Source organism: Lampris incognitus, chromosome 9 (assembly GCF_029633865.1).
Source record: "Lampris incognitus isolate fLamInc1 chromosome 9, fLamInc1.hap2, whole genome shotgun sequence".
In the NCBI taxonomy this organism is placed as follows: domain Eukaryota; kingdom Metazoa; phylum Chordata; class Actinopteri; order Lampriformes; family Lampridae; genus Lampris; species Lampris incognitus.
Window position 1 is genome coordinate 11211037 of NC_079219.1, and position 233068 is coordinate 11444104.

Consider the following 233068-nt stretch of genomic DNA (forward strand, 5'->3'; position numbering starts at 1 on the left):
ATCTGCTGTGATGTATGAAAACATTCGCCTTTATCAATGAGCTAGATACGACACGTTGCGCCATTTGAGTGCCTGCGCACGGCTACCGCGGTGGTGTGCGTGCACTGTTGTAGTAGACAGTTGGCATGTTCCTCTCCGCCACGACCAGAGATGGCGGGAAACAGCTCAGAGGAAGAGACGTGTCGACTAATTGGGTGAAATACCATTTAGCAGTCTTCAAATCACAGGTGGGATGTGTGCGTAAAAACAAGCATATATTGTACAATGGTTGGTTGCGCTTCTGACTGATTATAAATGTGATAATTGACTTAATCGGAGTTCATGCTTCTTGACCACCCTATAGGGTTTTGGGCTCACCAACCTTAGTAAAAAAAAATTGTGTGGGAAACTTACATTGCAGTGATATGATCCACAATTACATTGTTTGTTTTTTTTAAACATTTATTTATTGAATTATTTTGTTTTATAAAAAAGAAAAACACAACAAGATTTATGTGTACAAAAATACAGCGTAGATGATGATGAATAAACAATAATGAATAAATTCAAATAATTATTGTTAGGGGAAAACATGTCAGCCCTAAATGGCAATCGGTTCAACATTCCATCCATCTATTTCAACTTCTCCAGGAAGTTACAGCTGTTCCAAATGCCCCAAAACTTGTCAGGCTTATTCTTTGTGATGTATGTGTAAATCTAAATCATGCAAATTATCAAATGTTACACGTGGGTAGGCTACTTGTCATTTTAAGGGTAGTTATGCCAACAGTGGCTAGCGTTAGCGCCTGACATGTCATGGTGTGATGTTTTGTGCTTCTCGTAACATCAATAAATGGACAGACAACAACTGGAGCGAATGATGATTTTAGTGAAGTCTCACAGGATATATTTACACATGGCAGGTGGCTTCCTGACAGCGTAAGTGCCTGACTACCTAGCTGGCTACCATATCCTGTTATCAGCAGGGGGCGTACGTGGACTAGAGCACAGTCACAAAGACTATAGCTTGTAATGATTTGCTTGTGGATATTACATCATTTTTCTTTTTTTTTTAAGAATAACTCGGTTTCAATTTCCGAAGTGCTACTGAAGTACTTTCATTGTAAGCATTCTCAAATACCCAATAATAAAAATAAAAACCCATAATGGCCTTAACTTGGACTGTTATTCCTTACTTGCAATAAATGCATTTGCTGTAGCTGTCCATGAAACAACTGGAAAGTCAATTTGACAACAGTCTCGTCGCTATAGTCATCTGGCTCTGGTGGAATGTTCTGGAGCACAGTAGGGATTTTCTTGAAAAAGGATAGATTCCTTGTGATGGAGTGTCCATCCTTCATTGCTGTGACCATTGAGCCTTTGATCTTGGACACAGTGTATGATTCACTGTTGTAAGGTGTGGTGAGCTTGTTGTGGTTAGGGTTAGGGCTCTGGTGGAATGTTCTGGAGCACAGTAGGGATTTTCTTGAAAAAGGATAGGTTCCTTGTGATGGAGTGTCCATCCTTCATTGCTGTGACCATTGAGCCTTTGATCTTGGACACAGTGTATGATTCACTGTTGTAAGGTGTGGTGAGCTTGTTGTGGTTAGGGTTAGGGCTCTGGTGGAATGTTCTGGAGCACAGTAGGGATTTTCTTGAAAAAGGATAGGTTCCTTGTGATGGAGTGTCCATCCTTCATTGCTGTGACCATTGAGCCTTTGATCTTGGACACAGTGTATGATTCACTGTTGTAAGGTGTGGTGAGCTTGTTGTGCTTAGGCTGGTGGTGGAGCACGATGTCTCCTGAGGTGAGAGTACTTGGTGTTTGTTGTGTGACGACGTGTGTCGGCATAAGCTTTCATCTTGGCTTTAGCTTCTCGATCTTTTGCTCGGATTCCATGATCTGACCTGTTGGGAGTGGCATGGATGACTGTGGGAATCTTTGTGTAGGTCTTCTGTTGGAACTGAAACTCTGCTGGTGAAGCATTAGTAGTGCTATGTGGTGTGGCACGATACACTCGAAGCAAGATGTTGAGATGCTGCTTCCATGGTATGCCTTGTGTTCCTGCAACACAGATGGTCTTGCTTAGTGTGCGCATAAAATATTCTGCAGTGGCGTTAGCCTGGGGACACTGGGGTGTGATTTTTGCAGTGGTGAAACCGAGGTAGGTTGCGAACTGGGCAAACTGGTCACCGTTAAATGGCGGGCCGTTGTCTGTTTTGAGCACTCTGGGGATTCCAAACATCTAGAATACTTTGTCGGTAACTGGTATGACTGTTAGCTGAAGTTGATTTAACAGCCTCAACTACTGGGTACCGTGTGTATTCATCCACAATGACAAGTAGCTACTCTCGAGTGGGGAGAGGTCCATAGAAGTCTGCACTTGTGCTATGCCAGGGGGCTTCTGGTAACTCAGACATCTGCAGTGGCTCTATTTGACTGGTGCGTTCGCCTGGCATTTTTTTTACTGTAGCTTCTGCTTGCTGGTCCAAGTTTGGAAACCAAACTTTTGTCCTGAGTAGTGTTTTTGTCTTAACAATGCCCTGGTTTCCCTCGTGGGCGAGCTGTAGGACTCTGTTCTGTGGGGATGATGATTCTTGTGTTTCTTAATATGATATCGTCCGTGGGTGACACTGTTAGTTCACTGCTAATTTGTTTGAACTGCTTCAGAAGGGCAGTATGTTGTGTCAGTGTGACCTTGTACCACGTATTGTTTCTGATATGTGCACTGACGTTTTGTAGGATCGGGTCTTTCAGAGTCTCCTCTTTAATCTCTGTGAGAGTCATTGCTTTGGGTGTGTCATGAAGTTGACATAGCCCTCTGCTACCTTTGCTGTCCGTGTGCTGTCACCTGTCTGTGTGGGTACGGGATGACGGGACATGTAGTCGGCCGGGTTGTCAGCTTCCTTTCTCTACTCCACTTTGTAGTTGTTTGGCTGAAGCTTCAGTCTCCATCTCTCTATTCTGGCAGGTGGTTTTGATCTGGCATTGTTCCAGACGATCTCAAGGGCCTTGTGATCAGTCACTTGTGTGAATGGATGTCTGTAGATGTATAAGTGCAAATGTTCGCAGCTCCAGACGACAGCCAGTGCTGCTTCTCACTGTCTGTGAGTAGCACTTTTCCACATCGCTGAGAGCACAGCTTGCATATGCTATGTTGCGTCTCTCACCTTTCTCCTTTTGATAAAGGATGGCGCTGAGCCCTACAGGGCTGGCATCGACGATCAGCTCCGTTTCTTTGTCTGAATCAAAGTAGGACATGGTGGTATCACTGGTGAGACTGTCTTTGATGGCGTTTAGTGCTGCTTCTTGTTCTGGACCCCACTTCCATGGCGCATCTTTTCTTGTGAGCTTGCACAGTGGTGCAGAGATAGAGGCAAAGCCTTTGATGAATCGATAACAGTAATTAGCCATCCCGAGTAGACTCCTGATTTCACCTGGATCCTTTGGGTTGCTGTACAGCTGCTACCTTTTTGGGGTCCGGTCCGCTGAGATGCCATCAGCAGAAAAGATGAATCCAAAGAATTTGAGCCTGGACTTGTTGAATTCACATTTCTTTCAGTTGAGTGTAAGGCCGCTCTCTTTGAGCCGTTGCTGTCATGCTCAGACTGGGAGGTACCATAGACAATGATGTCGTCACTCAGATTTTTCACTCCTTTGAGGCCTTGGGGAGTCTGGCAGATTGTGTTCTGAAACACCTCTGCAGCTGATGAGATGCCGAAGTTCAGGCATTTATATCGCCTCAAACTAAGGTGGGTGGTGAACGTTATATACCTGCTGTCAGGGTGGAGCGCTAGCTGGTGGTACTCTGCTGTCAAATCCAGCTTAGAAAACAGTGGCTCCATTCAGTTCATGAACAACATCATCCATGGTGGGTGTGATGTGACGTTCATGTTCGATGGCAGTGTTTGCTTGACGTATATCCACACAGATTCTCACTTTGTCTGGGTCTTTTGGTTTCGGGGGTGTGACGATGGGAGAGACCCATGGCGTGGGACCTCACACTGTCTTAATTGTCATCTGTTTCTAGCTTTCACAGTTCATCTTCCACTTTCTGCCTTGTGTGGAATGGCACACACCTGTGCGGATGGCATGTGAATTGGAATGTTGAATGGCTAGTTAATGTAAATACAAGCGGAAAAAATGTCCTTAATACTCAGTTTTGCCCGTTTTCCTTTCCTTTCTGATAAGAGCTAGCTCATGCATGCATTACAGGATGTAAACATAACGTATATTTATCATCTGTTGCAAGAGAGAGTGTTACTATATGTCCAGGTTACAGCTGTTCTCCGGTAAATGAGCTGATCTATTACGGCGTATAAAATATATTTAGCTGTTCTTTTTGACAGGTCTATTATATATCAATATGTTCATTGATATGTGAAGAACAACCTAGGACCGTTGAACCTTTGCCACCTTGAATGGTACAGATATTTTGCCTTGCCCATGGACGACATGTGTGCGAACTGTTTCGTGTGTGTGTGTGTGTGTGTGTGTGTGTGTGTGTGTGTGTGTGTGTGCGCGCGTGCTTGCTTTAACCTTCACAGATGCATCAAACAATCTTAAAACGGGGGCAGAAGCCCAAAGTAAAAAGGTGCACAGTGTGCTGCAGAAGTTATCACTGCCCATTCTGCGACAAAGTATATAACCCAAATGAAATTCATCACCTTCAAATCCATTTAAGTAACCACATCAGTCTGGCGGTTCAGCATGAAGGTATGTAGTCTTTGTGCGTTATGGTTCTTTATTAATGTAGGCCTGTTACATTGTCATTTTAACCTGTATCAGCTCAACAAAATATTAAACAGACATAACCATTTCCTATTTAATTGAGCTAATTATGGCCCTGTGTTAAGCCATCTCCCTTACTTATGCTCAGTCTTCTACAAAGCTATGTATTATTTTAGGGCGTGGTCAGCATGTGAGGCAGGCATATGGAACAAAATAGTGTATTCATATGGCCTACCCATAAACTTTAACCCTAACCTGCACCCTAAACCTTAGAAATAAAATATTGGTATCTTTGTAGAACAAATCATAACTCTATGACCAACAGAATACATTTTAAACACCTTGTGACTTATACAGTTGCAATCAAAATTATTCAACCCCCACTACAAATTAGGTTTATTGGCAAAATTTACAAACTGTCAGCTGTTTGCAATAAACAAATCAAACATGAACAATTTAAATAGCTCAACACAACTAATATTACAAGTGGTTTCTCCAAATTCAACACAGAATGCCACTTTTAAGGACTACTGCAGTCTCAAAATTATTCAACCCCTTCATGACAAGTGTCTTTAGTACTTAGTAGAGCACCCTTTTGCTGTTATGAGCTGCTGCAAACGTGATGCATAGCCAGACACCAGCTTCTGGCAGCGTTCCTGAGGAATCTTAGCCCATTCCTCATGGGCAATGGCATCCAGTTCACTAATATTCTTGGGTTTGCGTGCTGCAACCACCTTCTTCAAATACCACCAGAGATTTTCTATGGGGTTCAAGTCAGGCGACTGTGACGGCCACTCTAGAATCTTCCAGGGCTTCTTCTGAAACCAAGCCTTGGTGGACTTTGAGGTATGCATGGGATCATTGTCCTGTTGGAAGGTCCAATGACACCCAAGCTTCAGCTTCCTCATAGACGGCATGACCTTTTCTCCTAGGATTTCCTGAGACTTGATTGAATCCATCTTGCTCTCCACACGCTGCAGGTTTCCAGTGCCAGAGGAAGCAAAGCAGCCCCAGTGCGTCACCGAGCCACTGCCATGCTTCACTGTAGATCCATAGGCCTGAAAAGTTCTAGTTTTTTTTCATCGCTCCACAGAGCAGAGTCCCCAAACCTCTTTGGCTTATTATATGGTTTTGAGCATATTGGAGCCGACTTTTCTTGTGCTTTTGGGTCAGTAGTGGTGTACGTCTTGGAGTTCAGGCATGGCGCCCTTCAGCGTTTAGTATGCGCCTTACTGTGCAAACTGCAACCTCAGTGCCTGCTGCCACCAAGTCTTGCTGCAGGTCTTTTGCAGTCACTCGAGGGTTTTTGACCACCTGCCTCCTCAGGAATCTGGTGGCAGCCGTTGATGGCTTCCTCTTTCTGCCACGTCCAGGTAGTGTAGCCACTGTTTGTTTAACTTTGAACACAACTGGATCTCTAGGAACAGTCGGTGCCTTTGCTATCTTTTTGTATCCTTTTCCTTGTTTGTGCAAGGCAATGATCTCTTCTCTTAACTTTTTGGACAATTCTCTTGACTTCGCCATATTTCTAACATGCAATCAAATGTCACCATCAACAAAACCCTAGCCAGTCCAGGTATTTGTTGTGTTCCATTTCAAGCACACCTGATGCAACTAATGAAACCCTTGATTAGTTGCATCACATGTACTTGAGACAACACCCGATTTGCAAATGTGTGCTCCTATGAGGGATTCTATTCAGAGGGTTGAATAATTTTGAGACTGCAGTAGTCATTAAAATTAACATTTTGTGTTGAATTTGAATAAAACCCTTGTAATATTAGTTTTATTGAACTATTTAAACTGTTATTGTGTAATTTGCTTATTGCAAACAGCTGAAAAATTGTACATTTTGCCAATAAACCTAATATGCAATGGGGGTTGAATAATTTTGATTACAACTGTACATTTTTAATAGGACTTATATTATTTTTTCCTTAATACTGAAAAGTTGACTTCATGGTGATGCAAGGTGCACAATGCCAAAGCTATGCAAGAGTGCCGTATGCTTAGCCACTTTGATTATTGTAAACAAGACAACTGATAAAACTTTCTTTTTTACTTTTTAGATTTAATCATCGTCAAATGCAATTTGAAATGCAGACCCTCGGCACATTTTCATTGCTGCTACTGTCCCACGACTGTACTGAGGAAGGTCCAAATCATTAAACATCTAATATCATGCAACAAACATCCACCCACAACTTCAGCAGCATCCCCGTTTTCTCCTCCAGCATCTCAGTTCACTCCAGCACCCCTGTTTTCTCCAGCACCCCAGTCTACTCCAGCACCCCAGTCTACTCCTCCAGCACCCCCATTTTGTCCTCCAGCACCCCAATTCACCCCAGCACCCTTGTTTACTCCTCCGGCAACCCAGTTCACTCCAGCAACCCCGTTTTCTCCTCCAGCACCCCAGTTAACTCCAGCACCCCCGTTTTCTCCTCCAGCACCCCAGTGTACTCCTCCAACATCACCACAGTTTACAGCAACAACATTGTCTTCATGTGCAACCCCAACTCCACTTCCAACACCAGTACCTCTATTCACCACCCCAGCAACATTCTCTCCATGCACTACCCTAACTCATCCATCAGAAAGCTTGGCAGCAGCACCAGTAAGACTGCGTGTGCGTCGGCAAGAAAGAATAAAGTGCAGTCATTGTGGGCTCACAATAAATAGGAAGAACTTGTTGGTTCATATCAGGAGGAAGCACAAGAAAAGGTAGAAGATATCACAGAAAAACACCACCTCGCATGCCAGTGTGTTGACTCCAAAAATGGGATATTTGCAGTTGAAAAATCTTTTTTTTAAGCCATGCACTGCTATCCGTATTCAAAAAAGAAAAAAAAGGGGGTGCAAGCCATCAAGTCATTTGTGAAATGGAGGAATGCAATACAAATACAGAATTTGCAGCAAGGAGTGGACTTGTCCCATTTGAATGCATGTTTGCGGAGGACAGAAAGAGAACTTGTTTAAACAGACAAGAAGGAGCTACCATTGCAGGCATTCCTCTTTCAGTTGAGGTGCCCATGGGGGGGGGGGGCTCCCTTGAAGAAATATATTTCAGTATATGAGCCAAAAGTCTCATATTATAGCAGACTTGGTAGGATAGTAGCTGCTTATGATTCCCAAAGGAATACAATACTTGGCACTGCCCATGTGCCAAACCAAGAAAATCTTGTCTCCATAAAAGCATTGCCAAGTGGCATCTTTTTCAGACGGACAGGCAGATATTTACAACTTTGAGGACCACGGAGAGTGATGCTGGGGGAGAGACTGACCAAGAAGCAGAAAAAAACAATAATGCACAAAAAGATGGAGAAGGACCAGCATGCCCTTAAAAACGTGTAAATAGTTACTAATTGGTGTGACGTGCAGTGTTTGTGTTTTACTTATTCATTCTAACTTTAAAAACATGTAATTACTGTGGTTTGTAGTGTTTATATCCATGTTCCTTTATCCCCAATTCCTTGTTGAACAGTTTCTAAAATTAAAACCCTTTCTATCTCATTGTGTGTGTGATCATTTGCGCATCTGAGAGTGACCACACATTTGTGTACTACCTTCAAAAATATGTACGTGGGTGGAGTGTTTATTTGTATCTAGCCATTTAGCCATTTACAGTATGTAGTAATGATTTTGTTAAATACTCAGTTGGAAGATCGATTCTTGGCTGGTAAACTTTTCCGAGAGACATTGGGGTACTACAGTATGTTCCAGGCTTGTGTGCGTCCATAATAGTAACATGTTAAGATAGTGTTAATTATGAAAATAGATATACAAGAAAGAAATAGATTTATTTAACAAAATTTTATTGAGGGGTGGGGGGCATCAAATAACCATGTATCATGTATATAAAATAGTTGGGAACATGAGACAAGTATTTTTGGCACCTTGTAAGTTACACAATTACGTGTAATATGTAACATAACTTAAGAATATAAGAACTTAAGTTAACAAGAAAAGTTACTGTTAAAGAACCAACATTAGAAGACAAAACAGTGGATGTGGTTGCATCTTTCTAGAAGACAGCAGCTGAGCTCCCGCGTTATTATGAAACCCACTGCTTTTCTGGGCAAGACACGCCCTGTGTAGCATTCAAGCGCTAGGATTGGCCAGGCGTCCAAGCGCTAGGATTGGCCAGGCGTTCAAGCGCTAGGATTGGCCAGGCGTCCACGCTTGCGCTAGGCACGCCCACGAGCCTACTCACTATTAAAATGAGTTGAGGATTTGAGATTTTTGACCACCTCCGACGCAAACCGTGTTTGTTTTTTGTGATTGAATACACTTTCCCACACGTTTTGTGTGCCCTTGTTAACAAGTAGTGGTTATCGCCATCAGCCAACTACTTAATACAGAAAACATTACTCCCTTTCAGGAACTGTTGCTGCATAATAATATATCAGTATCGTAGTAACTTTAACGCCTCTGCTACCCGACCTCTAATAAATAGGCTAAAGGCATTCTGGTGTCCTCTCTGATTAAAGTGTTATCAATTTGTGACCCCCACATGTTTTGTGTGTGCTTATTAAAAAACTGCGATTATCGCGATCAACCCATTACATAATACCCAACAATCACTTGTCCTTTTGTGGAAAAAATAGCTAAGCTAACAAAAAAAACCACGTCGCTTTGAGTAACGTCAGCCTGTCGTCAAAAAGTTACTACGATACTGATATCATATTGAAAGGAATTCAGGGGACAACGCAGCCATAGGAACTGCCGCGGCCGGGAAGCGAATCCGTATCGCCCGCACCGCAGGAGACATCGCTAACCGCTGGACTAAAGGGCCAGACTCGCCAGCCCGCGGCCAGCGTGTCTTCTTATCCATGCACGTTACAATATTATGCAGCAACAGTTCCTGAAAGGGAGTAATTTTTTCTGTATTAAGTAGTTGGCTGATGGCGATAACCACCACTTGTTAATAAGGGCACACAAAACGTGTGGAAAAGTGTATTCAATCACAAAAAAAACAAACACGGTTTGCGTCGGAGGTGGTCAAAGATCTCAAATCCTCAATTCATTTTAATAAGCTTGGACGCCTGGCCAATCCTAGCGCTTGAATGCTACACGGGGCGTGTCTTGCCCAGAAAAGCGGTGGGTTTCATAATAACGCTGAGCTCCCACCTTTACCTGTAAATTGCAAAGGGCAGGTTAGGATACCTCTCAAACTTCGCCTCAGAAGAACTTCATGACATTAATTAATTGATCAGATATGATTGCTGATTAGTTCACAAATGCTGATCTGCTGTGGCGACCCCTAACGGGAGCAGCCGAAAGTTGTAGTAGTAGATTGCTGATTAGTTCACAAATACATCTTAATTCAATGTATAAGAAATAGTAATAACACAGGTACACTATACAGTAGTAATCTTTCACATAACGTACTGCCAATATGTAGCTAGTCAGTTTGTGCCTCACAGAAACGATGCTGAGCATGGCAGCATGGAAAAGCTTGGATATAAGGAAGGAAGCCAGTGAAACCGGTTATTTTCTTGCCCGGTGCGGGATTCGATAAGGGTGTACTGCACCACAAGGCGACATCACTAACCGCTCGACTAAAGGGTCAGACTCGTTATCTAGGGGCTAACGTGTCTTATTAGTAGTTTACACCAGCATCTAAAACGAGAGCATCTATCTAGCTACATAAGTCTTAAACACTAAACGTTACTTTGACCTAACATTACACACACACAATCGATTCACTATGGCCGTGTTCACAGCGATCGTCTGTGCAAATATCTGCGCAGATTCGCTGATCCGGACAACATCTGATAGTTTGTTACAAGGGGGGGATGTTGTAAAGATCAGCATTTGTGCGCAAATATCCGCACAGATGATCACTGTGAACACGATCTCTCGGTTTTCAGTGACAACCGGAAAACAGCCAGCTCTGGCTTGCGTCACTACAAAGACGTTTGTCGCTTCAGTGATGAGAAGAGAAAATGACCTTAGCGTGAGCAAGCGTGAGTATCTCGACAGCTCCGACATGTTTATAAAAACACAAAGGGGGGGGGGAAGCTTTACACCGACGCATATTTAAACCTGGCTCTTAAAATAAAATGCAATTTCAAAATACAGCTTACCCAGTTACAGCGAGTCCCCTTCTTCATTCTATCCATACGGATCCTTACTATTATCAAAACCACTCCCTGATAACCCTCAGGTTGGAACACACGACTCATCCGAGCACGTTGTAGGAGGGACTGGATCTGATCCAACCCCGCCCCAGATCCAGCCCTGCCCATTTTGGTTCTGCTTGCACCGCATTCACTGTGGCAGCTGTACCCGGATCTATACCCGCAGCCCGCATTTCAGACAGTTCAGAGTTCTCCCGTAGTCCGGAAGTCCGTTCAGTGTTATGTCGGGCTCTCTCAGCGCCTCCCTGCGAAGCCTGGATGATGTGCAGCTCTGTATTAGCTGTGCTTTAATGTCAGAATCTGTTTTTAAACTCAGTTCTTTGCGTCTGGTGTGGCATCTATACAGGTTTTCTCCTGGTTGCTGCACTGCTTTATGAATATGTAGATTTGATACTGGACATTCTCTCTGGGTGAAAAATATCCCGTAAACCTCTGTTTCGTTTTTTTGTTTTTGTATACTCGTGTAACCGGTTATTTTCTTGCCCGGTGCGGGATTCGATACGAGGTGTACTGCACCACAAGGCGACGCCACTAACCGCTCGACTAAAGGGTCAGACCCGTTGGCTGAGGGCTAACGTGTCTTATTAGTAGTTTACACTTGTCTGCCTCGACTGCCATAGTATATCATAGATACCATCCACTCGATTTCCTGCCAAGCACAACAGCAAAGCTTTTAGCCTAGCATCACCAGTAATGTTCATAGCGATGGAATAGTTTCCAAACCCTTGTACCCGTTTTGTCCATCGTGGTCCAACAGAACTGGGATCGCTTCCAGTATCAAAGGGCAGGAGAGCGACGCTGCCTGCGAGCGACAGGGTAACGTTATTTTGGGAGTTAGCTTGTGTCCTCGTTAGCTTAGCTTAGCAACTCACTCGGTGCTTTTCTTTTCTTTCTGTAACGCAATTTTGATTCGTCGCACAGGTTTGATCCTCGTCGCCAATGTGACATTATGTGCTTCTCATAACATTTATGAATGGACAGACAACGACTGGAGTGAAAGTCTGTGACTGAGTCCTGACGGAACGTACGTGCTTGACTACCTACATATCCTCCTACCAGCAGGGGGCGTACGTTGACTAGAGCGCAGTCACACAGACTGTAATGATTTGCTTGTGGACATTACACATGGTAGGTAGGGTTAGGTTTTTTTTCTGTGAATGAACGCTGATTTATTTCCAGAGGCGGACAAAGTACACAACTCCATTACTTGAGTCAAAGTATAGATACTCCCTGGTCAAATATTACTGCAACTGAAAGTTGTTCAGTCAAAATGTTGTTTGAGTTAACGTACTGGAATACTTGCTTTTATAAATACTTAAGTATTCAAAAGTACATTTTCTTGTTAATGTCAGCGTATTGTTGTATTGTTGCCACAATGCATTTACAGAATTTAATGACTGAAAACAACCGACTGAACGCACTGACTTGCTTGTAGAACCTGTAGAATAAAAACCTTGTAGAACATGCTATAAGGCCTATAGAAACACAACTGAATCAACAAAAGGACAACCATTGTTTTCATTGTTTTATTTAACAACAATACAAAATTTACTAAAACAACCAACCTACCTTAAAATCCCAGTTACACACCTCTAGCTTCAACACTGCTCTAAGTGAGACAAAAAAAGGTTGTATTCACAACCAAACAAAACTCAGACAATGAAGTATTGGTTAATTTTGACGATACATCCACCCAACTTTAAAGTCCAAAATAAGTGCACTTCTGTACAAACATACAACTCCATGATGAATATAGCAAAGACGATGTAAATGTAACATATAAATAAATATAAAACAATATGTATTTATAACATTTATTAGTATATACTTTTTTTTTGAAACTTGATGCATCTCCTGTCAATACATTTGTAGCCCACTTCCTGAAAACTACGTTGGCAACACCCACAAGCTGGCTGCAGCCAGCGACACAGCCACATACAGTGATAAAGTCGCTGCCGGTGTGAGCGAAGGATAACGGGAACCTTCACAGAAATGCAGCGGAGTCAAAAGTACAATATTAGTCTTTCAAATGTAGTGGAGTAAAAGTCATACATTTCCAAAAAAAATTAATACTCAAAGTACAGATACTCGATTGTACTTCGTTACTGTTCAACCCTGTTCATTCTGAACATGTAAATAAGCAGGATATAACATACAGATGAGCTATTGCCAATAATTTGAAGTGATCAACAAATCCACACATCAAACTCGGCCAATAAATCTCCATATGCATCAGATTATTTGTTAAAGGAGTAGGAGGAATTATACACTTATTTTTTCCTACCCCTTCTCACCTACTCAAGTTAATTCAGCTACTATACATTTCAAACTCAATTCCCACTGTGCTGTACTGGGAACAATAAGAGAGGGAAAAAATTTCAAAAATACATGAGAGCGAGAGAAAACAATGAGTAGAAAAAGAAAAACATCCTAATGTCATGTATCTCACAGATCTCAATGCTACGTACAACCCAAATATCCACTCGGTGTCATAGAAAGAAAAAAAAAGTAATAAGAAATGTTTAGAGACAAATGAAACTGAGTTAACGCAACATAACCTAAGCTTAACTGTGGGGTTGGCTTTATTAAACGGTTTTGTAAAGAGTTTATGAAGGGCATGGGTCGGCACTCGTCTTAACATGTTGACTATGACGCTCAGGTTGGTTATTTGTCGTCCAAAAGAAGATAAAATAAAGATTTAAAGTTTTTCTATCGTTCAGGCTGTTTGGTGTAAATGAAAATGTATACTGAAGTAAGCTGTTTTCACGCTTAAACGGCATGCAAAGACTTGCTGTATGAATTAATATTATTTGAGATGAAATTCATGTAGTGACCATAACGTTTGTGACAATTTTTCTGTTTTTTTGTAGACGCATCACTCGATCATTCCTCCCAGTGGAGAGAGCATGCAGTCGAACGCTGTACAACATGTTGCAGACTTTACCACTGCCCCCTTTGCCCGAAACACAAACCCAGCCCACCATCCAGGCTTCAGCAGCACCTAGATGTCCAGGTGGAAAATGCCATTACATTTAAAGGTCATTTCTATTTGAAAGTGTGTCTTCTGGTCTTGTAAGTCATTGGCTAATTCAAGACTTTTTTTCTTGACTTGCTCTTGGATAAGATCTGCAGATGCAATTTAAACCACAGGGGTGGGGGACATTTTCATTGCCCCGTTTGTGGCAAAACTGTCATTGGAAGAAAAGACATGGAAGGACACCTGGAGGCTTGCCAAGGTGCCACAAAATAGACCATCCACCTCAAGTTGCTGCTGGTCTGAAGATAACCTAGACCCGAGTCTATCAGTGACTACTCCTGTTCCGTTGTTTGCCCACTGGACAGAGACATCACAAGCCCTCCTGCGAGGGGCCACCACTGGTCAGACTGAAGAACCAGAAGTTAGAGGACATTACTGAGGTCAGATTTTGTTTTTTTTTAAAGCAGTCCATTTTGCTTGAGTTCTATTTTTGTTTTCCTTTGAGTTTACTCTTACACCAATGTTTTAATTTCCCTGTTCCACCACTCTTTAAAATTAGGTTTACACAGGCAGTGATTATTGAACATATCCTTCCTCGGTTGTATCGGTATTTAACAATCTTGAAGGCCAGTTCTCTGTTTAGTTTTAGCTTATTAAAACAGGGCCCTTAAACCTAAAAATATGCTAAAAATTGCATACTTCACTAAAATTAGGGTGGTTCATAGTGATGGCCCCCTTTTTCCAAGTTAACTCCTGTGCTGCAGTCACTGTAAAGAATGTGCCGTCCCAATAGCTTAGGATTGAATCCACACCTTATATGTTGTCTTTAATTTAAAAATAGACAGTGCATAAATAATGCAAGATTAATAAATGAATACTCTGCAGTCAACAGACCTAAATTGGTAAAAATTAAAAAATTTTGAGCTGGCTAACATGTCTTTGTGGATTAGTTTGAGAACTGGCTCTGATGGGAACATTGCTTGTATTTGAATTTTAAAAATAATTAATTTTTCTTTTTTAAGAGAGAGAAGCAATTACAGCCTCAGGAAGCTGATGTCTCAGTTGCAAAAGATGTGGAGACGACAGTGGAAGCAGTAGGCTTGTTTCCCAGTTCTGTGCTGCTGACCCAAGAGGGATGCTCTTCCTATGGCGTATTCTGAGAAAAAGCTACTGGTAAAGTATATGTAATTTTATTACATTCTGTGTTCAGTAGGAGAGGGTGTGTGTGTGTGTGTGTTTGAATAGAGGTTATGATACTGTTGGTGCAGCAATTATGCTATATAGGAAGACAACCTGTTCTTTCGTTCTCTCTTTTCCAAAGGACGGGTGGAGCTTAGGATTGTACATGACTGAAAACAGGCAGCAGCCTAGGTTGAAGCAGACCAGCATGTGTTTTCAGCCAAGGTGGAGTTGCCTGATGTGTTGAAGATGGGGGAAGAGGAACAGGCAGAGGCTGCACGGTTATTTGGAAAGCTCTGAGTTGAGGAAACAAGCGAGGGCCTGGATGAACATAAGGGAATCAATCTTGGAGCCATTCAAGTTTATATTTTACAACACTGAAGACATGTGGAAGGGTTTCTTTTCCCCTACTTGTACCCGGCCAATTACCTCACTCTTCCGAGCTGTCCCGGTTGCGGCTCCACCCCCTCTGCTGATCCGGGGAGGGCTGCAGACTACCACATGCCTCCTCCAATACAAGTTATGTTGCCAGCCGCTTCTTCTCACCTGATAGTGAGGAGTTTCACCAGGGGGATGTAGCGCATGGGAGGATCATGCTGTTCCCCCTCCTCCCTGAACAGGCGGCCCGACCAAGCCGAAGGTAACATGGGGATTCAAACTGGCGATCCCCATGTTGGTAGGCAACGGAATAGACCGCTACGTTACCCAGACGCCCAAGGCACATGTGGGAGTTTTGTGAAGAAATTATAGATAGCCAAAAGTATTTGGGAAACTGAATGCCAAATGGTTAACAACTAATAACTTTGAGTAATATTAGTAACGCACTACTGTTGTTGTGCTATGTTGTGTTTACTGATTAAAGGGCAACAAAACGTTTGATCACTTTGTCAGTCTGTCTCTTTTGCTTCTTTTTTTTTAATGAAGCACTTAATAATTCACTTTGATTATACCTTGAAGAACACAGAGATACGTTAGTGTGTTTTATTATAAGCCTTTATTGGCCCCCCACCCCTCAAAGGGCAAATTTAGGTGTTCCAGCAGCACAAGGACAGACACGGCACAGACAGTTACAACCAAATATGAAATTAATGGTGGCCTGGGGAGCCCTGTGATGGCCTGGCGGCCTGTCCAGGGTGTCTCCCTGCCTGCCGCCCAATGACTGCTGGGATAGTCTCCAGCCCCAAGAGCAACCCCAAGAGCAGGATAAGCGGTTTGGATAATGGATGGATGGATGGTGGCTCAGAATAAGAATGGAAAATAAAGATGCACAATGGAAGATAAAATTAAAAAAAAAAATTCTTAAGTCAAGCAATATAGCCAAGAAATACTCTTAAAACAGTGCAGTACAAATGATGGTGAGTAAAAGTATAGTATATGTAGGAGTTAGGTGGAACTATTTGTTGTAATAGCACACAACAGAAAAGTTTATATAACATGATAAAAGATGTGGCTTATGACATGAGTCTAATTATTTTAAGAAAATAAATATGGTTGTAACTATTCCTGCCCTCCATGTGTGCTGACATTGCTTGTGTAGTTAAAATATTTTTTGGCCTATATCTCTTCTGAAGATTTTCAGGTTTACAGTACAAGCAGACAAATAGGCTACCTGTGTCATATCAAATACCCACGGTTGTCAGTTTTCCATATTAAATTCAGCTGACTGGAGTAAAATGACATGGTATAGTATTCTTCAAAGGAAAATTATGAATGAGTGTTTTTTGAGAAAGACAGAAAGAGAGGTCTAAGCTCCAATTGTTCAAACACCAAGCTTTGTTTTTCTATGAACTGATGTTGCTAGGCTATATGGGCAGAGGTTTTTTGTTTTTAATTTCAATTTCTAGTGATTCCCCTTATCCCACCTGATTAACCCAATGGCATATGGCTGGAATTCTTGTCGAATAACTCCCCTGGCTCACGTTTCCACAGGAAGGAGATAGTCGTAACACCAGATTCCTTCAAACTGGTGAACGACGAGTCCCCGAACACTACACCGATCTACACCCACTATCTATCGGGTAAGGGTGGCCTAATGAATGCCTTACCCCGTGGACGCTCTGATCATGACCGGTTACGGCGAATCTGGGGCCAGAACCTCCCAGCCACATGACGAGCGGGTTGCAAGAACGGCGGTTTATTCCGCTCGGCCATCAGAGCGGCCTTATATGGACGGAGTTTATGTCCTATTTTGACAGAATAAATCAATAGCACGTGTGAATAAGATACTGTTACACGTAAAATGATTGAATTTATATACACTGATCAGCCAAAACATTAAAACCACTGACAGGAGCGTCCGCGGTGGCGTAGCGGTCTAAGCATCGGCTTGGTGTCGATGCAGTTCCCCACTGGGGACTGGGGTTCGCGCCCCGGTCTCGTCAGATCCGACTATGGCCGAACTCGATGAAGCAGCAATCATTGGCAACGCTGTCTTCGGGAGGGGGGCGGAGTCGGCTTGTGTTCGTCATGTGAATGCGTCTCTGTGTGTGTCGGAAAAACAGTGGTTCGGCTTGGATTCGCCTTGTCACGAAAGTGGGGAGGCGTCTCCTTCGAGACTGCCGGCCGGAGAGATGCAGTTGGCGAACGCATGCAATACGAGGGTGGGTGTTTGAATTAAAATAGGGATCAATTGGCCACTAAATGGGGAGAAAAAAGGGAAAAATCAGAAATAAAAAAAAAAAAACACTGACAGGTGAGTGAATAACAATGATTATCTCGTTACAATTGCACCTGTCAAGGGTGGGCTATATTAGGCAGCAAGTGAGCAGTCAGTTCTTGAAGTTGATGCATTAAAAGCAGGAAAAATGGGCAAGTGTAAGGATCTGAGCGACTTTGACAAAGGCCAAACTGTGATGGCCTGAAGACTGGGTCAGAGCATCTCCAAAACGGCAGGTCTTGTGGAGTGGTCCTGGTATGCAGTGGTCAGTACCTACCAAAAGTGGCCCAAGGAAGGACATTTGGTGCTGGCAACAGGGTCATGGGCACTCAAGGCCCACTGCTTTGAGTGGGGAGCGAAGGCTAGCCCGTCTGGTCCAATCTCACAGAAGTAAGAAGAAAAACACAGAAAGTTGAACCACTTCATCTGGACACAACGTTTATTGAGAGAGAAACGTTTCATCACTCATCTAAGTGACCTCTTCAGTCTCAACTGACTGCAGGTATCCCCACCTTCTAGCATTAACTAGAGTTTCAAGGGCAATGTGTACTATTCGCAGAGGATTGGGGAATGGTTGCATCCTCTTGGCCAGCGTCTGTTTGGTTTCCCTGATGTACAGTTCATGGCAATCATACCGGCACTGAAAAGCGTATACTAACTATATTGGATGGCATAACACAGAAGAGCTAACACGTCAGGCAGGGACTCCGCAATCTACAGGCCAATGACCACTCTTTCAAGGATGGAGACGTGCACATCCTTGATAAGGAGGAACGCCGGTTTGAACGGGGAGTCAAAGAGGCCATCTATGTGAAGAGAGAACGACCATCCCTGAACCGAGGGGGGCCTAAAAGTACATCTGTTGCCATCTTACAATGCTGTGATTGCAAACATTCCCAAATTCTCTGTGAATAGTACACATTGCCATTGACAAACTACACTGCTCAAAAAAATAAAGGGAACACATAAGCAATGCAATGTAGCTCCAAGTCAATCACACTTTTGAGATATCAACCTGTCCAGTTAGGAAGCAACACTGATTTGTGAATCAATTTCACCTGTTGGTAAACTGTCTAATTTCCACCAGGTGGAAATTAGACAATTTGCAAGACAACCCCTATAAAAGGAATGGATTTGCAGGTGGTGGCCACAGACCATTTGCCTGTCCTCATCTTTTCTGGCCGATCTTTGGTTAGTTTTTAATTTTGCTAGTGCCCTCACCACTAGAGGTGGCATGAGGTGGTATCTGCAACCTACAGAAGTTGCTCAGGTAGTGCAGCTCATCCAGGATGGCACATCAATGCGTGCTGTGGCAAGAAGATTTGATGTGTCTCCCAGCACAGTGTCCAGAGCATGGAGGAGGTACCAGGAGACAGGCCAGTACACCAGGAGACGTGGAGGGGGCCGCAGGAGGACAACAACCCCGCAGCAGGACCGCTATCTGGTCCTTTGTGCAAGGAGGAACAGGAGGAGCACTGCCGGAGCCCTACAAAACGACCTTCAACAGGCCACTAATGTGCAGGTTTCTGCTCAAACAGTGAGAAACAGAATGCATGAGGATGGTATGAGGGCCCGACGTCCACAATCGGGGCCTGTGCTCACAGCCCAACAGCGTGCAGCCCGATTGACCTTTGCCAGAGAACATCTTGGTGGGCAGATTCGCCATTGGCGCCCTGTGCTCTTCACAGATGAGAGCAGGTTCACACTGAACACATGTGACAGACGTGAGAGAGTCTGGAGACGCTGTGGAGAACGTTCTGCTGCCTGCAACATCCTCCAGCATGACCGGTTTGGCGGTGGGTCAGTGATGGTCTGGGGAGGCATATCCTTGGAGGGCCGCACAGACCTCTACGTGCTAGCCAGAGGTACCATGACTGCCATTAGGTACCGGGATGAGATCCTCAGACCCATTATCAGACCATATGCTGGTGCAGTGGGCCCTGGGTTCCTGCTCATGCATGACAATGCTCGTCCTCATGTGGCCAGAGTGTGTCAGCAGTTCCTGTATGTCGAGGGCATTGATGCTATGGACTGGCCTGCACGTTCCCCAGACCTGAATCCAATCGAGCACCTCTGGGACATCATGTCTCGTACCATCCGCCAACGCGATGTCGCACCACAGACTGTCCAGGAGTTGACCGATGCCCTGATCCAGGTCTGGGAGGAGATCCCTCAGGAGACCATCCGTCGTCTCATCAGGAGCATGCCCAGACGTTGTAGGGAGTGCATACAGGCACGTGGAGGCCACACACACTACTGAGCCTCATTTTGAATCGTCTTGAAGAATTTCCACAGAAGTTGGATCAGCCTATGTTCTCATTTTCCACTTTGATTTTGAGTATGATTCTGAATCCAGACCTTAATGGGCTAATGATTTTGATTTCCATTGACCATTCTTAGGTTATTTTGCTCTAAACACATTCCTCTGTCTAATAAATAAAGATTTTCAGCTGAAATATTTCATTCATCGAGGTCTATATTGTGTTTTTAGGTGTTCCCTTTATTTTTTTGAGCAGTGTAGTTAGTTAATGGAACGACCAAGACGGTCATTATGACCGTTTTGGCTTTTCAAACTTTAACAACTGTGTGTGTGTGGAGGGGGGGGGAGATACAGACCTGCTCTTCAATTCTCTTAAAATTGCATATATTTGCAGTTAAAATGAGTTTTATATCAATTGCACAAAAAAAAAGTTAAGATGAGAGCTACCTAAAATGACCATGGGCGGTCATCATGACACCTCGTAATTTGCGCGTGATCGTGTGCATCATGTCACTATTTATGACGTGTTTTGGTCACATCATTTCCTTCCCAAAGTTTCCTTCCCAAAGTTTCCTTCCTCCCAGTCCACCAAATACTGGAACCCCCGCCCTCGGCGCCGGACGTCCAGCAGCTGGCGGACCTTCCACTGGGGGTGCCCATCCACGATCTCAGGGGGAGGCGGAGCTGGGGCCGGAGGCATCAGAGGACTGTGGGAGACAGGCTTAACCCGAGACACATGAAACACGGGATGGGTCTTCAAGGAAGCCGGAAGCTTAAGACTCACCGCCGCGGGGCTGAGAACCTTCCTGATCTCAAAGGGGCTGACAAACCAGGGGTTCAGCTTCTTCGCGGTGGACTGAAGCGGGAGATCCTTCGAGGACAGCCACACCCTTTGGCCTGGTTGGTACGTAGGTGCTGGGGACCGGCGTCGGTTGGCTCCCCGACTGGCGTGCTCAGCTGCCCGGAGCAGAGTGGCTCTGGTCACCTCCCAGACGCGACGACACCGGTTCAGATGGGCCTGCACGGAGGGAACCGCCACTTCCGACTCCTGCGCAGCAAAGAGAGGCGGCTCGTAGCCCAGGGACACCTCAAAAGGTGAGAGGCCGGTGGCAGAGCTGACCAGGGAGTTGATGGCATACTCGACCCAGGGGAGGAACCGGCTCCAGGAGCTGGGCTTCTTGGCGGCCACGCACCAGAGGGCAGACTCCACGCTCTGGTTCATCCTCTCTGTCTGTCCGTTAGTCTGTGGGTGATAGCCAGAGGAGAGACTAACAGAGGCATCCAACCCCTTACAAAAGGCCCGCCATACCTGGGAGACGAACTGGGGCCCTCGGTCCGAGACGACGTCTAGGGGAAGGTCGTGGAGACGGAACACGTGGCTTGTCAGGAGGTCCGCCATCTCAGAAGCCGATGGGAGTCTGGGGAGGGCCACCAGGTGCACTCCCTTACTGAAGCGGTCCACCACTGTCAGGATCACAGTGTTACCCTGGGAGGGCGGCAGTCCGGAGACAAAATCCAATGCTACATGGGACCAGGGCCGGCTTGGAGTTGGGAGGGGCTGCAGCAGACCCGCAGGTGCCTGGTGAGAGGCCTTGCTGCGAGCACAGACGGAGCAGGCCCCTACGAAGTCCCTGACGTCGTTCCTCATGGCGGGCCACCAGAAACGCCGAGCCAGAAAGGTGAAGGTGCAGTGGACCCCCGGATGGCAAGCAAACTGACTGGCATGGCCCCACTGGAGAACCCGGGGCCGGACTGCGTCCGGGACGAATAGGCGGCGTGGAGGGACGTGGCTCGGGGCGGGATGGGAGCGCAACGCCTGCCTGACCACGGTCTCGATGCCCCAGGTAACCACGCCAACCACCCTGGCCTCAGGAAGGATGGGAGTCGGCTCCTCTGTAGCTGGCTCCCTCCTCGGGTGTTGTCGGGACAGGGAGTCTGCCTTCGTGTTGCGGGACCCGGGGCGATAAGTCAGCATGAAGTCAAACCGACTGAGGAAGCTGGCCCACCGTGCCTGCCGACCATTGAGGCGCTTGGTTGCCTTATGATCCGTCCAGATGGTGAACGGCTGTTCCGCCCCCTCCAGCCAATGGCGCCACTCCTCCAGAGCAGCCACCACTGCCAGCAGCTCCCGGTTCCCGACATCGTAGTTCTCCTCGGCGGGGAGGAACCGGCGAGAGAAGAAGGCGCATGGGTGGACCTTCTGGTCAGATGCTGACCGCTGGGAGAGGACAGCCCCCAACCCGGTGTCCGAAGCGTCCACCTCTACGATGAACTGCCTCTTGGGGTCGGGGTGGAGCAGGACCGGGGCGCTGGTGAACCTCTCCTTGAGGGACTGGAACGCAGAGCGGGCAGCCGGGGACCAGATGAACGGCTGGGAGGGGGAGGTCAGCCTGGTGAGAGGTTCTGCCACGCAGCTGTAGTTCCAGATGAACCTCCGATAGAAGTTCGCAAACCCGAGGAAGCTCTGTAATTCCTTCCGTGATGTGGGATCGGGCCAGTCCACCCCAGCCTGGATCTTGCGGGGGTCGGCCCGGGTCTGTCCCCTCTCAACGACGAAGCCCAGGTAGTCAACGGAAGGGGAATGGAACCGGCACTTCTCTGCCTTGACGAAGAGCCGGTTCCGGACGAGACATTCGAGTACCCGGCGGACATGCTGGACATGTTCCTTGAGGGTCCTGGAGAAGATGAGGACGCCATCGAGGTACACTACCACAAACTCGTCGAGCATGTCGCGGAGAATGTCATTCATGAGAGCCTGGAATACCGCCGGGGCGTTGGTGAGGCCGAACGGCATGACCAGGTACTCATAATGACCCCGGGGCGTCTTAAAGGCTGTCTTCCACTCGTCCCCCTTCCGGATCTGGACCAGATGATAGGCACACCGGAGGTCCAGCTTAGTGAAGACTGTAGCCTGGGTGAGGGGCTCAAGGGTGGAACTCATGAGAGGAAGGGGGTACTTGTTCTTGACGGTTTTCTCATTGAGTTGGTGATAGTCAATGCAGGGTCGAAGGCCCCCGTCCTTCTTCACGAAAAAGAATCCAGCTGCCACCTGGGAGGACGAGGGCCGAATGAGCCCCGCTGCCAAGGACTCGGAGATATACTCGTCCATCGCAGCCTTCTCGGGGATGGTCAGACTGTACAGACGACTGCTGGGAAGAGGTGCCCCAGAGTGGAGGTCGATAGCACAGTCATAAGGTCGATGAGGAGGAAGAGATTGGGCCCGGGTCTTGTTGAAAACCTCACCTAACTCATGGTACTCAGGGGGAACAGAGGAGAGGTCGGGAGGCGGGGTACTAGGGGCACGTCGGGGGGATGGGGCGGGAGCAGCCTGGAGACATTGGGCATGACAGGAGGAGCTCCACTCCATGATGGTACCAGAGGCCCAGGCGATGTGTGGCTCATGCTGCATGAACCAGGGGCGCCCTAGGATCACAGGGACTAACGGGGACTGGATGATGTAGAACCGAAGTCTCTCCACATGGTTACCTGCTATGGTGAGAGAGACAGGGTGGGTGCGTTGGGTGACGCTGGCCAGGCAGCGCTCATCCAGCACGAAGGCCTCCATGGGCTTCTCCAGCGTCTCTAGCGGGATGTTAGCCTGGGCCGAAAAATCCGAGTCCAGGAAACACTCATCAGCCCCCGAGTCGAGGAGTGCACCCACCGTGAGCCGCTGGTCAGCCCAGGCCAGGGTAACGCTAACTAGATGGTTCTGTGGAGCAGGACGGCGGGAACAGGAAAGTCGGCTCACTAGGATCTCCTGGGGCCCCAGTGAGCCTAGTCTTTTGGCCAAGTGGAGCAGCCGCTGATCAATGTCCCTTCTGGCCACAGTAGAGGCATTGACCCGCCTTGAACCGGGCCTCCCGTTCGGCCGGACTAAGGCGCGTGTGCCCCAGCTGCATAGGTTCCTCCCCCGTCATGGTCTGGGGCGCGGGGGGAGAAACGGCCACAGGGAAAGTGGGGCGAACAGGAGTAGGGATCCTGTTAGGAGTGATGGATGACTGGGGAATGGACGGGGATCCACGCAGGGCTCGCTCGCGCCTCCTCTCCCGGAGGCGTCCGTCGATGCGGATGGCGAGCTTGATCAGGTCCTCGAGGGAGGTGGGCTCCTCCAGGGTGGCTAGCTGGTCCTTGACAGCCTCGCTGAGACCTCTCCGGAAGGTGACCCGAAGTGACTGGTCGTTCCAGCCGCTCTCAGCTGCGGCTAGCCTGAACTCCACCGAGTAGTCTGTGACACTGCCACTGCCCTGCTGGATACTGCTCAGCCGAGCACCAGGGTCCTGGCCACCGACTGGATGGTGGAAAACCTTCCGTAGTTCCGCCTCAAAGGCCTCGTAGGTGAAGCAGAAACTGGCCTTCATGGACCAGGAAGCAATGGCCCACTGAGCTGCTCGGCCTGTGAGCAGGTTGGTCACGTAAGCGACCCGGGCAGCATCAGACGTGAACATGCTGGGTTGGTGCAGGAAGACCAGCTCACACTGCATGATGAATGTGGCACAGGTCTCAAAGTCGCCATCAAACGGTCGTGGGCTGGAGAGGCAGGGCTCCCGGGGAACTGGGTTGAGCCCCACAGGGTTAACCGGGGCCGCGGGCCCAGGGGGCGGGTTACCCACGACTCCAGGGGCAGGCTGGCCCGGCGGCTGGATGGTGAGAGCCGCCGTGATGGTTTGCAACTGCCGCAGGATCTCTGCTTGTTGGCTCGCCAACGCCGCCTGCTGCCTCGTTAGGTTACCCACACAGGCCTGGAGGGGCGGGACCCAAGTCTGAAGATCTCTCACCGCGGCGGAGGCCGCCTCTAGCTGCTGGGTATGGGAGTTAGTCAGGCGGATCTGTTCGATGAGGGCCGCTCGAAGCGGGCTGGCCGGTACGCTCTCCGTGTCGGCTGGGGTCGTCATGGTCAGTTCGTACTGTTAGGGTTTGTGGAAGACCCCAAGCGCACGACACCAGACAGAGATGGGGTTAGCCGCAAAACTGGCGTACTTTATTCAAACATAGGGAGGCAATGAGCGACAAGGAAAAAACGGAAAGTCCAAGGGGGGAAAAAAACTCGCGGGTAATCCAAACGGGAACACGGCAGGATACTTCCACGGGGAAACTTTGCAAGGGAAAAACATGAACCAAGGGCTGGGATGAGTTCGTAGAGAAAAGGACCGTGAGAGGAGTCGCCGCTACTGCGGGGAGGTTACAACACGAACTGACAACGGGCACGTGGGAGGCCACCAAACTTAAGCCCAGCCCTGATGACTAAGCCCGGCCCTGACGAGCCGATTGGCTGCCGGCGCGGGGTGGGCGGGCCACGGCGCGGGGTGAGCGAGCCATAACAAAATGTTTGATATTTGTTTTTATTTATGCTGTTTTTGCTCTTACTTGTTAGGTCTTACTCTTGCTTTTGCCTTGCCTGGTTTTATTTTTTCGTCAAGCACTTTGTGGCAATGTTTTAGAAAAGTGTTATATAGATAAAATTATTGTTATTATTATCATTATAATTTTCACATTGGTAGAGTACCCAATAACATCCAAATAATGTTCCAGTTCGTTTTTAAATGCGGTGAAAGAACGTTTAGAATTTCTAAATTTACATTTATGAATATGAAATTTAGCAAGTAAAAATATAAGATTCACAATAAAAAAAAAAGAGCTAAGCTTTCTACTTCTTAAAATCAAAGAAGCAAACAAGTACATTTTCAAAGGTAAAGGAAAGATCGGCAATAATGTGTATTTGAATAAAAAAGAGGACGTCAGACCAAACCTTTTTAATACCAAAATAGATGCAGAGCAGTTTCAGGCATAGTAACACAAAATGAGCAACCAATATCAATATAATTTTAAGATATAATTTAGCAAGGTAGAATTTATGAACCAGTTTAAACGTGATTTCTCTCACTTTATTAGTTAACAGATATTTGAGAGGTTAAGCCAAACTCTTTTCCAAGGAATGTTTTCCACAAATTTGTCCCAAAATAATTTTACACAAGGTATTGATGCTATATCTGTTTGGAGTGAAGCTTTAGTGTTGTGTTCACACCAAACGCGAAACAATTTTTTCGCGCGACGAGATTTACGTACGTATAAAGTCAATGCGAAAAGCCGTGAATTTGCGTCATTTGTGTATTCGCGCGAGCTGAAAAAAAAAGAATGCATTTTTTAGCGAACGATAGAAAATGTTACAGGAAAAAAACAGGTATATAGTATTAGCACATGTCAGGTTCAATATAATTATGCAACTACGTCAAAAGAATATAATAAGGGTATCCTATAGTTACATCGATACATAAATGATAATATAACAAAAACAAAGAACAGACAAACAACAAAACAAAACCCGAGCACATACGTACAAATCTAAAATAATCAGACAGAAGTTTCAGGGAAAAAAGTTTCATAATAATTCAACAGCTTATTGCTTTTTTGTTGTTCACAAGGCTGGGAGATTTAAGTAAAAAGTTAAGTTCTTGGAGAAAAGGACCGATCTTAGGTGGTGATTTAGAGAATTTGTGAATAAAACAAATTGCATATAAAATAATAAAATTAATCAGATATTCAAGTGCACTATCTTTTGGATTATCATAGTAACAGATAATATCTCTTAATGATAAAGGAGTAGACAGAGTTAGCAGCTTCAAAAAATTAAACTGTAGACTAGTCCAAAATTTATGGGCTATTTCACAATTAAAGAATAAGTGCGAGATGGTTTCTGTTTTGTTTACAAAAGGTACAAGACATGTCAATGTCTGTAAACTTGGCATCAAAACAGTTAGCAGGGGATATTTTATGTAAGATTTTGAAATATATTTCCTTGGAAATACAGTACTTGTAAGGTAAAAGCCAAGCCCTTCTCCACTTTATGTCCTCAATTTTAGACCTCCAGGAAAAAAAACGCCTCTAGGTACAGTTTTCTTCTTTCTATGAAAAGTTTTGCGACTATGCTTATTGTTACACTTTCTATCTGTTAGTTCAATTCCATCCAACATCAGCAAAGGTTGGAAAATATTCAATTTGAGCGAGAAATTCGCGTGACGCTGTGTCGCGAAAGTCTTATCGGCGTTGAGATTCTCCTGACGTCACTGACGTCCTGCTGAGTCAGAAAATGGAGGACAATCTGATCGTCGCGGGTTCGCGTCGATTCTGCGGCCAAACTCGCGCGAGTAACGCGAATAAAAACAAACGATCCCGCGATCAAAGTCGCGCACGTAAAGCGAGGCGAAAATTCACTTCGCGTTTGGTGGGAACACAACATAATACATCTATTTCTACTTTTAAGATAATTTGAAAAACAGTTTACAGTTTACAGATTCATACAACAGAAATGTTTAAATCTGAGCCTCTTATCAGCATCAGATCACGAGAAGGAATGGCATCAAAAACAACCGCATACTCCTTCGGAGGTACTGGTATTTATAATTCTGATAAAAATTCAGAGTAATTCAGCAAGTGACCTTCTGAGTTGGTTTAGCTGGTGACATAAACACGCATGCGTACGTCTAAAACTGGTGGCGCATGCTTACACCTAAAACGGTGGGTGTCGCGCATGCGTACATTTCAATTGCCATTAGTCAAGAATTGCGGCCGCTCTCCAGCTCTGCAGGTCGATGACCACAGGGCCCCAATAGGGGGAGGGCCCAGGTAAAACCTGGAATGAAAATGTTGTTTATGTTTGGAATGTCATAACGAAATTAAAATTGGCTAAATAAATCAGTTGAGACGGAAATGTGTATGCAAAACAAACAAACAAGCAAACAAACAAACAAATAAAGGAGGCTCTCTGAGGACCCTCTCACCCCTTACAAAAATCGTAAAATCATTAATTCGGGGCGTCCGGGTAGCTATTCTGTCTATTCCTCTGTCTATTCCGTTGCATACCAACAAGGGGATCGCCAGATCGAATCCCCGTGTTACCTCCGGCTTGGTCGGGCGTCTCTACAGACACAATTGGCCGTGTCTGCGGTTGGGAAGCCGGGTGTGGGTTGTGTCCTGGTCCCTGCACTAGCGCCTCCTCTGGTCGGTCGAGGCGCCTGTTCAGGGGGGGACTGGGAGGAATAGCGTGATCCTCCCATGCGCTACATCCCCCTGGCGAAACTCCTCACTGACCGGTGAAAAGAAGCGGCTGGCGACCTCCACATGTATCAGAAGAGACATGTGGTAGTCTGCAGCCCTCCCCGGATCGGCAGTGGGGGTGGAGCAGCGACCGGGACCGGGAGTACGGTAATTGGCCGCATGCAATTGGGGAGAAAAGGAGGGGGGGGGGTTTGTCAAGTTTTTGTGTGCTTTGGTTTGCAGAAGCAAAGCGTTATTTTGTTGTTTGGACGTCAGCTTGGCTCTTATAGGTTCCTGTTCTCGTTGCTATACCACATTTCCGGTCGTAATTTCAAACAACAAAGGATAATCTGGGAAGATAATCGGTTCCAATCAGCCTCAAATTGAACCCCCTGAACTTTGCTGAATATAAACAAGCTGAATTCTGTCAGTTTATTGAAATAGAAAAAAAAGGCAAAATAAACTTGATGACATTTCTTCTTTAAACATGGACTGGAATTTAAGTTTGTGCTGAAACAAAACGATTTTAGTAAATTTGTAGTTTCGCGTTTCGGCACCTTTTTCGAGCGCGAGCCATGTATTCACTTTGGATATGTTGGGGAAACGGCAGTTGTGAAAGCAGTTTTAGTAGTTCGCATAAAATCACATGTTCAAAAATAAAACGTGGATAAAGATTAACATGTAGGGTTTTCCCACTGGCACTTTTGGCCGCGTTGATTTGCGTTTCCGTTATCCGTTTAAACACGCCGAGTTATTTGTGTTCTTCATTTAATTTTCTTATTTAGAAAAATCAACTTGGCTCTTACGTCAGTTTGCATGTATTAATGATTTTGTATGTGTCTGTTTTTCTGTATCAATTAAAACAAAAAATCGCGCCCAGTCGCGCCCGAGATGGACCATCTCCGGAGTCGGGCCCAAGGCGCGCCAGACCCGCCTCCCGATTGGAGCATGAACGATGACGCGGTCGTGCGGTGACGATTCACCGACATGATTCAAAATCCTCCCGTCAAAGCATCATCCCGTCTCCATTTTTCGAGCAACAAGCGGCATATGCCAAGCAAAATCATAACAGCCTGAAAATCCACGATGAGGAGTAGCTGGCCACCAACAGCCGTTGCACAGTGCAATAGTACTACACAGCCCTGAGGCGGATGCTGCTTGTAGACGTCATCGATTCAAGACAAGTGCGTCATCAGTTAAAGACGCCTTTCAGCTGGTAGCCCGTATGTAATGGATACCAGCCGCACTGGGCTGACGCGCCGAGCCAGCGCGTGTGTATGGAAAAGTGGCTAAAAGAAAAGACCCGGGGATGCTTTGAAAACAAATGCTGCCCTCCATAAAAAAAAGAACATTTCCCCCAGGAGCGGCTCGTCGAAATTACGACAGGAACGACAGGAAACCAGTTTGAATGTAACCCCTGTACAACGTGTTGAGGACTATCCAAGCGGCAAACGCTGAGGCTGGAAGTTGAAGCCCGTGCGGAAGTGCATTACATTTCAGTTCCAACCGAGGGCTCCAAAACGTCGGTCAAAAATCAGTCAGAGAACTACCAATCGCTAATAAATAAAAACAAAAACAAAACCCTACAATAAACTGGGGTCTTAACTTCGAGTCAGGCACAAAGTGCGAGAGTGGTTATTTTTAAATGTATTGTTCCGTTAAGATACTAATAATTTACAAAGTGGTACGTTAAGGGCGTATCTTGCATTATTAATTGACAGGTCTATCAACCTGTCCTCCACCGAGGTCCCACCCCAGCTCCACCCCGTTACCCAAATTTGGGTTTTCTGTCTGCACTTTCAAAGGAATTCTGCCAGCATTGCGGCCAAGTGATGTTGATTGGTTGGCCAGTTCATGAATAATAAGTGACTGACCAAGGAGGCGTCGCTTAAAGTCTGACAAGAGATTAACATTAACTAAGCCTTCTAGTATCTATCTATCTATCTATCTATCTATCTATCTATCTATCTATCTATGTGTTATTTTGTGTTTGGGTGTGTGTGTACATATATACACGTTTGGCACAACTAGGAGCTAATCTAGTTGATGGCAGGCAATCGAATTATATTGTAAAATATAATCAATTATCCTAAATAATACACTGGGATTGTGGAAATGCTTAGCGATTTAAAATGGGAAATATGTGGTTCTCCACTATTTTCATTAATTATTTTTAATAACTAGGTGACTGCAGTTTATATTCAGCCTCTGCATTCTTCACAAAGGATTTGATTTTTTAGACAAAATGGCTGCATGCAATCCATTATTTGTTTTGGGGGGAATTTCACAGCTTGAATAATGATGCTCTTTCACTTAATGATGAAGTGTGGTGGGCTAAAGATTAAGTTGCCGTGTTCTTTATTTAACCACGCGGTTATTTTGTCTTTTGATATAATTCTTGAGCAAAACACGCAGTTTTTATGATCATTATTTCCTGAGAATTTCCTTCGCCTTTCACATGCGTCTTTGCATAATTAAGGACCAATCAAACTTGCGCTGTGAACCGGAAATTACGTTCGACGAGTTTGAACCAATGGGAGCCACGGACAAAGGAGAATGAAAGCCCGCCCCTCCATACACCGCCGTCCTTCCAATGGATCCTCGGCACCACTATTCTGCGCTTTAATTCAATCATCCGCAGCGCTGCTCCGATAAGCAGTAGGAAGGTAAGTCCGGTCTCTGTGCGTCATTGTAGGTTTCGCTGTTGTGTCACTGCGTGTCCGGTAATTCATATCCGCTGCTGAAGCGTCTCAGTGTGTTGACGCGCCGCTCGCGGACACCGCAGAGAGAAACAAAACACGCGCGGCGGAGGAGGACAATGCCTCTGGCAAATCACACTTTCCGCTTCCCTGCTCCTGTATTTCACGTCTTTCCCCTCTTCTGATATTATCGTTATTTATCTTGTTCAGACCCGTTTTTTTCCATTCCCTTTGCAAGGCATTAACGTACTCATAAAGAACTAGTTTGATCCCGCCCACTTTGATTTTGGTTTGATTTCCCCAGAGCCATGACAGGGTTGCGTCAACGGAAGTTCAAAATGCTCGGTCGTCACGTGATCACGGTACTCAGCGTTTCACGCTCAACTTTTTTTGGCGTCATGAACGCGCCATCTGGGTACTCATAGTGCACTGCGTGTTGTCATATAAGTGTCAGTGTGAACGCACTTGTGCACTCAAAAATAGCAAGTGAACGTACGGAAGAACTCGAATTGAGACGCTGCTCACCCTCAGTGGTTGCTGTCTTGGCTACGTAGCGGAAGGGGAGGGACCACAAGCCCATTTTCAAACTTGTGAAAATGTTTCTTTCAATTTGTTTCTTTCAGTTTTTTTTTCAATTTGTTTCTGATCTTTTCCTTATCCCTTTTCCGCTTGATTGAAAAACTGAACATAGATGGCCTCTTTGACTCCCGGTTCAAACCAGCGTTTCTCCCTATCAAGGATGTGCGCATCCTCATCCTTGAAAGAGTGGCCATTGGCCAGTAGATGGTGTAGACTGCGGAGTCCTGGCTTGACGCGTTAATTCCTCTGTGTTGTGCCCTCCTCTTGGCTGGAGTCTGGTTGGTTTCCCCAGTGTACAAGTCACGGCAATCCTCTCGGCAGTTAACAGCGTACACTATATTGCTCTGTTTGTGCCGCAGCGCATTTTGGGTTTGACCCCTCACATCCTACTCATCACCTCTTCCAGCTCCTCCCCGCAGGGAGGCGTTACAGGGCACTGTCCACTAGGACTAAACGCGTCACAGCCCCCCCCCCCTAGCGATCAGGACTCTGAATTCCCCCTATAGTCCCCTCCTCACACACCATTGGCATGCATACCACCATTCACCTAATTGTTATGCGTGATGTTTGTCTCTGCCATTGTGTAACTGTATTGTTCGTGGTAATATGTGGGGTGTCTGTTGTTGTCCGTGTATGTATTGTGCCGGAGAGTTTAACTTGTATCGAAAACCGGCCACCGGCCTTGGCCGTGTGGCTAACAAACCAATCTAATCTAATCCAAAGCAACTGGGACGCGATGACCATCACTTGAACCCAGGGAGGGCCTAAGAGTACATCTGTCACCATCTTACAATGCTGTGACTGCAACCATTCCCAAATACTCTATGAATAGTACACGGCCACTAAAACGCTAGTTTAAATTCTCACAGCAATTTGCATATGAAACCGATCGTTTCTGGTCGTTATGCCATTGTATTGTTTATAAGCGTGGGCTACCTGCAGGCATTTGAGACCGAAGAGGTCGCTTAGATTGATGAAACGTTTCTAATAGACGTTGTGTGCAGATTAACTGATTCCACTTTCTGTGATTTTCTTATACCTGGATTATTGAGCATACGTAAATACATAACAGCGCGTTCGTTTTTAATAAAAAATGAACTGAAGTCAAGTGAGCAAACAAGCCGTCATATAGCTATTTTTGGTGGGTAACAATTGTGGTCAAATGTTGGGGATAATACTCCGCCCCATAGACAACATGCATAAACGCTGCATCTGCCAATGCGGCGTCCATGCTTGCTGCTTACGTCATCGTCGCTCCGCTATTGGACCAGGCAAGGCCGGTCTGTAGTGCGGGAGCGAGTCGTTTTTCTGTTCTACTTTTTTTTCTGGTCAACAGTTTACTAAGAAAGGCTGCTAGGTGCGCAAGAGAGGCGTTTGTATCAAAGTTTGGCTTACCTGAACTGAATTGTTTACCTGGTGGCAAATAATTCATTGTCATTAGGAATTGTAAAAGCTCGCGTTTGCTTATTTTCCTTGGTTAGTGCTTGTGGAGACGTCCCCATATAACTTTAATGTACATGAAATGTGCAGAAAGTTTTTTTTACAATGTGGAAATTGCCTTTTCTGTCTTGAAAAGCACTATCAATCAATCAATCAATCAATCAATCAATCAATCAATCAATCATTCGATCATTCAATCAATCCATCAATCAACCATTCAATCAATCAAGCTGCATTTTATACAGCGCTTTTCTAGCTGCAACAGCCGCTCAAAGCGCTTTACATTTCTGGTCAAATCTGGATTTCAGACCCCTGTTATAACAGCACACAAGCCGCTTTCTGTACAACCGCTACCTATTCCGTATGCGTAAGGCCTCAGAAATGCGATTTACAACGATTAACTTATTCACACGTGTGTTACAAAAAGATTTGACATGGGCCGTTCGAGACTACTGACATTAAGCAGACCAGTGACAGACCTGAGTCGGTATGCATAATGCAGATAACGGGTTATAAATGTAATTATTATTATTATTACCTACCCATCAGTTGAGCTTTTCTTGTGCTCCAGGTCACACACACAGCTCATCACTTTGAAATAATGGGGGGGGGGGGAATCGAAATAGTGCATCTGTAAGTACTAATAATTGACTATCATTAAGAAAAATTAAATCGGCAAATACAAATCAAATAGTGAGACACTGGCCGTCAGTCTGCTTTCTATATTTTTATAGCAATGAAAGGACACAGATATACTCCAAGACAGACAATTTCAAAGACAAGTATAGGATAAAATGAGATGTGTCTGTCAGTCGGTCAGTCAAGCTCCATTTTACATAGCCGTAGTTGAGGCCCAGACGGGAATGATACGGTAAAAAAAAATTGTAAAACTATAGTACACTATAAATAGTATGGAATATAGTAAGTATAAAAACACGAGATGGCCACTACAACAATATACAGTATAGTAAAGCAGTACCATATTGTTATTATCAATAGCCTGTACTACACCTTATTGTATGAGTATATTGTAATATTATAGTAGTAATATAATAATAATAATAATAATGATAATAATATAATCATAAATAGTAGCATAATCGTAGTATAATATTGGGCTAAACAAATAAAATTGACTTGACTTAAATGAAATAAAAATGGTAAATAAAAGTGTGTATGGTACACACAGTAGTATAATAATATACTAGTATAACAATATAACTTTATGAAATATAATAATAATAATAATAATTAATAATAATAATAATAGCATATATATTATATACAGATTCATTCATTCATCATCAGCCGCTCCTCCGGGGTCGGGCCGCGGTGGCAGCAAGCTAAGTAGGGCACTCCGGACGTCCCTCTCCCCAGCAGGATCCCAAGGCGTTCCCAGGCCAGATTGGACATGTAGTCCCTCCAGCGAGTTCTGGGTCTACCCCGGGGTCTCCTCCCTGTTGGCCGTGCCCGGTAAACCTCCAAAGGAAGGTGTCCAGGAGGCATCCTAATCAGATGCCCGAACCACCTCAACTGGCTCCTTTCGACGCGAAGGAGCAGCGGCTCTACTCCAAGCTCCCTCCGGAGGTCTGAGCTCCTCACCCTATCTCTAAGGCTGAGCCCAGACACCCTACGGAGGAAACTCGTTTCAGCCGCTTGTATCCGCGATCTCATCCTTTCGGTCACTACCCAAAGCTCATGACCATAGGTGAGGGTTGGAATGAAGACTGAAATTGAGAGCTTTGCCTTCCAGCTCAGCTCCCTCTTCACCACAACGGTCCGGTACAACGTCCGCATTACTGCTGATGCTGCACCAATCCACCTGTCAATCTCCCGCTCCATCCTACCCTCACTCGTGAACAAGACCCCGAGATACTTGAACTCCTTCACTTGAGGCAACAACTCATCCCCAACCCGGAGGGAGCAAGCCACCACTTTCTGGTAGAGAACCATGGCCTCAGACATGGAGGTGCTGACTCTCATCCATTTCACACTCAGCTGCAAACCGCCCCAGTCCGCACTGGAAGTCGTGATCTGATGAAGCCAACAAAACCACGTCATCTGCGAAGAGCAGAGATGCTATTCTGAGGTTCCCATATAATACGGTATAATAAATACTAAATACTAATATTGTAATGTGTATCCATCCATTATCCAAACCGCTTATCCTGCTGTCAGGGTCGCGGGGATGCTGGAGCCTAACCCAGCAGTCATTGGGCGGCAATAATCCATCCATCCATCCGTCCGTCCATCCATTATCCAAACCGCTTATCCTGCTCTCAGGGTCGCGGGGATGCCGAAGCCTATATCCCAGCAGTCATTGGGCGGACGTCATTGGGTCCGCCCAATAATAATAATAATAATACAATAACAACAACTGCCACCCAATGATTGCTGGGATAGGCTCCAGCATCCCCGCGACCCTGAGAGCAGGATAAGCGGTCAAGATAATGGATGGATGGATTCCTCAACCGATTTCAATGAGTCGTTTTTATATTCAAGTGTTTATGGTCTACGTGGAGTACTTTTTTTTTGTCACCGGTTTACTAAGAAACGCAGCTAGATGCGCAAGAGAGGCGTGTGTATCAACGTTAGGCTTACGTGAACTGAATTGTTTACGTGGTGGAAAATAATTCATTGTCATAAGGAATTGTAAAAGCTCGCGTTTGCTTATTTTCCTTGGTTAATATTTGTGGAGCCGTCCCCATATTATTTTCCATGAAATGTACATTTTGCAACAAAACGCTCACCACAGATCAGCTTGAGGTGGACAGGCTGGAATTGTGAGCCAATTACATGGGGGGATGACTAGGTGGCCAGCTGGAGAGCCAGGTTGGGAAATTTGCCAGGACACCGGGGAACCCCCTAGTCTTTGCAGTAAGTGCCATGGGATCTTTAATGACCACAGTGCGTCAGGACCTCGGTTTAACGTCTCATCTGAAGGACGGCATCTCCTACAGCATAGTGTCTCTCCGTCACTGCACTGGGGCATTAGGATTTTTTGGATAGTTGTTTTTATTAGGAGCAGAGGGAAGACTGCCCTCTACTGGCCCACCAACACCACTTACGGCAGCAACTCCCGAGTTTTCCCGGGAGGTCTCCCATCCAAGTACTAACCAAGCCTAAGGCTGTGCGATATGATGATATATATCATGTGACGACAGAAAACGTCTACCGTTTCATATTAAGCTCTATCGTTTATTTCGTTGTGTCACAAATCGCACTCTTTATGGCAATGTTTTTGGTCATTTCGGCGACCCTTTCCGCTCTTTGCACAGCACAGACGCAGGCAGGAAATGTGCATGAAGGCAATACCAACAAACATGGAGGGCAGTGAACGTAACGCAGAGCGGGGTCATTTCGAACAGGACTCCGACCAGCCAGGACAAAACGAGGAGCTTGAACCTAAAAGAGGGGCTACTTCTATCGTGTGGACGTGATTTGAATATGACAAGTCGGACACGGACCAGAAAACCGTACTTTAAAAAAAAACATGCCGCACGCCGGTCCCCACAACACACTCGAACACAACTAGCCTCTTTTACCACCTACGCAAGAATCGTGTCAAACAGTACGGAGTCTACAGCCGAGAGCCGCAAAAGCCCAGCCGAGTGCTCAAAACAAACCCCAGACTCAGACGTTGCAAGACGCTTTTGCCCACAGCAAACCGTATGTCAAAGAATCACGAAGATGGAGGAGGTAACGACTGCTGTTGCAACTTACATCTGCCAAGATATGGCCCCAATTTACACGGTCGAGAAACAGGGGTTTTGTGAGTTGGTGCGAACACTCGACCCAAACGTTGAGTAGCCTCGTTTATATCAAGAGTTTCTAGAGGAGGAAATCCCCAAGGTATTCTACTAGGCTACAACAACAAGATAGGTGGATGAGCCGAACGACACATCCCTATATGAGCCTGACTATATACACTTCATCCCGAGACTGGACACTCTGCTGTCGGTGTTTTGCCCACCGTCTTCACCTAGCCATTGCTAGTGTAACAAACAATGTAAAAATATATATTTCAGTAATAATAAACCTTATAGTAGGCCACGTAGTATTTTACGGACTTGAGGGTGCTATTGTTTAATAGCATCTTTTCAACTTTGAACACAATTCCCTCCTGTGAACTGCAGATTTCCAATAAAACCATCAAGACCATCAAAACTGACTGTCAGTTTGAAAGGCATATTTCATATATGCACTACCAGATATAATAACAAAAACCAGGCCTATATGTTAAAGTAGCAGTTGAATTTAAAAACTATCACGGCCATTAAAATTAGATATCAGCTTAGAAGGTCATCATTTCTTGTATGCACAAATATAAATGATAATTTACAACAAAAAAACCTGTTCCATGTTCAAGTGCCAGTTGAATTTAAAGTGGGAATTCACGACATTCATTATGTGTTTATTAATAATGGTGAGTCACAGAACCTCATATATGTCCCAATGGCACAGCATAGTAAAATTTTAATATTCTCCACGAGGGGATGAGGGCTGGGAACAAATAAAGCTTATTGCAGAGATGAAGGCTGTGCACTGTAACAGTCCAGCGAGGAATAGAGTAGGGGGAAAATACAGCTCTCCATGCGCTGAGAAGCAGGAGGGAGAACGCACAACTGAATTCCCCGATATGCCTGTGAAACAGCCTCGCACAGCCGCCACAGGAAGTAAACAAATGCAGCTGCGTTGTGTTAATTTTTTTAACGTGTTAAATATTTCAAATTAATCACAAAAATTAATAAGTTCCTTTTGATAACATAACACTAGTTTATACACATATATATTTTATGTATCGTTTGCCTTTTTACTGTGGAGTTATTTACCGCATGGTCTGACAGGATGCAGATGCGGGGCAGGCTAAGCTAACTGCTAGCCCATGCAGACAGGCAGTTCCGATAACACCGAGGGTGGTCTGGCGGCGGCCTCACCTAGGATTGACTGTGTTTTTGGTGTCGTCGTATGGAGTGCGGGGAGGTGTATGGAAGGTTGAGAGAACTGGAGTTGGATTGGCTGGGGGAGCCTGGTCTGCTGTGTCCGGTGGGCCCAGGGACCATGGCCCTGCCTGGAGCTGTGCCCAAGGAGGAAACGCAGAGGGCGGTAAGACAGGACACGGAAGCGGGGCAGGCTAAACTAACTGCTAGCCCAGGCAGACCGGCAGTTCCAACAGTCATCCTTGCGTTCGCTCTCTTGGACAGTGAGTTTTTTATTTTTGGGCTATATAATGTGTTTTTGTAGTTTGGATATACACTCACTGGCCACTTTATTAGGTACACCTTGCTAGTACCGGGTTGGACCCCCTTTTGCCTTCAGAAATGCCTTAATCCTTCGTGGCATAGATTCAACAAGGTACTGGAAACATTCCTCAGAGAGTTTGGTCCATATTGACATGATAGCATCACGTAGTTGCTGCAGATTTGTCGGCTGCACATCCATGATGCGAATCTCCCGGTCCACCACATCCCAAAGGTGCTCTATTGGATTGCTTTGCTTTCATGTTGTTGACGCCAAATTCTGACCCTACCATCCGAATGTCGCAGCAGAAATTGAGACTCATCAGACCAGGCAACGTTTTTCCAATCTTCTATTGTCCAATTTTGGTGAGCCTGTGCGAATTGTAGCCTCAGTTTCCTGTTCTTAGCTGACAGGAGTGGCACCCGGTGTGGTCTTCTGCTGCTGTAGCCCATCTGCCTCAAGGTTCGACGTGTTGTGCGTTCAGAGATGCTCTTCTGCATACCTCGGTTGTAATGAGTGCTTATTTGAGTTACTGTTGCCTTTCTATCAGCTCGAACCAGTCTGGCCATTCTCCTCTGACCTCTGGCATCAATAAGGCATTTTCGCCCACAGAACTGCCGCTCCCTGGATATTTTCTTTTTCGGACCATTCTCTGTAAACCCTAGAGATGGTTGTGCGTGAAAATCCCAGTAGATCAGCCGTTTCTGAAATGCTCAGATCAGCCCGTCTGGCACCAACAACCATGCCACGTTCAAAGTCACTTAAATCACCTTTCTTCCCCATTCTGATGCTCGGTTTGAACTGCAGCAGATCGTCTTGACCATGTCTACATGCCTAAATGCATTGAGTTGCTGCCATGTGATTGGCTGATTAGAAATTTGCGTTAACGAGCAGTTGGACAGGTGTGCCTAATAAAGTGACCGGTGAGTGTATGTGTTCTTGTAGTTTGGACGTGTTTTTGTCTGTGTTGCACTGCTGTGGGCTGGGGGAAACGATATTTCATTTCATTTCATGTGCACAGGTGCATGGAATGAAATGACATATGTTCTTGATTCTTGAATTCATTAAATAAATCTCTAATAAACTCAGAAATATGAATAACATGTCAAGCAGTTTGTGCCCTTTCCTCTGTGTTGTCCTTGCACATAGTCTCCACCATGGTTTGCTGTATTGTATGGGGATGCTCCAATCGCTCGGAGAAAGGAGTACAAATGTATGGTTTCCCCACTGACAGAGGAGAAAAGTGGTTGGTTGAAGTCAGCAGGAGCAATCTTACTATCACTAAAGATTACAACAACAGAACAATATGTGAGGTAATCATATTCAAAAACTGTATTTGCACTTTTTCCACAACAAGACCACACCATCGGGAAGCTTAATGTTTGGTTTGGTTTGGCATCTTTCATAGTTTTGCAGAACTATCATGTTAATTTTATCTCCCGCCTTCTCATCTCTTTCGTTATTCTCAAATTACGCACTGCGTTAAATCTTTGTTTCCACTTTTCCCCTCCTTTCCTCCGAGTCAACCCTGGGATGAGTTTCTCAGCACCGATCCCGATCAAGTCACCCATTTCGAAGGTTTATAACAAACTTGTCATGTGACAGTTCACCAGCCACTAAAGTCAAGGCTACCTGGGAGCTTGAACTGGGCTTGAACCTGGATGATGACTGGTGGAACGTTGCTCTTAACAAAATTCACACAAGCTCAACTTGCGTTCGACTCACACTCATACAGTTCAAGGTAGTATTTAGGGTTCATTTTTCCAAAGCGCGATTGTCACAAGTTTATCCCAATAACACTGACAGTTGGGATAAATGCCATGCGTCATCTGGCAATCTCGCCCATATGTTCTACTCCTGTCCTTTATTATCTTGTTTTTGGCAGAACTACTGATACTATGTCAAAAAATTATTTCCAAAACTATAAAAGTCTCTCCCCATATTACCATATTTGGGCTTCCAGAAGGCTACTACCAATTTACCTCTAAGCAGTTAGATGTTCTAGCTTTCACTTCCTTACTGGTGAGACGCCACCTTCTCCTCCACTGGAAGTCTACCAAAGCTCCCTCCAGCACTCAGTGGCTAATTCTTTTTGGAGGTGGTAGGTATTGTCTCAGAGAGTAAGGAAAAAATCCCAGAAAATTAAAATTATGCATAATTATGCGTAAATTTGCAAAATATGCATTTTTCTAAAAATGGCTAAAAATCACTTTTCTCGGCATTTCAGATGATTCTGAGCATTTGGGGGGAGGGAGTTGGAGTGGGGGGGGTTTAGGGGCAGGGGGAAGGCGGTTAGCTGGCAGGATGAAGAGGGGTTCTTCTAGTCTACTCATATATTTTCGTAATGTGTGTGTGTGTGGTGTTAGTGTGTGTGTGTTAGTTAGTGTAGATAGCGGGACCGAAAACTAAAGCAGTTATGATCCTAATTCTTTTTGGAGGTGGTAGGTATTGTTCCAGAGAGTACGGGAAAAATCTAAAAAAAATTAAAACTATGCATAATTATGCAAAATATGCATTTTTCTAAAAATGGCTAAAAAAAACACTTTTCTCGGCATTTCAGATGATTCTGAGCATCTTTGATTTTTTCAGCTATATAAAAAAAATTTCTGGGACTTAGAAATGTTTTGGCATTATGCAAAATACTAGAAGAACCCCGCTACAATGTAGCGGTTTGGTTATCCACCCGTCTAAATCTCCCTCCTCTTCACCCTGCCAGCTAACCGCCTTCCCCCTGCCCCTAAACCCCCCCCTCACTCCAACTCCCTCCCCCCAAATGCTCAGAATAATCAGAAATGCCGAGAAAAGTGGTTTTTAGCCATTTTTAGAAAATGCGTATTTTGCATAATTATGCATAATTATTTTAATTTTATGCTATTTTTCTGGTCCTCTCTGGAACAATACCTACCACCTCCAAAAAAATTAGGATCATGAGTGCAGTTTTGCAAAAATGCATATATTTTGCATAATGCCAAAACATTTCTAAGTCCCAGAATTTTTTTTATATAGGTGAAAAAAATCAAAGATGCTCAGAATCATCTGAAATGCCGACAAAAGTGGTTTTTAGCCATTTTTAGAAAAATGAACATTTTGCATATTTATGCATAATTATGCATAATTTTAATTTTCTGGGATTTTTCCCTTACTCTCTGAGACAATACCTACCGCCTCCAAAAAGAATTAGGATCATAAGTGCTTTAGTTTTCGGTCCCGCTATCTACACTAACACACACACACACACACACACACACACACACATACACACACACACACACACTAACACCACACACACACACATTACGAAAATATATGAGTAGAATATGCATTTTTGCAAAAATGCACTTATGATCCTAATTTTTTTGGAGGTGGTAGGTATTGTTCCAGAGAGGACCAGAAAAATAGCAGAAATTTAAAATAATTATAATAATTACGCATAATTATGCAAAATATGCATTTTCTACAAATGGCTGAAAACCAGTTGTCGGCATTTCAGATGATTCTGAGCATTTGGAGGGAGGGAGTTGGAGTGGGGGGGTAAACCACTTTTCTCAGCATTTCAGATGATTCTGAGCATTTGGGGGGAGGGAGTTGGAGTGGGGGGGGGGTTTAGGGGCAGGGGGAAGGCGGTTAGCTGTCAGGATGAAGAGGAGGGAGATTTAGACGGGTGGATAACCAAACCGCTCATTGTAGCAGGGTTCTTCTAGTATATACACTACCGTTCAAAAGTTTGGGATCACCCAAACAATTTTGTGTTTTCCATGAAAAGTCACACTTATTCACCACCATATGTTGTGAAATGAATAGAAAATAGAGTCAAGACATTGACAAGGTTAGAAATAATGATTTGTATTTGAAATAAGATTTTTTTTACATCAAACTTTGCTTTCGTCAAAGAATCCTCCATTTGCAGCAATTACAGCATTGCAGACCTTTGGCATTCTAGCTGTTAATTTGTTGAGGTAATCTGGAGAAATTGCACCCCACGCTTCCAGAAGCAGCTCCCACAAGTTGGATTGGTTGGATGGGCACTTCTTTGAGCAGATTGAGTTTCTGGAGCATCACATTTGTGGGGTCAATTAAATGCTCAAAATGGCCAGAAAAAGAGAATTTTCATCTGAAACTCGACAGTCTATTCTTGTTCTTAGAAATGAAGGCTATTCCATGCGAGAAATTGCTAAGAAATTGAAGATTTCCTACACCGGTGTGTACTACTCCCTTCAGAGGACAGCACAAACAGGCTCTAACAGGTACTATTTAATGAAGATGCCAGTTGGGGACCTGTGAGGCATCTGTTTCTCAAACTAGAGACTCTAATGTACTTATCTTCTTGCTCAGTTGTGCAACGCGGCCTCCCACTTCTTTTTCTACTCTGGTTAGAGCCTGTTTGTGCTGTCCTCTGAAGGGAGTAGTACACACCGGTGTAGGAAATCTTCAATTTCTTAGCAATTTCTCGCATGGAATAGCCTTCATTTCTAAGAACAAGAATAGACTGTCGAGTTTCAGATGAAAGTTCTCTTTTTCTGGCCATTTTGAGCGTTTAATTGACCCCACAAATGTGATGCTCCAGAAACTCAATCTGCTCAAAGAAGTGCCCATCCAACCAATCCAACTTGTGGGAGCTGCTTCTGGAAGCGTGGGGTGCAATTTCTCCAGATTACCTCAACAAATTAACAGCTAGAATGCCAAAGGTCTGCAATGCTGTAATTGCTGCAAATGGAGGATTCTTTGACGAAAGCAAAGTTTGATGTAAAAAAAATCTTATTTCAAATACAAATCATTATTTCTAACCTTGTCAATGTCTTGACTCTATTTTCTATTCATTTCACAACATATGGTGGTGAATAAGTGTGACTTTTCATGGAAAACACAAAATTGTTTGGGTGATCCCAAACTTTTGAACGGTAGTGTATATATAAAAGGGCAAGACCAGGCTGACAGAAAATGCTATTCCCACCATCTTTGTGCATCACCCAGAGGTCAAAAAGAGGAGGGCCCCAGCACCCCGATGCACCCCTGGACCTGTAATTATAAAGCTCATAGCTGTTGATCATAGCTATAGTGTTTAAGGTAACACATGTATAAAAAATATGAGCTCTTAATAGTTACAGTGATATTTATTTTGAAGTGATATTATTTTGAATATTTACAAATGAACAGTGCCATGTTTTCTACTTACATCCATTTCAAAGATTAAGGTAAGGAAGGATGATGAGATTGAGAGAAGGGAAAGTGAGAGTGAAGCAAGAGAGGACACGGCAAGTGAAGAGAGACAGGGAGAGCTGACACCACCCAGTCTACCAGCAGCTAAGTTACGCTTTTGTTTTTGTTATGTGCTGTTTAGAAGTCTCAAATATGCACTCTAAATCCATATCAACTGCGATGTATCAGAAAAATAGCTCTCTTCCTTATTATTGTGTAATATTAACTTTATTATGCTAGCTCATACTCCAAAATGGATATCCTCATTTCACCACCGCCACCCACCACTCTATAATCACATACCCCAATGTTATATTTAACAGCTTTGGTAATGGATGGATGGATAGTAATACCTTTTTTTTGTATAGCGCTTTTCAATGTTCATAAAGACGCTTTACATAAGATTAAAAAAAAAACAATGCACCAAAAACATGTAATACGCAATAATAGATTCGGGTAGTGTAGTGGTCTATTGACTGATAGACACACCTGCCCTCAACTCAGCTTCTGTTGTTACTGTGCACATGTCGGCGTCGGCACAGTGTTTTACTGCTGTCATAGATTGACATTTTTTGTGTGGTTTTTAGCCTCAACATTACGTTACTTTTAACTTTTATCAACCTTTTTATGGTTTACCTCTACTACTTTTTGGATTTTATCGGATTATCGATTGTTGTATGGTCTTGATCGCACTGGACTCTCCGTCTCCGTAGTGCTTCCTCTGTGTGTGGCGAAAACTGTATGGACTCAGCCTTGAAAACTGTATGGACTCAGCTGATGTTCCGGAACCCGCTGACGATCAGGACCAGGGACATGAAACGCGCTGCGAAGCGGCTTTCGGAGATAATGAGCCCCACGCCAATGACTGTGCAGACACTATTCCCTGGTCCGGCCAGAACCCGCTCGAGACCGACACTGCATCGGATCTAGATATGTGCTACTGGCTAAACCGGGGAGCAAGACCTAAGACCTGTTCTACCCCCGCAGTGTCAAAGCCTGAGCTCTGGACAGACGTTGTCCAGGGTAAAAGAGGAGTTAAACACAACTCGAATGTCTCAATTTGGTGGATATGCCTGTATCTGTATTTGAGATCGATGATGATCATGTCAGATTTATCACAATTTAGTTTGAGGAAATTGGCTTGCCTCCATTCTTTAATTTCAGTGAGGCAGTTAGTCAGACTGAAGTAAGTTGTAGTAATACAATTAAAAGGCAGGTACTATAAAAAGAAAATACAAAGTACAAAAAAAAAAAAAGAAAGAAAGAAAAATAGAATAAAAACATAGTCACTTCCCCGCCAGGAGTGATGAAAGATCTACTTCAGGAATTAATGTGCAGTTGGAATGAGGTACAAGTTTTGATGCTCAATCATAGGCACCAGAAAAAAGAAATGTTTTTAACCTAGATTTAAAAATTGCTATATTTGGGGTACATCTAAGATCTTCTGGTAGTTTGTTCCAGTTGCATGCAGTGTAACAGCTAAATGCTGCTTCACCATGTTTGGTTTGGACTTTGGGCTGAACTAACTGACCTGAGTCCATGGATCTTAGAACCCTACCCAGTTTATACTCTCCGAGCATGTCAGGGATGTATTCTGGGCCTACACCAATCAGTGATTTGCTGACAAGTAGCAGCACTTTAAAATCTATTCTGTAACTAAATGGAAGCCAGTGTAAAGATTTCAGGACTGGAGTAATGTGCTCTGTTCTCTTGGTCCTGGTTAAAACTCTAGCAGCAGCATTCTGAATAAGCTGCAGCTGTTAAATGGTCTTTTTGGGAAGACCAGTTGAGAGACCGTTACAGTAACCAATTCTACTGGAAATAAAAGCATGGATGAGCTTCTCTTGGTCATTTTGAGATACCAGACCCTTGATTCTGGCTATATTTTTAAGATGATAGAAGGCTGTTTTAATGATTGCTTTGATATGGCTGGTGAACATGAGATCTGAGTCTATTAAAACTCCAAGATTTCGGACTTGGTCTTTGGTTTTTAGAGCTTTGGACTTCGAGTTGTTCATTTATAACAGTTCTCTTTGTTGCCAAACATAATAATCTTGGTTTTTTCCTTATTTAATTGAAGAAAGTTTTGGCTCAACCAATTATTTATCTGCTCCAAACAGTGACACAGTGAGTCTATTGGGCTGAGATCATCAGGTGAGAGAGCCAGATATATCTGATTATCATCTGCATAACTATGGTAATCCATGTTGTTGTTCTGAAGAATTTGGCCTAAAAGCAGCGTGTATAGGTTAAACGGAAGAGATCTGAGAACTAATCCCTGGGGGATTCCACATGTCAAAGCCACTCTATCAGATTCATAACTGCCAATGGTGATGAAGTAACTTCGGTCTTCTAAATAAGACCTGAACCAATTAAGGATTGCTCTGGAAAGTCCTACCCAATGTTCCAGCCTGTCCAACAGTATTCTGTGATATACAGTGTCAAATGCCGCACTGAGATCAAGTAAAACCAGAACGGATATTTTACCTGTCAGTATTCAGCCGTATGTCATTTAACACTTTTATAAGAGCTGTTTCAGGACTGTGGTTAGGTTGGAAACCTGATTGATATTTGTCAAAATGCCCATTTGAGTTTAAAAATTTGCTGAGTTGATTAGAAACAACTTTCTCGATGATCTTAAGCTACAAAAGGAATATTTGAGACTGGTCTATAGTTATTTAACACAGAGGTATCCAGAGTTCTCTTTTTTAGGAGTGGCTTAATGGCAGCTATTTTTATTGACTTGGGGAAAGTGCCTGATAGCAGTGAGCTATTAACTATATGATGTAACTCCGTTTCTACAGAGTTAAAAATAGTTTTTAAAAAATCTGACGGCAGTGTGTCGAGACAACATGTTGATGATTTAAGATGCCAAACTGTTTCCGCTAGAGTTTCTTGATCAATGGTATTAAATTGTGACAGACTGACCAGATCATTTCTAGGTGGTCGTAGAGACTGCATAGTTTTGTTGCTTGACTGTGTGGCATTGATGGTCTGTCTAATAGTTTTAATTTTTTTTACCAAAAAGCAAGCAAATTTATTACATTTCTCTGTGGAGAGGAGTTCAGGGACTATCTGTTTGGGGGGTTTGTAAGCTTGTCAACCATGGCAAATAGAGTGTGGGTATTATTAATGATCCTGTTAATCAAATTAGAAAAATGTAGCTGTCTAGCCTTGCGTAACTCATAGTTAAATAGGCCTTTATTTGTTCACACGAAGAAGACACTTTACAAGACTACATTTGTTCTGATACACATGGACTTTAAGCATCTATCTAAGCAATGTAAAATAAAGTTAAACATGGTATAGGTCATACGCAGTCAACGATTAAAAGTAAGCAAACATCAAACATGAATTGCTCTCACAGGAGATTGGAGATGGGCTGGAAATTGTTCATGTTATCAGGGTTGAGTCCAGGATTTTTTAGGCTGGGGGTGTTAGTAGCCAGTTTAAGTGGATGGAGGACTGAACTAGAGCTGAAGGTACAGTTAATGATTTCTGTGATGAGTGAGGTGATAGCTGGGAGACAGTCCTTAACAAGACTGGATGGAATGGGATCCAGAAAACAAGTGAAGCTTCTCATTCCTGCCATAAGTTTGGACACCTCCATTGAGGACACATGGGATAACTTTGACAGGGGCTGAGTGGTGGTGGTGGTGTATGTGGGGGGGGTGGAGAGGACAGGGAAAGTGGTCAGGTTGCTGTAGATAGTATACATTTTAGTTTGGAAAAATGAAAGGAAAGAGTTGCACTTGTTAACTTTGGAAGTATTGTCTCTGGGTTTGAGAATTTTTTTATTGTGGAAAAGGGACCCTTGGGGTTGGTGGAGCCAGAGTGTATGAGATGTGAGTAGTACGGGGACTGGGCTGTGATGAGCGCATCTTTGTATTGTTGAAGGTAGTACTTATGTGTAGGCTTGGAGATGCACTGTTAAACCAGTTTTCTTGGAGTCTTTTGAGGTGGCACTTGAGAGGATTTAATTTGATGGAATTCGGGAGTATACCAGGGATCTAAGTGTGTGAATGAGATTTTTTTTTTTTATGGGGACCAGCTGATCAAGACAGGTGGAGAGTGTGTCATTATAATAATTGACAAGATCAGAGAGATTATCAGAAAGCGGAGGACGGGAAGCAGACATTTTGGCTAGACAGAGGGAGCGAGCTGGGAAGGATGTGCAGCAGGTTAGGGCGATGAGGAAAGAGAAGGAAATGCACTGACAAGCGAGGAGTGTGTGTTGAGAAGGTGGAAGGAGTACTTTGAGGGGCTGATGAATGAAGGAAATGAAACAGAGAGAAGGGTGGATGCTGTGGGGATAGTGAATCAGGAAGTGCGGTGGATTAGCAAGGAGGATGTTAGGGCAGCTATGAAGGGTGGAATGTCAGTTGGTCCAGATGACATACCTGTTGAGGCATGGAGGTGTTTAGGAGAGATGGCAGTGGAGTTTTTAACTAGCTTGTTAAACACAATCTGAGAAAGTGAGAGGATGCCTGAGGAGTGGAGAAGAAGCATACTGGCAACAATTTTCAAGAATAAAGGTGATGTGCAGAGCTTTAGTAATTACAGAGGTATAAAGTTGATCAGCCACAGCATCAATCAATCAACCTTTATTTTAATACGCAAGTTAATTTACAATAACGGCCTATGTTGGGGGTAAGTGCCCCCTAGAGGGAGGGGATGGGGAGTAAAATAAAAAAGCATGAAGATATGGGGAAGAGTAGCGGAAGCTAGGTTAAGAGGAGAGGTGACAATTAGCGAGCAGCAGTATGGTTTCATGCCAGGAAAGAGCACTACAGATGTGATGTTTTCTTTGAGAATGTTGATGGAGAACTATAGAGAAGGTCAGAAGGACTTACATTGTGTCTTTGTGGATTTAGAGAAAGCATATGACAGGGTGCCAGGAGAGGAGGTGTGGTATTGTACGAGGAAGTTGTGCAGTGAGCAGTTGTGCAGTGTGCGCAGTAGGAATGGCGGATGGGTTCAAGATGGAGGTGGGATTACATCAAGGATCGGCTCTGAGCCCTTTCTTGTTTGCAATGGTGATGGACAGGTTAACAGACGAGATCAGGCAGGAGTCTCCATGGATTATGATGTTCACGGATGACATTGTGATCTGTAGTGAGAGTAGGAAGCAAGTTAAGGAGAGCCTGGAGAGTTGGTGGTATGCACTGGAGAGAAGAGGAATAGAAGTCTGTAGGAGCAGGATGGAATACAAATGCATCAACAAGAAGGAGGACAGCAGAATGGTGGGTATATTGGAAGAAGGTAGCTGAATATGGAGCTGCCAGGCAAGAGGAAAAGAGGAAGGCCAAAGAGGAGGTTTATGGATGTGGTGAGGGAGGACATACAGGTGGTGGCTGGCATGAAAGAGGAAGATGCAGAGGTCAGGAAGAGATGAAAACAGATGATCTGCTGTGGGAACCCGTAACAGGAGCAGCCAAAAGTAGTAGTAGTAGTTGTAGACATAAGAGTCATGATCCCAGCCAGCTGCAAATATCAATTCTTATCCCGATTATCAAAGCCAATTTACCAATTCTGGGCAGGTGCATTTGATGTAGTGCCGCAGAATGCCCCCTTCTCAGAAGTGCACATACATTCATAAAAAATCAATTTCTAAATATTTCATAGATATTTGCATGAGTTTTAGCTCATGAGGAATGAATAAAATAGCAGTCATTGCAGTGTTTGGTTACGTAGGAGTGTGGCTAGCTTAAAAATGTTTAAAATACCAAAGCTCTATTACAAACCCCAATTCCAGTGAAGTTGGGACATTGTGTAAAATGTAAATAAAAACAGAATACAATGATTTGCAAATCCTTTTTGACCTATATTCAATTGAATACACTACAAAGACAAGATATTTAATGTTCAAACTGATAAACTTTTTTGTTTGTTTTTTTTTGCAAATATTCACTCATTTTGAATTTGATGCCCGCAACACGTTCCAAAAAAGCTGGGACAGGGGCATGTTTACCACTGTGTTACATCACCTTTCCTTTTAACAACACTCAATAAGCGTTTGGGAACTGAGGACACTAATCGTTGAAGCTTTGTAGGTGGAATTCTTTCCCATTCTTGCTTGATGTATGACTTCAGTTGCTCAACAGTCCGGGGTCTCCACTGTCGTATTTTGCACTTCATAATGCGCCACACATTTTCAATGGGAGACAGGTCTGGACTGCAGGCAGGCCAGTCTAGTACCTGCACTCTTTTACTACGAAGCCACGCTGTTGTCACACGTGCAGAATGTTGCTTGGCATTGTCTTGCTGAAATGAGCAGGGACGTCCCTAAAAAAGACGTCGCTTGGATGGCAGCATATGTTGCTCCAAAACCTGTATGTACCTTTCAGCATTAATGGTGCCTTCACATATGTGCAAGTTACCCATGCCATGGGCACTAACACAACTCCAGACCATCACAGATGCTGGCTTTTGGACTTTGTGCTGATAACAATCTGGATGGTCCTTTACCTCTTTAGCCCGGAGGACACGACGTCCATGATTTCCAAAAGCAATTTGAAATGTGGACTCGTCAGACCACAGCACACTTTTCCACTTTGCATCAGTCCATCTCAGATGAGCTTGGGAGCAGAGAAGCCGGCGGCGTTTCTGGGTGTTGTCGATATATGGCTTTCGCTTTGCAAGGTAGAGTTTTAACTTGCACTTGTAGATGTAGCGACAGACTGTGTTAACTGACAATGGTTTTCCGAAGTGTTCGTGGTAATATCCTTTACAGCATGATGTCGGTTTTTAATGCAGTGCCGCCTGAGGGATCGAAGGTCACAGAAATTCAATGTTGGTTTTCGGCCTTGCCGCTTATGTGCAGAGATTTCTCCGGATTCTCTGAATCTTTTGATGATATTATGGACTGTAGATGATGAAATCCCTAAATTCCTTGCAATTTTACATTGAGAAACGTTGTTCTTAAACTGTTGGACTATTTGCTCACGCAGTTGTTCACAAAGTGGTGAACCTCGCCCCATCCTTGCTTGTGAACGACTGAGCCTTTTGGGGGTTGCTCCTTTTATACTCAATCATGACACTCACCTGTTTCCAATTAACCTGTTCACCTGTGGAATGTTCCAAACAGGTGTTTTTTGAGCAACTTTCCCAGTCTTTTGTTGCCCCTGTCCCAGCTTCTTTGGAACGTGTTGCAGGCATCAAATTCAAAATGAGTGAATATTTGCAAAAAACAATAAAGTTTATCAGTTTGAACATTAAATATCTTGTCTTTGTAGTGTATTCAATTGAATATAGGTCAAAAAGGATTTGCAAATCATTGTATTCTGTTTTTATTCACGTTTTAAACAATGTCCCAACTTCATTGGAATTGGGGTTTATAGATCAGGGGGCAGCAGTAGGGCTGGATTTTCAGGCTTAATGTATTGCCCCCACCCTATCAACTTTGCTTAGGATTGTCTCAGATCAACTACACTTACTGGCTTAGCATTACACAACTGAGGTCAGTCCGACTTCATATGAACACACGTAATCAAGTTAATACTTTTAGTACCTCAAGTTTTAAAAGTATTACCCATGCAACTGTGTCTGTTTTTTCTTTGTTTGACCACCAAACAGCTATAAAACAATACTGCATTCATAGGATTTATATTTGTGTTTTTGTTATTCTCGTTTGGATTTCTGGGGTATCTATTTGCGCTCCAAAACTAGTAATGATTTTACTGAACAAATGTTTCGGGGTGGGATTAAGGTGGGACTTTTCACTATTTTGGCTCTGCTCCTTCTCTGTTGGTCAGATGGTCGATTCTGTGAGTGGCATGTCTACTGTCTCTACTATCATATGAGATCCGGCTTTACGTTTTGCTGTTATGTTTATCAAGCAAGTACGATCTAACATAAACCACCTGTAGTATCTAACTCTTTGGAGTTGTATGGTACAGTCAGCCAAGCACTGATCTCATCCAAGCACCCAGAGATGGGTTTGTACAGGTCTCATGTTGTACCAACTAACTATTGGACAGTGTTATGTTCAGTCTGACTGACAGAATCTTTTTGTCTCCGCAGCAACATGGACACTGAATTGTTTATGGAGTGTGAGGAGGAGGAGCTGGAGCCATGGCAACAGGTGGATGACTTTGTGGAAGAGGAAGAGGTAGAATTCATTGATGCCCACTATGATCCCGGTGAGCCTAACAACTGCCATGGAAATTCAGTGATTGATAACTGCTGCAAATGTGGTCATGTAACTGAGTTGGTAGAGCAAAACACAAATATTGCCAGGGTCAGAGGTTCTCTACCCTGTGTAATTCTGTCAATCCCTTGACAAGGTTTTTTTATCCACCAAATTTTATACATCAAATTGCAGTGCCATGTTTTTATCATGAGAACTTAAGAATAAGAAATTAATATTGAATATTCATGTGCAATTTGCACAAATATATGTTTAAGTGAATTGCGGGTATCGACCCTGGTTTACGCTTTTTAAAATGTTATTTGACTTTTTTGTACAATGAAAACAAACAACAATAAAGATACAGCACCCAGTACCATTAAACAAAGTAACAGAAAGACAGAGGATTCATATCTGGACCTCCCCAAGAGTAGTCCAAAGCCACCAGTCAACAGCAATATTGGCAAAACAGGAGACTTCCCTCTTCCGCCAGGAGGGTCAAGGGTAAATAAGAAAGGAAAAAGAAACACCAAACAAAGAAAACATACGTGGGTGGGAGCCTGCCAGAACATGCCGAAATGGGATATTTTTTACAAAACAGAATAGCAACACCTCTGGCTTGCAAGTAAAAGGCGCTTGGAACACCTGAGAAATCGAATTTGCTCTCAGCCTGTGCTGTTCATTTGCACTGATATGCATTTCCTGGAGAAAAATTATGTCTGGCTTCAGTGATTTGAGATGTGAGAAAATGAGACCCCTTTTAATTACATGACCGAGACCCTTCACATTCCATGAAACCAATGTTAGGTTATTATTAATGCTGGTATGTTCAATGCTGTCAGATACTGACATTGTCCCTGAGATGAAGACAATCTGGCATCCATCCAAAATAATGCAGGACATAGTAAAACACAATACATAAGAACCATACACTGTGGTGTAGAATAACCCATGAACAAGTTCTCTACCCGCCCACAAAGTGCTTCTCCAAACGAAGCACAGATGTCCCTCCCCCAGCGTTTCTCAAAATGTGTGGCGTGCCCCCCCTTGAGGGGCACAGAGGCATGACAGGGAGGGCACACGGGACCAGGGGTGGAATGTAGTGCAGAACTACTGTTTTGATCTGAATCTTTTTCACGGCAGAACAATCAACAAAAGGTGCTCTCATGAGACAGAGAGTCTGTAGGTTCACAGAATAGAGAGATATTTGACAGGGATGAAAAGAAAGACAAGTGATGCTTCCAAGACAAAAAAGACAAACTGCTTAGCTGATGGTAATCAACCAAATACCATGTTAAGAAAATATGATGATGCCTATCTTGCTCTTGGGTTCACAGTGAATGTGGTGGGAGATGAGGAGAGACCAGTGTGTATTTTATGTCTGAAAACTCTGGCAGCTGGTCGTATGAGACCAAACAAATTAAGAAGACATTTAGAGACATTACACCCCAGTCTCGTCAATAAGCCACTCGAGTTCTTTCAGAGAAAACTTGGTGCATACCGTCAGCAGGAACATTTCTATGTAAAAGCTGCATCAGTGAACAACAAAGCACTAATGGCATCATACAAAGTCGCATACAGAATTGCCCAGTGCAAGAAACCACACGCAATAGCAGAGCTCATACTTCCCGCGCCTTTAGATATGGTGTCAACTATGTTTGATGAGACAAGCGCCGCAAAATTGAAGGCTGTCCTGTCCCTCTGTCCAATGATACAGTTGCAAGATGTATATGTGACACTTCAAATGACCTTAAAAGAACAACTCATTGAAAATTTGAAAGACTAACGTTTCGCCTTACAAGTGGATGAGGCTACTGACAGCAATAAAGACTGCTTGTTTATTGCTTATGTTCACTTTGTCATGTCAGAGTCACTGTGTGAGGATTTGCTGTTTTGCAAGTACGTCCCGAGTAGAGCAACAGCTGATGAGCTTTTTAGGCTTCTTGACTGTTACCTGACAGAACATGGGCTGAGATGGGAGAATTGTGCGGGCATTTGCACGGATGGTGCACAGACCATGGCAGGGAAAATGAAGGGATTGCAGGCACTAATCAAGAGGGTCTGGCCATATGCGCAATGGACACACTGTGTGATACACAGAGAAGTGCTAGCATCAAGACAGATTAGCCCTGACTTAAACGAGGTTTTGACTAATGTTAGCGTGGTCAATTTAATCAAAACAAGACCCCTGAGAGTGCGGCTGTTCTCTGCACTTTATGAGGAGATGGGAGCTGGTCATTCAGCTGTGTTGTTTCACAGCAAGGCTAGGTGGCTCTCGCGAGGAGTTGTCGCAAATCTTTGAGCTCTGAGAAGAAATTCGGGTGTTTCTGGAGGAGCGTATGCATGAAGTTGCAAGCAAGTTTAGTGATGAACAATTTCTTATGAAACTGGCCTATCTCAGCCATATATTTGGAAAGCTGAATGAATTAAATCTTCAGCTTCAAGGCAGAGACGAGCACCTTCAACACCTGGCAGACAAGATCACTACATTCACTCGAAAGCTTGAGATGTGGAACAACTGTAGAAAAAAAACAAAGATGTGTAAATCATTAAGTACGTTTAAACAACTCTTTAAAAATAACATACTGAACAGATATAGGATGGATGAACAAAGAGATGGACTGGAATAACATCGCATGATACATGACGTGTAAGGTGCCCTGTTTGACTTGTGCTGTTTTGTTTATTTTGATTTCTATGCGTTGATCTTTCTTTTTTTTCACTTTTGTTTTGTTTTGAAAGTTTTGTTTTGGCAGAGGCGTAAAAACCAGGCCCAGAAAGTAAAAGTCCAAACCATGTATTTGCTCCACTCATGCACTACACCAGCAGATTCTAGTCAACAGCACTCCTCAACTAGGTAGGGAAAACTAATTAATGAAAGCTGGTTTAGTAACATGGTTGGAGCAAATACACGGTTTGGACATTTATTACTTTCTTGACCTGGTTTTTACACCTCTGTGTTTTGGTTTGATTTGATTGATAATGTATAAAAAAGGGGTAGGACCAGAAAAGTTCTTTACTTCATCTTACACCCTTTTCAAACATGGACTAGTTACTAGTTGTGTTGTTACAGAGAGTTTGCAAAATATATTCACTGTTATTTCAATTTGTACTTGTATACGTGCCTATATATTTTATTTTGTTATTTTAACATGTTTGAAATAGAAATCAATCATCATCATCATCATAATGTGTGTTGATGTGGACAGGACTGTGTGATCTTCTTGGAGTTCCTAAAGTCAACGATAATCTCTTTGGTCCTTTTGGTGTTTAAGACCAGGTTGTTGTTAGCACACATCTGTCATCTTCTGAACCTCCTCTCCTCCCTGTATGCCGCTTCGTCGTTGTCTGATATGAGCCCAATGACTGTCGTCTCATCCGCAAACTTAACAATAGTGCTTTAGTTGTGGATGGGTTGGCAGTCTTGTGTGAATGGTGCCTAAAGGAGGGGACTCAGCACACAACCCTGGGGGGATGCCGGTGCTCAGGATGAGTGTGGAGGATGTGTGCTTGCCCAATATTACAGTCTGGGGGCGGTTAGTGAGGAAGTCCATTATCCAATTGTATATGGAGGGAGTTAGTCCTAGTTTGTTGACCAGCTTGTTTGGTATGATGGTGTTAAACACCAACTTGTAACCAACAAAGAGCATGCTGACGTAGGTGTAGTGTCTTTCCAGGTGAGAGAGGGCTGTATTGAGAGCCACACAGATGGTGTCCTCAGTTGATCTGTTTGCCTGGTAGGCAAACTGGTGTTGGTCTAGATCAGCTGGAACAGTGTCTTTGATGGGGGGGTGAGTCCAGTCGTTCAAAGCATTTTGAAATGACAGGGGTGAGAGCGACTGGCTGATAGTCATTGGGACAGTTACCACAGGTTTTTTTTTTTGGGAACGGGCACAATGGTGCTAGATTTGAGGCATGCGGAGACTGTGCATAAGGATAGAGAGAGGTTGAAAATGTGTGTGAATACCTCTGCTAGCTGGTCAGCACAGGTCTGGAGTACATGCCCTTGTACACCATCAGGCCCTGCTGCTTTCCATGTGTTGATGCTGCGGAGGGTCTGCCACACCTCTGGAATGTGTAGAACAAGGGTATGTGGGTCTCTCAACAGTTTGAAACCGATTGGAGGTTGGTTATTGTCTTTGTCAAACAGAGCAAAGAAGTTGTAAGTTCCACCACTAGGTTGGCAGTGTTGTTGGCTGGTGTATGCTGTGTGTTATTTACCCTTTGGTAACGTGATGGCCTGGATGCCTTGCCACGTCCTCCATGGGTTGGAGTTACTGTTGAGGCCCTCTTCTGTTCATAGTTTGTAGCTGCGTTTTGCAGATCTGATACCTCTCTGAATGTTCGGTCTGGAAACGCTGTAGGCTGTAGTGTCTCAATTTAAATGTCTCTTGGCCTGAGCAGCCATTTGACTTCGCTGTTCATCCATGGTTTCTCATTTGGGTACATCGGATCCTTTTTCTAATAGTGACATTGTCCATGCAGTAGTTAATGTATGACAATACAGATGAAGTGTACCCCTTCCAGGTCTGTCTGATGGGCAAATATATTCCATTGTGTGTGCAAAACGTACTTGGAGCGTCCAGGTAGCGTAGCAGTCTATTCCGTTGCCTACCAACATGGGGATCTCCGGTTCGAATCCCCGCGTTACCTCCAGCTTGGTCGGGCATCACTACAGACACAATTGGCCATGTCTGCGGGTGGGAAGCCAGATGTGGGTATGTGTCCTGGTTGCTACACTAGCACCTACTCTGGTCAGTCAGGGTGCCTGTTCAGGGGGGAGGGGAAACTGGGGGGGATAGGATGATCCTCCCACACGCTACATCCCCCTGGCGAAACTCCTCAGTCTGGTGAAAAGAAGCAGCCTCCACATGTATTGGAAGAGACATGGTAGTCTGCAGCCCTCCGCGGATTGGCAGAGGGGGTAGATCAACAACAAGGACAACTCGAAAGAGTGGGGTAATTGGCTGAGTACAACTTGGGAGAAAAACTGGGAAAAATCCCCCCCCAAAAAAAAATGGTGCTGGAGTTGAGAGATGGCTCCCTCAGGCCAAACTTTAACTGTCCTGCTTGTCGGCTTCGCACTGATAGCAAGGGCTTTGTGTGCTGGGACAAGAAACAAAGAGAGATGATCTGACTGTCCAAGGTGGGGGCGGGGTATGGCCCTGTATGTGTCCTTTATGTTAGTATAGACATGATCTAAGGTGTTTTTCCCCCAGTTGTACATTTGACATGTTGATAGAATCTGGGAAGAACATTTCTGAGGTTCGTTTGGTTGAAGTCCCCTGCAAGGATGAAAACTCTATCACGGTGTGTTCTGTTGTTTACTGATCGCATGCTTATGTGTATGTTTTTCCTTTTTAACTGACATCCTGATAGCTATATGATAGTAACGCACATCCATTTACCAACATACATCAACATCCACTTCAAATATACTTTCACATTCCAATACCCATCAACTTAGTTACCTCAACAATAATATATGCATCAAAGGACCTTTGACAACGGTCACTTTATTGGACTTTTTTAGTCAGTGAGATATGGTGTTGGTATATCACTGCTGGTGAATCCTGGGGAAGAGAAGATGTGATCTAATGCCCTGCTTCCTTCTCTCCTAGTGGAGGATTCTTCCTCTCGTCTCCCAGTACCAGAGACTCCGTCGCCCACAACCCACCCTACACCACGAGGTAAGTGTGTGTGTGTGTGTGTGTGTGTGTGTGTGTGTGTGTGTGTGTGTGTGTGTGTGTGTATTTATCCAGTTGGGTGTGTATATGTAAATTGCGTTTGTGTAGGTGTATGGATATTTGTGTGTGTATATGCAGTTCTCCCCAAGTGGAGTTGTGCTATTTGGATTCTCTGAGAAGAGATTTTATCTTTGATGTGTTTTATTGTTTATTAAGTGGTTATTGATTTCTGCTTACTGCCTTGCTGACAGACATGTCAGACATGTCCAGCACTGAGCTGCTGGTCATCCCTTCCAAATCCTGCATCCACATGGATATCAATCAGGCTACGTACACTGAAAATATGCCTAGAACCTTGGCATGATAATGGATAACCAACTCTATTTTTCTTACTCATTTCTGCCGTTTCGCTCTGTACAACATCCAAAAGATCCCACTGTACCTGTTAAGCGCATGCTATGCAGCTCCTGGTCCACGTGCCTGTTATTTTTTGATTGTACTATTTTAATTCAGATTCAGACAACTTTATTTATCCCAGAAGGATAATTAAGTTTTAATGCACCTTTTGTTAATCTCACATCTCTTGGTATCACACACATCTCTCCTCTCTTTGTGTCTTCACACAGACTACCTGTTTCTGAGTGCATAAAGCTCCAAACCTTGTAATTGGCTTTCTGGACAATCCAATGAACTGTACCAACTTATCTGTAAACCCATATTGACATGTACACTGATATTCACTCTCTTAATTCTACCTCTGGAAGGTTACTGTCTATAAATGGTGGTGTGTATAGTAATATGTAGTAATATTTATAGTGTACTGTCTATGTAGTAATATGTACACTGAGCTGCCATTTTATGAGGTACACCTATCTAGAAGCGTGTTGTGCCTCATTGGCCTTCAGGAGTTAATGAATATGTCTGGGCATATACAGTGCATCCGGAAAGTATTCACACCCCTTCACTTTCTCCACATTTTGTTATGTTACAGCCTTATTCCAAAATGGATTAAATTCCTTTTTTTCCCTCATCAATCTACACACAATACCCCATAATGACAAAGTGAAAAAGGTTTTGTAGAATTTTTTTCAAATTTATTAAAAATAAAAAACTGAAATATTGCATGTACATAAGTATTCACACCCTTTGCTATGACACTCAAAATTGAGCTCAGGTTCATCCTGTTTCCACTGATCATCCTTGAGATGTTTCTACATCTTGATTGGAGTCCACCTCTAGTAAATTCAATTGATTGGACATGATTTGGAAAGGCACACACCTGTCTATATAAGGTCCCACTGTTGACAGCGCATGTCAGAGCAGAAACCAAGCCATGAAGTCAAAGGAATTGTCTGTGGACCTCCGAGACAGGATTGTATCGAGGCACAGATCTGGGGAAGGGTACAAAAAAATTTCTACAGATTTGAAGTTCCCGAAGAGCACAGTGGTCTCCATCATTCGTAAATGGAAGAAGTTTGGATCCACCAGGACTCTTCCTAGCGCTGGCCGCCCAGCCAAACTGAGCAATTGGGGGAGAAGGGCCTTGGTCAGGGAGGTGACCAAGAACCCGATGGTCACTCTGACAGAGCTCCAGCGTTCCTCTGTGGAGATGGGAGGAACCTTCCAGAAAGACAACCATCTCTGCAGCACTCCACCAATCAGGCCTTTATGGTAGAGTGGCCAGACAGAAGCCTCTGCTCAGTAAAAGGCACATGACAGCCCGCTTGGAGTTTGCCAGAAAGCACCTAAAGGACTCTCAGACCATGAGAAACATGATTCTCTGGTCTGATGAAACCAAGATTGAACTCTTTGGCCTGAATGCCAAACGCCACGTCTGGAGGAAACCAGGCACCTCTCATCACCTTGCTAATACCATCCCTACAGTGAAGCATGGTGGTGGCAGCATCATGCTGTGGGGATGTTCTTCAGTGGCAGGAACTGGGAGACTAGTCAGGATCGAGGGAAAGATGAGTGGAGCAAAGTACAGAGAGATCCTTGATGAAAACCTGCTCCAGAGCGCTCAGGACCTCAGACCTTAAGCACACAGCCAAGGAGTGGAGGAGTGGCTTCGGGACAAGTCTGTGAATGTCCTTGAGTGGCCCAGCCAGAGCCCAGACTTGAACCCCATTGAACATCTCTGGAAAGACCTGAAAATAGCTGTGCAGTGACGCTCCCCATCTAACCTTACAGAGCTCGAGAGGATCTGCAGAGAAGAATGGGAGAAATACCCCAAATATAGGTGTGCCAAGCTTGTAGCTTCATACCCAAGAAGACTTGAGGCTGTAATCGCTGCCAAGGGTGCCCCAACCAAGTACTGAGTAAAGGGTGTGAATACTTGTGTACATGCAATATTTCAGTTTTTTATTTTTAATAAATTTGCAAAAATTTCTACAAAACCTTTTTCGCTTTGTCATTATGGGGTATTGTATGTAGATTGGTGAGGAAAAAAAGGAATTTAATCCATTTTGGAATAAGGCTGTAACAACAAAATGTGGGGAAAGTGAAGGGGTGTGAATACTTTCCGGATGCACTGCATTCTACAAGATACTGGATGCATTGTGCAGCAATGTTGTACCATGCGGAAATGACTGTTGCGCAATTGCTGCCAATTGGATGGCTGCACAGTCTTGCTGCATACAGCCGTCTTCACCTCATCCCAAAGATGCTCAATAGGGTTGAGAACCAGGGACTGTGCAGGCAGCTAAAGCAATGAAAATTCACTGCCATGATCCTGGAACCATTCAGTGATGATTCATGCCTTGTAACATGGTGCATTTTCATGTTGTAAGTGTCCATCCTAGTGTGGATAAACTATTACCATGATGGGATGAACTTGGTCACAGTGATGTTCAGATATGCCGTGCTGTTCAGACATTATTCATTGGGTGTCAGGGGCCCTAATGTGTGTCAGGAAAACATTCACCACACCATCACACTGCCACAATTAGTCTGTACTTTTGACACCAATCAGGATGGCTCCAAGCACTTACATGTCGCTTGCATCAAATTCTGATCTTTTCCATCATCATGATGCAAAAGAAACATAGATTTGTTCGACCAGACAACTTTTTTCCACTTCCTAATGGTCCAGTTTTGATGATGTTGTGCCCACTGGAGATGTGCTTTCTTGTTCTGAGGTGACAACATCCACACCCAACATGGGCTTCAGCTGTTGTAGCTCATTTGGGACAAAGTCTAATAAGTTTGAGATGCATTCTAAGATGATATTCTGCACACCAGTGTTAAAGTTGGATATGATTTGCCTGGTTGTGGTCCATCTATTCGCTTGCAGGTTGATCGCCATTATCCTTTGACCCCTCTGGTCCATACACCGTTTTCATTGACTGGATTGCCAATCACTGGTAGTTTTCTGGTTTTTGCTCCATTCTTGCTAGATCCTTGAAACGGTTGTGCATAAAAAGCACAGGCCAACAGACATTTGGGGGACGGTAGAACCGGCACACCTAGCGCCAACTATCATGCCACATTCAAAGTTACTAAGGTCACTCATTTTGCCCATTCCAACTCCCAGTGGAACACAAACTGATTCTAAAAATGCTGGTCTGCCTGATTTCTACCACACACCAGGGGTGGGGGGGGGGGGATAAATTCTTAGATGCATTAACATTCTCTCAGAAAAGATTATGTCTCGAAGCAGAAAACTCAATAATTGGAAATTTAAAGCTCAATTCTTGACTGGGCTGTACGCTCCTTACGGCTGCCGCTGAAACAACTGGATGGTGAAACGTAATGGATGTAAAACACGCGCGTCGTGTTTACGTTCTAAGCTAGGCTACTTCTTCATTTTTAGAGAGGATGGTTGAGCGCGAGCAACCGAAGTTGGATACAATCTGAACGGCACCCTCTGGCTTAAAAGCCACTCTATGGAAGCATTTTGGCTTTTGTTAAGTTGAACAGAAAAGGGACCTGGACAAGAACCACACTGTATGCAAGTTGTGTCTAACTAAAATAAAATATTTTGGGAACACAACAAACATGAGAAACCATATTTCACGTTTCCACCCAGTATTGGAGGGAAAACAGCCAGTTGTAGTTGCTGCCAGCCAGAGAACAATTAAACAAGTGATAGCAAAGCTTCCACCAAACTCGGGAAGGGTGAAGCGAATCATCAAGTCGATAGCAACTTTGATTGCCAACGACTAGCGCCCCTACTCTGTCATTTTGAGAACCAGGGCTTTCGCGCTATGGTGCACACTTTGGAGCCGAGACAACGTCCCATCTCGACATTTTTTTCACCGACACAGCGATACCCGCACTCTACAGTGAAACCAAAACCAAAGTCATGGAATCATTGAGGAAAATGGGTAGGATAGCTACAGAATCTTATGTCACTGTAACTGCGCACTTTATTACCGATGACTGGCAGCTTGTGTCTTATATGCAGGGGATATAGTTACTGCACAGTGGAGCACACTTACACCGCAGCATGTAGACCAACTCCTGTTCTTACACAAAAACTTACATATTCCAGCATTCACCAGCTAAGCACATTTGCTATGTTGCACTTCCATGCATTTCCATGATTTCATTGTGGCCTATTATTTCTATTTTCTCTATTATTTATTGTTTTACCACATATTCCACAGAAAGTGTTAGTTTTGTATGAGAGCTGGTACAGAATTCTATTTGGTTTTTGTATGAAAGCTGTTTTTGATTTTAATATACAGCAAAATTTTTGTTTTTTGTTCTTCTTTTTGTCTGAGGTATTCTGTGCTCATTGGCCATAACAGGAGGCTTTCGGTTGAAGTCTTTATTATTTATTTGTGAATGAGGGCAGCTTTTTATGTTATCAAGTGATTGCTGAAGTCTTGCTGAAGCCCATGTGTGACAACAAGGATGCTGCTACAGGCACTTTTGTTTTTTTCCTTTTTGGTTCTTTGCAATTCTGGGAAATGTGACCTTTCAGTTGACATATCTCTTCCATTTGTTACTGTATTAATAAAAGATAATGGAAGTAAATTCATCTGTTTATTTTAATTATGGCTCACTACAAATATGCTATGTTTTAAAAGAAGCAAGTCATCAAAAGTAGCGGGTGAGACCAAGCAACTTATCAGTGTTAATGGAGTGGAGGATGTTGATCTGTCAAACACAAATTCTTCTTTCTCTCGCTTTGAAAGGTCTGATTTTACTCATAATGTTTCTAAGTTGAAGGAGTCCCTTGTACCTCAGAATAATATTGTGATATTTCAAGAATGTGTCACAGCCTTATTCAAGAAAATGAACATAAGGAAGGCTGCCCAAATGCCATCTGTGGGTGCACTCTGCGCTACTGTCCCGACCAGCTCAGTGAGGTCTTCATTCAACTCTTTCAGATGTGTGCTGACTGTTGCCAGTTACCTCAATCTTGAAAACTTCCACTATAATCCCTATTCCCGAAATCAAAAAGTTCCAGAGAACTAAATGAGTTCAGACCTGTTGTGCTTACATTACTTGCAATGAAAAACTTTGAGAAATTTTTAAAAGATGAGGTTGTCTCCCTAGTTGATGGCAAACTAGACCCCTTGCGGTTTGCTTATCAAGCTGGCAAGGGTGTGGAGGATGCAAAACTCTTTATCCTTGACAAAGTATATAAGCACCTGGAGAAACCCAATTCTCATGTCAGACTTTTATTTGCTGACTTCTCTTAGGCCTTTAACAAGATGCAACCTCGGATTTTGATCGAGCGGCTTGCTTCTTATTTTATCTGATCAGCTTTTAATGTTGCTTTTAAACTTTTTAACAGACAGAACCCAGCAGGTTTTAGTTAATGAGGTTATGTCCAATGTCCTAGTCTCAAACATGGACTCAACTCGGCGTTGCGTTCTTTCCCCCCCTGCTTTTTATTTTGTATACAGACAGCTGCAGGTCTTCTAAAGAGGGTAGCTACCTGCGGAAATTCTCTGACGATACCGCACTTTGTCTCTTCTTCAGGGCTCGGGGTCAGATCACGGTTGTGCCCTCCCTGCCTTTGTTGATTCGTGCGATGATAACTTCCTTGACCTTAATGTGTCAAAAATTAGAACTTACCATTGATTTTAGGAAGAACAGTGATAAACCCAAAGCTAGTACAATAAATGGCAAGAATGTTCTAATTGCTGACACTAATAAGTACTTGGGAACTGTGTTCGACCCCCAACTCAAGTTCGATGTGAACACAGATTCAACTGTCAAGCGTGGACAACAAAGAATTCACTTTCTGTGGAAGCTTAACTCCTTTAATGTCTGTAACACCATCTCATATATTTTCTACCAGTCATTTATTGAAAGTCTTTTAACTTTTTCCTCTATTTGTTGGTTTGATGTGTTGACTGTGAAGGACAGGAATAGCCTCAACAGTATCGTTAAGGTCTGCTCCAAAATAATCGGAGTCCAGCAGAGAGATTTGTGTTCCCTCTAGGAGAAATGTGTGGCCCAGAAAGCAAAAGGATTTATTAGCCAATCTGACCACATCCTGTCCAGTGAAATCCCTGTAATGCCCCCTAGCTGGCACTATACAGCGCCCCCTAGGAAAACAAATTGCTATTCTAAGTCCTTCATTCCTTCTGCTATCAGGCTGTTAAATGCTGAGAGTAGTCATTTTAAATGAGTGCTTTATATTGTTTTAAACCACAATAGTTGGTTTATACCTTGTTGGTTTTTCACATGGTTTGTGGGCCTGTACGTTCACTGAATGTTGTATTGGAATGTAATGTGCAATGCATCTTAGGATGCTTGCTTGCTTGATTTATTGTTTTATTTAACTTATGTGAATTTGTATCCTTTGCCTGGTCCTCGTGCGAGTCTGCATGCAAGGCCAGGCGAGGGTGGCAGTATGCATCGTACTGATCTGTCTATTGTCTCTGACATACTGATGATTGACACTTGTCTGTGAGTTTGTGTATTGTCTGGGTAGGTTGTAAAACTGAATCGCCCTTCTGGGATAAATAAAGTTGTCTGAATCTGAACACAGTGAGAAAAAAAATCATCGATAGAAATCAAAAGTGTTGATACATCAATCATCGTTTTATAATCGCATCATAGCCCTCTGAATCAGAATCGAATCGTGAGGTGCCTAGAGATTCCCACCCCGACCACACGCCGTAGTCACGTGATATATGTTGCAACATACCATTTGTGTGAAGATGGGGGGTATACCTAATAAACTGGCAACTTAGTTTATAGTCTATATTCTGTCCCTTTCTAAAGGGCTGAGCTCTGGATCCAGACTTTTCTCACTTGAACCTAAAACGATGGAATAAAATCCTGTCATCTTTCAGCGATACACATTCATTCACATCATTCAAGAAAAGCCTAAAAACTTCTTTTCCAGGTCTATCCTAATCCATAGATGGTCCCTAAACAAGACCATGACGCTCATTTGTGGCATTGTTCAACTAATTTGTAATTCAATTCCATATTTTTTTGCATTACTGCTACACTTTTTGCACTTAGTATGACATTCAATCATCTCCATTCTGTGATTACTATGTAGTGATCTAAGATACACTATATGTACAGAGGTACTGGGCCACACCTCTTAATCATTGAATTCAGACCCATTGCCGCAGGTGTATAAAATCAAGCAGGTAGCCATGCAGTCTGCATTTACAAACATTTGTGAAAGAACGGGTCGTTCTGAAGAGCTCAGTGAATTCAAGCATGGTACTGTCATAGGATGCCACTTTTGCAATAAGTCAGTTTGTGAAATTTCTTCCCTGCTAGATATTCCATGGTCAACTGTAACTGTAAGTGGTATTATTGAAAAGTGGAAGAATTTAGGAACAGCAACTCAGCCACAACAGGGTTCGACATTAACCATGGCACGATGGCCCGTAGCCATAAAAAGTTATTCTGTTGCCACCGTATATCCCCAGTAGGTGGCCCCCTGTGGCCACCAAGCCAAGGTTAAAGAAAAAAGAACCCACTGCCCTTCGCAAATGCAACATCACAGTTCCAAAACATCCCGATTCGTTCGCGCCTTTTAATTCAACATTCTATGAAAACAGCTAACAATAACTTAATTTTACTTGTCGCCGCCTAGCTGCCAATATGTCGGGGCTGCTGAAGTATGGGTTTACTAAGCCTATTGTTACTCAAGCTGCGAACATGGTCCCTACAGAAGAACCAGAAACACGAAAGGTGGACTATGAAAAAACGGAACGGCAACGAAAATTTAGGAGTGAATGGAAGCAAGAGTTTTAAGTGGCTAGAATATGACACATCTAAGGACGTAATGTACTGCGGAGTGCCGCGAGTTTCCTCAACAAGCCGAGAAGTCTAGCTCATTTTTCACCGGAAACAGTGCCTTCAGGAAACACCACATCACAATTCATGGAAAAAGTGGACAACACAAGGTGCACAGTTGCACACCTTGCAGTTATATCGTCTGAAAATACAATACATCCACGGGGAGACTAATACGTCAAATGGAGAGTGGATAACGGGAGAAAATTATTAAAAATTTCAACATCGCATACTATTCTGTACGCAAGGTTCAGCGTTTTCGGTTTTTTCCGATTTTCACCGAAAAGTACCCAGATTTTTTTAAAAGGAGCAGACCGGTTTAAACTGATTTTCACGTGTATTTTATGTTTCCATGGATCCAAAAGTTGTTCCTTTTCATGTGAGGTTATGTAACAGTGTCCTCTTGTGGCGATATTCGGCATGCTGGATGGCTTTGAAAAATAAAACCAAAAATGTTGAGCCTTGTCTGTACGTAACGAAATCGCATTCAGTGCTTTCCCTGGGCTTATTGAACTCCATATCAAGAACGGCATGGACATGGTGCATGGATATGCAAACGACAAAACCATAGCAAGGTGGGTTGGTTTAATTCTAATCTAGTTAGCTAGCTAGCTGGTTAGGTTTATATGCTGCAAATTAACTACTAGCTACTAAGTAGAGCAGCTACCTAAATTTATTGGACAAATAATGTAACGTTACCTACTCTTCATCAGCAGTAGGCTATTGTTGGCTAGCTCGCATAGCGTATTTTCTGTTTGTATTGCAGCTAGTTGCTCATAGTTACTGGTGTTAACGTTGTTGTCGGCAACTTTACTTCTGTAGATTCATTCCCCACATCTACAATGACATCTGGGAACCAACACTGGAGAAGCTGTTCCAAGCCCGCTATATTTCGTTTCTTGCGCATTATAATTCTACTGCTTTTTGTAATGTTTTTATTGCAAACATGACTGACGCTGGGACAATGCTGGGAGGGAGGGAACAAGCAAGTGAGAGTGTATGAGGCAGAGGGTTGCGAAAAAGACTGAACTGAGATTGTGAGAGAATATATGTACCATATATTTACAAAAACTTGAGTTTTAAGTTTAATAATTATAAAAAAAAAATATTCATTCTGCCCATGTATTTTGACAATTTTGGCTACAGTTAGAAGTATGTGTTATAGGTTTTCTACTGCTTTTTGTAATGTTTTTATTGCAGACATGACTGACAGGCACAATGCTGGGAGGGAGGGAGGCAGGGATGGAGGGAGCGAGAGCGAGCGTGTGTGAGGCAGAGAGAGGCATGGAGGGGGGGTGCGAAAAAGAGACTGTGAACTAAGAGACAGAGAATATGTATGTATGTTTACAAATGAACTTGAGTTTTCAATTTAAATAAATAGTTATATATTTTCTTTTTGTTGATGTCTTTTCGTTTGTTGATGTGTTAAGTTGTGTTAAATTGCCTTTTCTGTGTTTTTACATTTGGATCACCAAAAATGTACTTTAGCCACCAAATTTTGGGGCTTGGTGGCCCATGGGGCCAGTGCTTAAATATATTAGCGTCTATCCCTGCACGAAGTGGCAGACCACGTAAAGTCACATAACAGGGTCAACGAGTGCTGAGGCACATAGTGTGTAAAAGTTGCCAACACTCTGTTGACTCAATAACTGCAGTTTCAAACTTCCTCTGGCATTAACATCAGCACAAAAACTGTGCGCCAGGAGCTTCATGCAATGTGTTTCCATGGCCGAGCAGCTGCATGCAAGCCTTACATCACCAAGCACAATGCCAAGCGTCGGATGGAGTGGTGTAAAGCATGCTGCCACTGGACTATGGAGCAGTGGAAACGTGTTCTGTGAAGTGACGAATCACGCTTCTTTGTCTGGCAGTCTGATGGATGAGTCTGGGTTTGGCGGATGCCAGGAGAACGTTACCTGCCTGACTGCATTGTGCCAACTGTTAAGTTTGGTAGAGGAGGGATAATGATATGGGGTTGTTTTTCAGGGGTTGAATGCTTCAGCACACCAAGACATTTTGGACAATTCTATGCTTCCAACTTTGTGGGAACAGTTTGGGGAGGGCCCTTTTCTGTTCCAGCATGACTGTGCCCCAGTGCACAAAGCAAGGTCCATTAAGACATGGTTTGGTGAGTTTGGTGTGGAAGAACTTGACTGGCCTGCACAGAGCCCTGACCTCAACCCCATCGAACACCTTTGGGATGAACTAGAACAGAGATTGCGAGCCAGGTCTTCTCATCCAACATCAGTGCCTGACCACACATGTGCTCTTCTGGATGAATGGGCAAAATTCCCACCGACAACACTCCGAAATCTTGTGGAAAGCCTTCACAGAAGAGTGGAAGCTGTTATAGATGAAAAGGGGGGGGGGGAGACTCCATATTAATGCCTTTGGATTTAGAATGGGATGTCATAAAAGCTCCTGTAGGTGTAATGGCCAGGTGTCCCAATACTTTTGTACATATAGTGTATCTGTTCACATGATTTTTTCCAGTCATTGCTGACTCCTGACTCTCTTGTAAGTTGCTTGAATAAAAATGCCTGCTAAGTTAGGAAATGGAAATGTAGATTGTTGTTCCTCAGTGCTTTTTGAGGTTTAATGAACTGCTTTCTCCATCCTCAGTTCCATTTTCACTAGCGCAGACCAGCTCAGCTCCAGCACCCCCTCCTCCCCCTGTTGTTGCCAACATCCCCCGGCCCCTAGCCACCAGTGTGACGCCATCTGGCCCCCAGGCCCAGCCCCTTATTCTGACCCGGACTCCCGCTGGAACCTTCCTGCTATCCACAGGCCCTGGACCTGGAACCAGCCAACCCATCCTGCTCACCACCCAGGTAAAGAATCCAGGATTATTGTAAACTAGACAAGGATGGATGGATTTGTTATCAGATGCTCATAAAAAATAAATTAAAAATGCATGGTGAATGTATGGATGTGAAATAGTGCTCAACATCCACTTACAGTGTGATGCATATAGTTTTAATTAAAGTAAATTAAAGATGGTTCACGGTCCCAAACCGTGAACCATCTTGTGACTACTTGTTGACCAGCTGCGGTTTGTTTGTTTGTTTGTTTGAGGCTTTGCTTATTTTTTTAAATTCTAACCATTTTTAGTGACTCTGTGAGACCTTTGGATTATTTTAATTGATTTTATGGTTTGCCTGTTTTATGGATTTTTACCTGATCGATTACATCAACTGATATGCAAATCTGTGTTAGTCAAGTCAGCAACAGCTAACTGCGCAACAAAGGTGTCGATCTACTGTTGTCCCACTGCAACAAAACTAGCAACATACACAGGGGCATGGCCAAGAGAAACAGTGTGGGTAATGGCAATGACGTGAGTAAAGACAATGACGATCAGCTAAAAGAACAGTTTAAAGCATTAAGCGATAAGTTTTCAGCTATTATGAAAACAATTGACGAACTACATCAAGTCCTATTTAGTCCAGGGTAAGACACTAAACTGCAACCGCAGGCTGTAGAGGGGTAACACCTTACCTCAGCAAGAGCCCTTTGGCTAAGGACGATGTCCCTACTGATACAAACCCCAATTCCAATGAAGTTGAGACGTTGTGTAAAACGTGAAAACGGAATACAATGATTTGCAAATCCTTTTCGACCTATATTCAGTTGAATACACAACAAAGACAAGATATTTAATGTTCAAACTGATAAACTTTATTGGGGTTTTTTGCAAATATTCACTCATTTTGAATTTGATGCCCGCAACACGTTCCAAAAAAGCTGGGACAGGGGCATGTTTACCACTGTGTTACATCACCTTTCCTTTTAACAACACTCAATAAGCGTTTGGGAACTGAGGATACTAATCGTTGAAGCTTTGTAGGTGGAATTCTTTCCCATTCTTGCTTGATGTACGACTTCAGTTGCTCAACAGTCCGGGGTCTCCGTTGTTGTATTTTGCGCTTCATAATGTGCCATACATTTTCAATGGGAGACAGGTCTGGACTGCAGGCAGGCCAGTCTAGTACCTGCACTCTTTTACTACGAAGCCACGCTGTTGTAACACGTGCAGAATGTTGCTTGGCATTGTCTTGCTGAAATAAGCAGGGACGTCCCTGAAAAAGACGTCGCTTGGGTGGCAGCATATGTTGCTCCAAAACCTGTATGTACCTTTCAGCATTAATGGTGCCTTCACATATGTGCAAGTTACCCATGCCATGGGCACTAACACACCTCCATACCATCACAGACGCTGGCTTTTGAACTTTGCGCTGATAACAATCTGGATGGTCCTTTTCCTCTTTAGCCCGGAGGACACGACGTCTATGATTTCCAAGAACAATTTGAAATGTGGACTTGTCAGACCACAGCACTTTTCCACGTTGCGTCAGTCCATCTAAGATGAGCTCGGGGCCAGAGAAGCCGGCAGCGTTTCTGGGTGTTGTTGATATATGGTTTTCTCTTTGCATGGTAAAGTTTTTACTTGCACTTGTAGATTTAGCGACAGACTGTGTTAACTGACAATGGTTTTCCAAAGTGTTCCTGAGCCCACGTGGTAAATTTTCTTTACAGAATGATGTCGGTTTTTAATGCAGTGCCGCCTGAGGGATCGAAGGTCACGGGCATTCAGTGTTGGTTTTCAGCCTTGCCGCTTGCATGCAGAGATATCTTCGGATTCTCTGAATCTTTTGATGATATTATGGACTGTAGATGATGAAGTCCCTAAATTCCTTGCAATTGTACATTGACAAACATTGTTCGTAAACTGTAGGACTATTTGCTCACGTAGTTGTTCACAAAGTAATGAACCTCGCCCCATCCTTGCTTGTGAACGACTGAGCCTTTCGGGGATGCTCCTTTTATACCCAATCATGACACTCACCTGTTTCCAATTAACCTGTTCACCTGCGGAATGTTCCAAACAGGTGTTTTTTGAGCATTCGTCAAATTTCCCAGTCTTTTGTTGCCCCTGTCCCAGCTTCTTTGGAACGTGTTGCAGGCATCAAATTCAAAATGAGTGAATATTTGCAAAAAACAATAAAGTTTATCAGTTTGAACATTAAATGTCTTGTCTTTGTAGTGTATTCAATTGAATATAGGTCAAAAAGGATTTGCAAATCATTGTATTCTCTTTTTACACAACGTCCCAACTTCATTGGAATTTGGGTTTGTAGATCTGGTCCTCCTGCACACCTGTATGGTACTTCCCATGGTGCCCAGTTCAGTCAATACATTAGGATAGGAGAAGGGAACTCTGATTTCAAATCCACCCGCTGCCTTTTGGGTTGATGCCTCTAGGCAAAGGCTAGGAGAAGGAAACACTGACAACAAAACCACCTGCTGCCTTGTAGGTCGATGCCTGTTTAGGCAGAGGCTAGGAGAAGGTAACTCTGAATTCAAATCCCCGGGCACAATCTACCCAGCTGTCAGTACCCGGAAAGGGTAAAGCATTCCCCAGGCGCTGCACGGCAGCTGCCCACTGCTCCTGGCTACACAGCTAGCATGGTTTAAAAGCAGACAGTGAATTTCATTGTATGTATGTACAAATGACAAATAAAGCGTATTCTATTCTATTCTATCAAGAAATCGATCAGCTAAAACAATCGCTCCAAGACCAACAAGGCAAACAAAGCCTTCTTGAGGACATGATGAAGGAAATTAAAGCCCTAAGGGAGCTAAGCAATGAGAGAGATAATAAAATTGTCCTTCTAGACAACCACATGGATGACTTGGAACGAGGATGAACGACATTATTGTCTGCGGTTTGGAGGTTAAACGGCAGTACGCCATGGTACTGAGCCCAGATTGAACCAGTGGAGAACCCATCGAACAGGAAGTGATCTCCATGGAAAACCAGGTGACCACTGTCCTGCAAGACAAGGGAATTGTGATTGACAATAACAACATCGAAGCATGTCACCTTCTCCCTAGGAAAAACAGTAAGAATAAACCATCCAGAATAACCAGATTTGAAAACAAAAAACACAAGGTTGCACCACTCAAAGAAGACTGTTGAAAAGCATAAACGTTTTCTTAAACAAGCATCTGACAAAAAGAAATGCGGACGTTGCCAGAAAAGCTTGCCATCTAAAAAAACAAGGGAAATTTACAAGATACATGGACTGCAAACTGTTAGCTAAAAGGATCCCCGGAGGAGGCTTAAGTGCTGGTCATCAGAGATGAAAAGGCTCTTGAAAAATTTCAGTGAGTACTAAACAACACAACAAGGTTCAACACACCAATCAATAAAACATGCAAAGTAAAACATTATATATGCAACCATGACAAGACCAGACAGTAGTCTTTCATCTCCGGATGGAGATATTGATGATCAGCAAACAGCAAGGATTAGAGAACATGGGGGAAAAAAAAGGAATTAAAGACGTTCAGCTGTTCCGAACACAAATCACAGGATATGGAAAACGATATCGACCCAGAAAATAATTTCTTAAACAACAACTGTCTATACTACACTGGTGATTAGTTTAACATAATGGCCAACTCGGGTCATAAAATTTCAATTATCCACATTAGCAGCAGAAGCCATAATGCCAACTTCCAAAACATCAAAGAATATCTAAGTCACTTCAAGAATCCATTCAACGTAATAGCTATATCTGAAACATGGATTAGCCCTGAGAAAGGTATTGACTTTGAGTTAGCTGAATACGAATTGTCCTCTAAGAACAGCAGGAATAAAAATCGAGGTGGGGTTGCTTTGTATGTGAGCAACAGCCTTATTTACAAGGTGGTAGAAGTTATGTCAACAGCTGTTGATGATGTGCTGGAATGTATCACAACTGAAATCTGTATGGAAAAAAGAAGAATGTTATTGTAAGTTGTATATACATAGTTTGGATATATGTGTTTTAGTTTGGATGTATGTGTTTTACTTTGGATATCTGTGTTAGTTTGAATATATGTGTTCTTGTAGATCTTGTAGTTTTTGGATGTGTTTTTGTCATTGTGTTGTACTGCTGTGGGCTGGGGAAAACAGCATTTAATTTCATTTCATGCACTTGCGTACATGAAATGAAATGACAAATAGTTTTCGTGATTCCTGATATAGATCACCAGGATTAAATATTGAAATACTTAAGGACTGGATAGAAAAAAAATGTATTCAAAATCAACACAAAAGAATATGTTCATATGTAGGGATTTCAATATAAATCTATTACATCCAAATAAGCACAATAAGACAGAAGAGTTCGTTAATACCATATATAGTTTGAGTTCTTCATATCCTAAAATCACGAGACGTAGCAGAATCTCACCACACTGTGCCACCTCAATAGACAATGTATTCACAAACATAGAAGGCAACACTGAGAGCGGGCTTTTAATAAATGACATCAGTGACCATCTACCAGTTTTTACAGTTTACGACTAATTTTAGGAGGAACAAAGCTCTCAACAACATTAAACAGGGCAGGAATTATACGACGGCCAACCGGCCAGTGCCATGGATGCCCTGGAGTGTGGCCGTAATGCCCCCTCTAAAATGAACTACCCACATGGCTAGTTTGGCATGCCCTGTTTTGAACTGGCCGTTGTGCCCTTAAAAGAAAGTTGCAATTTCCTCATTTAAAACTACATGCCCCGCAGCACATAAACAAACTCACATTTCCCAGTGTCTTCGTCATCACGCTGGACATCAACAGTAGCGCGAGATTTCTCCCACTTCTGCAAATATATGTGTGGCAGCTAAGCACAAACACAAGCAGCTAAACACTGTAACGTTACAGTGTAAGTATTAATACACGTGTGTTTTTTAAGTTTACCAGGATATTGCTGCATAGTGTTAGCTAACTACGAACGTACATAGTTTAAAACTTAGTCGATGTTTTTTGGTATAAACATTAGGGTTAGCTAATGTGTTAGCTAGCTAACGTTACTCATCTTGAATCTTGCTAACGTTAGCTAGCAGTTAACGGTAGCTAACGTTACAGTAATCATGGCAAGTAAAAACATTTGTATTCTTACTCCTGAATAAGCGCCTCCATATTCAATTTAACTTACCATATCATTGAGATGTCATTTTCAGCCTGCCAAGGTTGTGAGTAACGTTAGTTAACTGACTAATTATAGAATGGGTAGTTCCGGCCACATAACCGTTATTATATTGCAAAGCAGGTAAATTGTTGGCATTTAATCAACAGCTATGGCGAAGTATAACGTTAACGTTACTGTATTTAATTGCAGCAAACATAAAATTGTGCTAGTGGATAGTGGGGGATACGATAACATTACATATTATCTATGGTCAGTGTAGAATAGTCGAAAACTGGTAAACCTGATCCTAGACTCATTACATGTAGTTGGTTGCCCTCTTGTGGCCGACAGCTCTTTGGCATTTGCTGTGAGATCTGATGGGTTGCTACTTTTTCAGCGCTATGCCACGAAAGGAGCGCACAAAGCGTGAAATGGAAAGGAAATGAGATAAAATTGTGAGTAAATATTGTAAACTGGAAACCTTTTTCACTAGGTAAATTGAGCCCAATCTGTATACAGCATTCAGTAATATTCAATTTCCAGTTTATAGCAATAAAATAAATGGAATATAAATTGCACAATAAATGCATCAAATATTGAATTAATTATTAAAAAATATAATTAAAATTATTAATAAATTAATTAATGAAAGGATTAGACCATTGATTAATTAATTCAACAATATATTTGCAGGGCCTCCAAAAATCAGGGACACACTGATCAAGAAGACTCACGGGTACCCCAAAGTGGTCAGGATCAGTCAGAATCACAAGAGCCACAAAGTGATCAGGGTCAGTGAGAATCAGAGCCCCAATGTGATCAGGGTCAGTCGGAGCCCCAACGTGATCAGGGTCAGTCAGAGCCCCAACATGATCAGAATGTGCAGGTGCCCCAAAGTCAGCGGCCTCAGCTTGAATCAGTCCCAGCTCCTACAAATGCAGCAGCACCTCTGTTGCAAAAAAGAAAAACAAAGCCAGCCACACTGGAGTCATGGGGCTATGACTGGCTTTGTTATGAACATAGTGGGCACATTACAAAAGTTTGGTGTCGCACATGCAGAGAATACTATGCAAAAGGGTCAAGGAGAGAGTTAAATCTGGGGCTTGTTCAAACCTGCATTGCAGAGGCGTATGTTACTGGAACCAGTAACATCAAAAAGGATACTGCAAACACGCACAACAACTCAGAAATTCACACTGATGCAGAAAAGGCTTTGTTAAACCCACCAGCCTCAACAGAAGCAGTACAGGAACTGCAAAGCTTAAATGTCAGGATGCAGGACAAAATGTGCAAACTGTTCGACACTGCGTACACAGTAGCTTATCGTGAACAGCCGTTTACAGTGTACAGCACTTTGGTTTCCATGGAACGCAAACATGGAGTTCAGCTCGGTGAAACGTATGCAAACACCAAGGCTTGCCGTGTCTTCATAGGGCATATTGCTGGTAGCATGAAAGAGGACATGGAGCAGTTGTTCCATCGTGAGCCTTTTTATTGCTCTGTGCTATTTGATGGTAGCACTGATAAGTCAACATCAGAGAAAGAGGTGATCAGTGTCAAGTTAATTGAGAACGGCACTCCAAAAATAAAACTGCTTGGAATAGCAGAACCCACCACATGTGATGCAGAGGGAATACACCGGGTCATCAAAGAAAAATGTCAAGAACATCAGCTTGACCTCAGCACCAGTGTTATTGCAGCAGCAGCCGATGGAGCATCAGTTAACTTTGGTAGTGAATGGATTCCTTACAACATTGCAGTCTGACACACCATGGATGGTGAAGGTGCATTGTGTTGCCTATCGACTTGAGCTGTGCTTAAAAGAAGCATTCAAGGAAACCTTTTTCGCACAAATTGTTGAACTTTTGATGAGCCTTTACGACCTCTACAGAAGGTCAGCAAAGAAATGGAAGGAACTGAAAGAAGTGGCAGCCATCCTCCATGAACATGTCATCAAACCAGCATCGAAGGAAGGTCTTGACCTGCCTTACCACCAACTTCAAAAGTGCGGTAACAGTTTCAAGAATATGCGTCTGGCCAACGTCAGGACATCCAGGCTGCACTCAGCAAAGATGAAGGCTTACGTGAAGCAAATGACATCATGCAAGTTCATTCTCTACATGGCACTGTATCAAGATTTGGTTGACGACCTGGCAGACCTCTGCTTGGATTTCCAGAAAGATGATCTACCAATATCTTCTGTCAGGAGCAAAGTGGTCCTTGCCTAAACTGGATTAAGAAGACAGACACAATCCCCAGGTCTGTACCTGCGACCTGTGCTGGCTGCTGGGAACTAGGCTGTGGGTGAAAAGTCAGCCTTCACCTACCATGGCGTAGAAGTCCGTGCTTAGCCCACATATGCATTCAATGGGCAGATGAAAGCAATTGTGGAGAAGATCATTTCTTGTGTTGGAGACCGGTTTGCCACTTTGAGCAGTGATCCAGTTCTTCTAGTGGCAGAAATCTTTGACCCCATCAGCTTCCCCACTGATGATGCAGCACTGTTAGAATATGGCACACAGGAAATTCAGACCCTGTGTGACCATTTTGAACCATTGCTCATTCTGAGGGGATGCAATACAGCACACGTGGAGAGAGAATGGAGGAAAGTAAAGGACGACATCAATCGGCACCGCAAGCGAGAGAAGTTCCTTCCTCTCTGGCAGAAAATGCACTCTGAGGAAAGAAGAAATGTATGCCAACCTACTGCACTTTTTGCACATTCTACTGGTCTTTCCCATATCAACGTCACAGGTTGAGCATCAGTTCTCTGCTGTGAAGGGGTTTCAGGGTGACTGGTGCTTGAGCTTAAAAGCTTCAACAATCGAGGATCTGCTACACATCGCCACTCAAAGTCCTAAGCCTGAAGTGTTTGATAGCGAAGCTGCGATAAAAAGATGGTGGGCAAGCGGAATAAAGAGGCATCCAAATGTTCAGGCTTATGGCCCACGGAGTCGTTCTGAAACACCTGAAGAGGATTCCTCTGACTCAGAGATGGAGTTCAACAATTAGGCTAATCAGCTATATAGGGAACAGGAATCTTTTTGAGACGTGGCCTCAGCCATTTCCCTATAACCAATTTTGTGACTGCTCCTTTGATCTCAGACTCAAATGCTAATAGTTACAATGAGTGTGTTGAAACTTGTTCAGATTAATTTTGATCACCCTTAGCCCATTTTACCATTCACTTGAGTACTTCACTGCTGTGCCTGTGGTCTGATGTGATTTGGACCCAGACAGCATTTTGTGGAAGTCAAACATTCAGTGTACAGTTTAAATAAACTAAGTACTATTTTTAAACTCACTGACTCCTAATTGTTGATTGTATACTGTTTTGTCTTCATACAATATAATTATCAGTTATTGTTATTGCACCATTGGTTTTGGCCTTGGTGCCCTACATTTTGGCCGCGATGCCCCAATAAATTTGTATTCATTAAAGGCCAAAGTGGCCTTGCCCTAAAAATGACTTAATTCCTGGTTAAATATATGAGTAAGAACAGAGGAATCCATAAATGCTTTCAAAAATGAATTACTAACACATAACTGGAATATAGTGTACAAAGAAAAAGACAATGACAAAGCTTAGGATTCATTCCTAAACATATTTCCATCCTTAAATGACAGAAATTGCCCAATAGAACAATTCAACAGTAAACAGAAACATAGTCCATGGATCAGAAAGGGACTACATAATCTTAAGGGACTAGTAATGCTTGTCATAAAAAAAAAGAGAAAAAAGCTCTATAGTCAGTCAGTCAATCCGTCAAGTCCATCCATTATCCAAACTGCTTATCCTGCAGTCAGGATCGCGGGGATGCTGGAGCCTATCCCAGCAGTCATTGGGCGGCAGGCAGGGAGATACCCTCGACAGACTGCCAGGCCATGACAGGGCGGAGTAACTGTAGTATTAAGCTCTATGAATAATTCATAAAGCACAGAACCATTGAAGCAGAAATAAAATACAAAATATATATTGTGGCGGACACTAGGGGCTATGCCTCTCACCCAGCAGGACTGTGAGCTGGGGGCGTGGTTTACGTTCCCGGGCTCGCCGGTGCAGGGTTGTTCCTGCTGCAGTTGGTTTTTGGAGTTGAGGAATAAACATCAAACTCGCCTTGGTCTCCTGTGTTTTTCCTCATTCCTGCCACATTGGTGACCCCGACGTGATCATGTTTGGAGCAGAAGAGGAGTGTGAATCCACTTCGGCCACGCCGCCCCAACTCTCACAGCCGGCCGTTCTCGCCGTGGCTGTGAAACTCCCAGAGTTCTGGCAGAGCGACCCGGCCTCGTGGTTCCAGCATGTCGAGGCGCTGTTCCACCTGCGTGGAATCTCCGCGGACAACTCCAGATACTATTTGGTCGTCGCTGCGCTGGACCAGCAGTCCACACACCAGGCCATGCAGCTGTTGCGCGCCCCTCCGCAACACGATAAATACGTCGCCCTCAAACATCTTCTGCTCCGGAGGTACAGCCTATCTACCGCAGAGAGGGCAGATAGAATCCTTTCCCTATCCGGTTTGGGCGACGGGACGGCTGTGGATCTCATGGACAATATGCTGTCGCTGCTAGGCTCAGACGAAGGTGGGTTCCTTTTCCCGCACGTTTTCCTGCGCCAGCTCCCGTCTCCTGTGCGCGCGGCTTTGGCTAACTCCCCGTGTCTGGCCGCTGGTGACTGCTGAGGTTTGGCTGAGGAGGCCGATCGGGTCCTGCTGGCTACCAGACGGTTCTCTGTGCAGAGTGTGGCATCGGAGCCTCTGCAGCCGACGTCGGAGGACGTGGACCCGGCAGTGGTGGCTGAAGTGACTGCCCGGAGACGGCGCGGGAGAGGCCTCTGTTTCTTCCACCAGCGGTTCGGCGGCAAGGCGAGGCGCTGCGTCCCTCCGTGCACGTTTGAGGCGGCGGGAAACTCCAGGGCCAGCGCTCAGTAGCAGTTGTGGGCGCTGGCGGACGTAGTGAGCTGCTCTTCATTAAGGACACGATGTCAGGAAGACGGTTTCTGGTGGACTCAGGCTCGCAAAAGAGCCTACTCCCTCCTGCTAAGACAGACAGGTCGGCCGAAGGCGGCGGCCCACAGTTAAGTGCAGCTAACGGTTCGTCCATTGCGACGTTTGGCACAAGGTTGGTGACTGTTTGCTTCCACGGGCGCCATTTTGAGTGGGACTTTGTAGTGGCTGCCATTACTGTTCCTATTATCGGCGCGGATTTTCTGTGTGCTAATGGTCTGCTGGTTGATGTTGCAAACCGCCGTTTAATTGATGCTGTGTCTTTCGCCACTGTTCCGTGCGAGACAGGGGGAGCTGGGCCGTTAACACACGCTAACTTTTTAGCATCAGGGGATGTTTTTCAGCGTTTGCTGCCGGATTTTCCATCGGTGACTACGCCTGCCTTTTCCGCCGCGGTTACTAAACACGGGGTAGAACATTTCATTCCCACTCTGGGACCGCCAGTTTTTGCGCACGCGCGGTGCCTCGACGCGGTAAAATTGGCTATAGCTAAGGAGGAGTTCGCCATCATGGAACGTCTGGGTATAGTGAGGCGTTCCAACAGCCCGTGGGCCTTGCTGCTTCACATGGTGCCCAAGGCGGATGGGTCGTGGTGGCCTTGCGGCGACTTTCGCCGCCTCAACAACGTCACCGCCAATGACCGCTATCCCATCCCACACATACAGGACTTTTCCATATGCCTGGCAGGTACCACTATTTTGTCTAAGGTGGACCTGGTGCGCGGCTATCATCAGGTTCCCGTGCGCGCAGAGGACGTGCCCAATACTGCAGTGATCACCTCGTTTGGGCTTTTTGAGTTCATGCGCATGCCTTTTGGCTTGAAGGCGGCAGCGCAAACCTTTCAGAGGCTGATGGACTCGGTGTTACGTGACCTTGCTTTCGTGTTCGTTTATCTCGACGACATATTAGTGGCCAGTCCGTCAGCTGAAGAGCACCTGGCGCACCTGAAACAGGTTTTCCGTCATCTGGACGAACACGGCCTGATAGTCAACCCGGCCAAGTGTCAGTTTGGACTGCCGGTGATTGACTTCTTGGGTCACCGCATTTCGCCGCAAGGCGCGGTCCCGTTGCCTTCTAAGGTGCAAGCGGTGGCGGAATTTCCCCGCCCAGTCTCTGTTAAGGCATTGCAGGAATTCTTGGGCATGGTGAATTTCTATAACCGTTTCCTCCCTTGCGCTGCCCACCTCCTTCAGCCACTTTACGAAGCCCTGCGGCTTAAGAAGGCTAACGACCCTGTCGACTGGACTCCCGAACAGGTCCAGGCCTTTGACGGAGCTAAGTGCGCCCTGGCTAACGCTGCCCTCCTCGCCCATCCCACACCCACGGCGTCCATAGCTTTAACAACCGATGCATCTGACATAGCCGTGGGGGCTGTGGCTGAACAGCGTGTGGCCAATGCGTGGCAGCCACTCGCATTTTTTAGCCGCAAACTGCAGGATAGCAAGCGCAAGTACAGCGTTTTTGACCGGGAGTTGCTGGCACTGCACCTTGCAATCCGGCATTTCCGCTTCCTGCTGGAGGGTCGCCCATTCACGGCTTATGTGGATCATAAGCCGCTGACTTTTGCCATGTCCAAGGTGACTGAGCCGTGGTCTGCTCGTCAACAGCGCCACCTAGCGGCGATCTCCGAGTTCACAACGGACATTCAGCATGTGGCCGGGAAGTCCAACCCTGTTGCTGATTGTCTGTCGCGTGTGCTTGTGTGTCCTGTGCACCTCGGTGTGGATTTCTCCGCTATGGCTGCCGACCAGCCCAGCGACCCGGACGTCCTTGCCCTTAGGTCAACGCGTACCGGTCTCAAGTTAGAGGACGCTGTGATGCAGGAAGGCAGCCCTGCCCTCTTCTGCGATGTCTCCACTGGCCGTCCCTGCCCCGTGGCCAGTGGCCTGGCGCCGTCGAGTTTTCGATTCGATTCACTCCCTCTCGCACCCTGGAGTTCGGGCGTCGGTGAAGCTGGTCGGTTCCAAGTTCGTCTGGCCTGGCCTCCGCAAGGACGACAAGGGGTGGGCAGCTGCATGTGTAGCGTGCCAGCGCGCTAAGGTCCACCAGCACACTAAATCGCCCCTCGAACCGTTTCCGATCCAGGCCAGACGTTTCGACCACGTGCATGTGGACCTGGTGGGCCCTCTACCTTCTTCACAGGGTTTTACGCACCTGCTCACAATGGTAGATCGGACCACCAGGTGGCCAGAGGCTGTCCCTCTATCCTCCACAACATCCTCGGATGTTGCACGCGCTTTTCTTTCCTCCTGGGTCGCCCGTTTCGGCACTCCGTCAGATATCACCTCAGACAGGGGCCCCCAGTTCGTGTCAGAGCTCTGGTCGGCACTTGCGCGATCCTTGGGTATGCAGGTACACTGCACTACCGCGTATCACCCTCAGGCTAACGGCTTGTGTGAATGTTTCCACCGGTCGCTCAAGGCAGCGCTGTGTGCTGCGCTCTCAGATGGTAACTGGGTGGATCGTTTACCTTGGGTTATGCTCGGGTTGCGTTCGGCTCCTAAGGAGGACCTCGACGCGTCACCCGCTGAGCTGGTGCTCGGTCAGCCGCCCCACGTCCCTGGGGAATTTTTGCCTGGGAGTTCCGCTCCTCGACCCCGTCCGGCCGTTTATCCTTTTTTGTCCGACAGCACTCGGGTTCCAGGCCCCGTTCACCACTGTTTTCCGCGGTCATTCGTGCCTGCAGAGCTCATGTCGGCTCGTTTTGTTTTTGTACGGCATGATGCTCACCGCTCGCCCCTCCAACCCCCATACGATGGCCCATTTCGGGTTCTTGAGACGGGTCCTAAGGGTTTTGTGCTAGATATGGGTGGGCGTAGGGAGCGTGTCACGCTTGATAGGCTTAAACCGGCGCACAGGGTGGCAGGCGAAGTTGTGTTTCCGGCCCAGGTTCCCCGTCGGGGTCGTCCTCCTTCCAGGACCCTGGCAGTGTCTTCACGGGTTCAGCGTTCTGCTTCTCAGCTGGCTTTGGACTGTGTTTCACCTGTTTCGGCTGAGGGACGGCGCAGCCATTATGGCAGGCTGCTTAAGCCTCCAGTGAGACACTAATTTTCTTTCCAGGAGTCCCTTCTGGGTGTTCGGGGGGGTCGCTGTGTGGCGGACACTAGGGGCTATGCCTCTCACCCAGCAGGACTGTGAGCTGGGGGCGTGGTTTACGTTCCCGGGCTCGCCGGTGCAGGGTTGTTCCTGCTGCAGTTGGTTTTTGGAGTTGAGGAATAAACATCAAACTCGCCTTGGTCTCCTGTGTTTTTCCTCATTCCTGCCACAATATACATATAAACAAGCTAACTAACATTATGAGGATATGCAAGAAGGAATACTAAAATAAAGAATTAGAGACAAATAAAAACAAAACCAAAGGTATATGGAATGTGTTGAATAGTATTATTAGAAATGGCTCTAAAAGCCCAAGCTGCCCTCAATACTTTCCAGAAAATAAGCTTATAAATAACTTGGAAGTTGTGGTCAATGGATTCAACAGATCCTTTGAAAAAAAAAAAGATCAATGACACACAAGCAATCACAGATGGGAATGATAGTGATTATGGGAACAGAAATCCTAGTTCCATTTTTCTTAGAGCAGTAGGAGAAGGAAATTGTGGACATTGTAAAGAAATGCGAGAACAAAAACATCTACTGACTGGAATGATTGATATGACAGTAGTTAAGAAATTAATCAAAGGTATTGCAAAACCACTAACGCACATTTATCACATGTCCTTTCAATCTGGCAAAGTTCCAAGCAAACTGAAAATCGCAAGTCATACCCTTATATAAAACTGGAGATTGACACCAATTTACAAACTACAGACAGATTTTATTATTGTCACAATTCTCCAAAATATTGGAAAAGCTATTTGCTGCTAGACAAGAAAATTTCATTAAGAAGAACAATCTGCTGACCGATAGCCAGTACAGGTTTCAACCAAATAGACTTACATCTCTGGTGCTCGTTGAATGAATTGAAGAAATAACTAATTGCATAGACCAAATAAAGTTTGCTGTGGGAATATTTATAGATCTAAAAAGAGCTTTTGACACTACTGACCACAACAGATTAATAGATAAATTGGAAAGGTATGGTATCAGAGGGGTGGTACAGAATTGGCTAAGAAGCTATTGAAGTAACAGGCAGCAGTTTGTAAAGATAGGCAAACATAAATCGTCATGCATGGATATGACTTTTGGTGTACCTCGGGGTTGGTTTTAGGTCCAAAACTGTTCATTCTGTATTTAAATGATTTATACAAGATACCAAAACATTGAAATTTGTTTCATTTGCGGATGACACGAGTATATTTTGTTCTGGTGAGAATTTACAGCAGCTTTTGGAGGTGACCACAGTCGAAATGGAAAAATTACAACGGTGGTTTGACAAAAACAAATTATCCTTAAATCTGGACAAAAAACAAAGTTTATGTTGTTTGGAAATAATGAACACCAACATAAAAGCAGTGATTGACAATGTCCAACTAGAAAGAGTATATGAAAATAAATTTCTAGGTGTGATACTAGACCACAAAATCTGCTGGAAACCTCACATAACGTGAGAGCAAAGCTGGCAAAGAGCATTGCAGTCATGGAAAAAGCAAGATACATTCTGGATCATAAATCATTGTACACTCTGTATTGTTCATTTATTTTACCATGTCTGATCTACTGTGTGGAGGTATGGGGTAACAATAAATATAAAACCAACCTACAACCATTACGTATATTACAAAAAAGAGCCATAAGGATGGTTAATAATGTAGGATATCGTGAACACACCAACAAGCTATTTTTAAAGTCAAGTGCCTTGAAGTTCAGGGATTTAGTAAAATTTAAAACGGCATAAATAATGTTCAAAGCAAGAGACAATCTACTACTGAGTAATACACAAAAAATATTCTCAGATAGAGAAGGGGAATATAATTTGAGAGGGAAATTCCATCCATCCATTATCTTAACCGCTTATCCTGCTCTCAGGGTCGCAGGGATGCTGGAGCCTATTCCAGCAGTCATTGGGCGGCAGGTGGGGAGACACCCTGGATTTAAACGTCAAAAAATTATGTGTGATAATTTAATAATAACGCGGCCCAGAGAGCAGGATAAGCGGTTTGGATAATGGAATGGAATGGAAAATTATGTGTTCGTACAACTTTGAGCATGAGCATTTCAATCTGTGGGGTAAAATTGTGGAACAGTCTGAGCATGGACCTCAAAGTACACACATTGCACAGTTCAAGAAGAGGTACAAAGGACTGATTATCAAGAGCTATAGGGATGATGAAGAGTTGTGTTAACTGTTTTGAGTTTTATTTATCTCTAAACATTTCTTATTACTTTTTTTCTTTCATTTTTCATTCTATGACACCGAGTGGATATTTGGATTACAAGTAGTATTGAGATCTGTTTGTTCTTGGTACATGACATTAGGATGTGTTTTTGATGGGGGGGGTTTTCTCATTGTTCACAGTACTTGAGTTTGTATTGTGCAACACAACTTGCATTGAATTTAACTATACAGTATAGTGGGAATTGAGTTTGAAATGTAGTAGCTGAATTAACTTAAGAGTAGGTGAGAAGGGGTAAGAAAAAAATAAGTGTGTACTTCCTCCTACTCCTTTTCGAACATGTAACAAATAATCAGATGCATAGAGAGATTTGTTGACTGAGTTTGATGTGTGGATTTGTTGATCACTTCAGATTATATCTGTATGTTATATCCTGCTTATTTACATGTACGAAATAAACCGTTCATTCAAATAAAATGAGTAGAATAGTCTGGATAGCTGATGAATTCAATAACAATAATATTAACAATATAAAAAGATGTACATATGCTTTCTATGCTAGCACTGGCTGTGGCGTTTGTTGATTCTCTGCTGTGTCTACAGGGTTTTCCTGTCCAGAACATGAGGCCGGTGTTGAACCCCCTACCTCAGCTGGTTCTGAACTTCCAGCCGGGCCAAACCATGCAGCCTGTTACCCTGATCCAGCGTAAGATCTGATTCTGTAGTGTGTCTGTCTGACCTGAAGTCAGTGTACTGCTTACAATGTGTACTTACAGTGCATCCGGAATGTATTCACACCCCTTCACTTTCCCCACATTTTGTTGTTACAGCCTTATTCCAAAATGGATTAAATTCCTTTTTTTCCTCACCAATCTACATACAATACCCCATAATGACAAAGCGAAAAAGGTTTTGTAGAAATTTTTGCAAATTTATTAAAAATAAAAAACTGAAATATTTAATGTACATAAGTATTCACACCCTTTACTCAGTACTTGGTTGAGGCACCCTTGGCAGTGATTACAGTCTCAAGTCTTTTTGAGTATGAAGCTACAAGCTTGGCATACCTATATTTGGGGTATTTCTCCCATTCTTCTCTGCAGATCCTCTCGAGCTCTGTAAGGTTAGATGGGGAGCGTTGCTGCACAGCTATTTTCAGGTCTTTCCAGAGATGTTCAATGAGGTTCAAGTCTGGGCTCTGGCTGGGCCACTCAAGGACATTCACAGACTTGTCCCGAAGCCACTCCTTCATTGTCTTGGCTGTGTGCTTAGGGTCGTTGCCGTGTTGAAAGTTAAACCTTCGCCCCAGTCTGAGGTCCTGAGCGCTCTGGAGCAGGTTTTCATCAAGGATCTCTCTGTACTTTGCTCCACTCATCTTTCCCTCGATCCTGACTAGTCTCCCAGTTCCTGCCGCTGAAGAACATCCCCACAGCATGATGCTGCCACCACCATGCTTCACTGTAGGGATGGTATTAGCAAGGTGATGAGAGGTGCCTGGTTTCCTCCAGACGTGACGTTTGGCATTCAGGCCAAAAAGTTCAATCTTGGTTTCATCAGACCAGAGAATCTTGTTTCTCATGGTCTGAGAGTCCTTTAGGTGCTTTCTGGCAAACTCCAAGAGGGCTGTCATGTGCCTTTTACTGGGCAGAGGCTTCCGTCTGGCCACTCTACCATAAAGGCCTGATTGGTGGAGTGCTGCAGAGATGGTTGTCTTTCTGCAAGTTTCCTCCCATCTCCACAGAGGAACGCTGGAGCTCTGTCAGAGTGACCATCGGGTTCTTGGTCACCTCCCTGACCAAGGCCCTTCTCCCCCGATTGCTCAGTTTGGCTGGGCAGCCAGTGCCAGGAAGAGTCCTGGTGGATCCAAACTTCTTCCATTTACGAATGGAGACCACTGTGCTCTTCCGGACCTTCAAAGCTGTAAACATTTTTTTGTACCCTTCCCCAGATCTGTGCCTCGATACAATCCTGTCTCGGAGGTCCACAGGCAATTCCTTTGACTTCATGGCTTGGTTTCTGCTCTGACATGCACTGTCAACAGTGGGACCTTATATAGACAGGTGTGTGCCCTTCCAAATCATGTCCAATCAATTGAATTTACTAGAGGTGGACTCCAATCAAGATGTAGAAACATTTCAAGGATGATCAGTGAAAACAGGATGAACCTGAGCTCAATTTTGAGTGTCATAGCAAAGGGTGTCTATACTTATGTACATGCAATATTTCAGTTTTTTATTTTTAATAAATTTGCAAAAATTTCTACAAAACCTTTTTCACTTTGTCATTATGGGGTATTGTGTGTAGATTGATGAGGGGGGAAAAAAAAGGAATTTAATCCATTTTGGAATAAGGCTGTAACATAACAAAATGTGGGGAAAGTGAAGGGGTGTGAATACTTTCCGGATGCACTGTATGTCTAGGGCTGTACAATATTGGGAAAACATGCGATATGCGATAATGTTCTTGGATATTGTGATTACAGTATGACCCGTGATAAATAAACAAATATTGAAGTATACATTTTTAATGTATTTCTGCATTAGGTTTGCTGCTAACACAGACCCCAGACAATGAACAGCCTATGCACACTGAATAAAAAAAATGGAATGCATTATTTCCATTCCAACATGTTTTTATTGAAAAAAATTCTCCTGGCTAGAGCCACTATACTGACAATTAACAAATACCACCAACTTTGTTGCATGGCAACACAGGAACATTTAGGCCTATTTAAAGCAGCTATATTATTTATATTATATTATAAATAATCACGTAACAGTCTCAATTTAAAACTGATGTCTTGCCAGTTTTGCAGAATGAGTAACTAATGTTAGAATTTTATTTTTACATTATATTTTGTGAAATTATATTTCACGTGTGTCTGTGTGTCAGCCCTGTGATGGCCTGGCGGCCTGTCCAGGGTGTCTCCTGCCTGCCTCCCAATGAGGATAGGTTCCAGCATCCCCGCGACCTTGACAGCAGGATAAATTGTTTGGATTATTGAGGGATGGATGGATGGATGGATTATATTTTGTTGTTACTGAGGTGGAATCGGCCAAGTGACACTACCGTTTTTTTCCAGAAGGGGGCACCAAAGTCAACACAAACTCCTAGTAGTATCTTTAACTACTACTACTACTTTCGGCTGCTCCCGTTAGGGGTCGCCACAGCGGATCATCCGTTTCCATTTCTTCCTGTCTTCTGCGTCTTCCTCTGTCACACCAGCCACCTGCATGTCTTCCCTCACCACATCCATAAACCTCCTCTTTGGCCTTCCTCTTCTCCTCTTCCCTGGCAGCTCCATATTTAGCATCCTTCTCCCAATATACTCAGCATCTCTCCTCCACACATGTCTAAGCCATCTCAATCTTGCCTCTCTTGCTTTATCTCCAAACCGTCCAACCTGAGCGGTCCCTCTAATATAATCGTTCCTAATCCTGTCCTTCTTCGTTACTCCCAGTGAAAATCTTAGCATCTTCAACTCTGCCACCTCCAGCTCCGCCTCCTGTCTTTTCGTCAGTGCCACTGTCTCCAAACCATATAACATAGCTGGTCTCACAACCATCTTGTAAACTTTCCCTTTAACTCTTGCTGATACCCTTCTGTCGCAAATCACTCCTGACACACTTCTCCACCCACTCCAACCTGCCTGCACTCTCTTTTTCACCTCTCTACTGCACTCCCCGTTACTTTGGACAGTTGACCCCAAGTATTTAAACTCAAATGCTTTTGTCATCTCCACTCCTTGCATCCTGACCATTCCACTGTCCTCTCTCTCATTCACGCATAGGTATTCCGTCTTGCTCCTACTGACTTTCATTCCTCTTCTCTCCAGTGCACACCTCCACCTCTCCAGGCTCTCCTCAACCTGCACCCTACTCTCGCTACAGATCACAATGTCATCCGCAAACATCATTGTCCACGGAGACTCCTGCCTGATCTTGTCCGTCAACCTGTCCATCACCATTGCAAACAAGAAAGGGCTAAGAGCCGATCCTTGATGTAATCCCACCTCCACCTTGAACCCATCTGTCATTCCAACCGCACACCTCACCATCGTCACACTTCCCTCATACGTATCCTGCACCACTCCTACATACTTCTCTGCAACTCCTGACTTCCTCATACAATACCACACCTCCTCTCTCGGCACTCTGTCATAAGCTTTCTCTAAATCTACAAAGACACAATGCAACTCTTTCTGGCCTTCTCTATACTTCTCAATCAACATTCTCAAAGCAAACATCGCATCTGTGGTGCTCTTTCTTGGCATGAAACCATACTGCTGCTCGCTGATCGTCACCTCTCCTCTTAACCTAGCTTCTATTACTCTTTCCCAAATCTTCATGCTGTGGCTGATCAACTTTATACCTCTGTAGTTGTTACAGTTCTGCACATCGCCCTTGTTCTTGAAAATCGGTACCAGTATGCTTCTTCTCCACTCCTCAGGCATCCTCTCACTTTCCAGGATTGTGTTAAACAATCTAGTTAAAAACTCCACTGCCATCTCTCCTAAACATCTCCATGCCTCCACAGGTATGTCATCAGGACCAACTGTCTTTCCACTCTTCATCCTCTTCATAGCTGCCCTCACTTCCTCCTTGCTAATCCGCTGAACTTCCTGATTCACTATCCCTACATCATCCAACCTTCTCTCTCTCTCATTTTCTTCATTCATCAGCCCCTCAAAGTATTCCTTCCACCTTCTTAGCACACTCTCCTCGCTTGTCAGCACATTTCCATCTCTATCCTTGATCGCCCTAACTTGCTGCACATCCTTTGCAGCTTGGTCCCTCTGTCTAGCCAATCGGTACAAGTCCTTTTCTCCTTCCTTAGTGTCTAATCTGACATACAACTCACCATACGCCTTTTCCTTTGCCTTTGCCACCTCTCTCATTGCTTTACGCTGCATCTCCTTGTACTCCTGTCTACTTTCTTCATCTCTCTGACTATCCCACTTCTTCTTTGCCAACCTTTTCCTCTGTATACTTTGCTGTACTTCCTCATTCCACCACCAAGTCTCCTTGTCTTCCTTCCTCTGTCCTGATGACACACCAAGTACCTTCCTAGCTGTCTCCCTCACTACTTCTGCAGTGGTTTTCCAGCCATCTGGCAACTCTTCACTACCACCCAGTGCCTGTCTTAACTCCTGCCTGAACTCCACACAACAGTCTTCCTTCTTCAACTTCCACCATTTGATCTTGGGCTGTGTCTTCACTCGCTTCCTCTTCTTGGTCTCCAAAGTCATCCTACAGACCACCATCCGATGCTGCCTAGCTACGTTCTCCCCTGTCACCACCTTGCAGTCTCCAATCCCTTTTAGATGGCGCCTTCTACATAAGATATAGTCCACCTGTGTGCACTTTCCTCCACTCTTGTACGTCACCCTGTGTTCCTCCCTCTTCTTGAAATATGTATTCACCACAGCCATTTCCATCGTTTTCGCAAAATCGACCACCATCTGTCCTTCCACATTTCTCTTCTTGACTCCATACCTTCCCATCACCTCCTCATCACCTCTGTTCCCTTCACCAACATGTCCATTGAAGTCCGCTCCAATCACCACTCTCTCCTCCTTGGGTACCCTCTCCACCATGTCATCCAACTCACTCCAGAATTCTTCTTTTTCATCCATCTCACACCCAACTTGCGGGGCATATGCGCTGATAACATTCAGCAATAAACCTTCAATTTCCAGCTTCATACTCATCACTCTGTCTGACACTCTCTTCACCTCCAGCACGCTCTTGACATACTCTTCCTTCAGAATTACCCCTACCCCATTACTCCTCCCATTCACACCATGGTAGAAGAGTTTGAACCCACCTCCGATACTCCTGGCCTTACTCCCCTTCCACCTGGTCTCTTGCACACACAGTATGCCTACCTTTCTTCTTTCCATCATGTCAGCCAGCTCTCTCCCTTTACCAGTCATAGTGCCAACATTCAAAGTTCCAACTCTCACCTCCACATGCCTACCCTTCCTCCTCTCTAGCTGCCTCTGGACATGCTTTCCCCCTCTCCTTCTCCTTCGCCCAACAGTAGCATAGTTTCCACCGACACCCTGCTGGTTAACAGTACCGGTGGCGGTCGTTGGTAACCCGGGCCTCGACCGATCCGGTATGTAAGTCTTATTTATGATCCGCATATTTGATTTGGCAAAGATTTTATCCTCCCCATTTGTACGGGCTTGGGACCGGCACTAAGGATGCACTGGCTTGTGCATCCTCAGTGGCTGGGTTCCTAGTAGTATCTTTAACTAAACAGCAATAATTGAATTTTAATATTCACTGCTCCCCTTAAAACATTTTCTTCTACTCTAACTGAACAAAAATATCCCTTACTACCTAGATTGTTGAAATAAATAAATAAAAATCTGAAAACTAATTAAATAAATGTAAACATCATTTAAATCCAACTGCAATGTCTCTCATTACAATAGTCGACCCGTTTTTCTGCCCACCAAGTAGCTGGGGTATGAGGGGGAGGCATTTAAGAAGGGTGTAACTGGCCGCCAAATTGGGAGAAAATTATAAAAATTGAAAAAACAAAAAGAATTATCTACCTTTATGGCAAGTTCTTGGCCAGGAAAACTAAAATGAGGAACAATCTACAACAATGTAGTTAAACTCAACTTAGAAGTGTTGGGGAACAAATACCATGTGTTGACCCACATTGTAGGGGTAATAGGCAATGCAGTGTAGTGTGTGTGTGCGTGCGGCACTTGTGTAAGCATGCTTTATTATGGCAAGTTCTTGGCTAGGAAAACCAGCATGTTTACTTTGTTAGGTTTTAAACATGTATGTTGAAATGTTACAACATCTCCTGATGTACTAAAAAGCCTGTCTGAAGGGGAACTACTTGAAGGTATACAGAGGTACTTCCTGGCTAGTAGGCTCAGCTGTGGGAAGCTGACCTGGTGGAGTTTCCACCAAGCCAGAGGGTCTGCCCTACTGTCAATGGTGGGGGGCAGCAAATAGCTGTTGAGTTCAGCTTCCACAGCTTGCGCCAGTTGCTCAGAAGATGAGGCTGGGACTAGGGCTATCTTAAAGAAACTGCCGAGTGATTTCTTTGCCTTCTTCACAGTGGCACTGGGTGGCTCCATGTTCTGGGCCTCTGGGTCAGTGGGGCTTCTCTCCTAGAACAGACAGAAGAATGTATAGGGAAAAAAATACATTATTATTTTTGCACTACATATTCAGTTATGTCATGTTCCATTCAAGATCACGCAATATCTGATTTGTGTATGTGAAATATTTTATCCCACCAGCCCTCGTGTCAAATAAACGCTATAACCTAATTTACCTTCCGTGCTATTGCTTCCCTTTCTGACATCACCCTGGTCTTGATGTCTGGGACCTTTTCGCTGCTAATGTAGCCGACTTTAAATCTGGGATCCATGAAGCATGCCATGTCCAAAAGTTATTGGGTTGTTGGGTTGTCATACTTAGTGTTCATGTAGTCCACCTTAATGGACTTTGTTACATCACTGTCTTCTTCCTTCTCTGCAAGAACTGATGTCTTCATCAGAAGAAGGACTGGTTTCATGTATGAAACACTCGCATAACTCTCACCTGAAAAAGCATCAGTAAATTCTTCCAGAGGCTGTAATGCCTGGTTACAGACTCTAGTATATCCAGTTCCTGCCAGATGGGAACCAAATGCCTTGATTTTCTGTCTGCTGAGAGGGCATCAGATAAGGCCCGCTGCTGCTCCAGGACCCTCTCCATCATCTTCTGCCTGGAACCCCACCTGGTTGGGCATTCTGTGATGAGTGTGTGCTCCGGGAGGTTGTACTCCTGCTGTGCTTCTTTCAGTGTCACCTTCTGTTTCCAGCTATGGCAGAAATGTCCCACCAACTTTTTGCAAAGCCAGCAGCTCAAGCAATGCGGCCATCATCTTTAACAGCCTTTTTGGGGAGTGGGGAGAAGACAAGACACAAGACAAGCGTTTATTATTTAAAACCTACCGCTAAACACAATAACTGCAAAAAATATATATACCATAGTTTTTAACTAAAACCATTAAAATCTAGTAACAATACCACAGCATTTGAGAGACTACAATCACCTACCATTTAGTAGCCTAACTTGTGCATGCATGAGCTTAAAATCAACATGCTATACAATACAGTCTCTGCTGTTCATTTTTCATGTCTCACTTTGCTCTTTATGCTACTCTCGCAATCACTTTTTTTAAAATTCATCCCTCCATGTGTGTATTCTCCACTGTAGCCTCTCCTCTCCTATTGTCTCCTCTCCCTTCTCCTGTCTTCTCCTCCCTTCTGTCCTGTCTTCCTTATCCTCTGCTCTCACAATTGAATCACAAATTCATGAACTAATAGATGACAAAATGGGCATATTATCTTCTATCATGTCAATTAATAATTAGGCCTATTCAAGCTACAAAACAATAAGACTACAATATAGACTAACGTTAGTGACATGCAGATCAATTTATTACCAAAGTTATTTTAAACACTTACCGATGGCAAGATGCAGCCTGTAGCCGAAACATTTAAAGTCCGACCCAGTTGTTGAGTTCGGTGGCCTTCACAACATTGGTGCTGTTGTCCATAGTGATACTCACTTGTTACTGTTCATGCAACTCCCAGCGGGCCAACACCTCACGTAATCCAACAGCTATATTTTCTCTGGTGTGCGACTCTGGGAAATACAGTCTCTCGACACCGGGTTTTCAATTCGAAGTCTTCAGTGAGGAAATGCACCGTGAGACTCATGTAGGGCTCTGTCATTCGACTAGATTAGAGATTTGTAGTAACTGCGTAGTACTCTGGGAAATACACAGTCTCTCGACACCGGGTTTTCAATTCGAAGTCTTCAGTGAGGAAATGCACCGTGAGGCTCATGTAGGGCTCTGTCGTTCGACTAGATTAGAGATCTGTAGTAATTGCGTAGTATGCAACTTGACTCAGTTCAGACTTCACTGTCTTCCAACATGTGTTGTACATTTGTGGAATAGCGACTTGGGAAAAAGTCGAAGATACCAGATTCCTTGATGGAATCTGGTATCTTCGATCCAATTTGTTGATCAAACTCACAAAGCCCTCTCTGCTCACTGTATTCGTAGGCATCATGTCCTTAGCCAAATAACGTACGATGGCTTCCGTTACTTCTTTGTGGTGCTTGGACGTTTTTTTATAAGGAGTTACACTTGAGGAATTCTGATAAATTAACGTCTGCTGGACTGTTTTGCTGCTACTTGACTTGACGTTAGTTTTTTTGCTTTGGCTGATGCTAGATTTTTTTAACTCTTCGTATAGTTCTCTGTGGTTGTGTAATAGGTGGCTATGGAGATGAGTCATGTTTCCCTCTGGTAGTTGCCACAAGTGTTCGGCATGACTTGCATAGTACCTGTGTTTATAATTCGTCGTCTCTCTTGTATCTGAGGTATTGCCAAATAACAGACGTGCTGTTCTTGTTAGCCATGAGTTCTTCTTCATCGCCCACATTTTCCTCAGTGCTCATCTCTCTCCCTTCAGCAATCATGATGCTCACGCCTTAACTACCGTCATATGCTTAACCTCAGTCGCTCACATCTACATTCGAGCATCTAGGACACTAGGGCTCCATCTGATTCGCCAAATATATTGATATGAAGAGTGTGAATGCATGGCATGTGCATATACCATATACCATTTATTGCAGTTCAAGCAGTCTTTTGCAATACATATATATCGTGCATGTTGATACCCAGACATGTTGGCAATAATCAATACTCATATTTAGACTATCACTCTGTACTGAAGAACGCTAGTTTTTTGGGGGGGGTTTTGCTAGGACAGAGCAATGAACTTCGCGAATGATGCGACCAAAACACGTCATAGTGACATGACGCGCACGTTCACGCGCAATTTGCATGGGAACAGCACATCTTAGCATAACGTATTTTATGTGCGATTGATCTAAAACTAATTTCAATGCAAATATATGTAATTTTAGGAGAATTCATGGAGTGGCGGGTCTGTTTTTTTTTCCCCCACAAAGTTATTAAACTTTGAAAATCCAAAATGGCCATGACCGTCTTGGTCGTTCTTAAGCTAACTTACCGTTTCTTCCGCGTGAGTCTGGGGCCTTAAAGCCCTGCGTCGCAGGTCATTTTCTGGACCGGGGAAGAGATCCCTAATGTCTTCTCGGGAGAGAGTAGGCAGCATGTCTTCTCCAATATTAGCTGCTGTATCATTTAGGGGAAGAAAAAAAACTTTGTTAGATGGAATGAAACCTAGCTAAACAGCAAGGAAGAGCTTCGCCACTGCTAACGTGACTAGCAAGGATAGCTAATTGTGCACGCTAGCTAGCAATAGCAAACAAGTTTTGTCTTCAACTTTGGTATTAAGTAGTAATTACCCGAGGGTGGCAATTGCGACATCGTCCAGTCCATCCAAGCCACGCCAATATCGAACAACTTCGATGTGTAACTACCGAAATTCCTCCGTTTTCCGTTGACTCGAGTCAAATCGGTTTTTGTTTTTCTTGCCTTCCGGCATCCTTTCGTCGGGCGTAGTGCTGGCGTCGTGTGGCTGCCGCTTCTCCCTCTCGTAGCCCCCCTCCCTTCCCATCCACCCCTGTATGTTTCGTGTGTTTACCTGTTGTCTTGTTTCACCCCGTTTACTGTAAAGCGACTTTGAGTGTTAGAAAAGCGCTATTTAAATTGGATTTATTATTGTTGTTAAAGTCCGCCATTTGCCAAAAGTAATGAAGACGTTAGAAGTTGGCGAGGGAAAGTGGCGCCAAGGTCAACCAAATGGATTGTACCAACTCGGCTTTCCGCAAAGGGGTGGACTCGTTGTAATAAGTTTTTAACTCTACGTGAATTCCATCACCCAATTTTAAATTCAGTGCTAAAATGATTACATATAACTATAAAAAAACGAACTTTGGTTGGTCAAAAACATTCCACTAACTATGATAACCCCTTGAATTCGCTTGATGCCCTCAACCATAATTTGGCGCTCTTGTTGCGCGCCCAGGTAGCGCACTTGGCCGCAGTTGGACACTCCCAACCACTGTGACGAAAAGGATATGACGGCGTGTTGTCTGCTGTGTATTTGTGGCTTTAACAGTCCACCTACTTGCCATTCATTGCAAAGCATAGCGAGCTGTCTGACTGTGGAATTGATGCAGTATTGGAAAGGTTGCACAAGGGCTTGGTTCTGTTGTATGATGTTGTGAAAATGCAAATTGGGAATCACGAACAATAACTGTTTGGAGCATTGGTTTCAATATGTGGGCATACTTTAGCTCAGGGGTCCCCAATAGGCGGCCCGCGGGCCACGTCCGGCCCGTGACGGGTTGATTTATGGTCCGCGAGAATTTTTGGAGAAATGCCAGAAGGAAGTTTTTTTTATTTCCCTACCAAAAAAAATTTAATTTCTTAGTAAAAGTAAGACTAGTAATATATCGAAAAATAGATGAAAAATCTCTTGTTTAAATTATAATACCTGCAACGTATCGACACCAAAACAAACTAATGAACAACATGCTGCTGGAGGTTGAGTGGCCCGTGGTTTTAAAAGTGGCCCTAAAAGTGGCCCGCTATGAAAAGTAATTGGGGACCCCTGCTTTAGCTCAACGTGAGTTGTATGGCTTTAAAGAGGGTGTGGACTGTGTTTATAGTAAACGTCGACACTGCGAAAGTTCATTTGAGCGCATGCAAATGTATTTTGATGAGGATTACTTTGAGCAAAGGACAATGGAGAGACGTGTTCGGCAGTGTAGTGACACTGAAAAGGCCAACGCTGAGCATCTCAGAAACCTGTTAAAAACCACATATAGAATCAACAGAAAGAGCAAAATAGATTTCCCTGTCTTTAAATCGGTTAAATAGATCATCCTAAATGGCAGCCAATATATTTCTGACAAATCATTACTTGTGAGCATAGGCGTTTCTAGCCCATTTTTGGGGGTGCTGCAGCACCCCTAAATTGAACCCCAGCACCCCTAAAATTGAAGAGATTTTTTATTTTTTATTTTTTACTGTATGTCCATGTTTAATAAGCTGAAGAAATGTCAAAACCATATCCAGTATATGGTTTAAACGTAATATTTTAACAACAAAAATACAGCACCCCCCGATGCTTCGAAAATGGTTTGGTCCACCCCCCAAAATTTATCTTGCCTGGCCGGCCAGCACTCTGGGTGCTCAGCACCCCTAAAGATCTGATCCCAGAATCGCCCCTGCTTGTGAGTACTGTAAATTCTAACAAATGTGCTTGAATTTGGGCTTGTGAGAAAAATATGTGTACTAAATTCATTGTTGTATTGTTTGGAATTCCAGCAGCACAATACTGTGAGTTATGACAGGGATTACGAAGCATATAAAATTGAGGTCCCAAATTTGGCACAAGCAACTGAACTTATACTTGCAGACAACCTGGTAGATTTCACACCTTACTATATTGTTACACACAATAAATTATTACCTGGGATGTGATTGGGCCATGCAAATCCTCATGTGATGTATTGAAATGATGGACTGTTCTTTTCATGTACGATGACAATGAATAAGAATATCAATACGTTTGTTTTGGCATTATTTCAATAGGTTCTTAAATTAAGAATGCACAGACGGTTTAATTCTTAAAATAGGGAAAGGAAATTTGGTTCATCTGATGCGGTGCATTGTTAGAGCTTGTTTCTAGTTAAATCCAGCTCAAAATTATCTGCAATATCTTACTAAGACAAAGAAAGATAAACTATCTAAAAACAAGGTTGCTTTTCTTACACAAAAATGCTTGACAAGATTATTTTTCTTTTTAGGGCAAAAATTAGATTAATTTCCTAGAAATACGGCATTTTTACTTTCTTTAGATTCTTTTTTTTTGCAGTGTAAATAACCCAATTAAAGAGAAATAAAACTAGAAATTACAAAAGGGAAATTAAAAGCAGTATGTGTTAGCCAACAGACAAATCTGGCTAATCAGTCTCAAACAGTGGTTCTCAATCAGCTTCTCAGGTACCACCAGTATTGCTGGTTTTCTATTCTACCAGGTAGTTTGTTACATTCATCTGTTTTCCATGTCTAAGCCCTCCGTGGTTGGAGGCTCAATTAACTGGAGTAACAGGTGATTGGGCTTTTGTTCCCCTAAGGACCAATAGTGCTAAAAATGAATTTAGCCATAATGCTGTAGAGGCTGTGGACATGCTGACTGAGGTGATGCGAAGTTATAGGTTGTGGCATTATGTTGTGTTATATTATATTAGTTAATGCTGTGTTATGATTTATTAGGTTAATTTAGATAATGTTAGGTCAGTTATGTTGTTTTATATCATTTATGTGAGCTAATGTTCGGGAAGTTAACTTGTTTGGTTACAATAAGATGTTTCTGTTAATTTAATGTGAAAGTTTATATTAGTTTATATTATGTGAGGTCATTGTTGTGTTAGATTATTCTAGTTAATGTTGAGTTTGATTATACTGCTATATATTGAGTTAGATTATTGTAGTTTATGTTGAACTAGATTACTAGTTTATGTGAGTTAGATTTTTCTGGTTTATTTTGAGTTAGATTATATGATTACATATTAAATTAGATTATAGTCGTTTATATTAAATTGAATTATGCTCGTTTATGTTGAGTCAGATTATGCAAATTTATGTTGAGATAGGTCAGGGGTCCCCAATAGGCGGCCCGCGGGCCACGTCCGGCCCGTGACGGGTTGATATATGGTCCGCGAGAATTTTTGGAGAAATGCCAGAAGGAAGATTTTTTTTTTATTTCCCTACCAAAAAAAAAATTTAATTTCTTAGTAAAAGTAAGACTAGTTATATATCGAAAAATAGATGAAAAATCTCTGTTTAAATTATAATACCTGCAACGTATCGACACCAAAACAAACTAACGAACAACATGCTGCTGGAGGTTGAGTGGCTCGTGGTTTTAAAAGTGGCCCTAAAAGTGGCCCGCTATGAAAAGTAATTGGGGACCCCTGAGATAGGTGATCCTAGTTTATGTTGAGTTAGATTACGTTATTGTATGTTGAGTTGGATTATACCAGTTTGTTGAGTTCAGTTGTGCTGGTTTATGTGTTGAGTTAGAATATACTAGTTTGTTAAATTGGATTACACTAGTTTATGATGAGCTAGATTATACTTGTCTATACTGAGTTATTATATGAGTATACTATGCTGAGTTAGGTTGCTAGTTTATGTAATGTGAGTTATTTCATGTTGATTTTTATTGTTCCTTCATCCTCTACAACAGCGCCCCCATTGGGACAATTGGTACGACCTGGTTTAGGGGTTCCTCAAGTCCTCCCTCAAGGCTCAATTGTCCAGACCAGACCTGGTACCACTACCCCAGTGGGCCTCAACCAGCTCGGCTCCAGTTACACAACCCTACAGATCCCCTCAACTCTCACCATCCGCACCAGTGGATCAGGCTCCACCCCAGTTGTCCGAGGGACTTCCCCAAGTGTCCAACTTAGCTCTGCCCACAACCTCACCCTGCAGGGCCTTGCAGGTCAGTTCTGAACCTCTGGAGCTTTGGTTGTACCAGGCAGACCAGTTGTACTAGGCAGCTCCCAGCTTTTAAATTGTATAACTGTTTGAATGTAAAGTAAGGTGGACAGCTGAGACCATTTCCAGGTTAAAAGAAATCCCATTCCTAGTTAAATAAAACCATTTCCAGTTACAATATTAAAATACAGTAAAACAATTAAAAACAGTAAAAATGTACATCTGTGTATCACATCATCTTTGGTGTATTTTTTTTTTTTACTAGACAGTGAAAGGCAGACAGGAATTGGAGCAAGGGGGGGGTATGACATGCAACAAAGGTTGCCGGCTGAATTCGAACTGGCAACGGCTGTGGCCATGTGGTATGTGCTGTAACCATTCGGCTATGGAGACCCCCTAAGTGCTGATGATTCTGTTCTGCCTTTCTGTGGTTTCAGTCAACCTCCAGAAAACCCAGATAGCTGAAGTTAATCCCCAGAAGTTGGCCAGCTGCCCTACCCTCCCTTCTGGCTCGACCAATGGATTCAACAAAGCTACACCCACCCTGTCCAAAAGTGGTAACAATACTCAACTACATTCATATCAGACACAAAAGGGTGCTCTGCTCTCCTTTCAAGCAGAAAGATGAGGGAGATAAAGATGAGAAAATTGTTTTAAAATTCTACTTTTTATTGACTGACTTCATCCCTAAGAGGAGTTGTTTGGAGGAAAAAAAATCTGTATTTCCCCTCTGTTTGGTAGTGAGAGATTACAGGGTATGTCAACTCATGACAATGCACTTATTATCTTCTAATGGAATACAGTAATGTATGATAAATACATGGAGATTACATTTACAGTGACTACCGTTGTAGTTACTGTCCTACAAGATAGATGTTATCATGATTACTGCTGTATCCAGTACTTATTTACTAATTCAGAGCTAATGGATGGGAAACTTGTTAAGAACTATTTCTGCGTCTTGTCTTAACGCGTATGCTGGAATTTGTCCTCTGGCTTGACAGTCCCTGAGAACCCCCTCTCTGCCCCAACATCTGGAGTGAACCCTGCACCTACCAAGGTGGTGATGACTGTGGAGGAATTCTACTATGGGACCTTTGATGGGAGCCTCCGGCTGAGGGGCCCCGAGGCCCTTGGGACCAAATTCCTCACCTTCACATGTCAGATCTGCTCCCACCAGGCTGAGGACAATCTGAGGTTGGTACACTGAGCAAGGCATATACTCTGGTAGGGTTAGAGGTTATATTCCCTATGGAGCCCAGTAGTAGTGGTATGGTTGAGGATGTGTGGACAGTGAGTATAACTGATTTCTTGGGTGCTGTGATGTTTTTCAACAACCTCCTGTCTCACAATTACTGAGAGTTGCCCAGTACATCCACCATCCAATAGAGGTCACACGGCTCTACAGTGCAAGTATTAGCATTTGCCCCTAAAAATAGAAAGGTGCAAACCAGAAAAATAATTGACGAGCATGGTACTGTAATGTTTTCCCCCGCTGATAATCATTCAGAAACTAGTATTTAATAGTCAGATAATGTACAGTGTTTATTAACATTGCATTCATTTCATAGAAAAGAAATGCCACCAAGTATAAATATCAGCTGTAGCCTCAGTTTGTGCCACAGAGCTGCTGGTAGCGTTGGCAAATCTGATAAAAGAAAATGGAGTGAGGAGATCATGCTAATTAACTTAAGATGTACTCCTTTTCTGTGGCAGTAAACACAGCACATGGGACGATAACTAACTGTGCTATTTTCAGAGCTTAACAAGATATTCAGGGCTGATGATGGTAACATTAACATGATAAACACCAGGGCTGCGGCTATGTACTGACACTCCTCCACAGACACATACACACACTGGAGAGCCTCTCTTCTGAACCACTAGCTCAGCTACAACATACCACACAGAAACGTTCACAAAGGGCCATCCATGAATGTGCTTCTAGTGATTGTCAAAGTTTCAGCAGACTTTCTGTGTTCCCGGCGCGGACAGAGTCTTACAGCAGCTGCTCATGGCCCGACTCATTTTTTTTAAAAAAGAGAGGGAGCGAGAGTAGTGAGAACAAAGCAGTGAATGAGAGAAATAAAATGTTATTTTCTGGTTGTTTCACAGTGGTTAAGTTCTAAAGCACAAATAAACATCCCCACACTCCTGCCTAATTTCAATTTTTCATTCAGATATAAGTGCAGGGAACAACTAGCAGAACGTCCATAGCGGGCCAGAGTGAGTCAATGAAGTGATGCGAGTTACTGAAACAAAGTTATTAAACTATATTTGTTATGTAAAATGAAAAAAAACTTCAATTTGGACAATGGTTAAGTCTGGGACAGTTGAAAGAAGAATTCAGGACAGTGGCAGGACATTGAGGAAAAAAAGCGAATTTCAAGCCCTGCAAACGGTATCCTCTGCATCTAGAATGGGCCAGTGTGTGATTTTGGTGGCATGCGCTATTGCACAGATGTGTGTCCCATACACACACACATATACACACACAGTAAGGAAGGGGGAAAAAACCTGTATTGCAGAACCAATGGGTTTGTTCAAATCCAGTGCCCATGTTTTAAAAACTGTTTCAAAAAGTTGAATACCTAGGCCTCACTGGTGTAGCTCTCTGCTGGTTCCAGTCATATCTCACCAACAGGAAATAGTTTGTCACCATCAGAGACTCCAGTTCCACCCTACAGGGTTTAAAGTAATCCGGCACCATGCCGGATTTCCGGCGTGCGGCGTTTGGCTGTGAAAAAAAAAGAAGTCTTATATTTTTAAAAAAAAGTCTTGATATCGTCACCATCACTTTCGAGTTTATGAGTTCGTCTGCCAATGATATGAGAGGAGCCCAACTCTCCCGCGCTCAAACTAACCTTATTAGCCAATCAGAAGTAGAATGGGGCGGGTCTTGGAAAAATGTGCTTCAACCGAGTCCTATGCTGCGGAGATGCCCGAGTAGAGAGACGTCACGTCGATGGAGAGTAAGTTCATGAATCCTGGGGAAGATGCCCTCCGAGTTGATAAAGGATTAAAAAATAAATGGCGCTGGCCGTGGATAGAGGAGATAGGGAAGGACGGTAAGCCTTCTGGTAGCTGGTGTAAGAAGTTAAGAGAAGCAGGTGCTCGCTTCTGCACTTTGTGCTCGAGAAAGCTAGTGTAAACTGCTAATAAGACCCGTTAGCTAGGCCCGTTAGCCCCTAGCTAACGGGTCTGACCCTTTAGCCGAGCGGTTAATGATGTCGCCTTGTGATGCAGTACACGACGTATCGAATCCCGCACCGGGCAAGAAAGTAACCGGTTACACTAGTGTACGCAACTAGCGGGGAAAAAGTGCTACCACGTCATGAGTCAGACCCCGCTCATAGAGCAGCTGTTCGTGCTCCCCAACACACAACGCGGTTACCGGGGGCAACAACCACAACTGATGTACCGGCATCAATAACTGACCGTCTGTGGGACTTGAAAACACGCGTGTGCACGTTCATCGCAGAGCACGATCTGTCTTTCAAGCTCGCCCAACCCCTGGCGAATTTATTCAAAAAAATAGCTGAAGACAAAATTGCTTTGACAAAACTGTCAATGTCTAATCAGCATGCCAGCTATTTGAACACACACGGCATAACACCAGAGTTTAAAAGACATATTTCGGAAAAGCTAAAAAACTGCATGTTTTCCTTAAATGTCGACGAAGCCACCAACCAGAACATGGACAAAGTAGTGAGGTGGAGTATTATTGCCACCTACTTGACCTTTCTTGTTATTGCAGTTTCAAAAGGCCCACCGTAATCTGCAATCATTTATTTCCATATAATGTTGGTTTTTTTTACCCTGCAAATGTGTCCACGCCACAGGACGACACCCCCCCCCACCCCCACACACACACAAAAAGTTCAGGCTCAGGATTTTTTTTTTTGCTTTAACCCCTGACCCTAGCCCCAGTCAACCAAGGCGTGCCACATTGCAAAAGGTGTTAAGTCAACATTGAATTATGGTCAAAATGGTCGTTTTTGGTTGAGGTTGAGAAATCAATATTGATTTAACATTTAATAACAGACACAGTTTAAACGTTCAAAATAATCAAAACAATGTTGAATCAACCTTGCAATAAGGGTTAGCCTTTCAGGATTAAAATGGCAACATTGAATCAATATTGTCTCAATGTGCACAATGCCCGCCTGGCTGTGATTGGCTAGACTGCTTTCTCTGTTGGCGCTCAATTGATTTGAATTTTTTGTCAGTTGATTGACGCACGTCGTGCAGCAGAACGTGAGCGTGCGTCATCTCACGAGGCTAGTACAATGCAAAACCGTTGATCCTTCGCACCGCCCTCGCAGTCCTTCTCTGTCAGTGTGTGGTAAGTCATGATCTTTTGATTAAGGCTAATGTTAACTTGTACATTATTGCCATGACACATGACTGTGCTGGTTGTCTTAAATAATTGTGAAGTTTGACGCTCATCTGGGGTCGGCTGTAGTAGGTTAACTGTGCTAACATTAGCTAGCTAGCTTGCTCTGAAAAAGCCCACCGAACGGAATTCTCCGTTTCTATGGCGCTTGCCAGTTGGTAATAGCTAGATAGTCTAGCTATGTTAGTTTAGCGAGAAAGTTGTATTAATACAAATCTTTGAAGCAGCTGTCAATACAGTCTTCCATTTATGTAACACTTGTGTTTTGAACTGGTTTAGCAAGTTGATTTAAAGTTAATTTGGCGGTAAGTGCAGCTACAATGGCGCCGGCTACATTAACATTATAGAGTTGGCTAGTTGTTCAACGGTGGCCATCCATCTGGTTTTAGGATGGACAGTGCGGTCTTGAAATACTGTGCCCGTCTCGTCTACACGCTCATTTTGCAGCTCATTGCTTGCTTAGCAACTATTTACTGTATTAATGATGGCGGAAAAGAGTCTACAAGCTGCCGGAGAGGTATTTAGATGAAGCGCCAATTAATTTAGCTACTGTGTTGTGGGACTACTTTATTGTTCGCATTAATACAGTGGCCTATAAATGCTACGTTGCCGCTAGAGGGCATTCAGTGTAGTGACGGCGCATCTGATTGTAGTGTACCCATGTACCAGTCGTTCTCTGTTGGACCAGTGAACTTATATCTTGCCTCCTCGTGATACTGCAACCTACTATACATGGTGTCAGAAGTCTACGTACCCATTGCCACAGAAGACAATCGGACAAAATGGCGAAATTCTCACCGCCAGAAAACTTTGATTTCACTCACCCAGAACGATGGCCGTAGTGGCGCCAACGCTTCCAACGTTACAGGACTGCAACGGAGCTCCATAAGAAAGACGGAGAAGTACAAGTCAGTACGTTGCTATATTCGTTGGGCAAAAAGGCTGAACAAGTCTACAAGACGTTCACGTTCGGAGCGGATGAAAAGGAAGATGATTATGAAACGGTGTTACAGAAACTAGAAAATTATTTTGTGCCCAAAGTCAATGTTATTCACCAACGCGCCAAGTTTCACCAGCGGATCCAAAGGCAGGGTGAGTCTGCAGAAGAGTATATTAGGAGTTTGCATGAGCTGGCATCCACATGTTCATTCGCGGCTGTAAAGGAGGAGAATATCCAAGACAGACTGGTCGTAGGGATATTAGACAGAGAGCTGTCAGAGAAATTACAGTTGATGCCGGATTTGACTCTAAACAAAGCAGTCGAGCTAGTGAGGCAGTCAGAGCAAGTGAAGAGTCATGTTAGCGAGCAAGGAGCTGCAGCTAACTGTAGCACACAGCTAGACGAAGTGGCTTGCAGCAGATACACAACCCTTGGTGGTGAGAGAGGGAGAACGGCAGGCTACGACAGGACTGGACAAAGAAGAGCCACAAATGCACAAGGAACAAGAGGTAACACAAATGGATACAAGTGTAACAGATGTGGCAGACCTCATGGAAAAGCAGACTTTTGTCCTGCCAGAAATGTAGAATGTAGAAACTGTAGAAAGATAGGCCATTATTCTGCAGTATGTCTCACCCGTGTGGTCAATGAAGTAACTACACCGCAAGAGGAAGTAGAAGTGAGACATTTTCTAGGAGAGATAAACCAAACAACTGACTCAGACAAAGCATGGACTGTGAAGCTGCCAATAAAAGGGACTAATGTAAACTTTAAAATAGACACGGGAGCTGACGCGACTGTTATATCTGAAAGCACCTTTCAAAGCCTAAAACACAAACCCCCAACTGCAGAATGCTACGACCCACCTAGTGAGCCCAGGAGGCAAACTGATGTGTGTAGGGCAGTTCACAGTCACAACCAGAGTAAAAGGCCACCAGTTTATGTTTACAGTATATGTGATAACAGGGTCAAATGTTAACAATCTGCTAGGCAGGAACGTAGCAGTCGCCATGGGCTTGGTGAAAAGAGTAGGGGAGCTCAGTAGTGCTTGCCCACCCCAGATAGGTCTCTTAAAGATAGAGCCAATCAAGATAAGCCTGAAAGAAGATGCTGAGCCGTATAGTGTATACGTCTCGGCGTGTCTCGGTACACATGCTTCCTAAAGTGAAAAAGGAGCTGGACAGGATGGTTAAAAGTGGCGTGACAGAGGAGATCCAAGAGCCAACACCTTGGTGTGCAGCCATGGTTCCTGTCCCAAAGAAGAATGGAGAGGTGAGAATCTGTGTTGACCTCAAGCAACTTAATAAGGTGGTCAAAAGAAAGAAGTACGTCCTACCTACCATGGACGACATTCTTCCAGAGCTAGCCAATGCACAGGTGTTCTCACTCTTAGATGCAGCCAGTGGCTTCTGGCAACTGCCACTAGATGAAGAAATCGCCAAGCTCACTACTTTCATCACACCGTTTGGAAGGTACTTTTTCCATCGGGTCCCATTCGGTATTACTAGTGCTCCAGAAATATTCCAACGAGAAATGTCAAAGGTCCTGCAGCACCAGGAAGGCGTCGTCGTCTTCATGGATGACATCCTGGTATATGCAAACACGCCAGAGGAACACGAGCAAAGACTTCAGAACACGCTCCAGACGCTCGAAGAGGCAGGATTACAGCTCAACAACGAGAAATGTCTCCTGCGCCAGACACAGCTCCGCTACCTAGGACACATCATAGACAAGGATGGGGTCCGCCCAGACACAGCGAAGGTTGAGGCCATCACACAGCTGGGGCCACCAAGAAACACCACAGAACTCAGACGGGTGCTAGGGATGGTCCACTACCTGGGCAGGTACCTTCCACATCTATCAGAAGTGACAAAACCACTCAATGACCTACTGAGAGGAGACACGGCATGGGTCTGGAGTGCAGTACAAGACGAGGCCTTCAGAAAGGTGAAGCTGCTCATCTCAGAAGCAACAGTGTTAGCCTTCTATGATACCACCAAGCCCACAATAGTCAGTGCTGATGCTAGTAGCCACGGCCTAGGGGGGGTTTTACTACAGGACCACGATGGACAGTTAAAGCCAGTGGCATATTGCTCACGAACCCTCATGGACACAGGTGCACTATGCACAAATAGAAAAAGAATGTTTGGCAGCTGTGTGGGCATGTGAAAAGTTCTCTAGGTTCCTCTGTGGTTTAGATAGCTTTACCCTTCACACAGACCATAAACCACTCGTACCACTGTTCAACAACAAAGACCTTGATTCAGTGCCGTTACGCTGTCAGAGACTACTTATGAGGATGATGCGGTTCAATCCAACGGCAGAGTATGTTCCAGGCAAGCTGCTGGTTGTTGCTGACACTCTCTCCAGACATCCAAGACCGGCAGTCACCCAAGAGATCGCAGAGCTCATCAGCGACATCGGGGCACTTGAGGAGGCAGTCCACACTACGTGGCCCATATCACCCACAAAGCTAGACATGGTCAAAGAGCAGACCGAGCAAGATGAGGAACTACAGATGGTGAAGCAGTACGTGTGTGCTGGGTGGCCCAGACACGCAGCGGACATCCACCAGGTAAAGCCATACTACACCGCACAACAGCACCTCTCTTACTCCCAAGACCTGTTGTTACATGGAGAAAGAATAGTCGTACCGCGAGCTATGCGCAGACAAATACTGCAGCGCATTCATGATGGCCACCAGGGCATCGTTAAATGCAGGGAGCGTGCCCGACAAAGTGTCTGGTGGCCTGGGATAGGGAAAGATATTGAGAACAGGGTCAGTAGTTGCAGACACTGTCAAGAGTCAAGGCCAAGTCAAAAGAGACAACCTCATGACAACTCCATTACCAAATCGCCCCTGGGAGAGGGTAGCTGCGGACATCTGTGAGGTAGACAAGAAACATTACTTGGTAGTTGTACATTACTTTTCCAGATATATAGAAATAGCCTACCTGCAGAACCTGTCAGGAGAGACTACCAGAGCACGCTTAAAGAACATGTTTTCACGCTGGGGATGCCCTGATGTTCTTGTAACAGATAACGGCCCACAGTTCACTGGACAAGCCTTTGACCAGTTTGCTACTGACTTTGATTTCCAGCACATCACCTTGAGTCCCCACTATGCTCAATCCAATGGAGAAGCAGAAAGCAAAAAAGATCCTGAAACAGCCTGACCCCTTCACAGCTCTGATGAGCTACAGAGCAACACCACTTCAAGCCACTGGAGTGAGCCCAGCACAACTCATGCTGGGCAGGCAAATCAAGACAATGGTCCCCACACTCAAGTCAAACCTACAGCCGGCATGGCCAGACTTCGAGCAGGTGAGACAAGCTGATGAAAGGGCAAAACAAAGCTACAGACGTAACTACAATAGGAGAAACAATGTCAGAGACTTACCAATACTCCATCTGGGTGCCAGAGTGGCTGTAAAGCTGGACAATGAGCAGGGATGGATGAGAAATGCAACAGTCATACGACAAGGTGACACACCTAGGTCTTACCTTGTACAGATGGAGAGAGGGGTCCTTCACCGAAACCGACGTCACCTGAAACCAATCACTAGCACTTCCGCGCTTCCACCTGAAGAAGGACAACCTGAAAGCGATGTACCACACCCACCTGCTGCCAACGACAACGTGCCAGACCTGCCTGCTTCCCACGAGGATCTGCCTGCTGCAGCAGAGGTACCACAAGCCCAAGAGAAAATGACATCTCGTGGCCGAGTTGTTAGACCCCCAGAAAGATTTAAAGACTTTGTTCCAGAATAGTACACAGTATGCATTGAGTGGCAGAATAATCCACTGCAACTGTGCTGGTGACTGGCAGTCTACCCAGATCATCTTAGAGTAGGACTAATTCTTGTTTAATGACTTGTTGATGTTCAGTTTGGAAATGCAATCATTTTGAAATGTTTCCTAAGTTAACTTTAACAAAAGGTTTCCTTACAATATGTTCATATAGAAAGCACTGTCTCAAAGACTCAAAGGAAAGGAGATGTGTTGTGGGACTACTTTATTGTTCGCATTAATACAGTGGCCTATAAATGCTACGTTGCCGCTAGAGGGCATTCAGTGTATTGACTGCGCATCTGATTGTAGTGTACCCATGTACCAGTCGTTCTCTGTTGGACCAGTGAACTTATATCTTGCCTCCTCGTGATACTGCAGCCTACTATACAGCTACCACATTTATTAGCTTACTAGCTAGCTACGTTAGCTAGCTAGTAAGCACTAGTAAGCAGAACGTGTTTAGTACTGACGTACTCCCGCAAGGAGCACGTGTTCAGCAAGGAGCAGACTCCGGGCACTGGGAGAGGGGCTGCAGTCACACGCACATAGACCGATCATCCAACCCCATTATGATGGTAAGTAAATTGGCCTCATGTCATTCCTTTAGGCTCCACAGTTACCTAACATAAAATAATGTGTATCTATAGTGAGCCTAGCTACTTTATTTTGAGTTGGCAAGATGGTAAGCTGCTAATGCTACAGTTCGCAGCACCATTTCGCATGTGTGCTGTGGTTTAATTAATGGTACCTTCTGTTCTGAGTCTGCAGCCATTCCAATCCTACTGCTCCTACCCCATGAGGGAGGGAAAGCAAAAAAAACAAGCTTTATGCAGTGTCAATTTTTTAGGTATTAATTTCAAGTCATCTAAACAAAAAATTATCTTTAAACTATGTAATGGTGTTATCCTTCAAGATGGCACACAGCCTTCTGTGGGTCCTTTTTCCAATCAGTATGAAGGGGAGATTGTTGATGGCACTCCACTTGGAGGGGAAAGTGTGTCCAACTTCAGGATTTCACCAATGCTAAGGCTGATAATTAGCCTGACACCACACATCTAGGCCTACATATTACCTCTTGACAAATGTGTGCATCATAACTTTTTTTCCCAGCTTTTTGCAATGGTAGCTCACATAGTGCATTGCCTGCATTCATTTTGATTTTGCTCTGTTCTGTTTATTTTCAGGGTTGTGTTACGAGAGGAGCCAGTGAGGAGCGAGAGAAGTGAAGAAATAGGTTACACAAATAAGCTACAGCCGAGTAAACTATTGCAATTATTTCCACAACACCACCATAACTTGAGTTCATAATAACACCAGCCATTCAGACTAGCTTGGTCTAGTCAGAAAGGCACGAACTGAGGAAGCCTCTTGGATGAGAGGCGAAACGTCTTCATGGATATATACCAAGTCCAGTTGCACTTGATTCAACTCCTTTGGATAACCATGACCTGGATGAATGAGAACATTCACAGACAAGTTCATAATATGGCTTCTTATTGGGCTAAAAGACATAGAGTCAGCAGATTTTTAAGGGACATAGAGCAGGATATCCTTAACAAATATGATGAAACCATTGATAATTCAAGTGCAAATTCACCTACTTTTGCACACACAACTTCTCCTCCACAGCCTCTTCTAAGTGCCTGCTAGATACACCACCATATCCCATATACAAGGGGATAGTGTTCACATCAAAACCTCAAATAGTTTACTGGGTGCTGAGTGTAGCAGTGCAACTGGGGATGCTGAGTGTAGCAGTACAGCTGGGGATGATCAGGTTGAATCAGATTCTTCCTCTGACTCTGACAACTATGAGCCTAATCAGGATTTGCTAACAAGGAGCCTACAATATTGGGCTACCACCTATTCAGTCTCTCTAGTTGCACTGTCTGCTCTGCTATGCATCTTAAAGATATTTCACCCTAAGCTCCCTAAAGATGGACGAACTTTGCTTGGGACACAAGCTCATGTTCCAACTACTAAAATAGAAGGTGGCGAGTACTATCATTTTGGGTTGGTGAAAGGAATACTTTCACGGTTGAAATGTTTGAGTTTACCAGTGAACCTTAGAACTCTTACGTTACAATTCAACATAGATGGTCTCCCCCTCTTTAAAAGTTCGAAACTTCAGTTCTGGCCTATACTTGCAATCCTCAAATGTGATTACACTAAGTCCCCATTTATTGTTGGTATCTTTTGAGGTATAAGCAAACCAAAGAGTGTTTTTGAGTTTTTTTGTAGCAATTTGTTAAAGACCTTAAAAATGTACTGGCGAATGGCATCGTTTATAATGGTAAGCAATTGAATGTACTGGTTTCCTCGGTTGTTTGTGATGCTCCAGCCAGAGCTTTCATTAAGAATACTAAAGCACACAATGGATATTCAGGATGTGACAAGTGTCATGAAGATGGTGTGTGGAGGAAGAAAATGACATATCCTGAAACAAATGCCAGGCTCAGGACAGACTCTAGCTTTGCTGACATGATTGATGAGGGACATCACTTTAATCAGACACTTGGGCCTTTGACAGGGACACTAAAGATGGTGTCTATGTTCCCGATTGATTACATGCACCTCTGGTGTCTGGGGGTAACAAGAAAACTGTTGCATATGTGGTTAAAGGGCAAAAATCTGGCTACTAGGCTTTCTTCACAAACTGTAAACATAATTTCAACAAAACTGCTGGGGCTACGTTCCCACACCCCTTGTGATTTTAATCGTAAGCCAAGGGATCTAACAGAGCTGGATCGTTGGAAAGCTACTGAGCTGCGGTCCTTCATGTTGTACTGGGGTCCTATAGTTCTGAAGGATTGCCTTCCGAATTAGATGTATGACAACTTTATGTTGTTTTCAGCTGGCATGTATTTGTTCTTGCCCCCTGGAATTTCTGATTAAATGGTTGAATTTGCACATAAGTTGATGCTTTCCTTTGTGGAACACTTTGGGGAGTTGTATGGCAGGGATGAGATTGTGTTCAGTGTACACCAGCTTATTCATTTAGCTGATGAATACAGACGATTTGGACCTTTAGATAATATTTCAGGATTCCCTTTTGAGAACTACCTTGGCCAAATTAAGCATCTTTTACGCAAGCCACATCACCCTCTACAACAGTTAGTCAAAAGGTTGTCAGAAAGTCCACATGTTGAGGCTCCTTTCCCAACCGATGAACCAGCGGTACACAAAATCCACACAGGTGGTCCTCTTCCCCAACATTTCAGTCCTGCCCAACAGTACATAAAAGTCTCCACTAATCGCTTTACCTTGTCCACAAAGGAGGGGGACAATTGTATTGGGGTGGGAGATGGAATTGCATTAGTGAAGAATATAGTCCAGACAGAAGATGATATCTATGTGATATACAAAAGGTTCAGACACCAAGAGTCATATTACACTGATCCCTGTGAGTCGTCATACATATAGGTACATACAAGGTCAGTGAGTTGCATGATGGCATAGGGACAAGTAAACTTAGTTACTTGTTTGTTTGCATTAGCCTGGCGTCGCCATCCTGATCACGTGCGTTCACATTCTGCTCTCCACAGATCGGTGTGGACTTTCTCCCATCCACATCGATTTGCAGAAACCAAAATCAACTTGCTCTCTTGGCGTCAAATATTTTGTTATGCTGATTGGCTGAAGGGCCTTTGTCTGTCAAGGAAGTACTCCTGCCCACTAAAATAGGTCTGGGTGGAGAAAGTCCAGACTGATCTGTGGAGAAAAACAGAATATGAGCTTGCGTGATCAGGATGGTGTAATGTCCACAAATACACGGGGCGACTGTGTGAACGAATAACTGGGGCTTTATTTTATCCCTCTCGTTCTGTCGTTCACACATCCATGCTGTGTCCTGCATACATGCTTGTTTCTCCCTCCTACTTCTGTACTCGTCCCATAACCCCTTGCTTCTCTTAAAGAGGTATTCTCTATTAAAGTCTGAACATCACAGATGGTGGTGCCAGGCTAAGTTTGCATCCCAATAAACTAGGGTTAATACTTAAGTCACTTTGGAATGGAACACATTATAATGGACTTATAGAATTTATGAAGAATATGATGCGCAGGATGCCAAGCAGTGTCCAGACGCCATCGGAACAGTCCAGGACCCAAGCCACGCAACAACCATCATCATGTAAAGAAAAATTATATGCATTTATAAGCTATATAAAAAGAAAATTGATGAGGCAATGTGATTAATTTTTACTAAGGCCTATGGTCTTAGTAAAAATTATAATTTTTACTGAGGCTTGTGGTCTGTAGTCTTTTGATCTTTGTTTTAATCCTTTTTTTGTGTGTTGTTATTATCTAGTGTAGTGTCCTTTGGTTCCTTGAAAAGCGCTATACAAACTACGTTGTTGTTTCAGTGCTTCAGTGTTTAAAAAAGAACTTTCAAATGCTCTTGCGATATTTAAAAAGCTGTTTTTCAAAATTTCAGTGTTTTAAAAAGCTATTTCAAATTTTTTTTTTTTTAGTATTTTAAGGCCCATGCCTAGTGTCTACATCCTCCATTGCTTTCATATCTGCACACAAGAAGGAGCACACAGACACACACTCTCACACCTGTACACACACTCATACACACGCAAACAGTAAAAATATGTGTGTAATGAATTGTTTGTTGATAAACTGTGTTACTTGAACATTTTTCATTGGGCTCCTGAATTTCTTTGTGTGTTCCTAATTTTTTTCATTTAGGAGCACACGTAGTCCTTGGGAAAAAAGTTAGTGTAGTGCTCTGGGTCACACTAGAACTACTTGGTTTTAAATGTCCTGCCCACTGGCACTTGTCGTTATTGAAACGTCATAATCAATTTTTCATCTATTTATTTTCAAGTCTGCTTGGGTTGTTAAACCAAATGACCATGAGTCACAGATCATCTTTAAAATGTACAGTTATCTATAAACCACTAATGTGTACTGTGTGTGTGTGTGTGTGTGTGTCCATGTGTGTCCATGTGTGTGTGCGTTTGTCCAGGATGATGCAGCACATGCTCCAGCACTCTGAATTCGGGGAGGTGGGCGGAGAGGTGGAAGGCTGCTGTAAACACTGCTACCGCCTTTTCTCCTCCCCCACTCAGCTCGCCACTCACCAGGCACAGGTCCACGGCCCCACACTCTCCTCCTGTAAGCACCACCTGCCTCCTACCCTCCTGCTGACCTGTCACCTCTGTTTTGTTACTGTTCAGAGACTTTTAGTTCTTGTCGTTCTGATGACCCATCCATTTTTCTATTTAATGGAAAAATGCATAAGGCTCTCACCAGATCATATTTAACTGCATCCAACACCTTTTTTGGGGGGGGGGCCCCCTTTTCTTCTCCCCAGTTGTATCCGGCTAATTACCCCACTCTTCCGAGCCGTCCTGGTCGCTGCTCCACCCCCTCTGCCGATCCGGGGGGGGCTGCAGACTACCACATGCCTCCTCCAATACATGTGTTGTCACCAGCCGCTTCTTTTTACCTGACAGTGGGGAGTTTCACCAGGGGGATGCAGTGCATGGGAGGATCCCGCTATTCCTCCCAGTTCCCCCTCCCCCCCCAAACAGGCGCCCCGACTGACCAGAGTAGGTGCTAATGCAGCGACCAGGACACACGCGGCTTCCCACCCACAGACACGGCAAATTGTGTCTGTAGGGATGCCCGACCAAGCCGGAGGTAACACGGTGATTCGAACCGGCGATTCCCGTGTTGGTAGGCAACGGAATAGACCGCCATGCCACCCGGGCACCTCAACACTTTTATTTGACTACCTTTCTTTCCATTCGTCCACAATTACACTATTTTTGTCTGTTGAGATGGATTTTGGTTTGAAGCACCAATAAAAAAGGGAGAAAATCACTGGCATTACCTAGCGGAGCTTAATTTAATGTCATGTTTCATGTCTGCTCTGACTCTTCATCACCTGTCATGACAGTATCACTTGCTAACGTAGTGTTCCCAACCCAGTCCTCAAGGACCCCCTATCCTGCAGATTTTCTTTGCAACCCTGAATAAGTAACTGTTTGTAGTTATTCAACCAATCAACATGAGCGTCAGATGTTGCACACCTGGCATAATTAAGTGCTATGAGATGATTGGTTGAGTAAGTACAAGCAGGGCTACCTATGCAGGGTTACAATGAAAATCTGCAGGATAGGGGTCCCTGAGGACTGGGTTGAAAACCATCATGTATGTAGAAAAATATATATTTATTACGTGTCAGATTACCACTTGCTCGGATCCATGTTTCACAGGAAATACAGGTTTGTCATCTGCAACACTGCTTTTAGCATCATGTCTTTTAAGTGACTGGCTAATATGATCCAAAAGTCTCATTCATTTCCAATCAGCTCTACCCTACCTCTGTAGTTTTTCCAAAAGAAGATGATTTAAGATAAGCTGCGTTTGAATAAATACTCAACTTTTCTCTCCAGGTTAGGAAAAACAGAAATAGAGACATTTATCTGCAATGCTAAGGAAGTTACAGTGATGTTTTTGTTAAAATCGACCCTGAACAAGAAGTACCGTGTGTGACGTGTGCCCTGTTTCCTCCCAGGTATATGCATGATCTGTGAGTGGGCGTTTGAGAATGATTCTGCCTTCCTAAACCACATGAAGTCCAACCACAAGCCAGGAGAGATGCCTTACGTCTGCCAGGTGAGTGACCTTTGACCTAAGACACTGTCATCACCACCACAACCCATCCTCTCCACCTTGAATCCCTCCATATGACGTACATGGCCTCTAATGTAGACTGCCAGGTTCCTGTATGTATGCAAAAGACATACTTGCCTATAATGACGTTCAAATTTGTGTAATTTGTGAACCGAGTTGTTATGAAAATGCAAGTTTCTTTTTGTTGGATAATTTTTAACAGGAGAGTGTGATATGAAGATCAGAACCAGAATCATCTTTATTGGCCAAGTATGTTTGCACATACAAGGAATTTGACTCCGGTTTAGTGGCTTTCAGTGTACTTACACAGACGTGATGTGTAATGATTTTTTTGAAGGTATTGATGTAGTCGTTCCTGTGGTTGTGTTGTTAGGTGTGTTCCTATCGCTCCTCATTCTACTCGGACCTCTACCAACACTTCCTGGCCTGTCACCATGGCAGCCGCTACCTTCTGTGTGTCTTCTGTCTGAGAGTGACACGAAACCCTGTCTTCTACCAGCAACACATCCTCCGACACAAGGTACTACACACACACACACACACACACACACACACACACACACACATAATCCTGCTAATCTTTGCCAGTTGTAGGAACATCTGAAATCTACTTTTCCATTGGTCTGTGGAACTGTCAGTCTGCAGTAAACAATTCAAGTCAGATTTATTTGTATCATCCTAGATCACAATTTAGTTTGATGACTTTACAACCAGGGCGGCACGGTGGGGCAGTGGTTAGTGTGGTCGCCTCACAACAAGAAGGTCCTGGGTTTGAGCCCCGGGGTAGTCCAAGCTTTGGGGGTCATCCCGGGTCGTCCTCTGTGTGGAGTTTGCATGTTCTCCCCGTGTCTGCTTGGTTTCCTCCAGGGGCTCCGGTTTCCTCCCACAGTCCAAAGACATATAGGTCAGGTGAATCGGCCTCACTAAATTGTCCCTAGGTATGAATGTGTGTGTGTGTGTGTATATCGACCCTGTGTGATGGCCTGGTGGCCTGTCCAGGGTGTCTCCCAGCCTGCTGCCCAATGACTGCTGGGATAGGCCCCAGCATCCCTGAGAGCAGGATAAGCGGTTCGGATAATGGATGGATAGACTTTACAATCACACTTTTTATACAATGTACGAGACTCACTATCCTTAAAAACCCTCGATTGAGATAAGGAAGAGGTTCACAGAGAAATAATCTTGCCAGGACATTTTTTTTTTTAGAGAAACCTCATGAAGAGCATCAGAGGAGGGATTCCTCTTCCAGAATGAATAGAAGTAATAGAACAAATAATCAGCAACAGATTTACAATAATCACAATACAAAATGACAAACTGACTATAACTTGTGTACTCATTTAGTGTTTCAAAGAAAGATGACTGCACTCCTCTTTTTACTTCTAAGGTTTTTCTGAACATTCTGGCTCTTGCTGTGACATTGAGACTTTGATCAGTGTGTGTGTGTGTGTGTGTGTTCTCAGGTACACCAGGCTTTTCACTGTAACAAGTGCCGTCTTCAGTTTCTCTACCTGAAAGATAAGATGGAGCACAAACTTCAGTACCATCGCAGCTTCCGCCGTCCCACCCAGCTTGAGGGCCTTCCTTCAGGGACAAAGGTGAGGGGGCAGGGGTCAATAAGTTCATGTTTATCTTTTATATTGCGGTCATTTCCACTCGGAACTCATGAGAGTACTTGGACTTACTGCTGCACAGAATCAGAGAGAGAACAGTTTGGTCCAGTTAATACATATAGTCCTAAAATCACAGTTCCACTCTTGTGGGTTTTACATTCACGAAGTGAGAAACGGGTAGAAATGGTAAATGATAGTAGACCACAGCTTCTATCCTCACACCCTTGGTTCAGATGAGGATGAACTCCACAAAAAAATGGGAGAAACTTCAGAAATAGCATAAGAGGAGGTGTTCCTCTACCAGGATATATATATATGTGTGTGTGTGTGTGTGTGAAGTGGGAGTATGAGCTAACATATTTAGAAATAAAACACCTCAAGACTGACTTAGTGACACAAAACAATGCAAAAAGAAAAAATGACACTGGGACAGCATTTATATGCACAAAGTCTAATAAAATAGACAGATATTAAGGCGACATCCCCACCTTGTTTATTTGCCCACGCTGCATGGACATACATAAGTATAAGTATAGTCAGATGGGGAAGTTTCATTTAAGGGAAGGAGAACATTTGGTTTCAGCCATGTTTCACTTAACCCAGTCATATCAAAACTGTTTAAGAATCAGATTATTTGTTAATAAGGCTTTGGTAGACAGTGATCTGATATTTATGAAACTAAATTTAAGCGTCTTGTTGAAGTGATCAGTAGTAGGCAGAACTTTAGAACGACCACTAGATGAAATATTAATTGGAATTAGACGCCTTGTATCATTAGTTGACCATTTTGAAGACCTACGCTTTGGACGATGTGTGGTCACACTTTTGATCACATTAGATGTTTGGTTCTGTAGATTAGGTGCTTCGTTGCACATTTCACCACTACCACCAGTGGTGGGAATGATTATTAGATTATTATGATTCACACATTTAGGAGAGGAGAGCTTGGGAGCAAAGGGAGATGGTTTCAATGTTATAGACCAAGCTGTCAGTCTAATAATATAAACTATGAAAAATTCCCATACTAGACAAACTAGTTGACTCCACATCCACACTAGGTTTAAACCTAGTAGGCTCTCTAATCACCTGCGACCTGCTGAACTGATCATCAGTGGTCACTCGGAGTCGAGTATAACTGTCCTCCTTCTAGATCCTTGTGGGTCTTCAGGTCAGCATAAGGGCAGTGTGGGCAAGGTGTGAAGATGTGGTTTGGACCTTTCTGGTAACTCGCTCCTTTCTGAGTCTGTGCTTGTTTTCAGCAGCATGGTGGAGGTCATATTTGTAGTGCCTAGCACCCTCATGGACAGCAAGTCTCCAGGCCTCCCTGTTTTTTGCTGCTTGTTCTCAGGTGTTAAGGTCGATGCCAGAACTTTTAATATGGGCCTTGATGTTATTTGTATATTGCTTCTTTTGTTTTGAGGCAAGGCATGAGCTGAGAGTAAAGGACTTGTTTCGGGAGGTGAGAGTCAGACATGCAGAGGACATGGCCAGTCCATCTCAGCTGATGTTGTGTGATGGTGGCAGTTATAGTAGGCATGTTGGCCTCCTTGAGGACACTGAATTTGGTGCGCTTATCCTCCCAGCTGATCTTAAGGATATACCAGGAGCCAAGCGCCGGATGGCATATCTTTTGGGATCATTAGTACACGCAAGCTTCTCCACCATGGCAAAGTGGCGATCCAGAAGGCTGAATGATAAGTCCCTAATGTCAAACTAAACATAGACAGTTATCTATATTGCTAGACAAAAGAATGACACCATCCCACGTAGGGTAAATTCCGTTCACTTTCAGTAGGTAAGGGCAGCCCCAGAAAGAAGGCCAGTCATCAACAAAACAGAACCCCTGCTCATTACAGTTATGAGCCAGCCAGCGGTCCATTGAGATGAGCCAACTGTACATCTCATCATTACCCCTCACGCGTAAGGGACCAGACAATTAATCGATGCCAAAACATCTTTCTGGCCAACTCAAGCATCCTGACTAGGCTGGCTTTTGTGATCTCTGATTGCTTCATCCTAGCATTATTGGTGCTGACATGAGTAACAATGTTGTTGAAAGTAGTGGGACTGTGTGCCTGGGTTCCCTGATTCTCTCTCCGTGATGCCAGCACCCTAAGATTATTCTCTATGTCAGAGACTCTGGCTCCGGGTTAACAGTGAACCAAGGCTGGCGAAGCTAATCTGATATTGCGGGTAATTGTATTCTGTCACTTTCAACATTTGTGCCATTTTTAGAGATGATAAGATTATCATTTGCAATTTTTTTGGCTCTGGTGAAAAGGATTAATAGCTAATTTATGGTTATTGAGTGCAAATAAATTCTTCCTCTGTATTTTAACGCCTTGTTCATGCCATGTGTCACCTGAAGTGATTCACGCCAGAGGAGAATGTTTGCGACAGTGCAGACAAACCAGGAATGTTCACTAAAGAGCCTGGATGATGTTTGTGTGCCATACTTCATAGCTTTTGCCACTGGCATTTTTGGAGCAACAGCCATTTAATGTACTAGCATTTTGTAATGCTCCTAAATCAGGTTTAATTAGATGTTTAGCATGCAATGATATGTTGCTCAATATAACTGTGTTGGATACCATTGTTGGTCAGGCTTCTTCCTCTAAATTATCCACGCGACAACCAGTGTTACACACAAATCTGCAACCGTTGGAAATTTTAATGGTGTAAAGCCAGACCTCCATCTCGTCAAACTCATGGAGGGTATGAAGTAATTCTCGTCAAAAATATATCAGGATAAATGGGCATCCGGGTAGCATAATGGTCTATTCCTTTGCCTACCAACACGGGGATCGCCCGTTTGAATCCCCGTGTTACCCCTGGCTTGGTCAGGCATCCCCACAGACACAATTGGCCATGTCTGCGGGTGGGAAGCCAGATGTGTCCTGGTCACCGCACTAGCGCCTCCTCTGGTCAGTCGGGCGCTTGTTTGGGGGGGGGGCTGGGGGAATAGTGGGATCCTCCCACGCACTACGTCCCCCTGGCGAAACTCCTCACTGTCAGGTGAAAAGAAGCGGCTGCCGACTCCACATGTATTGGAGGGGACGTGGTAGTGCGCAGTCCTTCCCAGCTCAGCAGAGGGGGTAGAGCAGCGACCAGGATGGCTCGGAAGAGTGGGGTAATTGGCTAAGTACAATTGGGGAGGAAAAAAGGGGGGGAACAATATATATATATCGGGATAATGTGATCTAAGAAATCCTGAGGCAGCCACACCATTTTCATTCTGCAGTAAAGCAGTGAAGTGGTGTTATAGCAAAATCTGTGACCAGATTATGTGATGCTGCTTTTCAAACACAATACTTCAGTCAACATACAACTGACAGACAAAGTTAAGTTAAAACATTAGGTTGGAAACAGTCAGTTCATTTTAGAGGCAGGTTAGGTGTGTGGTTAACATTAGTTGTAGCATCTGGGGGCTCCAGAAATTGTACATTTTAAGGGCAGGGTCTCGTAATCTGACGGGTCATAGCTTTTGATGTAACATTCACATTATTTGCAGGTTTCAAGCATGGGGACACAGAGTGAAAACTAAACATAGAATAAACCAGTTTTCACCATGATTGTCTCATTTTTCTACAGACAAACATATGTGCAATTGCAAGATATTCGAGGATGATACAATCGCATAAAATTTCCATGCATAACCACTTAAGAAGTATACAGATTCCACAATTTCTATGACTACTAACAGCAATGATTGTTCCAATTCCTGTATAAGGAATATTTTTTTTAAAATATCTCCATTTATACCTTGTTGTCTCTCTAGGTCACCATCAGGACGTCAGGGAAGACCAGGGTCCAGATGCTGCCAGCAGAGAGCTACTTTCCAAGCCCTGCCCCCCTACTCATCCATCTAACCAACCCCGAGAAGGAGGCCCAGAAACCACCTCTGCTGCCCAAGCTAATAAAAGACACTCCCAAGAAATCCGTCAGCAGGAAGGTCCACGTCAAGAGGTTAGCCTCACCCTGCTAACTGTTAGCATGCCAAAGGTTACAAGGGAATCTGAATATATATAAAAAAAAATTTAAAAAAAGAATGCAACCTTACCCCTTTCTTTTTAATTTTTTTAAAATGCTTGCAAACTTAGGGAGGTCAAGGAAAAGTTATGTGGAGAATGCAAAAGGACCTTCAGGAGTGTTTTGGGCAAATCAAACATCCTTTCCTACACAGCATCATGAGGATAACGTTGACTGATAGTTGTAGTTTTTTCTGTTTTTCAACAGGAAAAACTGCGAGTTGTGACTGCTAGCTGTTAGCTGGCTGGAATATAGCTTCACTCTGTTCGAAATTAACACATTGATGGTTCACCACGGCCTGCTAGCTGTTAGCATTGTGATTGGTAGCTTCACTCTGTTAGCTGTTATCATGCTGATGGTTACTTCACCCTGCTAGCTGTTAGCAGTCCGACGTTTACTTTCCCCACTGCCAGCTCTAGTCAAGTCAGATTTATTTGCATCACAACTTAGTCGGGAAGGACTTAACAGACAGTCAAATCTAGGACAACCTTTATCCTTGGGCCCTCAATTCAGATGAGGAAAAACACCACAGAAAAAACCCTTGTCAGGAAAAAAAAAAGGGGAGGAACATTAAGGAAGGCCTCAGAGGACGGATCCTTCTACAAAGATGGCTAGACGTGCAGCAGAATAGACGTATTAACAGATTTACAATATACACAAAATAAGGCACACAATGATTATACAAGTTAGAGCGAAATAATGCAGAACACGTATACGGTTAATTACATAATTAGGTCTCTGTACCAGTCTGACGGCTAGCTTGCTTCTGCTACCATTTTGCTTCCTTCTGCTAACTGTTCGCAGGCTGGTCCACAGATACACAATGCAGTCGAAAAGAAAAGTGCAATGTGATATGGGAAATGCTTATTAAATTATTGTTAACTACTGTGCATTGTATATCCATGCGGCAATAAATTCAATATGTGAATCACATCATGAATTGATTATATAAGACAAAACATTTTCTTTTTCATATTTCCTTTTCATGTTTGGCATAAAATGTTTTAGATCTGCTATTTCAGAGTTATATGTTAATGAGGAAGTGTGTCCCTCTGTCCATCAGCGCTATGGGGGGAAATCTTATTTACTTCTAAAAAAATCTATGTCTTGGGGCGTCCGGGTAGTGTAGTGGTCTCTTCCGTTGCCTACCAACATGGGGATCGCCAGTTCGAATCCCTGTGTTACTCCGGCTTGGTTGGGCATCCCTACAGACACAATTGGCCGTGTCTGCGGGTGGGAAGCTGGATGTGGGTGTGTGTCCTGGTTGCTGCACTAACGCCTCCTCTGGTCGGTCGGGGTGCCTATTTGGAAGGGGGTGGGGGGAACTGGGGGAATTATCCTCCCACATGCTACGTCCCCCTAGCAAAACTCCTCACTGTCAGGTGAAAAGAAGCGGATGGCGACTCCACATGTATCGGAGGAGGCATGTGGCAGTGTGCAGCCCTCCCCAGAATGGCAGAGGGGGTGAAGCAACAATCGGGACAGCTCAGAAGAGTGGGGTAATTGGCCGGGTACAATTGGGGGGAAAAAGGGGGGGAAATTAAAAAAAAATCTATTTCTGATTTGAACTTAACAATTTCACAGATTCAATTTATTGCGGCGTTATTATTCCAAGCACTGGAATTACCAATGGAGCATTAATCATTCAACAATTATGTTGAACAATTTGACGTCAGCCATTTCTGTCTTCAGTATTCCAAACCTTTCGGTATTAGCTTAAATGACTTCATATTAAAACTCAATTTTTCATATCAAGGCTGTTTAATTCTCTTACACTGTGAAGCCCAGTACACCATACATATAGTAAATTACCTAAGCTTTGAGCAATGACCAACTATGTATGAACATGTGTGAAATTAACATGGTTATAATCTGTCCTTTTTTCCAGCAGGGAGTGTTATGACATACAACTGTGTATGGAATGCAGTACAGATGCCTCAGACCTGACAAACCACTTCCCTACACATGTCCATTGTCTGCTGTGTCCCTATGGAACCTGCTGTTCTAGAGCATACGCATCCCACATGGTCGAGTAAGAATACAGTACTGACATAGTTCTACAGTGTACACATACACAATAACACAGTACATACTTACACATAGCAGTAGCTCTGACTGACTAGCATAGTACCACACTACATACTGACACACATGGTACACAGACAACAGGACCACTTAACAGAGCAGCACAAACTGACACACATGGTACATAGACAACAGGACCACTTAACAGACTAGCATAGTACCCCAACACAAACTGACACACATAGTACACAGACAACAGGACCACTTAACAGACTAGCGTAGTACCACACTACATACTGACACACATGGTACACAGACAACAGGACCACTTAACAGACTAGCATAGTATCCCAGCACAAACTGATGCACATGGTACACAGACAACAGGACCACTTAACAGACTAGCATAGTACCCCAACACAAACTGACACACATAGTACACAGACAATAGGACCACTTAACAGACTAGCATAGTACCCCAGCACAAACTGACACACAGTACAGAGACAATAGGACCTCTATCAGACTTGAAGAGTACTACATATTTTGGTCATATTGACAAAAACAAATGTAACAATAGCTAAGATAAATTTGACTGACCAAACATTATTTTGTCATTTCAGCAATCACGTACCTCGTTGTAAAGACAAAGGACCGCCACTGCACAGGCAGCCTCCTCCCTGGTAATCTCCTTTCTCACCCCATCTCTTCCTGTATTTAGTTTCCACTTAGATGATTTATATTTTTTCAAATGTTCAGTAATCCCCCTCCCCCTCCACAGCCCCTTCCAGCTGCAGTGTTCATGGTGTGACTTTGTCTCTCGGACTGCAGACCAGATGGCAGAACATCTGCAGCTGAACCCAGAGCATGGCTCCAGTACCTGTCGGCTCAAGAGTAGGTGTCTCTAACATTCCAAAAACACTTATCGAACCATTCTAGGAAGAAAAATCCCCTCCCTGTGTGAAACTGATTTTTCACAATCTCCAGTATTCTGTCCACAAAGGCCTTGTGTAAGAGGAGAACTTGATTTCCCAACTATCCTTTGAAGAACCACTGGTTTCGTGAGCTGTCAATAATTTCCTGTGAAAGGTGCCTGTCCTTTGTCCTTTTTTCATATTGGATTAATTTTAGCTGATATGGTGATTGGTTGCATTTGGGCAAAAACAATCAACCTTATACATGCTAAATATATACAGATATATAAATAATATAGTTTATATAAATATTGTACACACAATTATATGCACACACATCTTTTATGTGTTGTCCTGAATGGTTGGTAAGTCCTGACACTGAGTACTTAACCTAGTAAAAAGCAGGACAGAGTATGTTTGGCGACATTTAGTTAGTCATTTCAGACCTTGAGATTCTTTTCCATATCAATAGCTATATTCCAAAGCAAAGGAATCATTTAACAGAAATAAAAAGAATAAATAGACTGAAATGAATCAAACACACATCCAAATTAACGCTCTTGCCACTGCATTTCCCTCATGTCCTTTCTAAAATTCTGTCATGTCCTGATTTTGTAAATTATTATAGTCGTTAAAGATTTTTTACATTGTTGAAAAGGTTTCTTTCTGAAAATTAAACACTTAATGTGTTGTTCATAACAGGGACTGCCAGCCAGTGCAGTGATGACATAGCTTTTTTGTCTGTTTATTTCAGTGGTGATTGTTTATTGTGCCTGATGCAATCTAAGGTCCCTTGGAAGATTAATGGTTGAATAGTTTCTTCTTTTTCTCTCAGTATCTGAGGAACCAGACCTTCAGTTCTTCCAGGAAGAAGAAGAGAAAGATAGAGACTTGGGTCCACATGATAACCTTCCAGAACCATCTTGGACTTTAGCGGAGCACTGGAAGGAGGCTACAGAGAGCACTTTCACTGCTAAGATGTTCACACAGAGCAGTGGACCTTGCCATTACCTCCCTAGGAACAGCGACGCCATTGACTACTTCAACTTGCTCTTCCCCTCCTCCCTGATGAAATTGATCACCAATGAAACTAACGCCCATGCCAAGACCTGCCTATTCTTGGGCACTGGCTCCCCAGGCTGGACCCCGGTCACTGAGCATGAGATCAGAGGTTTCATGGGCCTGGTCATTCTGATGGGGATCAAGAACCTCCCCGATCCAGCACACTACTGGTCCTGGACTCACCATGACAACAGCTACACATTCTACCGTGCCATGAGTTTCAAACGCTTCAAACAGATTGCCGCCAACATCCGCATGGGCAGTTTCATCACCGATGAGTATCGTGACAACATTAACCCCAGCGATACGCTACACATCTTCAGGCCAATGCTGGACATCTTGAGCAGCGCCATGTGGGATGCTTACCAACCCAACTGCTGTCTGACTGTCGATAGAGCACTGCTGCCGGGCCTGGAGGAGGGGCAACCAATCAAGGGGAATCCAAAGACCCAACCTCAGGTCTGGCTGCTCTGTGACTCCAAGTCTGGCTATTGCCACAGGTTCTCCATCCAGATGGGAGAGAGGAGGCACGAAGAGCTTGGCTTCAGGGTGGTGCCCCCACTGGTGGAGGGTCTGCAGGAGAAGCATCACCAGCTGTACCTGGCAAGCTCACTGGCCTCAGTGCCTCTCATGCAGAAACTTCTGGACCAGGGCATCTATGCCTCCAGCTCCTTTCCCCCCCAGAGTCCCATCCTGCCCAGGGAGCTGTGGCAGGAAGGCACGCTGGACAAAGCAGGGGACTTCCTGCAAAGACAGTTTGGCCCCTTGCTGACCACCCGCTGGAAAGATGCCAAGGAGATGGGTTGCCTGTCAACCAATGCTGCACCCCGGCAAACTGACACAGTGTGGAGAAGATCTCAGTCAAAACCAGGCGAGCTGGACCCCATCCAGCGCCCCATGGCCTTCCGCCTCCTGCAGGAGAACATGCGAGGAGTCGACATCTGCAAGCAGCTGCTGGCCTGCAACCCGCTGGGAGGAGTTCCACTGGACCGACACTGGCGTACTCTCTTCTGGTTCTTGGTCAACCTGAGCATTGTTAACGCCTTCATTGTGCTGCGGGAGAGCCGCAAAGACAACCCTCCCTCCTGGGTGCAGGACAACCTCTTCTCCCAGGTCAACTTTCGCAAGCGGCTGGGGAACCAGCTGGCCAAGTGTGCCCAGAAATACTTTGAGAACGTGGAGATTGCTGTTTCTCGTGGCATGAGGGGTGAGAAAGTTGACGAGCCAGTGAAAGATAGACATAAGATGGGGAAGATCAGCATTATCTCCAAGAGATGCAAGAACTGCAACTTGAGGAACATTCGCCATGAGAGTGTGTATGGTTGCGTTATCTGCAGAGCAAACCTGTGTAAGCAGCCAAACTGCTTCTGGGAATATCACGGCATGTCCCCTGTCAACAAAGGTCAGTCTGTTTTCCTACTAAATATGTCAAACGAGAGTGGCAAAGTATAACTGTATTGTCCCATCATAGTCAAGTTAAGTTGATTTATTGATGATAGACTTTTCAGGCATGCCATAAGAGATACCACACTGCTATGTTTTCCTCAAAATAGAAACATCTATGTTCTGATAGTAAAACAAATTAAAAACTAAAGTGAATTGGTGTTTTCCTGTCTAAAATACTCTTTTATATAAACTTGTTTATTCTCCACAGGATCAATCAAAATTGGATTTATCAGAGACAGAATAAGGTAATAATTTCACAGATATCTCTAAGTTTTCCCTGAAGCATCATTTTCTACATTGCTTTGACATTTTTGAAAGGCATCTTTATCAAAACATGAAACCAGTGATTGCCATTTGTAGCATTTTGAAGCTATGGTTATTTTGATATGACGTTTATTCGTATATTGAAATTTATTTGTGGAAGAAAAACTCCTTGTGATAGATCAGCACAACGTGATTGATTCGTGGGGCCTTGAAATTGATAAAATATTATTGACCTGGCACAATATTTTAATCTAAATGACCTAGGGGCACGGTGGCCCAGTGGTTAGCACTGTTGCCTCACAGCAAGAAGGTCCTGGGTTCAAACCCCAGGCTGTCCCAGATCCTTTCTGTGTGGAGTCTACATTTTCTCCCCGTATCTAAGTGGGTTTGCTGTGGGTGCTCCAGTTTCCTCACACCATCAAAAAGACATGCATGTTAGGGTTGATACTTCTGTCTGTGCCCCTGACCAAGGCAATGGAAACAAGAACTGGAGTTGGTCCCCGGGCGCTGCAACTGCCCACTGCTCCTATACAATAGGATGGGTTAAATGCAGAGAATAATTTCATTGTAAGAATACAATTCGTTGTAAGAATACATTGTCGACTAAAGTGGCTTTCATTCATTCTTTCGTGTAACGGTGCTAGTTGTTGCACCAGAAAACAGGTGAATCATTTGATCAACTTTTCACAAAAATTAATGAGAAAGAAACAGATAAAAAGAGGCATTGATAATATACCAGTGTTTCAGAAAACAATGAGGGACGTTTTTGGCAGATGCTGTTTAGGGGGTCTTGCCAATTCATCTTCACATTTTTTACATGTTTTTTCTATTTATTTGTGATGATAGTTGAAAATCTTATGGAAAGAGTTAAATGAAATCATTTAAAAAAAACAATCTTTTATTTTTCTTATGAGCTGAGAGAGAAACCAAAGCATGATTAAAAAAAACAAAAAACGAGGTACAGACCGAACCTTGAGTTCAGGTAACCATTACACCCTTGAAATGACTGTTGTAAATATAAGCCAATGCTGATGACTTTTCTGTCCCCATTGCTTCAGTGGGGAAATCGAGCTGGATGATAATCCTGACAACATTGGTGACGCAATGGCCCCAGTAGAGGACCTGGACTTCTCTGATGATGAGAAAATGGATGATTTGGATGAGGTTCTGGCGACTGAATCAACTCAGGAGGCAGAAGAAGAAACCATGGAAGAAGTTAAGCATTCCACAATTCAGCTGACATCAACCAGCCATCAGGGGACAGTTTCCCCATTGGTCAGAGACCGTGAAGATGCCCTTACCGCCCGCCAGCTGAGGATCTCCCTGTTCACTCTGTGTGGTGGAATACGCCAGGCCTGTGAGGACTTCAACATCCAACCACAGCTCATCCACACCTGGCTCAAGGAGGAAAAGAGACGGTTGAAGCAAATGAAGTCTGATCAGGACCCCCAGGCAGAGGGGGAGCAGCTGATGGTGGAGTGGGTGTTGGCCATGCGGGAGCAGCAGCTCCCTATAAGTGAGAACAACCTCTTCCAAAGAGCCGCCATGTTCAGAAAGAAAGGAGCTTTTAGCGACTCATTCCGGATCTCCTATGACTGGGCAGTGAGCTTTATGCTGCGACACCGCCTGGGCTTGCAGAGCCCCGGGAGGAGCTCCACACTGAGCCAAGTTCTGCCCCAAGCCATGGAGTACAAAGCCGAACATTTTACTGAGTTTACCCAGAAGCTCATCCAAGTCCACAAACTTCCAGAGGGTGCTATAGCTGCCATGGATGAACTCTGTGTCTTTATGGACTTCAGCATGATGGAGGGCAGCTCTAGTATAGCTCAGCGAGCTGAAGCCCTGAAGATGTTTGGTTCTTTTCCTCCTCTGCTCACCGTCTACCTGACAGTGCTTGCCAATGGCACCATACTACCAGCACTGCTGTTAGTGAAGGGTCAGTTGACTGACTATGTCTGGCCAGACTCTGTCCTGCTAGAGTCCATCTCAGATAGGTTCTCCTTGGAGCAAGCGTTGGAGCTTTGGACAAAAAAGATCTGGCAGCAACATTTGCCTGATCTGAGCCAGTCCAGAAAAAACATTTTGATTGTGGACAAACACCGGGAACACTTGGCAAACCCATTTCTTGCTGCTCTCAGCATGTCAGGCACCCTCCCAGCAGTGATCCCTGCTGGCTGTGCCTTCCGTCTTCAGCCACTGGATGTCTGCTTTCGGCCTGTGCTGCAGCGCTTCCTCCTCACCCGCTGGGCAAAGTTCACTGCTGAAAACAAACAGGAAGCTATGCCACTGGAGAAACTCCAAATGACTGTCACCCACCTCCTTGTTGACTGGCTGGTGGAGGCCATGAACTGCCTGAAAAACCAACCCCAATTCCTGAAGGAGTCTTTCTACCTGGCAGGTGTCTTTCCAGGGAAGAATGGGGAGGAGGATACTCAAAGCCCTTCAGAGAAGCAGTCCCAGCTCCTTAGCAGCCTGGCAGAGGTCCTGCTGGGTCCTGAGGCCCTGGAGCTCGAGTCACCTGACCAACTGGAGGTAGAAGACCAACCAGAAACACAGGCGAGCAAGGACATTGGAGAGGCTGCAGTCCAAACACAGGAGAATAAGAGGGAAGGAGACACGGAGATGGTAGAGGATAGAAAGGAAAGAGACAAGGAGATTGTAGAGGATAGAGAAGAAGGAGATAAGGAGATGGTAGAAGATAGGGTAGAAGGAGACAAGGAGATGGCAGAAGATAGGAAAGAAGGAGACAAGGAGATGGTAGAGGATAGGAAAGAAGGAGAGAAGGAGATGGTAGAAGATAGGAGAGAAGGAGACAAGGAGATGGCAGAGGATAGGAAAGAAGGAGACAAGGAGATGGTAGAGTATAGGAAAGAAGGAGATCAGGAAATGGTAGAGGATAGAAAGGAATGATATGCGGACACGGCAGAAGATAGAAAGAAAAGAGACAAGGAGACAGTAGAGAATAGAAAAGGGGGACAAGTACAATAGATGATAGGAAATAAGGCGAAAAGGAGCTGGTAGAGGATGGAAAGGAAAGAGACATCTGAGCCCAAACCATAGAGAGGAGAAGTAGGGTGAGAGGAGAGGTTATGAAGGTGGATGAGACACAAATGGAGGATGAAGAGATGGGGGGGGGGGATGTTGAAGGGTGAGGTAGATGAGTAAAGAGGAAGACAAACAGACTCTGCTTACTTGTTCATCTCGAAACCAAAATGAACTTCAACCAGTCGATGGAAAGAACATGAACAAACAAAAGGGTTACCTGATGTTCACGACACCAAACACAAACCTTTTACCTTGGTGCTGATGTACAGAATACTTAAGAGTGCCGTGACACATACAAAATACAAATGCTGTCAACAAATTTCTGTAATTTACATAAATAAAATACAAACTCAACTCTTTGAACTTACTATTGTTCAACATGAATTGCTAGCGACGTCACCTCTGCGGTCTGAATCTTATTAGTGCTTGGTAGCAAACTCTATGAGTTTAAGTGGACGGAAGGCTAGATTAGTGGGTGCGTAAGAAAATATTGATACACTTGGGTATCACGATGTCATCTTTCACAATATTGAATCGATTTTCCAAAACTGCATGGCGGCAGCTTCACTGTGTAGTTTACATCTCTCACCACTAAGAAGCAGGTCCAGTATTGTCAGGGCCGCACAGAACCACAACAACTGACATTGTCAGTGCCACACTAGCGATGGCTCTGATTACTCTGATTTGATGTATATTAATGTGTTTTCTTTAAAGCTACCTGATGTAGTATTTTTATAATAAAATGTTACCCTTTAATTGCTATTAACTTTGAAAATATACCCCCAAGCCCTGATTAAAATATATATATAAAAAAAACTTTACTTGGATTTGCCGATGTGTCAATCGCTGAGCACATCCTGTGCTTTTCTGCAAATACTTACTGATGCACAGGAGGTGATTTTACATATTTATAGACTAGCATTTATCTAATGTGTATATTTATACTAAGTTTGATTTTGTTGGTTATACATAAATGAAGAAAATATAAGAAGTCACAGTGTTGGAAGCCATGATCCCTGATTGTTTTCTTACACCATTCAAGCAACATGTGCTGATGCATGCTCAATAATCCAGGTAAGAAAATCAGTTCATCTGGACACAGCGTTTATTGAGAGAAACGTTTTATCACTCATCTAAGTGACCTCCTCAGTCTAAACTGACTGCAGGTATCCCCACCCTTATAAGCAATACGACCGAAGCATAATGACCGAAACCAACGATCAGTTTCATATGCAAATAGGCGTAACCATTAACTAGAGTTTCAATAGCCATGTGTACTATTCACAGAGGATTTGGGAATGTTTGCGATCACAGCATTGTAAGATGGCGACAGATGTACTCTTAGGCCCCGCCGGTTCAGGGATGGTCATTCCCTCTTCACATAGATGGCCTCTTTTGACTCCTGGTTCAAACCAGCGTTCCTCCCTATCAAGGATGTGTGCATCCTCATCCTTGAAAGAGTGGCCACTGGCCTGTAGATGGCTGTAGACTGCAGAGTCCTGGCCTGATGAGTTAGCTCTCCAGTGTTAGGCCCTCCTCTTGGCCAGAATCTGTTTGGTTTCCCCAAAGTACAAGTCACAGCAATCCTTCCGGCACTTAACAGCGTACACCATATTGCTCTATATTAGCCGGGGGCTCGATCCTTAAGGTGGACCAATATCTGGCGCAGCATGTTTTGGGGTTTGAAAACAACTGAGACACAGTGTTTGGAAAATACGCGTCGCAACTTTTCCGACACTCTCACCACATATGGAATCACTACTGGTTTACGCTTAGACAGCTGTTGCCCTTCTCTCTTTGATCGGCTGGTGCACTGTTCGGGCGTCTTCTTGGCTTTGACAAACACCCAGTTAGGATAACCACACTTAACCAGACCTGTTTAATGTGGGATTTCTCCCCTTCCCCGGCCGCTGTGTCGGTGGGGACGTGGTCAGCTTGGTGGTCCAGCATCCTGATGACTCCTAGGTTGTGTTCCAGTGGATGATGAGAGTCAAACCTTAAGTAGTGATCAGTACGTGTTGGTTTACGGTAAACATCAACAATCAAATGTCCCCCATCACCAATTGCAATTTCACAGTCTTAAGAAGGCCAACCTGTCATTTTTCACATCCTCCCTGGTGAACTTGATGTGGTTGTCCACAGAGTTAATGTGGTTGCTGAAATGTGGTACAGCCTGAGATTTAATTTTAAACCAGGTGAAGTACGTACTTCACATACAGAGGGCAGTACTATAGGCAGAGGCATGGGTGTGCTATGGGTTCCCTAGTCTCACCTATAGAGGCCAACTTGTGTATGGAGGAAGTGGAAAAGAGGGCTCCGATGTCCTATCCAGGGGCACCACCTAGCCATTGGTTCAGATTTGTGGACGACACCTGGGTTAAAATCAAAAATTAAAGCACACTTAACCAGGGCTTGTTTAACGTGGGAGAAATCCCACATAAAACAGGCCCTGGTTAAGTGTGGTCATCCTAACTGGGCATTTGTCAAACCCAGGAAGACACCCAAACAGTGCACCAGCCGACCAAAGAGAGGAGGACAATGGGGGCTTAAGCGTAATGAGTGATGAAGTGTTTCTGTCAACTGTCTCTGGAGAGAGTTTTATCAGGTGACACTTTGTCAGTTTAATGTTTTTTTCAACATGGTGGTGCTTGTCAGCCTGGCTGGGGCCTCCTTGCAGCAGAGATTTAGCAGACGGAGTAGAGCTGAACAGAATCATTATGTTCCGTATCCGAGTACACTTGCGTACCTGCATGTGTTATCTACACACGAGATCAGTGTGTGCTGTGTGCATACGCATATTTCGGAGGAGACGGGCGGTGTTGAGAAATGCCTTTGTTGCATAGCAGTCCACTTCTGGGTTTTAATGCAGTTTTCGCACCTGACGAGAACCGTACCCGAGTACACATGAACTGTGTTCGAGACCACCTTTTCAGGTGGTCGGTATGCAGTGTTCCTGTTACTCAAATGAGCTGGACTTTGGAGTAAAGTGTATTTGGATCCGGTCCTGGGTCCCTAGTGTGAAAGCACCCTTCCCAGATAGCAAAATTGCTGTGGCCCGGACCCGTCCCACACCCAACACTTCATCCTGCCCCCATACTGCGTGGAATGATGGCACTTGGGCGGTCCGCTCCTGTTTGCCAGATCTGGGCCAGAACCAAGCCATAGCAATGCCACATGTGCCACATATTTGCCAAAGGTGGGCCATATTTGTTTTGTGATATTTGGGCCATATTCACCATTTACCACACAGGCCACTTCAGGGTCACAACCAGATTACATGTTGCCAAGAGCACCGCATCTTTGCCAAAAAAGGCCCACATTTGATTTGGCATATTTGGGCCATATTTGCTATTATACATGTGGGCCACTTCAGGCTCACATCCATTTTGTCAGGGCCAGAAGGAGGCCATCAGTGCCACATCATTGCCTGAAGTGGCCCACGTCCGGATGTTATCTGGGTTAAATTTTTTATTTTGGGCAGTGAATTTCAAATGGGTTCCCAGAGGGCCTGCAGTGTACCGCTGGTCTCTGCCACTTAGACCCTTCTGTGTCTGATCTAAAAAACTATGTAGCTGCCTTGAAGATGTAATGGCAGGCGAAGGTGATGAGCTACCTCGCAGAATGTTTTTTTGGAACACTGAAGCTCTCCGGGGGTCAAATGACGCTCAGTTGCTTGGGGTTCCCGTGATTTCCACACAGCTGTCAGATTCACGTCACAGCCAGTGGGCGTTAAACGTTGTTTAGATGAGGATTTTAATGTGCTGACGGAATCTGTTGTTTGCAGGGAGGAGAAATGGCGAAATCTTGAGGAGCTTCTCTAGTCTTATCGCCGAAATGAGTGACCCCCTCCCCCCCGACTCATCTGTTGAAATATGTCTAAAATGGCCATTTCTGGAAAGAGTCCACTTTGACATTTTAAACAAGTTCAGAATTTGAAATTTACTGACTTGTTAAAATTGCACATGTAGTGCAATTGAGGAGTGATCCGTGACAGAGGGCAAATTTAGGTTGGCGTATGATACCATTTTGTCCTGGTTGTGTGAAGAGGAGAGATTTGGTAAGCCATTGGTTTGAGTTGTGTTTCTGTGTTTAGATTAAAGCAGCAAGTCTAAAAAGTTAGATGACATGTCATATTAAAATGTAATGTCCATCGGTACAAATGTAATTGTCCACTACATGGCAGCTTTTAAATGTGAGATATGTGATGACTGTGCTGCAGTGTCTTTGCCACCTTCCCCCAACAGAGAGACGGTTAGAAATACTGGCTGTAAATATTTGACAGTTTTTTCCCCTTTTTTTCTTTTTTTTTGGGGGGGGGGGTCATTTTGTCTGTCTGAGTTTGGAGAAAGAAATCAACAGAAAAGTGTGCACTTGGTCCAGATAAGGCACATCCTGTGTCTTATCCGGATGTGTCTTATCTGGACCAAGTAACCATTCTTTTCATAAACATGCAAAAAGGAACGGCTTCAACTGAAATTTATCAGAAGAAATGGCTTCTCTCCATCCAGTCGAGCCCATCCTGGGAGCTTGTGGTTGAGAATGGGGCGTTTGAGGGAAGCTCCACGCAGTCCTCTGACAAACCTGGACGTTATAATGTACAACGAGATGAGATCTTTGTTAACCTGCATTTTTCCTCTTAAGTCTTTCAATGATGTGAAGAGAAGATTAACTTCATTTTTCTGTTTTCAGTATATAGTCATCCTTTATTCTTCTCAGCAGATCCACTGTCTTCACTATTCTCAGGTCGTTTCCCCCAGTAGTGTTTCTCAAAGTGAGTGAAATAATATGAGATCATAAATTTACGGCTAGGTTAGAATGAATATCAATAGTGGGTTGATGTACTCTGGTACCCATTTATGGCTCAGTGTAACTGATCCCATCCAACAAGACACACAACAGTAATTGATTTTAACGTTTCTAGCTATTCTACTTATTCTTATTATTACTTATTATTATTAATTGTGGAAATCACGACTGCTGTATTCATCTCTCAGGAGAACTACAAACTGTTTGATTAACGTTAACCTTCTTTGTATTGTTTCCAAGATTGGTTTTGTTGTTTTCCGTGAAGTTCCTCATATGACAAACGTGGATTAAATGATGGTGAAACAGAATTCTAGTGGTTGTGTAAATACAGCTGGCATTTGTTGATAATTTGTTAGATAATACTACTGAATCAGCTCTTGGAGATAAAATGATTCATATGGGAGCAAGCAGAACTAAAATATGACCAATCCCAGATAGCATTCGGATGTGGGCCACTTCAATGATGTGGCACTGATGGCCTCCTTCTGGCCCTGACCAAATGGATGTGAGCCTGAAGTGACTCACATGTATAATAGCAAATATGGTGCAAATATGCCAAATCAAATGTGGGCCTTTTTTCGCAAAGATGCGGTGCTCTCGGCAACATGTAACATCTGGATCTTGGCAATATCTGGATGTGACCCTGAAGTGGCTCGTGTGGTAAATAGTGAATATGGCCCAAATATCACAAAAAAAAATATAGGCCACCTTTGGCAAATATGTGGCACATGCGGCATTGCTATGACTTGGTTCTGGCCCAGATCTGGCAAACAGGAGCGGACCGCCCAAGTGCCATCATTCCACGCGGTATGTGGGCCAGATGAAGTATTGGGTATGGGACAGGTCCAGGCCACAGCAGTTTTGCTATCTGGGATGTTGTTTTGTGTGTCACATGTTTGTACTGTGGCGGCACGGTGGTGCAGTGGTTAGCGCGGTCGCCTCACAGCAAAAAGGTCCTGGGTTTGAGCCCCGGGGAAGTCTAACCTTGGTGGGTCATCCCAGGTCGTTCTCTGTGTGGAGTTTGCATATTCTCCCTGTGTCTGTGTGGGTTTCCTCCGGGGGCTCCGATTTCTTCCCACAGTCCAAAGACATATAGGTCAGGTGAATCGGCCGTACTAAATTGTCCCTAGGTAGGTAGGTAGGTAGGTATGTGTGTGGGGCCCTATGATGGCCTGGCGGCCTGTCCAGGGTGTCTCCCTGCCTGCCGCCCAATGACTGCTGGGATAGGCTCCAGCATCCCTGAGAGCAGGATAAGCAGTTCAGATAATGGACGGATGGATGGATGATTTTATCGGGGATTCTACATATCTTTAAATTTTAACGGGGCACCAGACAATTTGAAAACCTACAAGATAGCAACTTTATAATTATTCACCAAATTTTAAAGCTACACTTTGGACTGGGAAATGAAACATTCTGTGATGGCGTTCCTTCCCTCTGGATGAGGGCTTAACTCGAACCGTGATGGATGAAGAAGAGCTGGACTGATAGGGTTTTGGAGGAACCGGTCACAGCGTGAGACTCGAACTCACTTCCGGTTTTTATTTTGCCAACTTCCATCTGGATGACATGCCACCCGAAGACGACACGAAATCACTTCACGGACCGGAAACAGGATCTGTTTTTACTGTCTAGTTATCTGACTCGACGTGTTGCCTCACCGTGACTCTTGGCCATAAAACATAATTTAAGAAACAATTTAAAATTACATAGTGTAAACTACTAAGAAGACACGTTAGCCCCTAGCTAACGGGTCTGACCCTTTAGCTGAGCGGTTAGTGATGTCGCCTTGTGGTGCGGTACCCCCCCCCCCCCATATCGAATCCCGCACCGGGCAAGAAAATAACCGGTTACATTGGTGGCAGCGGTGGGATCCGGAAGTGTGCAGATCCTCAGAAGTCTCTTCGGAGCGCGGGAATAAGAAAGCACGAGGGCGCGCTTCCGGGGAGGGTGACGACTGTAAACTACTAATAAGACACGTTAGCCCCTAGCTAACAAATCTGACTCTTTAGCCGAGCGGTTTGTGATGTCGCCTTGTGGCGCAGTAGACTCGTATCGAATCCCGCACCGGGCAAGAAAATAACCGGTTACAATAGCATGAAAAGTTAAAAATGAAAGAGTTCAAAGTAATATAACTATGTGTATGGTTGATGTTTTATGTGTTTTAGAATGCTATGTCTGTGTGCAACATGTGCAAGTACCAGAAAATGTCAGTCTGTTGGAGCAATGAGACAGGTCTGCAGGAGCAAAATGAGAGCCACCCCCCCTCTTTTTTATTTTTTTTGAGGGGGGGGGGGCGTTTGTCGTTCGGAGGCGGAACTCAGCAGAGAAGCGTGCACTTGTCCAGATAAGACAGAGGATGCTTCACCTTACGTAACCGCTCCTCTCGTAAACACGCCAAAAGGAACGGCGTCTACTAAAACTCATCAGAAATAATTTTGTTTTTGTAACGTGAAATGGCGGAAATAACACGTCACACAACAGATCTCACGGCACCCGGCCACGCTTTCCTCGGTTTCCAGCGGAAACAGAAACTTTCGGTGAAAGTTTCATTCGAAGGTCATCTTTTCCGCAAATGTTCCATCGTCTTTATTGGCTGTGATTGAACGTTGACAGTTGCAAGCCCCGCCCACCTATCGCATCACCGCCCCCCCTCCCCGCTCCGCCCTCCTGACCTGCAGAACATCCGGAGTCCTTCAAGAGCTGCGCGACCGAGAACTGCAGAATGGGTCAGGAGCGTTTGTTTTAAAACTTTTCTTCTCTTTTTCTTCTCCTCCGGAACTAAAACCTTGACGGCGGACGAGCGTCAGATTTATTTATTTATTTACTTATTTATAAACTTTGTTGAAAAGTGCCAGATATTCAGGTTGCGTTTGGTTGGGTCATCGGTTCCCTCGACTCAGTGAAATGACCCATATGGAGATCATATTCGCCACTCTGAAATGAAATTTTGGCGTTTGGGGAAAATTTCACGCCAACTCTTGATCAGATGAAACCTGTCAGATGCATTGCCGTACCTCGGGTCATAGGCTGCGTGCAACATAGAAAAGCTGCTGCTGAATTCACTACGGGATCTGCATGAATTATGCTCATGTAGATGGAGTTCATCCAATTACATATATTTTTCTTTTGGTCTTGTTGCTCTGCCTCGGTCTCCCTTGGTGAAAAGATGCGTGTTGAACAAAACTTAACTTGAGCTAATCCTCAGGTAGAGAAGGACTGATAGAGAATTTATATATCTGTCCATCTGTCTGTCCCAACAAAAAGCTCTGACTAAATAATAATAATAATAATAATAATGTGCACTTAGATGAAACTCACGTGCCTCGTGATTCTAAGGGGTTAAAGAAAAAACAGTTTGCAAAGTTATTCCATAAAACATGGAAACCAACATTGTGATGACTGGTTTCCTTCCCTCAGCTGGCTGCTCAGGTTGTGGACCAGGATACAGGAGCCCTCTGGATGCCATGAAGGGTGAGAGTTCAGCCTGAACGACAGACCTGCACTCAGATTCACACTGCAGATAGAGTTAATGTGCATGATACTGATAGGCACGATGTTAAATGTTTAAATCAGTGGTGTTCAACCATTTGCAGTGGAGAGCTGTGTGTATATAGCTTTGTGTGTTTGTGTGCATTTGTGTATGTGTGTGTGACTACTACTATATAGTGCTGTGTGTGGTTGAGTCTCATGCTTCTTTCAAGATGTTGTCAGTAAAATCTTCTTGGTAGCTCTGGCTGGCAGGTAATATTGCTTGTTTCAAGAAAGCGTAATTGTTTCATGATTATAAAACTTGGTATAAAGAATTTTCACCAAACAGGAATAGAAATCTTATAAGGGGAAACTTGATTTAAGATGATCTTTCCTTTTTTTGGAATGAATGTCTTCAGTCAAGTCCCATTATCATGAAAAAGTACACTTTCTCAAAACAAGCAATACTGTCTGCCAGTGGGGTAAGAAAATTTCACCAGTAATATCTTGAAATAAGCATTAAGACTTAAAACGAGATGAAAACTTTTTGGTAAGCTCGTCTTTTTTTGCAGTGCATGGCACATGGTTTAGTTTCACTGTCTGAAATGTTAATGAGGAATTTAAAAAACATGTCTAACATTAATATTTAAGTCTGGATCGATGAAGTCAGCCTTGAGGAGAGTTTTAGATTTAATGCCTAAACTGGGCTGGTAAGTGAAGGGTTAGCATTAGCATAGGTGAGGCATGATGGGAAACAAGATTCAAGGTTCTTTATTTGTTACGCCTCATTATAAAAGTATAAGAGAGTAAAATTCCCGAGTTTCAGCTCCTCAACACTGCAGCAGCAATAGCAATACTATAACAACAAAACAGAACAAACAAAAAAGCGGTAACAATAATAAATAGTGTGTGATGTAAGGTGTTTTGTGTGTGTGTGTGTGTGTGTGTGTGTGTGTGTGTGTGTGTGTGTGTGTGTGTGTAAACTGATGATCCGCTGAAGACCATAGGTCAGTACCATCAGTCCGGCACCAGGCTTAGTGTCTTTTAATGTTCTTTGTTCAAAAGCCTGGTTGCTTGGTGGAAGAAGCTGTTCCGGAGCCTACTGGTCCAGGCTTTGAGGCTGCGGTACCGCTTGCCTGATGGTAGCAGCTGGAACAGTCCATTGGGCTTTGAGCCTGCGGTACCGCTTGCCTGTTGGTAGCAGCTGCAACAGTCCATAGTTGGGGTGGCTGAGGTTTTTGATAATCCTACGGGCTTTGCTGACACTACGTCCATTGTATATGTCCTGGATGGAGGGAAGCTGGCATCCACTGATGTCCTGGGCCGTCCATCTGCACAACCCTCTGCAGTGTTTTGCGGTTGTGGCCTTGTGGGTAGTACAGGAAACGGTGTCTCACTGAAAACAGGAAATCTGTGAGCTGTCAAAGTTTTTCTATGTTTATAATAGAACCTTTTAGAACTACATGGGACATTGAGACAGCAACTGTTCTGTCCAGAGTATTCATCAATTAGAGATGATATCATCATCATCATCATCATCATCAAAGCTCTGCAGCAGGTTGTCAAGGCGGCCCAGCATATCACCGGTACCTAGCTCCCAGCCATAAAAGACATTTATCACAAATGCTGCCTTCGAAGGGGTCTCAGCATCAGCAGAGATCACACCCACCCCAACCATGGACTGTTCTCCCTGCTGCGCTCTGGGGGGGCGCTACAGGAGCCTCAGAGCCCGCACTACCAGGCTCAAAAACAGCTTTTTTCCCCAAGCTGTTGCCCACCTGAACCTGGCTACCCACTGAATGTCTGTGGATATTTTTTTAAATATTTTGGTACTCGTGCCCTTTTTTTTTAAACTTATTTTTAGCTTTTGGTCTTCATCTGTTTATATCTTACTAGGAAAGGTACCCAGCAAAATGTTCCCACCAAAACAACCAACATGATCTGATCTATATATATAGATACTGTGTTTGCTGTGTTTGTCTATGTCTATCTTGCACTGGTTGGCAAAGCCGCAGCCCTTATTTCATTTTTAACATGTGCCTGCACATTGTTTTTAATTACAATGAATGGAATTGAAATGAATTGAATTGAATCATCATCCCATTCACCTTTGATGGAAACAGAAAGTTTTAGAACTAGTCTTCAGATGGATTTCTTACTAACATGTGGAACCTTGTTTTTTAAAACTGTTTTGTTCCCTTAAGGTCCCCGAGAGGAGATTGTTTATCTGCCATGTATCTACCGCAACACCAACGTCCTGAAACCAGACTACCTTGCTACTGTGGATGTTGACCCCAAATCCCCAACATACTGCCAGGTCTGTGACTTCACTGTCATCCATCATCATTCATTGTGTTACCTCCTTCGATGAGAGATAGCATCTCAACGAACATTTATATAGTGTGAATCTTCAAGATGGCCACTTGAAGCCTTCTGCCTCTGAAATCGCCTCTTTGCTGTAGATGTTTTTTAAAAAGAAAACTTAATTTTGATGCGTACACCAATAGGAATTATATAAAACTTCTATGTTGTTGAAACCTTTGCCCTGAATACACTCTTGGGAGAGAGATCCCTCCTCTGTTGCTCTCCCTGAGGTTTCTTCCTATTTTTTTCTCCCCGATAAAGGGTTTCTTTAGGGAGGTGTTCCTTATCCGATGCGAGGGTCTAAGGACAGGATGTTGTGTTGCTGTAAAGCCCTGTGAGGCAACTTTGTAGTTTGTGATATTGGGCTATACAAATAAAATTGACTTGGCTTTTTCACAGCTGAATAAACTTGGTTGAAAAACATTCAGTTGAATTTGATTTCATTGAACTTTAAGTTAGAGCTGACCTTTTAACCTTTGCCATATGGCAGGTCATCCACCGCCTGCCGATGCCCAACCTGCGAGATGAGTTGCATCACTCTGGTTGGAACGCCTGCAGCAGCTGCTTCAGTGACGGCTCCAAGAAACGCAACCGGCTGATTCTTCCCTCCCTCATCTCGTCCCGCGTCTACGTGGTTGACGTGGGCATGGACCCTCGTGCGCCACGCATCCACAAGGTACAACCACCGATATACCAGAAATAGAAGCTAGCTTCACCTTCATCCTCACAACGCTCCTACTACACCTAAAGCACCAGACCCTACTGTCAGCTCCGCCAGTCACATGTTATGTATTAAGATGATTATTTAGATGATGTCGATGATTATTCAGATGATTAGCACCTTCTGGTTCAACTGGAGCAGGTTAAGATGGCAGCTGAATGGAGTAGTCCAGTTCTGAGGTTTTGTTTTGTTTTGTTTTATTTTTGTTTTTTTGCTCTGTTTCTGTGGTGAAAATGAATGTGTTTTTATTTTGGTTCAACTCCTCAAACAGGATCTTTTTTTTTTAACCCTTTTTCTCCCCAATGGTATCTGGCCAATTACCCCACTCTTCCGAGTCATCCCAGTTGCAGCGCCACCCCCTCTGCTGATCCGGGGAGGGCTGCAGACTACCACATCTCCTCCGATACATATAGAGTCGCCAGCTGCTTTTTTTTCACCCGACAATGAGGAGTTTCGCCAGGGGGACATAGTGCATGGGAGGATCACGCTATTATCCCCAGTTCCCCCTCCACTCCCGAACAGGTGCCTCGGCTGACCAGAGGAGGCGCTATTGCAGCGACCAGGACACACACCCACATCTGGCTTCCCACCTGCAAACACAGCCAATTGTGTCTGTAGAGATGCCCAACCACGCTGGCAGTAACACGGGGATTCGAACTGGCGACCCCCGTGTTGGTAGGCAACGGAATAGACCGCCACACCACCCGGATGCCCCCTCAAATAGGATCTTGAGTCAACACAGCCTTTGGAGATTTGGATGTTTTGTTCTGTGAGAGAAAATTAATCATTAGACCATCGTTTTATGAATTTTAAACCATTAAAGGTGTGCTCTGTAAGATCTCCATCTCCCATCTAGGCAATAAGTCAAGCCAAGTTTATTTGTATAGCCAAAAATCACAAGGTAGTCCCGGAGGGCTTTACGATCAGTACAATATACGACACCCTGTCGGTGTAGTGATGTTTTTGTGGAGTGAAGCTCTGCTCAGTGCTCTGCCCTTGTCTGGTTTGATATTATGGTCTGTGTTCAAATCTGATTTGGAATATCATATTGTAGATTAGCTCCTCTTTCTAAGAGTTCAGCTTCACTCCAACAGAGGAGAAGCAGCTGGAGAGAGGCTGTCAGCCTCGGACAAAATGAGGCTTAAACAAGAATTACCATTGACATTGTCTTCGAAAGATTGAGAAGATTGAGAAGATTGAGAAAAAAGACGGAAATGAAAACCGAGACAACAGTTTATCGACTGTCTGGAGGAAGTGTTTACACTGCTGATGTCCACTTTTAACAAACACTTACCTGCTAACTGGCTACTGATCACCTGTTAAACTGCCAAAAGTCATCAGATATCTAATCATACTGTCACAATGTAGAACCAAAATAATGTGTTCTGTCAGTCCAGCTGTTCTGTTTATTTACCTTTACAATGTCTCGAATGTGGGCGGCACGGTGGCACAGTGGTTAGAGCGGTTGCCTCACAGCAAGAAGGTTCTGGGTTCGAGCCCCGGGGTAGTCCAACCTAGGGGGTCATCCCAGGTCGTCCTCTGTGTGGAGTTTGCATGTTCTCCCCGTGTCTGTGTGGGTTTCCTCCGGGTGCGCTGGTTTCCTCCCATAGTCCAAAGACATGTAGGTCAGGTGAATCAGCCATACTAAATTTGCCCCTAGGTGTGTATGTGTGTGTGTGTGTGTGTGTGTGTGTGTGTGTGTGTGTGTGTGTGAGTGGCGGCCTGTCCAGGGTGTCTCCCCACCTGCCGCCCAATGACTGTTGGGATAGGCTCCAGCATCCCTGTGACTCTGAGAGCGGGATAAATGGTTCAGATAATGGATGGATGGAAGTTGCTACCGGCTAATCACGCTTAATGCATTCACGGATGAGCCTGGCAGTTTTTTTTTACTCATATCAACAGTATTTATGCTTCAAAACTTGTAAAAATGGCCATCCTTTCAGAAGATTATCTCAGTGAACACTACTACTGCTACTACTACTACCTTCGGCTGCTCCCGTTAGGGGGCGCCACTGCGGATCATCCGTTTCCATTTCTTCCTGTCTTCTGCATCTTCCTCTGTCACACCAGCCACCTGCATGTCTTCCCTCACCACATCCATAAACCTCCTCTTTGGCCTTCCTTTTTTCCTCTTGCCTGGCAGCTCCATATTCAGCATCCTTCTCCCAATATACCCAGCATCTCTCCTCCACACATGTCCAAGCCATCTCAATCTTGCCTCTTTTGCTTTGTCACCAAACCGTCCAACCCGAGCGGTCCCTGTAATATACTTGTTCCTAATCCTGTCCTTCTTCATCACTCCGAGTGAAAATCTTAGCATCTTCAGCTCTGCCACCTCCAGCTGCGCCTCCTGTCTTTTCATCAGTGCCACTGTCTCCAAACCGTATAACATAGCTGGTCTCACAACCATCTTGTAAACCTTCCCTTTAACTTTTGCTAGTACCTTTCTGTTGCAAATCACTCCTGACACTCTTCTCCACCCACCCCACCCTGCCTGCACTCTCTTCTGCACTCCCCGTTACTTTGGACAGTTGACCCCAAGTATTTAAACTCATACGCCTTCATCACCTCTACTCCTTGCACCCTCACCATTCCACTGTCCTCCCTCTCGTTCATGCGTAGATTATTATCTCAGAGAACAAAACAATCAAGTTTCTTGACATTAAGTTGACCGTTGACTTTATGTCAGGAGTTAAATTTTAACTCCGCTCAGTTTCTCATGAAGACAGAACTTAAAGAACCCATGGCGGTCTATTATGGTCTCATTATTGCTCTTTTACATTAAGATTATTTGATGTAGATGCTGAACTAGAAAGCCCAGGAGTCAATTACAAATATTACAGCTAAACTCTGAACACTGAAACTGTGGTGATGAACTGGCTTGTGTGTAAAATCTCTTTTCTCTCACATGTTAACACAGCTGGCCTTGCAGCTCAGCCAATATTACACAATATCCAGTGAAACATTGAAAACCACTTGTGCAATAACTTGGGACAGAAAGTTGAAACATTGCAGGCAGACTAAATGTTTTGCTGCAAAAAAATGTGTTTGAGACGAAATGAATCTTCGCCCTTTTAGTATGCACTGTTTGAGTACTTAAAGGTAGAACGAGTAGGATTTGTCTGTTGCGGTTTGTAAACACAATATTCAAAGTTGGCTCCTCCTCCCCGGCTCAACAACACCAGAAGCGTGCGCCCCCTGACTGCAGTGTCCAGCACACATCCCAGTATACAGGCCAACTTCGTGTCGCTCTTCATTCCCATCCTCTTCTTCAGTGCTCTCCAGCAGATGAAAGCCAACCTCAGATTCACTCTTGTTTTGGAACGAGCTTTGTTCACGTGGTGTTTTGCCTTGCTATATTTGCGTCTTTTTGGCGCTGTGCAGGCCATTGTCATAGCTTCATCTTGAATGCGTGCTTACGATCTTGATCTGGAACCTGGTCACTATGTTTTTTTAGAGTCACGCTGTCCAAAGGTTAATGCCCAGAAACGTCTCATTCCCAGAAAAATGAGAATAATAAGAAAATACAGGCAGAGGACAGGGTCTCTGCAGATACAGACACTGACACACATGACTAGTGATGATAAGTGATGATAGAGAAGGATTATTTTTGTATTAGTCTATAGATTGATTTTTAGGAAAATCCTACTTGTTCTACCTTTAAACAAGCACTTCAGTCAAACCTGTGTCCAAAAGTGAAAGCACAGATGTCAGAGAGTTGCATAGCCCAACATCACAAATTATAAATTTGCCTCAGGGGGCTTTACAGCAATACAACATTCTGTCCATTCTGTCCTCACATCAGATAAGGAACAACTCCCTAAAAAACCTTTAAACAGGGAGAAAAAATAGGAAGAAACCTCAGGGAGAACAACAGAGGAGGGATCTCTGTCCCAAGATGGACAGATGTGTAATGGATGTTGTGTGTACAGAATAAAGCAATTTACAGAATACAACATTGAAAGAGGATAACATGATTATAATGGAATTATAAATTATATGAAGAATATGATGAGGAGGATGCCAAGCAGTGTCGAGATGTCACCGGAACACCCTAAGACCTGAGCCATGTGACCACCATCACCATGTAGAATGCGACTTGATTGATTGATTGATTGATGTAGACTTGGCAGGAGGATAGACTACACATGCACACGGGGGAGACTCACATCACACCATTCAGCATCAGCCATAGACAGGAAAGACCGAATTTTAGTTATGTTATATAAGTGAAAAAAGGCAATCTTGATGATTTCTTTAATGTGCTTATCAAAGGAAAGGTTTGATCAAACGTAACACCAAGATTTTTGGCTGCCACACTTATTGAAATCACAGAGTTGCTGAGTGTTACTGTTACTTGATCAAATTGGTGTCTGTGTCTAGCAGGGCCAACGACCAGCATTTCAGTTTTATCCAAATTTAAAAGCAGGAAATTTAGTGACATCCATTTTACCACAGCAGCCAAGACGGCCTCTAAATTAGCCATTTGGGTACGATCACTAGACCTTTTAGGCACATACAGCTGAGTACCATCCACATAGCAATGGAAATTTATTCCATAACTGCATATAATTTGGCCAAGAGGTAAAATATAAAGAGAGAAAAGTAGAGGGCCAAGAACCAAGCCCTGAGGTGTGCCATGTTTAGCATCAGAGAATTGTAATGTAATATTATTATAGCAGACACAGTGTTCTTCCAAATAAGTAGGACTTAAGCCAAGAGAGAGCTAAGCCAGAGACACAAAAATTGCAATTTATTATTTCTAATAGTATACAGTGATCAATGGTGTCAAAGGCTGTACTGAGGTTCAGTAGTAGAAGCACACAAGTAGAATCAGAGTCCATAGCTAGTAGAAGATTGTTCACCACTCTTGTCAGAAGAGTTTCAGTGGAGTGATAGGCACTGAAAGCTGATTGAAAAGGTTCATATAGATAGTTTTCTTCTATATGGATTGAAAATTGTTGATACACAACTCTCACTAGTACTTTAACAAAGAATGAAAAATTACAGACTGGTCCATAGTTATTAAGAGACCCTAGTTCAAGGTGCAGTTTCATAAATAGAGGTTTGACCACAGCTGTCTTAAAACTGCTGGGAACAGTGCCAGTAAGTAGTAAGTGATACATTAACAATGTCTACCATTGTAGGTCCCAAGAAAGGCCAGCAGTCTTTAAATATTTTTGCTGATAAAGAGTCAAGTAGGCAAGTAGTTGGTTTAGATGGTCCAGTTGAGCCTATCCTGGGAGTTTGTCATTGATGATGGGGTGTTTTAGGGGAGCTCTGACAAACCTGGATGTTATAATGCACAGCCAGATGAAATCTTTGCTAACATGCACTTCTCCTCTTAAGTCTTTCAAGGATGAAGAGAAGATTAACTTCATTTTTCTGTTTTCAGTATATAGTCATCCTTTATTCTTCTCAGCAGATCCACTGTCTTTACTATTCTGAGGTTGTTTCTTCCAGTAGTGTTTCTCAAAGTGAGTGAAATAGTATGAGATTATAAATTTACGGCTAGGTTAGAATGCTGACATCATGAATATCAACAGTGGATTGAAGTACTCTGGTACCCATTTATGACTCGGAGTAACTGTGATGCCATCTAACAAGACATACAACAGTAATTGATCTTAATGTTTCTAGCTATTTTACTTATTACATAATCATGGGACATCATGACTGCTGTATTAATCTCTCAGGAGAACTACAAACTGTTTGATTAACGTTAACCTTCTTTGTATTAGTTCCAAGATTCGTTTTGTTGTTTTCTGTAAAGTTCTTCATATGACAAACTTGTGTTATATGATGGCAAAACAGAATTGTAGTGGTTGTATAAATTCAGCTGGCATTTGTTAATAATTTGTTAGATAATAATACTGAATCAGCTCTTGCAGATAAAATGATTCATATGGGAGTAAGCAGAACTAAAATATGGCCAATGTGGTTTTGAGTGTCACATGTTTGTATTGGGGATTCTACACATCTTTAAATTTTAACAGGGGCACCGGACAATTTGGAAACCTGCATGATAGCAATTTTATAATTATTCACCTAATTTTAAAGCTACATTTTGGACTGGGAAATGAAACATTAATTCCCTCTGGATGAGAACTGACTGGAACTGTGATGGATGAAGAAGAACTGGACTGATAGGGTTTTGGAGGAACCGGTCACAGCGTGAGACCAAACCACTCGAACTCACTTTGTTTTTATTTTGCCATGTTGTGTCACTGAAATCAACTTCCATCTGGATGACAATGCCAATTGAAGACAACACAAAATCACTTCATGAATCAGAAACAGGATCTATTTTTACAATCTAGTAATGTAACTCAGTGTGTTGCTTCATTGTGACTCTTGGCTGTAAAACATATTTTAAGAAACAATTTAAAATTACATAGAGTGGAAAGTTAAAAATGAAAGAGTTCAAAGTAATATAAATATGTATATGGTTGATGTTTTATGTATTTTAGAATGCTATATCTGTGTGCAAAATGTGCAAGTACCAGAAAATATCAGCCTATTGGAGGCAATGAGACAGGTCTGCAGGAGCAAAACACATTCTGTTCCTAAGTAGGAACAGTTATGAAAAGTGTATAAAAAGAAACACTTGGACTACTTTTAAAAGCTTCCCCCCCCTTCTCTTTCAGATAGTGGAGCCAACAGAGCTGTACTGGAAGTGTGGGCTGGCCAACCCTCACACCAGCCACTGTCTGGCCAGCGGCCAAATCATGATCAGCTGCATGGGTGATCCTTCCGGAAACGGCAAAGGTAAGAGCCAGAAAATACAGCGCGCTAACTTAGGGCCTCAAGTTTTGTTCTAACACAGTGTTGCTGTTGAGTGTGTTTGAATGTATGTGATATGTAGACTCAAACTCAGATTGGGATCTAAGGTAAATGTCCACATGCCTGAAAACATCAGCGTGTTCCACTGGCTCACCACTGATGAGGGCCGAGTAGGGGACAGTGCCTTTCTTGATGAAATCTTTAGTATTTGGGACACTGGACATCAGAAGGTGAAGAGCTGGATTCCTGGTAAGAGGTCGAGGAGTTAAAGTTAGGATTCAAACAGCAGTGTTGTCTGAATGTTTAAAAATGTGTTATGTATGTGCCCGTGACAGTCATTGACAGCAATACAGATAAATAAATAAATGAATAAAGCAATAAAGCACAGCCTTGAGGGATGCCGGTATCGATGGCGAGGATGGGAGCCGGCCTGATGTCTGCTCCTGAGAAAGCTGTGTACCTGGTGAATGAGCTCTGGACGGACTTAGAGGTTGTGGAGCTTTCTGATGACCTGTTGATGTGGAACTGTGTTAAAAGCTAAACTGAAATTAGCGAGGAGTGCCTTGGTATGATCTCCAGCTGTCTCCAGCTGGTCATGGAGAAGACAAGCTACTGCATCTTGAAAGCAAAGTCCAAAAAAATCTGATTTTTGGGTGAGAGAAACAGGTCTGTACTGGTCGAGGTCTGACGAGGGGGGAGTCTCTTCAGGATGGAGAGGATGATGGGTGTTTGAATTAACAAGGCATGGAAGATGGAGGAGAGTTTTAGGGAAGTATTTTAGGTTCACATCCAAAGGTCCTGGCTGGGTCTGATGCCTTGTTGCTGGCAGAGGTGCCACGGTTCTCCAAGTCCACGATTCGATTTGACTTTCGGTTTTAAGGTCACAATTCAATTCAATTTTCGATTTAAATATTATTTTTCAGCACTGATGGCTGTGCCATCGTTAGACTATTGAGTCTTTATTTGCAAAGATCAACAGATCGTTGGTTTTGTGCCCTCACAACTGTCATTTACATTTTCAAATTCCCTTCTTTAAAAAGGTAAGCTACATGGTTTGATATAACAGCAGTTTTTTTTAATGTACCACACTAAGGCCATTGGTCAAATTTAAATATTATTAATTAAATATTAATAAAAAAATTAATGAATGAATTGATTAAATACTATTTAAAATGTAATAATAACATAGGTGGCACGGTGGCGCAGTGGTTAGCGTGGTCGCCTCACAACAAGAAAGTTCTGGGTTCGAGCCCTGGGGTAGTCCAACCTTGGGCGGGGTCGTCCCGGGTCGTCCTCTGTGTGGAGTTTGTATGTTCTCCCCGTGTCTGCGTGGGTTTCCTCCGGGGGCTCCGGTTTCCTCCCACAGTCCAAAGACATGTAGGTCAGGTGAACCAGCCTCACTAAATTGCCCCTATGTATGAATGTGTGTGTGTGTGTGTGTGTGTGTGTGTGTGTGTGTGTGTGTGTGTGTGTGTGTGTGTGTGTGTGTGTGTGTGTGTGTCGGCCGGCCCTGTGTGATGGTCTGGTGGCCTGTCCAGGGTGTCTCCCCGCCTGCCCCCCAATGACTGCTGGGATAGGCTCCAGCATCCCCGCGACCCTGAGAGCAGGATAAGCGGTTCGGATAGTGGACGGAGGGGAAAATTAACTTATTTACCAGTCAATTGGGAACAAACAAACACAAAAACAAACAGAAGAGTCACTAGATGGCTCATGTCAACAACGCGTTTGTTGTTGACATAAATCACAGGGAAGGCAAAATGCTGCCACACCGGTGACTTCAGGCCAGCAGGAGGATTTTCCAGTCCGGTTGCTTCTCCGTCATCTCCGGCTCTGGCAGTAGCCGTGGTGTCTTGAAAAGTGCAGCCGCAGGCTACGCTGTGTCGTCTTTCTTTGAAGTGTTGTTGTTTTTTTTCTTCTTTTCTTCGTACACGCGCAAGTAGGCAGGGTGGAGAGGAAAGAAACTAATGGGAGACTCGCCGATTTAGAATCGAAATCGTGACACACCTAGTCGTAGGGCCTGTATGAGGTCTTCACATGCCCTGGAAAAGTTGGCGGTACCAAACCGGATATAAAGAATTGGTCAGAGGAGAAGGAAAGTGGGTGTTTTGTACACAATACCAGTTTGCTGTAATGTGACTATCTCATGTTCAAGTCCTTGTATTTATGTTTTGCCTGATACAATGTCAGTCCTGATGGAGTAGTTGATCGTTTCTAATGCGGTATATTACCACGGCACATACTGATACACATGGCATTTCAGGTAAAGAGCCACAGGTTTGTGTCCATTGTCTCCCAGGAGGATTTGTCCTTCTAGACGGTGAGACGTTTGAGGTTGTGGGAAACTGGGAGCAGCCCGGCGACGCGGCGCCATTTGGCTACGACTTCTGGTACCAACCGCGACACAACGTGATGATCAGCACTGAGTGGGGTGCTCCGAAAGCCCTCGCTGATGGATTCAACCCTATTCATGTGAAAGACGGTGAGTCTTCTCTGGTTCCTCTGTCTCCCTTGTCCATCATCTATCATCATTTTAGAGTCACGGGAATATTTGTTTTGTTTTACTATGACTACTAACTTTAATAACTATTATAGATAACAATAAAATGCTAACATCAGAACTGTGTAAGTGTTAAATCTATATGGTTGGGACGTCCGGGTAGCATGGCGGTCTATTCCGTTGCTTACCAACACGGGGATCGCCGATCCGAATCCCCGTGTTACCTCCGGCTTGGTCGGGCGCCCCTATAGACACAATTTGCCGTGTCTGCGTGTGGGAAGCCGGATGTGAGTAAGTGTCCTGGCCACTGCACTAGCGCCTCCTCTGGTCGGTCGGGGAGCCTGTTGGGGGGGGGGGGACTGGGGAAATAGCGTGATCCTCCCACACGCTACGTCCCCCTGGTGAAACTCCTCACCGTCAGGAGCAAAGAAGCGGCTGGTGACTCCACATGTATCAGAGGAACCATGTGGTGGTCTGCGGCCTTGCCCCGGATCGGCAGAGGGGGGTGGAGCTGCGACGGGGACGGCTCGGAAGAGTGGGGTAACTGGCCGGATACAATTGGGGAGAAAAAAGGGTGGGGGGGAATCTATATAGTTGTGACACGGGGACATCGACTGACTGTTTATAGAAATAAAGTGTTGATTCATAAAAATGGATGGGACGCCACAGTTTGTAAAGGATAAAGGGGCTTAGATGGATGATTATGACTGAATTATTGATGTGAATTTCAGTACGCGATTGGTCAAACAGCACTGAGCGGTAAGTTCTCTAGGGAGGAGAAGGAATGTGTATTGATGTAAAAACAACAACATTTTTTCCACATTTTTTGGCACACATAGTCAGAGTGGTCGGGTCGACCCAACCCCGGAGACGCGGCTGATGATGAATGAATGAATGATCAGAGTGACATTAGGGCATGGATAGTTGACTGAAAGGAAGAAAAATACTTTCTTTTTCATTTCAGTGTGTCTTTAAAATAGGACAGGTCAGTCACAGCATTTTCTTAACAGAGACTAGCTGGTGTGTCGGGGTATGTGTGGTGTATTGGTGTGTGTCTGTATGTGTGGTGTGTGTTCAGGTCAGTATGGCAGTGCCATCCATGTGTGGGACTGGACAAGCCACCAGAAGCTGCAGACTCTGGACCTGGGCGAGGAGGGCGCCATCCCGCTGGAGGTTCGCTTCCTCCACAACCCCGACGCCACTGAGGGCTACGTGGGGTGTGCCTTGCAGGGGACCGTCTTCCGCTTCTACAAAACCCAGGTCGATACACAAGGACCACATCGCTTACTACACACACACACAAAGACACAGCAGATGGAGACATACGCACACAAACCACAACTGCATCGTAATGTAGACAGAACTTAAAGTAAACTTTTTGTATCAGTGTATTTTTCTATTAACTGGTTTAAACTAATAAATATCTGTCTCTCTTTTTCTACGAAACGCCCAAAACATGACGTGACAACACCATATGTGTGTTAACAGTATACTGCTGACAAAACTCAAAACTATAAATCAAACGCCACATATGGCAAAAATATAGTGCACACCACATGCATTAGTGAAGACTAACCATGGACATGGTGCTATTCCAGTCAGACTTTAGTTGATAGAGAAGGTGTAAAGGAGGACGGGCACCTTCAGGGCAGGGTGAAATATGGATATGTACTGAAATTAAAGACTACTCTTTAGAAGAAAGTCTCCAGGAAGGTGCATTTACTCCGTACTGGCTTTGTCAATTGGCTGTGATTTCTGTCAAAAATCTGATTTTAAGGCACTTTGTTTTTTAAAATCTAAGTTGAGACTGATGGCACTAAAGGCACTTGTGTTGGCACCTGGTAATGTTCACATAAAATGAAGTGAGTTAAACTTCTTGACTCCATTTAACCGGATTCCAAATAATCCAGCGTTACCTGACCCAGTCAAACCGTTCAAAAGCCATAACCAGTAGTCTGGAGTCTCACCTGGTTTGCTCCCAAATCAAACGGCTCCAGTTTGTTTCATAGATGTCAGTACCGTATGAGGGTTAGTTGGATTCATGATGAAGACGTGGTATATTCTTGTCCCCAGAAAGGTGACTGGGCGGCAGAGCGAGTGATCAAAGTTCCCGTGAAGAAGGTGGAAGGATGGGTCCTTCCCGAGATGCCTAGTAAGTCAAGAACCCACCCATAATAATGATTAAACCAGTCCAGAACTAACACAAAACATAAATCGAACTAGTTCAGAACCGACACAGATGGACGCCGGGTTAATTGAGAGGTCAGTCACTACAGAATAATGAGTTTGCGCTCAGTCTCGGCTTTCTGTGAGTCAGGGTTTGTTTTTTTTTTATAGAGAATTCTTTTTAAAAAAACTGGTTTGACGTGGTTTCTGTAGAGCCACATGCAAAAATGAACGTTTCAGTCCAAAGAGAAAGTCCAGCCATAACAAAATCCAGCTGGGCTTCCTTTGTCTGATTAACTTAGTGACTGGTTGACTGAGTGGGATTGTGACTGATTGATTGATTGATTGATTGATTGATTGATTGATTGATTGATTGATTGGCTGAGGTTTTGACTGAACCACTAAGTGGCTTATTGACTGGTTGATTGAGGGTTTTGCTGACTTTCTCTGTAGGTCTGATCACAGACATCCTGGTCTCGCTGGATGACCGGTTCCTCTACTTCAGTAACTGGCTGCATGGTGACATCAGGCAGTATGACATCACAGACCGCAGGAACCCACGACTGGTGGGCCAGGTGTGTTCCCGTCCAAATGATCCAAAAAAATTTGTTCAAGGAAAGGAATAAAATAAAAAAACAGGCTGGTCTTGCTACTCTGTGACGATAGCGTAGCATGATAAACACAGCTGCAGCTAATAAAATCGATAATGGGTCTGTTTGTGTGTCAAGCAAGTGTGTCAGTGAATCAGCTTTGACAGTGCTACTGACAAATGTTAGTGCTGGCTCTGTCTGTCTGTCTGTCTGTCTGTCTGTCTGTCTGTCTGTCTGTCTGTCAATGCTGAGGTGCATTTGATTTAGGCATTAGATTAAGGTGTGTTTTATTTAGGTGTGCCAGACTCATTATTAAGGTTATTAGCTGCAGCTATGTTTATCCTGCTATGCTAACATCACAGAGTACCAAGACCAGCCTGGCAGGTTTTTACCCTTTTAGATCGTTTTTGACCTGTAGATGTCAGCAAACTCACTAAAATGACCTAGGGTCGAGTTGCTCTTGTTTAAGAAATACAGTTGTGTGTCTGCATTGCACTGTTGTACATATGCTGCCTCGCCGTTCTCCTGTAGCGCCAGAGAAAACACCAGAACACTGAATTAAAGCGAGGAGGGTTTTGCGTTTCTGTGCAGTGTTGGTCTGAGCTCTGCAGCTGCAGACTCCATGTGGCTGTGTGTGTATTATGAATAATGTGAATCCACGTGTATCTCGTCTCTGACCTTCACCCGAGCACACCAACACCTGAGCTGTCAGAGTCCGCCTGGAAAGATAATGGGGGGCAGAGCCACCGTCGGTCCCTTCAGAGGGAGCTGTTGAAAGTTGCTCCACCTCTCCAGGCTTTGTCACAGCACTTTAATATTTAATACGGCGTTCTTGGCAAGTTCTCAGAATTAGGTTATTTCTCATTTCGGATACTTCCATTAGTACACTTCCATGTAGTACACTGTGTACACTGTGTACTTACTTGCGTAGTGCGTGAATTTTGACAGGGTAGTGTTGTCTCAAATGGAACATGGCTGTTGTGCACTTACTGGAAACGACAATCGCAACGTTTGACCGCTTCTTCTTCTTTTTAATGGCGAATTGACACCGGGCGGAGCATTATCGCCATCATCTGACTGCAGCTGTCACCTACCAAAATAGCTATTGTATTTTCCATACTATCTGCCGACTTGTTTGTTCACTCGAATTTAATTCAATTTTTAATAAAAATGGAGGTGCTTATCCTTGCTTATGTGTGTCCCCTGTTTCACACAACGTGGACATTACACGGGTGACAATCATGGTCAAATGTTGGCGAGAATGTTCCGCCCGGCTGCGATTGTTACGTTGGGAACAAATCTATTTTCAAACAAGATTGGGCAGATAAAGATATTATAACTCATTTAAGTGATTTGTTTGATGACAACGGTTTGTTGCCTAGTTATGAACGATTCCTCCCTGTCAAGTCGTTTCCTGTTACAAACAGAGAGTTTAACTATGTCATGAAAGCTGTTCCCCAAGGTCTTTCCCCTCTAATGCAAAGTCATCTGCAATATCAAGACGCATCGAGGATAAAACCTACGTTGAAGATTAGTAATATTGACATTATGAATGTTAAATGCACACATAAACACATACGTAATAAATTCTATGAAAAGGAGAAAACTACTCCTAGAGGGAAGGCTGTTTGGGACAGGATTTTTGCAGGTATTTATTGGCAGAAGGTTGTTACCATATAAATTCTGTAGCAACAATAAGGTCAAAGAAGTCCACATCCAAGTTTTGCACAGTGTATACCCAACAAACATTTATTTCTCCAAATTCTCAGATGTAGAAAACAAATTCAATTTTTGCAGTAGTGAACCAGAATCGCTAACACGTTTATTTTACCATTGTATAAATTCAATAACCTTTTGGAACCCGAATTAAGAATTACATACTGTGCAAAACTGAACACAACATTGCAATTTGAATATAAAGACGTCATTACTTATTTTGAACATGATAAAAATAACATTGAATTCATTGTGAATTTGTTCATCCCAAACGGTAAATTTCACATACAGAAATGCAGAATAACGAAAGTGCCCCCCAATTTTTTGGGATTTTTAGGTGAATTTAAAGAGTATGCTAAGACTCTTGGACTTATAAATGATCCCAAAAAAAGCAAGCAGTAACACCGTGAAAATGTATGATGAATTATTTAAAGAGGAATAATTTGATAGTTTATGATACGAATTCTTTCTCATTGTTTTATAATAATGTAGTTCATTACCCCGGTGTTAATTTTTGTCTCTTCTTATTTATCTTTTATTTTATCCTTTTGTGAAGTTCTTACCCGTTTTTATAATCTTGTTGAGCACATGTCTGTAATATCTGTATATTTGAAAGTTTGTCAATAAAAATTTTTAAAAAATGAACACACCATCCACAACACTTTGCCATAATTGTTGGTGTCACTGCACTTATGAACTCAAACTCTGCAAGCGTGAGTACGGAAGAACGGGAGTTGAGACACGGCGTTAGTATTTGTGATTTTGCAGAACTATTTTAGAATCCGGTTCCTCTGACCCTGTTCTCTCTGGCCGGGTTCTTCTCAGGTCTTTCTGGGAGGGAGTATCACGTCTGATGGTCCGGTTCGAGTACTAGAGGACCCAGAGAACCAACCTCAGCCACCCCCACGGGTCATCAAGGTAGAATGAAACAGGACTTTTTAATATCTAACGAATATTAATATGAATGTGATACGAATATTCTCTTCAGTTACCAACCAATCAGATCGAACTCCCCAGTGTTCTTGAATCCATCTTAAATCAAATGTTTTTTCTTTACTTTGAAAGAGATGACTAGCAGGCCTGATAGATCAGGATCTGTGGTGTGGAACCAGTCTGGGGTCTATATCTGGTTACTGCTGTGTCCTGATGGCAAAGTCTTGGACTCAGATAAACTAACTGATCTTACTGATGAAGAAACACGGCGTACACTGTCAAACTAGTCTGTGCAAAGTACATTTCAGCGCTGAGTCATTTAACACCAATTTCCTTGTCGGATGATGTGTGGTAGGACACCAGTGTGCTCCGTACAGGGGCTCTCGATAAGACGGAGCTGGTGATGATAGGCTGGATTAGCCTTTGCTTCGCTAGATAAGGTTATATTTGAAATATCCTACTTCTGGTCTTATCACAGTCGGACACGCAAACATGTTTGACATCGGTCACTTTTTGCTACAAGACATTTTCAACTATATCGTGCTTTACTGACTAGACTACAATTACTGTCTTTTTATATTACTCCTTTAAAAAAGTGCATGCCACAAAAGCGGCACCATGGTCAGAATGCATGAGGGTATGTGTGTGTGTGTGTGTGTGTGTGTGTGTGTGTGTGTGTGTGTGTGTGTGTGTGTGTGTGTGTATATATATATATATATTGTTATACATTAAAATCTTTGCTATGCATTAATATCTGCTATGCATTAATATCTTTTTTCCTGTATCTGTTGATATATATATATATATACATATACATACATACATACATACATACATACATACATACATACACACACACACACATACATATACATATACATACACACACATATCTATACATACACACACACATATATATATAGTAGTATACTATATATAGTAGTCTTATATATATGCATATATATAGTAGTCTTATGTATATAGTAGTCTACTATATATATATATATATATATATATATAGTAGTCTTATATATATATTGTAACATGCATGGATAAGTAGACACGCTGGCCGCTGGCTGGCGGGTCTGACCCTTTGGTCGAGCGGTTAGCGATGCCTCCTGCGGTGCGGGCGATACAGGTTCGCTTCCCGGCCACGGCAGTTCCTGTGGCTGCGTTGTCCCCCGAATTCGCTACAATATTATAGTAGTCTTATACTGCAATGACACTTCTGATTATGCCAGACAACAAATGAGTAAATGGTGGGTCAACACAACCGAGCTGAATTTTAATAACGTTTAATTATTTATATTTACTAATTTGTCTTCTTTATAAACTACATTAACAAAAGAAAAAAATGCATTTGAAATGACCAGGTAAACGAGCATTAGCGTCCACCAGGACTCAAGCATCTGCTGAATGTAACAAGATGTTATGTGAAACGCTTCACTTCCTGCCTGGAGCTACCGTTTCCTGCCAGTGTACATAGCAGTACGCCGGCCATGACAATAGGGGATAGCGAAGAGTCTCAAGTTTAGCTGAATGTGTAATTGCGTCTCCAACAGCCCGATTACAGCAGTAATACGTTTTAATATGTTACTAGAAAAGGTTATCACATGCAGCTTCAGAGATTTATGTCTATATATCAGTCTGTTTGGTCTTTCTCTTTTCTGTCTAACCATTCATTGATGTGTGTGTGTGTGTGTGTGTGTGTGTGTGTGTGTGTGTGTGTGTGTGTGTGTCCATCCAGGGGAAGCGGATCCAGGGTAGTCCCCAGATGTTGCAGTTGAGTCTGGATGGCCGCCGTCTGTACGTTACCACGTCTCTGTACAGCGCCTGGGACAAACAGTTCTACCCAGACATGATCAAGTAAGACACTGATAAAGGGGGGCTATTCCGTTACCCACCGACACGGAGATCGCCGGCTCGAGTCCCCGTGTTACCTCCGGCTTGGTCGGGCGTCCCTACAGACACAATTGGCTGTGTCTGCAGGTGGGGAGCCGGATGTGGGTGTGTCCTGGTCGCTGCACTAGCGCCTCCTCTGGTCGGTCGGAGCACCTGTTCGGGGGGTAAGGGGGAACTGGGGGGGAATAGCATGATCCTCCCACGCGCTACGTCCTCCTGGTGAAACTCCTCACTGTCAGGTGAAAAGAAGCGGCTGGCGACTCCACGTGTATTGGAGGAGACATGTGGTAGTCTGTGGTAGTCGACAGAGGGGGTGGAGCAGTGACCGGGACGGCTCGGAAGAGCGGGGTAATTGGCCAAGTACATGTCAGTGGCATCATGGAAAGGCTGGTGAGACAGGTGCTGGCTGTTTGGCTGAAAGCTGCTGAGTAAAGACACAGTGTGGTTTTTAGGAGTACCATCCTACAGCTGACAACAAACAAAGTACCCAGAATGCAATTGTTTAAGTGAGCGTGATCAAAGAGGGGCTGCTAGGATTTGATGTAAAAATAGTTTGTGATTTTCAGATACATCTTAGATGCCTTTTAGCTTTTAGTACAAAATGAGCGTCAGTGGTTTGAATTAAGTCAAAGCTAGCGACAAAATGTACCTGTTAACGTTTAATTGTATTTATGAAAGTATAATTTGAAAAACATTGATTTTGATGAAACCTAAAAGTTGGCCTTTGCTCAAAAACATGTTTTTTGTTTTTGTTTTTTTATTAAATTTCTCTCCCCCTGTAGGGAAGGCTCAGTTATGATGCAAATCGATGTGGAGACGGTGAAAGGTGGCCTTTCCGTGAATGAGGACTTCCTGGTGGACTTTGGTAAAGAGCCTGAAGGGCCGGTGCTGGCCCATGAGCTGCGCTACCCCGGAGGAGACTGCACCTCCGACATCTGGCTTTAAAACTGAGACCAGAAACTCAAATGCACCGAACCACAGACTCCGGCTGGACTCCTCTGGTGAGGAGTCTAGAAGCACTTCATTAACATTCAGATGGAAGAGCACTTCTTTATTCTACAAAATATAATTTTTTAGCAGTGGCAGCTAGCCAGCACAGGGTGCTGGGGGGCCGCCCCCTTCAAATATCAAGAGATGGAAATCTACTATAATTTAGTTGTATGATGCAAATAATTGTGAAATAAAAGTGTTTTTCAGTCTGCGGGCGCCTGTCAGCAGCCATTAAATATTGGTTCCAAATGGTATTTGGTTGGTTTCTGTCCGAAGACATATACTTCCTGGGTGAAGGGCGCCGGTCAAACGATACCTTATGTGAGCTCTCAAACTTGTGGCGAGCACGTGACCTGAGGCTGCTGTCTAATTGGGTTCGTCAGATTTTCCATGGGGCGCGGTTCCGTGCGCCCCAGACACGCCCACTTTTATTGGCAGCGAATTGGTATTGTTTTAATGTTTTTTCATCTAATGTGATTGGAAAATTCTCGTGGCTGTCAATCATGTTCACACCCACCACGACGCCTCGTCTCGACTGTCAATCATTCAATCATCCACCGTCTACGAACCCTGATAAAATCTATAGGCGACATTGTCCTTCTTAATAAGTCTGTGACTGTGTGGACATTAAAGCAGCTGTCGGGTAAATTGCGCTCCCACCCCCCGAAACTTTTAGCAGCAGCCGCCACTGACTTTTAGCAGACACTAGACAGAGGATCACTTTGTTTAACAGACACAACATTGAGGCTTGAGCGATTCACGCCCACAGAGGCTGAAGACTCCAGTTATCAGCAGACCAACACTAGTGTAACCGGTTATTTTCTTGCCCGGTGCGGGATTCGATACGAGGTGTACTGCTCCACAAGGCAACACCACTAACCGCTCGGCTAAAGGGTCAGACCCGTTAGCTAGGGGCTAACGTGTCTTATTAGTAGTTTACACTAGCTAACAGTTTAAATCTTTTACCTCGATCCATATACTTGGTGGCTAATTACTTTCTGTTTCAGGTACAACAAAACTAAGAATGCAAAACGATGTTCACTGTTGATTTCAAAAACAAAATTAAAAACGAGAATCAAATGTTTTTTTTTCCTTTGGTTGACAGATTTCTACGGAGCCCCTAAGGTGACATGGGCGAATCTTTGTTTTTGTTAACTATCTCGTGCTCACGAGTTAGTATCTCGTGAGCATGAGATAGTAACTCAAGATACTAACTCGTGAGCACGAGATAGTATCTCGTGAACGCAAGATAGTAACTCGTGAGCACGAAATAGTACTTCCTGTGGCGCATTACCACCTAGCCTTGGCTCAGCTGATAGAATGGCAGCAGAAGTGGATTTATTGTCTTTTCTGAAAACCTGAAATATAGCTGATAGCGTCATCAACCAACTAAAAGATGAGAAGGTAGGCTAAATGGCGCCGCCGTTATCTCATTGCATGCTTTGTGGATGGGCTAACGTTTAATGTTTTCATCCTAGTCTAGTTTGGCTAGGTCCTGTGCCTGGGGTTTTTAATTTCCTTTTTAAAAACATGTACTGACATTTTCCCTGCTTCTTACAGATTGACATCAGTGTCATAAACGTTATGACTGATGAGGAATTAGGACAGTAGATCATAGTGTAAACTACTAATAAGACACGTTAGCCCCTAGCTAACAGGTCTGACCCTTTAGCCGAGCGGTTAGTGACGTCGCCTTGTGGTGAAGTACACCTCGTATCGAATCCCGCGCCGGGCTAGAAAATAACCGGTTACAACAGGATATGGGGACCGACTTGCACTCCGAGCTTTTTGTCGGCAAACAACTGTGACAAACGAAACGTCAGGAGCTGCCGGGTCAGTGGAGTCCGCTGTCATGCAGCAAGTTAGAGACAGACTACTGGGGGCTCAACAGAAAACCCCTGTCGACACAGCAGCAGCAGCGGGCCCTGGTGCTGGGAATAAAAACACGACGAGTTGAAATGGGATGGCTCCACTTTGATAACGGCACTTATCATCAGGTCAGAACAAGAAATGGAGGTGGCACACGACACCTGTCTGTCCAGAAATTCCTCCAAAGGGCCGGTGCAAGACTTCCGGTTAGATATTGGTGATTTTAGGCAGAACACAGTATCCCATGACGTCACGGTGAGCGAGCTGTGCGAGCAGCGTAAACTGCGAATGCTGCGCGTGTACACGAGCTCCCGGGTTGAAGACGTCCCGGGGATTCTTTCTGACACGTCATCGGACTTCGAACAAACAGACGAGGGGCCGATGAAGAAGGTAATTTATCTTCTGTCACATTTGTGTTATCAAAACATTGTCGTTGAAATCAGGAGACACATAACCCGCGCAGACACGGGGAGAACATGCAAACTCCACACAGAGGACGAACCGGGATGACCCCCGAGGTTGGACTACCCCCGGGATTCGAACCCAGGACCTTCTTGCTGTGAGGTGACCGTACTAACCACTGCGCCGCCCACAATGATATATCTCTTTTTCCAAAATGGGAAGCTCACATTACAGCCTCGTGTATCTTCAGTGGTTTTATTTTCATGCAGCAAACGTTTTGAAAATGAATAAAAGCCCATTTGATTTGGGGAGTATTTTCTTGTAGTTGACACAGTACAACAACGCCCCCCCCCAAAAAAGATTATAACAAAGATCAGAAGACTACAGACCATAGGCTTTAGTAAAAAGGTAGGTTAATGTGCGTCATTACGCATGGAAAACAACATGCTGGCGGGGATTTCAATATATCAATTAACCTCATTCCACCTGAAAGAAGGAGCTGATTGCCTTGGCTCATTGATCCGTGACCACAACTATTTAAGGTCTCCCGCTGCGTTCACAGAATGTGCAGGAAAGACGCAGGTGTGGCCCACATCGCCAATGCAGAATCTAGGACACCTTTCACCTTTTCAAGGGTTTACTAATAAGTGGTGTCAGTTAATAAATATACAGTCTTATTAGCAGTGTACAATAAACTATTTTTTTATGATCACGCTCTATTGGAAATACAAGGTAATATGTAATAACTGAGAATCATCTGATTGCATTGATTATGTTGTTAACCAGTAAAGATGTTTATTTTTGGGAGAGAAAAAAAGCTGTGACATAAAGGTATATACGGAAATTGATCATTTGATTTAGTGATTTAATGCATCCCGGAGTCGAACAGAATGCAGTGCCAACACTGCATATTTTCACTGCATATTGTACTGTGTACTGTACTTGTCTTGGTCTGTGTATTTTATTATATTTTCTCCTTACTTATTGGCTCTGTGTTGGTATCTGCACCAAGACAAATTCCTCGTACACGTCTGTACTTGGAAAAGAAAGTTTTCTGATGCCGATCAATTAGGCAAGTCAGTCACGCTGGACAGCGCCCTCTGCTGGCGCAAGCCGGCGGGCGCAACATGCACTTCTCTAATAAAATGTTTGCGTATTTTTACTTCACGATGAAGTTTGATTTCTTTGGTTCGTGGTGAATCAACGAGGAAACCAGTCTGCAAACAATTCACGATCTCTTCTAGTTTTACCCCTGGACGTGTAGCGACGGATAGACGATGCGTTGTTTGGAATTCACCCAAAAATCCTATCGGTCCGCCCGGGTCCACCACCAGCCGGTCGAAAAGTGAAGGCTCTGCGGGAGCGCGCACAGCCGGTTCAAGTCGTTCTGTGCATTTGCGTGTCCGGCTCTATTTTTAGTCAGTAAATCCTCGATAAAGAGGCGTGGAAGCGACACAAGTGTGTCACGGTGGATAACAGCGGAAGTACGGCTGTGTGCAATGCTCGAGTTTAAGGAACTTGTGAGTATTCGGTTGCAAAACCAGCAAACGCTCGCGTTAAGCATCCTGCAGACTACGGCGTGGACTGCAAAGCCCACATCCCCCATGTGTATCATATTCATGTTGCCTGTGTTGACTTTTGTCTTACTAAGCCTCTTTGTGATCACGAATACACGTGAAAACATGCATTACACCGCTTAGATAAATGTACTACAGTATATCATGGTGTGACTGTTGTTTTCCACCATGGCCACATATATATATATAGTCAACAAGTGACAGTGAAATGTGAGTATATCGATACAAATACGGTGTAAGTAAATCTACAATTTTCAAGCACTGGCACTGGAGTGTTTTCATTGTGTAGGGGAACATGGTTACTCCGTTTACCTAACTGGTTACTTTGCAGAGTGGCCTTTAAGCAAGCTAATCGCATTAGATACGGTGCTTTATGAAAGTGTAAACGGGTCAATAGTATGCAGAGTAGATATTAAAATACTTTTGACAGGTAATGCATCAATATTGTAGCAGGGAAAAGGACAACTCTCAGCATGAATAACGCTTACTTTTGATGGACACATTTTGCTGATAGTGCTTTTACTGAGTAAAACGCCTGAATGAAGTACTTGTAATACAGTACTTTTTCCAATATAGTAGTGATCTGAGATTGTCACCAACCACTGTATCGCCAAGGTCTGCCTAAAATGTGAACTGTAGGCAGGAGAACAATGTTTACTTGAGCAGCAGGGCACAGCTTCTGCTTTTACTGCACAGATCACCGCCGACACTAATGGGGGATTCTTTGGGCCTTCACTCTGTTAGGGCTGAATCATATCTGCCTGTATAAATAGTTTTTTGTGTGGGGTATGGCTGGAAATAAAGCCTTTGTGTTTGCTGCAATTTGATTACCTCTCACATCTGGACGCGGGAATGGCTCAGCCGCCATAAATCAACTTTTTATTGACTGACAGCTGTCTGTATTGCTTGTAAAAAAATACTTTAATGAGGGAGAGGAGACATTGTTGTAAATACAGTTTTAATGCCTGCCGATGGTCTCAGCCACCTCAAATGAACTTCTACCTAACTTCTGTGCTCTCTAGTTAATAAAGACTTTGACTCCTCCTGCCAATGAAAATACAAAATATGGAAATAACGTTTTCATACCGGAAATTGACCCCCCCCCCCTCCTGTCCTGACGCTTGAATAACTCAGCCACCCCCATTTAACGTTAATTGACTGATAGGGGCCCATAATCTGTTGTTTAGAAAGACTTGGACCGGTGTTGGGGGTGAAACTACTATTGCGAGGAAAAGGAAACTCTTTACAGCTGCATCGCTGCTCTGCTCTTTATTTGGGGGGTTTAATTAAGACAAATAGATATGTAGAGATGAGTTGAATACATTACGCAGGGCTACGCGCGCTCCCGCACAAAGCATTCGCTTTTCAGAGGGCAATTTATTTTCGCCGCAACACCGGCAGATCCAGGCGGCCGCACTGCTCACCTGAGTGTAAATCATCCAAATTCGTGACACATCGAACTTAAATGTATTTCGTATCAAATCAATGCCCACCCATAGCTTCATAAAGGGCACGAAGCTTGCACCCCTGTTGCGCTGTTACGTATCTGCCACACCAAGCGGGGGTTTAGTATTCAAATTTACTCAGGCAACGCGGAAGACAGCCAAGACTCAAGTTGTTCGGTTGAAACGAGAGCTTCCCCGATGGAGGAGAGAAACTGGAACTGAGAAGAACATTTTTAAAAACCTTTTAAGCTTTTTCGAGGTAGGACTGGCGCTCTCTGAACACCCGGGTTTACATCCGACCGGCTCTGAACTGCGACGTTAATGCCGCGTCGTTAGCTTAGCTTGGTATCAAACAAACGCCCCAGCGCCGTTAGCAACAGCTAGCCTCCCGCTAACGCTAAATGCCGTTTAAACGGCAGGAGTTGCGGCTCTTTGAAGAGTTAAATGCCGCAACGCAAAGCCGCCAAGGCATTTCCCGCACCTCGGTGCGTGTGTAGCGAAAGCTGGTTTACAAATAAGCTCGTTGCTAAACAGCTCTGCGTGTTGTTTGGCTTCACCGTGCTAACAGAAACATCACAACTCCCCTCAGCTTATGTAGAAATGCCACAGTTCCCGTCTCAGTCTGACCATTTATTATGCGCAGGTGTCCCCTTTTCTGTCAGGCTGTTATCACATATCACGTTTTCTGACAGGCTCTGATTCATTCTTACATATCACGATTTCTATCAGGGACCTCATAGATATTACATTGTGTGTCAGGTTATACACAAACGTCACATTTTAACTAAGTATGGCGTTAGGCCTCCCCGTCTGTCATGTTTTGGATATATATATATTACATTTTCTGTCAAGGTATTGATATCGCCTCTTCTGTCAGCATGTTTTCCCCAATTCTTGCCAGCCATTTGCTCAGCATAGGATTTGGACAAAAGCCATTCTACCGACCCAGTAAACCCCAGACATGTACAGTTCAAAAGCTTTTTTATAATGAGAACAAACAGGCTCATTCTTATGCGAATTAAAAGTTTCTGTGTGTGTGTGTGTGTGTGTGTGGGGGGGGGGGGTATTACTAAGTCATATCTCAATAGGACGAACAGAGAGCAGACAGGGAAGGAGATTCACTCCACTGCCAGTAGTTACAGCCAGACCGCTCCCATTAACCCTTCCCATAGAGAGCTGATGAACACTTATTCATTTCCATTGACTTTTCATTTCTTTCTGACTTCATTTTGATCTGTTTCGTTGCTGAATGCTACGTTTGTATGCATGAACAAGACTTCATCCTCTTTTCTTTCTACAGTACACTCCTCTGTCCCCCCCTCCTCCCACCTGCTGTTTCCTCCTCTCACTCCTTCTCTCTTTCTCTCTCTCGCTCTCTCTGACTATGCTGATGTGGTTGTAATCTGCTCAGTGGGATTAGGAGATGTTGCTCTGCGTGTGTGTCTATCAACCGCTGCAAGAAATCCAGAGCAATGTTGTGTGTTTGGTTTTAAGCCTGCCCAGATGCGCATGTGTCTCTTGTCTCATTGTGTCTTTACACTTACTACCTGTTGCTAAACATACATTTCAAAACCTTGTTTTGGCTTTCTGGACAGTTCAGTGAACTGTACCGATTTACCTGTAAACCACTGTTTAACATGTACAACCCTGTTCGCCCCCTTCCTTCGACATCTGGAAGGTTACTGTCTAGGTGTAGTGATATGTACAGTCTACTGTCTATGTCCACTTCTAAACGGCTGAGCTGTAGGTCCAGACATTTCTGTCACCTGGACCCAAAATGATGGAATGAACTCCTGTCTTCCGTCAGAGATGCAGGCTCACTTATTTAATTCAAGAAAGACCTAAAAACCTTCCTTTTCCAGGCCTTCCTTAATCCATAGAAGGTCTCTAAACATCACTCTTATACTGAATTGTGGCATTATCAAGCGTAGTTATAATTTGAATGCCCTACTTTAATTACTGCTGGCAATGTACCTATTAATATTTGCATTTAAACTCTTTGTACTTGACATTACATGACTCTTGGTTATGATATGATTACTACTCGGTCCTCTGAGAGACCTCTAGGTTGACATAAAAATAGTAAATCTGTTAACTGCTGACTCTAGTAAAAAGCTTTGGACAAAAGTGCCTGCTAAATGAGAAAAAATAAAAATGCGGGGAGTCCGGGTAGCGTAGCGGTCTATTCCGTTGCCTGCCAACACGGGGATCGGCGGTTTGAATCCCCGTGTTACCTCCGGCTTGGTGGGGCGTCCCTACAGACACAATTGGCCGTGTCTGTGGGTGGGAAGCTGGATGTGGGTATGTGTCCTGGTCGCTGCACTAGCGCCTCCTCTGGTCGGTCGGGGCGTCTGTTCGGGGGGAGAGTGGGAACTGGGGGGAATGGCGTGATCCTCCCACGCGCTACGTCCCCCTGGCGAAACTCCTCACTGTCAGGTGAAAAGAAGCGGCTGGTGACCCCACATATATCAGAGGAGGCATGTGGTAGTCTGCAGCCCTCCCCGGATCGGCAGAGGGGGTGGAGCAGCGACCGGGACGGCTCGGAAGAGTGGAGTAATTGGCCAAGTGCAATTGGGTAGAAAAGGGGGGGGGCTATACTGAAGGGTTGGTTGGGATGGGGAGTTTGTATCTGTACAGAAGCAGGTTTTGAAGAGCCACAAAGACCCACTAAGCAGTTTTACATTAGTTAAATGTCTGAAGATGTGTACATGGTATACACCGTCTAGGGTAAAAGCAGTGTAAATGTGGTTGAAAAGTGAATGTCGAGTAGACGTATAAAACTCCTGGCTGGAGAGCTAAATAGCCACTTCTAAAACAAAAGCAATGACAAGTATTCTAGCACAGTGTATGGACTTGTGTTGTGTAACTTTGACAACTAAAGTTGTTGGGTCAGTGCATAATTATATGATATTGAATGAAACAGTTGGGGCTAAATTCAGCCGGATATATTCTGAGCTAGACGAGAGCTGACGTATGTTGAAATCGAGTCTGGTGGAAAGTAGGGAACTTCCCCACAGACGTTACAGTCATCATCAGAGAGATCCCCCCTCTGTTGCTCTCCCCGAGGTTTCTTCCTAATTTTCCCCCCTGTTAAAGGGTTTTAGGGAGTTGTTCCTTGTCCAGTGCGAGGGTCTAAGGACAGGATGTTGTATTGCTGTAAAAGGCACCTGGGGCAAATTTACAATTTGTGATATTGGGCTATACAAATGAAATCGACTAAACTTGTCAGTAATACTATTCATAAGTGTGTCATTCGTAAATGGTTTCCGTTGGTTACTGTGTTGGTTTTTGGCTCCATCAGTCATCCTGCTCTCCACAATGGGGCAGCGTCCGAGTGATGTCATAGCATCGCTGTTGCTATGGACGCGTCACAGGAAGTCAGACATACAGAGCATGTTAAACAGTACAGCATGGCTGTGTTTTATGTGCACCATGGCACACTAGAAAAAAATAGATGAAAACGGCAAAAAATTACACAAAAAAACCAATGAAAATTACAACAAACTGCTTACTTTTAATGTAGGCTAGTGCATCCGATGTCTGACTTGTGTTTGCTGCGAAGCTTCCGCTTCCCCTCGGGAAGAGCTAAAAATAGCTCATGGATGCTGCCCCATTCACACATTTATCTGCTATTGTCTGTTAAGATATTTTCAAAATAAAAGCTAACCGCGTGTGTGTGTGTGTGTGTGTGTGTGTGTGTGTGTGTGTGTGTGTGTGTGGTAGAAGAGGCAGGTGGGAGTGTCGTCATGATGGGAGACACAGACTTGGATCTGTCCTCCTCTCCTCCCGAGGGGCCTGCCCACAGTCCCCCCTCCCCTCCTCTCTCCCCCTCTCTTTCCATCACCTCCTCTCCCTCCCTCTCCCTCCCTTCCACCCCTTCCTCTGGGCCCCACCACCCCACCCAGCGGCAGAGCCCCAGCCCCACCCCCAGCGAGGCCCCTGCAGCCCCCAGCCCATCTCTGGATGTCATCAGGGAGGGCCTGGCTGAGCTTGACCTGCTGATTGACCCAGAGGTGGCTAAGCGGGCCTGTCAGGAGGTTCTGCAGAAGGTGAAGCAGCAGCAGGTGGAGCCAGTGTGTCCTGGGGAAACGGATACTAGTAGGACTACAGAGGATAGACTGGTGAACGGGGGAGGTGATGATCCGGACTCTGACAGCCCCGTCATCAAACCCCCACAGATCCAGGTGGAGGAGGCTGACCCTGAGGGCTCGGCTCTGGGCTCCATGAAGAGCGCACGCAGACGCCAACGCCACAACCCCTCCAAGCAGTCCTGGCTGCTCCGCCTCTTTGAGTCCAAACTGTTTGATGTTTCCATGGCGATATCCTACCTGCACAACTCCAAGGAGCCTGGCGTCCAGGCGTACATCGGGAACAGACTGTTCAGCTTCCGCCACGAGGAGGTGGACTTCTACCTGCCGCAGCTCCTCAATATGTACATCCACATGGACGAGGACGTGGGAGACGCCATCAAACCATACGTGGTGAGGGAGCGAGGGTGTGGGGCAAGGCAGTAACACTGTCAAGGGTCACAGGTTCCATTCCCGTGCAGTCCACCAGGATCACGTTTGTGATCATCTGTAGGTCGTCACATGAAGCTCTGCAGTTTGTTAACAATGGAACACTTAATGTAAATTCTCAAATTCCGTAATCATATCACATCAGCATTAATGGCAAGGTGGTTATAGTATATGTATATAATTTATATTATGTACATGATAATATGAAAAAATAGGAGGGTTTTCAGTAGCATGGCCATAATAAACATTTATATTCCACACTGTCTTTGACACACACATGAACACTAGGGTTGATGGAAATAGTGGACATTGGGCTGTAATGTTAAAGAAAAATTAGTTACATAATTTCTCCAGATAGAATGTATCACTCTAGCTGTGTTTCAGATGATTTCTGAGGGGAAACAGGGCTGTGGTCCAGGACTCTGGTTGACTCAACATAACACCATTTGGCTTTTGAATCAATAATACAGAACTGCAAGTCTTTTTTAAATCCCCTCGCGTGTTTTCATTTTCTGACAAGCAGTAAAGTAGTTTTAGTGTAACGTTGAGTGATTGGCCCAGTTCGCCATTCACTGCATCATTGGCAGTGTGACAGTTGCACATGCACACATTGTGATGTGTTGTTCAGCCCTAACACACAAAACACCAGTGTTGTAGTTGAGTCACTAAACCTCGAGTCCGAGTTGAGTCTCGAGTCCCCAGTGTCCGAGTCCCCAAAGAAGAGACCGAGTTCGAGTCAAGTCCCCAGGACCTGAGTCTGAGTCTGAGTCATCAAGGTTGAGTTTGGGTCGAGTTCGAGTTAGGCATCTTAGCACTAACTGTTACTGAACATGAGGGCATGCACGTGAATCCGCATGTAGGTGGAACACACGTGTCTGCCCTTGCATGAAATTGAATAATGTTACGGTATTAATATAGCTATCAATATCTTATGCCAAATTATTAGAACCTATTACAAAAAACTAACAAAAACAAAAAAACGGTTTTTATCAGTTAACAAGTCCGAGTCCTCACCTACAACTTCCGAGTCCAAATGCAGTCAATGCTCGAGTCCAAGTCCGAGTCGTCAGTGCTCAAGTCCAAGTCGAGTCACGAGTCTTGAAAATCAGTCCGAGTCAGATGTCTTCGTCACAAGATAAGTTAGTGTGTTACCACAACGAGTCGACCGTTTACCACATGGCTGACCAGAGCAAATGCTCTAAAGTGTGACTGAGCTTTGATGGTTACAGTGCATACCGTGTGGCCACGTGGTTGCAACTGTCACTGGTTCGATTCCAGCCAGCAACGTTTGTTGCATGTCATACCTCTCTCTCTCTCTCTCTCTCTCTCTCTGTCCCCCCCCCCATTTTCTGCCTGCCTCTTCACTGTTGCTGTCTAGTAAAGGTAAAAAAAACAAAACAAATTTAAAAGTGTGACTAAGCTTTGCTAAAAAAAATACTGGTGCAAAAAACTGATCTTTACAGTAAGATAAGTTCAAGTAAGAGAGGAAAAACCTCCAACATGAAGTTATTTACTGCAGCAGCGTTTAAACAGGAGAAGATGCACCATTTTAAATGTCTTTCTCAGTCATCTTAATGCTTCACATTCAGCTGAGCACAAGCACCGTTAATGTCTAACACTCAAGCACAACAACATGCAAACAGCGGACATCCACATTTATATAACATCGAGAGTAATGTTTACACTATAGCTGCTGTGGAGACTGATTATGTGCTCTGTGTTGCAGGTCCATCGCTGCAGACAGAGCATCTCCTTCTCTCTGCAGTGTGCCTGGCTCCTGGGTGCCTACTCCTCAGACATGCACATCTCCACACAGCGCCACTCAAGAGGCACCAAACTCCGTAAGCTCATCCTCTCTGATGAACTCAAACCCGCGGGGGCGCGTGCCAGGCGGGACCCCCCCACCCTAACAGCCTTCTCCCCCGCCGCCACAGCGGTGCCAACACTACACAGCCACGCCGGCCTGGGGGGGGATCATGGCCTGTCGCCCTCCAAGCGTACGCACCAGCGCTCCAAGTCCGATGCCACGGTCAGCATCAGCCTGGCCAGCAACCTGAAGAGAACCGCCAGCAACCCCAAAGTGGAGAGTAGCTATGACGAGGTAGGACACTACGTTTTGCATTAACACTGGTTTAACTTGAACTTTTTCCCTCAAATCAACAGAAAAAACAATTGTGATCAAAACTTGAGCAGCTGATAACTTGGTGGTAAGACAAGTGAGCTGGTAAACAGTTTGAATCCCAGGATTTGCTGGGTCTTCTTGGTTGAGACTGGGATGACCAGTCCAGGCAGGGTTGTTGTATTCGAGTCACAGATATGATCAGTGTGCTCAGCGTCGGCCCAAGCCTTTATGGGGCCCTAAACAGAATTTGATGTGGGGGGGCCCCCCACCGCCTCGGTACCACCATTACTATTGACTGTTGTCAATGTTTGATCATTTGCACACCTGCTGTAAATCTTACACACCCATTATCAATTTTATTAGTGGTAGCTGTGTTGCTTACATCATACCAGTGTCAACCTGGCATGTTTTTACCCCTCTATGGTTTTTAAACTTAGAAGGTAGCAAACTCATAAGAGTGGTCTGATGTTAGTTTGCACTTTAAAGTGGAAGTAGACAACTTTTCAAACATCTATGTTTGTTTCTGCCTTTATCAAAGCTCTGAGATTGGGGCTCCTGGATTCCTTGTAGCTCCTGGTTCGTTTTCTGGCTTAGTGTTAGCTAGCAGTAGCATTAGCAGCATGGCTAACCGCTATCAGGCTGGCTGTGTCCAAAGCGAGAAAGAACCGTAAGAATCCCGATTCGAACTAGAAAACCCCAATCTCAGTGCTATGAATAAGGCAGAGTAAAGCATCTGGTAGCATTAATAAGTAGGCAGGTTGTGTTACTTACTGAAATAATGCCAACTGAAAGTCAGTTTGGAACCCTCTCAAGTCCTGGAGCACTCTCTATCGAGTCAATCCCTGTCCGAGGTTCACTGTTGTTTTATCTTGTCTTCTATCACTTGCCCTCTTTGCCTTCTTTGCTTCCTCCATCGACTGGGTTCTTTTTCTTTTCTCGGGTAGAGTTTCCACAGTTACTTGGGTTGTTTTGCCATTGCCCAGTCCGCTACTGGGTGGTTGGTGCACTTCCTGTGCCATAAATCGATTTGCTGGGAAAAATCATGCCTGGTGGCAGACAGAATTGCATAGTGAAAGCGAGGCTTATAGAGAACCAGTTTAAACGCCGATGGTGTCATTATTCTGTAGGCCATTACCCTGTGCAGTCAACATTTACTTTATCATAAAGTAAAGTGAAAAAGTTGTCTACTTCCACTTTAATATTCATAGTGATACAGAACTAAATGACATTCTGAATGTGGTGTAATGAAAAGTAACAAAATAATATATCGCAAAAAAATGTTTTTCAAGCTATCTTGTGGGACATTTCAAGCACTCTTGGGGGCCCTATAGTGGCCAAGGGGGGTCCTAAGCAGGTGCTTAGTTCGACAGCCCTGAGTGTGCTGATATGATGTAAATTTTCAGGATTGTAACTTTTCTACTTGTCCCAGTGTGGTGAAATCTTCTTTGAGTTATGACTTAATGTTATTGTTTCAACAACCATCCCCCCTGTCCTGACCCCTGACTTTTGACCCATGACCTTCCCCCAGGATTCCACCTCCAGCTCTGACAGTCTGGAGTTTGTGACAGGGACCGTAAGTTGACCCACTTCCTGTTCTGATGCTCTCTGAAGGTGCATTGTGGGTAATGAGCTGTGGGTTGTGGTTCACTCTCATGTCTGATAGAGGAGTTGTGGTCCTCCTGGGTGTGTCTCTCTGCAAAATAAATTTAGATATCCATTCTTACGATACATGCTTATGGACCTCCCTCTAACTTTTCAATCTGTTTTTTGTGTCACGTCCAATCAATTGTTTCAGGTTCTGGGTGCATCTTGATTCAACTTTGATGTGAGGGACTGAGAAGAGTTAATTAAGATGGAATGATGTTTGTTTAATGGTCTTAATGAGTTTCATTTCTCTTTCCTCTCAATGAAATTATTTCTGTTTTTCTGTGTCAAGTTTGTTGCTGAGGAAGATTGATTTCATCCCTAAATTCAGATGAACTCATACATGTTTGAGTTCTTCTCAGCACAAAATTGACAAATCTGAGTAACAAGGAAGTGTTTGAGTAACTTTCTGTCTCTAAGGTTTCCCACAGTCCTTTGACTACTCATTCCAGTTTGGACCCGGCATCTGTTTCATTCCAACCTGTAAATCAGACACTGACTTAAAGAATATTCTGGCTTTTTCTAACTGTTGTTGTTCTTCTCCTCCTCCTACTGTGTATGTGTGGTCCAGCAGCCGGTGCGTCTGACGCCTCAGAGAGAATTCATTCGCTCTCTGATGGGGATCGGAAAACGCTTGGCCACCCTGCCCACCAAAGAGCAGAAGACCCAGCGACTGATCTCAGAGCTGTCTCTCCTCAACCACAAACTCCCTGCACGTGTCTGGCTGCCTACCGCCGCCTTCGACCACCATGTGGTCAGAGTACCACATAGCCAGGCAGTAGTGCTCAACTCCAAAGACAAGGTCAGGAGGAAAAAAAAAAATACACACCAACACTACTACTACTATTAGTACTACCACTCGGACTAATATTGCTATTACTTATGCTAGTACTACTACCACTGCAACTACTTCCACAAATACTACTACTAACACTAGTACTACTGTTACTACTACTTCTGCTAATGCTATTATTGCTCCTTCCTGTTGTACTACTACTCCTACTACTGGCACTACTGCTACTGCTACTAGTACCACCACTGCCCAAGTTACCACTACTGCCACAGGTATAACTTTGTAATGCATTTTTCCTAACAAAGCCACGAAAAAGTTGTAGGAAGGATTAAATCCCAACAAAAGGATCAGTTGAAATCAACCAGTGAAAATCAATTAGTGGAAAATATGGCTCAACAAATGTTTTCAGAAGTTTGTTTTAAAAGGTGATTGAACCACATAAATCCCCTCAAGCCAGTTCTTCTAAAGCCCAGGAAATAATCACAACTGTTTTCTGTCTCATTATGTGTCATATGATCTGCATTTAGATGTCTTTTAGGCTGGGGGACAAACACATGACCTGCTCTCTCCTCAGGCTCCATACCTCATCTACGTGGAGGTTCTGGAGTGTGAGAACTTTGAGACATCCAGCGTTCCAGTACGGATCCCGGAGAACCGGATACGCAGCACACGCTCTGTGGAAAACCTTCCTGACTGCGGTATGACAGCAGAACAGCGTGCCAGCAGCTTCTCTATGGTACCCAACTACGACAATGACGACGAGGCATGGTCCGTGGATGACATCGGAGAACTGCAGGTGGAGGTGGGGCTGTTCTACTACATGCAGGGATACACAAGGCAATTTACTGGGCAATTAGTAAGACTAGCAAGAGGTTTTGATCACTGTGGTCCACATTGTGTTGCTTTGATTCTGACAAGCTGCATCCCGGTGGGCAATTTTACCAGCGGCATACTGGCGTAGGGTAAAAGAGCAACAACACCATCAATCCTGGTATGTTATGACATCATTAAAATGCTTATGCTCCTGGACTTTCATCTGGTGACCAGGTTAAATGAATAAGCACACATAGCAACACACTTAATGAATGTTCTAATGAAGCACAGTGGAAGAGAGTCACTATAAAGATGCTGGTGTTACTGGTGTTAGACTGGTGCACTGTAGCTTTGGATCTTTCATCAAATTCATCATTAACTCTTTGTTAAAGATAGAAAGTATGAAACTATTAACAAGTGAAGCTGCCTTTTCACTGAATATGACATACATACATCAACTGATTGGAGGTCGTTCATGTTTTATGGAGAGTTGGATAGTGTATGTGAAAAGTTCTGACTCTGTGGTACAGAGATTTTTGTTTCTGACCGAGGGAATGGATGTGTTGAAATTTTTCAACTCGGGTGACCAATTTCACTCTGACACTATGACTGGAAACTGCTGTTGCCATGATACTGCCAAGCAAGTCAACGTCATAATAACAGCTAACCAGCTAATAAATTATGAGCCAGCTAACTATGGACTACAGGACTTAATAAAAAAGCATGAAAGTGAGAAGGCAACCTGATCTTCTGCCAAACTACGTGTTTTCTATTGTTGTCCTTGGTATCCTTAGCAAGGTGTTGAATTTCAGTGTAAGAAATGTGCTGGATGAATACATTTTGTTTTTAATACATTTTTGCACCCGATCCAGGGTCTCTATCAACCAGTATCTAATCTTCCATTCTTTTCTAAAGTACAAGAGAGAGTTGTGTATCCACAACTTGACCCGTATAGAAGAAAATGATCTATATGAACCTTTTCAGTTGGCTTTCAGGGCGTGTCACTCCGCTGAAACTGCTCTGACAAGAGTGGTGAACGATCTTCTACTAGCTATGGACTCTGATACCACCTCTGTGCATCTACTACTGGACCAAAGTGCAGCTTTCGACACCATTGATCACTATACTATTAGACAGAATAAAGTGTAATTTTGGTGTCTCTGGCTTAGCACTCGCTTGGCTTAAGTCCTACTTATTTGGAAGAACACATTGTGTCTGCTATAACACTATTACATCGAAATTCCCTGACATTAAATATGGCGTACCTCAGGGCTCGGTTCTTGGCCCTCTACTTTTCTCTCTTTATATTTCACCGCTTGGCCGAATTATACACAGTCATGGAATAAATTTCCATTGCTATGAGGATGGTACTCAGCTGTATGTGCCTATAAGGGTGATGATCATACTCAAATGACTAATTTAGAGGCCTACTTGGCTACTGTGAAAAATTGAATGTCACTAAATTTCCTGCTTTTAAATTCAGATAAAGCTGAGATGCTGGTTGTTGGCCCTGCTAGACACAGACACCAGTTTGATCAAGTAACAATAACAATCGACAACTCTGTGATTTCACCAAGTGTGGTAGCCAAAATCTTGGTGTTACATTTGATCCCAGCCTTTCCTTTGATGAGCAAATTAAAGAAATTATCAAGACTGGGGTGCTCCGGTGACTCACCTGGTAGAGCGCGTACCACAGCAGCCTAGGTTCGAATCCGGCCTGGGCCCTTTGCTGCTTGTCATCCCCTCTCTCCCCCCAGCCTTTCCTATCTCTCTCGACTATCGTTATCAAATAAAGGCAGAAAATGCCACAAAAATCACAAAGACTTCCTTTTTTCACTTACATAACATAGCTAAAATGCGGTCTTTCCTGTCTATGGCTGGCACAGAGACTCTCATATATGCATTTGTTTCGTTCAGACTTTTTTTTTTTATCCCCCCTTTCTCCTCAATTGTATCCGGCCAATTACCCCACTCTTCCGAGCCATCCCGATCGCTGCTCCACCCCCTCTGCCAATCAGGGGAGGGCTGCAGACTACCACATGCTTCCTTTGATACATGTGGAGTCGCCAGCTGCTTCTTTTAACCTGACAGTGAGGAGTTTCATCAGGAGGACATAATGCATGGGCGGATCACGCTATTCCCCCCAGTTCCCCCTCCCCACTGAACAGGTGCCCTGACCGACCACAGGAGGCACTAGTGAAGTGACCAGTATGCATACCCACATCCGGCTTCCCAGCCACAGACACAGCCAATTGTGTCTGTCGGGACGCCCGACCAAGCCGGAGGTAACACGGAGATTCTAACTGGCGACCCCCATGTTGGTAGGCAATGGAATGGACTGCTACGCTACCCAGACTGTTTCATCCAGACTTGATTACTGTAATGTTCTGTTTTCAGGTCTGCCATGCTAGTACTAAAAGTCTTCAGATGGTTCAAAATGCTGCAGCTAGAATCATAACTAAAACTAGAAAATTTGGCCATATTACACCATGTTAGATCAGACCGCAAGGTGCTTTTGCTGACGTATATAATCCTAATTGGGCTTGCCCCATCCTACCTGTCTGAGCTCTTTAAACCGCACAGTCCATTTCGAGCTCTCCGTTCTCAAAATACAGGGCTCCTGTGTGTACCAAAAGTTAAAAAAAAGTCAGCTAGTGGCAGGGCCTTTTCCTATTTGGCTCCGTGCTTGTGGTATAACCTGCCTGCTGCCATCAGGCAATCAGAGTCTGTTGAGGCCTTTAAATCCAAACTTAAAACTATTTTTTTTGCCTTAACCGAAAACGAGTTGCCGGAGTACTTCATAACCTGTACTGCATGGCGGGTCTGTTTTCTGTCTCAATGAATTTACCAACCACTGTTCTGCCGACGAGATTATAAAGTATAGATCGACTATTGCAAACTATTTTCTTCTCTCACATGTCTTTTCCCTCTCTCTGAATGATGTCTTCTCTTTTCTCTTCTATGTGAGTGGTGTGATGTGAGTCTCTCCTGTGTGCACGTGTAGTCTGTCCTCCTCCCAGGTCTCCATGGTGATGGTGGTCACCACCTGGACACTGCTTGTCATCCCTGTCATCACATTATCTTTTTATATATATCTTATAAATCCATATAATTTTGTTATCCTGTTTCAGTGTTATATTCTACTCACAGTGCGATGTGTGACCAATGTTTTTTCTTGTCTCTTCTCCTGTGTATGTGAATGGTGTGATGTGAGTTTCTCCTGTGTGCATGTTTAGTCTGTCCTTCTGTCAGGTCTATATGGAGATGGTGGTCGCGTGGCTCAGGTCCTGGTCTGTTCCAGTGGCATCTGGACACTGCCTGACATCCTCCTCATCATATTCTTCATATATCATATAATTCCTTTATAATTCTGTTATCCTTTTTCAATGTTGTATTCTGTAAATTGTGTTTTATTCTGTACACAACATCCATTGCACGTCTGTCCATCTTGGGAGAGAGAGCCCTCCTCTGTTGCTCTCCCTGACGTTTCTCCCCGTTTTTTCTCCCTGTTAAAGGGTTTTTTATTTTAGGGAGTTGTTCCTTATCCCATGCGAGGGTCTAAGGACAGGATGTTGTATCTCTGTAAAGCCCACTGAGGCAAATTTGTAATTTGTGATAATGGGCTACACAAATAAAATTGACTTGACGTTAATATCATACCAGAAGCGCTGATCCAGCATGGATCAGAGACATACAGTGTAAGAGTTATGTGACATCTAGACATATACACTAGGGTGGCTGCTGGGAGACAACTTCTGACCGTAGAACTGCTGGTCATATTCAGTGATAAGGCGGCATAAGGCTTTAGAGATAGTCCCCCAATCCCTCTGGGACCCTGGTTGCCTAGGGCCCGGTACACTACATCACTTGCTCAGTTGGTAGTCCAGCCATGTATGCAGTTATCTTGTGTCTGTGTTTATCATTCCAAGCACCCGTTTATCTTCCGTCAATCAGTGTGTCATCCATCCTGACCCTGTGTGTTTGTCTTGTGTGTGTGTGTGTGTGTGTGTGTGTGTGTGTGTGTGTGTGTGTGTGTGTGGGTGTGTTGCAGCTTCCAGAGGGTCATACCAACAGCTGTGATAACATCAGTCAGTTCTCAGTGGACAGCATCACCAGTCTGGACAGCAAAGAGCCTGTTTTTATCGCTGCTGGAGACATCAGGTACACACATACACATGCAAACACATGCACACAAACACAGACAGTACATACATGCAGGCACGCATTAAACAGGGTTCTTAGTTTAGGGATTACATTTCATGCTACTTTGAAGTTTGGTGTGATATGAATCACAACCATATTCGATAAGAACTTGAATTGATAAAGTGTAACCTGTACCCCTCCCTACTGATGAGTCTTAACTATACCCCTCCCTACTGATGAGTCTAAACTATACCCCTCCCTACTGATGAGTCTAAACTATACCCCTCCCTACTGATGAGTCTAAACTATAGCGCCCCCCTACTGATGAGTCAGAATCAAAGTAAGCAGTTCAACAGAGATGAGAGCTGTCATAGTGTCAGTGTGGACCATAGAGCAGAACAGAATCTGCATATCAGGAATCAGGAACACTTTGTCATTTCACTTCGCCAGCTCTCCCAGGCAGACACCCTCGACACACCTCCCCGCACTCCGCACGACGACACCAAAAACACCACAATCAATGCCAGGTGAGGCTGTCGCCAGACCGCCCTCGGTGTTATTGGAACTGCCGGTCTGCATGGGCTAGCAGTTAGGTTAGCCTGCCCCGCTGTCCCAGCTGATCCAACGCCAGCTCTCCCAGCCATCAAACGAAGACAAAACTTAGACGCAGATATGGACAAAGACACTGCATGGACAGTACTGGGTGAGGCCGCTGCAAACGCGAATTTGCGCAGCCATCTTCCCATACCGGAAGCGGAATATGTCACCAAACCTAGAATCAGATTCTCAGGGTCAAGATTCAGTAAAGTGTTAAGTGTCTCCATACTAAAGTATTCACCAGATTTTTTGTCCATACAGTTCTAAATGTTGTCCAACAACATTTTATTGATGTTTGTGTTCAGAAAAGTTTACCTTTCCTTTAACACAGCACAACACACTGTAACACATCTTAACACACCAGTACGCACCATAACATCCTCAAGCACACCTTAACATACAGCGTTTCTCTTTCCATAGCCCCCCCCCCCCATCAGATCCGAAAATTAATGTTTTTGATGCAGGTCTGCACCACAGCCGGGGTTCTCCGACACGGAGACAAAGTCACAGATCGTAGCTGAAGGTGCAAAGACAGTAAAAACATCGGAGATAAAACACTTAAAGCAAATACTAAAAATAGTCATCTAAGATTCCTGCTGGGGGAGAGAGCTGTGTGGATCCGTGCCTCACCTCTTTCCCAGGCTTTGGTATGCCTCTGTTCAGGGAGCAGCTGTGCTCAGACCCGTCCCAAGCCGATTCGGCTGACTTGTGACAGGTGCGACCGCACCCCACTCGCCACACACAAGTGATACAGAAGTTAATTTGTGTACCACAGAATGAAAGGTTTCCAGAAGAATAATCTGTAGCGCTCTGGCTGTTTGTTATTTTGCCAGGGAAATGTGAATTTGTGTCATAATGAATGTATGCAGGAGAGTTGTGGCACTGTTGACAGTGTAGATGTTGCACACTGTGTGGTATTTTGGAATTGACTGGACCATGGTGGATGGCTTATAACAAAAAATTCAACATTAGTTTTTTTCTAAACATCGGTTAACATTGTCCGTAGTTGAAAGTTTCAGGTAATTGAGAGGTGACTCGCCGCAAAGACGAGACTACTTGTGTTTTCATACCATGTACTTTTACTAAAGAACACAGTGAAACTGACTAACTGGAGGCTGTGGAAAGTTGAATGGCTGCTTAGGTATGATGGCAAAATGGAGATAAGGAAGCAAAATAAGGGCAAACGTTATGACATTTCCACACGGTCGGTAACATTCCTACAGAAGCATACCATAACACAACATAACACAACAGAAAAAGCAGCACAAAGTGAAGTCAGCACAGCTTAGATCATCCCGAGCACACCCACTCCCTGACACTATCAATGTGTGTGTGTGTATCTGTGTGTGTGTGGTGTTTTCCCTGTGGCAGGCGGCGTCTGTCAGAGCAGCTGGCTCACACTCCCACCACTTTTAAGAGGGACCCTGAGGACCCGTCAGCTGTGGCCCTCAAAGAGCCCTGGGAGGAGAAAGTACGGTGAGTGGTGACTCCTCTCTAGTGGAGGAGGATGGCAATGCACCTAATGTTCAGATCCACTCCCTACAGGGAAGTGCACATTTTTAAAGCTTTTGTGTCTCAATAATTTCTGCTAGGAGAGTACTGTTGACATGACTATAAGGTCTGTTAACATTGTAGAGGTGAACATATCAGAGCTTTCTGATAGGCTTTTTCTAGTAGTCAGGATTGTTTAGGTAGGTGGTAAATCTATTTAGTAGGGAAGGTAAAGCTTTTACAGACCACTGTGAGAGTAAAAGCCCCTGAAGCTCTGGGTTAGATGTTACAGATGAGCCGCTCAAACGGCCTGAAGAGCTTAGGATGCAACATCATTACATTATGTTTATTGGTATATACATCATGTTGTTTAGTGTATACATGATGTTTATTAGTCTATGAATTATGTCAATTATCTTATACATTGTTTATTTTATCTTATACATTATGTTTATTATTCTATACATGTTTATTACTCAATACATTTTTTCAATCTTCACATTATCTTTACTGTTCGTTTTGTTTTATTCTGTTCGTATTCATTAGTCTCAACATTATGCATATTCATCTATACATGTTACAGTAATGACAGTGGAAGTAATTATACATTTTATTTAAACCACTTTTCATTGACCTCAAAGTTCTCCACGTTAAAAATTGTGAAAGACACTAGGGCTGTTAATGAATAGTCCAAATTTGAATATATAACCGAATTATATATATATTAAAAAACAAACAAAAAAACAGACATTCGAGTGTGAAAATTAATATTTGTTTGTGAAAAAAAAAGCAGCACTTCCGCGGCTGTCTGCGTTGCGAATTCTCACGAAGGCCTTGGCCGCTGCACTGAATTCACTTCATGACGGACAGGAGACACAAAACGTCACTTTCACTGGATGACAATGAAATTTAGGTCAAGCTGAAACAAGCGAATAATTCAACAATAACCGCATGGTCAAGATGGCAGAGAGTTCACAACCCCGCTTGGCCACAGAGAGAGTGATTTTCACTCTGAGCAATCTAAAAAGCCCCGTTTGGAAATACTTCGTATTTTGGTCAGAAAATGGAAAATTTGTGGAACCTCGAGATAAAGTTGTACACAAGCTCTGTAACCCTCAGTTAGCTTACCATCCCACCACTAGTAACCTGAGCGCACATCTCGAAAATATGCGCAAAAATATATTCGAATTGGTTCGAACCTGTGTGTTTGTTTAGAAGGAATAATCGAATGTCTTTTTTGCCAATTTTGACAGCCCTAAAAGAGACGCAGTCCATCTGTATAAGGTCTATTTTTCTGTTTCCCTGCAGACGGATCAGGGAAGGCTCTCCATATGGTCACCTCCCTACATGGAGGCTTCTTTCAGTCATAGTCAAATGTGGAGATGATCTCAGACAGGAGCTCCTGGCCTTCCAGGTCCTCCAGCAGCTTCAGGTAACCCTGACCTAAAGCACATGCTAATTGCATGCTTACTACATGCTTTATCTAGCAGCTACATGCCCAGCATACAACATAACTCTACAACTAACTCACAATATGTATTCCTGAGGGGAAATGCATTTTATAAAGATATAGCCCTGAAGATTTCCATCAGATCAAATGTCCTTTTTGATTACTTTCTGTCTCTGGTGTATTTAAGACAACAGTTAATCCACAAATATGGAAATCATGAACAATATAGTAATAGTTCATTTGAGTAGTTAGTGTCTGGTAGGACTTCACCAGGAAAAATAATAGGGTGCGGAATATTTTACATCTTCATCATTGCAGCCAACTGAGGAAGAAGAAGGCAGGTAGTGGACAATTCTAAATGTGAAGTTGTGACTAACAAGCAGATAAGACAGGACAAACTGGTAGAAGACCTTTACAAAAAAAACAAAAAACAAAACAAAAAAAAACAAAAAAAATGCTGACACAACCACACAGGTGACTCTGGTCCATTTAGAATGGATCTCAAACACTCATGTTACCAACAGCTACATAGGAGACACACAGTTAAAACTAAACAGTATTCAGAGTTGTGAAGTGCTCTCCTATTCTCTTTCTACCCTTGCACCTCCTCTCTTCCTCTGTCTTCTCCCTGTCAGAGTATCTGGGAGCAGGAGCGTGTTCCACTGTGGATCAAGCCCTATAAGATCCTGGTGTTGTCGTCGGATAGTGGGATGATTGAGCCAGTGGTGAACGCTGTGTCCATCCATCAGGTGAAGAAACATAGCCAGCTCTCTCTGCTGGACTACTTTCTCCAGGAGCATGGCACCCCCACCACAGAGGCCTTCCTCACCGCTCAGAGGAACTTTGTCCAAAGCTGTGCTGGATACAGCCTCATCTGTTACCTGCTTCAGGTCAAAGACAGGTCAGACAAACCCTTCCATCATCTGTCTGTCTGTCTGTCTCTCTGTAACTTCTCTATCATCCCTGGTCATTCTTTCTCTATAACTTATTTATCATCCATAATTATTCCCTCTCTGTCACTTCTCTATCATCCATGATCATTCTGTCTCTCTCTGTCACAGGCACAATGGGAACATTCTTTTGGACGCTGAGGGCCACATCATCCACATTGACTTTGGTTTCATCCTTTCCAGCTCACCCAGGAACCTTGGCTTCGAAACCTCTGCCTTCAAACTCACTGCTGAGTTTGTGGATGTGAGTTTGTTAACAGAACAAAGCACTAAACCTGACAGGGTTCAGGGTTTCATTCCCACTGGGGTCACCCTTACTTAGTATATGTATTCAAAGTTTGTCTTTAGTGAGCTGTCAGACAGATTAGGTGGTTTATTTTAGGGTACTGAAGGTACCAGATGAGTGGGGTTAAGATCACAGGATAATATAGTGAGGGCTAGGCAGGAACAATTAAAACTAGATTAATAATTATGAAAGGTACCCACTACATAATGTCATGACAGATTACAGCCTCTGTTTTGCTGCCGTGGCTCAATTTAAGGATCAGATCAGACCACACAGATCATCTTTTTTTTTTTATATATATAAATTTATTTCTGATTTTTCTCTTTTTCTCCCAATTTAGTGGCCAATCGATCCCTATTTTAGTTCAAATACCCACCCTCATACCACATGCGTTTGCCAACTGCATCTCTCCGGCTGGCAGTCTCAAAGGAGACACCTCGCCACTTTCGTGACAAGGCAAATCCAGGCCGAACCACTGCTTTTTCCGACACACACAGAGACGCATTCATGTGACGAACACAAGCCGACTCCGCCCCCCTCCCGAAGACAGCATTGCCAATTATTGCTGCTTCGTCGAGTCCGGCCATAGTCGGATCTGATGAGACCAGGGCGCGAACCCCGGTCCCCAGTGGGCAACTGCATCGACACAAAGCCGATGCTTAGATCGCTACACCACCGTGGACCCTACACACAGATGATCTTTGTGAAGTTTCAGAAATCTTTGTTCCTTAAACAACTCTGAAAATCTAGACAGGTCTTTTATTTCTTTTTCTTAAATGTGATATTACTGTAATGAGTAATTAATTATACAATAGGAAGAGTGCATGTCATATCAAGTGTAATTAGCCTAAGTGTTCTCTGGGGTGGCTCACCAAAAGTGGTGCAAGTAATACTGACAGTGTTAACAATTTCATTTAGCAGACGCTTTTATCCAAAGTGACGTACATCTGAGAGTTAATATAACACAAGCAAGGATCTATTCAGGAGACAACAACGCAAGCAAGTGCCAAAAAACTAGGTTCAAGTCTGATAGGACATAGGTGTCAACAGGCAGTGCACAAAGGTAATGCATTTTTTTTTTTTTTTTTTTTTTGTGGTATTTTTATCAATACCATCAGGTGTGGAGATGCTCGAGAAAAAGCTCAATCTTTAGCTTCATCTTAAAGATATAGAGGGACTCAGCGGATCTAATGGAGTTTGGTAACTCGTTCCACCACTGGGGAAACTACAGAAGAGAAGAGTCTAGCTAGTGACTTTGGGCCCCGTTGTGGCAGAAGTGCCAGGCGCCTTTCATTGGCATAGCGTAGTGAGCGGGATTAAGTGTAGACCTGAATGAGGGAGTTCAGGTAGGTTGGAGCTGTTTTAGTTGCTGTTTTGTAAGCAAGCATCAAGGTTTTGACTTTGATGCAGGCAGCTACTGGGAGCCAGTGGAGGAATATGAATAGTGGGGTGACGTGCTGTTTTGGGTTGGTTAAGACCAGACACGCTGCCACATTCTAGATCATTTGCAGAGGTTTGAAAGTGCATGCAGGGAGACCTGCCAGTTAGGAGTTGCAGTAGTCAATGCATGATATTACAAGAGCCTGTACCAGGAGTTGTGCTGCATGCTCAGACAGGTAGGGTCTAATTTTCCTGATGTTGTACAGGGTAAATCGGCACGACTGAGCAATCGAGGCCACGTGAACCTTAAAGGTTAGTTGGTCATCAATCATGACACCCAGGTTTCGGGCAGACTTTGTGGGCATGAGTTGGGTTGATCCGAGCTGGATATAGATCTGTTGTTTTAAGGATGGACTGGCTGGGATGACAAGGAGCTCAGTCTTAGATAAGTTAAGCTGAAGGTGTCATTCTTTTATCCATGCAGCGATATCAGCAAGGCATGACGATATCTGTGCCGAGACTGTGAGGTCATCTGGCGAGAATGATAGGAAGAGCTGGGTATTGTCAGCATAGCAATGGTATGAAAAACCATGGGAGAGGATGATTGCACCAAGTGAGGTGGTGTATACTGAGAAGAGAAGGGGACCGAGCACAGACCCTTTAGGCACCCCTGTGGATAAGTCATGCAGTGTGGACACTTCTCCTCCAAGATACTCTGAAAGATCTCCCTGAGAGGTAGGACATGAACCAGTGGAGGGCAGATCCTGAGATACCAAGCTCACTGCGTGTGGAGAGGAGGATTTGGTGGTTAACCATGTCAAAGACAACTGACAGATCTAGCAGCAATAAAGCTGAGGACTGACCAGCAGCTCTACCCAAACGGTGTGATTCTATTACCGACAGGAGTGCAGTCTCGGTAGAGTGACCCCGCTTAAAGTCAGACTGATTCAGATCATACAGAAAGAAAAGAAAGGAATCTCAGAAAGGAATTCAGAGACTTGGTTAAAGACCGTGCGCTCAAGTATTTTTGATAGAAAGGGTAGCAGTGAAACCTAGTTTTCAACCTGAACTTTTCAACCTGGGCTGGGTTGAGTGTAGGCTTTTTGAGCAGCGGGATGACCCGAGCTTGCTTAAATACAGTGGTGAACACACCCGTTGTAAATAAGGAGTTGATGATGCGTGTGACTGTGGGGTTAAGTGCGGGGGAAATGGTCTGTAGGAGGTTGGATGGTATTGGGTCCAGTGGACAGGTAGTGGGATGAGAGTCCAGCACAAACTTGGAGACTTCCTCCTCGGTCAGGGGGCAGAATGAGGTGAGTTGAGGCACTGTTAGCTTGCAACAGCAGACAGAGTTGGTCAGGCTCAGCGAACTGGTTACTGATGGCAGAAACCTTATCAGTAAAGTACGAGGCCAACATGTCTGGGCTTAGCAGAGTGGAGGTCGGAGGAGGAGGTGGATTGAGGAGTGAGTTAAAAACAGAAAACTGTTTTCGAGCATCAGTGGCACCACAGATCTTGTTCGCATAGTAAGTGGTCTTAGCTGTTTTTAAGCTGGAGGAGAATGACACTAGGAGACACTGATAGTCACTGAGGTCAATAGACTCTCTGGTTTTATGCCATTTTCTCTCTGCTGCTCTGAGCCCCGCTATTTGCTCTCTGATGACCTCAGTGAGCCATGGACTGGGGGGGGGGCATTATGAGCAGGTTTGGCTACTAGAGGGCAGAGATTGTTAAGAGAGGAGGCTAGTGAGGAACAGAGTGTATCTGTAGCCTCATTGACAGGGAGTGAAGAGAATTCATTATGAAGAGGCATGGAAGCCAAGACCTCATTAGAAGCTGGCTTGTAAGGGGCCGGATGTTTTGGCAGAAGGAGAGACCATGTGTGGTGGAATGTGGGGGACGTTCCAGTAAGGAGGCCATGAACTGAATAAAGAAGTGGTCTGACAAAGGTAGGGGGGTGACAGTCAGATTTGCTGTGGAGCAGTTCTGAGTCAAAATCAGATCAAGAGTATTGCCCGCTTTGTGCGTGGGAGGGGTGGGGACCCATTTGAGGTCAAAAGAGGGCAGAAGAGGCTTGTAATAATTGTTTTTGTGGGAGGGGATTCAAATAACAAATTAGCTGGACATTGTCAGAAATCATTCCAACCGTTATTTATTTTAATCTTTCTTGTGTCCTGATATGATGTTCAGTATTTCTACATTATGTTTACACAATGACTTCATTCTTGAATTTAGTCCTTTTTTTTTAAAATTTAAGCTAATTCAAGGCTTCCTGTTTTTTGGTTCAGTGTTATACCAGTCTGCTATAACCCTATCTGTCTGTATCTTTTTTATCCTGTCTGTCTGTCTGTCTGTCTGTCTGCCTGCCTGTAGGTGATGGGGGGACCAGATGGAGACATGTTTAATTACTACAGGATGTTGATGCTTCAGGGTTTGATAGCAGCCAGGAAACACATGGACAAAGTCATCCAGATAGTAGAGATCATGCAACAAGGTATGCCAGTCTTCTTCCTCCTCCTCCTCCCCACCTGACTCACCTGCAGTAGGATTGGTTGCAGGTTGACCTTGGACTTAACACTAGAATGACTGGAATTTCACTCCTACCTAAAACGACCATGGGCCATCAAAATGATGGCTGGTTTTTAAACTCTATATTCTGTCAAGATAAATAACCAGTTGAAATATTAATGCATTGCAGAGTTAGTATGTCTGTTAGGAAACTAATGACACTAAAATTAAAATTTTATAACAACGTTAATACTATTTTTTCAAACAATTTAAAATGGTTGCTGTCCAACTCCTGTAAATACTGCAAAATGACAGCCTTGGTCGTTCTTGTGCTAAATTCATTTTTGTGCCACAGTGTTTTAGCAGTGAGGCTAAGCTAACTGGTTCCCCCGAGTCGAGTTTCAGACCTACGTCAACTCTGTTCAGTGTTCTCTCTGCGTATACATGTTGACTAACGCAACTTTTCTGACCGGCCACACCAGCAAATAGGCCGGCAAGTTTAAACACAATTCAGTTAAATGTTACGCTGCAACTTTCCTTTTTCAGCATGTTTGACTGACAGCATGAAGAGAGTGTAAAAGACCTGCTGTGTCATGTTGTGCAAAGTGTGTTGAAATTGTAAACGCCTCTGAATTGATAACGGTACACTTCACATCACTGCAAACATTTATGGCTTAAAGAATATCTTGTCAGTTTTATTCTGGTCTAATTTGTGATTAAAAATGACAGTTTCAGATATTGTTATAAATTTAACAGTAAAGAGGTGTTGTTTTTGGTGTCTCTGCCCTCACCTCTTTTCACAGGAGATGTGAATATGTGAGATGTTGGTTAGTGTTAAGTGTAGTCTCATAAATCACTGAACACAGGTTAGACTGGTACTTCTCTTCTCTTCTCTTTTCGTCTCTTCTCTTCTCTCTTTTTGTCTCCTGTTCTGTTCTGTCCTCTCCTCTCCTCTCCTCTCCTCTCCTCTCCTCTCCTCTCCTCTCCTCTCCTCTCCTCTCCTCCCCAAAGTGTCTTAGGAGAGAGTCATCAGCTAGATTGATTCATGTGTCTACAGACATCCTAGAACAGCCATTCCCAATTTTAAGAATGCCGTGGCCCAATTAGAAATCTGAAAATCTTCTGCAGCCCACACAACCCTTTAATCCCAATTCTGATCAACACACAAGACTAAGATGAAGTATTTCCTTATATTTTTTTATTTCATAAACAGAACAATTCTATAGGAACAATTCTATGTTTGAATGCAAATATTTAACGATAAATATTTTATGGTAATTTAAAACTTAATCACAAAATTGAAAATTAAAAACTTTAGTTTACTGTAAATGACCTCTCATGGCCCACCTACAGTACCTTCACAGCCCACCAGGAGGCTGCAACCCACACTTCAGGAATCACTGTCCTAGAGTAATGAACAGTGATCATTTCATAGACGAGGTCAGGTCATCTCAGGTTTAAATAGCGTGAGTGTCAACAGGTTCATCACCAATAGTTATACGAGTGAAAGGAGATTGAAAATAAGAATTAGCTGGATGATGTCAGAGATCAGTATCACACACATGTTCTCCTCTCCTCTCCTCTCTTCCTGTCAGGCTCCCAGTTGCCTTGTTTTCATGGTTCCAGCACGATCCGTGGGCTGAAGGAGCGATTCCACATGGCACTGACTGAGGAGCAGTTACAGGTTCTGGTGGAGCAGCTGGTGGATGGATCCATGCGCTCCATCACTACCAAACTTTACGATGGCTTCCAGTACCTCACCAATGGCATCATGTGACCCTGTGTGTGTGTGTGTGTGTGTGTGTGTGTGTGTGTGTGTGTGTGTGTGTGTGTGCGTGCAGCCAGCACGGATGAACAAATAAATTAAAGACTTTGGGGTTGGGTGTCAGCGTCTGGAGGCGGAGCCAGACAAAAGCCACTCCCCCTCACAGTGACATTGTTCCCTGGACTAAAGAATGAGTCTTTTGACTTTTCCTGTAGTTTCTCTTTACTTTTCAGATCTGTGATTCAACTCCTAGTTTCTCTCCTTGTGTTTTCTTTTTTCTTTCCTAGATGAATGTCTACTTTCTTGTCATTTAACCAGTCAAATACACTGGACAGAAGACCCTCATTTGCTCTTCAGTTTGTTTCTTAACCAATCAGATTCAGTTTTAGTTCTCACCAGTCAGATTCATTTTATGTTGATCTTGTTATCATTTATTCTTTCTAATGAAATATTCTGACCAATAGTGAAGGTTAGCTAGGTGAATGCAGCAGTAGGTTAGACATATAGCAACACACCAGGGCATGATTGGCTGCTGGCAGGTAAGGGTAAAGTTCAGTTGTGGGGATATTTCCCCACAATGTATGAAAGAACAATCCCAACATTTCCATGGTGACAGGACAGGGAGAGAATATTCCCACAGCGATGAACTGGTATGTATTGATTTGGTAGTGGCAAAATAGTCTTTACAAGCCTGCAAACAGGTTGAACGTGATGGGACGTCATCATGGTCTGGATTGGAAGCCAGCCTTCCCTGTAGCATCTTTATCTTTTGTAGTGGGGTAGCTTCAAGGTGGCCACATCCCTCTACCTATATACCAATGAGATTGTCTTCTTTTTGTGATGTCATCATTTCTGTGTTCCGCTGCTGTCACTGGAAACCATTAACTTGGGTTCGTATCCCAATTTCAGATAGAAGATCTTGTATCTCTAGAACTCAGGAGTGACAAACGCTTAATGAATTTTAACGTAAACTTAATAAGTTTTAACCTTGTCCGTGAAGCACCATGGAGACGACACTGGACCCGACCAGATCGACCGTCTGCCATCCGACGGACAGAGACAAGTAGACCAGGATGGTCTCGTTTGTCTTCACCATGTTTCTCTGAGTCTGTATGAGCTGTGAAGTCTTTTTAGGCCGTGGCTGCTGTTTGTCCAACACGTTCAACCACTTTAAACCTCGTCTGTGCTGAAGCTCTGGTAGATGATTATCCACAAGCAGAAAGACATACAGTTTGGTTTGTCTTAATTCTTCCACTTGTGTTGTTTTGAGGACCAGTTTGCCATCCTGTTGAATGACCTACCTAACTTTCTATGTTCCTTTGTACAATAAATTAAATGGTATTGTCTCTATCGTGACGTGGTCTCTGATGTGCTACTGGAAATGGGGGGGGGGGGGTCAGATGGGCCAGTTCAAACACTTCAACCACAGATACCCTCAAAACTGAGTCAATCATAACTATATACTTTTATAACATTTTCATATTTACAGAGAGAGTGTTATTCCATCAATCAATCAATCAATTTGCATTGTATATAGCGCTGATGACCGAGGTGGTCATATGATATCAAAGATATTCAAATGAATGTAAACTAGAACTCTTTCAGAAGAAGGTCAACACCGTTTAGGTCACAATTTGTCTCTACTGACAGTTTTATTTTAACGTCACGTCCAGTTTTATAAAGCCGGCTGTCACACACGCTGTCGTGCGTACTTTGGACACTAGGGGGCGGAAATGTTGCCGCCGCCGCCGCCGAGGACTCTCCTACCCACAACCCCGTGCAGCTGCGGAGGTGTTTTCCTTACCTGCCCGCACACGTTACTGCTCCCCAGCTCCCAGAACAAAGTTTGTAGCTTGGAGAACTGAGCCAGACAGAAACCGGGTCTCCCCGAGCCGCCGATTTACTGTCACGTGAAGAGAAACGGCTTCATTTCATGTAGTTCAGTGCTGAGATGAGCAAGGTTTCACCTGCAGACGAGACACTCCTTAAAGTAGTCTGTCAAGGCGGATTTCTCAATATTTCTCCATAAAGCAGGAAGTACCAGGGGAGAAAAATGGTGAGTGTAATGGATTCACTTTTATTCCCCTGTCCAACATCTGTTGTCCAAAGTCATCTAACAACGTGGGATTTATTACATTTTGCTCTGGGGCTGCATATATTTATCCCAATATCAATAATAATAATAATTAATGTCTTCATTCTTACAGCTCCCCTGATCTCTGTAAACTACTGACTTGTTACATTTCATTCATGTCAGTATGAAAAGATTGATGAGGGTGGCGACCTTCTTTATTTATTTATTTATTACCTGTCAAATCTGCCATCAGAGAGGAGACTTCTTCAAACTATTTATGTTAGGGCATGTCTAATGAAGTCCATATCTGCACAGACTGCTTTACAGTTTGATTCATAAAGCTGCTTCATGTGAATCCGAGGCTGAATTGGAAAAAAAAGCGGATTTAGGAATAACGTGTCCGGGCAGGACTGTGTCTGCTCCTGGGAGAAGAATGCTGGGAATTCATTTAGGAAAACCGATGGCACAACACTGATCCTTTTTTTGTCCACACACTGAAATGATCTAGACAGTCTGTAATGATCAGGACAGTCTGTAATGATCTAGACATTCTGTAATGATCTAGACAATCTGAAATGATCTGGATAGTCTGTAATGATCTGGACAGTCTGTGATGATCTAGACATTCTGTAATGATCTAGACAGTCTATAATGATCTGGATAGTCTGTAATTATGTAGACAGTCTGAAATGATCTAGACAGTCTGAAATTATCTGGATAGTCTGTAATGATCTAGACACTCTGTAATGATCTAGACAGCCTGAAATGCTCTGGATAGTCTGTAATGATCTGGACAGTCTGTGATGATCTAGACATTCTGTAATGATCTAGATAGCCTGTAATGATCTGGACATACTGTAATGATCTGGATAGTCTGTAATGACCTGAAAGGTCTGAAATGATCTGGATAGTCTGTAATGATCTGGACAGCCTGTAATGACCTGAAAAGTCTGAAAGGATCTGGACAGTCTGTAATGATCTAGACATTCTGTAATGATCTGGACAGTCTGAAATGATCTAGACAGTCTGAAATGATCTAGATAGCCTGTAATGATCTGGACATACTGTAATGATCTGGATAGTCTGTAATGACCTGAAAGGTCTGAAATGATCTGGATAGTCTGTAATGATCTGGACAGCCTGTAATGAACTGAAAAGTCTGAAAGGATCTGGACAGTCTGTAATGATCTAGACATTCGGTAATGATCTAGACAGTTTGTGATGATCTAGACAGTCTGTAATGAGCTGGGCAGTCTTTAATGATCTGAACAGTGATCTGGGCTCAGGCCAGACAGATGAGGGGTGATCAGGAGGTGACCTTTGGGTTCAGGGTTGAAGGTTATCTGGGTCCAGGATTGGCTTGTAACAGAACACAAGAAACAGCATTATATATTCTGAAATGAAGTATCTGTATTGAGCCCACGTTGAAACACAAGTATTCAGATTACGGTTACTTTATACATTTTTATGTAATACTTTTAGAATACTAACCCCCCTAATCAGGGTCAGCGGTTTGAGTAGGATGATGTGTTCAGGTTTAGTCGGCGGGCGAATGTGAGCTCACACAAAAAATGGAAACCGAATGGAAGGAAATTGTAATGCCTTTTAAAAGGTAGTTTTTGGGCGAACTCTGCAACTATCAAACATGTGAAAAACATTTCATTTGCTGCAATAAATTTACTCTATGCACCGCAGTTCATGTAGTGCATTGCGTGTGTGTGTGTGTGTGTGTGTGTGTGTGTGTGTGTGTGTGTGTGTGTGTATGTATGTGTACATTTGTGCTTCTCTTGTCAGCTCATTCATGCAACATAACAGTAATAATGGGAATAGCGAGTTGTAGTCAACCAAAATGCTTCCCATGCTGAAACCCGAATGCCTTGGTCGGTCTCAGCCTTGCTCCTAATTTCAAGTAACGATACAATCTTGTGCAAAAATTCTGAATTATTTTCAAATCTCTGCGTGCACGTGTCCTCCTGCCTGCAACAGACATCAGCTGGGTGCAGCTGTAACTGGCAGTTGGTCAACACATATTGAGATAACGGCATGGAGATACCAGTAAAACCAAGGGATAGACGACAATGTGACATGTGCAACAACAACTGCTTCAGATGGGCCTTCTGAAGACGTATTGTAGATATAATCTGAATGGGTTACTCTTTTTGAGCGTTGTAAATGAACGTGCTGCTGATTATATGTAGGACAGTGTGTATTCAGTATTCAGGCACTAAATACTTTCAACATGCACAACTCCCGTTGTGTCAAAGAGACTTCGCAGTCTGCGGGGAATTGCTCTGGTTTGGACGCGAGTGGATGGGAGCGGCCACGGGTGGTGCAGCAACAGGTGGCGGCAGAGGAAGAGGGAACTTGTAATACCTTATAAAAGGCATTACAATTTCCCTCCATTCTCAAAGTGTTCTGCCCACCCCTGTCCGGGTCGGGTCGGTGGACTGACCAGTCTGTCATTTGACTTAAGTGTAGTAAAAGAGCTTCTGGGAGACAGGGTGCATGCATTTCATCCAAAACAGGAGGTACAACGAGTATATAAGGTGTGTGTGTGTGTGTGTGTGTGTGTGTGTGTGTGTGTGTGTGTGTGTGTGTGTGTGTGTGTGTGTGTGTGTGTGTGTGTGTGTGTGTGTGTGTGTGTGTGTGTGTGTGTGTGTGTGTGTGTGTGTGTGTGTGTGAGACGTGGAGAGAGAGAGCAGCAGTATAATGATTCACTTAACCACTCGTCACAAAACAAACAGCACGGGCGAAAACACATGAAACAGTAAAGACTAGTCCTCCCTCCTCACCAACAAACTGAATCTGTTGATTCATCAGAATCAAACTTCGGGTGGTGTGGGGGTCTATTCCGTCGCCTACCAGCACGGGGATCGGCGGTTTGAATCCCCGTGTTACCCTCCGGCTTGTTTGGGCATCCCTACAGGCACAATTGGCTGTGTCTGCGGGGGGGAAGCCGGTTGTGATGTGTCCTGGTCGCCGCACTAGCGCCTCATCTGGTCGGCTGGGGGTGCCTGTTTGGGGGGAGGGGGAACTGGGGGGAACAGCGTGATCCTCCCACAAAGAGGTTGGCAACTCCACATGTATCGGAGGAGGCATGTGGTAGTCTGCAGCCCTCCCCGGATCAGCAGAGGGGGTGGAGCAGAGATTGGGATGGCTCGGAAGAGTGGGGTAGTTGGCCAAGTACAATCGGGATGAAAAAGTGGAAAAAATGCAAAAAAAAGAGAAACAGGCAGACAGCATTCCATCGAAGGCCTCTCTGATTCCTCTGACCTTTGACCCTGAGCTCTCTCTCTTTCTCTCTCTGTCTCTCAGGGGAGTAAGGAGCGTTATCATTGGCAGACTCAGAACATGAAGATAAGTGGTGTGGACGACATGGTTCTGCTGTCCAAGGTCAATGAGAATGCCATCACTGACAACCTGAAGAAGAGATACATGGACGACTACATCTTCGTATCCTTATACAGAACTACATCACCAACACCACAACCCACCAACGGCACGGGGGCCAAAGGTCAGGCAGGGCTGCAGTGATAGATTGGATAGGACAATGAATGGTGGGTGCCATGGAGTAATTTTGAAAAATTCAGTGGAAATTAATCAAAGAATTTGACTCTTCCGCTTTTCTCTAAATTCCAAATAGGAGTGGAAGACTTCACTCACTTCTTTCAGCACGATGATATACCAGTCCAGTTTTGAATGGACTGGTCCACTTATGAATTTACTGGACAAGTTATGAACCTACTGGTCAAGGTATCAATGCACTGGTCCAGTTACTGAACATGCTGGTCTAGTTTTGACTTTACGCACTGGTCCAGTTATTAATCTTAATTAGTCTACTGGTCCAGTTATCAGTGTACTGGTCTATTTATAAGTGTACTGATCCAGTTCAAGTTCAACTTTATTGTCCCGTGTATTGGAATACAATGGAATTCTTGTGCTCTGTCTCTCTCTGCCCAAACACAATAACACAAGGACACCTGCAGACACCATCCCAAACAAAATAACACTACAGACCTACATAGACTACGTACACAGGGAATTCACACACAACAATGTAATGTAATATGGGTGCGTCAGCTGTTCAGCAACCTGACTGCCTGTGGAAAGAAAGTATTACTGAGACGGGTGGTGTGTGATTTGGTGCTCCGGTAGGGTTTTTTAGATGGAAGGAGTGAGAACAGAACATGAGCAGGGTGGTTGGTGTCCTTAATGATGTTTTGGGCTTTCCTTCTGCAGCAAGTGGTGTAAATAGCATGAAGTTGTGGTGGTTCCCTGCCAGTGATTTTTGCAGCTGTCTTTACAGTCCTTTGACACAGTCTGCAGTCCTGAGCAGTCAGGTTGCCAAACCACACTGTGATTCGGCCTGTCAAGACACTCTCAGTGGTACCACGATAAAAGTTCACAAGAGTTTTGGTACTCATACCAAAACTCTTGAGACGCCTCAGAAAATATAATCTCTGTGCCTTCTTCAGGATGCAGTTGGTGTTGAGAGACCATGTGAGGGTGTCTGATGTGTAAACCGAGAAATCTAAACCTGTCCACAATCTGAAAAGATGATCCATTGATGGAAATAGCAGCGTGGCAATGATTTCTTTTGTCTTACTGACATTTAGAGAGAAGTTGTTGTCATGGTATCATTTGGTTAACTCTTCCACTTCCCTCCTATTGGCCCCCTCAGTACTGTCACTTATTAGTCCAATCACTGGTGTCATCTGCTTATTTAATGATGCTGTTGTTGTCATATTTGGCATCACAGTTGTGTGTAAACAGACTACAATAGGGGACTGAGACAGAAGCCCTGAGGTGCGCCGGTCCTAAGAACTAACGTGGATGAGTATGTTTTACCTATTCTCACAGTCTGGGGCCTGCCTGTCAGGGAATCACATAGCCCAGACCAAGGTCTCTGAGTTCCACCACCAGTTTGGATGGTACAGTTGTATTAAAAGCAGAAATGTAATCACTAAACAACATTCTGACATACGTAGGTATGTTTCTTTTCAAGGTGTACTAAAGCAGTATGCAGAGCAATACTTCTACAGATCTGTTGGAACAGCAAGCAAACTAATGGGTCAAGAGTAACAGGAATATAATATTTTATATATGATATGGACATTCTGGTCCAATTGTGGGTGTACTGGTCCAGTTATGGGTTTACTGGAGCTGTTATGTGCTGTACAACAGACTGATAACTTTCAGTTTTGTCGTTCTGTCGTTAAACTAAGGTGAACTTGAAAATCTTGCACATTAAGGGCGTCCAGGTAGCGTAGCGGTCTATTCTGTTGCCTACCAACACAGTGATCGCTGGTTCGAATCCCCGTGTTACCTCCGGCTTGGTCAGGCGTCCCTACAGACACAACTGGCCGTGTCTGCGGGTGGGAAGCTGCATGTGGGTATGTATCCTGCTCACTGTACTAGTGCCTCCCTCGGTCGGTCGGGACGTCTGTTCGAGGGGGAGGGGGAACTGGGGGGAGTAGCGGGATCCTCCCACGCGCTACCTCCCCCTGGTGAAACTCCTCACTGTCAGGTGAAAAGAAGCAGCTGACGACTCCACATGTATCGGAGGAGACGTGGTAGTCTGCAGCCCTCCCCGGATCAGCAGAGGGGGTGGAGCAGCGACTGGGACGGCTTGGAAGAGTGGGGTAATTGGCCAAGTACAATTAAGGGATAAAAATGGGGAAGAAAAAAGAAAAGAAAATCTTGCACATGGCATTGTAGTCTGTGATTATTATAAGACTGTTGTCTCAGCAGAAACTTTATTGTAAATTAATAGAGAGAGAGAGAGAGAGAGAGAGAGAGAGAGAGAGAGAGAGAGAGAGAGAGAGAGAGAGAGAGAGAGAGAGAGAGAGAGAGAGAGAGAGAGAGAGAGAGAGAGAGACAGAGAGAGACAGAGAGAGAGAGAGAGAGAGAGAGAGAGAGAGAGAGAGACAGAGACAGAGAGAGAGACAGAGACAGAGACAGAGAGAGAGAGATGTGTTGTTTCATAGCATGGTTCCTGAGCTGGAGCTGACAGACATACATTGGACCAGTCCTGATCTCCGTCAACCCCTTTAAACAGCTGCCATACTTCACCGACAGAGAGGTGGAGCTCTACCAGGGGGCGGTGAGCAAACACACACCCACACACACACACACACACACACACATATATTCTCAGAACTAAACATACACACATCTAAACACACATTAAATCAGAGAAACAGTCAAACCCTCCTCTCTCTCTCTCTCTCTCTCTCTCTCTCTCTCTCTCACGTCTTTCTTTAGGCCCAGTATGAGAATCCTCCTCATATCTATGCGTTAGCGGACAACATGTACCGCAACATGATGATTGACAGTGAGAACCAGTGTGTCATCATCAGGTGAGGCGACACTTCTGAACTGATCGCACACACACTTTACACACAACGACTCAAACGCACCTCCTGAGGACAAGAACTCCTAATATAATTTCAATCAATAGCACAGTTGTGTGTGTGTGTGTGTGTGTGTGTGTGTGTGTGTGTGTGTGTGTGTGTGTGTGTGTGTGTGTGTGTGTGTGTTACAGTGGTGAGAGTGGAGCAGGAAAAACTGTGGCTGCTAAATTCATCATGAGCTACATCTCTAAAGTGTCTGGAGGAGGTCCAAAAGTCCAGGTTGGTCTCATCCTCCTCCCCTCATGTCAATCAAATGTAAACCAGCTGAAAACAGACCTTCGTAAAAAAAAAAAGCTGAAATATGTTTGTCTCCCGGTCTGTAAATCAGATGGTAAATAAATAAATCTTGTCTACCGACCACTCGAAGTGCTTTACAGTGTACGCCTCACATGCACACATTCATACCCTGATGGTGGAGGCTGCTATGCGAGGCACCAACTCGCTCATCAGGAACAGTTAGGGGTTCAGTGTTTTGCTCAAGGACACTTCGACACCCACTCTCTGGAGGAGCTGGGGCTCGAACCAGCAACCTTCCGATTACTACACGACCCGCTCTACCTCCCGAGCCATGCCACCCTAAATCACTGTTTTACAAACTTCAATTTAGTGATTATGAGTATGATTTCGACCCTGTGATGGCCTGGCAGCCTGTCCAGGGTGTCTCCCTGCCTGCTGCCCAGTGACTGCTGGGAGAGGCTCCAGCGTCCCCACGACCCTGAGGGCAGGATAAGCAGTTTGGATAATGGATGGAGTATGATTTATCATTATTATCATCACCACTACCGTTGTTATTAGTTGTTGTAATAGTACTCTGATGTGTGTATGTGTCCAGCATGTGAAGGACATCATCCTGCAGTCCAACCCTCTGCTGGAGGCTTTTGGTAATGCCAAGACCGTCCGCAACAACAACTCCAGCAGATTTGTGAGTACACACACACACACACACACACACACACACACACACACACACACACACACACACACACACACACACACACACACACACACACACACACACACACACACCTAGTCCCCAGTCCCCCTAGTCCATAGCTCACTAAGGTCATCAGGGAGCAAAGGGTGGGGCTCAGAGCGGCAGAGAGAAAATGGCATAAAACCAGAGAGCCCACTGACCTCTGTGACTATCAGCATTTGCTAGCATCATTCTCCTCCAGCATAAAAACAGTTAAGACTACTTCCCATCAGAACAAGATCTGGGGTGCCACTGATGCTCCAAAAATGTTTTTGCTCTTAACTCACTCCTCAATCCACCTTCTCCTCTGACCTCCACTCTTCTCACTCGTACTTTGCCTTGTACTTTGCCTCGTACTTTACTGATAAGACTTCTGCCATCAGTAACCAGTTTCCTGAGCCTGACCGATGTCATCTGCCGCTGCCAGCTAACAGTCCCTCACCCAACTCATTCTGCCCCCTGACCAGGGAAGAAGTCTCCAAGCTTCTGCTGGACTCTCATCCCACTACCTGTCCGCTGGACCCGACACCATCCAACTTCCCACAGACCATTTCCCCTGCACTTAACCCCGCAGTCACACACATCATCAACTCCTCGTTTACAATTGGTGTGTTCCCCACCATATTTAAGCAAGCTCGGGTCACCCCACTACTCAAAAAACCTACACTCAACTCAGCCCGGGTTGAAAACTACAGACCAGTTTCACTCCTACCCTTTCTTTCAAAAATACTTGAGTACACAGTCTTTAACCAAGTCTCTGGATTCCTTTCTGAGAACAATCTGTATGATCCGAATCAGTCTGGCTTTAAGCGGGGTCACTCTACCGAGACTGCACTCCAGTTGGTAATAGATACACTGCGTTTGGCTTGAGCTGCTGGTCAGTCCTCAGCTTTATTGCTGCTAGATCTGTCTGCTGTCTCTGACATGGTTAGCCACCAAATCCTCCTCTCCACACTCACTGAGCTTGGTATCTCAGGATATTCCCTCTGTTGGTTCAAGTCTTACCTCTCAGGGAGATCTTTTAGAGTATCTTGGAGGGGTTAGAAGTGTCCAAACCACACGGCTTATCCACAGGGGTACCTCAAGGGTCTGTACTCGGTCCCCTCCTCTTCTCAGTATACACCTCCTCACTTGGTGCAATCATCCGCTACTGTGGTTTCTCATATCATTGCTATGCTGACCAGTGGCGCCGGCAGCCATAATCCTGTACACACCATGCGAACATTTTTTTATGATTTTTTTCTTCTTTTTTTTTAAACATTCTATCTTGAAAATAAAATTGTGACAACAGCAGACCCTGTTAACATCACTGGCTAGTAGCGCATGGTGCGTACAGATCCCTGTAAGCATGATGCATACAGGGTTATGGCTGCCAATGCCACTGATGCAGACAATACCCAGCTCTTCCTATCTTTCCCACCAGATGATTTCACAGTCTCGGCATGGATATCGTCATGCCTTGCTGATATCTCTGCATGGATCAAAGAATGACACCTTTAGCTTAACCTATCTAAGACTAAGATCCTTGTCATCCCAGTCAGTCCATCCTTACAACAACAGATCAATATCCAGCTCAGATCAACCCAACTCATGCCCACAAAGTCTGCCCGAAACTTGGGTGTCATGATCGATGACCAACTAACCTTTAAGGTTCATGTGGCCTTGATTGCTTGGTCATGCCAATTTGCCCTGTACAACATCAGGAAAATTAGACCCTACCTGTTTGAGCATGCAGCACAACTCCTGGTACAGGCTCTTGTTGTGTCACACATTGACTACTGCTACTCCTTCCTGGCAGGTCTCACTGCATGCACTTTCAAACCTCTGCAAATGATCCAGAACACAGCGGCGCGTCTGGTCTTGAACCAACCCAAAACAGCACATGTCACCCCACTGTTCATATTCCTCCATTGGCTCCCAGTTGCTGCCCAACTCAAATTCAAAACCTTAGCCAGAATCTTCTCTTCTGTAATTCCCCATAGGTGGAACGACTTACCAAACTCCATTCGATCGACTAAGTCCCTCTCCATCTTTAAGAAGCTAAAGACCCCAGCTCTTTCTCGAACACCTCCACACCTGATGGCATAAAAAAGAAAAATCACTTTTATGCACCTTTGCCTTTGTGCACTGCCTGTTGCCACCTATGTCCTACTGGATTTGAACCTGTTTTTTTTCACTTACTTGAGGTGTTGCCTCCTGACTAGATCATTGCTTGTGTTGTATTAACTTTCAGATGTACATCGCTTTGGATAAAGGCATCTGCTAAATGAAATTGTAAATTGTAATTGTAATCACCTAATGTGTCCCAGTATAAGCCAATCACTGCCTCAAACTGGGTTCACTGAGACAAACTGGTACCAGTCTCTAGATGTTCTTCAGTAAATTACTGTATGGTGTCTGCACCACATTCCTATAGAGCTGAAACATGACCGACCGGCCTGTTTTTTTCAGCAGCCCTGGTTCCAAATAAATGCTCCATTCATTTTCTCCATAGACATTTCAGAAAATCAAAGTCGAAATTACAGAAAATCCCTCTAAACAGTGTTTTAAAGTTTGAAGCAGCCCAACACACTACAAGCTGAAAAATGCGGTAGAAACAATTGAGTCCAAGCAAAATAAACAAAGTGCAAAAAAGCTGATTTGTGTAGTTAATTTGTAATATTTGCATCACTATTGGTGATCTGTTTGTTGCATACTCACAATAAATGAACTTGACATGAGCTCTCATCTGTGATATAATAACTATTTAGTACTCTAACATGTCTGCAGGCTGACACATGGGTGTTTCTGCAAATTGACGAATCTGTTGAAAGTTGCCGTGAATAGAAAGTGTCTGCTAATGAGAAAATATAAACGTATTTCCATGACAGAGGGTCCGAGCAAACCCTGATGAACACTGCTTACTTAACGTTGTACAGAAGGCGTCGTCGTGTTGAGCTAGACGAGGCAGAGCCTGTGTCTGTTCTCCTGTTTTAAAGTTTTTATGAATGAATGCGACTTTGTAGAAACCCAGTACGTGAACTTTAATGACTCATTTAAAGGCAGAATACACAGCCATGTGGTGTTTTGGCACAGATGGGGCTTTGCTTTTGTATGTTAAAACCTTGTGCTATCTCACGTTATGTACGTAAACTTCATCCAACAGGGGAAATATTTTGAAATCCAGTTCAGTAGAGGAGGAGAGCCAGATGGAGGCAAAATCTCCAACTTCCTGCTGGAGAAGTCGAGGGTGGTGTCGCAGAACCAGGGAGAGAGAAACTTCCACATCTACTACCAGGTACACTGGACCAGAACCAGGAAGATTAGAATATCTGTATTGAGTTGTGTGTGATTCCTATCTGAGTGCTGCCCTCTGCTGTTCCGTGATGTAATGACAAAAAAATCCAAATTAACGAGACAAACCGAATACTTACAGAAACGCAGTGAATGCATGTGCATCATTTTTAACCTCCTTCAATAGAAATCAGTTTATTTTGATGGCTGTATAGTTTACTGAGAACTGTGAGTCTGAGACAAACAACAACAAAAACATCATTTACTCTGTTTTAATCAGTACCACTCGGTAATACCTAATAACAATTACTATTAAATTGTGATATTTGTGATGTCATGCTATGATTTCTACTAGCCATATTAGGATATTTACCAGTCACGTTATTTACAAGCCATATTATGACCTGTTTTTCACATTATGATGTTTACTACATTTATTAGTCATATGATGATATTAATTAGTCATGTTATTTACTATTCACATTATGATATTTACTAGTCACATCATATTTATTAGTCACATTATATTTACTAGTTACATTATCATATTTACTAGTCATATTATGATATTGACTAGCCATTATGTTATTTACAGGTCATATGATGTTATTTACTAGCCATATTATGATATTTAATAGTCAATAAAATATTTATTAGTTACTTTATGAGTCACGTGACACTTTCAGAAAGCTGAAATAGTCCGTGCAGAAGCTTTAACCTCTCTAGCGGTGTTGGGCTCCTCACGCTACAGCACAGTATCCCTCACCATGATGTCGTTTTTCAATAGCGGTTTAGTAAATGTGTGATTGTAAGTCAGCCAGACATGTTTGCCTCCTTCCCTGTGTGACCTTCAACCTTTGACCTCTCAGCTATTGGAGGGGGCAAGTGCGGAGCAGAGGGAGAACCTGGGAATCACGACCCCAGACTACTACTACTACCTGAACCAGTCTGGATCCTACACCGTGGATGACGTCAACGACAAGAAGGACTTCACTGATACCATGGTCTGTCTGTCTGTCTGTTTGTCCGTCTGTCTGTCTGTTTGTCCGTCTGTCTGTCTGTCTGTCTGTCTGTCTGTCTGTCTGTCTGACTGTCAGTGTATGCCTGACTCTGTCTGTCGGTCTTTATCTCTCTCTTTGTGTGTCTTTATCTGTCTGTTTGTGTCTTTCTGATTATCTGTCTTTTTGTCTATGTCTGACTAACTGACTGTCTGTCTGTCTGTCTGTCTGTCTGTCTGCATGTGTGTCTGTTAGGAGGCCATGTCAGTAGTAGGTGTGAGTGTGGAGGACCAGGAGACGGTGCTGCAGTTGATCGCAGGAATTCTTCATCTGGGAAACATCTCCTTCAGAGAGGAGAACAACTACGCAGTGGTGGAGAGTTTGGACTGTGAGCACACACACACACACACACACACACACACACAAACAAACATGCAGATTACACACACACACACACACACGCACACAAACATGCAGATCACACACAACACTCACAGCGCTCATAACACAACAAGATGAGATGTTGTGCTGAGTGAACAAATCAGCTCAGCCACAACAGCTCTGTCAGATCCTGTTCAATCCCAGAATCCTCTCTGCTGAACAGTGTGAAGTACTACTAACTAATGCTACTAAACAATAATACTGTCTACTACCACTGCTATCAAAGACAACTACTAACTACTGCTTCTAACTACTACTACTACTACTACTATTACTACTAGTAGTACTAGTACTAGTAGTATCTTTATTTAGTTTATTTAAAATACATTTTTCTGTCATTGTGAAGTACTTTGTGACTCTATCTGTGAAGGTGGTGTACTTACTGACCACTACTACTAACTGCTACACCTACTAGCTACAACTACTGGAACTGAACTCTAACCTGACCGGGAAGCTAAACCTCTTTTTCAGTCCTGGCGTTCCCGGCGTTCCTGCTCGGTGTTTCTCAAGACGGCCTGTGTGGGAAACTCACCAGCAGGATACTTGACAGCCGGTGGGGCGGGAAGACGGAGTCCATCTCCGTCACGCTCAACACAGAACAGGCGTGTTTCTCCCGTGACGCGCTCGCCAAGGCACTCTACTCCCGCATCTTCGACTTCCTGGTGGAGGTGAGTCCCCCCATCACACCTGTCTGTCTCTCCCATCACACCAGTCTGTCTCTCCTGTCACACCTGTCTGTCCCATCCATCACACCTGTCTGTCTTTCTTGTCACACCAGTCTGTCTCTCCTGTCACACCAGTCGTTCTCTCTTGTTACACCAGTCTGTCTCTCCTGTCACACCAGTCTGCCTCTCCTGTCACACCTGTCTGTCTCTCCCATCACACCAGTCTGCCTCTCCTGTCACACCTGTCTGTCTCTCCCATCACACCAGTCTGTCACTCCTGTCACACCAGTCGTTCTCTCCTGTCACTCCTGTCTGTCTCATCAATCACCCCTGTCTGTCTCTCCCATCACACCAGTCTGTCTCTCCTGTCACACCTGTCTGTCCCATCCATCACACCAGTCTATCTCTCCTGTTGCACCAGTCAATCTCTCCTGTTGCACCACTCTGTCTCTCCTGTCGCACCAGTCTGTCTCTCCTGTCACATCAGTCTGTCTCTCCTGCCACACCAGTCTGTCTCTCCTGCCACACCAGTCTGTCTCTCCTGCCACACCAGTCTGTCTCTCCTGTCACATCAGTCTGTCTCTCCTGCCACACCAGTCTATCTCTCCTGTCGCACCAGTCTGTCTCTCCTGCCACACCAGTCTGTCTCTCCTGCCACACCAGTCTGTCTCTCCTGTCACATCAGTCTGTCTCTCCTGCCACACCAGTCTATCTCTCCTGTCGCACCAGTCTGTCTCTCCTGTCACATCAGTCTGTCTCTCCTGCCACACCAGTCTGTCTCTCCTGTCGCACCAGTCTGTCTCTCCCGTCGCACCACTCTGTCTCTCCCGTCACACCAGTCTGTCTCTCCTGTCACACCAGTCTGTCTCTCCCGTCACACCAGTCTGTCTCTCCCGTCACACCAGTCTGTCTCTCCCGTCACACCAGTCTGTCTCTCCTGCCGCACCAGTCTGTCTCTCCTGTCGCACCAGTCTGTCTCTCCTGTCACAAGAGTCTGTCTCTCCTGTCACACCAGTCTGTCTCTCCCGTCACACCAGTCTGTCTCTCCTGTCACAAGAGTCTGTCTCTCCCGTCACACCAGTCTGTCTCTCCTGTCACAAGAGTCTGTCTCTCCCGTCACACCAGTCTGTCTCTCCCGTCACACCAGTCTGTCTCTCCTGTCACAAGAGTCTGTCTCTCCCGTCACACCAGTCTGTCTCTCCCGTCACACCAGTCTGTCTCTCCTGTCGCACCAGTCTGTCCCTCTTTTATCTGTATCTTCTTGCTAAGTGTACACCCTTCAGCTGTCTACTCTTACTACAGTATTAGCTTGATATGCTAATTTGAGGGCCGCACCGTAAAGTCAATTCCTGGGCAGCTTTCCCCACGTCTGGCCCTGTGGCCATGATGGAACATAAACTGAGCAGGGTTATGGGCTTGTGTGTGTATGTGTGCATGTGGGAATTATTTTTGTATACTCCTCTTTTTGTTGTTGTTGTACTTATTGTGATGTGCTGACATGTTTGGCAGTTTAGCTGGATGGTGAAAGGTCTCTCTGTCTTTCAGTCCATTAACAAAGCCATGCAGAAGGTCCAGGAGGAATTCAACATTGGAGTGTTAGACATATATGGCTTTGAGATCTTCCAGGTGACACACACACACACACACACACACACACACACACACACACACACACACACACACACACACACACACACACACACACACACACACAATCACATGCGCACACTAACATATGTGTTGTTTTCAGCAAAACGGTTTTGAACAATTCTGCATCAACTTTGTCAACGAGAAACTTCAGCAAATCTTCATTGAGCTCACGCTCAAAGCAGAGCAGGTAACCTGTCTTTCTCTGTCTGTCTATGTTCCTGTCTGTCTGTCTGGCTGTCTGTCTCTCTTCCCCTGTCTGTCTGTCTGTCTCTTTTCCCCTGTCTGTCTGTCTATCTTCCTGTCTGTCTGTCTGTCTGCCTGTCTGTCTTCCCCTGTCTGTCTGTCTGTCTGTCTATCTGTCTGTCTGTCTCTTTTCCCCTGTCTGTCTGTCTGTCTGTCTGTCTCTTTTCCCCTGCCTGTCTGTCTGTCTGTCTGTCTGTCTGTCTGTCTGTCTGTCTGTCTCTTTTCCCCTGTCTGTGTCTGTCTGTCTGTCTGTCTGTCTGTCTGTCTGTCTGTCTGTCTGTCTGTCTGTCTCTTTTCCCCTGTCTGTCTGTGTCTGTCTCTTTTCCCCTGTGTGTGTCTGTCTCTTTTCCCCTGTCTGTGTCTGTCTCTTTTCCCCTGTCTGTCTGTGTCTGTCTCTTTTCCCCTGTCTGTCTTTCTGTCCGTCTGTCTGTCTGTCTCTTTTCCCCTGTGTGTCTGTCTGTTAAGCTGTCTCTATCCATCTGTCCACTTTCCTGTCTTCCCGTGTCCTCTTACAAACACAGTTAACTGGGAGAAGCAAACTCTGCCACTGGTAACCAGTTTAAACCCAGTTTAACTCAGCGTCTGTGGTTTGGTCTGATGTGGACCAGATGTCCACACCAGGATGAAGGCCACATATTGATACCAGCGTCAGGGCCGTGCAGTTATGTTGAAATGTACAGGTCCATTTATTTTTGTATACTCCTATTGCATCATGATTATCATGTTTCATCAACATCCATCATCGGTAATGAATCATAAATGAAGGTTTGAGGTGGAGGATGGATGACGATGATGATGATGTGGATGGCTTCTTCTTGTAGGAGGAGTATGTCCAGGAAGGAATCAAATGGACACCCATTGACTATTTCAATAACAAGGTGGTCTGTGACCTCATCGAATCCAAAGTGGTAAGTGGCCAAACTACACATGAGACACACAGCTGGCCCTAACCTCTGACCTCTGACAAAGTGTAGTGTAGTAATTAATCACAGTGTCATCAGACTGGTTAGACTGCAGTAGACTTGGACGCTATGTCACACTTCTGTAGGACTGTTTGATCCCCCTGGCTTCTAAATCTGTCTCTTACTGAGCTGTGTCGGAGGTAAATAGCATAAGAACAGCGAAGACGATCAGCAGTTTAGTGAATATTTACTTCCGGGTTTAAAATCACACGTCTGTTTTAAAATGTGACTTTACTGTCTGTTATTTCATTGATACAACTCTGGCGAGTGACTGGTTTTTTTTCGTCTTAGGATTTTTTTTATGGGGGGGGGGTTTCCGCCTTTATTTGATAGCGATAGTAGAGGGAGAGAGAGAGAGAGAGAGAGAGAGAGAGAGAGAGAGAGAGAGAGAGAGAGAGAGAGAGAGAGAGGAGAACGAGAGGATGACATGCAGCAAAGCGCCCGGGCCGGATTCGAACCCGGGCTTCTGCGGTAAGGACTCAGCCTTATGTGGTATGCACCTTACAGGTGAGCCACCAGGGCGCCCCAGTGAGCGACTGTTTACCATCAAACTCAAAATGTGTAGCTGTGATTTCTGAGCTGCAGCTGACAGGTGTTACTCAGCCACGCTGGTTTTATCTAGCAAGACCAGCGCCATTCAGGTCTTGTGAATGTAGTTCACATGCGCCCACTTCCCATGTACATCCTGTTGGTTTGAGCAGAAGTACGAGGTTACAGGGCGTCCGGGTAGCGTAGCAGTCTACTCCGTTGCCTACCAACATGGGGATCGCTGGTTCGAATCCCCGTGTTGCCTCCAGCTTGGTCGGGCGTCCCTACAGTAACAATTGGCCGTGTCTGCGGGTGGGAAGCCGGATGTGTGTATGTGTCCTGGTTGCTGCACTAGCGCCTCCTCTGGTCAGTCGGGGCACCTGTTCGGGGGGGGCTGGGGGGAATAGCGTTATCCTCCCATGCGCTATGTCCCCCTGGTGAAACTCCTCACTGTCAGGTGAGAAGAAGTGGCCGGTGACTCCACATGTATCGGAGGAGGAGGCATGTGGTAGAGGGGCTGCAGCCCTCCCGGGATCGGCAGAGGGGCTGCAGCAGCGACCGGGACGGCTCGGAAGAGTGGGGTAATTGGCTGGATACAATTGGGGAGAAAAAAAGGGGGGGTACAAGGTTACTGACATGGACCTGTTTTGAATCCTAAAACCAGGAATTAACTTAAGAGCTCCTCGGCTCTGTCTCTATGGAAATGGTGAATGGGTTTGTCATTATATGTCTAAAATAAGGTCTGGGGTCGACATCTGGATGTTTTCTATAGTGTAAAATTGATGATGTGACCTTTGATTTGTGAATGTTGAGGCATTTACATAATGTAAGACAATAAATGGCTAATTGTCCCTTAAACTCAGCATTCACAGATTAGCCTAGTGCTTGCTTTTTACTCATATCAGGAGCATGATGAAATAATCTTGATATGAGAAGGCATATGACAGGGTGCCGAGAGAGGAGGTGTGGTATTGTATGAGGAAGTTGGGAGTTGCAGAGAAGTATGTAGGAGTGGTGCAGGATACGTATGAGGGAAGTGTGACAATGGTGAGGTGTGCGGTTGGAATGACAGATGGGTTCAAGGTGGAGGTGGGATTACATCAAGGATCGGCTCTGAGCCCTTTCTTGTTTGCAATGGTGATGGACAGGTTGACGGACAAGATCAGGCAGGAGTCTCCATGGACGATGATGTTCACGGATGACATTGTGATCTGTAGCGAGAGTAGGGTGCAGGTGGAGGAGAGCCTGGAGAGGTGGAGGTATGCACTGGAGAGAAGAGGAATGAAAGTCAGTAGGAGCAAGACGGAATACCTATGCATGAATGAGAGGGAGCACAGTGGAATGGTCAGGATGCAAGGAGTAGAGGTGACGAGGGTGGATGAGTTTAAATACTTGGGGTCAACTGTCCAAAGTAACGGGGAGTGCAGAAGAGAGGTGAAGAAGAGAGTGCAGGCAGGTTGGAGTGGGTGGAGAAGTGTGACAGGAGTGATTTGCGACAGAAGGGTACCAGCAAGAGTTAAAGGGAAAGTTTACAAGATGGTTGTGAGACCAGCTATGTTATATGGTTTGGAGACAGTGGCGCTGACGAAAAGACAGGAGGCAGAGCTGGAGGAGGCAGAGTTGAAGATCCTAAGATTTTCACTGGGAGTGATGAAGAAGGACAGGATTAGGAACGATTATATTAGAGGGACAGCTCAGGTTGGACGGTTTGGAGACAAAGCAAGAGAGGCAAGATTGAGATGGCTTGGACATGTGTGGAGGAGAGATGCTGAGTATACTGGGGGAAGGATGCTGAATATGGAGCTGCCAGGGAAGAGGAGAAGAGGAAGGCCAAAGAGGAGGTTTATGGATGTGGTGAGGGAGGACATGCAGGTGGCTGGTGTGACAGAGGAAGATGCAGAGGACAGGAAGAGATGGAAACGGATGATCCGCTGTGGGGACTCCTAATGGGAGCAGAAAAATAGTAGTATTCGTAGTAGTAGTAGACTCATATCAAGAGCATTAATGCTTCAAAACTTGTTAACGTGGAATTCATTTGTAAAGATAATGTAGGGGAACAAAACATCAAAATCTCTTTATATTCTGTTGAACACAGTACTTAGTATTTCAGGAATTTCAGTTAAACTCCATTCATTTTCCCATAGAGACGGAGCTGAAGGAACCCATGGTGAAACTCTGGCCCAAAAATAAATAAATAAATAAATAACATCACCCCAAACCTTTTTAAGGATTTAACGCAGATTGAAGCAAGAAATAAGCTGTAGAATTGTGTTCTCTACATTTTTATCTGCTGTTTATCATTTTCAAAAAGTAAATCTTGCCAGTGAAATACCATAATGTAAATATTCTTATCTCTGGATTTGTTTTTTGTTCATTTTTTTTGTCATTCCTACCCAGAATCCTCCAGGAATCATGAGCATCCTGGACGACGTGTGTGCCACCATGCATGCTAAAGGCGAGGGGGCCGACCAGACGCTGATCCAGAAACTCCAGGGCCAGATTAGCTCCCACCAACACTTCAGCAGCTGGAACCGTGGCTTCATAGTCCATCACTACGCTGGGAAGGTTCGAGATATCCACACGCACACAAATACACACATGCATACATACATAGATGCATACATACATAGATGCATACATACATACATACATACATACATACATACATACATACATACATACATATAGCTTCATAGTCCATCACTATACATACATACACATACACACATATACTGGTAGATGATAGATGGGTTCAAGATATATATATATAGAGAGAGAGAGAGAGAGAGAGAGAGAGAGAGAGAGAGAGAGAGAGAGAGAGAGAGAGAGAGAGAGAGAGAGAGAGAGAGAGAGAGAGAGAGAGAGAGAGAGAGAGAGAGAGAGAGAGAGAGAGAGAGTATATGAATATACAGATATATGAAATATATTTATAAAACATATATAAAATATACACCTCAGCCGCTGAGACCACAGGTTCATGGTCCATCGCTACACAAGGTTATCTACTTTTTACCCCCTACTGGTGGGTCTGAGCATATCTCAGTAGACGTGCTCGAAGTCCATTATGGACCATCTAATAGCAAGTCATAGATCAAGTCTCTGTTTCTACGGGGTGGCAAGGGGTGGCAACTGCCACCTCTGGGACACAGTCTTGCCACCCCTGTTGCCACCCCATTTATAAATCAGATAATATGTTTTTAAAGTATATTTTATGTACATGCATGGTGAAGGTCAATGAGACCCACACCAAACTCATCTCAAACAGTAGAGAACAAAATACATTCGATGAAATCCGAGTTTTGAATAATAATACGTTTAGAATAATGTCCATTGCCCCCCTCCTTGAACCTCATGCCACCCCTTTGCCACCCCAGGAAAAAACCTCTAGATCCGCCACTGTCTACACCTGTTCAGGTAGACAGGTGTACAGGTAGCAACACGTTGCTAGGTAACAGGAAGACTGACTCTACCTGTCTGTGTGTCCAGGTGTCATATGACGTCAGCGGTTTTTGTGAAAGGAACAGAGACGTCCTCTTCAATGACATCATCGAGCTGATGCAGAGCAGTGAGTTGTAAGTAGTGGAGTGGATCACAGCGATACCGGACTTGAGTCAACACTGCAGTCCAAAACCAAGCCCACGCCACGCTGAAGTGACAGAGGTTCTGTCTGTCAGCCTGGCATTGGGACGTCTCATGTCTATGGACACAGGTTCCCAACAAAATCCAGCAGATAGAAAAGGAAAACAAACAGATTTAGGGTTTGATTTATTCTCTCTAGGTTTCTAAGCAGGGGTAGAGGAGTGTTCCTGAACGCTGGTTGTTATCTATGATCTTGTGACTGAGGCGGCTCTTATCTGTCAGGAGATTTGTTCGCATGGTAGAACGTCGCACTTTGTCCCACCAAAACCCCATAGAATATTTTCTCACATCTTCTCGTCTTATTTCACTGTCTGTCTTGATGCATGCCCAATAATCCAGGTAAGGAAATCAAAGAAGGTTGAATCAGTTCATCTGGACACAAGGTTTATTGACAGGTACGTGGTGGCTGAAGTGAGTTACCCCCTCAATGGGAAGCACATTGGGTGCCCAGAAAAGTGCCATATAAATGTAATTATTATTATTATTATTATTATTATTATCTAAGTTATCTCTTCAGTCTAAACTGACTGCAGGTATCCACACCCTTATAAAAAATGCAGTTGCATAACAACCAAAAATAATGACCAGTTTCATATGCAAATATGGGTGTGTCCGTTAACTAGAGTTTCAATGGCCATGTGTACTAATCACAGAGGGTTTGAGAATGTTTGCAATCACAGCATTGTAAGATGGCACAAAGGCACAACAGAGGAATATAGTGTATGCTGTAAAGTGCCAGGAGGATTGCCGTGACTTGTTCATTGGGGAAACTAAACAGACGCTGGCCAAGAGGATGGCCCAACACAGGAGAGCTAACACGTCAGGCCAGGACTCCGCAGTCTACACCCTTCTACAGGCCAGTGGCCACTCTTTCAAGGATGAGGATGTGCACATCCTTGGCAAGGAGGAATGCTGGTTTGAACGGGGAGTCAAAGAGGTCATCTATGTGAAGAGGGAACGACCATCCCTGAACTGAGGGAGGGCCTAAGAGTACATCTGTCACCATCTTACAATGCTGTGATTGCAACGAGGGCCAGATTAGCTCCCACCAATCATCTGTGAATAGTACACATGGCCATTGAAACTCTAGTCAAGAGGCGTCCGGGTGATGTGGCAATCTATTCCGTTGCCTACCAACACGGAGATCGCCAGTTCGAGTCCCCATGTTACCTCCGGCTTGGTCAGGCGTCCCTACAGACACAGTTGGCCGTGTCTGCGGGTGGGAAGCCGGATGTGTGTATGTGTCCTGGTCGCTGCACTGGCGCCTCCTCTGGTCGGTCGGGGTGCCTGTTCGGGGGGAGGGGGAACAGGGGGGAATAGCTTGATCCTCCCACGTGCCATGTCCCCCTGGCAAAACTTCTCACTGTCAGGTGAAAAGAAGTGGCTGACGACTCCACATGTATTGGAGGAGGCACGTGGTAGTCTGCAGCCCTCCCCGGATCGGCAGAGGGGGTGGAGCAGCGACCGGGGCGGCTCGGAAGAGTGGGGTAATTAAGTACAATTGGGGAGAAAAATGGGGAAAAATCCTATAAAAAAAAAAAAAGAAGAAAGAAACTTTAGTTAATGGTCACGTCCATATTTGTATATGAAACTGGTCGCTGGTCTCGGTGGTTATGCAGCTGTATTGTTTATAAGGGTGGGGGGGATACCTGCAGCCAGTTTAGACTGAAGAGGTCAGTTAGATGAGTGATGAAACGTATCTGTCAATCAACGTTGTGTCCAGGTGAACTGATGCAACCTTCTTTGCATTTCACTGCCTGTGTTACTCTAAGAGGACTCATGGGACTTCTCTGAGATAAATCATCAAAGTCCTGGACCTGGGGGCGTTCCAGTGGCTCACGTGGTAGAACACGCACCACAGAAGGCCGAGTCCTTACCGCAGCAGCCTGGGTTCGAATCCGGCCCGGGCCCTTTGCTGCATGTCATCCCCTGTCTTTCCAGTCTTTCCTTTGACTATCGCTGTCAAATAAAGGCGGAATATGCCCAAAAAAAAAAAATCTAAAAAAAAGAAATCTTGGACCTTCACTGTGTCAAGGTCAAGGTAATTTTTATTAACCTTCAGGGGCAATTTGGTGCACAGCCAGCAGTAAAAATGATCAGCATCAACACACCGATCAATACACAAACAATTCACACAAAGAAACACAGAATTACATAACAATGTTATTCAAAAGGCCGATAGTAGCGGGGACAAAATGAATTCTTAACTCTACTGGTCCTGCATCTTGGCAGTTTATATCTGCGACCAGATGGAAGCAACCTGAACTCGGTGAACAAGGGTCGACTCGGGTCAGCAAGAACTGACTGGGTCTTCTTTGGGGCTCTCATTTTGTACACACGGGCGAGGTCATTTAGATTTCTGCCTGCAATTTCCTGCACAGCTTAACACTTCCTTCTGACCTGTTCCTGTTTTTCAAGGGAAGTGACCCAAACCAGCAAATAACAGAGAAGGTTAGAACGGACAATAAAACAAGAGTAAAACATTCTCATAAATGTTGTGTCAACATTAAAACTTCCGAGCATCCGATACAAATACGTGTACTGATGGGCCTTTGCACAAACAACGTCAGCGTTTGAGTCAGTGGTTAACTTATCAATTATTGTCCCCGGATACTTATACTGTTGGACAACTTCAACAACCTGGCTGTGAATAACAACAGGACGTATAGGGGACGGCTTCTTCCTAAAGTCAGTTATCATTTCCTTTGATTTGGACACATTTATGTCCAAGAAGGTGGATGTCTCATGAAGGCCTATATGTCGATACTACTGGTCCAGTAGACACGGGTGCAATCAGGCCTATTTAAAAGTTTATCCAACTTCTACCATTGGTTGAATTAAGCTCTGCCTCCTTGTCACTCAGTGCCTTCATCAGAGGTCTGTTTCCCGAGAACCTGGACGCAGAGAAAAGAGGTCGTCCGACCACCGCCAGCAGCAAAATCAAGGTGAGTGAGGAAACGGGCTTTAAGCTTGACCAATGAAGTTTGAATAAGGTGACAGAAGAGCAAGGCAGGTGAAACTGGCAGCATTAATGGTTCAATTCCTTGTGGAGCTCAATGGGCAGAGCAAAGAACCAACACATTTGGTAAGTGCTCACTAAATGAAATATACCCCCCCCCCCACAGAAACAAGCCAATGACCTAGTCCAGACCTTGATGAAGTGCACCCCCCACTACATCCGCTGTATCAAACCCAACGAAACCAAGCGACCCCGCGACTGGGAGGAGAACCGAGTCATACACCAGGTGGAATACCTCGGCCTGCGGGAGAACATCCGGGTCCGCCGGGCTGGCTATGCGTACCGACGAGTTTTCAACAAGTTCCTTCAGAGGTCAGAGGTCATGGTCATGATTCAGCCATTCTTGAAAACTTAGGAGATATTATTTAGCTCAGTCAAGCCTGAGTGTGACTGCTTGGAGATGCATGTTTCTCAGAGTACTACAGAGGTGTGGAGATGCATGTTTATTAGAGTAATACATAGTTGCAGAGAGTATTGTTCTCAGTCAGCGAGACCTTAGAGTAGAGGTTGGCACACTGACTGATGAGAGGAAAGAAAACAATATTTCCCACTTAGCGCCATATTTGTGTTTCATACATTTCTTTTTTAAACTCTTCGGCACATGAAGGTTCTGACCGTATCCACACTATTAGACAGTAGTATATTGGTTTTGCAAGCAAGGTCATATGTGGATGGGACCACATGATTTAAAATACAGCTGATTTCTAGAGCTCTTCACTCACTTGAAACAACAAAAGAAGATGCAGATTTGCTTTTTTTTTTTTTTTGGGAAAATCTGTTTGACATTTCCATTACAATTCAAACATATTGAATAATTTTACATAGTAACCCCCCCTCACTCCCTCCCTACCCACCCCACACTCTCAGATCCTCTAGATGAACTATCTACTACTATTACTTTCAGCTCTTCCTGTTCTCTGCATCTTCCTCTGTCACGCCAGCCACATGCATGTCCTCCCTCACCACATCCATAAACCTCCTCTTTGGCCTTCCTCTCCTCCTCTTGCCTGGCAGCTCCATATTCAGCATCCTTCTCCCAATATACCCAGCATCTCTCCTCCACACATGTCCAAACCATCTCAATCTTGCCTCTCTTGCTTTGTCTCCAAACCATCCAACCTGAGCGGTCTCTCTAATATAATCAGTCCTAATCCTGTCCTTCTTCGTCACTCCCAATGAAAATCTCAGCATCTTCAGCTCTGCCACCTCCAGCTCCGCCTCCTGTCTTTTCATCAGTGCCACTGTCTCCAAACCATATAACATAGCTGTTCTCACAACCATCTTGTAAACTTTCCCTTTAACTCTTGCTGGTACCCTTCTGTCGCAAATCACTCCTGACACTCTTCTCCACCCACTCCATCCTTCCTGCACTCTCTTCTTCACCTCTCTACTGCACTCCCCGTTACTTTGGACAGTTGACCCCAAGTATTTAAACTCACATGCCTTCATCACCTCTACTCCTTGCATCCTCATCATTCCACTGTCCTCCCTCTCATTCATGCATAGGTATTCCGTCTTGCTCCTACTGACTTTCATTCCTCTTCTCTCCAGTGCATACCTCCACCTCTCCAGGCTCTCCTCCACCTGCAACATCCTTATATTTAACATTATATAGCATTATATTTCATCCTCTAGATGAAATATAATTTCGAAAAATAATAAATTACACACAGCCAAATCAACGATAAACAAGAGAAAAAACAGTAAAAGACAGTAAGTAAAAGACCGTTGAATCAATAAGAAAACAAGCAAACAAACAGCATCAACATTATTCATCAAATACACACATATTCTCATCCTACAATTAATACATGTTGGGCAGCTCCAGACTCAAGTCAAGAGGTATCCCAGGTTGTTACGTTGGTTAGATTATCAAAGTAAATCAGAAAAGGCATCCAGACTTTCTTTAACTTGCTCTTATTACCCCTTAAGGTGAATTTGATTTTTCTCCAACTTAAGATGAAACATGATTTCCCTGATCCATCTGACATGGAATGGGTGGAGGTTTTGAGCGTGTCCAGTTCAAAAGTATTAGACGTCAGGCCAATAAGGTGGTAAAGTCCACCGCATTATATACTACATGGTTGATGGCCAGTCACAGGCTTAAGGTCTCACACCAAATATAGCAATTAAAGGATGTGGGTCAATAGTTGTACTGAAAACTTCACTCAAGGAATTGAATATCACTAGCCAAAATGCATGTAGAGTAGGACATGTATAGAACATATGTATTGAGGTAGCTGGCAAAGTGGACACGGTGAACAGGCCCGCCCACAGAAATGGCAGGGCCCTGAAAAGGTCAAGTGAATGCCCCCCCCCCCAAAAAAAAGAAAAAGAAAAAAGAAAAATCTGCTTGTCTTGCTGGATGCAAAGTCCTTTACAGTGTCTTTAAAGTCCACCTGTTTAGCCAGTTAACACTCAATGGCAAGTACTGCCATTATCGTTGCTTATATTTAGGATAAACATGATTATTGCTGGCCTCCATGGTCGCCCCCCCAGCAGCTTTCCCCTTTCCCCCTCTTATGGGCGTCCCCAACAATGAACAATCTTGAATTGTATAAGCCCATATCTACTGTATGAAGAGGAAGAGTGTACTTGTTTAAAACTGCATTCCACAGATCATTAGGGAGAGGTGTAACAAGATCTTGTTCCCAGGGGGTGCTAAGACTTGCCATTGGCTGAGAATTTAAATTGGCTAATATATCATAGATCCTAGAGATGGCGCCCTTGAGACTTGCATCTGTGGCTAATAGAGTACTGATGTCACTGGGGGTATCTCAGGGAAAGATGCTAACCCTTCTGTACAAAATGCCTAATCTATAAATAACGGTAGAAATGAGAGTGGGGAAGGTTAAAATTTTTTGCCAATTGACTGAATGATGTGACTACCCCATCGAGGTATAGATCTTTAATAACTCGAAGTCCGTTCCCATGCCATGCTTGAAAAGACAGATCTAACTTGGCTGGGGTAAAGAGGTGGTTCGACATAATAGGTGCCATTCCTAAATTGAGACCATATTCTGACTGTGTAGCTATAACCGGGTTGTTGTATGATGTACTGTTTGCCAGTGGTAGTGGGGAAGTGACTAAGGATTGAATAGGAGGATCATGTGATTCTATCTTCACCCATTCAGCTGCAGTCTCAAGTGAGCTCCCTTGGACATACGTGACAACCTTCTGGATGTTACTAGCCCAGTAGCTGTTGAGAAGATTGGGCATAGCCATCCCTCCCGACACTTTGGATCTTTGTAAAAAGGCCTTACATATCCAAGTCTGCCCGCCAACCCAGATAGAGCCAGAGAAAATCCTGTCAAGAGAGCTAAACTGCTTTTCAGGCATGAGTATGGGGACTGTTCTGAAAAAGATATAGGAATTTAGGGACAATATTCATTTTAATCAGGCCAATACGCCCAGCCCAGACTTGGTTTTTATGCTGGCCAGCGCTGTTGGAGAAATTTGAATGTCTGAAGAAAATGTCATTTGCAGGGCTGCCAGCCGTTTGATCAGCATATTTGTGTGAGTAGACGGAGTCCATGCTCAGCCCTTTTAGAAGCAGGCCTGCGATCAGCTCGGCCACCACATAATCAGCTGGGCAGAGGAATGCAGGGATCACGCTGAAAAGTAAAGGGATTTGATATCACTAAGTAGTGTAATGATTTTCATGTTATTGGGCCTAATTTTCACGTTGGGAAAATAATTCAAAATCGGAAAACTGCGCGAAAAGGTTGCCAACCTCTGCACCAAAGAGTCTTGAATACAGTTGGTTGTGAAAGCTCCAAGACAGATGATAGGTGCGTTCATATATGACACGTAGTCATACATGATGGTGTAGTCATAGTCATACATGATACCTGGTGTGTACAGCGGGGATGTGGAGAGAGGAGGACTGCCTCTTCTCTGCTCTATGCTTGTGTAAGACTATCATAAAATAAATGCTTCTCGTGTCTTTGTGTGTGTGTGTGTGTGTGTGTGTGTGTGTGTGTGTGTGTGTGTGTGTGTGTGTGTGTGTGTGTTTGTGTTTTCAGATATGCTATCCTAACCAGAGAGACATGGCCGCATTGGAAAGGGGAGGAGAGGGCCGGCGTTCTCCACCTGCTGAACTCAGTCAATATGGATCATGACCAGTACCAGCTAGGAAAAACCAAAGTCTTCATTAAAGCCCCAGAGTCGGTAAGCAAACTCCTGACCTCTGACCTCACACAGCTGGTCCCGTTCTATTGGAGTCAGTCCCACGATTGTGCAGTCAGCTTCACCAGTCAGAGGTAATGGAGCAGCAGCGCCCAACCTGTACTCAGTTTGTGCAGTCAGAAAAGTTTAACCTCTCAGCTGTTTGGCCCAAGATGGAAGTGGACTTGTGTAAAGGTACAATATGTAAGTTAAGCTGCTTAAACAGACAATTAAATAAAGGTAACATACCCATGGGAATTGTATCAACATGCTAATTAAAGTATTGTTTTTCCTGAAAAAAATTCTATAACCTATGTAATATTATGTTGGCATGGGAACGCATGCCTTAGCAGCTGATTAAATTTGGATTCATCAAAACCAAGAAATTTAATCAGTTGCTAAGGCATGCGTTCCCATGTGGGACTCGCTGTTATGTTCGAATTCAGACCACATCATTATAGATTTTTTTTAGGGCTGTCAGTTTTTTAAAAACATAACAATAAATGGGTAATATATTTTTTTCCAGGAAAAGCAATACTTTCATTAGCCTATCTATAAAATTCCTGTTGATATTTTATTTTTTATTTAGTTTAGTTTAGTTTTTTTTTTGTCCAAGTAAATACTTACATATTCAAGGCTCAACGTTTTCAGGTATTTATTTTTCAAAGCCATCCAGCATGCCCAATTTCACCACAAGAAGACACTGTTACATAACCTCACACGAACAGGAACAACTTTTGGATCTGTGGAAACATAAAATCTGGGTGAAAATCAGTTTAAACCGGTCTGCTCCTTTTAAAAAATCTGGTATTTTTCAGTGAAAATCGGTAAAAACCGAAAACGCCGAGCCTTGTACATATTCTACCTTTAGGAAAGCGATCCATGAAAACCAGGTCACATATACCGTACATGAAAGTCAAAGTGAAAATTTCCGCAATAGACTTACACTCGTGTGTGTGGACTTGAACTGGCTTCCACTACAGTATCCTAACCTTGAGTTGCCACTTGGATTTAAAGACACGACCCCTCCCTTTCCTACGCACACCCCTTCATGCCCCATGGATACGCACATTTCCTGTGTACATGCAGGCAGAACTAATTAGAAAGGTAGGCTGGGGCGTTGCCATGGTACCTCAGAGCACTGCCCACTGTCAGATTCAAACCCACAACTTTCTGAGGACATGTAAGACACCTCAGACCCCCCCCCCCTTCCTTTCACTGCTCTGCTCCCTGGGAAACACCAAGACTCAGTCTGGATTGTGAGTAGTAGATGCCGATCCCCATTCAGCCAATCATCTATGACGGGAAGCTGCTCAAACCCCGCCCCCTTCTCTAGCATCCAATGAGATTTCAAAATGACACAAGTTCATTAATTTCATACTCTCCCGTGGTTTTTGGCTGCAGCTGTTCCTATTGGAGGAGATGAGAGAAAGGAAGTTTAATGGCTTCGCTCGGTTGATCCAGAAGGCTTGGCGCAAACACATTGCCGTCCGCAAATACGTCAAGATGAGAGAGGAAGGTAAAATCATCATCAATATTCAGAGATTAAGCAGTATTAATTGTTACACCTTAGTGTGTGTTACTGGGAGTGAAATGACAATTATCAAATTGTGTTGATAAAAATACTGAACCAGTCTGGATCTTCTCTTAATTGGTTATTCCCTGAGGCTTTCATTTCATCGCTTCAACTACACACAAACCAACACAACCAGTTCAACCACAGACTTCTACAGCTGGTCACTGGGAGCTAATCGGTACAACCAGTCTTTCTTTGCCCCCACCTACAGGAAGGTCGGGGTTACTCCTACATAGGGAGGCTTTATACATACTTGGGGTGGATTTGCTAAAGGGCACAAAGGCAGATGGTGTGTCTGTCATGTGAATCAGTGTCTTTGTTCCTCCAGCCTCAGACATACTGCTGAACAGGAAGGAGCGCAGGAGGAACAGCCTCAACAGGAACTTTGTGGGGGACTATATTGGAACCGACAACCACCCTGAGATCCGACAGTTTGTGGGTCGTCGGGAGCGGATCGACTTCGCCGATGTGGTTGTGAAATACGACCGCCGGTTTAGGGTAAGACTCAGCTGGAGGCCTGGAGAACAGAACTGCCTCTCCAGTGTCTGTTAACCTGCTGGAACTCTGTGATAACTTCATAGACCTCTGAAGGGAATACATATGGAGCCATTTCGTTTATTCCTCCATGCATAGATGAACGAGACTGTTGGAGTCTACGTTCTACTACGCTCTTGAAATATGTATGTATTTTAATAAGGGATGCACCAATATCACTCGTTCACTGCCACAACCTATTCTGAGTATGAATCTTTAAGTATTGGCTGATATTGAGTGCTGATCCGATTAGACCATCAGTTTGGGGTCAACGCACAAAATAATTGAGATAGAATCTTTTTTCCCCACCATTAGAGAAATACAGGCTAACATATGTAAAAAAATGCAGTATATCAAGGCATTTTGCTTTTATAGTATATGATATCTAACTCATGCCCTTTGGTATCAGATTTTAGTCTTTGAAAATCACCAATACTGATACTCCATTTTAGGCTGGTATTTGTCTGATATCTGACACCAGTATTGGTGTCAGTGCATTACCTGATATTAATAATAGCATATATTATATTCAATTGAAGCCATTATATGGTTAAACAGTTTGTTATATTTTAAGAAATATTATGCTAACAGCCATGGTATAGATTTTGCACCCTTCTCTGTCAAATCCTGAGCCCATAATATGGCTGGCAGAAAAGCTCCATATTTATGTGCCCAGATACATAATGGTTTTCACCTCGTAATGCCTCAGTTAACATCTTTACAGCTAGATGCAATATTAAAATTGACACTGTCATGATGACACAGACGATTCTGGAAGGACACCGGTGGAGAGAAGAGTTGGCAGAGAAATGGTGGCATTAAATTATGCTAAGCTAGGTAATTCTAGCTCTCAGCAGATAAAGAAATGTCTTAAAGCGGATGTAGGCAAGTTTCTTTTAAAACTGTTTTTCGGTCATATTTGGCGAAATTCCCATTATATGTACCCACTTGTATCCACAAGGTAAATGTCCCATATGAAAATCTGGTCTGTCTGAATGAAACAACGAATCAGTGCTCAGGAGCGTCCCTAACTTGATGCCATGTTGTGCGCAAACACAGGCCAGCAGAGTACTTTGGAAATGGTCATCTTTATGAATACTTAACCTATAAGTAAAACAGTGCTTCACAACAACAATGTTGGAGTAGCTAAGAGATTAAGCCTAAGAGAAAAAAATATTTTTTACATGCATCGACTAACAGCTCCAATACATTTTACTATTGTAATGGCACTGATATGGATCCTCAGCAGAGGTCATCACACAAGGTGCCACTAGTACTTTGGAAATAGCGATCTTTATAAATAATTCCCCTGTAAGTAAAATTGCATTTCGCACCAAAAATATTGGTGTAACTAAGGGATTCACAGAAAACAAATTTTTTATATCATCAACGGCAATACAAATTTTGCCAATTACAGCGGGCAAACTCGTGCACACACACAATGCTGGTTTGGGGGGAGGGCTTACGAGAGGGAAGAATGGATTTTTTGGGGCAGCACACTTAATATGTAGAATTTTGATGGGGCTAAAATCTGGGTCTGTTACTGAAACAGTAATGAGTATTTTTGAGTATTCACAGCTGCAGGTCAGGGACCGTTTCACTGATGCTCTCATCCAAATTTACAAAGGAGTGCTCCTGTGTTTAGCTCTAGACACCTTGTTGTTTATATCCTCTAAATCACCTTAATACAATCTTGAATATAATCTTAATGTAGAATTTCAGCCTGTCGCCATTTTTAACTCAACATCAGTCGTATGCTGGGTGAAAATGGTAAATGGGCTATATTTATATAGCGCTTTTCTAGTCTACCGACCACTCAAAGTGCTTTACAGTGTACGCCTCACATTCACCCATTCACACACACATTCATACACTGATGGTGGAGGCTGCCATGCAAGGTGCCAACCTGCTCATCAGGAGCAATTAAGGGTTCAGTGTCTTGCTCAAGGACGCTTCGACACGCTCTCCGCAAGAGCCGGGGATCGAACCAGCGTCCTTCCAATTACAAGACGATCCGCTCTACCTCCTGAGCCATGCTGCCCCAAAATGATGATAAAAACAAATCTTGAAGTCTCTTTACAAACAACTTATTACACCATAAAGACAAATGGTGGTGCTACCTGATGCTCTGTCTCTCTCTCCCCCCTCCCAGACGGTTAAACGTGACCTCATCCTGACCCCTAAATTCTTGTATGTGATTGGTCGAGAGAAGGTGAAGCAGGGTCCAGATAAGGGTCAGATCCGGGAGGTTCTGAAGAGGCAGATTGAGTTGGAGAAGATCCAGTCTGTCTCTCTGAGGTACCTCTCCACTAGTCCATTACAGCTCTCCCTGTTGAGAGACATCACTAGCGTTTGAATTCACTGAAGACATTTTTCCATCTTCAAATCGTTTTGGTTGCTGACTGTGTTGACTCTGAGATAGGAGGCGCTTCAATGTTGGTTAACGTTTGTCGCATCTGTGAAGATGTTTAAACTGCTGTAGTTAAAGATGGGATGGATTCCAAATGTCCTCAAAAACGTTCCCTGCATCTGCACATTGTTTATCATCCCATACTTCTTTCTGTCTCCTTATCACTTATTTATCTCTATGTCTGTCTGCCTGTCTGTCTGCCTGTCTGTCTCTCAGTACCCTGCAGGATGACATCTTTATAGTCCACGAGGAACATTACGACAGTGTCCTCCTGAGCGTTTTTAAGACCGAGTTCCTCAGTCTACTTTACAAACGCTACGAGGAGAAGACGCAGAGGAAACTGCCACTCAAATTCAACAACCTGTCAGTTCCTTCTTTTGGGATATCAAAATAGATTTGTAATTTTCTCTCTGTATGTCTCCCTTCAATTCAGCTCCCTCCAAATGCTTAATTGACATTAATGTTTTACAATCAACAAACAAGAATTTCATCAAAGTGTCTCAACTGACAAAAATCACATCCTATTGAATCATATTTAATCATATGAAATAATCATATCACATTTACAAACTCTTTTACTGTTTCAATTTAGTACGTTTTATGTTGGCAGGAATGTCACAGAAACTATATCGCCAAAGCGTTGAAAAACAGAAAACACAGAGTTCGTGCCTTCATCATACGTAGATCACATATTCTGTCCTCTTTCGGAAGTCATCTTTTCCTCTGGTCAGTGAATCTGTGCTGGCCCAATGTCCTTCTCAGATTTCTGTTGATCACAACGTCCAGCGTTGTGTTTTCTTTATTCGGGACCAGATAGCATTTGAGTTACAGTGCGTATCTCACGAAGCTCTCTCTCGTTCTCCCTCTCTCCCTCTCTTTCTCAGACTGGAGTTTAAAGTAAAGAAAGGAGGCTGGGGTCCATTTAGTGCTGCTGGTTCCAGACAGATCCAGTTTCAGGTGGGCCAAGGAGATGAGGCGGTTCTGAAGCCAAGCAGCAAAGTCCTGGTGGTCACCATCGGACCGGGCCTCCCCAAGAACTCCAGTAGGTTCTGCTCCGACTGTCTGTCCCTCATTTCCTCCCCTGGATGTGCTGCTGAAGTTCACTTCCTGTCTGTACTCACTTTTTTTAGGACCGACCCGCAGGGACATCCGCAAAAGTCGATACATGGGCAACCAGGCTCTGCCCACTGGCCATTACTCTGCAGGTGTGTGAGTCCTCCTGCCCTCAGCGACAGGACTATGAAGTACTTTGATGTAGTGTGACAGCTTCCTGCTGTGCTCATTTCCTGTTCCACAGTCCTCATTTCATTGCTGGGTTTGAAGACTTCTTTAAACTCTCTCAAACCTCACATCTGATCTCCCTAACGTTCACCTCCTCTTTTCCTCTCTGCTCTCCCAGAGCCCTCCAGAAGATCCCAAGCCAGTGCAGGGAGAGGAGGAGGTGTAAGACAACGTCTTCCCTCCTCTCGGGGGTCTCTCCTCAGACAGCAGTCCAGCATAGAGCAGCCCAGCCTGCCGCGGCAGCAGGGCCAGCGGCGCACCCCAAAACACACCAACCAGAACCAAGACATGGGCTTTATGAACGTCCCAGACCAGGGTGTGGCTGGGTGAGTGCCCACTGACCAACATCTGAACTGGTCTGAGAGCTGACCAGTACAACCACCTTCTTCTGCTGTTGACCACTGGGAACTGATCAGTACCACCACATTCTTCTACTGTTGGCCTTCTGGAGCAATTGAGGGTTGAAATAAAAGCCAAAAATGATAATCCACCTGAAGTTAGAATACTTTATCCCCTCACTTAGAAGTTAAAGCTGCCATATCTCTTTGAGAGAAAAGTCATGTAAACACTTTTATCTGATTCCCTTTATTGAGATAAGGTCAAAGTCAGAGTGGACATGACATGCCAGATTTTGCTCTCTCTTTGGTTTTGCTGGTGTGTTTAAATGTCTTGGGCAGATTTCTTTTGGCTTTTTGAATTTGTGTATGTGAAAGTTCATCAGACACAGAGAACTGAATGTTTGTACCACACAGACATCAAGCTGTCTGGTGGCTAACTCTCAGAGAGGAGGGCTCGTAGGAACCCTCATGTTATGTTCTGCAATAACGCTTTAGGAAGGAAAAAATACGATGTCACACGGAGAAAATGATCCGACACTCTTGTCAATATACGTTAGTGTAACTATCAGTAAAATTCATAAATACTGTGTTTCAGAGCAGTGGTTCTCAATCGGGTCCTCTGCGGTTTTTCCATCCAACCAGATAGTTCATTACATGCACCTGTTTCTCCAGTTATTCCAGCGTGGGACAGCAGACAAATGCGATGAACCACCTGGTAGGACAGAAAACAGGGAGGAGGACATGACTGAGAACCACCGTTTCAGAGAAATTATGTTATCTCAAACCATCTCTTGTCTGTCCATCTCTCTCCGTCTGTCCATCTGTCTGTCTGTTTGTCAGGCTTCAGAGAAGACGTTCTAAGGAGATAAAGCCAGTTCCTGGAGCGGGTCGGCCTAAACCTGCCCCAAAACCGAAGCCACGCTCGCCACAGTGCCGTGCGCTGTACGCCTACGACGCCCAAGACACTGACGAACTCAGCTTCAACACTGACGATGTCCTCGAAATCCTCACTGAAGGTACCAACATGAGTCTGGATTCTCTCTTAAAGGGAAAGTCCGCTTTGGTGTTTCCTGTTAGTGACTCCCACACACTGGGTCCATGCCGCCTTACAAACCCAGTTCTGTTGTGTAGTCGGTTCATTCAATAAAGTCTAGTATAGGACAAGTTCCAGTGTGCTGAATACTTCCATTTACTACTCCTCATCGCTTAACGGCAGTTAATACGATTCTTCTGGCAGTAAGAGAGGTAATTAGTTCTTGATTTTTATTGTTATGGATTGCTGCTACTTTGGTAAGAACTTCACACAAAATGCTGTTGCTCCTCAAATCTTAATGTACCTCCGTTACGGCGACGCGTGGTCAGGTCAAAGAGCGCCCTGGAGAGAAATCCTGCTGCATTAAAGGGATAGAAAATGTGAATACATAAATGGACTGGTAGCTTCTAATATTGAGAGCCAATAATAATAGTTTCAGGCCAGTTTGACGGCTTATGAGAAAGTTTTAAGTGTTTGTGTATGGCCGCTGTAATTCCACAAGGAGGCGCCATGCAGTCTGTTGGGAGAGCGATGCATGCCATCACAGACTCATTGCCAAGAAACTCCACTGGTGTCACTCTTCAATACAGAAGAGACAAAATGCAATAAGCCTAAATCAACTTCCACAGACAAGATGGTGTAAGGTGACTGTGAAGGCAGCGCCTACTAATACCCCTTTCACACTGGCCAAAAAACCCACTAACATCCATCCGCCTGTGGTCAATGTAACACTGACCACCAAAGGCGGATGTTAGCGGATGTTAGCAGGTATCAGTGTCCTCCAGGGCAGGATGAAAAATGTTGTGGAAAAACGCTCGATGTAATGAGCAGTGCCTCAAGTCCATTTGCTGAGCCATCCATTCATGAAATCATCCATGAAGAGGAAATTTTTCCTGAAAAACTGACTTTCAGAGATAGATGTCTTAGTTGTATTCATTCACATGAATCTGAATCTTCCCGGCTGTATTTTTACCACACCTTTACTATGACACTATATATATATATATATATATAAATAAAGTATAATAAAGTTTTACCAAAATGCATTGAGTATGTTTTAAAGACTGAAAAGGGAACTGTTAGCACATTAGTGTATTGGCTGGTACTGTTTGAGGCTACTGGATTCAATCTCTGGGCTCCTGTGTGGAGTTTGCATGAGTTTCCTGCTAAAATCCAAAGTCATGCACGTCTGCAAATTAAGATCTGGATTAAGAGGGATAAACAAAATAAATTGATAAACCTTCTTTTTTTGATGCGTGAGAAAATTATTGCTACTTTTGTTTTCCAGACACACCATGTCCCACCTGTGGATACTTTCATTGCCAATCACAATTATTCTCAGTAATAGCCTTATTATTATTATTATCATTATTTCATTATTGTGTTATTGTTTGTTGTATTACAGTGATATTTGTTGTATTTCTTTATGAATTAAATTAACATTTGTGTGTGTGTGTGTGTAGATCCATCAGGCTGGTGGTTCGGGCGTCTGCGGGGGAAAGAAGGAATGTTTCCTGGGAATTACGTGGAAAAGATCTGAGACGCACTCTCTGCTGTTGACACAACACAGTCCAGTGACACCCACAGATGAAGCCTTAATACATTACTGTATGACTCGATCTCCAAAAAGATTTCTTACCTCAAATTCATAATTCATCCTGTGTAAAAATTTTCGTTTTATCATCCACGGACTCTGGTTCCCTATCATTAAGTTTAATTTTTGAACTGTCAGTCCATCAGAATATCACTAAAGAATATTACAAAAATTTTGTAAGCACTGGCTTCCCATTTTAAAATAAAAGGATTGTATATATCAGAAAAATATTTTGTTTTTTGTTAGTCATACATCAGAACCCCCCCCCCTTTTCTCTTGGCCAATTACCCCACTCTTCCGAGCCGTCCCGGTTGCTACTCCACTGCTGATCCAACTACCACATGCCTGCTCTGATATATGTGGAGTCGCCAGCCGCTTCTTTTCACCTGACAGTGAGGAGTTTCACCAGCGGGATGTAGCACGTGGGAGGATCATGCTATTCTGTTCCCTCTCCTCCCCGAACAGGGGCCCCGACTGACCAGAGGAGACGCTAGTGCAGCGACCAGGACACATACCCACATCCGGCTTCCCACCCGCAGACATGACCAATTGTGTCTGTAGGGATGCCCGATCAAGCAGGGGGTAACATGGGGATTCAAAACACTGATCCCTGTGTTGGTAGGCAACGGAATAGACCGCTACGCTACCCGCACGCCCACTCAGAAAAGTATTCTAATTATTTTCTATTAGGTCTGGCAGGTTATTTTAAGTCCATTTCACACAATGTGGAGTTGAAGATGTAAATTAAATCTTATTTTTTAAAGTATCTGCCATTTATTATAACATAACCCCAGGGCTGGACTGGGGGGGGGGGGGAAATCGGCCCTGGCATTTTTGGCCCAGATTGGCCCCCCACAATCGGTCGAACACTTTCCACCAGTACACCACCCTTGTGGTCCCCTTAATTATGTGTTCTGTACTATTCCCTCAAACCAGTACAAAGTTGAGCAGTAAGTGCCATGGACTAGTGTACCAGTGCAAGTGGATCAGAGTACTCACTCGCTCTTGACTGACTCCCTGGGTAGCAGTGGAGTGCACAATATCCATTCTCAAGTACAGGTTACACAATCTCTTAACCACAGGGTTTGCATCTTGTTTGAGGTGGTGATTTAAAAACACCTGCATCATAGCGCAAATGTGACGCGCAAATGTGAAGATACTGTTTACTACTATTTCAAATGAATAGGAGGTGTAATGTGAAAAGCTCTTGTGAGAATGTCATCTCCACGTCACTAGAAATACCAACTTTCTCATATTTATTTCTGATCAGCTCAGATCAGTGATTCGCAATAAGACTCATTGCAACTGTTTCCCCCTTCGAGAACTGTTTCCCCAAAGTGAAACATGTTACCTATTGGTTACGATTAGGTTAAGGTAAATGTTAGGTTAAGGTTAGGGTTAGGTTGAGGTTAGGTTAAATGAAGCATCCCAGTAGGGTATCGAACTCTGGCTAGGGGGTAACAGATCTTGACAGGGAAGCAGAGTTAGATAGAACATGTCACTGAGCTAACAACTGCAGGAGAGTGTGTATTTTCAGAGCGATGGGCAATTGTTTTCGCGATAACAGGCACTCGGATAAATGGGCTTTCGGTCCAATGGGACATTTTTCTGACTTTTGGAATAATGGGCCATCTGAACAATGGCATGGCACCACTGAATGACCGCCAGCAGTAGCTGACATTCTCACTTTATGATAGCGTTATGATTATTTTATCTTATTATCATCATCATTAATTGAGTTAATCATTATTTATCATCATCATGCCATGGCACAAACACTACCTTCCTGCATGCTACTCCCTGCTCACCACTTCAACAAAACTCTCCTCCTGCTCACTGTTCCTCAGCCTGGCAGTTGTCATGGCCAGCCACCTCTCCTCCTCCTCCTTCTTCTTCTTATTCTTCTTCAAGCCAGCCACATACACTACCGTTCAAAAGTTTGGGATCACCCAAACAATTTTGTGTTTTCCATGAAAAGTCACACTTATTCACCACCATATGTTGTGAAATGAATAGAAAATAGAGTCAAGACATTGACAAGGTTAGAAATAATGATTTGTATTTGAAATAAGATTTTTTTTACATCAAACTTTGCTTTCGTCAAAGAATCCTCCATTTGCAGCAATTACAGCATTGCAGACCTTTGGCATTCTAGCTGTTAATTTGTTGAGGTAATCTGGAGAAATTGCACCCCACGCTTCCAGAAGCAGCTCCCACAAGTTGGATTGGTTGGATGGGCACTTCTTTGAGCAGATTGAGTTTCTGGAGCATCACATTTGTGGGGTCAATTAAACGCTCAAAATGGCCAGAAAAAGAGAACTTTCATCTGAAACTCGACAGTCTATTCTTGTTCTTAGAAATGAAGGCTATTCCATGCGAGAAATTGCTAAGAAATTGAAGATTTCCTACACCGGTGTGTACTACTCCCTTCAGAGGACAGCACAAACAGGCTCTAACCAGAGTAGAAAAAGAAGTGGGAGGCCGCGTTGCATAACTGAGCAAGAAGATAAGTACATTAGAGTCTCTAGTTTGAGAAACAGACGCCTCACAGGTCCCCAACTGGCATCTTCATTAAATAGTACCTGTTAGAGCCTGTTTGTGCTGTCCTCTGAAGGGAGTAGTACACACCGGTGTAGGAAATCTTCAATTTCTTAGCAATTTCTCGCATGGAATAGCCTTCATTTCTAAGAACAAGAATAGACTGTCGAGTTTCAGATGAAAGTTCTCTTTTTCTGGCCATTTTGAGCGTTTAATTGACCCCACAAATGTGATGCTCCAGAAACTCAATCTGCTCAAAGAAGTGCCCATCCAACCAATCCAACTTGTGGGAGCTGCTTCTGGAAGCGTGGGGTGCAATTTCTCCAGATTACCTCAACAAATTAACAGCTAGAATGCCAAAGGTCTGCAATGCTGTAATTGCTGCAAATGGAGGATTCTTTGACGAAAGCAAAGTTTGATGTAAAAAAAATCTTATTTCAAATACAAATCATTATTTCTAACCTTGTCAATGTCTTGACTCTATTTTCTATTCATTTCACAACATATGGTGGTGAATAAGTGTGACTTTTCATGGAAAACACGAAATTGTTTGGGTGATCCCAAACTTTTGAACGGTAGTGTACATGTCCTCCCTCACCACACCCATAAATCTCCTCTTTGGTCTTCCTCTTTTCCTCTTGCCTAGCAGCTCCATCTTCAGCATTCTTCTCCCAATATAACCAGCATCTCTCCTCCACATGTCCAAACCATCTCAATCTTGCCTCTCTTGCCTTGTCTCTAAACCGTCCAACCTAAACTGCCCCTCTAATATACTAATTATTAATCCCTATTAATCCTGTCCTTCTTTGTCACTCCCAACAAAAATCTCAGCATCTTCAATTCTGCTACCTCCAGCTCCACTTCCTGCCTTTTCGTCAGTGCCACTGTCTCTAAACCTCCACCTTCGCCCCCTCTACTCCTTGCATCCTCACCATTACACTGTCCTCCCTCTCATTCATGCATATGTATTCTGTCTTGCTCCTACTGACTTTCATTCCACTTCTCTCCAGTGCATACCTCCACCTCTACAGGCTCCCCTCAACCCGCTCCAGACCATGTGCTACAAACCACAATGTCATCTACAAACATCATAGTCCATTGAGACTACTGCCTGATCTCGCCCATCAACCTGTCCATCACCATTGCAAACAAGAAAGGGCTCAGAGCCGATCCTTGATGTAATCCCACCTCCACCTTGAACCCATCTATCATTGCAACCGCACACCTCACCACTGTCACCCTGCCCTCCTACATATCCTGCACCACTCCTACATACTTCTCTGCCACTCCCGACCTCATACAATACCACACCTCCTCTCTCGGCACCCTGTCATATACTTTCTCCAAATCCACAAAGAAAAAATGTAACTCCTTTTAACCTTCTCTATACTTCTCAATCAACATTATCAAAGCAAACATCACATCTGTAGTGCCCTTTCATGGCATGAAACCATACTGCTGCTTGCTAATCATCACCTCTCCTCTTAAATTAGCTCCCACTACTTTTTCCCATAATTTCATGCATAATTTCATGAATGTTCTATCAGCTTCTCCAGCTAACATTTCCTTGGGACTATTGAACACAAAACAACCCTGCATTTTCAAACGCATTCTCTCCAACAATTTTTTTTTATGTTAACAGTCAGTTTTAAACTAGGACATCTGGGTAGACTGCCCTCCGTCCACAGCAACATGGGGATTATTCTCACCACAAACAGTTGCTGTTCCTAGACCTTTTTTTTGGTTGTTGTTGTTATGTCCTCTTCTAGGTGTCTTTGAACCCCAGAGGTTTTAACCTCTCTATCTCTCAAGGTCAGTCTCACAGCCCTAGGAGTTGTAAGCTGTTCAGTAGACATCGGCGGGGTGCTTGTAGTCAGCTGGATTACAGGCTGGGCCCGCAGGCTGGTCTCTCCTGTTGATCCAGGAACTCCTCTGTCATGCTGGTCCGGTATCCCTGAAGAAGGTGACTCTGGGACAGTCTGAAGATGTCTCCTATTCCAACGAGTGACTGTTCCAGTGTCTGTTCTGATCACCTAGGATCTCACCTCGAGACTTACCTAAGACTTTGGCTGGTGTTTTCCAACCTTCCATCCAGTTTGATTTTCATGTTCTGACCAGGGTGTAGATCAGGCAGAGCATGTGCTGAATTTTGGTGGTTATAGAAGAACTAGTAGGCTTCTTTAGCTTTGTTGTCCCTCTGAAGCACTTGTTCATGGCTGATGTACTTAGGCTGCAGCTTCTCATCCAGCCTAGGGAGTGTCGTTCCGATCTGTCATCTAGTGATGAGCTGCGCTGGACTTGCTCCGGTTGCAGTGATGGGGGTTGCAAAATAACACATCAGAGCAAGATGAGGATCTGGTTGCTTGATAATGCACTTGGCTGTTTGTACAGCTCTCTTGGCGGCCCCATTCGCTTGAGGATAATGAGGACTCGAGGTAGTATGGGTAAAACCATATTGCTTTCTGAACTTCTGGAATTCAGTCGAGGTGAAATGCATAGCATTATCACTCACCAGCTCAAAGGGGATGCCCCATCTCACAAACATAGACTTTAGTGGTGTGATGACTTGTTGGCTTGTTGTAGTAGATAGGTGAGCTATTTCAATGTCTCTGGAATAATAGTCCACTACAATGAGGTATTTCCTGCCCTCATGCTCACACAGGTCAGCTGTGACCTTTTGCCATGGACCCTTTGGTAAGGGGGTTGTTTTAAGTGACTCTCTTTTCTGTGTTGGTCTGTGCTCCACATAAAATGTGCATGTCTTTACTATCTTTGCATTGTCTGTACTTATAGCTGGCCACCAGACTGACAGCGTGGCTCTTTCCCTGCACTTTTTCAGCCCCTGGTGACCCTCATATATCTTTTGCAGTATTTCTGCTCTTTGTGTGGCTGGGATGACGATCCTGTCTTGGTACAGTACGAGGTCATCTGACTCAGATAGCCGTGTGCTCTCGCCATGTAGAATCCCTGTAGTGATGGTAACTATGCCATTTTCTGTGGCCAACTTGTCCTAATGAAATTAATGACCATCTGGAGATATGTGTCATTGCGTGTAGCTTCTCTGATATCATCCAGTCTGTGTGCTGACATTGGTCTGCTTGTTACCACAGCCTTCACAAATGCCTTAATGTCCTCCTGTGTGTCACACTACTACTATTCTACCAGTGGGTTTCTACTGAGTGTGTCAACCACTATCAGTTGCTTACCTGGCACATGCACAGCCTTCACATTGATGTGCATGAGGCGCATCCGCAAATGCTGACACCATAGGGGTGATTTATCCAGGTCATACATGTTGATCAATGGAACCAAGGGCTTGTGATCTGTTTGTAAACAGAAACTGTCCATACCTTGGAAGTAGCGAGAAAAACGCTTACACGCCCACACTCCTGCCAGGCACTCCTTTTTGATCTGAGCGTATCTTTTCTCAGCGTCTGTTAATGTGCATGAACAAAAGGCGACAGGCCTAAGCTCACCCTTCTGTGCCTGTAGTAGTGTGGCTCCTAGACCGTAGCTGTTCGTGTCAGCACTGACAACTGTCGGTTTGCTGGCGTCATAGTATGCCAGTACTGGTGCTGAAACTAACATGGCCTTGACCCTGATGAACGCCTGCTCTTAAGGCTCACCCCAGATCCAAGCAGCCTCCTTCTTTAAAAGCTCTGTGATCAGGTGCAGTGTGGTTGACAGGCTAGGCAAGAATTTATCCAGGTAATTGATGAGTCCCAGCACTTGGCGTAGCTCGTTGATGTTCGTAAGACTTGGCATCTTGAATATGGCTTTCACTTTGCTGATGTCAGGCTTTATCCCGTCCTGTCTGATGATGTGCCCAAAGTACCGTATCTCTGATTTTCCAAAGTGACACTTTTCCTTGTTCAGCTTTAAACCTAAGTCTTTGATGGTCTGTAGCTCTGCACTCAGGTGGCGGTTGTGTTCCCCTCATTCTGTCCATAGACTAGCACGTCGTTCATCACGGCAATGGTGCCCTCGTGGTTCTTCAGGAGTGCGCTCATCTTCTGCTGGAAGATATCAGGAGCTGATGTAATTCCGAAAGGGAGACGGCGGAAAAAGAACCTTCCTACTGGCGTGATGAATGTGGTCAGTTTTCTACAGCTGACTTCCAGTGGAATTTGCCAGAATCCACTGTAGGCATCCAACGTGGAGAAGATCCTTGCCCCCAACCAACTTGGGGGCTATGTCCTCCAAAGTCGGCAAGATGAACCTCTCCTGCTTCACTGCCTCATTGATTCTCTTTAAGTCCACGCACATTCTCACTTTACCTGTCTTTTTGATCACTGGCACCATAGGTGCACACCAGTCAGTGAGCTCCATGACCAGTAGTACTGGGTGAGGCCGCCGCAAACGTGAATTCGCACCGCCATCTTCCCACACCGGTACTAGGTGAGGCCGCTGCAAACGTGAATTTGCGCCGCCATCTTCCCACACCGGAAGCGGAAGCAAACTATTAAATAATAATAATAATATTAAATATTAAATAATAATATAAAATCTTGACAACTGACTAGGACGCCCTTCTTCATCCACAGAAGTTTGGCTCTGAGCCACGATATCCGACATGAGAAACAGAGAGGACAGAGGGGGAGGGGATGGGCTGGCCTAGTAAGAGATGTGATTGGGCCAGCTTAGTGTCATTATAGATAATGAACCAATGGGCGACTGCGCCAGCTTTTTGGGCTGGTCGTTAGCAATATTTTTTTAATATTAAAAATTAAATAATGTTGGCTCCAGGGTGCGTAGGCCCAGTATGCCACATTACCAGTCCAGTGCTGCATATAAGCCTAACATTACTCTAGGAAAGAAACACAAATATGAAAGGTTTATTTCAGCTAAACGTCACAAACACACCCGCTAACGTGAAACAACCAATAGACAGAGATGCCATTAAAGGTCTGTGGACATTGTAAATCCAGGTTCCATGGACAACGTGCTGTTCGTCTACAGAACAGGTTGATCTTTGGTATAGTGTGGTTCAATTGCAGCAAAATCAAAGAAACTCTTTGGTGGTTTTTAATTGGAGAATAAAATTTCACTAGAAATGTATATTTGGAGAAGGGGCCTTGTTCTCCTCACCGAGCCTCACCTTGCTGTCGCTGACACGAAGGAGTTGATCTGCACTTCAACCAGTCAATCAAACTTTATTAAACTTTTGGAAATAGAATGCAATGTCGCGCACTTTATATGAAAACAAGTGTAAACTACTAATAAGACACGTTAGTCCCTAGCTAACGGGTCTGACCCTTTAGCCGAGCGGTTAGTGATGTCGCCTTGTGGTGCAGCACACCCCGTATCGAATCCCGCACCGGGCAAGAAAATAACCGATTACAGAAGTAAAAATACATTAAGAAAAGTTTCCATATACAACAGCTAGTCGAGCGATCAGTCGATCGATCGATCGATAGATTGATAGATGCATAGCAGTACTCAGAAATTCATGCTGATGTTTAAATCTGAGCAGTTAACATGAAATCCACACACCAAGGTGTTCTTATGAACAGGTGAAGGTATTCACAGAAGAGGTACTTTTAGGTGTTTTCCCCCCCGTTTAGACTGGCAGCCCAAATCAGATTTTTCTGGCTATTTGATGTGAATCTAATCACTAATTTAGTCTGTACAGCAAAAGTACATGGGATATGAGTAGTTCAGACTCCGAGGGCCATAGTTTCCCGAGACACAGACTGGCTGTTGGAAACAGATTTGTTCATTGCTGATTGAAAGGATGGATTACCGTCCATTACCACACCACGCATATAGTATAGTCTAATATACACCGGCAGCCTAAAATGAAACCTATCTTAGGACATTATTTCCTCTACCATTTTTCACCGTTAGGGTTATAGCCATGAACATTTGGTTAGGACCGATGTCCATTTACTGGATGACATGGGAAGTACAATCACCCTCGAACCGTTAGTTTTCAAATGACGCACGTGTTTTGCAGTATTGCCATTGGTCGATGCCGTAACC

General features: G+C 44.1%; 4 protein-coding genes and 1 long non-coding RNA gene across 5 annotated transcripts; all 5 read left to right on the forward strand.

The window, feature by feature from the left end:
• The first annotated feature begins 14152 nt into the window (after positions 1 to 14152).
• LOC130117479 (uncharacterized) lies at positions 14153 to 15623 on the forward strand. Its single transcript, XR_008810680.1, has 3 exons — positions 14153 to 14268; positions 14851 to 15001; positions 15150 to 15623. It is a non-coding gene; the product is annotated as an uncharacterized LOC130117479 (long non-coding RNA).
• A 14893-nt stretch (positions 15624 to 30516) lies between these two features.
• Positions 30517 to 128111, forward strand: pogzb (pogo transposable element derived with ZNF domain b). Its single transcript, XM_056286163.1, has 22 exons — positions 30517 to 30620; positions 51132 to 51250; positions 56859 to 56927; positions 67773 to 67981; positions 83995 to 84097; positions 97616 to 97873; positions 98307 to 98426; positions 98874 to 99066; positions 103134 to 103357; positions 104371 to 105321; positions 105404 to 105734; positions 111973 to 112121; positions 113530 to 113630; positions 114022 to 114168; positions 115112 to 115246; positions 119040 to 119227; positions 121179 to 121322; positions 121939 to 121998; positions 122097 to 122209; positions 123065 to 124693; positions 124946 to 124982; positions 126060 to 128111. The coding sequence occupies exons 2-22, from the start codon at positions 51136 to 51138 to the stop codon at positions 127909 to 127911; spliced, it is 7128 nt and encodes a 2375-aa protein (XP_056142138.1). The 5' UTR covers positions 30517 to 30620; positions 51132 to 51135; the 3' UTR covers positions 127912 to 128111.
• Positions 128112 to 135499: 7388 nt separating this feature from the next.
• On the forward strand, positions 135500 to 157232 carry selenbp1 (selenium binding protein 1). The gene is made up of 12 exons (XM_056285978.1): positions 135500 to 135581; positions 136273 to 136326; positions 138528 to 138640; positions 139178 to 139363; positions 146056 to 146176; positions 148488 to 148670; positions 149767 to 149948; positions 150762 to 150840; positions 151308 to 151429; positions 153986 to 154078; positions 155841 to 155959; positions 156778 to 157232. Exons 1-12 carry the CDS (start codon positions 135578 to 135580, stop codon positions 156938 to 156940), a joined length of 1419 nt encoding a protein of 472 aa, XP_056141953.1. The 5' UTR covers positions 135500 to 135577; the 3' UTR covers positions 156941 to 157232.
• Positions 157233 to 162446: 5214 nt separating this feature from the next.
• pi4kb (phosphatidylinositol 4-kinase, catalytic, beta) lies at positions 162447 to 188049 on the forward strand. Its single transcript, XM_056286103.1, has 12 exons — positions 162447 to 162537; positions 166002 to 166759; positions 168522 to 168896; positions 171133 to 171363; positions 171929 to 172156; positions 176219 to 176328; positions 178279 to 178383; positions 179707 to 179830; positions 180484 to 180749; positions 180910 to 181042; positions 184838 to 184958; positions 186568 to 188049. The coding sequence occupies exons 2-12, from the start codon at positions 166025 to 166027 to the stop codon at positions 186747 to 186749; spliced, it is 2610 nt and encodes an 869-aa protein (XP_056142078.1). The 5' UTR covers positions 162447 to 162537; positions 166002 to 166024; the 3' UTR covers positions 186750 to 188049.
• Positions 188050 to 188561: 512 nt separating this feature from the next.
• Positions 188562 to 224765, forward strand: myo1eb (myosin IEb). The gene is made up of 27 exons (XM_056285855.1): positions 188562 to 188793; positions 192127 to 192264; positions 194825 to 194914; positions 195076 to 195170; positions 195356 to 195443; positions 196057 to 196146; positions 199343 to 199474; positions 200340 to 200474; positions 200724 to 200856; positions 201381 to 201577; positions 203120 to 203200; positions 203325 to 203411; positions 204289 to 204375; positions 207355 to 207522; positions 208444 to 208529; positions 211460 to 211541; positions 211722 to 211927; positions 215641 to 215785; positions 217187 to 217301; positions 217687 to 217856; positions 220045 to 220190; positions 220519 to 220665; positions 221187 to 221344; positions 221433 to 221507; positions 221702 to 221909; positions 222762 to 222937; positions 224418 to 224765. The coding sequence occupies exons 1-27, from the start codon at positions 188791 to 188793 to the stop codon at positions 224492 to 224494; spliced, it is 3315 nt and encodes a 1104-aa protein (XP_056141830.1). The 5' UTR covers positions 188562 to 188790; the 3' UTR covers positions 224495 to 224765.
• Positions 224766 to 233068: the final 8303 nt, after the last annotated feature.

Bases quoted from the DNA above. Each gene is read 5' to 3' on its own strand.
- pi4kb (XM_056286103.1), top strand. From the start codon at position 166,025: ATGATGGGAGACACAGACTTGGATCTGTCCTCCTCTCCTCCCGAGGGG. The intron at 166,760-168,521 runs GTGAGGGAGCGA...TCTGTGTTGCAG, and splicing joins ACGCCATCAAACCATACGTG to GTCCATCGCTGCAGACAGAG. The intron at 172,157-176,218 runs GTGGGGCTGTTC...GGTGTGTTGCAG, and splicing joins TCGGAGAACTGCAGGTGGAG to CTTCCAGAGGGTCATACCAA.
- pogzb (XM_056286163.1), top strand. From the start codon at position 51,136: ATGGACACTGAATTGTTTATGGAGTGTGAGGAGGAGGAGCTGGAGCCA. The intron at 84,098-97,615 runs GTAAGATCTGAT...CCTCTACAACAG, and splicing joins GCCTGTTACCCTGATCCAGC to CGCCCCCATTGGGACAATTG. The intron at 124,983-126,059 runs GTAATAATTTCA...CCATTGCTTCAG, and splicing joins TTTATCAGAGACAGAATAAG to TGGGGAAATCGAGCTGGATG.
- selenbp1 (XM_056285978.1), top strand. The intron at 139,364-146,055 runs GTACAACCACCG...CTTCTCTTTCAG, and splicing joins GTGCGCCACGCATCCACAAG to ATAGTGGAGCCAACAGAGCT. The intron at 146,177-148,487 runs GTAAGAGCCAGA...ATTGTCTCCCAG, and splicing joins TCCTTCCGGAAACGGCAAAG to GAGGATTTGTCCTTCTAGAC.
- myo1eb (XM_056285855.1), top strand. The intron at 192,265-194,824 runs GTATCCTTATAC...TGGAGCTGACAG, and splicing joins ACATGGACGACTACATCTTC to ACATACATTGGACCAGTCCT. The intron at 217,857-220,044 runs GTAAGACTCAGC...CCCCCCTCCCAG, and splicing joins AATACGACCGCCGGTTTAGG to ACGGTTAAACGTGACCTCAT.